Below are 288358 nucleotides of genomic sequence, written 5' to 3'. Positions count from 1 at the left end.
TGCAGAAAATTTGGTATTTCCTTAAATCCTAAAAAGATACTCTTTGGTCTAGAAGAAGGTAAACTCTTGGGACACATACTATCCAAAGATGGAATCAGAATAAATCTAGCTAGAATAGAGGCAATCCTGAACATCACTCATCCTAGAAACATCAAAGAATTACAGTCATTCTTAGGCAAAATAAATTTTCTTAGGAGATTCATTTCAAACTTAACAGAATTAATTAGAGAACTAAATAACATGTTGAAGAAAGATTCAGCACTTAAGTGGACAGTAGAGGCTAAACAGTCTTTTGAGGCAATCAAAGAAACCCTTACTAAAACACCAGTCCTCATAAGTCTTGATTTCCAAAAATATTTTACAATTTTTTCTTTTGCTCAAGAACATACTATTGCAACAGTCTTGTTGCAAAAGAATGATCAAGGATATGAGCAACCTATTGCATTTTTCAGCAAATCTTTGAGAGATGCTACACTAAAGTACAACATAATGGAAAAATAAGCACGTGCTTTAGTAAAAACTATTAAAGATTTCAGAGTCTACATCTTGTATTCACACATCATTGCTTATGTTCCAAATTTAGTAGTGAAGGACATTCTAACACAAGATGGGCCTGAAGGAAAGAGAGGAAAATGGATTGCCACTATTTTGGAATATGACATAGAAATAAAGCCTACAAAACTTATCAAAGGCCAAGGTTTAGCTAAACTCATGGCTGAATCAAACTGTCAGACCTTAGATATAAATTTCATTAGTGCCATAGATGATCAGGAAGAGATGGCGACTCCACAGATCAGTGAACCTTCTATATATTCACCTTGGTATGCTGATATCATATTTGTTTTACTACATTTACAATCTCCTCCTGGTTTATCTAGAACTAAAGCTAGATTTTTGAAAATGAAGTCAATGAAATATTGTATCATAGATAATGTTAGGTCCCTATAATACTAGTGACTATCCCATTACTATTGTAGTTGTATCCCTTATTAATAGTGTTATGCCCCTATTGTGCCCATATTGTTATTACTGTGCCACATAGAATCCCTCTATTGTTATTTTTGTGGCTTTGTATTATTATTATTAGGTCGGTTGGGTTATATTGTGATGCCTTAGACTCCTATATATAGAAAGGAGGTTTTGTCATTTGAATCATCCAAGAATTGTTCATTTATGTAATTTAAAGGAGGTTTCCCCCTCGAATAGGCTGAATTATAAGGCGTTGATCTATCTTTTCTATCTTTTTGTGAGTTGGTTTCATAACATTTGGTATCAGAGCTTTGGATTCTAGGGTTTCGCTGCTCCAAATAGGTCATCGTGGAATTTTCACTGTAAATTTTTTTCTGCGATGTTTCAGAAGTAAAAAAAAAAAACCCATTTGAGATGAAATCACACTGAACCTTGGGTCTGAATTTTATAGCTTTTCGCACTATATTTGCGGAGATATGATTTGAGGAAGTTTGTATTTTGGTAGACTCCTGAATTACATTCCAAACAGGTGACCTGGGAAAATCGTCATAACTTTCTCTTTGAGCATCGGATTGAAATTTCATAAGAAGCTACAGAAAGAAGATGAACTGTAGTTTCTTTATATATTGTTTAGAGCCAAACATCAAAACAGTGACTCGTGGCACATCATACAAGTTCTATCTATTGAACTAGTCTATAATACGGTCACTGTGGGAGATTTGGCAGAACTCTTACCTGGAGAATCCAATTTGGATCAGACTGGTGGCATTGGAAAGAGGACATAGAGGAATACTACAAGTCGCAATTTCAGAACTGGATGATTTGAAATTACAGAGATACATCAGATTCAATATCAAGCTCCTACAAAGTGGAAAAAGGTGTGTAGTTTTTTTAAATTTTTGCATAAGCTTGGTTTGAAAAATTAGTTTGAAGGAATTCAAAGGGTATAGTAAAGAATTATTATCGGCAATTGATGCCCCAAGGAAATAAAATGCAAACACCTAGTAAGAAACCTGAAAGCTCTAGCATGACTCATGAAGAAAAGGAAGAAATGCAACATGGTATATCAAAATTACGAGACCAAGTGCAACAAGTGTCACTTGCACAAAAAGTAATAGAATCTAAGATGGATGGTTTAGAAAAAGATGTAGAAGCTAAGATGGATGGTTTAAAGAAAGGCGTAGAAGCTAAGATGGATTGTTTAAAGAAAGGCATAAAATCTAAGATGAATGACGTGGAAGCTAATTTGAAGACAGGCATGGAAGATTTGAAGACATGCATGGAAGATTTGAAGACAGATTTGGCAAAGTTTCTACAAGAAATGCTTACTAATGGCGAAAGGGTAGTAAAGGAAACTCATGATGAGAACAAAAGAAATGTTAATCATGATTTCATAGACTCTAATGTTGGACCAAAGACCCACCATATTCCAAAATTGATATGAGGAAGTTTGATGGCAAGGATCCCGCAACATGGATATTATAGATGGAGCAATTTTTCGATCTCAATAATGTACAAAACACACAAAAGGTACGTGTTGCAACTTTATATTTGGAACCAAATCAGTTTGTATGGTATCAATGGCTTTGCTCTCATAAAAAAATTATCACTTGGGCAATTTTTACAGAAGAATTGACAGCACGTTATGAGGATACAAAAATCAACAATTTTTTTAGCCAATTGATAAGTATCAAACAAAAGGGTTTAATAATGGAGCATGTTGAGGAGTTCCGAAAATTGAACATAAGGGTAAAAAATATTCCAGAGGAGCATATGATTGATGTGTTCATAGGGACTTTAAAGGATAATATCCAACATGATGTTTGCCTTTGGGAACTTGATTCATTAGAGAAGGCATTTAGGTTAGCAAGAAAAATGGAAAGCAAAATTATGGCAACCAGGAAGCATACCACTCACAACTATAAAGATAGAAGTGTTGTTTCCCTTAGTCTTCCACAACCTATAAGGTTGACACCACAACAATTGGAAGAAAAAAAAGCAAAAGGGCTTTGTTACAGTTGTGATAGAAAATACACTAAAGGTCATAAGTGTACCGAGAAGAAATTATTCTACATAGATTGTGAAGAGGAAGAAGAAAAGGAGCAAGAAAGGTCAAAAGAAGAGGATATACTCTAGGAACAAAGCCTAGATAAAGCAGAAATGAATCTCACCATATCTTGTAATGCATTGGCTGGAATTACCAGTCCTCAAACCATCAAGATAGAAGGATGAATCAAGAAGAACAAAGTAATAGTTTCGATTGATTCAGGAAGTACCCACAATTTTATTCATTGTAAGATCTAGCAAAAGAATTGAATTGTTTCCTATATCCAGCACCAGAGTGTCAAGTGATGGTTGCAAATGGAGGAACAATAAATTGCTCTGGAAATTTCCATAATATCAAGCTATCCATGGGAGAATATGTATTGAATAGCCCAATGCTTTCCATTCCAATGGGAGGTGCTGATGTTGTACTAGGAGTCCAGTGGCTACAATCCTTGGGTACAATAGCTTTTAATTTTCAAGAAATTTTCCACGGAAGGAAAGAAATTTGAATTAAGGGGTATTGCAGGGAAATCAGGAAAGATAATTAGCTCTAACGGTATGACAAAGCTTCTAAAAAAAGAAAAAAGAGGTGTAATTGCACAATTATGTTCGCTAGATGTTTCCACATCAGAATCATCTATTTCTCCAAATCTCCAAAAAGTCTTGGACAATCATTCCAAGGTATTTGAGACTCCCAAAGGTCTTCCACCTATTCGTGATCATGATCATGCTATTCATCTGATTCTAGGAAGTGTTCCTCCAAACATCAGGCCGTACATATATCCTTATGCCCAAAAGAGTGAAATTGAACGTATGGTTGTAGAAATGCTAGAGGTTGGTATAATTCAACCTAGTCAAAGTTCTTTCTCTACTCCAGTAGTATTGGTGCACAAGAAGGATGGATCATGGCGCATGTTTCCAGATTATAGGGAGCTCAACAAGCTCAGTATTAAATATAAGCTTCCCATTCCAGTCATTGATGAATTACTGGATGAATTACATGGATCAATTTACTTCACCAAGTTGGATTTTCATTCAGGATATCCTCAAATCAGAATGAAGACTGAAGACATTCCGAAAACAACATTTAGAACTCATGAGGGTCATTATGAATTTTTGGTCATGCATTTTGGCCTTACCAATGCACCTTCTACATTTCAAGGTTTGATGAATTCCATTTTCAAACCCTTCCTTAGAAAATTTGTGTTAGTATTTTTTGATGATATACTAATCTACAACAAGTCTTGGAAGGATCATGTTGAACATGTTGACAAGGTGCTACAACTATTGGAGGAGAAACAATTATATGCAAAAAGATCCAAATGTTTCTTTGGAGTACAAGAGGTGCAATATCTGGGTCATACTATATCTCATGAAGGAGTTAAGGTAGACCCTAGCAAAATTAAATCCATTAAGGAATGGAAAATCCCCACATCCATAAAGCATCTGCAACGATTTCTCGGGTTGACATGGTATTATCGCAAGTTTGTTAAGAATTATGGGAGAATAGCAGCACCTCTAACAACATTATTGAAGAAAGATGCATTTTGATGGACTCCAGAAGAAACAAAGGCCTTCGAACATCTTAAAGAGGCAATGTGCCAAGCACCGGTCTTAGCTACATCGGACTTCACAAAAGCCTTTATTGTGGAATGTGATGCTTCAGGAAATGGAATTGGTGCTATTTTAATGTAAGATGAAAGACCCATTTCTTTTGAAAGTCATCCAATCAAGGGAAAGTTTTTACACAAAGCTATTTATGAGAAGGAAATGTTGGCAATACTACATGCACTTAAGAAATGGCGACCCTACCTAATGGGAAGATATTTCAAGGTAAAAATGGATCATGATAGCCTTAAATACTTTTTAGAACAAAGATTATCCTATGAAGAGCAACAAAAGTGGGTCACAAAGATGTTGGGTTATGACTTTGAAATCATCTACAAAAAAGGAAAGAAAAATGTGGTGGCAGATGCACTCTCAAGAAAGGATGGGGATGTGGAAGCATTGTTGTGCGGCATTTCTATTATCCAACTAGATTGGATAAACGAAGCAAGGGAGGAATGGAAGAATGATGAAGAAGTGTGGGCACCTATTCGAAAGTTACAAAAATATTCTAGTACATCTGATACATTTAACTGGAAAAATGATTTGTTATGGTACAAAGATCGCTTATACCTCTGTAAGAATTCCCAACTCAAACAAAAGATTCTTATGGAATTGCACACTTCTCCCTTAGGAGGGCACTCAAGATTTTTAAAAACTTACCACAGGGTTAAGAAGGAATTTTTTTGGGATGGCCTTAAATCGGATATTCAAAATTTTGTGGCAGAATGTTTGGTTTGCCAACAAAATAAATTTGAAACAATTAAGACCCTGGGTCTATTACAACCTTTATCCATTCCAAGCCAATGTTGGGAGGAGGTTTCAATGGATTTTATCACAGGTTTACCCAAGTCTGAGGGAAAGAGTGTCATCATGGTGGTAGTTGACAGACTTACCAAGTATGCACAGTTTTGTGCATTATCACATCCATTTAAAGCCAGTACAGTTTCTACTGCATTTATGGAAACAATTCAAAAGCTACATGGAAACCCAAAGATTATTTAAAGTGACAGAGATCCCATTTTCACTGGAAACTTTTGGACATAATTATCTTCTTGTCTTGGTACTGAGTTAGCTCATGGCTCATCTTATCATCCTCAATCTGATGGGAAAAATGAGATAGTAAACAAATTTTTGGAAGGATATCTTTGTTGCTTTGTATCTAATAAATAGACACAATGGGTCAAATAGTTGCCTCTGGCTGAATGGTGGTATAACACTTCCTTCCATACAGTAACAAAAATGAACCCATTTATGGCACTTTATGGATATCAGCCACCATCCATCACATCATATTTAAGAGAAAATTCTAAGGTTCAAGTAGTGGAACATCACAACGAACATCAACACCAAGTCCTCCAACTCTTAAAGGATAACCTTGTGTTGGCACAGAATCAAATGAAACAACAGGCAGATCAACATCGCAACGAAAGAAGTTTTGATGTAGGTGATTGGGTATTCCTACAACTACAACCATATAAACAAATATCCCTCAAGCAAGCTAAGAAGGATAATAAATTATCACCAAAGTATTATGGTTCGTACAAGGTGTTGCAAAAGATTGGTACTATGGCATACAAATTGGAGCTTCCTGCAGCTTCTCGAGTGCACCCAGTTTTCCATGTTTCATGTTTAAAGAAGGTTATAGGCGACAAGCTCCCAGTTCAAAAAATATTGCCATAACTTGACGAGGAAGGAAAAATTATATTGGAACCGAAAGCAGTCATAGAAACTAGAACTCGACAACTACGAAATCGATCAATTTCAGAGTATCTCATCAAGTGTAAGAACTTATCTGCTAAAGATTCCACATGGGAGGATGAGAATTTTATACAGAAGCATCCAGAACTACTCAAGCATTGAGGACAATACTTTTTTGAAGGAGAGGGGCATGTTAGGTCCCTATAATACTAGTGATTACCCCATTACTATTGTAGTTGTATCCCTTATTAATATTGTTGTGCCCCTATTGTGCCCATATTGTTATTACTGTGCCCCATAGAATCCCTCTATTGTTCGTTTTGTGGCTTTATATTATTATTGTTTGGTCAGCTGGGTTATATTGTGACTCCTTAGACTCCTACATATAGAAAGGAGGTTTTGTCATTTGAATCATCCAAGAATTTTTCATTTATGTAATGTAAAGGAGGTTGCCCCCCTCAAAGAGGCTAAATTATAAGGTGTTGATCTATCTTTTCTATCTTTTTGTGAGCTGGTTTCATAACAGATAATGCTTTATTTTGGAAAGATAATGGTGGCATTCTATTAAATTTTTTATTAAAAGATGAAGCTAATAAAGTTATGCAAGTATTCCATGCAGGAGATTGTGGAGGACACCTATATTGGAAAACTACTGCTGATAAGATTCTAAGGGTAGGTTTTTTCTGGCCCACCCTTTTTGTAGATGTCAAGAAACATGTGACCTCCTGTCCTAAGTGCCAAATATTTTAGGGCAAAAGGAATCTCTTACCTTTACCTCTCAAACCCATATCCACAGAAGTACCATTTCAAAAATGGGGTTTAGACTTCATTGGGAAATTCACCCATCCTCCTCAGCCCAACGTAAGTGGATTTTGATAGCCATTGATTACTTTATTAAATGGATAGAAGCCATCCCTTCTAGACAAGCCAAAGACTCTGTCATTATCTCATTCCTTGAAAACAATATCCTTTCAAGATTTGGATGCCCCCAAAAGATCATTATTGATAATGCAGTTGCTTTTAAATCTAAGAAATGATAGACTTTTGTAACTGATATCACATTACCCTTGGCCATTCCACTGCCTACTACCCTCAAGGTAATGGACTTGTAGAATCCTCAAACAAAAGCCTTGTCAATATCATAAAGAAACTGCTAGAAGACAACAAGAAGACCTGGAACAAAAAGTTGTTCAATGCCTTACGGGTAGACAGACTAACTACCAAAAAGTCCATTGGTACATCTCCTTATCAGCTAGTATATGGAATGGATGTTGTTTTTCCATTCTCTTTAGGAGTACTAGTAATGAAAATGATTTAAGAGTTGCAAGTAGAACCAAATGACATCCAAAGGAGGATAAATCAAATAATACACTTGCAGCAAACCAGAGAAGAAGTCTATGTCAAATCACAGGTGATCCAGGATAAAATCAAAAATATTTTTGACAAGAAGACTAAATTTGATGATTTTTACATAGGTGATAAAGTACATAAATGGGATTCTAGAAGAGAAGATAAAGGTAAACATGGAAAATTTGATTTCTTATGGAAAGGCCCTTATATCATTTATGGTTATAGAGGTAACAATGCATTTTTCTTGAGTCAGTTAGATGGAACATATCTACCAGGAGAACCTGTCAATGGTAGAATGTTGAAGCATTACTTACCCACAGATTAACAGTAGTTCATTTTACTTTGCTAATTGTATATAACATTGTAGAGTTTAGATTGGATTGGATAGTAATCTTTTGAGGTTGAAGCCCAGAGAGAAGGTATTGAGCTTTAAATGAGGTACCATCATCTGTATAAATAAAGCAGAATCATAGAAGATCAATTTACAAGATAACTACAATCATAGTTTCAAAGGCTACTGATCTTAAAAGTTCTTGGCATCTCACCAGGAAATTCCATCCCCATGTGCAGCCACTGTTAGGGTCCTATAATAATAGGATTCATAATTTTGAATTGTCTATGGTTAGTCTTGTAATATAGTACACATTTTTGCTTTCTACAAAATGTTTTCCATATTAAAAATTAAAAATGTAAAGAGGGTATGTCCTAAAAGAATAATCAAAGGATAAAAAAGAAAGAAAAGAGATCAAAAAAGTGAAAAATATGAACCCCAAAAGAGATAAAAATAGATCATGAAAGTGTGAAAATTCAAATGCCACTATTTTTTTACTTTATTATGCAAAATAAGGTTGTGTGCAGCTTGTCAAAATTTCCACAATCCATGATGGTCAAATAGCTTATTCTTGACTCATTCATGCTTTAAATTTCATGTTAATAGACAGAGAATAAAGATCTAGCCAAAGTGTTTAACCTTGGCAGATCAGTAGTTAGGTAGAGAATAATAATGAGCTCATTAGTTTAATCTAAGCCATTAGAAGTTATAAGGTTAGAATTAGATAGTTTGCTTATCAAAAGAAAAGGAAATAAAGGGCCAGCAAGCTCAAATGCACCCATTGAAATAAAAAATTTTTTAGGGTAAATAAAGGGTAGGTAGAAGAAGTTTTACAAAGTGCATAAGGTTGCTAAGTCAAAAGCACATTTATCATGCTTAATCCTATGTTTCATGTGTAGGAGGAGTTGAGAAAAAAGAAAATATATTCACCAAGCTTGTTTACTAATTTTCCCTCACTTCACTACACCCCCACATACTTATTTTCTAATTTCCCCCATTATCCCTTCATTACTTATAAATACCCTTCCCCATCATTTTGACCTTTTACGCCTTGGTTTCACACATTTCCCTAGAAATTACCCTTCAAAAATCATCCTCCCTTCCCAAAACCCCTTTCCCTAGAGTGAAACCCATTCCCCATTACAAATATCACTTTTCCCCCTCATTAATTTCCCTTTTTCCCTTAAAAACCCACAAAACCCCTTTATCCTAAGTTTTTCCTATGCCCCCACATTATATAATTAACATCCCCCACTTTATATTTCCCCAATACGCCTTTTTAACCCACCAGCCCTGGTGCAGTTAAAAAACCCCCACCACATAACCCATGGTACCACCTTTATTAGCCTGCTGCTTATATTAAATCCTGACATTATTCATTAATTAATTACAATTCTTTGTGATTAAACCTTGGGCCCCGCCAACCACTTTCCTGACTTCATCTGTGCAACTCAACTAGGCGATATCCCTTCGATCTCCCACCCCTAAATCCAACGATGTAAAGCCATATTGATTGGATTCATTGTCGACAGTTAATGGCCTGAGAGCATGTGAGATTCGCAGTTTTGGACAAGTGTTGTTTCGCTACATGGTGGCACCACGTTATATCGCGTACTCATGAAAAATACCGCCCGTCATCCAAAAGTGGTGTGATGTCGCATAAAACCATCTCCCTGCCTAAAGGAAAAAATAAACATTGTTCATTCAATAATATTCACGCCAAAATGTGATCGTTATTGGTTAAAAGGCTGAACAAGCCCTAATTTTCTCTTTTCGCACGTTTTTCACTGCAAACTACTATAAACCAATTGTGACACCCAGAACCTCTGAGCGACCAATTTATCCACCAATTGCCACCTGAAGATGTTGCAGACACCAAATTGAAGTAGCAAATATCCAATTCAAGCCTTAGTACCCTCTGCAGCTACCATAAAGCCTCGTCTCCACACCAAGTCACCAATTTCTAGGTATTCTTGGAAAAACCAGAACGACCCTGTGAATTTGAAAAAAGCACCATAGTTATTGAATAGTTAATTAATTAGATTAACTAAAAAACCTTCCTGAAGTTGAAGAGAAGCCTACTATCCACCCAAAACCCTTTTTCACAAACTGTAATTACCAACCATTGTTCGAGAGCTCTTAAACGTTACTTCCAAAGCTACAAAAAGCGTAATTCAATTCATTAAACCTAATTATGGCTTCCTAAACCTCTCTAGATGTAATGCCCCTGCAAACCCCTAACCATGATATTGACCGCCTTGCATTAGCCGATAGATAGTTTCAAATTAAAGATCCTACTTCCCCTGCCTACCTACTAAAACTCCACTGCTGGAGTAAAGACAATTTTTTAAACCAGAATGATGAAATTCACCTTTGGGAGTCAAAATTGCCCAAGTACTATTTCCCATAGGTACACCCATTCCCAGAAATCATCCACTTCTGTCAAGCATTCTATATTCCAAGTTACAGAGCCATAGTCACCCATGATCAGCAGGTTTTGTTCACTATTACAGCAGAATCTTTAAATCAAATGCTGCGAATCCAGTCAAGTCAAAATGAGACCCAACTTTCAATTGAAGGATTTCTTGACGTCTACACCAAGCTAGATATTCCCAGGAAAGCTCAGATTATTCAAACTTTCATCATTAAATAGTCTCACAGTCCAACAGATAGTCCTCCGTATGGTGCCACCATTTTTTCTAAGAGAGGCAAACCAATTATTACCATGCTGTCTTGCATTTTAGGGTACACCATAGATGAACATGTGGATGAGGTTGTCTTGGCTTTCCTTTCTATCTTTTGCCCAGGAAATCCTCCTGCTATAATGTATAACTATGCTCAGTTCATAGCAGACAGAATGCATGAACAATTCATTAGACTACCAAATGAGAGAGTTTTCAAGTACTCTTCAGTTTTGTTTCACATGTTCCTGTACTATCAGTCAGAAAAGTTTCCAATCAACATTCAGAAGTTAGACACCAAAGGTAATCCAAGATCAGTCATCTATTGGACACCATTGATCCAAGAATACTCCACTGTTTTTTTTTCCTATAAAGACTTCATTGATTCATTTGTGCATCATGTTGTAAACATGCTAACCAATAGCTATCAACCCAGGATCAGTTAGGAAATTAAAAGGGTTTTATAGTTGGAAAAGAACAGTAAAGTGGGAGACATGTATTTATACTAGCACCACACAAAGATAAGGATATATGGATGCCAGCTAGCTCCCTACAAACTTCCCAAATACCTCCCCATGAGGTTATTTGTAATAGAGTACTTTAGGCAGATTATAAGCTCTGATGAAGTTGACTTTCTGGCAGCCAAGAAGAAGACTCAATTCAAAATGAGAAACCAATTGGGCCCCTTTATTTGTAATAATAGGGAAGTTGGACCAGAGGCTGATAAGATTCTACAGCAGATGAAATTCAAGAATAGTTTTATGTGGAAATATGACCCTCATGGAGTCATAAATAAACTTAGGCTCAAAGTCAATTTGGGTCCTTTCATACATCATCCCAGACTAGACATTGAGAGATTTGCCAACTAGTCTGAATGGTTGGAAAGCACTTTGATAGACATGGACAATACTGTAGTAGATGTGGAAAGCAGATTGATACTAGCTACTTTCTGCAAGTTCTAGCCCAAGGAGAAGAGATGAATATTACTCCCATGCTACAAACTCCAAAAAATGAAGATAGGAATGTGAAAAGAACCAAGGAAGAATGTTCTAGCTCAGGCATGGAAACCATAGATGAAAAATTTGAGATCAGTTACAGGAAGAGGCCCAAGCTTAATCCTGTAATTGAACAAGAGGAAACCATTGACTCAGTGGAAATCACTGACACAAAAGCAATGGTTGAAAGGAATAAATGCCTAGCAACTTTAGAAGAAACACATCAGCTTTCTACCTCAAAAACCCAACTTATTGAGAAACAACTTAGCATTGAGGTCTCTTCATCCACCAGGCCTGTGGATAAAGAGAAAGATATTAAAGAGAGGTATAAGTAAATCAAGTTGAGGAACGAGACATTGAAGGCTGAGACTTATGCCTAGTACTTCAAGTAGACACCTGCAAATCAAAATAGGTTAATGTCAGCCTTTGACATGAAGACTGGGAAGATGAAAATGACATTACTGCAACCTACAGTCCAACAGCCAAGATCATCAACAGACTATAAGAGAACAAATTTTGAAGCTTTGGCCAAGGATGTTCGTCCCATTGACCAAATTGAGTTTCACAAATAGGCAAGTGAGATGATCTATTCCACCATGACAAACAAAGATATGACTGTGCACAAACTTCAAGGTTCATTAGATAACTACATAATACAAGCTGGAAAATGCCTCCTCATAGCCAAGGACAACAGAATCAAATCACTGGAGGACTTAGTGATTAAGCTTGGACATGATCCCAATGATGTTAAGGCTGTCGAGAAATTGATAAAGAAGAAAAATGAGGATATTTCTGCTCTAAAAAAATATTTGAAGTTGCCTCATTTAGAAAATCCATAGACTAAGGAGGTCCTTGAGAGCCAAACTCATCAGGAGGAAATGATGGACCTTGTTTTACCATTTAGTGACCAATTGAAAGAAATGGAGAAGGAATTGGATAGCTTAATATAGCTGAAACAGGCCAACCTTGAGACTGCCAGTGCCACTATCATTCCAGTAGTCACTACAGTAGTACCATCCCCCTTGGTAGCTTCATTGGCTCCTATAGCTTCAATGGCTACAACACTTCCAGCTGTAACAACATCTACATCAACAACAGGTTCGACAGCAGCAGCAGCTCAGCCAAGTGATGAGGCAAGCAAATTGGTCAAAGCAATGGAAGACATGTCCATTCAGAGAAAGAACTAAAAAAATGAAGAGCTTAGAGAAAGAAATACCATTGAAGGAGCCACTTGGCCAAGCTAAAGAATAGTTATGGGCCAATATCATTAACTCTGTCAATGATATTTAGCCATCTATACAAGTCATCTTTGAGAAAAATGACTTATTCAAAGAAGCTACAGAAGCAATACAAAGAGTTAAGGCTGAACTGGGAGACATGCCAGAAGAAGCCACTAGAATAATCCATTTCCTTAACTCTAAAAAAAAATATGAATTACAGGAGCTGGACATAGCTAATAGGACAGGCACCATACTAGAGGTTAAAAAGGTTCTCATCAAGAGGAACTTGATGATGAACCTTGAGGACAAATGTCGAACAATGCAACTGGCTATAAACATGTTCATGGTAAAGTTTTATGTTTTGAGGTAGAAAGGTCTGCCAAATACCTTGGTGATAAATGACAAGTTAATGCCATAGGAAGATTACAACAGGCGAATTAGAGAGGTGGCAAAGGATGAGACAAATAATTATTCTATGAAGGGGATGCCTACTAGAAAGCTTCTATATCTGACATTTGAGAACCTGTTTTACCCCATGCTTCTTTTTGTGAATAGGCCCACTTTTGCTAAGTACACAAAAGAAGATGAAATTTACAGGAAAATAGTAAATATAAAATTACCAGATGCAGATATTTGGGAGAAGTTAAATGACTTACTGTAAAAATGCACAGTCAAACTGAAAAAGAACATTAAAAGAAAAATAATAGGCCAGCTAGATGAAAGAGTATTATGGTAAAGAGTATCAATTGAAAGGGAAAAGTAAAAAGAACAACCAATGTGAAGGCCAATAGCAAGGCAGAGAATAAATAGAAAAATATCAAAAGCATAAGGACAACACAACCAAATAAATAGGTACAACATGCAATAGTTGAACATATGTCTCTATCTTCTTGCATGAAGATATTTCTTTTTCCTAGATTAATTCCCAAAGCATTTTGAGATATTTTGTAAATTATTTTTGTATAAATACTTTAGAATTAGAAGTATTGTGTGTGGATTACTAGACATTTGTAGAGTTGTATTGATCTGAAACTTAAGGGTTCACTGTATCATTTTTTCAAGTTAGCATGTTGGACTGAGTAATAAAGAGATTGCATTACAGGATTCATGTGTTGAGCTACTTCAGTGAAGTATTTTCTTTGTCAAATTTGCTATTTTCTTATGTGTTTCACAAACTTGCATGTTATCTAAATTGAATGAATTAATAGGAAATTTATTTCAAATTTTTTTTAAGTACATTATGTCTTGAGCAATTAATCATTTTAATGTTTTCTTCTGATATCCAGATCTAAGAATCCTTAATTTCTCTCCCATCCTGGTTGAAATCTTTCACTTCCTTCATAATCTGGCTTAAGGAACCCTTAATTTCTCCTTAGATTTGGTTGAAAACCACTTCACCATTCAGCCTTAAGATTTGAAATTACTCAGCTACCTTGCCCTGTAAACACTATCTTTAGACCTTGACCCAGTCCTGTTTGCTTGACATTTGACCCCTTAGCCCAATGGCAAAAGACATCCCTCTATCCATCTAAGTAAGTGATCCCACCACCAAATCAAAACCAGAACCCAAGTACAATCATAACTATCCTAAAATAAATTAACTAAACAAAGTTAAATCATAAAGAGAGAGCCCTCTCAGAGCATTAGGAAGGCTAGATCCTAATTTCCAAAGTAGGTTTGTGGTTACCTCTATCATTTCTTTCCTAACAACTCTAGAGAAATTTTAGAGTGATAACAGGTTGGAGCCTAAATTTTTGTAAAAGAGGATTAGAGTCCTAACTATATTCATTAATAAAATTATATTCTTGTTATACTTCTTTTGTTATGGTTTAACTTGAGATAAAATAGTAAATAACATAATATAACAATTGAAATAAATATTGATTCGCGTCCCCTCTCAGAATTTCCAACAATTGGTTTTAGAGCTAGAATCTTCAAATCATTCTAGCAGCTAGAAGAAGGATTTTTGAATTATAGTGGCTAGTAAATATACTAAGGTTACCTAATTTTATGGAACAAATTTTACCTTTTGAAAGGCTATAATGAAGTACTACTTAATGTATCTCAAAGTTGAGGTTTGGAAATATGTCACAGATGGATATAAAATCCCATCTCCTCTATTCACAGACCTAGACAAGAAGAAATCATATGTGGAAAATTCCAAGGCTTTGAATTCTATAGCAAGTGGTTTTTCATATTCAAAATTCACCAAAGTTATGGCTATTGAAATAGATAAAGATATGTGGGATAAGATCGCCAATATTTATGAAGGAAATTGCAAGGTCAAAAAGGTAAATCTTCAAAATGTTAGAAGGAAATTTAAAAGTCTCAAGATGAATGATGAATAAGATATTGTTTCTTACTTTCTACGAGTAAATGAGGCAGTCAAATCTCTCAAAGGACTAATTGAAAAAATCAATGAAAATATGATTTTCCAAAAGGTCTTAGATCCCTTCTAGATCATTTTGATGCCAAGGTTTGTGCCATAGAAGAACTAAAAGATTTGGACTCTTTAACAATGGATGAGCTTCATGGAATTCTTAGAGCATATGAGACGAGGTCAGGAAATTCAATTCATAAGTAAGTTGCATTCAAGGAATCAATAAACAGAAATAATTTTGATTTCAACAACAATGATTCTGATATTGAAATGGCATAATTTGTTAGGAAGCAGAAGAAAGCATCCAAACCCAAAGGTAAGTTACCTCTCATTTTCTTTATATGTGGTAAAATAGGACATTATGCAACAAAGTATCCTTTTAAAGATGACAATGATGATGACAATGAAAAGAAGAGAAGAATGTTCAAGAGGAAAGGCTCAAGTAAAAATAATTTCTTCTCCAAAAAAGAAAATGATGACTCTAATGAATAAGAATAATATGGTGGAAGTAGTGAAGTATTGTTCATGGCCTTCACAAATGAAATAGATAATCTAAAAGGAGAAGAAGGAAGTCCAAAAGAAGTAGAAGGAAATATAGAAAAAACTATTGATTATTGTCATAGAAGAAAATGAGAGACTCAGGAAAAAAGAATGTAAATCTATCTTAGGAAATCATCTCTCTCAAAACCGAGGAAGAAGTTAAAAAATAGAAGAGGAATTGAGCAATAAACTAAATGAAAAGGAAGATATTTGTGGAAAATTAGAATCAGAAGTTGTATCTTTAAAAAGAGAGTTTGAAAAGGCCAACAAGAATGTGAAGGGTTACTAAACCTTGGACAACATAATCAACTTCAAAAGGCCACCACATGATAAATCTAGAATTGGCTATATATAAGAATCCTCCAACTCTAAAGGAAACACCAATGGTCATCATGAAGAAAATCATAAAAGTTTTGTTGGTGTCATTAAAGGACCTCATCTCAATAAATCTTCAAAAAAAAAAACTTTCAAGAAATGAGAAGCAATCCCTCCATGAAAGGAATATCCCATCAAGGCAAGACTACACCAACATGTATCAAACTATTTTTCTTAGCATTATTTCTATTGTAAAAATTTTGGTCATTAGGCAAAACATTGCAATGCATATAAGAATAATCATAAAAACAAGATTTTTGACATCAGGAGGAAAAATAAATTCAATACTTATAATTCTTTTGTCCCCCTTTAAAAATATATTCTAGAATGTAGAAAATGCAACAATCCAGGTGATCTGAATGGAAAATGGAATCAACCCATGGTATTCATCCACCCATGTTATTTATCCACCGATGGAATTTACCCATGGTATTGTAAGTGGCATCCACCCATCATATTTATCCACCCATAGTATTGTAAGTGACACCCACCCATGGTATTCATTCGTCCATGGTATTTTCCCATGGTATTATGAGATCCACCCATGGTTTTTATCCACCCATGGTATTGTAAGTGACATCCACCCATTGTTTTCATTCACTCATGGAACTGACCCATGGAACTGAAAAATACTATAAGTAACAAGTCACATTTTGTAGAAGGACAATTTTGTCTGCCATAATATAATTTTACAGTTACTCTTTTAATAAAAATTTTCTTTGTGGTTTTGTTTATTGGGTGTTTTGCAATTTTCTTCCGGCATTTCAATTTTTCAGATCTTGGGGGCCTCCCCCTAAGATCTGGATCAGTGGTATCAGAGCAGGTTACGATTCCATGGGAATGAGGGTTTCATGCATATTTCAGTGTCAGATTTTTGCAGAAGTATTCAACAAACTTCAGGCACACGCTGCGACCTCCATAGAGCACTTTCTTGGGCCACGCAAGAAGAATTTTTTTCTTTTAATTTTTGCAGGAATTTTTTTTGGGCGTCGATCTTGAAGATTAGATTTGAAACATTTGGTGCAATATTTACAAAAAAAATAACAGATCTGGATTCCTTGCGAAAAGTAACAAAATTCAAAAAAAAAATCGGCCAAATTGGAGTCTGGATGAGGGAGATATTGCTGATTTAAAATTAGCTATGTTGTAGAATTTTTTTCTGACAACAAATGGTGGATGGCGACTCTCCTATCATTTTATGAAGCTTCTTGTGAAGAATTTTAGAAGAAGGATTATAGATCTGAGCTCCTCTTGAAAAATTGCTCAATTTAAAAAAATGGGTCGAATCAGAGTTCTGATGTGGGAGATATCACTGATTTAAAATCAGCTATGTTTTAAGAACTTTTGTGATGGCAGAAAGGTTGTAGCGTGAATCTGAGATTCTAGAGTGTCCAGATAAGGATTTCCAATACATGAGAAGATGAAAAATGGTCCTTCTATTTCCAAAAACAGGTTATAATAAATATTATGAGTTATATTGACCGAGTTATGTCCATTTTAATTCTGGAGTAGCATTCGAAGCGGGTTCCCTTTGGATATGTGCTCTCCCACCCAACTTTAGTAGGCACCTACTTCACATTCATCAATTTCAGCATAGCGGCATTCAGCTTGGGTTCTTTGGAGATGTGCCCTCCCACCCCAGGCTATGTAGGCACCTGCTACCTCATCAACAACCAACATCACGGTTATGGGGCAACCGCACAAAATCCTTATCATCAAAGTCCATTTTCTAGGCTGCACATTGTCAGTATCATAGTTGGTCACAATCATTGCAGGGTATCTCTATCCTTGGATCTTCGTTTGTCATGGTTATGGGTCATCCATAAACCCACACTTCATTGAATTCCATTTTCTAGGCCACACATTGTTAGTATCACAGTTGGTCACAAACATTACAGGGTATCTCTAACCTTGGATCTTCGTTCATCATAGTTATGGGTCATCCACAAACCCACACTTCATCAAAGTCCATTTGCTGGGCTGCACACTATCAGTATCATAGTTGGTCACAAGAATTACAAGGTATCTCTATCCTTGGATCTTCGTTCATCATGGTTATGGGTTAAACACATATAACCCTTCTCTTCAGTGGCTCTTCATATTCAACAAAGGCTTCGCGGGAGGGAACTTCACACAATTGGGGCCATTGCTTCTTAAGGAGGAAGGAATGATATGAATGGAAAATGGAATCAACCCATGGAATTCATCCACCCATATTATTCATCCACCGATGGAAATTACCCATGGTATTGTAAGTGGCATCCACCCACGGTATTTATCCACCCATGGTATTGTAAGTGACATCCACCCATGGTATTCATTCACCCATGGTATTTTCCCATGGTATTGTGAGATCCACCCATGGTTTTTATCCACCCATGGTATTGTAAGTGACATCCAACCATTGTATTCATTCACTCATGGAATTGAACCGTGGTATTGTAACTGAAAAATACTATAAGTCACAAGTCGCATTTTGTAAAAGGATAGTTTTTTTTGCCACAATGTAGCTTTTACAATTATTCTCCACTTTAATAAAAAGTTTCTTTGTGGTTTTGTTTATTGGGTGTTCTGCAATATTCTTCTAAAATTTCAATTTTTCAGATGTTGGGGGCCTCCTCCCCCAAGATCCATTTCAATTTTTTAGATCTTGGGGGCTTCCCCCTAAGATCTGGATCACTAGGCCATGAAGCACAAACTTTCCAATTAAATCCAAAAGAAAGAATATGGATAATGAAGACTAAAGAATCTACCTCTGAGAAGTGCAACCTAGCCTTATATGCTTAGAAAAAAGAAAAATCTATGGTTTGTAAATGGTGGATGTTCTAGGCACATCATAGGTGACCCAAAAATGTTCATCTCACTAAGCACGGAAAAATATGGAAATGTGACCTATGGAGACAATGGATCTGTTAAAATTACTAGAAAAGGAACAATATGTCTCATCAATGACAAGCGAAAATTAAAAAAATGCACTCTTTGTTGAAGGGCTCAAGCAAAATCTTTTGAGTATCATCCAAATATGTGATCAAGGACATGAACTTACTTTTCATGCCAAAGATTGTGAGCTAAGGAGGTCATCCATGGGAAAGCTAGTAGGAAAAGGAGTAAGAACAATGGATAATCTATACATTCTTAGTGAAATTCAAGAAGAAAGATGTTACATGAGTCAGTCAATGAAATATGCTTGTGGCACGAGTGTTTGGGACACCTAAGCTTTGACAACTTGGTGAAGATTAGTAAAACTCAAGTAGTAAGAGACATCCCCAGAATCTTAAAGCCAAAAAATGTTGTTTGTGTACCATAGAAGGATAACCATGACCAACGTTAAATCAAAGGAATCCTCAACATCAATGCCTCTAGAAATCATTAATGTAGGTTTGTGCAGTCCAACCATAACACTGACTCTACAAGGATAAAGGTACTTTATATTACTTATAGATGAATATACTAGAACGATGTAGGTAGCTTTCATAAGATATAAGTCAAAAGCACTATGTTTTTTTAAAATTTTGAAAACAACAACTGAAGATGAAAGTGAGTTGAAGATCGAATACTTAAGAATAGATAGAGATGGATAGTTTACCTCAAGAAAATTCAATAAATTATATAAAAAATAGAATCAAGAGGGAAATTTGGATTGTTAGGACTCCAAAACAAAATGGCGTAGTAGAAAGAGACAATAGGTCTATACAAGAGATTGTGAGAGCAATGTTATTGGAAGTTGATTTGTAGGCTAAACTTTGGAAGGAGGTAGTTGGGGCAACAATCTATATCATGAACGAATCTCAACTCTAGGTAACAGTGAAAAAATCCATATGAACTATGGAAAGGAAGGCCTGCCTCTGTGAAACACTTCAAAATATTTGGAAGTGAATGCTTTATCAAGATTAATGATGATTCACTAGGAAAAAATGATTCACATGTTGACAAAGGAATTTTCCTTGGATACTCATTGAGAAGAAAGTCTTATGAATGTTACAATAATCATTTGCAAAAGATAGTTGAATGCGTTGATGTAAATATAGATGAGCCTCTTCCTGAAAAACAAGTAGTTCAAACGAATGGAGAAGATTGTATCTTTGCATATCCAAAAGAAGGTGTTTAAAAAAAACCAGAGACAAAAAATCAAAAGGAGGAGCCATATCAAACAATTCAAAGACAATTTAAAGTTTGTACAAAAACATCATCTAAAAGACTGAATCATTGGAGATGTGGATGGAGGAATACAAATATGGAAAATACACCAAATAAGAATGATATTTCTTTTTTGTCTTGGATAGAACCAAACAAATTTACTCAAGAAAGTGAGGATCCACATTGGATAAAATAAATGGAAGAAGAGATGAACCAAATAAAAAAGAATGGAACATGGGAACTTGTACCATGTCTAAAGGATAAAAATGTCATAGTAACCAAAGTGGTATTCAAGAAAAAAATGAATGAAGATGGAAAAGTCATTAGAAACAAAGCAAGATTGGTGTGTAAAGGATAAAATCATATTGAAGGAATTGACTTTGATGAGACTTTCGCTCTAGTTTCTAGACTAGAGGCCTTAAGGATGATTTTAGATTTCGTATTTTCAAAAGGGTTCAAAGTCTATAAGATGGATGTAAATTCAACCTTTCTAAATGGTGTCTTAAAAGAATAAGTATACATAGAGCAACCAAAAGGGTTTGACTTGTCAGAAAATAAGGACTTCATATGCAAATTGAAGAAGGTCATGTATGGATTAAAACAAACTCCAAGAGCTTGGTATGCTAGATTTGATCACTACCTTCAACAATAAGGGTTATAGAAAGGAGTTTCAGGAAGTAAACTTTACATGAAAATAGATAAATACAATCTACTAATCACACTAGTATACGTTGATGATTTTATTTTTGGTAGCAACAATGATGATATGAGTCATAATTTATCCCAAGAAATTTCAAAAGAATTTGAAATGTCAATGATTGGAGAGTTTTCTATATTTCTTAGAATTCAAGTAACTCAAACCGATGTTTGAATGTTTATAACACAAACAAAGTACCTCAAGGAGATGTTTAAGTGATTTGGTACGGAAGAATGTGTTGTTGTAACCACACTTACAAGTTGCAAGCCGAGTAAGGACTATGAATACCCTACAATAGATATAACCCTCTACATATCAATGATTGGAGGGATTATATATTTGAGAGCTTCACAACCAATTAACATGTAGGTAGTAGGAATAGTGGCAAGATTCCAATCAACCCCTAAGGAATCACACATGTAAGCAATGAAAATAATATTCATATATCTAAAGGGGACTCTTCATTTTGGACTATGTTACCCAAAGAGAAAAAATCTTACCTTGATAGCACATACTGATGCAGATTAGGAAGGAAGCATTAATGATAGGAAGAGAACCAACGAAAATGCATTTTTCTTAGGAGACTTCCTTGTATCTTGGATAGGAAAGAAACAATAATTTACATATCTCTCCACATATGAAGTTGAGTATAGAGCAGTAGAAAATTGTTGTACACAAACCCTATGGATGAAGGAAGCATTGAAAAATGTCAAAATATAAACAAATCAACCTATCACCATCTACTGCGAAAACACCAACACAATTAATCTCTCAAAAAATTTAGTCATGCATTAAAAAATAAAAGAATATTCCAATAAAGTACCACTTTGTTCGAGTCAACAGGTAGTTGACCAATACATCAAGATGGAGTATGTCAACACTAAGGAAAAAATTGCATACATCTTCTCAAAACCCCTACCTCAAGAAGAATTTGAATAGCTTCGTCAAAAGATGGGGGTTATCTCTCTTGCATCACACTAAAACATCCCTTTTATATTGATGCCAAAGGGGGAGAACATGACAAAGGGAGCAGAATAATGACAAGGGGAGCATCATAATGATAGGGGGAGTTACACGATGACAGGAGAAGTAGCATAATGAGGAATGTTTCCATCAATAATGAAGGGTGAGTTTGTTGAAGAAATTATTTTTTATTGATGTCAAATGGATTCCAGCTAAAGAAGAAAATTACATACGCTTAAAGAGGACTTTAATCCCTTTCCAACGAGTATTTGCATGCCTCCTAACTCCTCCTCGTTGGAGAGAAATTGAATTTTCAAGTTGAAAAATACCAATTTTTGGTCTTTGACTAAGTCGGCCATACCTAAACAAGTTGGGACCCCTCCCCCCCACCCCCTCTCCCTGCCTCCCCCTCCAATAGACATGTTGGTTTAGTTGGGCCAAAGGAATGGTATAATAATAAGAATTTATCCTCCATTTTGGGCAACAATTCATCCAAGCATAAGCAAGACAAGGAGCTAAGGCAATTCATCCTAAGGAAGATAGGTTCATATCTCATGAACCTTCTGAAGTGAAGAACAAGACGCATTTTTTGGGTTTCTCATTTCTTTGGGTTCTAGGTTATGGTTTTTGGTGACACCTTTGATCATATTTTGAGATTTTTTTTGGGATATTTCTAGAATAGAACTCACACATTTAGTGGCACAAATTTCAGGCTTCCCATAATTGATATATATCATCTTCCTTACAACTTAGATTTCAACCTCTTAGAAACTCAGATTTGGCCCTGAGGTAAATTTCAGAATTTAGCATTGTGGAGAAAGTCAGGCTTGTGGAAGGTCACATTCACTTATGAATCTTGGCCCTTGCAAACAATATTTTCAGCCCTATAATTAGGTCATTTATGATGATTGATTAGGCCTATCATTCGACCTCCTGGGGATATATTTTCGGCCCTCATTGATCTTTGTTTTCGACTCACTGTGACTCAAATTCTAGGAATACCTTGTGCTTACTTTGGAGGCATTCAAAAGCATTCCTCAGTGACAGTTTTGAGTAGTCCTTAAACAATCTTTAGGGTTGAAATGGTTTTTGAAGAAATATGGTAGACCTCTTTGAGTTGTCTTAAAGACATTCAATAAAGTGTTTTGAAACAATCCTATAATAATTATGAATCCTTCCTTGAAACATAATTGTAAATTGGTTTGTTGAGTGCATTGGAGTACACTTGTATCCTAGTTTCTTGAGAAATTTGAAGAAAATGTTGGATACCCCTAGTTGTAGACTTGAAGCTTGTTTCAAGGAATCCTTTTGAGTAATCCATAAGCGATTTTGAAGAAATTTTTTTACTAGATTCTAAAGGAAATATTAAAGAATTTTTGCACAAACCTTGGAGGATCTTTGAAGCAAACTTGAGTTGGTTTGAAAGAATCCTTCAAGGTAGTTATTTTTGAGCATTGTTGAGGAATCTTGGAGTAGTCTTTTGAGAAGAATTGAAGACATTTTGTAGAAGCATTTTTTGAAAGAATTCTTGAAGATTTGAAGCAAACATTGGTGAATTTGTCATCAACGATCTTGAAGCTATATTTGGAAGTCATCCTTGGAGCATTTTTTTGGAAACATCTTGGAGAAGTTGATTTAAACAATTTTTTTAGGTTGGAGCCTAAGAGGATTAGTGTCCTCATTGAGACCAAGTTGGTGATTGGATTTTTGTTTGAGGAATGGAGTCCTCATTCAAGGTTGGAGCCTTGAATAAGTTGGATATTTTGTGTACAAGTTGGAGCTTGAATTTTTGTAAAAGAAGATTGGAGTACTCACTATCATCATTAATAAAATTATTTACTTATTATACTTCTTGTGTTCTAGTTTAAATTGTCATAAAACCTTAACTAGAATAATATAAAAATTGAAAGAAATATTGATTCACCGCCGCTCTCAGTATTTCCAACAATAAATACCCAATCCCCCACTTCAAATTCCCTTTCACTGTAACATTGATATGCTTGTTGTTTCATCCTCTTTTGTGCCATAACCATGCTTTCCTTCTAAAGTTTGAGAACCTCCTCTTAGTGCCATATTTAGTCCTATACTAATTGATCCTTTATAGTTAGTTTCAAGGGTGTTGTGATGGTTTGAGGATGATATCCATAAAGTTTCATAATGGTGACATTTTCTATGAGGCGTGGAAGGATGTGTTGTACCACCATTATGCCAAAGGAAACGATTTGACAAAATGAATGAATATAAGGGCCACATGATATGGACATCGGAGTGGACGATTGGTATTTCAAATATTGGAATATCATAGACTTGGAGTGTTAAGGATTTGATACTTGGTTGATGACCAAAAACAAAAGATAAGACAAATGACACATGGGAAACAATAAATTGATGCTTTGATCAACAAAATTGTTTCCATATAAATGGTTGAATCTATTCAACATTTGATTAATGTGTATAACATTATTTACGCACAAATAAGAAAGGAACCTTTAGCTTCTCAGTACACCTTCATCAAATGGTTATAGAGGTAGATAGATGTATTGGTCATTAATGTTGTAGTAATCTAAGCCTTAAGTCTTTGACTGGTGGTTGATAATAAGATTTTATCGTTAATAGAGGTGAAGCTATATGAATGAATGAGGAGGTGAGAACCTTCATAGCATAGCTATAATGAATGTAGACACATAAGATCTTGGTCAATATAATAAAATGTATATAGTAATGTTGTAGTTTAATTCTATGTAATTATTTGTTTGATTAGTTTGGTGTGTTTTATGTAATAGTCTAATATTACAATGAATTATGAAATTGGAGTGATTTTGCTTTGCTGCATTTTTTCTTTGAAAATTAAGAAGACATAGTCCCTTTACATCACATGTTCAAAGACTAAAATGTGTAAACCCAAGGGGTTAGTTCAATCAAATGTCATAAATGTTATTAACCATTTGGCTAATTTGCTCCAACCTATGATCCCTTCATCCCTTCCATAAATGTAGGGAAGAATCCCTTGTAATTCTCAACATATGATCATATATTAATCATTTTACTTTATGGAACATATTCACCCATGATTTATTATCCATTTATTGCATGGATTCTCCATTAGTGTGCATTTCTAGTGGTTATATAATATTTCCATTCAAAGTTATATTTTACATCCATTTTTCGTTACAACTCATTAGTAATTATTATTTGATAATTCCATGGGTTGTACATTAATAACGAATATACTTATGATGGAAGAAAAAAGTGAATTAATTACCTCAGAGGGAGATGCTTCCAAACATACTACAATAATCTACCTATCTAATAATGGTTTTAGAATCTATGAATTTCAATTAAGAGAATTGGAAGGAGAATTCAATTTAACTTTAAAATTATAAATTATGAAGTTTTTTTATATTTTTCTATGTCTCACTAATGGTCTTGGAGGCTCAATCTTCACATATTTTAACAATAGCTCAGATAATTGAAATGTTAAAAATAATGCTTTATTTAAGTTTCTAGTAAAAAAAAACTAAGATAATTGAAATGTTAAAAGTAATGATTTAATAAGGTTTCTAGTAATCAATAATTCTCTTACAGGCTATATCTAAAAATGACTTAAAATTTTCTAAATGTAAATCGAGAAAATGTTAAAAAGAACATTCAATTTAATTTTAAAACTAGAAATTCTAAAATAATTTTAAATTTATTCAATTTTATTTTACATTTGATTAATGTTAAATTTTACACATTATAAAAATAACTTGATGAGGATGAATAATTACACTATGTTTTGTTATTGATATACTCAACGTTTTAGGTGAACACTTCACCCATCTTTAAGGACATTAAGCTTTTTTGATGAAGTGAAGAGTGCTAGACTTAGTTAAATAGGGGATGGAGTTAGAATATAGTCGTTAGAGAGGGTGGGAGTGATCACCCATCTTTAAGGACATTAAGACTTTTCTGATGAAGTGAAGAGTGCTAGACTTAGTTACATAGAGGATGGAGTTAGAATATAGTCGTTAGAGAGGGTGGGAGTGATAAGACTAACGGTTCCAATACCACTATTTCACATAGGCCAACATGTCTCCAAATACTTGAACCCACATTAATTAGAACACAAATCATGAACTATACCACTTAAGCTAAGTTCCTTTCACTTAAAGTAATATAAATATTAACTAATGTTGAAGATATTATATTATTAAATAAAATAAAGGGATAGGATTATTAAAATATAAATATTTTAAATTAATTTAGGTGGTTATGTAAGGGTTAAAAAAAGAAATATATATGTAAATTAATATAAATATTTCCTAATGGTTAAGAGTATGTGTTTCCTCCTAAGAGGTCATAGGTTCAAAACCAGGGGGTAGAGGGGTAGAGTATGTATGCCTTCGTAGACTTAGCAGTCAAATCATTGCGCAGAGGTGGGTCCCTTGTCCCACAAACAAGGGGGTCTCATACACCAATGTGGTGTCTGGCTTGATCGTGACCTTAAAATTGGATAATAATAATAATAATAATAAAGATTGAATGAAATTATTAATATTAAATATAATAAAGTGAAAGTATTATTATTATATGTAATAAAGGGATCGTATTAGAAAGAAATTTAGAAATGGGGAAAATAGAATAAATAAACGGGAATTAATGAGAATAGTAGAATTGAAGTGATAATTGAACTTCTTTATGATTGAATGATATTTAATTAATTTAATTATAGTTTGTTGAGAAATTATAATAATAAATGAAATGATAATGATTTAGGTCAAAGATAGAATTAATAAGTGAGTTGGTCAAATTTGAAAAATAAATATAAATATATTAATTTAACTTAGGTAGTTAAGTAAGAGTTATATATATATATATATATATATATGATAAGATTATTAAAATATAAATATTTTAAATAAATTTAGTTGATTAAGTAAGAGTAAAAAAGAAATTATAATATTATTAATATTTACATTCCAAAGACTAACATTAATTACCATTGATTTTTTTAAAATGTTATTATGAGAGTCCATTTTAACAAAAAAAAAAAAGAAGAAGAAGAAGAAAGAATCACCTTACATTAAAATCCTTATATTTACACTCCATAGATTATAATATAGATGAATATGGTTACTGAACTCTTTTTCGAGGCACCTTTATCTGATTGAAAATCTTTGTTGGTTTCAGCGTCTCCAATCCGGATTGTATTGTCAACTTGGAATATGGTTACACATAATATGGGTTATGGTACACCAAAATGACCAACTATATGTACAGAATTTGACGTTATTATCTGACATGATCGACAGCTCCCCTTCACACCCTTTCCTTTCTCTCAATAATTAAATCCACAATTAGATTCCTTTTATACTCTATCTCTAGAAATGAGTCTACAATATTTATTTTTGTCAAATTGGAAGACATTGGATACCTTTTATGTCGCGTGGCACCAAAGAGTTTCTGTAGCGTGGCACCAGAAAAAACGAATGGAAGAAGGTTTTTCTCAAATTTGGAATCTGCCACCCAATGTCACCTCTCTCTCCAGATGGCTGCAATAACTCTCGAAAACAACATCCAAATTCACCTGCAACTTCAAGCCCATCAGAAACAAAAATTCCATCTCCATTCTATTTATCTCTTCACCGCTCATGCCTACTACTATCGCTTAATATGAATTCCTGTAATTCCAACTCACAAAATCAAAAATCGATATTAAAATCTTGAGACTAATGTTTGAAAATAACATGTTTTATAAAAGGAAGCAATAGACGATAATCACTGCATTGGATAGAGGATTGACTTACAGGTCTTCGAGGAACTTGGAGGCGAACATGAATGAAGTAAAGAGCAGCCTGTGGATGTTCGCAGATGAATGTGGATTGAGGATGGAATTGAATAAGGCGGTCGATGTAAGCATAGGCTGTCACAAACATAGAAAAACTGCACTTTAACATACCTCAAAATCCTGTCCAGGTACTGCTCTATGCATATTTTTGGCACCTGTACAGTGTCGAACACACACTATTTGGGAGGCAAAGAGACGAAGTTGTAAGAGGCTACAAGCCTCTCGTTTTCAGTGAGAGTCCACTCCACTAGAGATGACAACACCGATATGACCAAGGGGATTGGGGAGGGTGATCGCTCTGCATCTTCAGATTCACATTGGAGGGAAAAGAGATGTGATAGGTCTTGTACTGCGAATAAATCAGCAATGGAACCAGGAATTGGGCCTGTGAATTCATTGTCAGAGAGGTCCAAGTATGTTAGATTTCTGAGCTTTTCTCACAGCAATTCTCTCATTCTCGTATCCTCCATGTTTAGTTACATAAATTCCATCAGCAATTCTCTCATTCTCGTATCCTCCATGTTTAGTTACATAAATTCCATTAAAAATTCAGATGTACTTTTTTTAAAATTCTAAAAATAATGCGCACAGATGTCAAGTGAAAAGCAAAAATGGACAAGAAAAATGTAAAATATCCACTGATTCAAAAGAAGGCCTATCGGCCTAAAAATTTCAAATCACTCATATTTTAAAGTTGTAAATTAAATATAACTGGTTTAATCTAAACCTTACAGGGGAGAATTTTTTAGACAAATCTCAAAAATAGGAGCCTTGGGAACTGATCTCACATTGTTCATGTACATAAATGGTAAACTAGTATTGAGGTGCGCGTAGGTTAATGGTGTTTAGGGATTTTTTCACTTTTAGAAAATATATATATATATATATATATATATATATATATATATATATATATATATAAAATAACATTCTAAATAGAAGGAGGATTTTAATTTCAAAAGGTTTCTAATTGTTGGTTGGTCAAAAAATCATTATATAAAATTATCTTAACAATTTATCTGTTCAGCTATTTTTTTTTCATATACATATTTATTTTATTTAAGAAAATAAGAAAATAAATATATTTTAATATATTAAATTTAATAGAAAAATTAAACAAAATTTATTTTTTATATATATTTCATTTTTAAATATTTTGAACAAAATATTTAAAAAAATATATATGAATAATCTAATTTTATACTAAAAACAACTCCATTTTATAATATTTTAAGTTACAATTGTTTTTAGTCCAAAAAAGCAAAACACTTACATGACTATCAAGCTAGTTACTAACAATATTATTCTATTTATAGTGCACTCAAGTCAAAGCATTCTTTGGATAATCATGGTTAAACATAAGGGTGACCCTAGGTGAAGCAGATTTGATTTAAATTTACCACCACACCAGATTTAAATACATAAGCATGGAAGCATTAATAAATATGACATGGTCATGTTAGCATGAATTCATGATCCATATGGATTGTTGATAGAGATGAGAAATGTAGAATAAACTTTGTGCTGATTTCTTTTCTTCTTTTTAATAATATGCATTTCACAGTATTGTGAATTTATGGTCCATATGGATTGTTGATAGAGACTAGAGCTGTTCGTAACTATGTTAATTTCTTTTCTGTTTTTTAATAATATACATTTCAGAGTATTGTATTTAATGTTGTCTAAGTTGCGATAAATATAGTTTAATATATATTCATTGAATTTAATTATGCACATATTAGGGTGGTCGAGCTTATATTGAAAAGTCCATATTGCTTAGCATCAGGGTGATTAATTTCACTAACAAGACATCAAGGGTGGTTAGCATCACCAATCTCATTGTTTGAGTCACCTGACAAAGGTGATACATACCAATACATTGTATTAGCAAAGTGATCTAATCTAGAATATTATATTTCTATGTTAAGATCCTCCTCAGATTAGAAACAAAATGCTTTCATTGTGCTTAATGATTCATGAATTTTTGCAAGTGAAAAATGAGTTTTTATGTTAATTTTATGCGCAATTTTAACATAAATAAGGGACTGAACAACAACATAAACATGTACAAAACATCATCAAAAACACATCACAACAGGAACATGATAAAGGAGTTCACCTCGCTACATCTCCTTCGTCCAACTTCTAATGGCTTCGCCCTCTCTATTATGCTTAAAAGTGTAAATTATGTGTTTACAATGATCGAATGCTTCTGAAACCCGCTCCAATGAGTCTAGAATGTCCAAAAATGACTACCTAGCCTCTTTTTACATCCAATTTGGTCGAAAACTGGAGAAGTTATGACCTCTCCTAGTTAAGCCACTATTTGCTCCACAAATTGCTCAAAACCCCACATTGTTCATACAATTTCGCACCAAAAAGCGCTAAATAGCTAAAATTTCGTGCACCGCTGGGTGAAATTGTAGGACAGTTAATCCCACCCGTAACCATGTGGGGTCATAAAAAATGCCAAGTAACCTGGTCACATGCGGCGATTAGGAAGTGGCAGTCTTTTGGGCGATCACAACAAATGCTGCGGTCAAGAGGTAAGTGGTCAGATGCGCTTGAATTGGCAGTCAGGTGGTGGTGACTTTTGCTGCTAAGGTTGGAAATTTTGTGCATTCACATGGGAGGGCCTCCAGTGGTCTCCCCCCAACCTCGGCGGTGTTACATGTTAACAGAATCCCGCACCCCATTGTAGTTAAGAACTACTGTGCAGGGGGAGTGGTAAGGCTTAGCGTTGTTTCGGGCGATGTCACAGGTTCGAGCCCAACCTTTTTCCAACGAAAGTTTTGATTGACCCTGGGGAGGACACGTGGCAGCCCTAGGCTTAGCCACATGTCCCCTATTGGTCCACCTATACACCATTAAACCAATGAAATTTTGACACTTGTCACTGTATGGTGATGCCACCTACAAGGAATATTCTAAGTATATTCTAAAAGAAATTCCAAGGAATATTATTTTTCTGACTGGGCTATATGTATGCCTAGTCAACATCCTTGTCAGCTCCTACACCAAATTTTCCTGTTTGGGAAAACAAACAGATACATTTCTAAGAGCATAAGATGTCCGTTTCACATGAAACGAGGTGCACTGGATTCAAGATGACGAGAACTACATGGTTGTTTAGGTTCCACACCATTCTGACAAATTTGATTTTTTAGCATAATTTTGAGCACTCGATCACTTCTCCCCACTGGAAGCATTTTGGACCCCAAAAGATCACTTTCAATTGTTTAGCAGGTGAGGGTATAGTTCCTTCACCTTCTCAATCTCTATCCATTTGGCATTTGAAGGATTTTTACCCTTGAGCCCCACTCAAAGATAATTGACACTTTCCCTTTTTGATGTCCTTATTCTTCTCTCTAGTGTCTTGTTGAAGATCATCAAGGAATTCTAGAGAAAAATTTTCGATAGATGGAATTTTGATATTCTCTCCTTGATCTTCAATCAAAGGAGGCTCATACAACCTTAAATTCTCAACATTAACAACAACATAAATTTTCATATATGAAGGAAAACCCAACCTGAAGGCACTGTTACCAATCTTTTCCAAAATTCTGAATGGACCATATCTAATTGGTTTTAACTTTTTTCGTTCTCCTTGGAGCCTCTCTTTGCTAATGTGAAGCCAAACTTCATCACCGACTTGGAACTTGTGATCTTCACGATGTTTGTCGTGCCTTGCTTTATACTTGCCTTAGCTCTTTTCAAGCTTTTCTTGAACCTTTTGGTGTACCATTTGGATTTGTTCAATAAACTTTCTTGCTTTGTCTATGTCGCTATGACCATCAATAGAAACATATTTTCCAAAAATAAAATCCAAAGGAGATTTAGGCAAGTATCCCAAACATGCCTCAAATGGTGAGGTTTGAGTTGAAGAGTGCTTGGCCCGGTTGTAAGCATGCTAAATGTAGTGCAAATGTTCATCCCGAAACATAGGATGGTTACTGCAATACCCACGAAGAAGATTTATCATTGTTCTGTTCACCACCTTCATTTGACCATCTGTTTGTGGATGAAAAGCCGTACCCTTTTTCAATTTGGTGTACATGAATCCCCACAAGACTGACCAAAAATTGCCAACAAAGTGAGAATATTAGTCACTAACAATGGATGTGGGCAATCCAAAATGCATCCAAGCATTCTAAAATAATAACTGAGCAGTTTGTTCAGCTGTAACTTTCTTTTTACATGGCATAAAAATACACATTTTGCTGAACCTATCCACAACTACATATAAATAATCATGAACTCTTTTGACAATGGAAGACCTCCTACAAAATCCATAGAAACACTCTCCCACGGTCATGAAGGAACTGGAAGTGGTGTGTACAATCCTAACTTCCTAATTCTAGGCTTACTAATTGCACATAATGAACATCCCTTAATAAAACAAGACACACTTTCAAGCATACAAGGCCAATAACAATACCTCTGTAGATGTGCGACCGTCTTACTTACATCGAAATGACCAGCAATAAGAGAAGTATGTGCCTCTCTTATGATGCTAACTCTTTCTCCCTGTGGAATACAAAGCTGGCCAAGATGGTACAACAAATTATTATGCAAATGATAATCCAATTCCTCTACTTGGTTAACTTGACTCAAACTTGCATAAACATCTTCAAAGTCATTATCTAATGCATATTATTCAATATAAATTTCATGTAAAACAAAATTATTCTTGAGTAAAGTAGTTGCACTAACAATAGGAAAATAGGCCTAGAAAACATATCAACAACTTTATTGTAGATACCTTTCTTATACCTGATTACCAAGTGGAATTGTTGAAGAAAACCCATCCATCAAAACTGCCTTGATTGTTGTAGCTTTGATTGAGATTACAAGTATTGCAATGGTTGATGATCAGTGCAAATGATTGTTTCCTTACCCATCAAGTAGTGTTTCCACTTTTTCACACTTTGCACCAATGCATACAATTGCTTGTCATATGTAGGATAGTTAATCACTGCACCACTAAAACTTTCCAAATGAAAACAAAAAGGCTTACCATGTTGCATGAGGACTACACCCATCGCGTAGTCACTAGCATCAGTGCGAATCTCAAATGACTGTTTCAAGTCTAGAAGTGAAAGTACTAGAGTTGTACTGATCTTTTCCTTCAATGCATCAAAGGCCTTTTGTTGTTTTCCTCCCCATTGAAAAACTTTTTTCACACTTGTTAATGCATGCAAAGGAGCTGTTATAAGAGAAAAATTAGCAATGAATTCCCTCCAATATTGGTCTGCTCCCAAAAAAATTCTTACATTAGTAACTGTCTTGGGCCTTGGCCAATTCAAAATGACATCAACCTTGGAGGGATCTATTTTCAACTCACCTCCTCCAACAATATGACCCAAGTATACTAAAGAAGTTTTTCCAAACCCACACTTTGACATCTTAAGATACAACCATTCTTTTTTCAAGACATCAAGTACTTTTCTTACATGCATGACATGTTCATCATGATATTCACTGAAAATTAAGATGTCATCTAAGTAGACTATAGCAAACTCATCAAGAAATGGCCTCAACACATCATTCATCACAGGCATGAATGTAGCATGAGCATTATATAAACCAAAAGACATAACTAGCCATTCAAACAAACCTTGTTTTGTTTTGAATGTTGTCTTCCAAATATCTCCTTCACTATTCTAATTTGATGGTAGTCACTCCTGAAGTCCAACTGAGTAAAATACTTTTCATATTTCAATTGATCAAGTAAATCATCTATTCTAGGTAGTGGGTAATAGTTCTTTATTGAAATTTTGTTCAATGCACGGAATTCCACACACATGCACCATGTTCCATCCTTCTTTGGCGCCAAGGCAATAGCTGAACCACATGGCGGGGAACATGGTCTGATGATCCATTTATTCAACAACTCTTGAATTTGCTTCTTAATTTCTGCACTTCCCATCACTGACATCTTGTACATGCCAATGTTAGGAAGACGTCAATCTTGCTGCAACAGTAGCTCATATTGGATTCCTCTCTTGGGAGGTAATCCCTTTGGTTCCTGAAACATCTCATCATATTGGTTAACTACATCAACCAGTTTAGATTTCAAATTTGAATCACAACCTTTAAAAGCTTCATTATCAACATCATTCTTGGGTTTGATCATTAGAAGCACAAAATTCATGCTTGAATTCAGTAGTCTTTTCATCTGCCCTGCATTAACAAGTGAAAGATTTAATTTCTTGCTATGAGCTCTCACAATATATTCTACTCCATCTTTGAATAAATGATATTTATTTTCATGTATATTGAATATATCTTTTCTGTCATAAAGGTACGAGCTGCCCAAAACTATTCCACATATATCTAATGGCACAACATTAAGTTCCACTTCATCTATGAAATTTATAGTAATGGTGAATTTCAGTTTACACTTTCTAGTAACCTAAAATTGTGCATTGTCACACACCCATCCAAGTGGATATGGTTTATGACACCTGTAAGGAATATTATTTTTTCTGACTAGGCTATACGAATGACCAGTCATTATCCTTGTTAGTTCCTGCATCAAATTTACGTATTTGGGAAAATGACCATATCACGTTTCTAGGAGCATACGATGTTTGTTTTGCGCGAAATGAGTTGCACTGAATTCAGGATTACGAGCACTACATGGTCATTTAGGTTCCACACCATTCTGACAACTTTGATTTTTAAGAATAATATTGAGCATCTAATCAGAAAGGAAACTCTTCAAGTGAAGGAGTCATCTTTTGCCTTAATATGGAACCCATTTATGATGTAATAACCAATAGAATACAAAGCAATTGCCTTATATGTATTTTATGTCCTACTTGATGAAAGATGTCAATCCACTATTGGAATAAATTGAGTGTGATCTATGAGGGATTATGGACAATGAGCCATGAACTAAGTGGATGGAAGATCCCTGCAACCCAAGCTCATTGTTTTAGGATATGTCCCTCCAATCTAATCAAATGAAGTGAAAGCACTATATCAGTAGTTATGGTGACATACATCTAAAGATAGAAAACCAAGAGAACCATCATATTCTTTGTTCTAATTAATATTGCTCCATCTCTAACAACTATGTTTGATTTATCCACAATTCTGATGACTCACTAGAATCCACCACATATCTAGGCTTAGGTAGGTTTCCTAAGGTATGTGGAAATTTCATACATGGCTTGTTTTGTATTATGACATTTAAAGGAACCCATGACTCTTCCACTTGGCCCTCTAGACGAGACACATGGCCATCACGTGACTTGAAAGGTGAATGGTTGGGGTTTGAAGAAAATAATCTAATGATTAGAAAAAAAAAAGTTTCAAAAGATTAGGGTTTAGCTATTCAACCTTTGTCTCCCTCACTCTATTTGGAAACGAGTTCTCATTATATTTGTTCGACCTAGCCTCACCTTTGCTCAATGGACCCTTTACATCGCCAGCATAAGAATCATTTGGATTAAGTTCTCTATTCAATAAACCCACTACACCACCTTTTGCCTAGTTTTTCAATTGATAAATATTAGTTCCTTAAAGACCGCTTATAAGAAATTATTTTGTTGGTTAATTTATTGATTTCCTTATCTATTTGGTTTAGGAATTTAGTGTGTCAGGATCAGTCATTCTCTTTTCTGTCACAGGTATTTAAGTTGAACCCTATTTTGAAACCCTCTTTTGGCTCATTTTTCTCGGGTTAGATGCCATGGTTTTATATTCCTTTATGATTTTATTTTGGATGCTAACTTTTGGTTTCATTTTAAAAAGTTTCTGGAGTGGGTGTAAATGCATAAGGGTTATCCTTCTCTTTGGAAATTTTGAACCCTCACTTGCTTGATTTTGGCATCCATTTTCAATTCACATATTCAGGTTCCTAGGGAGGGTAGCCATGTCACATGTTAGCATGTTACCTAGTTTACAGATCACCTAACGAGTGAGCATAACTTAGGCATGAATAAGCATCTAGTAGTAACACTTCTACCACTACTACCTTACCTAATTAAGCTTATGTTCTCAAGGCCAAAGGACATTGATAACTGGCCTTCCTACCTACCCAATTATAATTTCCCATGCTTCCATTTTCTTAATTTTGAAACTACGAAATAATATTTGGTGTTCCAATTTCTATCAGGTCATACTACTATATCTATTATATATCTATTTATAATTGGGATGACCCATGTTTGATCTATACTACACAGGGTATTATCTAGGCTATCTATTTGTTGGCTTGATTTGGGCTGACCCAGTTTTGATCTATACTACGCACCAACAAAACCCTCAATCACTATCCTTTTTGGCAACGAGCAGCAAGTACATCGCAGTATCACTTGAAGTGACTATGGGAGGATGTAGAACCAAGATTCCGAAATCTTCAAGGATTAGGAGATGTGGTATTATTATGTTTTCCTATTCTTATCATTCATAAATCACTTCGCCACATTAGATTAAACACTTAAACATGTCATATAAAACCATAAAACATCACTGTTATGAAATTAAAATGAAACTGTAATAACTGCTACTCTACACAGAAAATAAGAAAATATACACATGAAACACCAATGTACCATGGTTCACCCTAGTGTAGGGCTGTGTCCACAAGAACTATTGCTAATATAATAAAAATTTGAACAAAACATAGTTCTTGGCCTATGCACTAAGCTGCAGGCTATCTGCACACTTAGTTGCACACTCAGGCCTCTCTGCACTTAACTGCAGAGCCTCTTCTTCGCTATAAAACTACAAATCAGAATAATTCAACCATAAAACTGATATGGATCTCAAAGATAAGATGCTTCTCTTCTTATTATTTCACCTTATATGTATTATTACATCGAAGGTTTACACCATCAAAATACCATCGTCCAAATACCATGGATTTCCCAAAACAGGCAACTATGGCCCAAAAGTCCCATTGATCCTTCACAATATCACATGCTTTTACAAAAAGGAGGGGCTTCGACCCACCCTGAAGCCCTTACACCGCATGGTATATTCCAAGTGCTCCAGTGCATGGCCCACTTCACATTCTTTTGTTCTACTACACAGTCCACTCCACTACTCGCTCCGCTTCAAACTCCACAGCGCACTCCACCCCACAAAATGTAGTCTTTGCCAAAATCTAGGCCAAGTTGGGAAGTGACCAGCAACTCCATCGGGGTACTATCTAGGCTCACTGATTGAAGCCCAATTACTGGGACCACTACCATTGAGCCTAGAAAGTACCTCGACGAATTTGTTGGGTGCAACCCAACTTGGCCTATATTTTGGCAAAGACTTCGCATTTTGTGGGGTGAAGTATGTAGTGGAGCGCAAAGTAGACCACATAGTAGAACAAAAAAACACGAAGTGGACTGTGCAGTAGAGCACTTGGAATATACCACACGGTGTAAGGGCTTTGGGGTGGGTCGAAGCCCCTCCTTTTTGTAAAAGCATGTGATATTGTAAATGATCAATAGGATTTTTGGGCCATAGTTCCTTGTTTTGGCGAATTCATGGTATTGGTACCATAGTATTTTGATGGTGTAACACTTCGATGTAATAGTATATATAGGGTGAAATAATAAGAAGAGAATAATCTTATCTTTGAGATCTAGATCAGTGTTATGGTTGAATTATTGTGATCTATAGTTTTGTAGTGAAGGAGAGGCTCTATCTATTTATCTATTCTATATCCTTAAAGACCGCTTATAAGAAATTATTTTGCCTCTTAATTTATTGATTTCCTTCTCTACTTGGCTTGGGGAATTAGTGTGTTAGGATTAGTCATTCTCTTTTCTGTCATAGGTATTTAAGCTGGACCCTCTTTTGGAACCTTGTTTTGGCTCATTTTTCTTGAGTCAGATGCCATCATTTTATATTCCTTTATGAATTTCTTTTGGATGCTAACTTTTGGTTTCATTTTGACAAGTTTCTAGAGTGGGTGTAAATGCATGAAGGTTATCCTTCTCTTTGGAGAATTTAAACCCTCACTTGATTTTGATATCCATTTGTAGTTCGCATAGTCAGGTTCCTAGGAGGGGTAGCCATGTCACACGTTAGCATGTTACCTAGTTTACAGATCACCCAATGAGTGAGCATACCATAGGAATGAATGAGCATCTAGTAGAAACACTCCTACCATGCCTATCTAACCTAATTAAGCTTATGTTATCAAGGCCAAAGGACATCGATAAATCACCTTCCTACCTACTCAATTATAATTTCCCATGCTTCCATTTTCTTAGATTTGAAATTACGAAAGAATATTTGGTGTTCCAATTTCCATTAGGTCATATTAATATATCTATTCTATATATATTTATAATTGGGATGAATTGAAAAAAATGAGCCAAAAGAGGGTTCTAAAAGAGGGTTCAACTTAAATGCCTGTGACAGAAAATAGAACGACTAATCCTGAAACATCCCTAAACCAAATAGACAAGGAAATCAATAAATTAACCAAAAAAATAACTACTTATAAGCGACCTTTAAGGATATAGAATAGATAAATAGATAGAGCCTCTCCTTTGCTACAAAACTACATATCACAATAATTCAACTATAACATTGATCTGGATCTCAAATATAATATGATTCTCTTCTTATTATTTCACTCTCTATATGCTATTAAATCCAAGGGTTACACCATCAAAATACTATGGTCCAAATACCATGGACTACCCAAAAAAGGAAATTATGGCCCAAAAATCCCATTGATCCTTTACAATATCACATGCTTTTACAAAAAGGAGGGGCTTATACCCATCCCTAAGAACTTACACCATGTGGTATATTCCAAGTGCTCCACTACACGGTCCACTTCACGTTCCATTGTTCTACTGTGTAGTCCACTTCGCGCTCCACCCCAAAAAATGCGGAGTCTTTGCCAAAATCTAGGCCAAGTTGGGTTACACCCAAAAACTACACCAGGGCAGTGTCTAGGCTCACTAACAGTGAAGAAATGTTTGTGTTCCTCAAGTGAATCCGCCAGGATACTGTCCAAGCCTACTAGCAGTGGAGCAACACTAGAGATGAAAAGCTACACTCTAAAAATCTAAAGCTCATGAAATTCATTACCCTTTCCTGATTCGAAACATTTTGCGATCAATGACCTTATGTTTATGTTTAACCGAGTAAAGGAATGGAGGGGAATTTGTTTATGCACCAGGTAAATGGGGAAGACATGGTAATTTCAAGGATGAATCAATACTCCCCGAAGAACTAGACCTTGCATGAAAGAATTGACCAAGGCAGAGAAGTTGGAGTTCTACTCGTGTGTCACCAAGTGTTGTCACTATGACAAACACCCTCCAAATTTTTTTGTACACTCAAATTTTGGAGCCTACAGTGGATATCGTGATTGGTAATTCCATAGTCACTTCTAGCTCTACTAAGTCTTTAAGCTCCCTTTTGGATTGGAAGTGTTGAAGTCACTTTCTCACACATGCTTAGCCTATAACAAGTGCATGAGCACATTATTTTATGCAAGCTTGAATAAGCATAGCATGGTACATTAATACTATGCCTATGTGATGTCTAATTTGTGTCGACAGTTAGTGTGCACTAACATCGACATTTTCTCACTTCTAGCTGTGTTTGTACTCCTATTTGTTGAGTTTTGCAAATTGTTGCTTTGCGCACCTTTGTTTTGCGAGGGTCATTTTCATGTTTTTGGTTGTCAATTTCACTTGATTTCCCTTTAATTAGTTTTTTTTCATGTTATCTTCACCCTAGAATGTGGTTTTTTCATTGTTGTTAGCATATCACAAGTTTCGTTCGCACTTTTATTTTCATATAGCAAGTGTCGTCTTTTGGCAAGGCAATTGCCGCTTATCATGCAAAGTGGATTTTTGGTTTGTTTCAAGGGGAAATATTTGTGATAATGAGTCATTATTATCATGTAGACATGTTCCACACTCATTTCCAAAGTTTCACACACTTTCACACAAGTGTCATCATTGTCGACGACACTTGTTGTCGCAAAGTGTATCTTTTGTGTCGCACTTGGAATGGGTTGTCACAATGTTGTTGCATCGATGAAAATATGTTGTTCATGTGTTTTGAGTTTTATGTGTTGTGTCATCGAGTGAACTAAGTGTGTGATCATGTTCAAGTCTTTCTTTTATTCAACTTCCTTTCAATGATCCAACACATAGTAAAAATTAGAAAAAATCTCAATCGAGGCCACTCAACCTTATCCAGCCCTCCTAAGTTGCACACTGCATAGTCTCAGTATTTAAAAAAAAACCTTCTTTATTTCCATTGCATAATGCGGAATACCCCTAGAACTGCGCATTTTGTAAACTCAGTACTCAAGCCCAACCCTTGAGTCCGAGAACTACACAATATTTATCTCCAACCAAGACAGTAATGTGCATTGTGCACCGTCAGTCCTCAAGCCTCATTCTTGAGCTCCTGAGTTGCACAACTATATAATCACCTAGTCTCCTATCCTTCTAGTACTACACACTACACAATTTTAGTGCTCGAACCCGAGCCTTGGCCTCCAAAACTGTATAATCCATGCCCTCCATCCAAGTTTGAAATGTGCACTACACAGTCTCAGACCTTAAGAATAGCCCTTGAGCTCTTAAGCTATACAACTGTGCAGTCACCTGGCATCCTCTTCCTTCTAGAACTATATAGTTAGCTGAAATAGTGCAAAACCCCTTAGCCTGGCTCACTGAATCCTAAAACTGCACAATCTTTTTTCTCATTCCAAGCTTGAACTACGCATTGCACAATATCAATGCTAAAGCCTGACCCTTGACTTCTTGAGCTGCACAATTGCACAGTCACTAAGCCTCTCCCTTAGTATGCCACCCAATTCTAGCTTAGTCAGTGGATCATCATGCAACATCTTAGACTAGGGGTTTATCGGGTTGATGTTATCTTGTCATGTGTGGATTACAGATGTAGGAACTCTATCATTCTATGGCAAGGTGACGAAGAAGGAGATGGAGAAAGAGGACATGATAGAAGACACATATAGAGCTGAAGAGATAAGATGATCATCATGCGGGAAGACGAAGGAACACTAGATTACAACAAAATATCAAATATCAGGACCGCATGAAGACTCCATTTGATTCACAACCCTTTGGAGGGTGGATATGAAGAAAGAAGCAACAAGAAGGACACCTTGGCACTACCACATCATCATGCAATCCATATCATCAGTGTCATGTCATGTCCTTTCATGAGTCATCATATGCCACATCATTATTGTGGATTATGTAATTATCTATTCAAAATGTATTGTAAAGTTGAAGTCCAAAGGATACATTCAGAATATGAAGAGTCATGTAAAGTCGAAAAGTCATAGAAAGTGAAACGGTCATGGGGTAGTCAAAGAGTCACAAGGAAGGTGAAGCATCACCTTTTGGTTATATATACACCCTCATTGTATGAGCAAAGGATTTTTCACCTTGGCTCCTCCTACAAGGCATTAGAGAGACAAAGGCACAAGGAGTGGCTCTAATGCTCCACTACTAGAGATAGTGGTGTTCACTGTATACATGTGTCTTGGAACTTTTTTCTAATATTAGAAGCCTTGAAGCCAACATGTTGTTCATGCATAGATTATGGATATTTGTAAGACTATTATGTGAATGATTGTAATTCATGTTTTATTTCATTTGTGCTAAAGTAGTTGAATTGTTTCAGTTATTTTGGTACTTATCATATTGATAATGTGATGTAATGGTTATTCTCATTGTCGCATTCTCATGGAATATTCTGCTGGATATTAGAAAAGCATTCCTTGTTGTATTGGTTGTAATGACGTGGCATCTCTGTCGACTATTCCGCTTGATGTTGAACAAATTATTAGTGTTTATGTGTGTCTTTACTAGGGTGGTACTATTGTCTCTCTCTTAGAGGCTCACTTCTCCTCCCCTTCCGTAGTAAAAGAACTTTGCCACCCATTGTTGGAAATAATACTGAGAGGGGGGGGTGAATCAGTATTATCAGAAAAATAATTTTATTTCCCAAACAGATTTATATACGCTACTTCAGTGAAGTGAACTAGCATGTACACATGACTGTGATTAGAGAAACCTGTGTATACTCAGAGAACTTGTGAATTAAACAATTTATCATGTGTTGATCTTTAACCAGTGCATCAACAACTTATTAAACAGTGCAGTAAAACAAAATAAAGCATCACACATAAGCAACACACATGAACACCAAGATTTAAGGTGGAAACCCAATGTGGGTGAAAACCACATGCTACTATCATCTCCGTCTTCTTTTAATAATATGAAAATCTATTTACAATATTGTACTACTACAGACTCATACCAGTACACAGGCACCCACCTACAAAAGGCTACAACCTTCTCTCATTTTCTAGCTTCTACTGGAAGGAAGCTGCAACCCCCTAGCTCTTGTACTAGCCAATTTGTTTACTAGTACATAGGTGCCGACCTACAGAAGGCTATGACCTTCTCTCTTCCTCCAGGGACCATGTTTCATAACTTTTCAGACTGGATACTCTTGGAACACAACACCACAATTTGAAGGCCACGTTTCATCCAATTTTCATACTGAACCCATCAAAAACTTTTAAACTTAAACTGCATCAACTAACATTCAGTTAATATGAACGATCAGATCATTAACACCAGAACATTGTGCTAAACCCAGAAACCTACATCATCATTTAGAACCAGCTGTAACCTCAAAAATCATGCATCATAATGTATACTCTATTTTGTTGAACCCAAACTGCATGTATACTCTACTTCCATTAATCAAACCTATGTATACCTTCAAGACTACTAAAAACATTAAACTTCTGAATCATGTTTGTACCAACCAGAAATATACTGAACATCTACGATCAACATACAGAGATTTACACAGGCAATAGCAGAGATCACTTTTTCTCACTTATGCAATCAATCAATCAAATACCAACCTCCTTATGCATTTAGTTTTGCATTCAAATCTAAGAAGACTTCATTGACAGACAACAGTAAAACAATAGAATTGATCATATAGATCATTCAGATCTGAAGAAGAGGCTTTTATTCTGTATACGCTATTTTGAAGAGTGCAACCTGCATGTACATGCACTTTCAAAGAGATGAACCAGCGTACATATCTGCAAATATTAACTCATCACTTCGTTGCACTTTTAGACTTCACACAAACCCAAATCATGAAATTTAAAGAATAGAACAGGTGTACATGATCAGATATATCCCAACCAATATCAGATCATCCAATAATAAGTCATTTTAGGTCTTAGGATCCTGATCCAACATTGAATTCAAGGTGCAAAAAGTATTTTAGATCAAATCAAAAACACAACCCCTGCATAATAAAATATACTTTAGATATAATTATTCCTTAGAAACCCATACACTTGCACACTTGGCCTTATGATCTTCTCCTCCTTATATAGCTTTAGGCCCTTTGTCAATACCTTGGACCAAAGCCAGTTAGGACCAATACCTTGGACCAAATATGTAGGGTCAATACCATAGACCAAATATCTTGGACCAAATACCTAAGGCCAATACCACGGATGAAATACCTCGGACCAAAACCTTGGTTTTCTAACATGTACACACTTTTCTTCTTGTGGGAGTGCGTGTATACATATACACTTCTTTTGTTCTGTGGACCCGCGTGTATACACTTTTTTGACTAAGTGGACCTTTGTATACTTCTTAAACTACTTTTTATCAACCTTTTCCTTTACCTTCTTTATTCCGATCAATAGACCTTAGTTCCATCTTCCTGTTCTTCTATACCACTGCCCTGTTACCTCTAAATATACCTGTTGTACTGTGAGTTTCATTTTACCAAAATGGAATTGACCTGTGAGTGAGTTGCCATCAAGGACAACACTTGTGTCATAATTCCAACAATCTCCCCCTTTGGACTTGATGGCAACCATGATGGTGTTGATTACTGCAAGATGTAGAAACTGTTAGAGATAACATGCAACACCAAAGTACTCTTGCCCTTTGACATCAAGGGCAAAGTGTGGGCCAAGCAACTTTCCTCCTTTGATATACATTATGCTGTCCATTCTCCCCCCAAGTACGTGCCGAGTCTGTAGAGATAAGATTCAAAAGAATAACATGACTCTATAACTCAACTAAGTCAATATGACTTCCTTATGACCAATGACTCATACATCAATCACCCAACCAAGTGGGGATACACCACATTTGACTCATCCACCCAACTAAGTGGGGATATACCAATTGTTTATACATTACAGAAATACAATAAATGTTACATCATCCATCCCATGTAAAGTGGGGATACAAATTACATCATTTGTCCAATAGGACTCATTCAAATGTATGAGAAGTCATATCACACCCTAGACCTTTACATGACTTAAGCAACAAATGGTATAAATATATGAAGCCATAGCTAGACTAAGCAACCATAATTCCAACAATGAAGAATGCATGTGAAGGCTAATGCTCCTCCTGAACCTGTGGTACCTATGCATTGTTAACAATTCATTCATCAAGGCATCTTTGTCAGCTAGATAAAAATCAATGAACAAAGCATATCGTCCTACTGTAATCATAAACATCAGACAGAGCAACCATAACAGAGTCTGACCCACTATTTTTCTGTCAGAAAAACATATATGCCTCTTTAGCCATAGAAACCCGCATGTATACGCTACTATACTTCATGAAACCCGCATATAATAACCTTCCTCTGAAATACTGGATTTAACAACCAGATGATGCAACAACTACTCCCAGCTTTTGTTTGAGATATTCAAATGTTTCTCTGGGAAGTGTTTTAGTGAATATATCAGCAACCTATTCTTTGGAGGGAACATACTCCAATTTGACCTTTTGTTCAAGCAATTATTCTCATAGAAAATGGTACTTGATGGGTATGTGCTTGGTCTTAGAGTGCATGAATGGATTTTTTGAAATACTAATGGCACTTGTGTTATCACATAGAATTGAGATGGGTGGAGTACATGTTATCTAAATGTCTTGCAAAGTCTTCATCATCTAAAGTACTTGTGTGCAACAATATGCAGTGGCCACATATTCTGCTTCAGCTGTAGATAAGGAAGTCAAACTTTATTTCTTTCTAAACCAAGACACTAACCGGGAACCCATATAGAATGCACCACCACTAGTGCTCTTTCGATCATCAACACTTCCTGCCCAATCTACATCTGTATATGCATGAAGAGTAAGGTCTATATCTTTAAGATACCATAGCCCAAAGTCCTAAGTTCCTTGAAGATATTTGAAAATTCTTTTGACTGCCTAGAGATGTGATTCCTTTGGATTTGCTCGGAACCTTCCAACGATTCCTAATGCATGCATGATGTTAGGTATGTTACCTATTAGATAAAGAAAAATTCCAATCATATATCTGTAAGTTGGTTGGTTTACTACCAGTGATTCATCATTAGGGCTGAGACTACATCCTGTTACCATTGGAGTACATACTAGTTTAGAATATTCCATTTTGTACTTTTTCAAGATCTTCTTGAGATTTTTGGTTTGCGAAATAAAGATACCATATTTTGTTTACTGAACTTGTAGACCAAGAAAATAAGTAAGTTCACTAAGTAAGGACATTTCAAATTCTTGCTGCATTACTGAAGAAAAATTATAACTCATGGAGTCTTCATTGCTACCAAAAAATAATATCATCAACATAAACAACAATAATTAGAAATTTATCATTTTCAATCTTTGTGTATAAATTGCCATCTATAGAACCTTTTGTAAAGCCTTATTGTTGTAGATATTTGTCAAGGCAGTAATAGTAAGCCCTTGGAGCCTGTTTTAGACCGTAGAGATCCTTTGTGAGCTTGCATACGAGTTTTGCATCATTTCCAAGAATGAATCCTTCTGGTTGTTCAATATAAACTTCTTCTTCTAAATCTCCATTAAGGAAGGCTGATTTTACATCCATTTGATATACTTTGAATTTCTGGAAGCTAGAAAGAGCAAGAAACATCCTTTTGGCTTCAAGTCGGGAAACAACTGTAAAAGTTTCTTCAAAATATATACCTTCTTGTTGAGCATACCATTTACAAACAAGTCTAGCCTTGTTTCTAATAACTTCTCCATTTTCATTCATCTTGTTCTCAAATATCCATTTTGTTCCTATAATATTTTTATCATGAGGTCTAGGAACTAATTTCCAAGTAACATTCTTTTCAATTTTCTCAAGTTCTTCATCCATGGCCTTGTCCCAACATTCATCTTTGTAGGCTTCATTTGCATTTTGAGGTTTGGTGGAGGATAGTAATGCTAGATAGCTTGAGGTCCCTATAAGAGTTCTTCTTATCTGTACACCAGCCCCTTTTTCTCCTAGAATTTGAGATTCTGGATGATTCTTCTGAACATACTTGGATGGAGTCTTTTCCCTGTTTGTTGTATCATCTTCTGATGCTTCATTGGTTTCTTCTTCAATATTATTTTGATTTGAAGTGGGAAAGCATTCACCATCTTCCTCATTGTAATATTTCTTTGTTGATTTCATCTATTCTAGATTTTTGCATGCTTCATTAACTACAACATCACTGCTTTCAACAATTTTCCGAAGTCTTTTATTATAACATTTTTATCCTTTACTTCTATAAGAATAACCAAGAAGAATACCTTCGTCTGCTCTGTGTTCAAACTTACCAAGTTTTTCATCAGTCCTTTTGATAAAAGATTTGCTTCGAAAAGCTTTAAAGTATTTTATAGTAGGAGGCTTACCATACCAAAGTTCATGTGGATTTTGATTGCTATTTACCTGAACATTCGCTTTGTTAAGAATTGTCACGGCAGCAAATGGAGCTTCACCCCAGAAGGTTGCAAGAGTTCCAGATTCATCTAGCATAGCTTGAGCCATTTGTTGAACTATTTTTTTCATCCTTTCTACCACACCATTTTGCTAAGGAGTTCTTGTGATGGAGAATTTCCTTTTTATTCCTTGTTGTTCACAAAAGTCAAGGAATTCATCTTATATGAATTCTCCCCCTTGATCAGATCTGAGACATTCGATTTTTCGATCTGATTCATTTTCAACCAAAGCTTTGAAGGCTTTAAACTTTCCAAATGATTCATTTTTATGCTTTAGAAGACCTATCCAACACATTCTGGAAAAATCATCAATAAACAAGATAAAGTATTCTTCTCCACGAGGTGACTTTTTCCTTGTTGGTCCACATAAATCAGTATGGATGAGTTCAAGAGGCTTACTGCTTACCCTTCCTTTTTAATGAAGTGTACTCTGGTTTGCTTACTGTTTTGACATGGTTTGCATATGGTATTTTCTGGAATGCTGATATCTGGAAGATCACAAACTGCCTTGAGCCTGCATGCTTTTCTTATTTGAGAAAAGCATAGATGTCCCAATATTCTATACCACAGCCAATTTTCATATGTTTTTCTTAGATAGCATTTTTGCTGTCTTCCTTTGAGTATGTATAGGTTGTTTTGAGTTCTTGTACCTTTGATCATAGCCTTTCCTATATCAAGTTCACAAACGACACATCTGTTTGATCAAAACATCACTTCATTTCCTTGATCACACATTTGATTGACACTCAACATGTTATGCTCTAAACCATCTACATACATGACATTTCTAGCTTTAACCTTTTCTTTCAAGAAAATGGAACCTTTACCTTTAATGAAAGTTGGAGTGTCATTTCTAAATGAGACATTCTTTTCTTTTTCTAAAGCATTATATGAATGAAGTTTCTCTTTATCACCTGTCATGTGTTTGAAGCATCCATTGTTGATGTACCACTGATTTTCTTGTCCTTCTGCATACAAAGCTATGCCACATCTTTCTTATTGATATTCCTTCCTTCTCCATATCTTGGGATTAAATGGCATTTTCTCCTTTTGAAGTGTTGGCCAAAATTTGCTCCTGCATTCAGATTATTCATGACCAAAGCTGTTACAAATTGAGAATTCTATTTCATTTTCAAGAGGAGAAAAGTTATTATAGGAACTTTTCTTAATTCCTGTTACACTCCTTTTATTTCGTGCTTCTCTAGTCATGATGGCTTTGTAATCAACACATTGAGAAGCCTTGTGCCCAAAGTTATGATATGAAAAACATTATCCATTAAAGATGTTTCTGTGATCATAGAATCTTTTGACATTTTTTACCTGTTGGTTGTGGCTTCTACTGATATTGATCCTTGGATTGAATTGAGTATGATTTACCTGATGAGTAGTTTTAGGCCTTTGCTGATGATTAACATACTGTTCACTGGTCTTTGCTGCATGAAGATAACTTCCGGTGGAGGTTGAGACTTTTGTGATTGAGATGATTCTTCAGTATATCCAAGAGCTACCTTTATCAGAGGAGAACACTAAATCTTGATGATTTCATTTAAAGTTTTTGATCCTTTAGCAAATCTAAGATTGAGATATTTTGTCTTCTCAAGAACTTTTCTTAGACCCACAATTTCACATTCTAGATTTTCATAGTGTTTTTCTCTTTTAGCAAGTTGGTTTGTCAAAGTATCTATGATCATGTTATTTTCTTCTAAACATATTTTGAGTTTAGTGATATCTTCAAGAAAGTCTTCCTCTTCTAATGCATCCAAAAAAATCATCATTTTCATAAGCCATGAGTAGTCTATAATCTTGTTCAGTTTCATCTTCATCACTATTAGATAAACCATCACTATCTTCATGCGTATTGTAACTCCTCCTATTCACTACCTGTTTTCTATTACCTTTTTCATATTCCTTCCCTTTTTCATATTTATCTTTATGAGGACATTTGGAAAAATATTGACTGACTCTACCATAAGCAAAGCATTTGAAAGGTAGCTTACCTCTGAACCTTCCAGAACCCCATTGAAGCTTCTTGACAAAATTTACCTCATCTTCTTCTTCTGAAATGTGTCTTGATTCATTGTGCTCTTCCTTTTCTTTTCCCTTTGCTGATTCTTTAAATGTGGCTTCTCTCATATCTGACGGACCTCCTTTTCTCATTTCAAAAGTAGTTAGGATTCCGTGAAGTTGAGTCACAGTGATAGTTTGAAGATCCTGTTTTTCTTCTATGGCAAACACTTTTGACTCAAATTTAGCAGACAAAGATCTCAAAATTTTCTCAACTAAAGTAACTTCCTTTATCTCTTCACCCAGATTCTTCATACAATTAACAATATCATCTATACGTAAAAATTAACTAGCTATACTCTCATAACTATGCATATTAAGGGTTTCATACTAAATTATGAGTGTTTGAAACTTATCACGTTTTACCTGAGAGCCTCCTTCATAGCACTGAATGATTTTGCCCCATATTTCTTTGCCTATATTGAGCTGCATGACCTTCACAAATTCTGATTATGACAGACATCCTAATAATGTATTGAAAACTTTGGCATTCCTTTTGTATAACTTCTTACCTACAGAGTCTGTAGGAATTGTTGCTGGAAATTGATATCCTCCTCCCACAATTTCCCAAACATCAGCTCCAAGTGATTGTAGATAGGATCTGGTTCTTATTTTCCAATATACTAAGTTTCTCCCATTGAAGATTGGTGGTCTTATGGATCCCATGCCTTCGTGATTATTCATCTTGAAAGATCTACCTTCAAGCGATCAAGCTTCTTCTGAAGGACCTACTCTGATACCAATTGTTGGAAGTAATATTGAGAGGGAGGGGGGGTGAATTAGTATTATCATATCAATAATTTTATTTCCCAAACATATTTATATACGCTACTTCAACGAAATGAACTAGCGTGTACACGCAACTGTGATTAGAGAAACTAGCATATACTGAGAAAACTTGTGAATTAAAAAATTTATCGCATGTTAAACTTTAATCAGTGCATTAGTAACTTATTAAACAGTGCAGTAAAACAGAATAGAACATCACACATAAGCAACACACATGAACACAAAAATTTAAGGTGGAAACCCAATGTGGGTGAAAACCACAAGCTATTGTCATCTCTGTCTTCTTTTCATAATAAGAAAATCTATTTACAATCTTGTACTTGTGCAGACTCATACCAGTACACAAGCACCCACCTGTAGAAGGCTACAACCTTCTCTCGTATTCAAGCTTCTCCTAGAAGGGAGCTGGAACCCCCTAGCTCTTGTACTAGCCAATTTGTTTACTAGGATGTAGGCGCCGACCTATAGAAGGCTACGACCTTCTCTCTTCCTCTAAGGACCATGTTTCATAAATTTTCTGACTGGATACTCCTGGAACACAACACCACAATCTCAAGGCCATGTTTCATCCAATTTTCATACTGGACCCATAAAAAACTTTTAAACTTAAACTACATCAACTAACATTCAGTGAATCTAAACAATTAGATCACTGACACCTGAACACTGTGCTAAACCTAGAAACCCGCATCATCATTCAGAACCAGCTGTAACCTCAAAAATTGTGCATCAGAATGTATATGCTACTTTTCTGAATGAAAACTGTGTGTACACGCTACTTCCATTAATCAAACCTGCATATACCTTCAAGACTATTGAAAACATAAAACTTCTGAATCAAGTCTATACCAACCAGCAATATACTAAACATCTGCTATCAACTTACAGAGCTCTACACAGGCAACAACAGAGATCAATTTTTCTCACTTATACAATCAATCAATCAAATACCAACCTCCTTATGCAATCAGTTTGACATTAATATCTAAGAAGACTTCATTGATAGACACTAGTAAAAAAACAAAATTGATCAGATAGATCAGTCAGATCTGAAGAAGAGTCTTTTCTTTTATATATGCTATTTTGAAGAGTGTAACCTACGTGTACACACTCATTTGAAGAGACGAACCAGTGTAAAGATTTGAAAATATTAAATCATCACTTTGCTACACTTTCGGACTTCAAACAAACCCAAATCACAACATTTAAAGAATAAAATAGGTGTACATGATCAGATCTAGTGCAACCAATATCAGATCATCCAACAATAAGTCATTTTAGGTCTCATGGTCCTAATCCAACATTGAATTCAAGGTGCACAAAGTATTTCAGATCAAATCATGAACATAACCCCTGCAACATAAAATATACTTCAGATAAAAGTATTCCTTAGAAACCCATACACTTGCACACTTAGCCTTATGATCTTCTCCTCCTTATATAGCTTTAGGCCCTTTGTCAATACCTTGGACCAAAACCACTTAAGACCAATACCTTGGACCAAATACCTAGGGTCAATACCATGGACCAAATATCTTGGACCAAATACCTAGGGTCAATACCACAGATCAAATACCTCGGACCAAAGCCTTGGTTTTCCAACATGTATGTGCTTTTCTTCTTGTGGGAGTGCATGAATACGTATACACTTCTTTTATTCTATGGACTAGCGTGTATATTTTGTTTTGACTAAGTGGACCTGCGTATACTTCTTAAACTGCTTTTTATCAGCCTTTTCCTTTACCTTCTTTATTCTAATCAGTAGACCTTAGTTCTATCTTCCTTCTCTTCTGTACCACTACCCTGTTACCTATGAATATACTTGTTGTATTGTGAGTTGCCTTTTACCAAAACTGAATTGACCTATGAGTGAGTTGCCATCAAGGACAACACTTGTATCATAATGCCAACACCGATACGAACAAACACTCACCAGGCATACCTCCCTTGCTTTTCGAAGGCACATTTTCACTCCTCTCTCTTGATAATAGTTAGAGTCAAGGTGTACCTTTAAGACAACCGGCAACTGGGCCATATTCTGGATGGGGCTCCTATCCCAAATCATGTGAGTTCTAATTGGGACTTCACATTAGGGAGACTATGTTGGTTGACAGATTTCTAGCACTATCAACAACAACTAAATATGTGATTTTTGTTCCAAAAATAGACTAAAAGAAAGCTCCAAAGTATGATCGAAGGTGTCACCAAAAACCATAAATCAAAACCTAAAGAAACGAAAAACAATGCTTAATTTTATTCACTTCATAAGGTTCATGACATATGAACCTACCTTCCTTAGGCCAAATTGCGTCGAATCCTTTTGTTGCTTATGGTTGGATGAGTTACTAGTCGAAATGGGGGAGAAATTCTTCTTATTCATACTAGTCCAATCACCCAACTGAACTAGCATGTCTATTAGAGGGAGGAAAACTTATTTAGGAAGGGATGACTTGGATAGAGGCAAAAAATAGGCATATTTCAACTTGAAAATTCAATTTCTCATAAATAAGGAGGATTTAGGAGGCATGAAAATACTCATTGAAAGGGACTAAAGTCCTCTTTAAGCCTATGAAATTTTCTTATTCATATGGAATCCATTTGACATTAATAACAATAAATTTCTTCAACATTTTTTGGGACTACAACCATATAAAAAGATGTCCCTCAAGAAACAAAATAATAACAATGAAGTAGCATCGAGGTATTATGGCCCCTTTACGGTGTTAAAAAATATTGGAAATATGGATTCAAGTTGTCTTCATCTTCATGCATATATCAAATTTTCTATTTTTATTGCTTAAACAATGTAACCAGCGACGAGATCTCAATCTCAATTTTTTTACAGAGATTAATGAAGAAGGGAAAATAATACTAGAACTAGAAGGAATCTTGGATACAAGGACTAAGAAGCAAAGATATCAAGAAATTATTAAGTGACTCATTAAATGGAAGAACCTACAAGTAGAGGAAGCAATATGGAAAGATGAGTTATTCATGTAGAAACACCCACAATTAGTCAAGTGTTGAGGAAAACAATTATTTTAAGGGGAGGGGAATGTTAAGCTCTATATAATCCCCATATGAACCCTAAAACCCCTTATTAATCCCTAGATATTGTGTGATTAAATTTATATTGTTATACTTTTATGTAGGTTAGAACCTCTCATGGTTCCATTTTATTATTAATTTACCCTTTGGCTCTTGTGTGTGTGTGTATATATATATATATATATATATATATATATATATATATATATATATATATATATATATATATATATATACGAGACCTAATCTTAGGATCATCAAATATTGTCTTGTACATCATATTCAGTATAAAAGGAGTTCCCCCCTTGAATATGTTGAGAAATTTGTAGGGAAATAGTTAAGATGATTTCTCTTTCTATGATAACTGCTTATGATGTGTTTTTACTTTTTCTTAATTTATTAGCTTATTTAATTAATACTATGTTCGAATGTCATCAAACAACTACCAACACCAGAAGAAAAATAATGCATAGGAACATCGAATATACGCTCCAAGCTAAGGCCAAAACCTCTCCACTTGAGAGGAAAACCCGCAAAATCTCCTCTTCTTATACATTCTTCAATTGATGAATTCCAAGACCTCTAAACCAATATAAATACCCTCCAAGGCCAATTCCAACCTTTCTAAATGATGTTCTTCCCTTATCGAAGTCAAATCTCTTCCAGCAACACAACTTCGACTCCTATCTTCAAAATTTCAGCCTCTACTGCATGTATGAAATTTTCAGCCCCCTGAAACTACTATTGCATCCACATGTGTGAGAAAAATTAGCCTTTCAAGGCCTCCCAACAACTTTTCTTTCCTTGCTTCCTTTTTTAGGGCTTGTAGGAGACCTAGAAGACCCTTCTTCCAGCAGATTTGATCCTCTTCTAGTAGATATAGAATTTTAATCTTGAAGCAGCAAGCCCTAGCTTCACTTCTTCACACATGTGAGAGAGAATTAGCCCAAAAATACTATTTCTTCATCCTCTTCCTTATTTGATTGCCTTCTTTCTCTTCTCCTTTGCTTGAATGAGTGAAGAAGAGAAGCTAGGGCTTCTCAAGGTGGATGTGGCTCCTCAAAATAGGTCAAATTCCCAACTGCCAGGCTGACTTGGTCTTGAAGGGTATTTTGACACTTTTATTGACAAAAATAATTTTTTTACAAGTTACAATGTGCCCAATGGGGACTTCAACTTATGACAATGACTCTTTTGACTTCTTGACCTAGGAAAAACCCTAGAAGCACTCAATGTGTGCTTGACCTATAAAATAAAAGACCTTGAGCATGAAACCCATGCTCAAAAAATAATAATAATAATTTTCTTTCATTTTACAATACACGAATATAAAGTACATTTCATATTTATGAAGACCGAACCTAGTTACACATTTTTCAACACTCCCTCTTAATTAGGGAGGTATTCATAAATGGTAGATGGACATTTTAAAACTGAAGAGATCTCATAAGAAGAGTTTGATTTGTAACCCATCTATTTAGCATCATATCAACCAACATTATCATATAGCAAGGCCTTGACTAACAACTATATTTGCCCACAGGATCAGAGCACAATGCTGGCAAGACCAATGATTTATAGATACCATCATCATTGTCTCTAAAGGTACATACCCCACTCGGGTGCTCACAAAGTAAGAAATTCCTTGGACTATTCTTATCTTGGATAACTAGTCCTCAAAGAGTATTAGATGTTAGAGGCTTACCCAATCCTCCATTGTTATGAAACCAACTCACAAAAAGATATAAAAGATAGATAAACGCCTCCAAAATAAGCCTCTGCGAGGGGGAAACCTCCTTTACATTACACAAATTAAAAATTCTTAGATGATACAAATGACAAGACGTCCTTTCTATATATAGGAGTCTAAGGCATCATAATATAATCAGAGCTGACATAACAATAATAATGTAAGGGCATAATAATAACAATAGTGGGCTTCTATAGGGCACAATAATAGCAATATGGGGACTACATGGGCACAACAATATAATAATGGGGGTTGCACTAATAAAAATAAGGGGTTACACTAGTAGTATAGGGACCTAACATGCTCCTCTCCTTCAAAAAGTGTTGTCCTCAATGCTTGAGTAGTTTTGGATGATTCTGTATAAAATTCTTATCCTCCCATGTGGAATCTTCAGTGGGTAAGTTCTTCCACTTGATGAGATACTCTGAAATTGATCGATTTGTAGCTATCGGGTTCTTGTTTCTGTTACTGATCTAGGTTCCAATATGATTTTTCCTTCCTTGTCAAGTTATGGAAATATTGTTTGAACTGGGATCTTCTCATTATGTAAGGTCGCCATTCCTCAAGTGCATGTAGTCTTGCCAACATTTCCTTGTCATAAATAGACTTATGTAAATACATTCCTTTGATTGGAAGAATTTCGAAAGCAATGGGTCTTTCTTCTAATATGCTTTCATACCATCGATATCAGCTTCCATGGCATAGATAAAACTATTTATCTTAGTTTCGATTGCATTCTTAAAATCATCCATCCATTTTTGCTTACTAGGTGTTTCTATTTTCTTGATTCAGGTCATTCTTTTTCTTGCTTTTAGGAGCTCAATCTTGAATATGTTGTATCTCTGTAATTTTGAATCTCGTAGTTATGAAATCATGACCTGTGGTAGCCCTCTGCATCCTCTTTCCAATGCCACCAGTCTTATTGAAATTGGATTCTCTGTGAAATATTTATGCACAATCTCCCAAGATGACCTGATTATATACATTTTTAGAAGAGAGAACTTGTATGAAGTGCAACGTGTCACTCTTCTGACCTTCGGAGCTGAAACTAATAAACACAAATCTACATGTTGTCCTCTTTCTATAACCTCTTTCAAAACTTCAATCTGGTTCTCAGAAGGAAAGTTATAACGCTTTTCTCAAGGTCACCTATTTGGGATGTAATTCGAAAGCCTACAGAAACCCTAAATGTCTTGGACTGTATCTCCAAAAATATAGCGAAACAAGATCTAAAATTTAGACCCAAGCTTCATCAGGTTTTCAAATCACATGGGTTTTAATTTCAGAGTCTGAAACGTTGTATAAAAACAATTATAGCGAAAATTCCATGATGACTTGTTTGAGATGGAATTTTGGAGCTTGCAAAAACCCTAACTTCCTTAGATTATATCTCAAAAATTTAGCGATACGGGATCCAGACCTGAGGTTCAACGAGATTTCGTCTCAACTGGGTTTTTGTTTGCGCTTCTGAAATGTCACAGAAAAAAGTTATAGACAAAATTCCATGATGACCTGTTTCAAGCAGCGAAACCCTAGAATCCAAAGCTCTAATACCAAATTTTATGAAACTAGCTCACAAAAAGATAGAAAAGATAGATAAATGCCTTCAAACTAAGCCTCTTCAAGGGGGAAACCTCCTCTACATTACACAAATTAACAACTCTTGGATGATACAAATGACAAGACCTCCTTTCTATATATAGGAGTCTAAGGGGTCATAATATAATCAGAGCTGGCATAACCATAATATTGTAAGGGCACAATAATAAAAATAGTGCACAATAAGAACAATATGGGGACTACATCGACACAACAATATAATAAGGGGGTTGCACTAATAAATATAAGGGGTTACACTAGTAGTATAGGGACCTAACATCCATTATGTATTCCCAAGTGAAGACAAGAATAATGTGTCTATCTCTCCCTCTCAACCAAACCAAGCTTGTCTCTAAAATACACAAACTTCTTATTAGGAAGATATTTCATCAATATGTTAGCTACCTGGTCATTGGTGGAGATATATTGTAACTACAACACACCATCTTGTACTAGGATTTGAATGTAGTGATACTTGTTGTTGATATGCTTTTAGTTTCCATGAAATATTGGGACTTCAGGCAATCGTATACAACTAGTGTTATCACAATGTATCATTATAGGGTCCATTGGTCCTTCAAATAGGTCATATAGTAGCTTCCTCAACCAGACAATTTCTTTCCTTACTTAACAGGTTGCAATATACTCAATCTCAACACTACTCAAAGCAAATGTTTCTGGTTTTCTGCTCATCCATGAGATCATGGAGGATTCCAAACTAAAACATCCTCCTGTAGGGCTCCTTCCATCCTACTCATTTCCTCCCCAGTTGGAATCTGTATATCCAATCAAGTGGATATCATTCCTCCTATCATATTTTAGGTAGTAGTGTATGGTTCCTTGTAGATATATCAATATATGTTTTGGTGTTATCCAACGATAATGCCTTATATGCACTTGGAATTAGCTAAGAACATTTATTGCAACACATATGTCTGGTCAAGTATTCACCAAGTATATTAGTGAGCCAATTAATTATCTATACTTGGAAGGATCCACATGGATCGATTCAAAAATCCTTAGTATTTTTAAGATTGTGATCATTGGGGTTGTCATTGGTTTGAAATCCATCATGTCAAACCTCTTCAACATCTTGATCACATATTTCCCTTGACCTAGATAGATGTCATCAAGTCCTTGCCATACTTCTAGTAAAACATTGTAGTACAATAACCCTAGATCCTTCATGTAAAATTTTGTTTCTATTTGCTTCTTACATTCTTCAATTCGACCTTCCACACCTGTTAATAGAATATAATCCACATATAGAAGAATGATTTCTAGTTCTTCCTTCACAACCTTAATATAAAGGTTCAAATCAACAAATTTTTTCATGAAGTCGAATCTCTGTAGGTATGCATCCATCCTATCATACCATGCCCTTGGTGCTTACTTGAGGCCATATAATGCCTTCTTCAATATGAAAACATATGTATTTATGTATTTAACTTCAAATCCTAAGGGTTGTTCTATACAGACTTCCTCATCAATTGTTCCATTCAGGAATGCAGTCTTGACATCCATTTGGTGGATGTTCCATCCCATCAATGTTGCCAAAGGGACCAATGAATGAATAGTTGTATACCTTATTGTTGGATAAAATGTCTCTTCATAGTCAATGCCTTCCTATTGAGAGAATCCCCTAGCCACAAATCTTACCGTATATTTTTCAGTACTTCCATATGCTACATGCTTGATCGTGTAGATCCATTTGGAAGTTACCATAGATTTGTCTTTAGGCCTAGGTACGATCTCACAAACTCCATTCTTCATTATAGGCTGATATTCTTCATTCATGTCATCCTTCCATTCTTGGTGATTGAAAAATTCTTCAAAAGTGGATGGCTCTGCTTCTATTAAATTTTTCATGTAGGCTGCATACCTAAAATATCGTTTGGGCTTCTTGCATTCCCTAAATGTACCTTGAACTAATCCATGGTCTTCTGCATATAGACGTGTAGACTTCAACTAGTTAGGTATTTTTCTAGTTTCAGGGATTGTTGTAGGTTTTATAGGTTCATAGGGACCTTCATATTCATGGTTTACTTCTTCTTCCCTAGTAACTTCTTCTTCAAATACCAGAAGTTCTTCATCATTAAAGTCCATAGGGAGGTCCTTTGATTTCTTTAATGTAATACTTACATCAAATAGCACATCTCAACTTAATTCTATTCAATGTCCTTCCTTTATGTACATCTTATAGGTCTTAGAAGAGTTATTGTAGCCCAAAAATGTTCCCTTCATGCCAGATGGATCCATCTTCTCCCTTTTGTCCTTAGGTATATGAATATAGACAAGAAAACCAAAAATTTGGAGATGATCTACAGTTCGTTTCTTCCTAGCGAACACTTCTTCGAGAGTCTTATTATATAGATACATGCGGGGACTTCAATTTTTTATTATACAACTATCTTTGTAGCTTCACTCCATAGAAATTTCGGTAAATCTTGATCATGTAGCATTGATTTTACAATTTCTTCAATGGATTGATTCTTTCATTCTGCAACTCTAGTTTTTTCGAGATTATATGGGACTATGATCCCCTTCTTAATACCAGACTCCTTACATGAAGTTATGATTTCCTTAGATGTGTATTCTCTTCGATTATTGAATCTTAATATATTGATTCTTCTTTCTGTAAGGTTCTCTCTTCATCTTTGAATTCTTGAAATTGGGTAAATACTTCATCCTTGGATTTCATTAAGTAAACCCAAATTTTCCTTAAATGGTCATCTATAAATGTGACATAATATAGATGAAATCCTAGTGATTTAGGAGTCATAGGACCATAAACATTGGAATGAATAAGATCCAAGATTTCTTTTGAACATGAAGCACTGCTTCTAAGTGGTCTCTTGGTGTTCTTACCCAATGCACATCCCTTGCATACTCCTTCATGATATTCCTTCAGTTTAGGGATTCCATCTACTCTTGAATTTAGAGTTGGAAGGATTTTGAAATGGAGATGACCGAATATTCTATGCCAAAGTTCACATGGCCTAATTTCAGTGTGAACTAAAGCTTGAGAAAGAAGATATAACAATATGTAAAGTATTCCTTCATGAATCCCAATCACTTTAGCCACTATAAATTTACCCTATACTACAAATTTTCCATCAATTAAAGCCACTCTATCACCTTTATCTTATAGACTTGAAATGGAGAGTAAGTTATTATGCATAATTGAAATAAATAGGATGTTGTTGAGATGAATATTTCTTCCATTATGCAACTCTATTTAGGTTGATCCAATTCCTATCACATGATAGCTCTTGTTATCACCAAGCTCTACAGAGTAATAAGACTTTCCTTTTGACAATATTTTTAGTTACTTGTGATGACCAATCATGTTTCTTGATGCTCCACTATCGATCACCCAAATTATCTCATCTTCAAATGTGTAAGTGAGTGCTGAGAAGAGTCCTTCGTCCTTTGTCTTGGTCACTTCCTTCATTGGAGTAAATAGGAGATTCTATACTTCTTTGATGCCTTCCATGAGATGAATTGCTATCTTTGAACACTTCCAACCTTAGCTCTAAAATCATTTTAAGAAATTTACTGGGCAATAGTTAGGATGATTTCTTTTTCTATGATAACTACTTGTGATGTCTTTTTATTTTTTCTTACTTTATTAGCTTCTTCACTTAATATTATGTTTGAATATAATCAAATATATAACAAAACAAGAAGAATAATAATACACAAGAACACAAAATATAGGCTACAAGCCAAGGCCAAAACCTCTCCACTTAAGAGGAAAACCCATAAAATCTCTTCTCTTCTTATAGATTCTTTGGTCAATGAATTCCAAGATATCTATACCAATATCAATACTCTCCAAGACCAAGTAAAAACTTTCTGAATGGTGTGCTTCTCTTATCCAAGTCAAACCCAGTCATATCTCTTCTAGAAGCATAGCTTCGACCCCAACTTTAGAATTTTATCCTCTACTTCAGGTTTGAAATTTTCAGCCCCCGAAATGTAAGATCCCAAATGTCAAAAATTTTAACAAATCTAGCACACTTTAGTGTTCTAATTGAAAATGGTCATCGTAAAAAACACTGAACACAAGGGGATATAAAAATGTAGCCTCTTATTTATATTAATAGTTGAAAACAAAGATACATGCCCATACAAATAAGATCGGATCCCTGAAAATTACATGCACGGTTTCTCATCAAAAGAGAATAAATATATTGAAGCACAATCATGGACCCTGGATGGATCCACTAGACAATTTACACCCACAGGGTTATCATCCCTGGGATCAAACTAGAAATGGCCTTGCAAAGTTATCAACAAAGACAAATATATAGGCAACTCAAGATGATCCAAAGGCCTAGCTCCTATCCCCTTTAATAGGCTTGATGGATTCTCTAGAAATATTATTTTATTATTTTCCCTCGAAAAATGAAGGAAAATCCCATGGGCAGATCCCACGAGAAAATACCATGGTAAATGCCATGGGTAAATTCCATCCAATTTGACCATATCAAGAAAAGTGAATATTACAAATCCTCCCACCCAAATATTGCTTTCTGTCAAGAAATTCACTTCTATTCACAACAAAAACATTTGTATAGTGATACTAGGATTCCATACAAGCTAGTGTGTTATTCCATGTCTCCATGCTAAACGATCCCGAATGGATTCTTTAATACCTGGACCCCAAACAATCCTGCCACCAGTACTTCCCTCAATAGGTTCACCTAGATCCCAATGCCACTTAAGTCTCGGGACCTGTGGGTTATGATACCATCTCAACCCTCCGTCACTGCCCATGCCTGACGGCCCAAGTTGCAATATTTCCTTGGCTAAGGGTATCCTCCTAGGAATCATCCCACTAATAGAGTTCCAACTCAAAATATCTTGCCAATCCATCCCATGCGAAGGATGTAATGCATGAATTCCTGCACATGGAATAAGTCTATTATGCCAATGGTGCCTGAAGCTCAAGTTATGTTGCTCCACTCAGTCACCAACCATGATCCATTTGGAGAACTCTGCCCTAATCTCCTCAATGCATAAAGGAAGGTTGGTAGTGTTGTAAGATTTATCTATGTACTTTTGTAGAGGGATACTTTGGAACTCTCAACTTTACTCCTTTTGCTGCCTTGTCAAGGACTTGAGTCATTCCTTAACACTAGACAAATTGGTCATTGATTTGGCACATACTCCCATGAGCTCCTCAATTTTCCTGTTCTCCTGTAAGTCAGTGTCTTGGACTGTCTAGACTCCCTACTTCAACATTATAAGATCTGTCTTGAAATGCATGATATTTTCCTAAAATCATTCTATTGGAAATTTTGGTGCCCTATTGAGTTCATCTTTATCTGTCTACACCGGATGCTCAACTATTATAGCTCCACCTTGAAATTTTTACCAACTTTCTAGAAATGGTGTATCCTACATACTATATTTGTCATGATACTCCTTATCATCATGCTCATCATGTCGATTTACCACTACTGGATCCTCACTTAAGTTTTCTTAAATGTCTTCTTCTTGGCCTTCACCACCTATGGGGATAATTTGTTGTCCATCCTCTCTAGTTTTCAAACATGGATGCACTTGGTGGACTCTTATTTACACTTGATTTCTCATACTTTTCATGGATGTCCTCCTAGATATCTATGGACTCAGTTGTACAAGTGTCTACCACATTGTTAGGAAGAATTTGCTCCTTCATTTCCCCATATACATTGTCAAGTTGGATAATTATGCTTGGCTTATCCTGCAAGTCTCTCTGATAAAAATTGTGTTGTTATTCACCATCGTGAAAATTAATAGACCCAACTATAGAAGACTCCCTATGATCTGAAGAAATCTCCTCTTGTTTTTTTTGTTGCCTCCTTCCTATCACTTGGACATGAATGTTCAAGTGCCCAAGACCCCTTGTTGATAAAGCATAGTCCTCTCCTTCCTAGTCCATTCTTACTGCATGTTTTACTACCTTTGTTCTTGCTTCCTCAATCAATCCTTTTAAGCTCCTTGTTAGTCAGCACCCTTAAAAGCAAGTTTATGTTTTTCATGAACAAATTCTGGACTAGATCATAGGTGGCTGGTGATACAATTAGTTCCTTTATCCAAATGGTCAATAATTTGGATCTTAGTATCAGACTTGGAGATGTCAACATTTCCTTCTAAAAACAAGGACATAATATTTTGCGTGCTTGTTTTGACACAATCTGGATGAGCTAATGTAATGTTGGTGTAAAATTCTAGAACACCTAAAAGATTAAGTCCTCACATTCCATATTCAGCATGAATTTGCCAATAATGAACTTTGCCATGAGTTCTAAGATTTTGCGTCACTCTTGAAAGATAGGAAGCATGATGTTTTTCAACCCTTGAAGGGAATCTACTATCATCTGAAATATCTCCCTCATGATATCATTATTGTGAGGTGAGAGAGGTGATGTTAAAGCTAGGATCCTATTGAGACAAGAGGTAACTATGAGCCTAAATTCTTCACAAGGATACTCCAAGAGTTTTGGTTGTATCAGCGCAAGCATGGATGGCTTGAGAGCCCAATTGAGCTTGTTCCATTCTAGTTGTCCCACCCTAGATAAACACGTGTCTAGTTCCTCCAACTCACAAAGGTCTATGACTGAATTTATTCGTTGCAATTCAGATCCAAGTGCGAAGAGATAATTATGTTTTACATCTTCCTTCTAGATATCCTTTAACATTTGAAGGATAACATGGAATTTCCGAGAAAGAGGCCTATATTTCTGCTCTTGCTTCTAATCTATAAGTTGTTACCATTTTTGATTCGTAGAAGCTTTGTAACCCAGAGGACTAGCTAATGTATTACCATGTTGATTCCTAAAGAGTTTCCAAAAGTAAAGTGATGAAATTATGGCTTAGCCTTCTTTCCCTCTCCTCGACTTTCTTCAATAAACTTGATTTACACCTTTTTGAGAAATTGATCTATACTGTGATTGAAAGAAAAAAATGATAAATCTTCAATCTCCATAATGAAATTGAACACCTTTAAGTAATATTAGAGAAAATAATAACCAAGTGTAAGAATAGTTGGTGTAGATGAAATTTTTGATACATACACACTACCCATAATGTATGACTTGTATATATATTTCAATATACAACAAAGAATGAAAGAAGATATAGGTGACTTCTTTTCAAGGAAACTTCAGTCTGGTCTGATTACAAAACTGTTCAATATTTGATGCTCAGCTGTAAGTGTGAGTAGATCCAACCCACAATTTTTGCACAGGAAAACTCAATAAGGCTACTAAAGATGAGGGAAATTCTGACTTCACCCTGGTGTTGATAATGAATCCTTAATTTCATCCTCAGTACTATGAGAGAGTTTGACCCTTGATGAGGAAAATTTTTCAAGTTGATGGCAAGACTAGTACCAAGTTGATGTAGACAAATTTTTTTTAATCAAACAGATTGCATGCACTCCAATGAGGTACTTCCGTTAAGAAATAACCATTTCTAAGTTCATGGGGTGAAATCTGAGCTTATTAAATCTGATTCTTCAATGGTTACAAGAGTAGATTAGAGGCATAACCTTAGAACATATCAATGAGAAAATTACATAATCTAACTCAACGTCCTCGATAAATTATTCCAACTCTTGATGTCACAACACTTGTCATGCCAAGAAGTTGATGGAAATTTCCAACCAAAACAAGATTATACTTTAGTGGGCATTCTGATACCAATAGGCACCTCTGGTAAATTCGTGCAATCCTTGAAAAACCTTGGGGATATTTTTCTGCCTTCACAACTCTGATAAATACTCTAACGCAAACCCATTGAGTAAATTTAATAAATTCCTCTCTTGGTACAAAGTTCACTTTGAAACTATAATTATAAAAATTGCAAGCAAAGTTTCACCAAGGTAGTACTCAACCTCTTACCTGAAGATGCACCTTAAATCTTGATCAAAAATTTATGCGGACTCTGGAGAATTTTATAGTGTTGTAGAATAATAAAATTTGGCACCCTCCTTTAAGTGATACTACCCTATGAAACGATTTATGAGTAGTGATAGTTCCATTCAATGATTTTTTGCCAACATTTTCAACAAACCAAGTAAAGTGTTCCTACGGACAATTGATGTTGGCGACCCTCTTATTGGTGAATAGGACGACATGTTACAATGGCATCACTAGCTCACAATGGCGATAGAGGATCTCTTAGACGATGATTAAAAAAAACACACTCAATCAACAACTCTACAAACCAATGCTAATAGAGCATAGCTCAATTTTGGAAGGCAACAATGGCTTGCTTAAAGATTTGCAACCCTCAGATCTTCTTTAAAATTTGAAATTCAAACTCTCAGATTATAAAATCTCTCATGCTCTTCATTCTAGAGAGGATTAAGTAAATTCTCTGTGTTTTTTCTCTTGTTCTATCTTGACCCCACCCCCCCCCCCCCCCACAGTCTTCAACATGGTGCAATGAAACTCCATCATTCATCCTTCATCCACGATCATTGATGCTGATCATTTGATCTACCAAATTATGTAGTCCCTGTGCGCTCTTTGGTGCGATGCTCCATGATCCAGTGCATTTTCAATCATACAAGAGCCATGGAATGTAGGAAAATGATAATGCGCAAGATCTCATCCAATTTTCAAAGGCAGTTGCAAGTTCCTTCTAGTGTAGCTACTACGGTTGTTATAAGGAAGAGTGGCAGAACTATTCAGAGCTTCCAAAATATTCCAAGGATCTGTCATAAAAGAATCCCAATTAACAGTGATGGCCCAGGAGGAACCCCATGGTTATTCATGGAAAGATTTAAGTAAAGAATCATTATAGCAACATGATTATTGGAGAATCCATAAACTATTTATTACAGTGATGGACTAGGAGGAAGTCCTTGTTAGTTGCAGGATTCATGTAGAGGATCACCTTGGTTGTTGTGAATTTCAGCTGTCCAGAGAGTCAAGGAGCAGAAGAGTGGAAGAGAGTTTGGAGCCATCTTAGAGGTAGTAGATGAGCTCAAATCCTACATCATATTATCTCCATTCTAAATTTATCTGGAAGAGCTTTCCAACGATATGCCGAAGTCTACAAATGGATTCTTGGTTCAAAAGTTATGGTATGCTAAAGTTTCAATGATTAAACCCTTAGGAAGGAAAGAATATCAGTGATTGCATATCAGAGGTCCAGAGATATTGGTGTTCACTTATCAATGGTCACATATTAGAGGTAAGGCAAATCTGCTCATCGCAACATTAGAGGTCCTGAGATATAGGAGCATTGGCACATCAGAAGGTAAGATATACCAACGCATTGGAATATTGGTGATCACATATTGAAGTTCTACTAATATTGGCACATTTCAACATCATGGCCAGGAATACCAGTGATCACAATATTGGAACTTTCCAAGTGGTGAACCCTTTAAATGTTGCGATATTGGTGAAGCACCAACAATGTTAAAAGCTATCGGGAATTCCAAAAGAGAATTAACAAATGATTTCATTGCAAAAACAAAGGTGGGTGAGCCCTTTTCTCTCTCCTCTAGTAGGACACGTGGTGGCATATTATTGGCACTGATAAGGAGACATGGCAGTGCCTGGTTGGCTCCAATAAGGGATAAGTGGCAGTTGACATCAACATGACGTGGTAGTATGATAAGAAACATGGCAGGAATATTGAACCATAATGGGTGGCCTAATGGGCCATACCTGGGTGACACATGTCACCACTCAGGAGTCACCACGTGGCAGTGATGATGTCATATCAGAAGTTGGAAACCAGAGGATTGAGGATGTCAACACTTTATAACAGTTAGCAATTGGAAACTTTCGATAAAGGGGCTCCATTGTGTTGGCACTGTTAATTTTGAAAATAGGGTCAAATTCCACATTAGACAGCTCAGATGACCAATATTATTATTGCATTAAATTCCTCTTTCCAAGAGGACCAAAATTGACCTAAATATTATTCAATTTGGTTAAGCGGAAGTTAACTTTTGAATTATTTTATTCATTCATTCATTATGGAATGGATTGGCCCTAACCACTTGGGTAACTTCTTGGGTCAACATAAACCCCAAGTAAACCCTCAAGAAAGCCTATAAAAGGAAGTGACCTCGAGTTCATTTCAACTCACTTGACCAAGACATGTCTCTATTCTTTTATTTTGTTTTGGCTCACATAGGTTTGTCGACAGAAGTTCACAAATTTCAAAATTACAGCTGAAAGGTTTGCTCTGGGTTAGGGTTTTCTGGAGCTCGGTCACTGGCACAGAACATAAGTTTTTCATCCTCAGTCATAGGCATAGAGTAGGAAAGACAGTGACTCAGGCTCTTTGGTTACTTAGGGATAGTTCAGTAAGAGTGACTCTGGGTTCAAAGGTAGATCAGAAGGTTCTGGTCCTCAATCGCTCACACAAGGTAACCCTGGGAGTGACCCTGTCATCTCGGTCGCTCACAAAACTCAAAAAGGGTGTGACTTTGGGTTTTTCGGTCACTTGCATAGCTCAACAATGGAGTGAATTTGGGTCTTTGCAGTTTAGTTCTAGAGTTGCATGCATAAATACCTCTTGGGAGTGACTCTGTGGTAACAATCACTCGCATACTGTAGTCATGAGAGAGACCAAAAGTTTCAATCGCTCATAGACAATGTTGATGAGGGCGACCCAATTCATATCTATGGTTTTGACATATTGAATTTAGTCAACTTCAGTGATCTGGTAGATCTAGGTTTCTCTATCGTTATAGTAGATATGTAGATCTGTAGATTTGATTTATTATTATGTGCTACAAATCATATGTATTTGTCTCATTATACTCACCGCTGAAATATTTTTATGACGAACTACTAAAGAAGAAGATTTGAAAGGGTTTCCCACTTGTGGGGTTTTTTTCCTGGTCTTAGACCAATATGCTATCTCTTATGGTTGTGTTGTTGTCTTCTTTATCACTAGATATTTTTTTCTTTCTTCAGTTACGTTTATGATTGATTATACTACTAATAATTGGATGCATTGCTAATGAAAAGATAAATTGGGCTAAAGTAACTGATACAACATTGAAAAATCAGAAAATTTAACATGGTACCAGAGCTAAGGTGAAAGACAATCCCAAGAGAAGACAAGCCTTGAAGCCCTCTTCTTTAGAAAGAATATTTCCTATTGAAGGTCAAGATGTTGTCCTCTACCTTCAAGAAGCATGAAAGGTTGGGTGATGCATCAAACTTTGCTGCATGGAAAGTCAGATTGGAGATCATAGCTAACAACAATGATTTCCTAGAATACATTCAAGGAAGGATGCTCGAGTCTCCAGAAAATGCTTTCACTTCTCTCAAGAACATGTACAAGAAAGGTGAGTCTAAAGCAAAGAAAATTATAGCTGATGGTTTACAAGATCATTTACTTGCTTATGTTGGGAATTTCAGAAAGTGTAAAGATATGTATGACAAGATAACCGACATTTATGAAGTCAACAACCTAAATGAGATCATCACCTTGAAATATCAACTCAAGGAAGTTAGTATGAACAAAGGGGAAGTTGTCCAATCTTACATTATGAGGATCTCTCATCTTAGATATCAATTGCAGGGGGTTGGAGAAAATGTACCTAACAGGGAGCTAGTGGTTGTGACTCTTAGAGGTCTCCACTCTATTTGGGAAACCTTCACTACTACTATCAACAATAGCAATGTCATTTTTTCATATGATGAAATCATTGGAAAACTCACTCAAGAAGAATCTAGAATGATAGCAAGAGGAAGAATTCAAAAGCATTAAGAGGGAGAGCCCACTGCATACATCACTCATGGTAAAAGAAAGAAGACAAGAGGAGGTTCATCAAGGAAGCATCCTTCACAAAATACAAAAATAAGGAATAACAGATGAACATCTCATGTTGAATGCTTCAATTGTCATAAGAAGGGTCATTATGAATGGGACTATCCTGTGAAAGAAAAGAGGCCATGCTACACCACAAGAGGCAACTGCAATAGAAAAAGAAGAAAAGACAATCGAAGAAATAACTATGACAAAAGAGATGATAGAAGAAGAAGAGATCCCTCAAGTGATTGTGAAGAAGATCATTCTCCTCCAAAGAAACCAAAAGCTCCTAGGTATGAAAGTAATGTTGTAAATCAATCTGAATACATTCTCATTTCTTCTCTTACTTGTTCTTCTCCACCAGATTTGTGGGACAGTTGGTTGGTTGATTGTGGGGCCACTCATCATTTCTCTAGTTATAGAGAAGTCCTCTATAATTTGGTAGAGAGGGAGACTAAGCTAAATATCATTCTTGGAGACAAATCTACTCATCCCATGAAAGGTTTTGGGTATATCAAATTTCAACTAAATTCTAGGGAATCAGTTCTGCTACATGATGTCATGTATGTAGCAGGATTAATGAAGAATATGGTATATGTATCTGCATTGGAAGACAAAGGTATGAGGATTTCCTTCATCAAACGTAAAGTTCTAAATTGGCTTGCTGATTCACCTATGAGGGATGCCTTCACACTAGTATCAAGATTTGAAGGACTCTATAGGGTCACTGGAAGACATCCCCTTTCATTGGTTCATAATACCAATTATTTGAGCAAATTATGGCACCACAGAGAGGCTCATCTTCACTATGATGCACTTTCGAAATTGAAGAAATTGGTCTCGGGTATTCCTGATGTTCAGGCTCATCATGATGGAGTTTTTCCAGGTTGTGCAAGTGGGAATAAAACAAAGGGACCATTTCCCTCGAGTAAGAACAAGACAAATGACATCCTCCATCTCATTCATTCTGATTTATGTGTTCTGATGCTTGTACATTCAGTGGGTGATCATCTCTACTACATTACCTTTATTGAATACTTCTCAAGAAAGACATGGATATACTATCTTAAGCACAAGGATGAAGCCTTTGAAACATTCAAGGAATTAAAAGCCTTGATAAAAAATCAATCAAGAAAGAGAATCAAAAATCTTCAAATCCGACAATGGAGGAGAATACATGTCAAAAGAATTCATAGCATTTTGCAAGAAAGACAGAATAAACAAGGAAACGATTGTTCCATATACTCTTGAATAAAATAGTCTAGCTGAAGGAAAGAATATGTCTATATTAGAAGTTACCCGTGCTATGCTCCATGATCAAAAGGTGCCAAATTTCCTTTAGGAAGAAGCTATATCTATTGTTGTATATGTTCAGAATAGGGTGCCTCATCAAGCATTAGAATACTATACTTTGGAAGAAATATTCATAGGCACTAAGCCTGCTATCAGCCATCTTCATGTATTTGGATGCCTAGTATATTTTCATGTGCCGAAAGACAAAAGGAACAAGATGGAAGCTACTAATAGAAAATGTACGTCTGTGGGTTATTGTGAAAATTCTAAAGCATATAGAATTTATATTCTTGGTCAAAGGAAGGTCGAAATTAGTAGGGATGTAACATTTGATGAAGATGCAACTCTTGGAAAAGTAAGAGCTCTTCCTCCACCTCCTCATCCGAAGGAAGAGAATGATGACTAAGATAGTTTGGATGGTCCATCTATACCTATGTCTGATATGGTTGATGATGCCATAGAGCATATGGATATAGTTAGATCCTCCTCCAAGTGATCCTCCCTCTAAGAAGAGATCACTTTGGCTCCGCGATGCTTTACGGGATACTAAAATAAATGTCCCCATTCGCACATCGTTGAGAGAAATGAACCAACCATGTGGGTATCAGGGATATGTTGCTACTATGAGTACTATCATTCACGTCGAATTGTCCACATTTGAAGAAGCAGTAAAAGAATAAGTTTAGAAGGATGATATGGCTAAAGAATATGAATCAATTATGAAAAATTATGTATGGGACAATGTACCTAGATCAAAAGGTAAGTGTGTTGTGACTTCAAAATGGCTATTTAAAATCAAACATGGAATTTATGGCAACATTGAGAAATATAAAGCAAGGTTTGTGGCTCAAAGCTTCTCTCAAAAAGAGGGAGAAAATTATGATGACATATTTGCACTTGTAGCTTGCTATACAAACATCCATTCTATAGTTTCCTTTGATGCAAGTCAGGGATGGACTCTTCATCAGATGTATGTAAATATCTCATTCGTTCATGGCATGTTAAAGGAAGAGGTATATGTTGAACAACCACAAGGATTTTATGTGGAAGATCAAAGAACACATGTTTGTAGGTTGAAGAAGGCATTATATGGATTGAAGCAAGTTTCCTGATCTTGGAATGAACATATTTCCAGTTACTTAGTGAAGCTATGATTCACAAGAAGAAATGTCGATCCCAACCTCTACTTCAAGTTTGTCCAAGGTATGCCATTGATTTTGGTTTTATATGTTGACGATCTATTTTTAACAACTAGTGATCCTTTGATGATCGAATGCAAGAGGAAGCTAGACTCTGAGTTTCAAATGAAAGAACTTGGTCTCATGCACTACTTTCTAGGCCTTGAAGTATGGAAAAATCCCGGTGAGACCTTATTTTCACGAGGAAGATACATTGTGAAGTTGTTGGAAAGATTTGGAATGAGTGAATGTAAATCCATGGTTACACCGATGGAAATGAACTTTAAGAAGTTATGTGGAGATGCTATAGGACCAAACTTAGAAAATCCATCTCAATATAGACAACTAATTAGGGCTTTGATGTTCCTTGTGAACACCTATCTAGACATATGATATGCAGTAAAAACATTGAGTCAATTCATGACTGAGCCTCACCACACACATTGGATAGCTTCCAGACACATATTGACATATTTTTATGGGTCAAACACACTTGGCCTGAGATATTATGTAGGAAATGTTCAACTTCATGGACACATTGATGTTGATTGATCTAAAAATATTATTGACATGAAAAGTACATCTAGATGTTGTTTTAGCCTTGAATCTTCCATGATATCATGGGTGAGTAGGAAACAAAAATCTGTAGCACTGAGCACAGCCGAAGCATAATATATTTTCACTATCATGGTTAGGCATGGTGGTATGGTTAAGAAATCTCTTTGGAGAGATGTTTGAACAGGTCCTAGATACAACAATGATATACTGTGATAACAAGAGTGGGATCTGTCTACTAGAAAATCTTGTGTTTCATGACAAGACCAAGCATATTGAGATTCAATATCACTTCATTCGAGACAAGGTGTAGAGAGGAGTTTTCAAGCTCCAACACATATCGACAGATGATTAGATTGTAGATATTATCAACAAGGCATTACCAAAGAGTAAGTTCTCGATTTTCAGAGAATAACTTAGACTGGTGGACGTAGCCCCTCCAGATAAGGGGCATCATTGATTGAGGACACTGAGCATACTCTTCCCACCCTACTTGAGCTCCTAGGGTGAGGAATTGAGATAGAGGGCCCCTCAAGTTGGGGGAAGTTTGGACAATAGGGTGCTACCTTATAGGTTACCCAGGGTAGAGGAATGTTTCTCCCCTATGTTTATAGGGTTGGAGAATGCTGCTCCCCTCTTAGTCTTTGCAGAGTATACCCAAATTGGCATCATACCCTCAAGAAGGACAGCTTGATGGGAATACTGCTCCTCGTTTTGGCCAATGAGTTGAGAGTGTACTTGGGGTGTACAACCTAGGTTGATTATGATGCAGGTGTTCTACAACAAGACTACTAAGGGTCATTGTTGGGAATATTGGTAGGCGATAGGATTGGGTTAGAGATTTTCTCCCGTGCATGATATATATAATCCTATTTCTCGATATGGGTGGGAGCTATTTCCCCCTGATTCTTCTTCTTCTAGATCAAAGAAATTTTTAGTAGTTAGAGTTGAGAAGATCATTACAATAACTTGACAAGACCATGTAAAGATCAACTGACAAATATCGACAAGTCGAATTCTTATTAGCTGAGAGGGAGTGTTAATTTTTCAAATAGGGTCAAATTACACATTGGAAAGCTCAGATGACCAATATGATGATTGCATTAAATTCTTTTTTTCGAGAGGACAAAAATCGACCTAAAGATTACCCGATTTGGTTAACAAGAAGTTAAGTTTTGAATTATTTTATTCATTCATTCATTATGGAATGGGTTGGCCCTAACCACTTGGGTAACTTCTTGGGTCTACCTCAACCCCATGTAAACCCTCAAGAAATCCTATAAAAGGAAGAAACTTGAATTTCATTTCAACTCACTTGATCAAGACATGTCTCTATTCTTCTATTTTGTTTTGGTTAGCATAGGTTCATTGGTATAAGTTTGCACAGAGTCTAAAATTATAGGAAAAAGGTTCCCTCTAGGTTATGGTTTTCTGGATCTCGATCACTGGAAGAAAATAAAAAAAATTCATCCTCGATTGTAGGCAGAAAGTAGGCAAGAGAGTGACTTAGGCTCTCTGGTCACTTGGAGATAGTTTAGTGAGAGTGCCTCGAGGTTCAGAGGCAGATCGGAAGGTTCCAGAACCCAGTCGATCACACAAGGTAGCCCTTGGAGCGAGCTTGTCATCTCGGTCACTCGTACAACTCAGCAAGGTTGAAAATTTGGGTTTGTCGATTGCTTGTAAAGCTTGGATAGGGAGCAAATTTGGGTCTTTTTGTAGCAGCTACAACCACCCTCCAAAATTTTTCCTTAGCCTATTTTGGAGACTCCCTACCAACCTTTGAGAGCACTTTGTCTTGCTTCGTCAAGTACTCAAGCTTCACATTATTTCCTAGCATAAAGGAAGCTTGTCGATCATAGTTGATCCATTCCCCTCATAGGCTACTTACCTATACTTGGTCCAGCTACAGGCTGAGCAACTTCCCCTTGAAAATTGTGAATTTCTGGAGGGAAACCAACCTTCCCTCAAGAAATTATACAATCCTCTCTGACAGCTTGTTGGGCTCCAAGATTGTGCAATCCTGCCAGCCAACCCTCCCAGTAGGATTTTCACAAATTTTCCCAGCAATAGGTTGTTCAACCTAGGATATGCACAAATCTGTGTAGCAATCAGTTGCTCCACCTAGAAATTGCACAAACCTCCTAGGCAGTCAGCCTAGCTCCTAGCCAAGGATGCACATTTTTCCCATGTAGTTGAGCAACTACATGCATGAACAGTTTGGTTGACCAGTTCCATCTAGGACTGCGGAAACTTGACTTGCATGCATGCATGACTTGATCTTCCCAAAATAGAAAGAGACAACATGCAAAAGGAATCCCATGATTCATGGAGCTATTTTTAGAAGTCGGGGGTTATTGCAAAGTTATTTTAGAAGTTTCCCTCCAAGTATCACTTTTTCCTAGATTTGTGGCATGCACATCATGAGACAAAAATTATTTATTCAATGCATTAGAGCTCATTCATTCACATCAATCTTGGAACTCTGACATCCCACAACACATCTAGGACACTTCAACACATCTGGCTCAACTATTCATGGGTAAGTGGTCTCAACTTGTCTTTTTCATCATTTCTGTCACTTTTTGTGTATTTGCTTGTGTGAGTGTTGTTTTCTTGATTTCTTTGAATGCCTACGGTCATTTACATGTATTCTAGCTTGTCCTAGTTCTATTTTAGTTTTCTTTGCTATCTCACTACTATTGCATGCATGAAGCTATTTTGCATAGATGTTCGCCCAATCAGTGAACTACCTCACCAATATGCATGTTGATCTATTTGCTGAATATTTCATTGATGTTTTGCATGCACTATCAATTAGTTTTTTATCACTTACTGTTGCCATACATTTCATTGTCTTACTTTCTTTCAGCTACCCATCGGTGAGTCAGGCCAACCTTGGCCTAGGCTCTGCCTTCACTAAGGTTGCATTGCACAATCTGGCGAAGGAAGGCTCACCTTCGTCTCCAGATTTGTGCATTCTTGACCATCACTGGCCTCCAAGACTATTTTGCACATTTCTGGAGGATAGTGGCTACTTGGCCCAAGAAATTTCCCAAATCTGTCCCTGGGTCAGCAGTCCTTCCAGCTAGAATTGTGCATTGTGCAATCCCAGTAGCCAGTTGGCTGACTGGATTGTGCATTTCACAAATATAGCAGCCAATCCTACCTCCCAAACATCCCAGACTTCATTTTGCGTAGTTATAGTAGCCAGTCACTCAGCCTCCCAGTAAAATTTGCGCAATCTTGCTCATTAGTTCCCCAGGTATGTGTTGTGTCCTTCCCTAGATTTTCTTTGTTTTCACTGACATATTTCTTGCCATGCATGTTACTTGTTTCCTGATCTTTCAGGTGTTCATCTTGTTCAATGGCTTCCAAGAGAACATGATCTCAGGACAATGATGGTATTGCAGTTGGAACAACAGTTGAGCAGGTGTCCTCTAGTTTGTCGATCTACGAAGATACTAAGTTGTATCTAGACAAGGACATCAAACTGAAGTGGGAAGAGGTTAATGAAGCACTCACAGGAACTTTTTGGGGAAGACCTCAAAGACCGTCAGGTGTACGTAAACATTCATAAGTCAAGCTTGTATCGGATTGCATGCAGATACACTGCATCCCCATGCGCAGACATGATCCATTGGATCATTTCTCACACTGACCCTGAGACGATGACCTTGAGAAGTGTTAGTGGGACAAAGCTTGCAACATTTTGGGCAAGATTTTATGATGAGATGTATCAGATGACCGAGCCCATGAATTTCATGACTCCTCCATTTAGTTTTCACAACAACAGAGCTCACTCCAGAGACATTTTGAAGGATTGGGTAAAGGATCCAGCTCGCTTCAGGATGACTACCAACCAGATCTATAAGAAAAAGATATTGAGGAAGGAATACCAATACTTGGTCATATTTTCATGCCGAATGAGTGGCAAAGCAAGCACTGATACCTTCCCTCAGAGTTGGGTGATCACGCTGGACGAACTGGCTAGAGAAGGAAGACCATGCAACTGGTCCAGCATACTGGCTTACCAGCTGAAGGAACAAGTCATGAAGGCTCGATAGTCGCTTGAGGATATTCATGCAGAGATTTATATGTCCGCCTACATTCTAGATGTAGTATGTGCCCGACATGAGTTCCCGGGCTTGGAGTGGGCATGGTCACTGGCGGAGACTATTGTGAACACGTATTTCAAGTTGTTGTCTGAATGCAACTTCAGAGGAGTGATCATATGGCTATTCGACCATTTTGTGACACTAGTGTACAGATTTATATTCGAACAGGATCCACCCTGCATCTTAGAGCAAGCGATGAAGGCATTGTTAGGCATTGCAGATTGGTATGCCTCATCGTCCAACATGTTCATCTAAGTGTTTAGTGTGGCAAAGTCTCCGCATTTTCTACTAAAGTTCACATTGGACGTGCTTTTCATGTAGGAAGCAGCATACCACATATCTATAGGATTGACAGCTAGATTGCAGCGGAAGAAGAAGAAACCTTGGCTCGCTCTTCAGTTACGGATTGGGTTATATGAGGTATGGAGTATCAAGCAAGTAGATGATCAAAGAAGATGAAGAAGTATCATTTTGACCTTTGAAGCTTCAACCTATATGACCCACATTGCATTGTGAAGGATCCCTGCATGAGAGTTTAGTTCAACTGGATCCATGGGGCATGTCATTGTGCCGAGGAGGACTCATGGAGGTGTTGCTACAATTCCTCTAGACCCAATGAACAATTCGTCTTTTTCGTAGAGTGGTTAGAAAAGCAGCATGAAGAAGCATCATGGAGATCACCAATAGTAGCAACAATAGCAGTAGGAATAGAGGCAACATAGCCAAGTATACCTATGTGTGACAAAGGGAAGAGGAAGATTGTCGACCACATGGAGGAGGAGTAAAGCTGCAAGTTTCGAGCAAATCCACTTGTAGAATAAGCAACTATGGTTATTCAAGCAAAGAGGCAGCAGCACGACAAGCGCATTGCGCAAAGGTAGAGGGATAAGAAGAGTATGGAAGAAGTAGAGAAGGAGTTGCATGAGTTGAGGGAGCAACTCCGGAGAGAACAAGAGTTGTACCAACAGGAGAAGGAAGTGTAGCAGTTGGAGACACAACAGGGGGCACGTCATGTGTATATAGACGAAGTAGCGTCTGTATAGGTAGTTGATTCATCTGAACAACTGGCATCAGGCGAATAGGGTGAACCATCATAGGGAAAAGACTTTTCTCATGAGATAGAACAGACACTTGAACAGTTGGATGTAGACATGGAGCAGTAAGTGTTGGAACATGATACTGACCTCATGCCTCATCACAAAGAGGTTGACTCACCCACTTCATTGCATCCTGACGATGAGCAAGTCTCAAATGACCAAGGGGGCATTGAGATCCTTGGTGGTTAGCTGAAAGCAAAGATGTACAACATTTCCTTTGAATAATCTCATCACAGAGTTGTGCAGTCTCAGAAAGTACCGAATTCGGAGGACCAAACATCCACTACGCAATTTGAAGAGAAAGTGATCGTGACTGATGTGCACAAGCATCCGACTGCTTTGTTCGATGCAACTCGAGTGTATTATGAAGCCACTACCTTTGATCTGAATTGGATCCTAAAACACTCTCTAAGTTTTCATAACTCTGTAAAATTCGTGCCAAAGTTTCAAGTCTTACAAAGCTCAAGCTTATCAGAAATATCCTCTAAACAGTTTCAATTTGTGGGTAGCGTGGATCAACGAGGACCCTTGGTCAAGCGCCCATACCGTTGGCCCATGGTAGCGCGCTGTCATGAATTAGCAAAATTAGAGGTCTTTTCGAGAAACAAGGGAGGTTTCTGATATGCAATTGGCGACAAGTCGGTAATCGCCGGGAAAACCCGTCAAAGATGGAAAAGTCCCGAGCGACTTGGACCCTAAAAGTTATAAAACATAACGGATATTGCACCGATTCCATTAGAGGCGGGGTCCCACAAAACTGGCAGGATACCAAAAGGACTTTGAGGTGGTAAGTGGTTTCAACCGAGTCCCACCTGATGCCACACAATGGGTGCCACGCGTCTAGTGGAAGAGAGAGAAAACTGCTCACATCGGAGGTAAACATCATGCTACTTACCCGCCCAATATGGATGGAAACCATAGGATCTAGAGGCCCCAAATCAACGGTGGAAATGCGATCCGATGGATGACCAGATTCAATAGGCTAAATAGGCCGAGTTGTATAAGGTTTGAATTCCGGAATGGACAATGAGTTGGCAAAGATTCGTGTTTTGCGGGCAATCTGGGAGCAAACAAAAATAATGGTCATTCAAACATTTCTAAGAGAACTGACACTTAGTTCATTAGAAAATAGGTGGCCACCTCCCTATAAGGCATTACACAGTGATGATGATGCAAAACAGAGGAATTCAAATGGACAGAGGCAGGAGAACCAAAAAGTTGGGAAGCAGAAATGAATAGTCAAAAAGAAGATTGGCTTTAAAGCCACAAACTGATAGAAACAAAGCAAGAAGTGAGTTAAGAAAGCTAAGAGCAGAGAACAGAGAAGCTAAGCTGACCTGAAGGCAGCATCGAGCCAAATGGAGCCAGAGAGAGTCAGGGAGTCTGTGTACTCCAGAGAAGGTTTGAGAGGTTCAAGAAAACTCCTCTGTACATGCCTGTCGTGTATGAGTCTCAGATTGGGCTCATACTACTGTGACCAGTAGAGGTTGAATTTCAATAAGGAGAGTCTATGTACTCAAGAGGCTTGGGGGATCCAAGTACAGATGTGTTGATTATATCTATTGAGTGAGACTCAGATTGAGCTCACTGTTGTAAAAATTTTTCTTTGAAAACATAATAGAGAGGCCACCATAGAAGGTTGGACCAGGAGACGTAGTCCAGGAGTGTTGGGTGAACTCCTTATTAAACTTGTGTTTATACGTTTTCCTGTTATGTTTTCTCTAACTGCTTCAGTGCTTGTGTATTTCGAAATCTTATCGATCCGTTGAATAGAATAACATAGGCACATCCATGCACATGAGTCTGTAATACCTTAATTGTTTATCTCAGATCAATTTCAAATCAAGTGGTATCAGAGCTTCTAGGTTACTATGGTTAGAGAAGCTTGTGTTGGATTTTGGTGTTGAATGCTAACTAGATCAAATCTTAAATTAGGAGAAGGAGAGTTGGTTGAAGCTAACCCAGAAATTGGATGAGTCTATCCTAAGAGGAAAATGTCAGAAGAAAGTCCTTTGGAATCAGACTCCCAGTTCATGGACAATTTCTAGACCATGAAAGCCATGGTAGAAGAAATGTATAAAGAATTTAAGAAAGGTATAAATGAAGATTCCTCAAACTCCAAACAAGATAAAGGAGTAGAAGAATCTCTCTTCCATGACCACTCTAAAGGCAAAGGGAAAGAAGAAAAACTTCCCACACCTCCTAGTAGCCCTGAAAATAAAAAGAAGACATATTTGATTAAATTAGATGTTAAATTTAATTTGTCGATATATGATGGAGAGTTGAATGCGGAGAAGCTGGCTAATTGGATTACACATATTGATGTATATTACAGAGTGCAGAGCATCAACTCAGACAAAAGTAAGACTAAGATGGCCAACCTACGCCTTGGAGGCACTGCCTTGGTATGGTGGGAAGGCTGAACACAAGCTGACATGAAGAAGCATGGTAAAATTCTTTCTGTTTTGAGAGAATTTTTTTTCTACAATTAAAAAGCAATTCTATCCACTAGCTTATATGTAGCAAGCCATGATGAGTTGGCAAACTCTTCGCCAATTGAAAAGGAAAAGTGTATAAGGCTACACCTAAGAATTTAGGAAAAGGGCTTTGATTCTAGGAATTTCTTTAGACTCACCTAAAACTCTGTTGAAGTATATAGGTGGTCTACATAGCTATTTAAAGCACACCATTCTCATGTTTAATCCCACTAGCATAGATGAGGTATCTATTCAAGCTACACATGTAGAGGCTAGAGGCAAGAATGTCAACCCAGAAGTTGGGGGATCATCAAAACCCACTGCAAGCAAGAATAAGGAAAAGAGAAAACAGAAATGGAAAGAGAAGAAGACAAATACTGTACAAAAGACCAAATCTTCATGCACTCATTGTAAGAAGGATGGGCATGATGATGAACACTGCTGGATTCTGCATCTGGAGCTGAAACCCAAGAAGTACGAGGGAAAAAAGAAGAATATTGCTACAAATATTCAAAAAGATTTGGGGTCAGACTCAGGGGATGAAACAACGATCAAGGCCATAGGTATAAAAGGTAAAAATTATGAAGCATCTACCAGTAATTCTGCACAATCTACTGAAAATGAAAAAACTGAGAGAAAAAGACATAAGCTTTTTCATATTCGAGTTGTTTCTAAGCATCAAAAGATTGATGCTTTGTTTGATAGTGGTTCACAAGTAAACTTAATTTCTGAAGCAATTGTAAAGAAGTTGGGATTACTAACCACAACTCACAAGAAACCATATCCATTAGGTTGGTTATGTGATAAAGCAAAGCTACAAGTGACTAGACAATGTAAACTTAAGTTTTCTTTCGGGTCAGCATTTGTAGATGAGGTTGAGTTAGATATAGTTCCTTTGGATATATGTGGAAATGTTTTAGGAAGTCCTTACTTGTATGATAGGGAAGCCATTTTCTATAGAGCTAAAAACAAGTATCAACTCGTAAATATGGAATTGAATATATTGTAAGAGCTCATAAACTCAAGAATAATTATACTCTCATAAACTCCAGGCAGATGAAAAGAATTGTAAATTCATGCAAACAATTTTTACTGATGGTTGTAAAGGAAAATAAACCTGATAAAACCAATGTATTTGAGGGCTGTAATGCTAAATAGCAAGCTGATTTAGAAAAAGTTGTTTCAGAATATGATATACTATTTCAAGAACCTAAAGGTCTGCCACCCAAAAAGGAAATAGTACATGATATTAATTTGCAGCAAGATGCTCCATTGCCTAACATCGGAATGTACAGGTTGTCCACTTTAGAGAATGCAGAAATCAAGAAGCAGGTACAAGAGCTACTCGAGAAAGAGTTCATAACACCTAGAACATCGCCATGTGGGTCTCCAATTGTCTTGGTAAGAAAGAAAGATGGCTCATGGAGAATGTGCATTGATTACCAAGCACTGAATAAGATAACGATCAAGAATCATTATCCTCTTCCTCGCATAGATGATCTACTAGATCAGTTGAAGGAAGCTGTTTATTTTTCCAAGTTGGACTTGCATAGTGGCTATCGTCAGGTGAGAGTTGTAGAGCAAGATGCATGGAAGACTGCTTTCAAAACAAAGCAGGGATTGTATGAGTGGTTGGTTATGCCTTTTGGCTTAACTAATGCTCCTGCTACTTTCATGAGAATAATGAATGATGTACTCAAACCTTTTATTGATGATTTTGTCATTGTATATTTAGATGACTTTCTTATATTTAGTAAAACATGGGAAGAAATTTGAAGCATGTAAAGCAGACTCTAGATGTTTTGGAAAAAGAAAATCTTTATGTTAAGTTATCAAAATGTGAATTTGGCAAAACATCTTTGAATTACTTAGGTCATATTGTAGGGGGTGGTGAATTGAAGATAAATCCCTCTAAGGTTGTAGTCATTGTAAACTGGCCTAAACCCAAATCTGCTACAGAAGTTAGAAGCTTCCTAGGAGTAGCAAAATATTGGAGAAAGTTTATTGCTAACTTTTCCTTGATTGTATCTCCCTTACATGCTTTAACAGGATTGAACAAGGTGTTTCAGTGGGTAGGCAAATAGCAGAAATCCTTCGACACCTTAAAAGAAAAGATTATTACAGCACTAGTATTAGCACTGCCCGATCTTCAAAGACCTTTTGAGATTGAAAGAGATGCCAGTGATTATGCCATGGGAGCAGTGTTGATGTAGCACGGTAAACCCATATGTTATCATTCTAAGACATTTAATTATGCCGTAGTTAATTATCCCACATATGATAAATAATTGTATGCATTAGTACATAGTGCGAAAAAGTGGAAACATTACCTAATGGGCAAAGAGATAGTTATACATACTGATCATCAACCACTTCAATATTTGCAGTCACAAACTAAGCTGCAACAATCAAGACACTATAGGTGGATGGGTTTTCTACAACAGTTTCATCTTGTCATCAAATATAAAAAAGGCATACACAATAATGTTACAGATATGTTGTCCAGACCAATCATAAATGCATCTACAATACTTAAGCATAATTCAGTACTGCATGCAAGCTACATTGAACAGTATGCTCAAGATATAGATTTTAAAGATGTATATGCAACTTTAAGTCATGGCAAACAAGTAGAAGAATTGGATTATCATGTGAAGGACCAACTCTTGTATCATTTTTGAAAGTTATGCATTCCACAAACTAAAAGAGTAAAGATAATTCAAGAAGCACACACTTCTCTAATATCAGGTCACTTTGGTGTAAGTAAAACAGTTGCACAACTGCAAAGATTTTGTTATTGGCCAAAAATGAATGAGACGGTTTCTAGATATGTAAAAGGGTGTACCATGTGTGCTAAAAGCAAGCCCAGCAATAGAAAACTGGGCTTGTACACTCCACTACCAATTCCTTCTCATCCTTGGGAAAGAGTTTCCATGGAATTTGTTGGGGGACTGCCTAAATCTAGAAAAGGTCATGACTATTTATATGTTATTGTGGACAGGTTCAACAAAATGTGTATTTTAATACCTTGTAGCAAACAAATTACTGTTGAACAAACTAGCAAGTTGTTCTTTTAGCATGTATGGTTTCATTTTGGATTACCCACTTCCATTGTATCTGATCGAGATAGCTAATTTGTTGGGAAATTTTGGTGAACTTTGTGGGAATTGATGGACACCAGACTAAAGAAGAGCACAGATTTTCATCTGCAAATAGATGGCCAAACATAAGTGGTCAATAGGACAATGATCTAGTTGCTCAGAGGCTATTGCAGCAAGCATCCTAAGCTTTGGGATGAACATTTATGTTATGTGCAGCATGCTTACAACCGAGCTAAACATTCTTCTACATAGAGATCTCCTTTCGAGACCTGTTTTGGTTTCACACCAAGGTCTCCCTTGGATTTTGTCTTTGGTAAAGACATAACAGTTGATGGACACAGTGATGTGGATAAGGCAACCAACAGGAGCAACTAGAAAAAAGCCAAGCCAAATACAAGGCAAGGCATGATAAGCATCGAATTGAGCATTGTTTCCAGGTTGGTGATCAATTTTGGTTGTATGTCAGCAAAGACAGAATCCAAGATGAAGGTAATAAGTTGAAGCCGATAAGGTATGGACCTTTCAAGATCCTTGAGAAGATTGGTGAGAATGCTTTTCGCCTTGATTTACCAACTTATATGCACATCTACTCAGTTATTAATGTAGATAGCTTGAGACTATTTGAACCTTCATTGATTGAAGATCCCAAAGAGTAGAGTCAATTGCCTTCTATTGATGATCTGTTCCCTGAATATCTCAATGAGTTGCAGGAAGATACAGTTCTAGACAAGAAGGTGAGAACTATGCACAGAGGGGATGTTGAGTACCTTAGGATTCGACTCAAAGGTTCAAAACCAAGAAATGAAAAATGGATAGAAATTGGGCAAGCAAGGAATTTATACCCTCACTTGATTGATGCTTAAAAACCAAATTTTGGTGGTCCAAAAGTTTTTTCAGTGGGAAGGCTGTGATTTGAATTGGATCCTAAAACACTCTCTATGTTTTCATAACTCTGTAAAATTCATGCCAAAGTTTCAAGTCTTACAAAGATCGAGCTTATTAGAAATATCCTCTAAACAGTTGCAATTTGTAGGCAGCGCAGAGCAACGAGGACCCTCGGTCACGCGCGCAGACCATTGGCGCATGGTAATGTGTGTTGTCATGAATTGGAAAAATGGGAGGTCTTTTTGAGAAATGGGGGAGGTTTCTGATATGCGATTAGCGACAAGTCACTAATCACATATTGTCGAGAAAAATCCTCAAAGATGGAAAAACCCTAGTGATCCAGACTCGAAAAGTTATAAAACATAATGGATATCGCACTGATTCCGTCAGAAGCAGGGTCCCACAAAACTGGCAGGATATCGGAAGGGCCTCGAGGCAGTAAGTGGTTTCAACCAAGTCCCCCCTGATGCCACACAATGGGTGCCATGCGTCCAATGGAAGAGAGAGAAAAATGCTCACATTGGACAGGTAAACGTCATGCTACTTACCTACCCAATATGGAAAGAGACCGTAGGATCTGGAGGCCCCAGATTGATGGTGGAAATGCGATCCGATGGATGACCAGATTCAACGAGGTAAATAGGTCGAGTTGTATAAGGTTTGAAGTCTGGCATGGATGATGAGTGGGAAAAGTTTCGTGTTTCACGGGCAATCTGGGAGCAAACAGAAATAATGGCCATTCAAACATTTCCAAGAGAACTGACACTCAGTTCATTACGAAATAGGTGGCCACCTCCCTGTAAGGCGTTACACAGTGATGATGATGCAGCACAGAGGAATTCAAACGAACAGAGGTAGGAGAACTAGAAATTCAGGAAGCGGAAATGAACAGTTAGAAAGCAGATTGGCTTTAAATCCACAAACTGACAGAAACAAAGCAGGCAGTGAGTGAAGAAATCTAAGAGTAGAGAAGAGAGAAACTGAGCTGACCTGATGGCAACATCGAGCTAGAGAGAGCCATAGAGAGTCAAAGAGTCTATGTACTCCAGAGAAGGTTTGAGAGGTTCAAGCAAACTCCTCTGTACATGCCTGTCATGTATGAGTCTTAGATTGGGCTCATACTACTGTGACCAGTAGAGGTCGAATTTCATTGAGGAGAGTCTGTGTACTCCAGAGACTTGAGGGATCCAAGTACAACAGTGCTGATTATATCTATTGAGTGACACTCAGATTGAGATCATTGTTGTAAAAACTCTACTTTGAAAACATAATAGAGGACACCACTGAAGGCTGGTCTAGGAGACGTAGCCCATGAGTGTTGGGTGAACTCCTTATTAAACTTGTTGTGTTTATATGTTTTCCTATTATGTTTTCTCTAACTACTTTAGTGCCTGTGTATTTCGCAATATTATCGAGCCGTTGCATAAAATAACATAGGCACATCCATGCACATGAGTCTGTAATACCTTAATTGTTTATCTTAGATCAATTTCAGGTCAAGCTCAAGTGTTCATTTTCTCATAGCTGAGAATGAGCGAGTGGTGAAGTAACTATAGGTGGCCAATTAGGGAGGAGACTTGGTGACAATGTCTACCCGATTTGAACTAAATAAGGCAATACTAGATGAAGTATTGTCTTTGGACACAGTTATGTGAGCATTGTACTCCACGTTTGGTACCGTGCATCAAGCAGTCATTCATCTCCATGGATGGCATCAACGATGTGAGAGAAGAACACGTATCTTGAAGAACATACATGCTGTTGTTGATAACATGCAAGCATGGATGATGAAGTACAAGGGAGCCCTGCTTCAATTGCCAAAGATGAAGAAGGCCAATGCGGTCGAGCTGCAATCACGTATTCAGAGTCACATCCGAAACTATGAAGACCTACCACAACTCATCACTAGCATATAGGCTTCCCATGCGCGAGCATTCAAAATCATGGATTTTATAGTGCACACTCATGCAATCCCATCGCTTTGGAATATCACCCAGGTGAAGACAAAGAAGCAGATCTGATAGGAGCTTGAATAATACTTCCATGAGTTGATGTGCACTGCCACTGGCCCAAACTTGCCTATTAGTGTAAGCGTCATGTGCAAGTATGCCATTGGTCTAGCCACACTACAGACAATGATGTGCATGCCCACAGAAAAGTTGGATAGAGGAGACTAAGCAGTGTACCCAGATGCTATGGAGGCAAGGTTTAGGTTTTAGATGGATGTCATAGAAAAACACATGGACACTATCAAGGACTACCACTCTTGGCATCAATATGTCACTGTTGATCAGCATGAGGATGTCGAGAAGTTGGACTTCTATGGTTGTCTAAGTCAGAATGATGTGTAGTTTGGCTTGTCCAAGCCATTTTTCACATGGGTACGTGTGCATTGTAATGTTGAGTCATGGCAAGTGTAAGTCAAGTGTCAAGAGTGGATGTAATAGTCATAGAGTAGGTGAAGAGTCATGAGGGTAGTTGAATGGTCACAAAGGGGAATATCAAGGGTCACCAGACCCTTTGCTATAAATAGTCCCTCATAACTCATTGTATAGGTTTTTGGTAGCCAAGCTTCTACTAATATTATCTTCAAGAAGGCTTGGAAAGTATTGTAACACGCCTTAGCTTCTCCACTGCATGGAGCTAGTACATCTCTTTGGAGGAGCAGGCAGATGTGGCTGTAACGTTCCAGTGTTGGGGATAGTAGGTTTACATGGATGTATTTTATGATTGTGACTTACACTTCTTTATATAATAAGAGCCAGAACATTTTCATGCATATGTTGTTATTGTATTTGGACTGCTCTAGTTGCCTTAATGATATATGTTGTTTAACTTACGTACTTGTGTATGAACTGATTCACATGAAATTATATGAATCTTGTTGTTAATGTGTTGATATGTTGTTAATGTTGTCACCGTCTATGTTGAATTCTCTGCCAGACATCAGACAGACCTTTCACATGAACGTTTCTATAAAAACAATCGCACTCGTCTCAGACTAATTAGTGAGTGTTGTATGTGTTATCTTACCTTGTATGTTGTGACTGCCACATTTGATTAGACTTCTTCGTCAAAAGCTGTGTATGTCCTTTTGTGTTGTGTGTTCCTATCCAAGTTAGGACTGATCCATTTCAACCTGGAACTCACCTTCTTCTCCCTTCAAAGTGTTAGAACCTCTCATACACCTTCCTTGACTCACTGCATCAGTCACACCCTTGCGACTAACAGAGTTATCTTACTTGCCTCTGTGCAACATTGAGATCAAGGCATTATCTTACGACACACTAGTAGGATTCCTACACCAAACGGTCTGAGGTCTAATTGGGACTTCTTACCGGGAAGATCCCCTTGACATGTTGGAGGGTCCAACACTGTCAACATTTTTGGCACTAAAAGGAGGGCCTAATGACAAGCAGTGTCCTCTCATCCAGTTTTGAACCTTTGCATATCTTTCATGGAGTCTTGCACTCTTCTTCCCCCGAGGTTTTTTTCGAATCATGAAGATGTCTCCATCTCGAGGAAGCTTTTCAATATCTTGTCCACTCACACGTATGATGGTGAAGGCGAAGTGGCCTAGCTTGAGCACTTACATAACTTTCTTTCTATGATTCATGAGGAAGATGAGTTTTCTGATGAACAGGATGATTTGATCCTTACATACACACTTCAGGAATCTCCATTTTGTTGGGTGCTCAGCCTACCAGTTAACACCATGCACTTATTGGAGAACTTATGTCATCTCATTGAAGACACATGCTATCATTTTGATCCATACCATTTGACCAGAAACTATTATAGCAATAGAGGGCTCCACATGAATCCGTTACTGATTTTTGGCAGTGCTTTCGTGACTAGTAGTGTCAAGCTCTGAGGAGCCAGATAAAGTTTGCTTATCTTTGGTATCAGTTCGAGTATTTCCTTAAGAAATCTACCTCTCCCAAGAGGAAGCTTGATATCAATCCTCACTCAACATTCTTAATTGATGGAACTACACAATCTCATGTGGAAGTGACCACTGTCTCAACTGATTGTCCACCTCCCTCTCATTCAAGAACTCCACCATTGCCTAGTGATGTTGAAGATCGTGTTCACACACTTGTTCATCCTTCACACTCTCCCAACATCACTCCGCTCAATTTTTGTGCAGATTTGGCTGTGAGTCCTTCGAGTTCTCATATGCATTCTTTTCTTCAACCTCCATCTTTGCAGTTAGGTGTTCCTCCAAATGATGTTGTCTTGTGTTCATCCATTCTAGACTCTTCACTTGTTGTGAATGAGGAACAACCCACTGATGGAGTTGGTGTTGCACAATCAACATGTGATGTCATTCATGAAGAGTATGAGTAGGAGCTTGAACATCAACACTCGACGAAGGATGACTCCCTTTTGTCCGATCCCCCTCTGTTCTTTCCTAACCGCTTTGGTGAACCTTCCATCCATGATTTTCCATGTGTATCTTCATCCACGAATGCACCCATTTTTGACCACTTGCAGGACTCACCAATTTTAGTCCATCATTCAACAATGGAAAGGATAAGTTACTTGTTGAAAATCCACTTGATCCTTCATCTGTCTTTTCCCAAAACACAGAGGATGAGTTTGTTCACTTTTCATCTATGCCTCTGTTCGATCCATATCATCATGAGGATGCCGTAGAATTCATTGATTTTTCTGATCATGGAAGTCGTGATCCATTTGCTTCCATTTTTTATCGCGATCATGAATCTATCGTAGTTGATCTTTCAAAGCCACCAATGTATGATGATCTACTTGATGATGAAGTTGATACACCCAAGACTGTCGAGTCACTTCAGCCCGAGATGATGGTTATGCCAGGTCCTTACTCTCTTGGGGTTAGTATCACTTCTGATCATGAAACTGTTCACTCACCCAAGGCTCCTCATCACTCATTTGTATGCATTAAAGATCCATCTCACTCATAGATCACACTTCCTCCACTCGAATTGCAGGATCCCATTGCTCATGCATTGGAGGAGTCTTACATTGCAAGAACTTGTTCATGATGCAAGTTATCCTTATTTCTTTCATTTGCTTGCATGTCACTGTCAAGAGTGTGCTTATGCTTCAAAATTGCACGTATTGTCACACAACACCATGAGAAGTCCATAGACTATTCGTCATGCACTTGCACACACTTATGTCACATGGGCACTTTGAAACATGAAGTGTGGTTGTCTTCATTTTTATATATTTTGTTCTTGCTGGTTCGCACTATTAGGTTGCTCGCAGATGAAGCCTTCACCAACATGGGTCTACCAATGCACCGGTGGCTACATTGGAAGTATCACTTCATGTGATCAGGCCCATGCACCGTCAGTGTAGGAGTAGGAGTAGTGTTTTCTTTCAGTTGTTTGCTTGCATGCCTGTTTGCTCATATGCTTTGTTTACTTCTTTGTTTGCTCGCTTGTTTGCTTACTTGCTTTTATTTCACTTTTGCTTCTACTTTTACTTTCATTTGATGTTTGTTAGTTCGCTTGTTTCATTTGTAGGATAGCCTTGCATGAAACCATGTATGACTCTTGAAGTGAGCTGGGTAAAGTACAAGAGGGCTTGTACAACTATCACTACTTGATTATCTATCATATTGCCTCTGTATGATGAGCTTGTTACTCTTAGTCCATGATACATCGAAGAAAAATACATACTATTCAAAGTGAACCTGGGAGAAAACACAACGCTTGTGCACTAACTAGTGTCACCTTCTCTAGTCGGTTGTTTTTGGGTTAACCCTTTTCAGCTTAGTCAAGTAAAGTACGGTGAGGGTAGGAAACCTTAACAGGCATGTCAAAGATATAATAAACTACTTCTTTACTGAACAACCTCCTCTACCCTCAATAAGTCGGTATCCCTCTTCCGCATCTTAAATGAATAAGTGTTATGCATAGTGAAAATGAAAATAAAAAAATGAAAAGTCAAAAAATTCAAAATGAAAATGAATAAGGTGAAAGAAGAGAAAGGCTTCCTATGTAGGGAGATGATGCAAGTAACTCTGCCTGGGTACTAAGAAGACTTGCGAGTAGCGGAGCCATGCTTGTGTTCCTATGTGACTCCACCAGGGTACTATCTAGGTCTGTTGGCAATGGAGCAACGCCAAAGATGAAACTAAGACTGTGATGACTATATTGCTTATGCACCTATATTCCCCTCAACCCCAATTGAAAAAACTGTGTTGCCTTGGATTGGAATGTGTGTCAATCGACCAAGAGTCTAGCAAATGCTACATCTTACAATCAAGCTAGTGTGAAGCCAAGAGGAGCTGAGAGCTGAACAATACTTCGAGATGTGTTAGACTTGCTTTTCACAAACAAGGTTCATTCAGAGAGCTAGAGTTCTACTAGTGTGTCGCCAAGTGTTGTAGCAGCTACAACCACCCTCTAAAATTTTTCCTTAACTTGTTTTGGAGCCTCCCTGCCAACCTTTGAGAGCATTTTGTCTTACTTCATCAAGTACTCAAGCTTCATGTTCTTTCCTAACGCAAAGGCACCCTGCCGATCACAATTGATCCATTCCCTTCACAGGCTTCTTACCCGGACTTGGTCCAGCTGCAGGCTGAGTAGCTTCACCTTGAAAATTGAACATTTCTGGAGGGAAACCAACCTTTCCTATATAAATTGTGCAATCCTCTATGACAGCTTACTGGGCTCCAAGATTGCTCAATCCTGCTAGCCAACACTTTCAGCAAGATTTGCACAAATTTTCCCAGCAGCAGGCCTTTTAGCCCAGGATTTGCACAAATCTGGGTAGCAGTCAGCTGCTCTGCCCAAAAATTGTGCAAACCTCTTGGGCCGTCAGCCAAGCTCCTAGACAGGAATGTGCATTTTTCCCAAGCAGTTGAGTAGTTGCATGCATGAACAGTCCGGTTGACCTGTTCCACCCGAGATCGAGGAAACTTGACTTGCATGAATGCATGACTTGATCTTCTGAGAATAGAAAGAGACAACATGCAAAAAGCATCCCATGATTCAGGGAGCTATTTTTAGCAGTCAGGGGTTACATGCAAAGTTGTTTTAGAAGTTTCCCTCCAAGTGTCGCTTTTTCCTAGATTTGTGGCATGGATGTCATGAGACTAAACTTATTTATTTGACTCATTAGAGGTCATTCATTCACATTTATCTTGGATCTCTAACATCCCACATCATATCCAAGACTCTTCAACACATTCGGCTCAGCTATTCACAGGGAAGTGGTCTCAACTAATCTTTTTCAGCATTTATGTCACTTTTTGCGTATTCGCTTGTGTGACTGTTGCTTGCTTGATTTCTTTGAATGCCTACTGTTGTTTACATGTATTCTAGCTTTTCCTAGCTCTATTTTAGTTTTTGTTGATATTTCACTGTTGTCGCATACATGAAATTATTTTGCACATATGTTCGCCCAACCGACGAACTAACTCACTCATATGCATATTGATTTATTTACTAAATCTTTCATTCATGTTTTTCATGCACTGTCAATCACTTCTGCTATCAGTTAGTGTCTCCATGCATTTCATTATCTTACTTTCTTTCAGTTTCCCGTTGGCGAGTCAGGCCAACCTTAGCCCAGGCTCTGCCTTCACCAAGGCTGCATTGCACAATCTGGGGAAGGAAGGCTCACCTTCCTCTACATATTTCTCCATTCTTGAACAAAATTGGTCTCTAGGACTATTTTACACATTTTTGGAGGATAGTGGCTGCTTGGCCCAAGAAGTTGGGCAAATCGGTCCCTGGGCTAGTAGTCCTTCCCAGCTGGAATTGTGCATTGCGCAATCCCAGCAGCCATCTGCTCATCTAGATTGCGCATTTCGTAGATCCAACAGCGAGTCCTACCTTGTAAATAGCCCATACTACCTTTAGCGTAGTTCTAGTAGCTAGTCACTCAGCCTCCCAGAAATATTTGAGCAATCTTGCTCATCAGTTCCCCAGGTATCTGCTGTGTCCTTCCTTGGATTTGCTTTGTTTTCACTAACATATTTCTTGCCATGCATGTTGCTTGTTTCTAGATCTTTTAGGTGTTCATCTGTCTCAATGGCTTCCAAGAGAATAAGATCTCAGGACACTGATGGTATTGCAGCTAGAACAACAGTTGAGCAGGTGTCCTCTAGTCTATCTATTAGTGCCGGTATCTTCATCCCTCTATCAGCGATCAAATTTCTCTTTTTGCATGCATATCAGGTGTCTCATCTGATCAACTACATTCCATTATGTCATCGATCAACTGATGGTAGTGGTTCTTTTTCAATTTCCCTCATGCCTTTCATCTGCTGGCCTATTTTCACATGTACAAGTCATTTTCTGTCATTTTTATTTCATTCCATTTGCAAAAATCATTTTAGGGTTTTCAGGTCCCACTAGGTCTAGGTTTTCCCTTCATGGTCTTCAAAAACTCGATAAGAGGTCAGTAGGCAGATGAGGATGTCTAATAAGTTCATAAAATTACAAATTTCACTGATTATTTGCTTCATAATTTTTTTTTACCTCAAAACTCTGTTTTCAGGTGAAAACACGGTTTTTTTCTATTTTCATGTACAAATTTTATGTAATTTCAATGTTTTCATATGTAATAAGCTCCAGCTACTGCCCTTGGTCACCTTGTCAACTCCAACCACTGCAAGAAACAAAAAAATCAAAGCATCAATTCATCAAATGATAAAAAAAAGAGCCAAACTGCAAAAAGCAAAGTTTTTTTTTAAAGAAAAGTGAAAAGGACTTTAGAAAAGTGGGTTTGTAAAGGAAAAATTAAAAACAAGAGAATATGAAGTTCTTCTTGGTGTTTGAAGACTTCATTTTGTGCAAAAGAGAGAGCAAAAGGGATAAAATCACATTTTGTGAGAGAAAGAAGAAAATTGCAGCAAAAATTTAAATTTTCACTAGCATGATGCACCTGGGCATTGGCGCGGCACATCTGCCTGGCACTACGCACTCAGTGCAGGTTTTGAACTGCAATTTGGTCGTGTCTATGCACAAAAAGCGCGTTATGCACCTGGGAAGCAATGCTACACATCTGCCAGATGAACTCCAAATCACATTTCATCGATTTCACAAGCCTCCAATTTTGCAAATAACCTCTCAATAAGTAAGTACATCCTCTCATCTGGTCTAGCAATGAATTGTTTCATCTATGGTGGTGATTTGAGTGCTTAAAAATGAAACCCTAGCTACCTCCAAAATTGTCTTGCCAAGCTTGCATAGGGTTTTGTTTTTTTTGTTGTTTTAACTCCCTTGTGATTATCTTCCTATATCCCATACCCCTGCACTAAATTTCCCTAAATCCCTTCCTCTTTCCCTCTCCCATTGGCACTCACCTTACCCCCTATTACCAAACCCTAAGCCCTATACATAATTCCTACCATTCTCTAAACCCTAATTCCCATTTCCTAAACCCTATACATTCCCTAAAACCCTTCTTCCATCATCAAAACCCTCATTCACAGTTCTACTATCAGTCAATCCTTTTATTCCCAAAAGAAAAACAATAGTCACCCTATACTTTAAAAAATCTCTTCATACTCATCATTCTTCACTCCACATTTGCAAGTATGGAAACAGATTCAGCATATGAGAGGGATGATGAAATTGTCAGTGATTCTTCCCAAGAGGCTCATGCACCAAGAAAACCACATAAAGGAGGAAAACACATCCAGGAGGAGCCCACCACTCTCATAGAGTTACTAGATTGCCCTCTTGCAGTAACATGTTTTAAACACCAGTCTTGTTACCAATTTTGTGAAATGGTGGAGAGGGTGAAATATCACCATGAACTTGCTAGGTTATTTGTTCTTCATCTTCACAATGGCCAGGTGAACCTTGCTAGTGTCTCTTTCACTTTGACACTTGAAATCATTGCAGCAGGAACAAGCATTCTAATGTGGGAGAACAGTGGAATAAGGGACAACATGTGGGCATGGAGCATTCTGAGCCTTACATCAAGGCTATTTATCAAAGGAAAATCAGTAGGGTCTTTCCTTTCAGATATTTACAAGATACTTATGCTCCACTCATGAAACTCATTATCAAATATTTCACCTATGAAGGGAGGTTTTCTCATTTGTATACTTACCATGTTAGATTGCTAATGCATTTCACAAGAATGAGGATGATGAACCTCCCATATTTCATATGAAAAAATATTAAGAAGATGGCTAGATATGTGCAAAGGAAACCTCTTCCTCAGCAGTTCAATAACATTTACCTTTTTTCATTGATTAAAATTGTTGTTTTTCATCAGCTAAGATTGCTGAATATTTCATGGGATACCTCCATTTCACATGAGGTTTTCAAAAGCCCTCAGGTGACCCCATCAGTGCTACAAGAGGAAGGAGGGCCTTTAAATTAGCTATAGGTTCATGAGACTGAAACAACAGGTGTGCCAGTGTTTGTCACTTATGAAAAATCCACAAGGAAACTATTTGCAGCTGCCAAACACTTATTATCTCCACTAGGGGTGGAAGGGGTCTCGTTTCCTTCACCAGACCACAGGGAAATGCTATCTTCTCTTGGGGTGAAAGGGGCTTTGCCTTCTTCTTCAGCAGTATAGGTACAGGATAAAGGAAAGCAACCTTTTCATGATGAAGGGCCTTCTGAAGTTTAGGATAGAGATTTTGTTTTGATTCAGGAGGAGAACACTGGTTTGGGCTCCCAAAACTCAAGACTCAAGGAGGTCATCAAAGAGAAAGAAGCTGACATCCATGCCTTATCAATTGACCTTAAGAGGGCTAAGTGGATTATCAATTTCCTTGAGCAAGAGAATAGGCAATTGAAGGACAAACAAACAATCATGGAGCTGGAAAACATTAGGGAAAACAGGCAAGCAACAAAAAGAAGGAAAGTCAAATTGACACCCCTTGAGAAAGAAATTGATGCTGACTGAGAATCATGGCTAGAGAGGGTAAGAATTCACTTGGATAAATTTCTTGAAAAATCCAACAAGGAGAAGAAGATGTTGCGCCACATGGCTTATCTCTATTTGGCCTGGAACAAAATTTGTAAGACAAGGATAAGAAGCCTAAAAGTCAAGTTAAAGAGAACTTTGAGGAGAAAAAAAGAGCAAGATAAGCTCAAGATCTTGGTTGAAGCATCATTAGCCTAGAATGGCACCTAACAAAGATCACTCATTCCAAATTTCAGGAAATTTGGTGATGTTTTGGACATTTTTGAATTTTTGAGGCAAAAAACAGGTTTTTCCGGCAGGTGTGTAGCCCCACTGGCGCTACGCTTTTGATGGGGGCCTCAATTTGCAAAATGGCTTACATATTTGGAATCAGCACAAAAAAATATGCTTGCTTAGAAATTTCTGTGAAGTGTTGACATGTTTTGGACCTCCAAAAGGGCCAAAAGCACCCAAAAAGTGCCCTCTCTGCCACTTTTTGGCCACACAGAAAGTAGTCTCGGGCGATTGCATTGTTGGAGGGGCAAATGGACTCCAAATCAAAAAATTCAAGTTGTTCCAGAAGGTAGACTCAACAAGCTTTCCAATGAGCTATCATGAACTTGATTTGGAATTAGGTAAGCCTTCCAAAACTGGCTTTGGAAAAGCACTACGCATATAAAAATGGTGTTATGCATAGGATGAAAATAATTGCCAATTTTGCCTGTTTGCTCAGAATTTCACCTAGTTTTCTACTAGCTTAACTTTTTCTCTGTCATGGTCAAATTCATAATGTAATATGATGTAAATTGATGTACTATGATGTAAAAATGATGAAAATTGACTTAAATAGGTAGATACATCAGTTGTAGGTGGTTTTGAGCTGTAATGAATTGGTTTCCTAAGTTTTAGAGGGAAGCTAGTCCACTACCTACTTTTGTGTTCCTAGTTTAGATATGGTTGAAACCACGCCTTTTCTCATGGATTTGACCCTTGATGGATAGCACAGGTTGTTTGGATGTCTATATCATGTGTTTTTCAATCATTTGTCAAGGTTGGACTTTTGTGGATGCATTGAGCACTATTGTACATCACTTCTGTAGTTTGGTAAGGAAATAAACTAGGGTTTTGCAACATTTTGTGGGATTATTGTGGAAGGGTGAATTAGTATTGTTTTCTCCTCTATTATTCAATTTGTCATATGTTTATATGTGCCATCATATCTCTCTTTTTCTGCATAACTAAATGAATCAAGTGTAAAAGGTGGAATTCATTGATGTTTCAGTGCTCTGCCTTGGGGTTTATTTATTTTTACATGTTTGCTACTGTTTGAAGAGGACTCATGACACTTGCATGCCATCTCTAACTCCTCACCAGTCTTTAGACTCACCATTACACCTAATTCATAGTACGAAAACACTTGCCTACCTTGCCCCACAGAAGCCTCTGCAAATCTGAGTTAATTTCCCAGACGCAAAACTGCCTTCCTCATCTGATCCAGCAAACAACCATAAAAATGAATCAAACTCCTCTGAGCATATACCTAGCCTAAAATTAGTATTTACGTCAGTCGTCTCAAGCCTTACTTGCCATATTTTCCTGAGATTGACAAGGAGAGAGCCCTCTCTTGACTTGGTAGGGCTAGCTACCAGGTTAAGCATGGTTTGATGTTAACCTAGACTTGCCTTTTTTAGTCTGAGGTAGATTTAGGCGATAACATAGTGGTGACCATACTGGGGAAGAACTGAAAATTATTACCCCAGTACACTAAAACAATTCTAGACTTTGGATGATCAGTTTAGAATTCGATAGGCTGACTACTTTGTAATGTCTATTTGATTTTTGGGAATAATTCAACACACTGGCTTCCAGGCAATACACCAGGGCCAATCCTTATCCTGATCCTCCTCCTGTGTATGAAAACCCAAATCTCATTCCAAGAATTCTCTGGCAAGAAAGTTATGTGATACTAGTTTTCAGATCTCATTCATGCCCAGTTGTTTTTGAATATCTTGAAGATCTCGAGTTTGATGAACATTTTGATCTATCGTTGTTTGAAACTAAATTTGAAAGTGCAGTTGGTGCTACTATTCTAAATTTGGATTTTGTCAAAGATCTTGAAACTAAAAGGGCAAATAGATCAATTGATGCTTATATTTTGAATCTTCAAACTTCCATTGTGGCTACCAATATTCCCAAGTTCTTAGAATCTGCATCTGCTACTCTTGGTTCATCTCCTATTGTGTCTAGTTTAGAAATTCTTACTGAAACTCCTTTTATCCCCACCATTCCCGTGAAACCCACCATATCTGATTAGAGGCCCATTTTTTCTTCTCCCTCATCAACCCCTTCAACACCTCAAACATCTAAGATTTCTTCACCTCCTTTGACACCTCATACACCCATCGCATCGACTGCTATTGTTGTTCCAACTCCTCCTACATCCCCAAGGCCAGTTTCAAATCCACCTCGAGCAATGACTGCCTGATATGCACCTCTCGTTTTTCCACAGAACTTGGATGTTATGCCTGTTATTACTAAATTAAAATTCCATTGTTTGATGCTACCCAAGGTATCACAGTGCAACGACATGTTGATAGGATGAATGATTTCTTTGACCTTCATGAGATAGATGCAGAGAATGTGACTATGAGAATATTTGTGCAAACTTTTGGAGGCGAAGTTTGAAAGTGGTTCAGAGCATTGCCAGCTGGGACTATCAATACATTGGCAGTTCTTCATAGACAATTTTTGGATCGTTGGGAGGTAAAGGAAAATGCACTCCAAATTCTTTCCGAGTATGAAAACATAAAGAGGAATGTTGGTGAAAGTGTTCAGGATTACTGTGTTAGATTAAATATTGTTTATAATGCTATTCCAGCTGATATAAAGCCACCAATGGGGCTGGCTTTGATAAAATTTCCTGATGGATTTGATCTCGACATGGCATATCAATTGAGAGAAAGAGACCCGGCTACATTGGAGGATATGTAGAAAATTGCAGTGAGTGTGGAAGCAAATCTGCTAGCTAAGAGAGCTAGAACAAAGACCGAGAAGAAGGTGACCATAAAGGAAGAAGCTTCTTCCTCAGATAATTTGCTTTGCAAGATTGAGAAGATGTTTGATAGATTAACCATTGCAGATAAGCCCGAGACAGATCAGAAATCCAAATTTCTATGGTCAACATCAACCTCAGTTCAGGATTAAACAATGGGAGCAAAGAGCACAAGACCAAGCAGCATAGCAGCAAGTCAAAACACCATTATAGCAGAATTTTGTACATGGTCTGCAATCAGATGATGATGAGAATCTAATAGGAGAGGAGAATCACTTTGTTACACCCGATGGTTTACCACTTTATATCACGGAGGATGAGGAGTATTCAAAAAACTCAGTTGTACAGAAAGATGAAAATTTCATATTAGCCAATGAAATAGTCCTAGAATAAGAATCAGAGGAATATTAGAGGGGATATATGAATCATTGACAGTGCAGCAAAGATAGTATTCACTCAGGATCTAGGATGTACCAATCATTCCAATTCAAAAGAGGAATGAAGCAACACCACCAAAGAATGATTCTCCAAATGTTCAGAAAAAGGAAAGGAGGCAACAGATCCTACTTCTAGCATAGCACAATAAGCAAATGAAAAGTCAAATCAGCCAACTGCAGCAAAGGAGAAGTCCGAAAAGAAGGATGCTCCACTCAAAGAGGTAGAGAAAACTACAGCCTTTAGCTTAGAGAATGAGATTGCTAAGTTAAAAGTGTCAATACCTTTGACAGAATTAATGAATAATAGCGGTTATAAAAGTCAAGTGTCAAAATTTTTGAATGTAGATCCCTTGTCTGATGTGGTTAATGTGGAAGATGACCAACCCGAGCTTCTTTTTGGTCTGACATTAGAAGGTCAATCCGACGATAGTGATGTAGCCCCTTTTTACATCAACCTTAGATTGCATGATTATGTCTTGAACAACGCCATGTTTGATTCAGGAGCATCTCATAACCTGATGCCAAAGGCAATTATGGAAAAATTGGGTTTCGACATCACTCGCAAGTATCATGATCTTGCTTCCTTTGATTCTAGTAGGGTCAGATGTATTGGTCTCATTAAGGATTTGGTTGTGACTTTAGATAAGATTCCAACAAAGAATGTTCTCATGGATGTGGTTGTGGCTGACATTCCACCTAGATTTGGCATGCTTTTATCTAGATCGTGGGGTGCAAAACTCAAAGGGACATTGCAGTTAAATTTCTCCTATGCCACTATTCCCGTGTTTGGTCAATTGAGGAAATTATATAGGGAGAAAAAGATGAAGTATATGATCACCAGCAAGGAGAAACCTTTGAATCATCCAATTAATTATGTACATACAAATTTAGAATATTTTGTTCTTTATTCTGACAGTGGTTTTAATGATGTGAATAGTCAATTAGTTGAAGTGGAAGATATTCCGGAGATAACAGAAAATTTTAGAGCAGTACTTGATCAAGAGAGACAAAGGCTTGAAAGTACCGCTGAACAGTCAACATTCCACCAGTAGAAGAAAATTGATGGACAGCAGCCAAAGGTAGAAGAGCAGGTAGAATTTCAGCATTTGGAGGAAGAAGCAGGTTTGTGGAGTATGGACTTTGATGGAGCAGTAGGTAAGGATGGTGCGAGAATTGGTATTTGGATATGAAGCCCTATTTTCCTACCAAATAAAGTCCCGAGTAATGTAAGAGTTTGTTCATATAAATTGGCTTTTGATTGTTCCTATAACGAAGCCGAATATGAGGCACTGATTGCTAGCTTGAAAATTCTCAAGAAGTTTAATGCAAAGAGAATTTCAGTTTATGGCGACTCCGAATTAGTAATCAAACAAGTCAAGGGTGAATACCAAGCCAAACATCCTCGAATGAGGACTTAGCATAATGCGGTTTTAGATATTTTGAAGTTGTTTCGAGATCATACTTTGACATGTGTTCCTTGTAGACAAAATGTTATTGCAGATTCCCTTGCTACAGCTGCAAGTAACTTAAATATCCCAATGAATTCAAACAATAAGTATGAAATTCATGTGAAGCATCGCCCAACTGTCCCTGATAATCAAAGATATTGGCAGTTGTTTCAGGATGACAAAGAGATTGAAGAATTTCTAAAAAATGAAGGCAAATATAAAGAAACTTCTATCGATGTTGAGCAAGATGATGGCGAACCAGATATAGAGGTAAATCAGATGGAATTCTTACAACTAAAGGACAATGTCATCCCTAGAGGCCTAATACCTTTAGAGGAATTATTTGATGAAGATGATGTAGCCCGGAAACCAAGCTTAGTACCAACTGAGAAGGGAGTTGAAGATGTGAATATCAGAACAACAGAAAATCCAAAGATGGTGAAGTTGTCAAAGGCATTACCTCCTCAGGTAAAAGAAAAATACATTAGTTTATTGTCTTCATTTTCTGATGTATTTGCATGGGACTATACAGATTTGAAGGAGTACGACAAAAGTATAATTCAGCATATCATTCCAATCAAGCCAAACCAAAAGCCATTTCGCCAGAAGTTGAGAAGGATAAATCTGAAGTTGCTGCCATCAATAGAAAAAGAGGTGAATTGATTGTACAAGGCTGGTATAATCATTCCAATAAGATTTTTAGATTGGATCTCCAATTTGGTGCCCGTGCGGAAGAAGACAGGTGAGATTAGATTGTGCATTGATTTCAGAAATTTGAATAAGGTGTCCTTGAAAGATAATTATCCGTTGCCGAAAATGGACCACATACTCCAAAGAGTAGTTGGGGCATCTCGTATGTCGCTGCTCGATGGGTATTCTAGCTACAATAAAATTTTGGTTCATGAGGATGACGGGGACAAGACAACATTCACTACTTCGTGGGGAACATTCCACTATGCCAAGATGTCATTCGGTTTAAAGAATGCTGGTGCAACATTTTAGCGTGCCATGGACATCGCCTTTGCAAATGAAAAGGATGTATTTCTAGTGGTATATCTTGATGATTTGACTATCTTTTCAAATTCAGATGAGGAGCATCTTTACCATCTGAATATTGTTTTTCAGCGTTGCATAAAATATGGAATATCACTCAATCCCAAAAAGAGCTTGTTTGCCATGGACAAGGGAAAGATTCTCGGTCACATAATATCCAAAAAAGGCATCCTCATTGATCCTACTTGGGTGGAAGCTATTCAGAAAATTGATTTTCCTCGTAGTAAGAAAGAGATCCAAGCATTTAATGGTAAGATGAACTTCTTACATTGTTTTGTGCCAAATCTAGCTAAGCACTTGAGGGAGATTACAAATATGTTGAAAAATGATAGTGTGGTCAAGTGGACCAAAGAAGCCATGAAGTCTTTCAACCTGGTAAAGTTTGCTCTTTCTTCAGCTCCAATTTTAATCAGCCTGGATTATTCTCAAGACTTTATATTATTTTCATTCGCTTCTGAGCATACTATGGCAGCAGTTCTAATGCAGAAAAAAGACCAGCTTGAAAAGCCAATTTCCTTTTTTAGCAGGACAATTAGATATGTAGCCTTAAAGTATAACATTATTGAGAAGTAAGCTCTTGCCTTGGTGAAAGCTTTGAAAGATTTCTGGGTATATATTCTGCAGACTCATATTCTTGCTTATGTCCCTAACGTAGTAGTCAAAGATGTTTTGGTACAAATAGATATGGAAGCGAGGAGAGGTAAATGGATCACAACGTTGCTAGAATATGACTTGGAGATAAAGCCAACAAAGCTAATCAAGGGCTAGGGTCTAGCAAAGTTGATGGCGGAGTCTAATTTACATGCATTAGACATAAATTTGATTGCTGCTATGTCCGAAGAAGATGAAGATGGTTTGTTTGTTCAGGTATCTGAAATTTTTCTCCATTCTCCTTGGTATTCATATATCGTATATGTGCTTCAGCACCTTTCACTGCCACTAGGGATGGCTAAAAATAAATGTGGAACTTTAAAACTAAAGGCTGCTAAATTTTGTATTATGAACAATGCACTTTATTGGAAAGATCCCGGAGGTATTTTGCTGAATTTTTTGGTTGAGGAGGAAGAAAAACAGGTAATGGATGATTTTCACAAGGGAGACTGTGGAGGTCACCTATTTTGGAACACGACAGCTAACAAAATTTTGAGAGAGGGGTATTATTGGCCTACCCTTTTTGCTGATGTTCATAAAACTGACACAAGCTGTCATGAATGCCAGATTTTTCAGGGAAGGAGAAAGTTGTAGCCTTTACCTCTCAAGCTAGTTGATGTTAGTGCTCTGTTTCAGCAGTGGGGCCTAGATGTTATTGGTGAGATTCATCCCACATCCTCAGCTCAGCACAAGTGGATCTTAATAGCGACAGATTATTTCACAAAATGGATTGAGGCAATTCCCACTCGGCAGGCCACCGACTTGGTAATAATTCAGTTTCTTGAAAATAATATTTTGTCACATTTTGGCTGTCCTAACAAATTGATTACAGATAACACAACAACTTTCAAGTCCAAAAGGATGATTTATTTTTGTAGCAAATACAAAATTACCTTGGGACATTCTATTGCATACTATCCACAAGGTAATGGATTGGTAGAATCTTCAAGCAAATCATTGGTCAACATCATTAAAAAGATGTTGGAAACCAATCAGAAGAGCTGGCATAAGAAATTGGTTAATGCACTATGGGTGGATAGAGTAAGTCAGAAGAAGTCAATAGGCATGTCTCCTTTCGAGATTGTATATGGTGTTGACATGGTGTTCCCGACATCTCTCGTAGTCTCGGTTGTTAAACTTCTACAGGAAGCTGACAGCAAGGAAGATCATTTACAGCGAAGAATAAGCTAAATGATCCATTTACAGCAGATGAGAGAGGAAGTTTTTCAAAATACCTTTAGGCTGCAAGAGAGAATTAAGAAGATTTATGATCGGAAGGCAAAGGCAGACAAATTTCAAATTGAATACATAGTGCTAAAATGGGATGCTAGAAATGAGGATAAAGGCAAGCATGGCAAGTTCGATAATCTGTGGAAGGGACCATACAGAATTGCTGCATATCAGGGTCAAAATGCTTTTCTATTGAAAGAAATGAATGGGGAAGATTGTCTAGGAGGGCCAATCAATGGTCAGCTTCTGAAATGTATTATCTTTGATATGTTTTCTACTCTCACATATGTCATTGTACATACCATTTTATTTCTTTCATTGCAAAGTGTGTACTGTTTTCATTCATTCAGTTTGGGGCCCGAAGTGAAGGCTATAAAGCTGAATGTCTGGCTTCATTTTTTGGGTTGTTTAGTGTCAGTTGTTTGAGTTTGTATTGAATCAGTTTTCAAGATTTATAATTGAGTTAGTTTTGAGTCAACATATTGGTTTTAGTTTGCAGAAGTTATTACTCCATTTCCCAATGGAAGGAGGCACTAGTTTGCTTTCCAGCGATCTATGGTTCTTAGCACCTCCTAGGAGCTACCATCCCCATTGGAGCCAATGTTAGTGTCGGTATCTTCATCCCTCCATTAGCGACCAAATTTCTCTTTTTGCATGCATATTAGGTGCCTCATCTGATCAACTACATTCCATTAGGTCATGGATCAACTGATGGTAGTGGTTCTTTGTCAATTTCCCTCATTCCTTTCATTTTCTAGCCTATTTTCACATGTACAAGTCATTTGCTATCATTTTTATTTCATTCCATTAGCGAAAATCATTTTAGGGTTTTTAGGTCTCACTAGGTCTAGGGTTTGCCACCATGGTCTTCAAAAGCTCAATAAGAGGTTAGCAGGCACATGAGGATGTCTAATAAGTTCATAAAATTACAAATTTCACTGATGATTTGCTTCATAAAATGTTTTTACCTCAAAACTCTGTTTTGAGGTGAAAACAGGGTTTTTCCTATTTTCATGTACAAATTTTATGTAATTTCAATGTTTTCATATGTAATAAGCTCCAACTGTTGCCCTTGGTCACCTTGCCAACTCCAACCACTGCAAGAAACAAAACCATCAAAGCATTAGTTCATAAAATGATAAAAGAAAGAGCCAAATTGCAAAAACAGAGTTTTTTTAAAGCAAAGTGAAAAGGACTTTAGAAAAGTGGGTTTGTAAAGGAAAAATTAAAGTCAAGAGAATATAAAGTTCTTCTTGGTGTTTGAAGACTTCATTTTGTGCAAAAGAGAGAGAAAAAGGGAGAAAATCACATTTTGTGTGAGAAAGAAGAAAATTGCAGCAAAAATTTAAATTTTATCCGGCACGACGCACCTGGGTGTTGGTGCAGTGCATCTGCCTGGTGCGTAGGTTTTGAATTGCAATTTGGTTGTGTTCTACGCACAAAAAGTGCGCTATGCACAGAAAGTGCACTACACACCTGGGAGGTAGTGCTACGCATCTACCAGATGAACTCCAAATCACATTTCATCGATTTCACAAACCTCCAATTTTTCAAATAACCTATCAACAAGTAAGTACATCCTCTCATCTGGTCTAGCAATTTTCATCTATGGTGGTGATTTGAGTGCTTAAAAATGAAACCTAGCTGCCTCCAAAATTGTCTGGCCAAGTTTGCATAGGGTTTTGTTGTTTTTGCTATTTTTACTCCCTTGTGATTATCTTCCTATATCCCATCCCCCTGCACTAAATTTCCCTAAATCCCTTCCTCTTTCCCTCTCCCATTGGCACTCACCTTACCCCCTATTACCAAACCCTAAGCCCTATACATAATTCCTACCATTCTCTAAACCCTAATTCCCATTTCCTAAACCCTATACATTCCCTAAAACCCTTCTTCCATCATCAAAACCCTCATTCATAGTTTTACTATCAGTCAGTCCTTTTATTCCCAAAATAAAAACAACATTCACCCTATAATTTAAAAAATCTCTTCATACTCATCATTCTTCACTCCACATTTGCAATTATGGAAACAGATTCAGAATATGAGAGGGATGATGAAACTATTAGTGATTCTTCCCAAGAGGCTCGTGCACCAAGAAAACCACATAAATGAGGAAAACATATCGGAGAGGAGCCCACCACTCTCACAAAGATACTAGCTTGCCCTCTTGTACTAACATGTTTTAAACACCAGCCTTGTTACCAGTTTTGTGAAATGGTGGAGAGGGTGAAATATCACCATGAACTTGCTAGGTTATTTGTTCTTCATCTTCACAATGGCCAGGTGAACCTTGTTGGTGTCTCTTTCACTTTGACACCTGAAACCATTGCAGTAGCAATAGGCATTCCTAATGTGGGAGAATAGTGGAATAAGGGACAACATGTGGGCAGAGAGCACTATGAGCCTTACATCAAGGCTAGTTATCAAAGGAAAATCAGTAGGGCCTTTCCTTTCAGATATTTACAAGATACTTATGCTCCACTCATAAAACTCATTATCAAATATTTCACCTGTGAAGGGAGGTTTTCTCGTTTGTATACTTACCATGTTAGATTGCTGATGCATTTCAAAAGAGTAAGGATGATGAACCTCCCATATTTCATATGAAAAAATATTGAGAAGATGGCTACGTATGTGCAAAGGAAACCTCTTCCTCAGTAGTTCAGTAGCATTTAGCATTTTTCATTAATTAAAATTGTTGTTTTGCATCAGCTAAGCTTGCTAAATATTTCATGGGATACCTTCATTTCACATGAGGTTTTCAAAAGCCCTTAGGTGACCCCATCAGTGCTACAAGAGGAAGGAGGGCCTTCAAATTAGCCAGAGGTTCATGAGACTGAAACAACAGGTGTGCCAATGTTTTTCACTTATGAAAAAGGCACAAGGAGACTATTTGCAGCTGCCAAACGAGTATTATCTCCACCAGGGGTGGAAGGGGTCTCGTTTCCTTCACTAGACCACAGGAAAATGCTATCTTCACCTGGGGTGAAAGGGGATTTTCCTTCTTCTTCAGCAGTACAAGTACAGGACAAAGGAAAGAAACCTTTACATGATGAAGAGCCTTTTGAAGGTCAGAATAGAGATTTTGTTTTGATTCAGGAGGAGGACACTGATTTGGGCTCCAAAAACTCAAGACTCAAGGAGGTCATCAAAGAGAAAGAAGTTGAAATCCATGCCTTATCACTTGACCGTGAGAGGGCTAAGTGGATTATTAATTTCCGTGAGTAAGAGAATAAGCAATTGAAGGACAAACAAACAATCATGGAGTTGCAAAACATTAGGGAAAATAGGCAAGCAACAAAAAGATGGAAAGTCAAATTGACACCCCTTGAGCAAGAAATTGATGCTGATCGGGAATCATGGCTAGAGAGGGTAAAAATTCACTGAGAGAAATTGTTTGAGAAATCCAACAAGGAGAAGAAGATGTTGCACCACATGGCTTATCACTATTTAGCCTAGAACAAAATTTGTAAGACAAGGATAAGAAGCCTAAAAGGCAAGTTAAAGAGAACTTTGAGGAGAAAAAAAGAGCAAGATAAGCTCAAGATCTTGGCTAAAGTATCATTGGCCCAGCATAGCACCTAACATAGATCACTCATGCCAAATTTCAGGAAATTTGGCGAAGTTTTGAACACTTTTGAATTTATGAGGCAAAAAACGAGTTTTTCCAGTAGGTGCGTAGAGCCACCGGCGCTACACTTTTGATGGGGGCCTCCATTTGCAAAATGGGTTACATATTTGGAATCAGCACGAAAAAATATGCTTTCTCAGAAATGGCTATGAATTTTTGACAATTTCTGGACCTCCAAAAGGGCCAAAAACACCCAAAAAGTGCCCTCTCTACCACTTTTTGGCCACACACGAAGTAGGCTTGGGAGATTGCATTTTTGGAGGGGTAAATGGACTCGAAATCAAAAAATTCAAGTTGTTCTAGAAAGTAGACTCAACAAGCTTTCCAATGAGCTATCATGCACTTTATTGGGACTTTGGAAAGCCTTCCAAAAATAGCTTGGAAAAATCATTATGCACAGAAAAAATGGCGCTACGAATAGGATGAAAAATTGCCAATTTTGCCTATTTGCTCAGAATTTCGCCTAGTTTTCTACCAGTTTGACTTTTTCTCTCTCATGGTAAAATTCATGATGTAATATGATGTAAATTGATGTACTATGATGTAAAAATGATGAAAATTGACTTAAGGAGGTAGATACATCAGTTGTAGGTGGTTTTGAGCTATAATGAATTGGTTTCCTAAGTTTTAGAGGCAAGCTGTTCCACTGCCTACTTTTGTGTTCCTAGTTTAGATATGGTTGAAACCACCAATTTTCTTATGAATTCGACCCTTGATGGATAGCACAGGTGGTTTGGATGTCTATATCATGTGTTTTTTCGGTCATTTGTCAAGGTTTTACTTTTGTGGATGCATTGATCACTATTATACATCATTTCTACAGTTTGGCAAGGAAATAAACTAGGGTTTTTTGTGGGATTCTTGTGGAAAGGTGAATTAGTATTGTTTTCTCCTCTATTATTCAGTTTATCATATGTTTATATATGCCATCATCTCTCTCTTTTTCTACATAACTAAATGAATCAAATGTAAAAGGTGGAATTCATTGATGTTTCAGTGCTCTGCCTTGGGGTTTATTTAGTTTTACATGTTTTTTGCTATTTGAAGAGGACTCATGAAACTTGCATGCACTCTCCAATTCCTCACCAGTCTTTAGACTCACCATTACACCTAATTCAAAGTACTAAAACACTTACCTACCTCGCCCCACAGAAACCTCTGCAAATTTGAGTTGATTTCCCGGACCTAAAATTCCCTTCCGCATCTGATCGAGCAAACAACCATAAAAATCAATAAAAATACTCTGAGCATATACCTAGCCTAAAATTAGTATTTACATCAGTCATCTCAAGCCTTACTTGCCATATTTTCCTGAGATTGACAAGGAGAGAGCCTTCTCCCTGACCTGGTAGGGCTAGCTACCAGGTTAAGCATGGTTTGATGTTACCCTAGACCTGCATTTTTCAGCCTGAGGTAGATTTAGGCCATAACACTATCGATCTATAAAGATACGAAGTTGTATCTAGACAAGGACATCAAACTAAAGTGGCAAGAGGTTAATGAAACATTCACAGGAACTTTTGGGGAAGACCACGAAGACTGTCAGATGTACGTAAACATTCATAAGCCCGTCTTGTATCAAATTGCATGCAGATACCTCACGTTCCCATGCATGGACATGATTCACTGAATCGTTTATCACATTGACCCCAAGAAGATGACCTTGGGTAGTGTCACTAGGATGAAGCTTGCAACCTTCTGGGAAAGAGATTAGGATGAGATGTATTAGATGACCGAGCCCATGACTTTCATGACTCATCCCTACAACTTTTCCAACAACAGAGCTCACTCCAAAGACCTTCTGAAGGATTAGTTAAAGAATATAGCTTGCTTCAGGATGACTCCCAACCAGAAATATAAGACAAATATGTTGAGGAAGGCATACCAATACTTAGTCATATTTTCATATCGACTGAGTGGCCAAGCAAGCATTGAGACCTGCCCTCAAAGTTGGGTGATCGCGCTTAACCAACTAGCTAGAGAAGGAAGACCATGCAACTAGTCTGAAATACTGGCTCACCAGTTGAAGGAACAAGTCATAAAGGCTCGACAGTCACCTGAGGGTATGCATGTAGATATTTATATGTCCACCTACATTCTAGATGCAGTCTATGCCTGACATGAGTTCCCGGGATTAGAGTGGGCATGGTCACTGACGGACACTGTTGTGAACACATATTTCAAGATTTTGTCTGAATGCAGCTTCAGAGGAGTGATCTTATGGATGTCTGACCATTTTGTCACCCTAGTGTATAGGTTGATAATTGAAGAGGATCCACCCTGCATGTCAGAGGAAGCGATGAAGGCATTTCTAGGCATTGGAGATTGGTATACCTCACTGTCTGGCATGTTCATCTGAGTGTTCAGTGTGGAGAAGTCTTCGCATGTTCTGCAAAAAATTTCCTTGGACATTCTTGTCATGCAGGAAGTAGTGTACCACATCTTGGTAGGATTGATAGCTAGACTGCAGCGGAAGAAGAAGGCACCTTGGCCCACTCTTCTATTGCAGATTGGGCTATATGAGATTCAGAGTATCAAGTAAGTGGATGTTGAAGCAAAGCAGATGAGGAAGTTGTATCCTTTCAACCTTTGAAGCTTCAACCCGTATGACCCACATTTCATTGTGAACGCTCACTACACGAGAGTTCAGTTCAACTGGATCCATGGGGCATGTCATTAGGCAAAGGAGGACTCATGGAGGTACTGCTACAATTCCTCCAGACCCAATGAATAGGCCGGATTCACCGTAGAGTGGTTAGAAAAGCAGCATGAAGCAACATCATGGAGAGCAACAACAGTAGCAATAGTAGTAGAAACAACAGAGGCAACAGAGCCAAGCATACTTGTGTAGAAAAAAGGGAAGAGGAATATTGTCGGCCGCATGGAGGAGGAGCAAAGCTGCAAGTTTCGAGCAGATCCACTTGTAGAAAAAAAAACTATGTCTATTTAGGCAAAGAGGTAGCAACGCGACCAGCTTATTGCGTGAAGGCAGAAGGATAAGAAGGGAATGAAAGAAGCAGAGAAGGAGTTTCATGAGATGAGTGAGCAACTCTGGAGAGAACAAGAGCTAAGCCAACAGGAGAAGGAAGTGCAGCATCAATAGACACAGAAGGGGACTCATAATGTGCAGAGAGATGAAGCAGCTCCCGTACAGGTAGTTGATTCATCTGAACAACTAGCATCAAGTGAATAGGGTGAACCATTGTAGTAGCAAGACTTTTCTCATGAGATAGAATATGCAATTGAATAGTTGGATGCAAACATGGAGAAGAAGGAGTTGGAACAGGATAGCGATCTCATGCATCATCACAAAGAGGTTGACTCACCTACTTCATTGCATCATGACGATGAGCATGTCTCAAATGACCAAGGGGGCACTGAGATCCTTGGTGGTCAACTGGAAGTAGAGATGCACAACATCTCATTTGACAAATCTCATCATAGAGTTGTTCGATAACCGAGAGTACCGACTTTGGAGGACCAAACATCCCTTGTGCAATTTGAAGAGCAAGTGATCGTGACTACTGTGCACAAGCATCCAGATGCTTTGGTCGATGCAACTAGAGTGAGCCACTATCTCAAGTGTTCATTTTCGCATTGTTGAGAATGAGCAAATGGTGAAGGAACTATAGATATCCAAGTAGGGAGGAGACTTGGTGACAATGTCTACCTGAGCTAAACTTAAGAAGGAAATACTAGATGAAGTTTCCTCGGACACAGTTATGTGAGCATTGTACTCCAAGTTTGGTACCATGCATCAAGCAGTCATTCATCTCGACCATGGATGACAGAAACGATGTGTGCGAAGAACACGCATCTTGAATAACATACATGTTGTTGTTGATAACATGCAAGCATAGATGATGAAGTACAACAGAGGCCCGCTTCACTTGCCAAAGATGAAGAAGGCCAATGCGGTCGAACTGCAAGCACGTGTCCAGAGTCACATCCAAACTATGAAGACCTACCACAACTCATCACTAGCATACGTTCTTCCTATGCAGGAGTATTCAAAAGCGTGGATGTTATAGTGCACACTCATGTGATCCCATTGCTTGGGACTCTCACCTAGGTGAAGACAAAAAAGCAAGTCTGACAGGAGCTTGACTCGTACTTCGACAAGTTGATGCACACCACCAGCAACCCAGACTTGCCTATCAGTGTAGACATCATGCACAAGTACGTTGCTGGTCTGGCCACACTAAAGAAAATGATGTGCATGCTCATAGATGAGTTGGACAGAGGAGCCTGAGCAGTGTACCCAGATCTTACGGAGGCAAGGTTTAGGTTTCAAGTGGATGTCACAAAAGAACACACAGACACTATTAAAGAGTACCAATCTTGGCATCAATATGTCATTATTGATCAGCATGAGGATGTTGAGCAGTTGGACTTCTATGGTTTTCTAAGTCTAGAATGTTGTCTAGTTTGGCTTGTCCAAGCCATTGTTCTCATGGGTACATGTGCATTGTAATGTTGAATCATGTCAAGTGTAAGTCAAGTGTCAAGAGTGGATGTAATAGTCGTAAAGTAGGTGAAGAGTCATGAGGGTAGTTGAATGGTCACAAAAGGGAATGTCAAGGGTCACTAGACCCTTTGCTATAAATAGTCCCTCATAAATCATTGTATAGGATTTTGGTCAGCCAAGCTTCTACTAAGACTATCTTGAAGAAGGCTTGGAAAGTATTGTAACGCACCTTAGCTTCTCCACTGCACGGAGCTAGTACATCTCTTTGGAGGAGTAGGCATATGTGGCTGTAACGTTCCACTATTGGGGCTAGCAAGTTTACATGGATGTATTGTATGATTGTGACTTACACTTCTTTATATAATAAGAGTTAGAACATTTTCATGCATACGTTGTTATTGTAGTTGGACTGCTCTGGTTGCCTTAGTGATATATGTTGTTTAACTTATGTACTTGTGTATGAACTGATTCACATGCAATTATATGAATCCTATTGTTAATGTGTTGATATATTGTTATTGTTGTCATCATTCGTGTCGACTGCTCTACAGGACATTGGACAGACCTTTCACATGAACCTTTTTGTAACAACCTTCACACTAGTCTCAGACTGATCCATGAGTGCTATACATGTTATATTACCTCGTATTTATGACTGCCACATCTGAGTGGACTACTCTGCTAGAAGATGTGCATGTCCTTTTATGGTGTATGTTCCTAGCCAAGTTGGGACTAATCCCTTTCAACCTGGAACTCACCTTCACCTTCTTCTCCCTTCGAAGTGTTAGAACCTCTCATACACCTTCCTTGACTCACTGCATTAGTCACACCCTTGCTACTGACAGAGTTATCTTACTTTCCTTTGTGCAACATCGCGGTCAAGGCATTACCTTACAACCCACTGCTGGGACTCCTACACCAAACGGTCTGAGGTCTAATTGGGACTTCTTACCAGGGAGATCCCCTTGACATGTTGGTGGGTCCAACACTGTCGATAGGTCTTTTCAGTTTAGTTCAAGAGTCACACGCATAAATACCTCCTAGGAGTGACTCTACAATCATAGTCTATTGTATACTATATTCATGAGAGCGACCCAGAAGTTTTAGTCGCTCATAGATAGTGTTGATGAGGGAGACCCAGTTGAGATCTAGGGTTTTGATATCTTGACTTCAATAAACTTTAGTGATCTGGTAGATCTGGCTTTCTCTACTATTATAACAGATCTATAGATATGTAGATCTGATTTATCATTATCCACTGCAAATCATATCTATTGGGCTCATTGTACTCACTACTGAAATATGTTTATGACGATCTACTAAAGGAGAAGATTTGAAAGGGTTTCCCCCTCGTGAAATTTTTCCCTGGTCTTGGACCAATCTGCTGTCTCTTATGGTTGTGTTATTTCCTTCTCTACATTACATATATTTTTCTTTCTTCAGTTACACTTATGATTGACTATAATGATAATAACTTGATGCACTGTTAATGAAAAGATAAATTGGGCTAAAGTAACTGATACAACATTTAACAATCATAAAATTTAACATTGGTTGAGGAAACTAATATAGGCAAGCGCATAGAGCGAGGATTAGCACCTAAGTGTTGTGGAGCATATTGAAGGTTGGAGATTTTGAAACTTTGCTTTAAATGAGTTATTAAAAAAGTTCTGATAAGAAGATATTTTGATGTTGTTGGTGCTTGGTCGTGGAGCCTAGAAAATCAAGGGCACAGAGAAATAACATGAGGAGAAAGGCTCTTGGCAGGATGCTAAAGGAATTAGCACCTAAAATCTATACCGAAAATCACAAGCAGTGGTCCTATGGTGGAGATTCAATAAAGGGCTAAGTAGAAGGAGCCAAGACAAATCGGAACTTCGCATTAAGTTACAATACAGAAGAGGCATTGATGTGGTATTAAGCTAATAGTCACCAGCCTAGTCATATAATAAAGTAAATGCCAAAGGAGAAAAGTGCAAGGGACTAAGGAGTATCGGTGAAGCATGAGGTAGAATTTCTCGTATAAGAATAGTACAAGGAGTTAAAGGCATATGGGTCAACAACTGCAAGATTGAATGTGGGATCAAAGGAGTTGGTTAGTGGAGTCAAGGGAAACTATTAAAGATCAACACAAAACTTTGAGACAAGGAAAAAATGATAATGATCCACATAGAATCCATGCTGAAGTAATTTGAAACCATGAATAAGCATGGAGAGCCTCAGTGATAGGAGATCTATTCACATAGACGAATGTGCTTGGTGGAGTGTGCACGTGGATTGAGAATTAATTCTCATTATGGAGAAAAAAGTTAAGTGCACATTCTCATGGTTAATGCAGTGGCAGAGACCAAGTCAGACGTAGTAGAAGAATGGAAGAGACATGCTGAGGTAGACTCACACAGTGTGAACACATGACAATGTGACAACATCGATTGGGGGTTAGTAGAGTAACAAAACCTATAAACTCAGATGAGCAATGTGGGGAAGCATCATAGTTGCTATAGAGCTAAGTGGAAAAACTCTGTAATTCTTCACTTTTGTGTAAGGATAAGAGAGAAATCCTGTTATGAAAAGAAGAGGCCAAGAGTGCCTATGCAGAGGTAAGAGACCTCAAGAGCTGCACTGATGTGAGTAAAGGTGGAAGTTACCTGAGTGCTCTGTTTTAAAGGCGGTAGTTTCCTGTACTATGTGAGAAAGGCCGAAGGTGCCTATGCAGAAAATGAAGGATGAGAGCTAAGTGTGTGCTGTGGAGAGAAGAAGGTTGAGAGTTGACTGTATTCTGATGAATAACATAGAACATTGAGATATATAGACTATGATGAGTGATTGTTGTTGAGTATATCAATGTGCTACTATAGAGTGAGTAGAGTGAGCAGAGAACAAAGATGATATCAGACATAGTGGCTTCCAATTACATAGAACATTTAGTTCCTATTTGAGTGTGGGATGCAGCTTGCATACAGGAAGTTGGTGCTTCCATCTTTAGTGGGTGCTTGAGTAGGCTTGGTGGTTGGTGCCTGCTGCAAGTTGTTTCTTGCATAAATCCAAGGAGCTGCAAGCTGGTGCTTGCAACAAATCGATCAAGTTGGTGGTTCACATGGTGCTTCTAGTAAGTTGGTCAGGGATCTACAAAAAGAGGGAGTTGGTGATTCCTGTGAATGGGTGCTCAAAAAATAGATTGAGGCAATAAAGCAGGTGCTCTTACTTTACATCAATAACAAAAAAAATGTTGGTGGTTTTTTCCCAAAAGGGTTTCAACATGAAAAACCTTGTTTCTCATGTGTATGATACTTATGGTACATATGCTTGTATGTTGATTTCATGTTTCTACCATATTACATATTTTTTCTTGATTATATGGATGGGTGCCAAGCTTGAATAAAAAAAGTAAATAGGCATAAAAAGTTAAAATTAGCCTCTATACTGAGTCACTCCCCCCCCTGTATTATCATTTGCTTCCAACAATTGGTATTAGAGCCAAGTTCCTTCAGGAATAACTTAATCACTAGAAGGTAGATCAAAGGGAAATAATCGCTAATAAAGTTTGGCTAACAATAGGAGGAGTCCCATTTTTAAATGAATAAGGTCGTGGGCTCGATTATGAAATATGGGAGGCTTTAATGTTGGAATATTTACTGGCCTTGAATATTTACATGTGGTGCTTCGTAATACATAGAGAAAAGAATGAGTTGAATGTAAAAGCTAAGGAGGTCATCATGAGAGGGATATCTCAGCTAGATTCCAATAAAGTGAGGCATTGTGTGTCAACAAAGGAATTTATGGACAGACTGCAATGCCTATATGGTGGAGATAGCCATGTGGCTCAAGAATAGGCTGAGGAGCCCTACTTCTCTAGCAGTGAACCAGAACATGGAGAAGTTGCTTCTCATCACATTCTTGTTGATGATGAATAAGTCTCAAAAGGAAGATCATGTAGTTCAAAATGCAAAGATAAAGGTTCTTCATTGTCTAGATGAACATGTGTATCACTTGATGATAGAGATAGTTATGCATCTACTAATTGTAATGCAGACATACCCACATTAGTAGCAATAGAAAATAAGGGATCCTATGAAGAAGAAGAGAGATTCCTGGTGTGTTCATCCATAGGAGTAAATGAGAATATCTTAGGTAGTGATGATGAAGGGACAACCCTTAGACCTGCGGAAGACTCCATGGGCACAAAAATGTGCTTATATCTTTGTGGTAACTCAGCTAGCACCTCCGATAGTGAAGAAAAAGATCTATATGAAAGGATATTTTTTAGAAAGAAGTTGATCTATACTCTAAAGTACATCAAGGACATATTAGAGGAAAATCTCAAGCAAGAGGAGCAACTAAAAATTTATGAGCTTGAGAATGAAAGGTTGAGAAAAACATTAGTTGAAATAAATGATCAATAAGAAGAGGCTAGTAGACTGACTGGTATGTTAACCAATCAATTGAGAGAGAAGGAACCTTACTGTGAGAGACTACAAAATGAAGCAGTATCATTGAGACATGACTTAGAAAAGTGAAATAAAGAATTGTCTCAATATCAGAAGCTTCACAGGAGTAAGAAAGTTTTGGATGAGATGCTTGGTAAGAAAATATCCCCTCTCATCAAGGCTGGTATGGGTTTCAAGGAAAAGGCTAAAGGGTCAACTTCCCAGGTAAAGGGAGTCCAAGATTCCAAGAACAATAAAGAAAGAAAGGTTGTTGGAAAATAGCAGCACCAAAAAAAGAAGAAAAGGAAGCAACAAAAGACTAATAAGTAGCAGCCTGTAGTGCAATAGAAGAGGGATAGGCAGTTGAAAGAAAAAGTGCAAGGCAATAATGCAAATTGTCATGTAAGGCACATGAAGAGACAACATAGGACCTTTCCTACTCAAGGACAAAGCCTACAAAGAAAAGGTAACCTCTGTCATCAAAATCCTTTTCATGGATATTTTTTTTCTTGCAATAATTTTGGGCATAAAGCCATAGACTATAGATGGCATGTAAGGAAACAAGATGTGTTGGGTAGAAGCAACCCAAGAATGCACAAAAAGGCTAGAAGAAGGCATGATGTCCATGATAGGAGTTTTGACAAAAACATTGTCAAAAAGAGTAACTCCTCTGCCCCATTCTTAGGCAAAATCAAATGTTATAATTGTGGAAAATTTGGGCACAAGAGAGTTAGCTGCAGAAATGAGAAGAAATGGAATGTTTCTTAGCATATGAATGTGAATGCAGCAGCTTGGGATTTGAATACAAGGAGAAAGAATGGAGTTGATAAATACAAACTTGTCTTCAGTGCTTCGTGTGAAAAGAGAAAGATTAAAAGAGGAGGAAGAAATGAGGAAAATGATCCTCTTACCCGTATGATGGACCTCTCTGTAGGGAAGAAAAGCATCAAAAGGATTTGTGTGAAGACAAAGGAGATAAAAGAGAAGGTTCCTCTACCCATGTGCAATCGGGAAGAAGCCCAAACAGGGGCAAAGAAGAAGTTGGAGAGAAATGCTTCTGTCAAGACTCGACCATTGAAGGTCTGGAGGAAGAAGGGGGATGATATGCTCAGGGGGAGTAGATCCTTTGTTTCTCTTCAGTGAAGGAAGATAATGGCCTCAAGGGAGGCCAAATAAGTTAGATGCAAGAACCCAAGGAGAATGAACAAAAAGGTGCACCTGATTGATGAAGGTATGGTTGTGTTTTCTTGCTGATTACTAGAATAAAATGGTTTCTTTTGAATGTATCTACATTGAAAAGGAGAAGTGTAGCCAACATGAAAACTACACAACAATATCTTATGTTGTGGGAAGAATATGGGTTGCAATGGAAGTGTTGAATGACTGGAAGCTCACAGTCAAGTCAGGTCCATGGGATCAATTGCCAATAAGAGGAAAGAAAGCATTTGCAGGAGATCAAATCACATTGGCTCAGGGGGAGCTTCTATGATAAGAAGTAGCAGGAAACAACTAGAAGCCTCAAAAAGGTAGATTGCTTAGTAAATGAAAGGTTTGCATCTTGGGTGAAATATCCTTCTTTCATTTAAGTTGTGAGTTTAACTATGCATAATAGTCTTATGTTCATGAAACAAAATTGGTGCAAGTTTTTCATGTCCCTTAACCTTCAATTGGTATCGCTATGTCAATTGGTTCTGTTGGGCTCATGATGAGTGACCTTGTGTGAAAATGGACATTTATTTTTGACAAAATAAATATTAGAGTTTTCCTAGTACAATGCTCCATTTGTATCATTTTCTTTGGTGCAATTGGTATAAGAAGCAATCCCTATTGTAAAGATATGATCTCAAGGGGAGAAGTGGAGATGATGAAACAAAGTAAGCACAGTCTTGGAAGCAGCAACAACATTGAAGTCTAAGAAGAAATGAATAATAATTAATTGGTATTTGCAACAACAACAATACCATGAGCAGTTTAATTGGTATTAATCTTTAGTTGATACAAAATATGCATTAGTGGAGAGAGTTCTCAGCAACCAACCATAACGTGTCCAAAACTGGAGGCATCCAAATCAAAGGTAGTATATGATCAGGGGGAGCATAACAAATATTCCCAGTTTATGGAGTAGTAGCAGTGAAATCCTTGGAAGAGATGTCTTCAAAGTATTCTGCACATATTAACAACTAGACTTTGACCTTCACATCCAAGTTATTGCATGGGGAGAGAAAGGTAGCTTGTAGCCCATTTCCATTGATGTCAAAGGGGGAGAGAAGTTGTGATGGCTTGTGCAGAAGAAGGCAAGCCATTGGTGTCTCATGAAATGAGATGTGTGGAAGCAACATGGTGTTTGGCCATCACAAGAAGACAATGATGGAGTGCATCCATCAATGCCAAAGGGGGAGATTGTTGTAAAGTTGGAATTGTCTAGATGGCTAGTGGCCTAGTGAAGGCAACTGTGAGTGTGTTGGCATTGATGTCAACCAAACTAGCTTGGATGCTTGTCACAAAAGATGTTAGTAGTGATGGCCCTGGAGGAATCCCATGATTTTTCATGTTAAGCTTTAAGTAGAGAATCATCATAGTAGCAGGCTTATTGGAGAAGCCTTAAATTGATGATTATAGTGATGGATGAGGAGGAAGTACATGATATCTGTAGGATTCATGACAACCTTGGTGGTTGTGAATTTCATTTGTCTAGAGAGTCAAGGAGAAGAAGAGTGGCAGAGAGTTTTGAGCCATATTAGAGGTAGAAGATGGGCTAAAATCCTATATTGGACCCTATCCATTGGAAAGTGCTATGGAAGAACTTTGCAACAATATGCGGAAGTCCAGAAATAGATTCTTGGTTCAAAAGTTATGGTTTGCTGAAGTTTCAAGGATTAAAGCCCCAGGAAGGAAAGAATATTGGTGATCACATATTGGAGGTCCAAAGATATCAGCGATCACATATTGGAGGTCCAAAGACATCGGCGATCACATATTGGAGGTTCATGAAGCAGGCATATCGACGATCACATATCGGAGGTAAGGAAAATCAGTGCATCGAAACATCGAAGGTGTTGAGATATAGGAGCATTGACACATCGAAAGGTCGGGCATACCAGTGCATTGTAATATTGATGATCGCATATAAAAGGTCCAGTGATATCGGCACATCACAACATCATAGGCAGGCACATCATCGATTGTAATATTGAAACTCTCCAAGTGGCGAACATTTTAAATGTTTTGATATGGATGAAGAGTTGATAGCATTAAAAGCCACTGGGAATTCCAAAAGGGAATTAACAAAAGATTTCATTGAAAAACAAAAGGTGGATGAGCCCTTTTCTCTCACCTCTAGTAGGACACATGGTGGCATATGATTGGCTCCGATAAGGACACATGGCAGCGTCTGGTTGGCTCTGATAAGGAACAAGTGGCAACTGACATCAACATGACATGGCAATATGACAGGTCACATGGCAGGCATATTCAACCATATTGGGTGGCCTAGTGGGCCATATCTAGGTGAAACGTGTCACCACTAAGGAGTCTCCACGTGGTAGTGATGAAATCATATCGAAAATCAATGATCGGAGGAATAAGGATGTCAACACTTTATAACAGTTAGCAATTGGAAACTTCCGATAAAGGGTCTCCGATGTGTTGGCGCCTAGTCGATGAAACTAATAAAGTTAAGGGAGTAGAGAAAGGATTAGCACCTAAGTATTGTGGAGCATATCGGAGTTTGGAGATTTTAGAACCCCATTTTAAATGAGTTATTGAAAAATTTATGATCAGAAGAGCTCCCGATGCCTTTGGCACTTGGTCATGGAGCCTAGAAAATCAAGGGCGTATAGAAATAACATGAGGAGAAAGGCTCCTGGCAGGATGCTAAATGACTTTGCACCTAAGTGCTATACCGATGGTCACAGGAAGTGGTCCTATGGTGGAGATTCAATAAAGGGATAAGTAGGAGATAGAGAAAAATTGGAACTTCACGTTAAGTTACAATATAGAAGAGGCTCCGATGTGGTATTAAGTTGATAGTCACTAACTCAGTCATATAATAAAACAAATGGCAAAGGACAAAATCACAAGGGACTGACGAGTATCAGTAAATCATGAGGTGGAATTTCTTTGATAAGCACGGTACAGGGAGTTAAAGGAATATGGTTCGGCATCTGCAAGATTGAATATGAGAACTGAGGAGTTGGTTGGTGGAATAAATAGCAACTGTCAATGATCAACAGAAAAAATGAGATAAGGAAACAAGGAAAATGATCCACAAAGAATCCATGATAAAGTACTATGAGACCATGAATAATAATTGAGAGCCTCAGTGATAGGAGATTTGTTCACAAAGAGGATTGTGCCTGGTGGAGTGTCTAGGTGAACTGAGAATTAATTCTCAGTATGAAGAAAAAAGTTAGGTGCCCATTCTCATGGTTAATGCAGTGGCAGAGACTAAGTCAAATGTAACAGTAGAATGGAAGAGCCATGCCAAGGTACATTCATGTAGTGTGAACATAGGAAAATGTGGCAACATCAATTGGGGGGCAGTAGAGGAACAAAACCTAGAAGCTCAAATGAGAAATGTGGGGGAAGCATCATAGTTGCTATAGAGCTAAGTGGAAAAGATTTTTAAGTGTGCACTACTATGTAACGCTGAGAGAGAAAGCATGTTATTTAGAGAAAAGGTCAAGAGTCCCTATGCAGAGGTAAGAGACCCTGAGAGCTGCATTGATGTGAGTAAAGGCGGAAGTTTTCTGAGCGCTATGTGTTAAAGGTAGTAGTTTCGTACGCTGTGAGTAAGGTTGAAGGTGCCTGTGCTGTGTGAGAAAGGTCGAAGGTGCCTGTGCAAAAAATGAAGGTCGAGAGATGAGTGTGCATTGTAGAGAGTAGAATACTGAGAGATGACTTTATGTTGATGAAGAGCAGAGAAGGGTGCGTTGTGTGAACTATGATGAGTGACTCTTGTTGAGAAGATCATTGTGTCGCTGCAAAGTGAGCATAGAACATAGCGAAGATCAGGCAGAGTGGCTGCCAATTACAAAGAACATTTAGTTCCTATTTGATTGTGGGTTGGAGCCTGCATACAGTAAGTTGGTGCTTCCATCTCTAGTGGGTGCTTGAGAAGACTTGGGTATTGGTGCCTCCTACATGTTGGTGCTTGCATAAATCCAAGGAGATGCAAGTTGGTGCTTGCAACAAATCCTTGAAGTTGGTACTTCACATGGTGCTTCTGGTAAGGTGGATAGGGATCTACAAAAAGAGGGAGTTGGTGCTTTTTGTTAGTGGATGCTAGAAAACAAACAAAGGGAGTTGGTGCTTCATGTGAGTGGGTGATCACAAAACAAATTGATGTAATAGAGTAGGTGATCTTATTTTACATTAATAACAACAACAAGCTTGGTTGTTTTTTCCCGAAAGGGTTTCCACATGAAAATCCTTGTGTCTAATGTGTATGATACTCATGGTTTGTATGCTTGTATGTTTATTTCATGTTGCTGCCATATTACATATTGTTGCTGATTATATGGATGGGTTCCAAGCTTGACTAAGAAAAGTAAATAGGCATAAAAAGTTAAAATTAGCCTTAATACTGATTCACCCCCGCTCTCAGTATTATCAATTGTTTGTAATAATAAGTCATATGTATTGGAATTTAATTTACAAAGAAATAATTAAAGATATGTTTTTAGATAATTTTATATAATTTTATGAACTTTTCTAAATTTTAGTTGGCTATCCAAATATTTTAATCAATTCCTTAACTTAAGACCTTCAATTAAGAACATTCAAGAAGTAAAATTTTACAAAATAAAAATTCTGAATTCTAGTTTCATAGACTAAGGAAACGAGTACAATCTTGCTATGATGCAAGTCAATTTGATACTTAAAGTGAACTAAAATATATCATGTACATCAATTTAATATTGAATTTGTAGAAAGTGTCTTTTAGTGCAGTCAATGTTTTTTAATTTAAGCAATTAATGAGATGTTCCTATAATATTATGCACTTTCCTAAATTTACTTTCCTATCCAAGTATTTCAATCAATTCCTTATCTTAAGACCTTCAATTAAGAACATTCAAGAAGTAAAATTTTACAAAATAACAATTTTAGTTGTCATATTGGCTTGTAGAAAGTGTATTTTAGTGCACAATCAATGTATGTTAAATTACAATCATTTTAAAATATGTCAAGATGTAAACTACAAAAAAGTTTTATTCGATTTTATTTCTTTGAGTTTATCTAGAAGAGCTTAGTAGTCATAACATGATATATATATATACATATATATCTATATCTATATATATATATATATATATATATATATATATATATATATATATATATATATATATATATATATATATATATATCTATATATATATATATATATATATATATATATATATATATATATATATTCTATTTGTTGCACATTTTACAATCCAATATGAAGCATGTGTGTAACCTTCCATGTTTTATATCGAACTAGCACATGACATATTTATTAATAACATAAAAATATTACAATGTTGTTCACAACCTAGACAGTTGAATTTCCATTTTAAGTAAATAATATTATATCAATTTGGTTGTTACATACTGAAATGGATTTTCTAGAAACCAAAGGTATGACACATATATAGATCTATAAAATTTCTTGCATGCTTAACATGAATACTATACATGACATTTAAAAAATTAAGATATATATTTTTTATTAAACCTAAATCTAAATCCATATTGATTCTAAATTTTAATTAAATTTTAGATCTATGGGGTTCACATAAGGATCTTATCTATAAAAGTAAAATCTCCTTGAAATTTGGTGTACTTTAGAAACTTAAGCACCTCAAGGAAACTAAAGCTTATATAACGTATATGCACACCATTGTGAATCCATCCTAGATGAGAGGGAAACATTTATCTATTCAAAATTACAAAATTACAAGAGAATTCAAGTGTCACATTTATAGATTACAAAAATCATACATTTGATATCTCTTATAGTAAATTAGAGTACACTTGACTGCTATAGACTCGGCTTCAGGGTTTTCCATTTGCATCATCTACTCATATGGCCATTGGCTCATAGGAATGAAAGTATCCATAATAACTTCATGGTTTGATTATGTCATCTTCCATCTCCTTGGTTCACCTTTCTTTGTTTTGATTTCTATGAGATTGATCTGAGCTTCTATTACTAGATGAATGTACTGACAAGATATATATTAAGTCATCAAATATTTATAAATGATGTGATCAGTTTATCTTTTAACCTTTTAAAAAAAATGGCGCATCACAAACATGTCACCAATTTGGTATTTGAATTGTCCATCCTCATATGATCTCACCAACCTATTTTTCACATGTGTGAATCACATCAAATAATAAGCCACATTCTCTTCGTTTCCTGCGAGGGTAGTGACAACAAAAACATCTCCTACAACCAAAATAAAAAAATATGTATTAGTTAAATACATTCAATATTTCAAGGCCACATACCTTCCCTTACAAGATCAGAGACTTAATCATGATCCAGTGAAAGAATGGCCTCTTCATTGTGCATCTCTTGCCACGTTGAAATTGGATGAGGTCCCTTGGATTGAGAGGGACATATTATCATCCTTTCACATAGCCATGTTTTTCACAGTGATCAAGTCTACATCCATCAACACCAATGCAAAACCCACAAATAAATGCAAGTTTTCTTGTCTCGATGGAAAATATTTTCCCCACGTCTTTGCTCTACAATGAGTGTATTCCCTTGTTCCTTCTACAATATTTCAATACCAAGGAATGGATCTATTCACATCGCCAAGTTCAATATTCCAGAGAACCTATGCATAGGCCTAATATATTCATAACCTTCATGTCCTAAATGAGACCTGCACTAGTTGACCACCTTTACTGATGATTTGAGTCGATTTGCATCATGACACATTTGGTACCTCCTAAGTGCTCACTTCACACAAGTATCTTCACCATCATTCCCACCCTTTCCATGTCTTGTTTCAAAGTATCTCCAATTATGTTAAATTTTTATCTTCTTGTGTAGTCCACTCAACCAATAAGAACTATGTGCTGACTTGAGATACCCTACACAATTGTCTAACCATATTCAATGCTTCTTGAATGCTATGTCATTTTTTTTAATGATTCATAAATTAGGTTAAAGCAATGTTGCATTAACAATGTGTCATGATCACAATTATCACTGATGTAAAAATGATACTCCTTAATCACATCACTTGACTCATCAGTGCTATCCCTACCATCAAGATTCAATTTTGCATGTATTTCCAAAATATGTATGAATATGGACACTTGGTATGAGTGATAGTACTCACTCTCGATCTCTGTCTGAGGAGAAAATGTGTAATTATCGACAAATTCCAACACTGATACAATTGTGCCTAGCTAAAATACTTCACGATAATGCTTAAATTTAGATTCTTGTCACCTGGAACTATGAGAGTGTTTTATGTATTTATATATCATGGTTTTTAAACATGATCCTGACCTTCTCTGGAAATATACACAATTTTCACTGTTAGTACCTCCTACTACCCGCATTGCCTTCCCTGGAAAAATTGTGCAGTTATGCCTCCTAGCTAAGCCAAATCCCATAGATGTCGTTGTTTACCCAAATTGTTCAACCCATCCTCTCAATGAACTCTGCGTATTTTTTCCCCACAATGTCTTGTAGCCTCACATCCTAGCCTGACATGTGCTCTATTGTTTCAAAGCCTTGTCCTCTTTCCCGGTCACCTGCACTCAAAAACTAAAGACAATGCATCATGGTAGACTAAGGGATTTCTGGATTCGATGTTGTCTCATCATGAGTGATTGCAGAAATAGGTACATGGATGAGACATAGCACAACAATGAATCGAATGAACAAGGAGTGCATGGTAGAATATTTGCTCGTGGTTGGATGAATAAACGAATCATACAAAGTAGCAAGAAAAGGAGACATGTGCACATGCATGAACCATCAAGTGAAAAGAAAGACCATTAAAGACTCCATGCACTTTTCCATGCAAAGGTGAAGTTATGGTATACCACAGGCACACTCATCACTCAACAGCACAACAACTCAACACGAATAACACATGAAAAATGTGCATACCAGCAGTGTCATTTCAAGTTGTGTTATGAGTTGCCTTGACCACATCACTACTTTGGGTCATAACTGTGTAATCAATGTAATGTAACATGGAAATCCAAGAGACCCATGGATGAAGTCAAAGAGTCATGTAGGTTGAACAGTCATGAGGGAAGTCGAAAAGTCACAATGGTTAGTTTCACCCTTGGCTATATATACCCCTCATTTGTACATGCAAATGAATTTTCACTTTGTATCCTCCCACATAACCTTGAGAGTTTGTAGTCTTTTCTTTGAGGAGCAAGCAGTGGCTCCAATGCCCCATTATTAACGTTAGTGATATATGGTGTACGGATGTGTCTTGGAACTTTCTCTTAATTCAGAAGCTCGTTGACAGGCTAGCACGTTTTCACACATGTATTGTATTCATTTCTAAGACTATTCTTTGGACACTTGTAATGCATGTTGCTTTAACCTGTACTAAGATAGTTGAACTATTTCATTTGTTTTAGTGCATATGTTGTTGAAATGTGCTATATTAGTTGTTAACACTGTCTTGCCCATGTGGAATATTTCGTCAGACACTCAACATATTCATTCTTATAAACTTGCTATAACAACCATCACACTCGTGTGGAATATTCCATCGGGTATTGTACTTGCTATTTGTTCACTTTGTGTTTGTGACTACCACATCCGTGTGGACTACTCCATCGGAAGTTGTGCATGTCCTACTACGTTGTGTGTCTCTAACAGAGTTGGAACTATTCCCCTTCGACTTGAGACTCAATCTCACCCTCTCCCTCTCCCCCTGCAGTGAAACAACTTAGACACAAGTTACGCTAAGCACTCACCAGGCACACAAACCTCATTGTTTGAAGACTAAGTATACCACTCTCATGTGCTGACAAGAAAGAGCTAAGGAATTTTTTAAGATAATGGAAATTGGTCCATCATACCAGATGGGACTCCTACACCAAACAGTGTGAGGTCTATTTCGGACTTCATACCAGGGAGATCCTTTGATTGTTAGTTGGTCCAACACCATAAACATTTTTGGCACTAGAAGGAGGGCCAGATGACAAGCTGAGTCCTCACAATCTATTTTGAATATTCATAACTTATCATGACTAACTGAATAATTTCTCTTCCAGAGTGTATGTCTTATGGAAACAACTTTGAAATCTCGGAAGAGCTTTGGAATAACTTGCCACGTAAAACATAAGATGGTGGAGGACACGTAGCCTTGGTTAGACATGCGGTTGGCATTGTAGGCTCATATGAAAGGCATGAAATCTATGAATATTACATGACATGTGCATTGTTTGCATACATGCTTTGAGGGTACTCACTACATTGGTGTGCCATGCTGCCCGAAAAATCTATTCACTCTTTCCATCATTTGTTCGCCAACATAACCCATGCTTTCAATCATTTGGACAGTAAAACACTCAATAAATAAATTCTGAAATTACGGAAAGCACCTAATGAATCCATTGAAAAATTTCACACACACTTTTGTAATATTGCATATTGGTTTCCTGAAGATGAAGTTGATTGGGAATTCCTCGATCGAATATTTAAGTATCTTATTTACATATCCAAAAATCTGCAATTCTTAGAATCATTCAAATATGTCCCAGCAGACCTCAGTGTTAGAGCTACTAAATCTAAGATGAATAAGGTTGTTGTCACATGTGACTGTCTATCCTCTTCTCATCAAACAACTCTAGCTCCACATTGTGAGGTGGGAGAAGGTGTGCACATATCTGTTGAACTGTCACATCCTCCTACCCCACCTGCTCTTAATTTTTGCATAGATTCAGCTTGTAAGCCTGCTGGTTGTCACATGGACTTGTTACCTCAACCTCCATCCCCATGTTTTGTTGACACTTCGGATTGTACTATCTTGTGTTCTTTCATTCTGGACTCCACACTTATTGTGAACAAGGATCAAGTTGTCAACAGAGTTGGTGTTGTGTAGCCAACCTGCACTATCATTCATGTTGAGTGTGTGTGGGAATCTGAAGAAGAACCTATGGTGAAGGATGACTCCTTTCCTTTTGTGCCTCATCCACTCTATTATGAAATCTCTTATGATTCTGCCACTTTTTATTTTCCCTGTGATTACTCATCTCCGGATGTTTCTACTTTCGATTATTCACAGGACACACTGGATGTCAGCCTGTCATTACATTGTGGAGATGACACATATTCTTCTGAAAATCCATCCCGTTTATCATGTGTCATTTTTGAAAACACAGAGTGTGAACATCCTTGTTTCTCATCTACCCCTCTGTATGATTCATCAAATCATGAGGATGTCAATGAACATATTTAATTTTCTAATCGTGGTTGTCGTGATCTCTGTACTTCTTCATTTGATCACGATGATGATTCACTCGCTGTTAACCTTTCTAAGCCACTGGTCTCCGATGATCTATCTATTGACAAAGTGGAAACCCCACAGGTTGTCGAGGCACTTTAGCCTAAGCTGATGGTTATGGCAAGCCCTCGCTATCCTGAGGTTAGTTCTACTTTTGATCAAAAAAGTTTTGAAACACCCATGGCTCCTCATCACTCATCTGTATGCATTGAAGATCAATCGAGCACACAGGTTTCGCTTCCTTTGCCGGAATCACATGATCCTATCGCTTATGCACTGGAGGAATCATACACACAAGCACAATTGAAAAGTGTAAGTTGTCTCTCTTTCTCATGTTTGCATGTCTGTCATAGTCGAAAGAGTACACATGCTTATCATCTGCACACAGTGTGTCACAGTACTATGTTAAGTCCACAGAATGCTTGTCTTGCACTTTCACTCTTTTCCTTTTTGTGGATGCTTTAGAGCTCGGAGCATGTTGTTGTTCATTGATCTATATTTCTTGTTCACTAGTTTACATGCATATCTTTCTTGTTTACCATGCCTTTTTTCTTTTTTTCTTTTTTCTTCTTTACTTGCTTGTATTCGTAAGTTAGTCGTACATGAAACCGTGTTTGGCTCCCGAGACAAGCTGGGAAAATATAAGAGGACATATATAGCTATCAACATCTGGTTATATATTGTCCTCTCTCTTTGTGAATAGCTTGTTGTCTTAAGTCGATGATGCCTCAATGGAAAATGTGTTCTATTTAGAGTGAGTATTGGTGAAAAAACAATGCTTGCATTGTTAACTAGTACCGCCTACTCTAATTGGTTCTTTTGGGTTAACCCTTGTCAGCTCAGTCAAGTAGAGTAAGGTGAGGGGGGAAACCTTAAAAAGTATGTCAGAGGTATATATAACATACTTCTATGAAGTAACAACCTCTTCTCCTCTCTATAAGTTAGGATCCCTCTTCCACCTCTGAAATAAATAAGTGCCTATGCACAGTTCTTTGAAAAAATGAAAAAATGGAAAATAAGAAAAAATGAATAAGGTGAAAGAAGAGAAAGACTTCATATGGAGAGAAGTGATACAAGTAACTCTGCCAAGGTATTGACCAGGCTCGCTAGTAGCGGAGTGATGCTTGTGTTCCTATGTGACTCGGTCAGGGTACTGTCCAGGCATGCTGGCAATGGAGCAACACTAGAGATGCATCAATATACCCCTCATCCCCAATTGAAACAACTAAGTTGACTTGGCTTGAAATGTGTTCTGACCGATCAAGAGAATGGTAGGGACTACATCTTTAGCACAAGCTAGTGTGGAAGCCATCATGATCAAGGGATCGAACAATACTTCCAAAAGGGTTAAACTCTCCTTTCATGAAACAATGTCCATACAAAGAGTTAGAGTTCTACTAGTGTGTCACCAATTTTGTAGCGGCTACAACCACCCTCCAAAATTTTGGCTCACATGCAAATTTTGGAGCCTACCTTGGATCCTGTGATGGTTCATTCCTTGGTCACTTGCTGGTAAGATTATGATCTAAGGCTTCCCCTCCTTAATCTTAAGAGTTGTCTGTGTTCTCATCTTTATGTAGCATGTGTCATCTTTGGGCATAGGGATTGTTGTTTGTCATGCAAAGGGGATGTTTTTTTGCTTTAAGGGAAAGCATGTGTGAATGCGTTGTTATCATCACATAGAAATTTTTGACACTCACTACACGCACTATTGTCATGAAGGTTGTTGCATCAAGCAGAGTATGTTTATACATTCTTGATGGTCTACAATTGTATCACTAAGTGTTGGTCTGTGATTATAGTCAAGTATTATCAATCTTTACATATGTTTCATTGATCTCACACTTATCCAAATTCCCAAGCAGCTTAGCCTCATCCAGCCTCCTGAAACTATTCAATTTTCTTCTACAACCATCAATATTCCTCCCTTGCTTATTGAAACCTCGCAGTGCACAGAGACCTGAACCAACATTGCTCTACAGAAATGCGTAGAGCAGTTAGGTAGCCAACACTACTCTCCAGAAAGGCACAGAGCAGTCTGGATGCCATGTGTTTTCATTCTGTATTTTTTAGGTTGAGGGAGTAAACACATTGGACAACATCAAAACTGCTTTGGAAGCTAGGATCTAGCCCTGCCAGCTTCAGAGAGGGATCTCTCTGTTTCATTTAACTTTGTTTTATTGTAAGTTTTAGGCTAACTATGATTGTACTTGTTTGTTTTGTTTAATTGGTTTGGTTGTTTTGAGTGTTATAATTTCATTGGGCTATGGAGTCTATAAACTAAACTGGAGTTTGTTCATCAATTTTTAAAGGAGTTCTCACAAGGAAAGCTAGGTGTAGTAAATGGATCTTTTCAGAGTTTAAATGGATTATGGAAAAGAAGAAGGGTAAGGTTTCAGTAAAGAACAAATAGAAATTAAGAATTCTTTATCCTGAATTCAACGAAAAACATTAAAATTAACAATAGCCAAAATAGGACACTCTTGATAACAAATCCTATTTATCACAGTTTCTGTTGATTAATTCAGATTTAGAAAAATGGAGGAAAGAAATAACAACATTTAAGAAGATAAAGACAAGAAACACATCACCATTCAAGACACCACATGAATCCTCTAAAAGGTCCCTATATTATTGATGCTCCAATACTTCAAAATTACAATGTGCAGTAGAAATTACATTCGGAAATCAACCCTTAATACTTCAAAAAGTGAAGTATTTATAATAAAAATTACAAATTCTCTACAAGCTCATTGTCAAACCGACAACGTATTATTAGCCTTGTTACAAACTAATAACATCTAATCTGGTAGAAAAAATAGGCCACGTAGGATGTTGAGAGAAACAGTGGCCCCGTTTGGGTGGTTTCTGTTGCAAGTCATTCAAAATAGAATGCGATGCTGGACTGAAACTTGTTGTGTTAGAAAAAACTTTCATTGCTATTGAGTTACTGCTCAGTCTAGTAATTCAAGTAAATTTTCCCATCTCTTTTCATCTAGCACTATTAACTTTGTTACCCTCTAGTAGATTTCATCCACCTTTGTATACTTAGCAAAAGTTGGTTTCACGGTAAAAATATGTTTTACCTCATTCTGCATGTGGAAATCATTTGACATAGTCTCCAGAAACGCCTTTGTTGTCATACTTCCTCTTATCCTACTGAACTTGGTGCTGCTTTTGGCTACCTCTTTCATTTTTTGGATGTAGTCCTCTTGAGTGATCAACTTGTCATTTATAGCATAAATACTTGGCAGCCCCTTCTGCATTAAGGTTTTAATCCTATTGGTAAATTTTTTCACCTGTAGCTCTAAGGTCTCACACTTTTCCTCCAACTAGTCAATAAGATTTCTTTTAGTCAAGACTTTCTTTACTTCTAGAATGGTGGAATTTCTATCACTAATTCCCACTTCCTCCAGTTGATATATAGATTTTGAATTTAAAAACCTAATAATATTGGCAAATTTAGTTGGAATTTCTCCTAGCTTTTCTCTTCCTTGCACAAAGTTTTGAGTGGCCTTCTCTATTAACTCTTTCTGTTCCAATATAATCATAATAGAAGGCAAAATCTCATTTATTGAGTCAAGTATGTTAATTCAAACTCTTTCGATGTGTCTCTTTCTACCTGGCACAACTTTTCCAAACGTCTCTAATTTTTTTCCAATTTAGCAACCTGAGTAACTTTAGCTTTGGCCTTCTAGACTTCCAAAGTTTTGAGTTGGCTCTGAAAAGTATCATTTTCCTTTGATTGCAAGGACATGTTTTGCAGTGTTTGTGCTACTTTTTGAGCACTGGGAGTTTGAGTAGAAGTAGTAGGTGCTGAAGTTGTTCCTGTTGATGGCAATTGAGAAAGAGGTACAACATCTAAGGGGACAATGACCATCTTCAAGTTGTATTCCTTCTCCTTTACCAACTTTTCTAGATCTACTTCTATCTGCCTGATCTGTATGTTTTGGTCAATAATTAGTTTCATGATATCTTCTTTCTGAGCTTCATTTTCTGAAATGTCCTTGGTCACTAGATCTTCTGTAGCTGGCGGCTTGAGCTATTTCCTCAATGCTCCGATGTCCAAGTTTTTCTTCTTAATAATTTCTTCAACAACAATAAAATCCTTAGTGTCATACCCTATCTTGATCACCAAGTCTTCCAAATACTTGATCCTGTTGTATTTGGTCAAGGAGGAGACCTTCTCCATCTTCAATTGTGACTGTACATTTGCAAAAGAAACCTGCAATTTGGATAAAGAAATGGCAGTATTAGTGAGAGTGGAGGATATCATCTCACCAATTTGTTTGTACATCTCCATTTGATCAATGGGATGTATCTCCTTTGTGATGAACTCAAAGGTGGTGCTCTTGTAGTCAGCTGCTAATTTAGGTTGTGAAGTCTAGGCCTCAAGGAAGGACATTTGCATTCTACCATGTTCAGTATCATATACTAACAAAAGTCTACTTTGTGAACTGGAAGTCTGCTTCCAGAATTGGTTGTAAGTGTTGTTCTTCAAAATATCATTTTGAGCTTTATTTCCCTATACCTGTCAAACACTATTTTTTCTTTTTTTGTCTGGATAGTGTGAGTTTCCAGCTCGGTCTCCTTATGACCCTGTGAAGATGAAGGTCCAGAAGGAGAAGTAGTGAACTTCATGGTGGCTAGTGGAGAATTTGTGATGATGATAACTACATGTTCTTCCATTTCTTTATCTGCTTCTGGTTTGTGAGTCACCATGGGCCTTTTTCTGTAACTGATTCTAAATTCTCTAGATTCACTCCCAATTGTAGATGATGAACCTTCCTTCCTTTGCATTTTGCTGGATTTTTCTTGAGGAAAAAGAGTCTACAAACTAGAAGTTGAAACTAGCTTCTCTTCAGCTTCTTGTAAGGTATTTTCTGCCCACTCTAATGGATTGGCATATTGTTGTATCTTTGGCCTAGAAGTGTGAATGTACGGAGTTTTGTTATCGTCCACTTCGAGTTTTGAAATGATGCCACAAGGGTCATAAGACCATGTGAATCTAAAGCTCAACTTCATTTCCTTTAGTATCTTATTTGCCTCCTCCCCAACCATTCTTGTGTTGCATATAAATGGGCCTACCTATGTTCTAATATTGAATTGTGCCTTCTTCTTTGCTTCTACATAGTTGATCTCATTTGAGTTCAACTTTTTCCTGATATATTCTAATGCAAATATCCTCATTGGGAGGTACTTGGGGATCTTGTAGGGGGCCAATTCACATCCATAGAGCCTAATCTTCGTGTAGTTTCGGTACAGGTACCAATCTCCAGTCTTCACTTGGTTTGATAGATGTAATATTCATTTGATATCCTCACTGATCTTTGGTTGCATTGTACTATAGAGAATGTTCATAGCTAGATGAACAAAATATTCTACAAATTGTTTGTAGGTGAATTATCATTGTTCCTTCATGACCAGTGATGTCCAAAATATCATTGGTTGTTGATCACCTGCATCATCCAATTTCTGAAAGGAGAAACTGACTTTCTATGATTGGTAATAGATGAACATGTACACTAAAATAGAGGTGTAACTGAAGACCTTCTCTATAGGAAACTTGATGAACTGCTAATGGATATTGTCAGCCAAGAATTGATTGAAATTGAAAATTATAGAGGGTTTGTTGTCCGTGGAAAATGTGGAAATGAATCCTAAAATATGCTCATCCACCCACTGATCAGAATGGTAGCCTATGATATGAGAAAGGATAGAAATAATTTGTTCTGCCTGATTAGGAAAAATGCAAGAATGATAAGGAGGATTTTTATTGGGTAATTGAGCATTATCTAGCAAGAAAATCTCAAAAATCCTAGCTCTCGTGGCAAAATCTAGATTTTGATAAAGCTAGGTGAGGAATTCGAGGGAGAAAGGGGCAACATTTTCTACAGAAGGGGTTGGTCAATAGATTTGGTTGTGATGGTAAAAAGGATGTCCCCTGTAGGTGTAATTATGGCTCTTTGGGTAGGGAAATAGCAATCTTAGCATCTCCTGGTGAATTTTGGTGCTTGAAAAGTCACAGGAAATATATAATGGGGAAGGTTTGGCTCCCAGAGTCTTATCTCATCTATTTTATCTGTGTATTTCTCCTCTAACCAATAGTATAACTCGAGGAAATCATAGACACAAAGTGTTTCATTGATCCAGTAATCTCTATCTACCAGTGGTGTGTGATCCAAGTCTACAGAAGGCAAAATCAATGGGTTAACGACCCGGTCCTGGGTCTTAGCTTTAGAAAGCATGGCTGTAGTAGTTTCTATGTAAAATGGATAGACAAAGAAGGCTTACCAGCCTCTGAAATAGTAGTTTGTCAGGCAAAAATGATCAAATAGGCCAACGAATGTTAGGAAGTTGGTTGCAACAAAGCTCTGATAGAGACTGCAACAAGAAATTATGAATAGAAAAAAGAGAATGAGGAGTGAAAGATTGGCAGTGACGGGCTTTGGATCATTTTAAAAGTAGAGACATAGTCCCATTGGAGATGGCATGGGGTTGTTACTAAATGGTTACTTAGGAAAATTAAATGTGGAATGGGTATCACACGAGAAAGCATTTAATTAAGGCAATGCTTGGGATAGGTGGTGGAGGAGGAGTGGTGGGGGTGAGACAGGAGTGGATATAGGATGGTGGTTTCTAGAGGGGATGATGGGTGATAAGTGGTATTAGTGAGGGGAGGTGTGAAATCACAATGACACGCAATGTAGGGAGTAGGGCTTGACGGAAGAAATTGCCTTTTGGACCCCCCCAGCAACAAAGGGGGAATGCGTAGCGGGGACTGAAAAGGCATGATGGTCATGGATGAAATGGGTGACCGAATCTTGAGGTGTTGAAGGTGATGGTAATTTAACCACAAACAATAAAATTCTTTGTCTGCTTGCGCTCATATAATTTTGTTTTCAAACTTAGGATAGAGAAAAAAATAGGGAAACGAAATACTCTATCCCTGCACATATTTATCCTCTAAACTTAGGATAAGGGATTAACAATAAACTTTTTGAAATATATAATGCATAACATTCAATTTTCTCCTCTTTCTCTATCCTTGAATTTAGGATAAAATTTATGCATGCCGACATGTAAGCAAACCACCAAGTCTACCTACCCTTAGCTAGAGTAGCATTTTTTATTTTAATCTCTAGGGTGCACTTAGACTAGCAAACCCATTCTCATTTTCTTTTATACAGAAAGAAACACTATCTAACCTATCCCTTATTTCTCTTATTGACTCAAATTAAACTTTTGGGTCAATGCCATTTTCTACCTAACTAATGATTTATCCATATTAAACTATTAGATAAACCTTCATTCTCTATCTGATTTACAGAAATTTAAAGAAGTCTAATCATGATTAAACAATATGATTAAACTAAAGCAATTGACTGTGGCATTTTGAACAGGATGCAGAGAACTTTATTTTACAAAAATGAAACAAAAACTATGTATGAGTAGTGGCATTTAGACTTGCAACATTTTCAATATTAAGTTTTTTTTTCTTTCTTTTTTGGTGCGATTCAATCTTCTTCCTTTTTCAATATTTGTGTTTTTCTCTTTATTCTTCTTCTTTATACACTCTTTTCATTTATATTTCATTTTTTTCTTTTTATTTGGAAATCATTGACAGATTGACAAGTATTTACAAAGTAGGATTCCTAAGATACATCACTTAATTACCTTGATAACCTATAAATTATAGGACCCTAACACTGGCTCCAGTTGGGGATGACACTCTCCCTGTGAGGTGCCAAGAACATATGATCAGTAGCCTTGAGTTGTTATTTCAAAAATATCCACCTCTGATCTCTTTGTTGCAGTATTTATGGTAACTCATCAATAGAAGCTCAGGGCATTCTCTGTGGGCTTCAACTTTTGTTAATAGGTCACCCAATCCAGACACTAAAGACAATGATATATACAATGATAAATGGAAAGAAAATATCTAATACTCAAAAAAAGAATGTTTGAGCATCCTGCCATTGACAGGTCCACCAGGTAATTCTGTCCCTCCAAATTTATTTTAAAGAATTCATTATTTCCTCTGAAAGCATAAATGACATAAGGACCCATCCCTAGGTTATCAAACTTTCCATGCTTCCATTTATCCTCTCTTCTTGAATCCCACTTTAATACTTTATCACCAATGGTGAAATCATATGCCTTTGTCCTTCTGTAAAAAACTTTCTTGATATTCTCATGAATGACTTGAGCCTTGTTATAAAATTCTTCTCTGGATTGTTGCAATTGGGTAGTTTGATCAATCCTTCTTTCAATGTAATTTGGCTCGATCTGCAATTCTTGAATTAACTTCATGACTAGTACTCCCAAAGAGGATGGAAAAACAACGTCCATTCCATAAACCAATTGGTATGGTGACATGCTAATTGATTTATTTGTGATGAGCCTATCAGCCCAAAGTGCATTTACGAGCTTGTTGTGCCATGACTTCTTGTTGTCTTCTAACGGTTTCTTGATAATATTCACCAGACTTTTGTTTGAATATTTAATTAGCCCATTACCTTGTGGGTAGTAAAGCAGTTGAATTCCCCATGGTAATATGGTATTTATTGCAAAAATCTATCATTTTCGTAGACCTAAAGTTTGTAGCACTGTTTGTAATAAGTTTGTTTGGGCATCCAAATCTAGACAAGATGTTGGCTTCTAATAATTTGATAATCACAACATATGTGGCTAGTCTTGAAGGAATGGCCTCTATCCATTTGGTAAAATAGTCAGTAGTAGTAAGGATCCATTTATGTTGTGCAGAGGGTGGAGGATGGATTTCTCCAATGAAATCCAATCCCCACTGTTGGAAAGGGTTCTCAATAGATATGGGCTTCAGAGGTAAGGGTAAAAGTTTTCTTTTTCCCTCAAAGATTTGACACTTGTGACAAGAGGTTACCTTTTTATGGACATTTGGAAAAAGTGTAGGCCAGTAAAAACCGACTCTAAGGATCTTATTAGCAGTGGTTTTCCAATTGAGATGGCCACCACAGTCACCTTCATGGAATTCTTGCATAGTTCTTTCTGCGTCATCACTCAATAGACACTTTAGTAGTAAACCACCAACATATTTCCAATATAAAAAGTTTTCTATGATGCAAAATTTGATTTCTTTTAATTGAAGAAATCTAGCCTTTGTTTTGGTTAGACCAGGACGAGAATTTAAATTAAATTAAACATAAATAAGGTTTTCCTGCCAAGGGGAGCTCATGGGAGCCTCATCAAGTTGTGGAGTCACATGTAACCCTTGATCATCCAATTTAGTTGCAAAGTTAATATCTAAAGCATTAAAATTAGATTCATCCATCAATTTGGCTAATCCTTGTCTTTTGATGAGCTTGGTTGGCTTGATTTCCATGTCATATTCCAAAATCATGGAAATCCATCTGCCTCTTTTGCTATTTGGTCCATTTTGTGTCAAAATATCTTGAACAACAACATTAGGTACATAAGAAATTATATGGGAATGAAGAATATATACTCTGAAACCTTTAATTGCTTTTATTAGTGAAAAAGCTTTCATTTCCATTATGTTGTACTTGAGTGCAGCATCCCTTAAAGCCTTAATAAAGAAAGCAATGGGTTGTTCATATCCATTAGCATTTTTCTGCAAAAGGACAACTGCAATGGTATGTTCAAAAGAAAGGGAAAAAATTATAAAATATTTAGTAAAATCGGGGCTAATAAGGACCAGTGCCTTGGTCAATGCCTATTTAGCTTGGTGAAACAATTGTCTAGCTTTGATGTTCCACTTGATTTTAGAATCTACTTTTAGCATGTTTGTGATATTTTTGAGAAGTTTTGCAAGGTTAGCGACGAATATTCTAAGGAAGTTTATTCTCCCAATAAATGACTGAAGTTCTTTAATATTTCTTGGATGATTTCTTTTCAGAATAGCTTCAATCCTTTTAGGATCAATTCTAATACCTTCTTTAGATATAATGTGACCAAGAAGTTTTCCTTCTTTAAGACAAAACATTATTTTCTTAGGATTCAATAAAATCCCAAACTTTCTGCACTTTCCAAAAGCTCTTCTAAGGTGCATGAAATGTTCTTCATTAGATTTAGAATATACATTTATTTTGTGCAGATATATTACAATAAATCTTCCAATGTCATCTACAAAAGCAATATCCATTGCTCTCTAAAATGTGGCTCCAACATTCATTAATCCAAAAGGCATCTTCACATACATGAAGGTACCCCATGGAGTAGTGAAGGTTGTTTTGTCCTGGTCATTTGGATGAAGCAAAACCTGATTATAACCTGAGAATCCATCTAATAAGGAAATCCTAGAAGATCCAACTACCTTTCGTAAAATATAATCCATTTTGGGTAAGGGATAGTTGTCTTTTACAGAAACTTTATTTAGATTTTTGAAATATATGCACAATATGATTTCACATGTTTTCTTGCTGGTTGGTACAATGTTGGAAACCCACTTAGAGTACCTTACATGAATTATGATTTTGGAATCATACATCCATTTGATTTCTTTCTCAATTAAAGGAATTAGAATCAGGTTTATTCTATGAAGTTTTTGTTTAAAAGGTTTCTAATCTTCCTTGATTGGAATTTTATGTTGTATGAATTCAGTGTCATATGTTTTAAGTATTTCATAGCTCCAGGCAAAAAAAATCATTAAATTTTTGGAATAAAGAAATATACCTTTGTTTTTCAGCTGCTGGGATTGATTTAGATAGTGTTATGATTTTTGGGTCTTTTTCAGTCTAAATTACAATCTTCAACTACTGTTCCTAGGTCTCAATATTAGGCTTTTAAGCCACATCATTGAAATCAAACAGTTCTTCTAATGGAGTTAGACCCCTAGGAAAAATATTATCTTTAAGCTGGAGTGTTTCAAACTCTTCTTTTTCTGGGTCAATTTCAAGCAATTCTAGTTTATTTACAATTTTATCTAAGGGAGTATTTACATCTAAATTATATAGTTGCCTTTCTGGATTAGAATGTTCAATAATTTAACTATCTCCTTTAGATTCCAAATCAATAATGTCATATTGAAATTCATCTTTGGATTGTAGTAAACTCTTAATCTGTTTATCATTTCCAAATACCTACCAATATCTTACATTATCATGTACAACTATTTAGTGTTTTACCTCTAGTACATATTCTTAATTAGGATAAGGCATTTTGCAAGAGCTAGCTGAAAAATCCAAATTGTTTGGCATGATGTTTTGTTTTGTCGGAATTGTAGAAAGGTCATATTCAAGGTAACTTTCTGGGAAGTCCAGCACAACATTTGTATATGCTCTCATCCTGGGAAGTTTGGCCAAATATTCTCCTCTAATTTGTTTAATAATTAATTCGGCATCTCCTTGGATAGAAATTCTCTTAGCACCTAACCTTTTTAGCAATTGCAAACCTAGAATGAGGGGTTCATATTCTGCTATGTTATTAGTGCATTTAAAATTTAGCCTATATGAATGGCCTTCAACATGATTATTCCCTGAGTTAACCACCCAAACTCCTGCTTCAACAACATCCTTGTTGCAAGAGCCATCAAAACTCATGTTCCAAAGAGGGTAAGGAGGAGTTTTCCATTTTGTTATTTGTGTTTGGGCTAGGTTTTTTTTAGAAACCTCATTCTCAGCACATATTACTTGATTGTTGATATCCTCATCCTTGTAAAGAATAAATGAATCTAAGTCTGAATGAACTAAATAAAGTGGATAATTTTTAGGTATGTCATGAGTACTCACCATATTTCATTAAGGTTTCCATAAACAGTTTCTTTTGCTGCCCAAAAACTGGTATGGTAGCAAATGTCATGTCCATTTGTAGGGTTCCTTGTAATTTTGCTCCCCATGAGCATGACAACAACATGCCATACCTAGGGGGAATGTCTACAACCACTATATCCATCACTAGACTTGTAGCAGGGATTTGGGCTAAAGTAACACATAGGTCTTTGATAAGACCTAGGCATCTAACTTTGCTAGAATCAAAAGAATACAAGTCTTTGTATTGTCTAGTAATGTCAAGTCCTAATTTCTCCATGACAGCTTTAGGCATTAAATTTTGGGATGCACCTAAATCTAGCATAGCATTATGGAGAATTTTATCATAAATATTCAAACTGACGTTGAATCGAGGGACTCCTCCTTCTTGTGGTTCGCCTTTAACTTTTGGCCCAAATAAGAGTTCGGGCTGGTCATCATTCGAATTTAAAACATAAATTTTTCCCCAATGTTTAAAGCTTTCATTACTTGGGGTTTGTACATGTTTTTTCTCATTAACTCTTTGAGAGGAATAGGGATTTCCAATTTTTCTAGTTCATTCTCAATATTGAAAGATGTTTGATCCTTACTTAAGTTAGGAAGTTCAACTTGCTCTATAATTTGTTTTGTGATAGGCTCTTTTTGTTGATTGGTGGTTGGGACATCTATTTGAGTAGTTTTAGAAACACTGTTAGCAACCCTTTTGACAGGGATTTCTACCTTTTTCTTACTAGAATTTTCCACAGTTTTCTTAGGAAGACCATCTGTGGTTTTCCTAGGCTCATTTTTAGATGACCTCTTAGCATGTTGTTCTGAGATTTTGGCATTGGGAGTGTCTATGTTATTTTTTCTTCTAAGGTTGTACTTCCTATGGACTTCCATCATGGCATTTTGAACCCTTCTCTATATTCACCAGACTCTTTAGAATCCATTTCAGTCTAGGCTAAGAGAAAAAGTTCCTTCTCCTCTTGAGTGAGGAAAAATGTTTGATCATCATTTATCCCCAACAAATTTATTTTATTATCGTCAAAATCTTCCACAATATTCCCCTGATAATTTGTGTAATTTTCCTGAAAATGAGGTCAAACCTGCTGGTCTGGACCATTTTGTTCTCTTTGTTTAATTTGGGGAACATTCCTTCTAAAGTTTTGGTTTCTAGTTTGAGGGGCATTTTGGTTTTCTCTTGCCCGAGTTTGGTCATTAATGTTCACTCTTTGAATCATTTTTTTCACCACTCTGACTAAGTTTTCAATCTTATGATCAACAACAGAAGTAGAAGGTTTTTCTTTTATGGTTACTCTACATTCATACTTCAATTCACCTTTTTTGGCAAGGATGTTAGCTTCATCTTTAATTTCATTTGCTTGCATTTCTTCCAAAGTTTCTAGGTCTCTCTCTCTCTAAGTTGATATTCCATGTCTACATCGAAACCATCTAGAAAATCAATCAGAGCTAGGCTGGGCGAGGGCCTGATGTCTTGTGGAATGGCATTGTAAACAATATTGAATCGTTCACAATATTCTTCCACAATTTCATTAGTTTTTCTTTTTAGTCTTTTATATTCATTTAGGTGTTGAAGTGGATTTTTCTTGATCTCTCTTATAGCTAAAAAAGTTTGATGGAAAGCATCAAGGTTGGCTATACTTCCTGCAGGTAAACCCCTAAACCATTTCTTGACATCACCTCCTAAGCTTTGGGCAAACAATCTCATTTTAACATCAATTTCATCTACTTATTGGAGGTTAAACACTTCGTTCATCCTATCCACATGTTGTTGGGAAGTATAAGCACAAGTATTATCAAAGGTCACAATTTTGGATGGGTAATCTGCATACATAGCATTTAGCTGGCCTGGTAACACCAATGGTGCATAACTTCATGCCATAACTGTCCTGGTAGATTTACTTGAGGATGGACCTAATGGAGGTGCAATTTTGATAACTACAAGGATAGTAGGGATAGTAGTTTGAGAGATCATAGGTAGGGAAGATGAAACTATGGAATGAGTAGGACTGGGAGGCTGTAGATGTACAAACTGGGAAGACTGAATAGACAAAGAGGTTGTTGAAAATAGCAACAAGAAATGATAAAAATAGAATCTAGAAATTCCAATTTTAATTTGTCCTTGAATTAAAATTGTGAATTAAAATCGAATTTAGTCTCACCAGCTGCTTGGAAATAATTAATTAATTCATTATGGATTAATTAGTTGGAGAAATTCAAGTTAGAAGTCTTTCTGAAGTCATGCAAAAGTTATCCCTTAAATTAAGGAGATAAGATTGAGTTATATTTGAGTTGTAATTAGTTAGCATAGTTTACTGAGTTAAGTCCAGTTAAATTAGTTCCAAACTGTTTGAGGAACTAATTGTGAGTTATCAGTTAGTTGATGCATGCATGCACTCAACCAGTGTACTCTAGATAATTGAAGATTCCCTCATCAGAAACTCATGCATGTATATTATGAGAAAGACCCAGTTGAGCTAAATGTCAAGGAAAATGTACAATTAGTTGCATGTGTTTTCCTATAAAGGAAACTCATGCATGCAGTCAAGGAAAGGTTACTTGAGGATTGTGCAGTTCTGACAGTGTGTTAGAGCAGCGTGTGAGAGTAGTGTTCCATTGGGTGAAGGAGATCATCCCAGAGGAGCTGCACAAGGAAATAGGAGCTTGGAGGGTAGAGAGGAAGGCTTGTGAGAAGCGAGGTTTGCCTGTGAGCATCCAGAAGGATTGTACTGAGAGTTGGCTAGCTGTGAGAGCTAAGGCTTTGCATAATTCTGATGTACTTCCACCTTGTATGATAATACAAATAGTGGGGTTTTTAGCCAAGGCTTTCCCCAAAGTATTTTAATGTGTATTGTGTGATTGATTCTTCTTCTTCTGGTTATATGTGTTCAGCTCTAATTCAGCCTGATCTTTAAGCTTCCGTAAATTGATAGTAGAAGTAGAATATAGTATTTTGCTTTGGTAAATTGCATTATCGAGTTAATCTACAATCAGATTTTATACAAAGGCCTTAGAGTGAGATTTGTAGAGAATTTGCATAATTTCTACATCGTATTAGAGATGGATTTGTAGAAAGATTTTCTACATGGTATCGGAGCCAAGTTTAATGGAGATGTGAACAGTATAAGGAGAAGAAAATTTTAAGTTTGAAGTTTGGGGTTGTAGGTGCAAATTGAATTCATATCATACTTCAATTGAGATGGGACATTATGCGACTAATTTCCCATCGAAAAAGTCCAAGAAGGGATCCTCGGATGGATCAGAAGGTGAGGCATTAGGGTCTCAGTTCAAAATGGACTTTACCCTCATCGCATGCATGGTGTCATCGATGATGGGTTGTGGTTAGTATCTTGACAGTGGATCCTCATTCCACATGACCGGTGATAAAAGCTTATTCAGTGCCTTGGATGAGAAAGACCTCAAGATGCGCATAGAGATGGGTGACGACAAAAGGTATAGTGTTTCAGGAGTGGGCATAGTTGCTTTTTAGAGGGAGCATGGAGCTCCTATCACCTTGATAGATGTGAAGTATGTGCCTGGACTAAAGAAGAATTTGGTAGCAGTCGCGATGTTGGAGGACAAAGGCTATGATGTTGTCTTCGGTAAGGGAAAGGTTTTCCTTAGACACATCACCAAGAGACAGGTAAAACGGATCGGTTCATGAGTTAAGAACCTATATGATCTTGAGGTTCAAGATGCATGAAAAGCCTTGAGGAGCAAGGCAAATGTTAGAGACTTGGTGGTTTAGAGGGAGAGTAAATTACCTCTCAACATGCAGCCCTAGAAGAAGTCTCATACAATTGTGGAGGAGCCACAATTGGAGAAGTGGGCAGAGGGATCACATGCACCCATACCTCCAGGTGTGAGGTGGGGCAACGTGAAGTGATAGTTTCAAGAAGGCTGAAATTGGGTGGGGTCCATTGAGAGGTTTTATCTCATGGATCATACGTTGCTACAGGATCCCAAAGTACATAGTAGTAGGAGGAATCAGTGGAATTGATGCAGTCAGAGATCAAAGTGACAGAGGCTAGAGTAGTTACACACTAAAGAGTGCAGAGAAGGATTGACAACAATGCAGAAAGGTAGAGTCAGCAGAAGTGCAAAGTTTTCAGTTGACAGAGGCAAGAACAATCAGAGACTTTGATGATAGATGCATCATACTGATTCAGGTTGGATGTTTCTTTTGTTTCTGGAGTTGTTGGAGCAACAACACTAGATAGAAGTGTTGCATGCATAACATTCTAAAGGTTCAAGATTGGGATCGAGTTGAATTCCTTTCTTGTTGAGAGGGAGTGTTGAAAATATCAATAAGAAATGATAAAAATAGAATCCAAAAATTCCAATTTTAATTTTTCCTTAAATTAAAATTGTGAATTAAAATCGAATTTAGTCTCACGAGTTGCTTGGAAATAATTAATTAATTCATTATGGATTAATTAGTTGGAGAAATTCAAGTTAGAAGTCTTTTTGAAGTCATGCAAGAGTTATCCCTCAAATTAAGGAGATAAGATTGAGTTATAGTTGAGTTTTAATTAGCTAGCCCAGTTTACTAAGTTAAGTCCAGTTAAATTAGTTCCAAACTGTTTGAGGAACTAATTGTGAGTTATCAGTCAGTTGATGCATGCATGCACTCAACCAGTGTACTCCAGATAACTGAAGATTCCCTCGTCATAAACTAATGCATGTCTATTATGAGAAAGACCCAGCTGAGCTAAATGTCAAGGATAGTACACTATTAGTTGCATGTGTTTTCCTATGAAGGAAACTCATGCATATAGTCAAGGTAAGGTTCCTTGAGGATTGCGCAGTTTTGATAGTGTGTTAGAGCAATGTGTGAGAGCAGTGTTCCACTGGGTGAAGTAGATCATCCCAGAGGAACTACGCAAGGAAATAGGAGCTTGGACGATAGAAAGGAAGGCTTGTGAGAAGCTAGGTTTTCCTATGAGCATCCAGGAGATTGTACTTAGAGCTAGCTAGTTGTGAGAGCTAAGGATTTGTATAATTATGATGTATTTCCACCTTGTATGATAATACAGATAGTGGGGTTTTTACCTGAGGCTTTCCCCAAAGTATATTCATGTGTATTGTGTGATTGATTCTTCTTCCTCTGGTTATATGTGTTCAGCTCTAATTCAGCTCGATCTTTAAGCTTCCGCAAATTGATTGTAGAAGTAGATTATAGTATTTTGCTTTGGTATATTGCATTATTGGGTTAATTTACAGTCAGATTTTCTACATAGGCCTCAGATCAAGATTTTTAGAGAATTTACATAATTCCTATAGAGGTTGTTGCAACCGTTAAAGCAAAGAATTCAACATATTCTGAATAAAAGCTTCTTCAATAGCTTGGTACAACACTGAAATTAGACCTTGTAATTTGTCAAATTGTTGTAAAGATTCAAGATCAGGATCTGTTTCAAGGAGTTGGGTTTGGGGTATATATGGTTGCAATATCGCTTTATCTATGACAGTTTGATCTACAAAAGCCTTAGACTTTGATCCAAACAAAATTCGCTGGAAAGGAAAATCAAATTCTATATCTTGTAAAGTTTCGAATTTCTCTAGAAGAGAATTAGACCTTGACAAAGGAATATTTTCTAGAGGAGAATGGAATCTAGACAAGGGACTATTACTACCTTGACTCTCAATAAAAATTTTCTTTCTCACCAACTTCTCAGGGTTATCTATGAATTCAGTAGGGTTGGGATCAGGGTGAGATCTAGTGTAAATTATTTTGGGAGCTAGGGATATGAAAAATCATCACAAAAATAAAATAAAATCAATGACACAGTAAGTATTTACAAAATAACAAGCTCAAGTCATATATTTCATAATGATACAATAGTTGTTTATTGAAATAATGATTTTAAACCAGGGAATAATAACGTTTAGATTAAAAAAATATTCTTCCCTAGTATGGTCGCCACTATGTTTTCATTCTGTATTTTTGAGGTTGAGGGAGTAAACACATTGGACAACATCAAAACCACTTTCAATGCTGGGATCTAGCCCTGGAAACTTCAAAGAGGGATCTCTCTATTTAATTTAGCTTTTTTTGAATGTAAGTTTTAGGGTAGCTATGATTGTACTTGTTTGTTTTGTTTGATTGGTTTGGTTGATTTGAGTGTTATAATTTCATTGGGCTATGGAGTCCATAAATTGAACTAGAGTTTGTTCATCATTTTTTAAAGGAGTTCTCACAGAGTAAGCTAGATGCAGTAAATGGATCTTTTCAGAGTTTAAATGGATGATGGAAAAGAAGAAGGGTAAGGTTTCAGTAGAGAACACAGAGAAATTAAGAATTCTTTATCCTGACTTCAGTGGAAAACATTAAAATTAACAACACACAAAATAAGGCACTCTTGATAATGAATCCTATTGATCACAGTTTCTGTTCATTAATTCAGATTTAGAAAAATATAGGAAATAAATAACAACGTTTAAACAGATAAAGACAAGAAACACATCACCATTCAAGGCACCACATGAATCCTATAGAAGGTCCCTATATTATTGATGGTCTAGTAAATTACAATGTGTAGCAAAGATTACATTCAGAAATCAACCCTTAATACTTCAAATAGTGATGTATTTATCATAAAAATTACAATAATGCTCTACATGATTGTTGTCAAACCGACAATGTATTATTAGCCTAGTTACAAACTAATATCATCTAATCCGGTAGAAAATATAGGCCACGTAGGTTTTTGAAGGAAATGGTGGCTGTGTTTGGGTGGTTTCTGTTGCTGAGTCATTCAAAATAGATTGCAATGCTGAACTAAATCTTCCGCTGGCTGCTGTGCTAGAAAAACCATTCACTACTGCTGAGTTACTACTTAGTCCAATAAATCAAGTAATCTTCCCATTTCTTTTCATCTGGAAATGTTAACTTTGTTACCCTATGGTAGATTTCATGCACCTCTGTATACTTAGCAAAAGTTGGTTTCATGGTAAAAATATGTTTTACCTCATTCTACACGTGGAAATCATTTGACATAGTCTCCAAAAATGCCTTTATTGTCATAATTCCTCTTATACTGCTGAATTTGGTGCTTCTTTTGGCTACCCCTTTCATTTTCTGGATTTAGTCCTCCTGAGTGATCATCTTGTCATTGATAACATAAATACTTAGCATCCCCATTTGCATTAAGGATTTAATCCTATTGGTAAATCTGTTCACCTGTAGCTCCAAGGTCGCATACCTTTCCTCCAACTTATCAATAAGATTTCTTTTAGTCAAGACTTTCTTTACTTCCAGAATGTTGTTATTTTTGTCACTGATTCCCACTTTCTCGAGATGATATCTAGATTTTGAATTTAAGAACCTGATAATATTAGTAGCTTGAGTTGGCATTTCTCCCAGGTTTTCCCTTCCTTGCACAATGATCTGAGTGGCCTTCTCTATTAACTCTTTTTGTTCAAATATAATCTGAATATAAGGCCAAATCTCATTTATTGAGTCATGTATGTTCATCCAAATTGTTTCCTTGGCTTGGGCCAAGGTCTAGCCAATAGATGTGTCTCTTTCTACCTGGCAGAACGTTTCCAAAAGTCTCTGATTTATGTCCAATTCAGCAGCCCGAGCAGCTTCAACTTTGGCCTTCTAGACTTCCAAAGTTTTGAGTTGGCTCTGCAAAGTATCAATTTCCTTTGATTTCAAGGACATGTTTTGCAGTGTCTGTGATACTTTTTCAGCACTCAGAGTTTGAGTAGAAGTAGTAGGTGCAAAATTTGTTCCTGTTGATGGCAATTGAGAAAGAGGTACAACATCTAAGTGGACAATGACCATCTTCAAGTTGTCTTCCTTCTCCTTTACCAACTTTTCCAGCTCTACATCCATATGCCTGATCTGTATATTTTGGTTAATAATCAGTTTCATCATATCTTCTTTCTGAGACTCATCTTCTGAAATGTCCTCAGTCACTGGATCGTCTATAGCTGGTAGCTTGAGCTATTTCCTCAATGCTCTAATATCTAAGTTTTTCTTCTTAATAGTTTCTTTAGCAGCAATAACCTCGTTAGGGTCATACCCTATCTTGATCACCAAGTCTTCCAAATACTTGATCCTATTGTCTTTGGCCAAAGAGGAGACCTTATCCATCTTGAATTGTGACTGTACATTTGCAAAAGAAACCTACAATTTGTATAAAGACATGGAAGTATTAGTGAGAGTGGAGGATATCATCTCACCAGTTTTTTTGTGCATCTCCATTTGATCAATGGGATGTATGTCCTTTGTGACGAACTCAAATGTGGTGCTCTTGTAGTTAGCTACTAATTTAGGTTGTGAAGTCTATGCCTCAAGGAAGGACATTTTCATTCTGACATGTTCAATATCATATGCTGACAGAAGTCCACTTTGTGAATTGGAAGTCTGCTTCCAGAATTGGTTGTAGGTGTTGTTCTTCAAGATCTCATTTCTGAGCTTTATTTCCGTGTACCTGTCAAACACTGTTTTTTCTTTTTCTGTCTGGACAATGTGAATTTCTAGCTCGGTCTCCTTATGACCCTATGAAGATGAAGGTCCAGAAGGAGAAGTAGTAAACTTCATGGTGGCCGGTGCAGAATCTGTGATGATGATAACTGCCTGTTCTTCCATTTCTTTATCCACTTCTGGTTTGTCAGTCACCTTGGGCCTTTTTCTATAACTTATTCTAAATTATCTGGCTTCACTCCCAGCTGTGGATGATGACCCTTCCTCCCTCTGCCTTTTGTTGGATTTTTCGTGAGGAACAAGAGTCTACAAACTAGAAGTGGAAACCAGCTTCTCTTCAGTTTCTTGTAGGGTATTTTCTGCCCACTCCAACTGATTGGCATATTGTTCTATCTCTGGCCTAGAAGTGTGAAAGTAGGGATTGTTCTTATTGTCCACTTTGAGTTTTGAAATGATGCTAGAAGGGTCATAAGACCATGTGAAGCTCAATCTGAACTTCATTTCCTTTAGTATCTTATCATCCTCCTCCCCAGTTGTTCTTGTGTTACATATAAATGGGCCTAATTGTGTTTTAATCTTGAATTGTGCCTTCTTATTTGCTACTACAAAGTGGATCTCATTTGAGTTCAACATTTTCTTGATATATTCTAATGCAAAGATCCTCATTGGGAGGTACTTGGGGAGCTTGTAGGGGGCCAATTCACATCCATATACCCTAATCTTTGTGTAGTTTTGGTGCAGGTACCAATCTCTGATCTTTGCTTGGTCTGATAGATGTAGTATTCATTTGATCTCCTCACTGATCCCAGGCTACAATATATTGTAGATAATGTTCATAGCTGGATGAAAAAAGTCTTCTACAAACTATTTGTAGGTGAATTCTTGTTGTTCCTTTATTACTAGTGATGTCCAAAAGATCACCCATTGTTGATCACCTGCATCATCCAATTTCGGCAAGAAAAAACTAAATCTCTTTGATTGGTAATAGATGAACATGTACACTAAAATAGAGGTGTAACTAAAGACCTACTTTGTAGGAAAATTGATGAACTTCTCATGGATATTTTCAGCCAAGAATTGGCTGAAATTGAAAATTGTAGAGGGTTTGCTGTCTGTGGAAAATGTGGAAAGGAATCCTAAAATAGGCTCATCCACCCACTGATCAGAATGGTAGCATAGGATATGAGAAATGATAGAAATAATTTGTTTGGCCTAATTAGGGAAAATGGAAGAAGGATAAGGAAGATTTTTCTTGGGAAATTGGGTATTCTCTGGCAGGAAAATCTCAAAAATCCTAGCTCTAGTAGAAAAATCTAGATTTTGATAAAGCTAGGTGAGGGCTTCCAGGGAGAAAGGGGACGCATTTTCCACAGAAGGGGCCAACATCATTTGGTCAATATATTTGGCTGTGATGGTAAAAGGTATGTCCCCTGTAGGTGAAATTGGCTCTTTGGGTAGGGACATAGCAAGCTTGGCATCTCCTGGTGAATTCTGGGGCTTGAAAAGTCACAGGAAAGATATAGTGGGGAAGGTTTGACTCCTAGAGTCCTATCTCATCTATTTTATCAGTGACATGGTAATCTCTGTCTGCCAATGGCATGTGATCTAGGTCTACAGAGGGCAGAATCAATGGGTTAACAATCTAGTCCTAGGTCTTAGCTTTAGGAGGCATGGCTGGAGCAGTTTCTGAGAAAAATGGATAGACAAAGAAGGCTTACTAGGCTCTGAAACAATAGTCTACTAGGCGAAAATTATCAGAGAGGTCAGTGACTGTTAGGAAGTTGACTGTGAAGAAGCTCTAATAGAGATTGCAACAAGAAATTATGAATAACAAAAAGAGAAGGAGGAGTGAAATATTGGTAGTGACGGGCTCTGGATCATTTTAAAAATAGAGGCACAGTCCCGTTGGAGATGACACGGGGCTGCTACTAAAAGATTACCCAGGAAAACTAAATGTGGAAGGGTATCAGGCGGGAAAGAATTTAATTGGGGCAATGGTTAGGACAAGTGGTGGGCAGAGAGTGGTGAAGGAGGAGTGGTGGGGGCATGGCAGGGGTGAATGTAGGATGGTGGTTTCTAGAGGGGGTGATGGGTGGTAAGTGTTATCAACGGGGTTGGGGGAGGTGTGAAATTGTGAGGACATGCCACGTAGGGAGTAGGACCTGGTGGAAGAAACTGCCTTCCGGACCCGCCCCCCCCCCCCCAAGACGGTAAACGAAGAATGCAAAGGGGGGGAAAAAATGGATGATGGTCGTCAATGAAATGAGGGGACCAAATCCTGAGGTGTCGAAGGTGATAGAAACCTAACCACAAACGACAAAATGCTTTGTCCCCTTGCACTCACATAATTTTGTTTTCAAACTTAGGATAGGGGAAAAATAGGGTAATTAAATACTTTATCGCTGCACATATTTATCCTCTAAACTTAGGATAAGGAATTAACAATAAACTTTTTGAAATAGATAATGCATAACATTCACTTTTCTCCTCTTTCGCTATCCTCGAATTTAGGATAAAATTTATGCATGCTGACATGTAAGAAAACCACCAAATCTACCTACCCTTAGCTAGACTATCATTTTTTATTTTAATCTCTAGGGTGCACTTAGACAAGAAAACCCATTCTCATTTTCTTTTATACAAAAATAAAAACCATCTAACCTATCCCTTATTTCTCCTATTTACCCAAATTAAGTGGTTGCGTCAATGTCATTTTCTATCTAACTAATGATTTATCCAGATTAAACTATAGGATGAACCTTCATTTTCTATCTAATTTACAGAAATTTAAAGAAGTCTAATCATGATTAAACTAAAGAAATTGATTGTGGAATTTTGAACAAGTTGAACACAACTTTATTTTACAGAAATGAAACAAAATCTATGTATGAGTAGTGGCATTTAGACTTGCAACACTTTCAGTATTATTCTTTTTTTTTCTTTCTTTCTTTTTTGGTGGGGTTAAATTTTTTTCCTTTTTCAATATTTGTGTTTTTCTCTTTATTCTTCTTCTTTATACTATCTTTTCATTTTTATTTCATTTTTTCTTTTTATTTGGAAACCATTGGTAGATTGAAAAGTATTTACAAAATAGGATTCCTGAGATACATCACTCAACTACCTTGAGATCCTATAAATTATAGGACCCTAATAGTGGCTCCAGCTGGGGATGACACTCTCCCTGTGAGGTGCCAAGAACATATGATCAATAGCCTTGAGTTGTTATTTCAAAAAACCCACCTATGATCTCTTTGTTGTAGTATTTATGGTAACTCATCAATAGAAGTTTAGGGCCTTCTCTGTGGGCTTCAACTTCTGTTCATAGGTCACCCAATCCACACAGTAAAGACAATGATATATACAATGGTATGTTGAAAGGAAATATCTAATACTCAGAAAAATAATGTTTGAGCATCCTGCCATTGACAGGTCCACTAGGTAATTCTGTCCCATCCAAATTTATGATAAAGAATGCATTATTTCCTCTGAAAGCATAAATGACATAAGGACCCACCCACAGGTTATCAAACTTTCCATGCTTCTCATTATCCTCTCTTCTTGAATCCCACTTTAATACTTTATCACAAATGGTGAAATCATCTGCATTTTTTCTTCTGCCAAAAACTTTCTAGATATTCTCATGAATGACTTGAGCCTTGTTATAAACTTCTTCTCTGGATTATTGCAACTGGATAGTTTGATCAGTCCTTCTTTGAATATCATTTGGCTCAGTCTACAATTCTTGAATTAACTTCATGACAGTACTCCCAAAGAGGATGGGAAAAAAACATCCATTCCATAAACCAATTGGTATGGTGACATGCCAATTGATTTCTTTATGGTGAGCCTATCGGCCCAAAGTGCATTTACGAGCTTGCTGTGCCATGAATTCTTGTTGTTTTCTAACAGTTTCTTGATAATATTCACCAAACTTTTTTTTGAAGATTCAACCAGCCCATTACCTTGTGGGTAATAAGTAGTTCAATGCCCCAAGGTAATATGGTATTTATCGCAAAAATTTATCATTTTCTTAGACCTAAAGGCTACAACATTGTCTATAATAAGTTTGTTTGGGCATGCAAATCTAGACAGGATGTTGGTTTCTAAGAATATGATAATCATGGCATCTATGGCTAGCGTTGAAGGAATGGCCTCAATCCATTTAGTAAAATAGTCAGTAGCAGTAACGATCCATTTACGTTGAGCAGAGTATGGAGGATGTATTTCTCCAATGAAATCCAATACCCACTGTTGGAAAGGGATATTGACAGATATGGGCTTTAGAGGTAAGGATAAAAGTTTTCTTTTTCCCTCAAAGATTTGACACTTGTGACAAGAGGTTACCTTTTTATGGACATATGGAAAAAGTGTAGGCCAGTAAAAACTGGCTCTAAGGATTTTATTGGCAGTGGTTTTCCAATAGAGATGGCCACACAGTCACCTTCATGGAATTCTTGCATAGTTATTTATGCGTCATCACTTAATAGACACTTTAGTAGTAAACCACAGACATCATTCCAATATAAAACATTTTCTATGATGAAAAATTTGACTACTTTTAATTTAAGAAATCTAGCCTTTGTTTTGGTTAGACCAGGAGGAGCATTTAAATTAAATAAAACATAAATAATGTCTACATACCAGGGGGAGGTCATGAAATCGTCATCAAGTTGTGGAGTCACATGTTCCTCTTGATCATCCAATTCAGCTACAAATTTAATATCTAAAGCATTAAAATTAGATTCATCCATCAATTTGGCTAATCCTTATCCTTTGATGAGCTTGGTTGGCTTGATTTCCATGTCATATTCCATAATTATGGCAATCCATTTGCCTCTTTTTCCATCTGGTCCATTCTGTGTCAAAATATCTTTAACAACAACATTAGGTACATAAGAAATTATATGGGAATGAAGAATATATACTTTGAAATCTTTAATTGCTTTTATTAGTGCAAAAGCCTGCTTTTCCATTATGTTGTACTTGAGTGCAACATTTCTTAAAGCCTTGCTAAAGAAAGAAATGGGTTGTTCATATCCATCAGCATTTTTTTGCAAAAGGACATCTGAAACAATATGTTCAGAGGCAAAGGAAAAATAATAAAATCTTTAGTAAAATTAGGGCTAATAAGGACCAGTGCCTTAGTCAATGTCTGTTTAACTTGGTCAAACGATTGTCTAGCTTCGATGTTCCACCTGATTTCAAAATCTTGTTTTAACATGTTTGTGATATTTTTGAGAAGTTCTGCAAGGTTAGGGTGAATCTTCTAAGGAAGTTTATTCTCCCAATAAATGACTAAAGTTATTTAATATTTCTTGGATGATTTATTTTCAAAATAGCTTCAATCCTTTTAGGATCAATTCTAATACCTACTTTAGATATAATGTGACCAAGAAGTTTTCCTTCTTCAAGACCAAACACTGTTTTCTTAGGATTCAATGAAATCCCAAACTTTCCGCACTTTTCAAAAACTCTTCTAAGGTGCATGAGATGTTCTTCATCAGATTTAGAATATATAGTTATGTCATCCAAATATACTACAATAAATCTACCAATTTCATCTACAAAATCAATATCCATTGCTCTCTCAAATGTGGCTCTAGCATTCATTAATCCAAAAGGCATCTTCAGATACATGAAGGTACCCCATGGAGTAGCGAAGGTTGTTTTTTCTTGGTCATCTGGATGAACCAAAACTTGATTATAACATGAGAATCCATCTAATAAGGAAATCCTAGAAGAGCCAACTACCTTTTGTAAAAAATGATCCATTTTGGGTAACAGATAGTTTTCTTTTACGGAAAATTTATTCAGATTTCTGAAATCTATGCACAATTTGATTTCACATGTTTTCTTCCTGGTTGGTACAATTTTGGAAACCCACTTAATGTACGTTAGAGGAATTATGATTTTGGAATCATACATCCTTTTGATTTATTTCTCAATTAAAGGCATCAGAACCAGGTTTATTCTACGAAGTTTTTGTTTAAAAGGTTTCCGATCTTCCTTGATTGGAATTTTATGTTGTATGATTTCAGTGTCATATGTCTTAACATCTTCATAGCTCCATGCAAAAACATCATTAAATTCCTTTAATAAAGAAAGATACCTTTGTTTTTCAGCTGCATGGTTTGTTTTAGACAATTTTATGATTTTTGGGTCTTTTTCAGTACCTAAATTACAATCTTCAACTGTTGTTCCTAAGGGCTCAATATTAGGATTTTTAGCCACATCATTGAAATCAAACAATTCTTCCAATGGAGCTAGACCCCTACGAAAAATATTATCTTTAAGCTGGAGTGCTCAAACTCTTATTTTTCTGGGTCAATTCAAGCAATTCTAGTTTATTTACAATTTTATTTAAGGGAGTATTTATGTCTAAATTATCTAGTTTCCTTTCTGGATTAGAATGTTCAATAATTTGACTATCTCCTTTAGATTCCAAATCAATATTGTCATATTGAAATTCATATTTGGATTGCAAGAAACTCTCAATCTGTTTATCATTTCCAAATACCTGCCAATATCTTATGTTATTAGGTACAGCTGGTTGGTGTTTTACCTCTAGTACATATTCTTGACTAGGATAAGGCATTTTACAAGAGCTAGCTAAGAAAGCCAGATTGTTTGGAATGATGTTTTGTTTTGTAGGAATTACAGAAAGTTCATATTCAAGGAAACTTTCTAAGAAGTCCAGTGCAAAATTTCTGTATACTCTCATCCTAGGATGTTTGGCCGATTATTCTCCTTTAATTTGTTTAATAATTAATTTGGCATCTCCTTGGATATAAATTTGTTTAGCACGTAATCTTTTTAGGAACTGAAAACCTATAATGAGGGCTTCATATTCTCTTATGTTATTAATGCATTGAAAATTTAGCCTATATGAATGTCCTTCAGCATGATTATTCCCTATGTTAACCACCCAAACTCCCTCTTCAACACCATCCTTGCTGTAAGAGCCATCAAAACTCATGTTCCAAAGAGATTCAGGAGGAGTTTTAAGTTCGGTTATTTGTGTTTGGGATAGGTCTATTTTAGAAACCTCATTCTTAGCACTGATTACTTGATTGTTGATATCCCCATCATTGTAAAGAATAAATGAATCTAAGTCTAAATGAACTAAATAAAGTGGATAATTTTGAGGTCTATCTTGAGTACTCACCATAAATTTCATTAAGGTTTCCCTATACAGTCTCCTTTTCTGCCCAAAAATTGGTACAGTAGCAAATGTCATGTCCATTTATAGGGTTACTTGTAATTTTTCTCCCCAAGAGCATGACATCAACATGCCATACTTAGGGGGAATGTTTGCAACCACTATATCCATCACTAGACTTTTAGTAGGGATTTGGGCTAAAGTAACACATAGGTCTTTGATAAGACCTAGGCATCTAAATTTGCTAGAATCAAAGGAATACAAGTCTTTGTATTGTCTAGTAATGTCAAGTCCTAATTTCTCCATGACAGCTTTAGGAATTAAATTATGGGATGCACCTGAATCTAGAATAGCATTATGGAGAATTTTATCATGAATATTCAAACTGACATAGAATGGAGGGACTCCTCCTTCTTGTGGTTTGCCTTCAACTTTTGGCCCAAATAAGAGTTTAGGCTGGTCATCATTCAAATTTATAGAGTCAGTGTTTTCCCAAATGTTTAAATCTTTCATTACTTGGGGTCTGTAGATGTGTTTGCTCATTAACTCTATGCGAGGAATAGGGATTTTCAATTTTTCCAGTTCATTCTCGATATTGAAATATGTTTGATCCTTTCTTAAGTTAGGAAGTTCAGCTTGCTCTATAATTTGTTTTGTGGTAGGCTCTTTTTGTTGACTGGTGGTTAGGAAATCTGTTTGAGTAGTTTCATAAAAACTATTAGCAACCCTTTTGACAGGGATTTCTACCTTTTTCTTACCAAAATTTTCCACAGTTTTCGTAGGAAGACCATCTGTGGTTTTCCTAGGCTCATTTTCAGATGACTTCTTAGCATGTTGTTCTGATATTTTGGCATTGGGAGTGTCTATGTTCTTTTTGATTCTAAGGTTGTACTGTCTATGGACTTCCATTATAGCATTTTCGAACCCTTGTCTGTATTCATCAAACTCTTTAGAATCCATTTCAGTCCGGGCTAAGAGAAAAAGTTCCTTCTCCTTTGGAGTGAGGGAAAATTGTTGGATCATCATTTATCCCCAACAAATTTATTTGATTATCATCAAAATCTTCCACAATATCCCCCTCATAATCTGTGTAATTTTCCTAAAAAGGAGGCAAAACCTGCTGATCTGGAACCTTTTGTTCTCTTTGTTTAATTTGGGGAACATTCATTCTAAAGTTTTTGTTTTTAGTTTGAGGGGCATTTTGGTTTTCTCTTGCCTGAGTTTGGTCATTAATGTTCACTCTTTGCATCATTTGATTCACTACTCTAACTGATTTGTCGATCTTATGATCAACAACAAAAGTAGAAGGTTCTTCTTTTATGCTTGCTCTGCATTCAAACTTCAGTTTGGCTTTTTTGGCTAGGATGTTAGCTTCAACTTTAATTTCATTTGCTTTCATTTCTTCCAAAGTTTTTGGGTCTCTCTCTCTAAGTTGATGTTCCATGTCTACATCGAAACCATCTAGAAAATTAATCAGAGCAAGGCCAGGGGAGGGCTTGATGTCTTGTGGAATGGCGTTGTAAATAGTATTGAATCATTCACAATATTCTTCCATAGTTTCAATGGGTTTTATTTTCAGTATTTTATATTCATTTAGGAGTTGAAGTGGATTTTTCTTGATCTCCCATCTAGCTAAAAACGTTTGATGGAAAGCATCAAGGTTGGCTATACTTCCTCTAGGTAAACCCCTAAACCATTTCTTGACATCACCTCCTAAGGTTTGGGCAAACAATCTCATTTTAACAGCATCTTCATCTACTTCATGGAGGCCAAACACATCATTCATCCTATCCACATGTTGTTGGGCAGTATAAGCACCAATATTATTAAAGGTCACAATTTTGGATGGGTAATCTACAGGCATAACTTTTAGCTAGCCTAGTAACACCAGGGGTGCATACTCTCCTACCATAACTATCCTGGTAAATTTACTTGAGGATGGATGTAATTGAGGTGCAGTTTTAATGACTACAGGGATAGTAGTTTGAGATATCACAGGTAGGGAAGTTGAAACTATGGAATGAGTAGGACTGAGAATTTGTAGATGCACAAAATAGGAAGATTGAGTAGACAAATAGGCTACTACAATAATTAAAGCAGAGAATTCAACAGATTGCTGAATAAAAGCTTCTTCAATAGCTTGATCCAACACTGAAACTAGACCTTCTGATTTGTCAAATTGCTGTAAAGATTCAAGATCATGATCTGTTTCAAGGAGTTGGGTTTGGGGTATATATGTTTGTAGTATGGATTTATGTATGACATTTTGATCTACAAAATCCTCAGACTTTGATCCAAACAAACTTTGATGGAAAGGAAAATCAAATTCTATATCTTGTAAAGTTCCAAATTTCTCTGGAAGAGAATTAGACCTTGACAAAGGAATATTTTCTAGAGGAGAATGGAATCTAGACAAGGGACTATTACTACCTTGAATCTCAATAAAAAATTTCTTTCTAACCAACTTCTTAGGGTTATCTATGAATTCAACAGGGTTTGATCAAGGTGATATCCAGTGTAAATTCTTTTGGGAGTGAGGGCTATGAACAATCATCACAGAAATAAAATAAAATCAATAACATAATAAATATTTAGAAAATAACAACCTCAGATCATATGTTTCATAATGATATAACAATTGTTTATTGAAATAATGATTTTAAACCAAGGAATAATAATGTTTAGAATTAAAAATATTCTGCCCCAGTATGGTCACCATTATGTTGCCAGTATGTATTTTTTAGGTTAAGGGAGTAAACACATTGGATAACATCAAAACTGCTTTGGAAGCTGGGATCTAGCCTTGCCAACTTCAGAGAGGGATTTGTCTGTTTAATTTAGCTTTGTTTTAATGTAATTTTTAGGCTAGCTATGATTGCACTTGTTTGTTTTGTTTGATTGGTTTGGTTGATTTGTGCATTATAATCTCATTGGGCTATGGAGTCTATAAAATAAAATGGAGTTTGTTCATCAATTTTTAAAGGAGTTCTCACAGGGCAAGCTAGGTGCAGTAAACGGATATTTTCAGAGTTTAAATGGATTATGGAAAAGCAGAAGGGTATGGTTTCTGTAGAGAACAAAGAGAAATTAATAATTCTTTTTCGTGACTTCAGGGGAAAACATTAAAATTAACAACAACCAAAATAGGGCGCTCTTGATAACGAATCCTATTCATCACAATTTTTGTTGATTAATTCAAATTTGAAAAATAGAGGAAATAAATAACAACATTTAAACAGATAAAGACAAGAAAGACATCACCGTTCAAGACACCACATGAATACTATAAAAGGTCCCTGTATTATTGATGCTCTAGTATGTTATGAAACTAGCTCACAAAAAGATAGAAAAGATAGATCCATGCCTTAGAATTCAGCCTCTTCGAGGGGGCAACCTCCTTTACATTACATAAATGAGCAATTCCTGGATGATTCAAATGAAAAAACCTCATTTCTATATATAGGAGTCTAATGAGTCACAATATAACCCAGCCGACCTAACAATAATAATATAAAGCCACAAAAATAGCAATAGAGGGATTCTATGGGGCACAGTAATAACAATATCGGTACAATAGGGGCACAACAATATTAATATGGGATACAACTACAATAGTAATGGGGTAATCACTAGTATTATAGGGACCCAACATGCCCCTCTCCTTCAAAAAAGTGTTGTCCTCAATGCTTCAGTAGTTCTGGATGCTTCTGTATCAAATTCTTATCCTCCCATGTGGAATCTTCAACGAATAAGTTCTTCCACTTGATAAGATACTCATAAATTGATCGATTTCGTAACTACCAAGTTCTTGTTTCTGTGACTGCTTCTAGTTCCAATATAATTTTTCCTTCCTTGTCAAGTTTTGGCAGTATTGTTTGAACTAGGAGCTTGTCGCCTATAACCTTCTTTAAACATGAAACATGGAAAATTGGGTGCAATTGAAAAGCTGCAAGAAGCTCCAACTTGTATGCCATAGTACCAATCTTTTGCAACACTTTGTACAGACCATAATAATTTGGTGATAATTTATTATCCTTCTTAGCTTGCTTGAGGGACATTTGCTTATATGGTTGTAGCCGTAGGAATACCCAATCACCTACATCAAAACTTCTTTCACTACGATGTTGATATGCCTGTTGTTTCATTCTATTCTGTGCCAACACAAGGTTATCCTTTAAGAGTTGGAGGACATGTTGTTGATGTTCGATGTGATGTTCCACTGCTTGAACCTTAGAATTTTCTCTTAGATATGATGTGATGGATGGTGGCTGATATCCATAAAGTGCCATAAATGGGGTCATTTTTGTTGCTGTCTGGAAGGAAGTGTTATACCACCATTCAGCCAGAGGCAACCATTTGACCCATTGTGTCTATTTATCAGATACAAAGTAACGAAGATATCCTTCCAAACATTTGTTTACTATCTCAGTTTTCCCATCAGATTGAGGGTGATAAGATGAGCTATGAGCTAACTGAGTACCAAGACAAGAAAATAATTTTGTCCAAAAATTTCCCGTGAAAATGGGATCTTTGTCACTTACACTAATCTTTGGGTTTCCATGTAGCTTTTGAATTGTTTCCATAAATGCAGTAGAAACTGTACTAGCTTTAAATGGATGTGATAATGCACAAAAGTGTGCATACTTGGTAAGTCTGTCAACTACCACCATGATGACACTCTTTCCCTCAGAGTTGGGTAAACTTGTGATAAAATCCATTGAAACCTCCTCCCAATGTTGGCTTGGAATGGATAAAGGTTTTATTAGACTCAGTGTCTTAATTGTTTCAACTTTATTTTGTTGGCAAACCAAACATTCCGCCACAAATTTTTGAATATCTAATTTAAGGCCCTCCCAAAAAAATTCCTTCTTAACCCTGTGGTAAGTTTTTAAAGATCCTGAGTGCCCTCCTAAGGGAGAAGTGTGCAATTCCATAAGAATCTTTTATTTTAGCTGGGAATTCTTATAGAGGTATAAGCAATCTTTGTACCATAATGAATCATTTTGCCAGCTAAATGTATTAGACGTACTGGAGTCTTGTTGTAACTTTTGAATAAGTGCCCACACTTCTTCGTCATTATTCCATTCCTCCCTTGCTTTGTTTATCCAATCTGGTTGGATAATAGAAATGGTGCACAACAATGCTTCTAGATCCTCATCCTTTCTTGAGAGTGCATCTGCCACCACATTTTGCTTCCCTTTTTTGTAGATGATTTCAAAGTCATAACCCAACATCTTTGTGACCTACTTTTGTTGCTCTTCAGAGGATAATCTTTGTTCTAAAAAGTATTTAAGGCTATCATGATTCGTTTTTACCTTGAAGTGTCTTCCCGTTAGGTAGGGTCGCCATTTCTTAAGTGCATGGAGTATTGCCAACATTTCCTTCTCATAAATAGCTTTGTGTAAAAACTTTCCCTTGATTGGACAACTTTCGAAAGCAATGGGTCTTCCATCTTACATTAAAACAACACCAATTCCATTTCCTGAAGCATCACATTCCACAATAAAGATTTTTGTGAAGTCTGGTGTAGCTAAGACTGGTGCTTGGCACATTGCCCCTTTAAGATGCTCGAAGGCCTTTGTTGCTTCTAGAGTCCATGAAAATGCATCTTTCTTCAATAATGTTGTTAGAGGTGTTTCTATTCTCCCATAATTCTTAACAAACTTGCGATAATACCCTGTCAACCCAAGAAATCCATGCAGATGCTTTATGGATGTGGGGATTTTCCATTCCTTAATGGCTTTAATTTTTCTAGGGTCTACCTTAACTCCTTCATGAGATACAATATGACCCGGATATTCCACCTCTTGTACTCCAAAGAAACATTTGGATCTTTTTGCATATAATTGTTTCTCCTCCAATAGTTGTAGCACCCTGTCAACATGTTCAACATGATCCTTCCAAGACTTGCTGTAGATTAGTATATCATCAAAAAATACTAACACAAATTTTCTAAGGAATGGTTTGAAAATGGAATTCATCAAACCTTGAAATGTTGAAGGTGCATTGGTAAGGCCAAAAGGCATGACCAAAAGTTCATAATGACCCTCATGAGTTCTACATGTTGTTTTCAGAATGTCTTCAGTCTTCATTCTAATTTGATGATATCCTGAACGAAGATCCAACTTGGTGAAGTAAATTGATCCATGCAATTCATCCAGTAATTCATCAATGACAGGAATGGGGAACTTATCTTTAATAGTGAGCTTGTTGAGCTCCCTATAATCCGGACACATGCGCCATGATCCATCCTTCTTGCGCACCAATACTATTGGAGTAGAGAAAGAACTTTGACTAGGTTGAATTATACCAGCCTCTAGCATTTCTACAACCATACATTCAATTTCACTCTTTTGGGCATAGGGATATCTGTACGGCCTGATGTTTGGAGGAACACTTCCTCGGATCAGATGAATAGCATGATCATGAACACGAATAGGTGGGAGACCTTTCGGAGTCTCAAATACCTTGGAATGATTGTCCAAGACTTTTGAAGATCTGGAGAAATAGATTATTCCAATGTGGAAACATCTAGCGAACATAATTATGCAATTACACCTCTTTCTTCCTTTTTTAGAAGCTTTGTCATACCATTAGAGCTGATTATCTTTCCCGGTTTCCCTACAATACCCCTTAATTCAACTTCCTTTCCTTCCACAGAAAATTTCATGAAAAGTTCTTGAAAATTAAAAGCTATTGTACCCAAGGATTGTAGCCATTGGACTCCTAGTACAACATCAGCACCTCCCATTGGAATGGAAAGCATTGGGCTAGTCAATACATATTCTCCCATGGATAGCTTGATATTATGGCACTTTCTAGAGCAATTTATTGTTCCTCCATTTGCAACCATCACTTGACACTCTGGTGCTGGATATAAGAAGCAATTCAATTCTTTTGCTACCTTACAATGAATAAAATTGTGGGTACTTCTTGAATCAATCAACACTATTACCTTTTTCTTCTTGATTTTTCCTTCTATCTTGATGGTTTGAGGAGTGGTAATTCCTGCCAATGCGTTACAAGATATGGTCGGATTCATTTCTTCTTTATCTAGGCTTTGTTCCTAGAGTATATCCTCTTCTTTTGACCTTTCTTGCTCCTTTTCTTCTTCCTCTTCACAATCTATGTAGAATAATTTCTTCTCAACACACTTATGACCTTTAGTGTATTTGCTATCACAACTGTAACAAAGCCCTTTTGCTCTTTTTTCTTCCAATTGTTGTGGTGTCAACCTTATAGGTTGTGGAAGACTAGGGGCAACAACACTTCCATATTTATAGTTGTGAGTGGTATGCTTCCTGGTTGCCATAATTTTGCTTTCCATTTTTCTTGCTAACCTGAATGCCTTCTCTAATGAATTAGGTTCCCAGAGGCGAACATCATGTTGGATATTATCCTCTAAAGTCCTTATGAACACATCAATCCTATGCTCCTCTGGAATATTTTTTACCCTTATGTTCAATTTTTGGAACTCCTCAATGTGCTCCATTATTGAACCCTTTTGTTTGAGACTTATCAATTGGCTAAAAAAAGTATCCTCATAATGTGCTGTCAATTCTTCTGTAAAAATTGTCCAAGTGATAATTTGTTTATGAGAGCAAAGCCATTGATATCGTACAAACTAATTTGGTTCCAAATATAAAGTTGCAATATGTACCTTTTGTGTGTTTTGCACATTATTGAGATCGAAAAATTCCTCCATCTGTAATATCCATATTGCGGGATCCTTGCCATCAAACTTCCTCATATCGTTTTCTGGAATATGGTGGGTCTTCGATCCAACATTAAAGTCTATGGAATCATGATTAACACTTCTTTTGTTCTCATCATGAGTTTCCTTTACTACCCTTTCACCATTAGTGACCATTTCTTGTAGCAACTTATTCAAATTTATCTTCGATTCTTCCATCTTGTCATCCATGCCATCAATTTTAGCGTCCATGCCATTCATCTTAGCTTCCATGCCATCCATCTTAGCTTCTACAACTTTCTTTAAACAATCCATCTTAGCTTCTACACCTTTCTTTAAACCATCCATCTTAGCTTCTACATCTTTCCTTAAACCATCCATCTTAGATTCTGTTGCTTTTTGTGCAAGTGACACTTGTTGCACTTGGTCTCGTAATTTTGATATATCATGTTGCATTTCTTCCTCTTCTTCATAAGTCATGCTAGAGCTTTCAGGTTTCTTACTAGGTGTTTGCATTTTCTTTCCTCGGGGCATCAATTACCGATTCAAACTAATTTTTCAAACCAAGCTTATGCAAAAATTTAAAGAAAATTACACACCTTTTTTCACTTTGTAGAAGCTTGATATTGAATCTGATGTATCTATGCAATTTCGATCATCCAATTCTGAAATTGCGACCTGTAGTAGCCCTCTATGTCCTCTTTCCAATGCCACCAGTTTGATCCAAGTTGGATTCTCCAAGGAAGAGTTATGCATAATCTACCAAGATGACCTGATTATAGACTAGTTCTGTAGAGCGAACTTGTACGACGTGCCACGAGTCACTGTTTCGACCTTTGGATCTAAAAAAGATATACAAGAAACTAAAATCCGTCATATTTCTGTACTTTCTTATGAAATTTCAATCCGATGCTTAGAGAGAAGGTTATGACGATTTTCCCCAGGTCACCTGTTTGGAATGTAATTCAGGAGTCTGCAAAAAGACCAACTTCCTCAGATCATATCTCCTCAACTATAGCGCGAAAAGCTCTGAAATTTGGATCTGAGATTCAGCACGATTTCTTCTCAAATGGGTTTTTTTTTTAGCTTCTGAAACATCGCAGAAAAAAATTTATAGTGAAAAGTCCATGATGACCTGTTTGGAGCAGCGAAACCCTAGAATCCAAAGCTCTGATACCAAATGTTATGAAACCAGCTCACTAAAAGATAGAAAAGAAGATCCACGCCTTAGAATTCAGCCTCTTCGGGCGGGAAACCTCCTTTACATTACATAAATGAGCAATTCTTGGATGATTCAAATGACAAAACCTCCTTTCTATATATAGGAGTCTAAGGAGTCACAATATAACCCAGCTGACCTAACAATAATAATATAAAGCCACAAAAATAACAATAGAGGGATTCTATGGGGCACAATAATAACAATATGGGGAAATAGGGGCACAACAATATTAATAAGGGATACAACTACAATAGTAATGGGGTAATCACTAGTATTATAGGGACCCAACATAGTACTTCAAAAAATTACAACGTGCAGCATAAATTACATTCGGAAATCAACCCTTAATACTTCAAACAGTGAATTATTTATAATAAAAAGTACAATAAATCTCTACAAGATCGTTATCAAAATTAAAGTGTATTATTATCCTAGTTAAAAACTAATATCTTCTAATCTGGTAGAAAAAATAGGCCACGTAGGCTCTTGAGGGAAACGATGGCCCTGTTTGGGTGGTTTCTATTGTTGAGCCATTCAAAATAGAATGTGATGCTAAACTGAAACTTGCGTTGGCTGCTGTGCTGGGAAAACCTTTCAATGCTGCTGAGTGACTGCTCAATCCAGTAAATCAAGTAACGCTTCCCATGTCTTTTCATATGGCACTATTAACTTTGTTACCCTGTGGTAGATTTCATTCACCTTTGTATACTTAGTAAAAGTTGGTTTCATGGTAAAAATATGTTTTACCTCATTTTGCATGTGGAAATCATTTGACATAGTCTGGACAGAGATGCCTTTGTTGTCATACTTCCTCTTATCCCGTTGAACTTGGTGTTGCTTTTGGCTACCTCTTTCATTTTCTAGATGTAGTCCTCCTTAGTGATCAACTTTTCATCGATAATAAAAATAGTGGGAAACCCCTTCTACATTAAGGTTTCAATCCTATTGGTAAATCTGTTCACCTGTAGCTACAAGGTCTCACACTTTTCCTCCAACTGTTCAATAAGATTTCTTTTAGTTAAGACTTTCTTTACTTCGAGAATGGTGCCAGTTTTATCACTGATTCCCACTTCCTCCTGCTGATATCTAGATTTTCAATTTAAGAATTTGATAATATTGGTAGCTTCAATTAGAAGTTCTCCCAGCTTTTCCCTTCCTTGCATAATGCTCTGAGTGGCCTTCTCTATTAACTCTTTTTGTTCAAATATAATTTGAATAGAAGGCCAAATCTCATTTATTGAGTCAAGTATGTTCATCCAAATTACTTCCTTGGCTTAGGCCAAGGTCTGGCCAATAGATGTGTCTCTTTCTACTTGGCGCAACGTTTCTAAAATTATCTAATTTTTATCCAATTCAGCAGCCCGAGGAACTTCAGATTTGGCCTTCTGGACTTCCAAAGTTTTGAGTTGGCTCTGCAAAGTCTCAATTTCCTTTGATTGCGAGGACATGTTTTGTAGTGTTTGTGCTACTTGTTTAGAACTGGGAGTTTGAGTAGAAGTAGTAGGTGCAGAAGTTGTTCCTGTTGATAGAAATTGAGAAAGGGGTACAACATCTAAGGGGACAATGACCATCGTCAAGTTGTCTCCCTTCTCCTTTACCAACTTTTCCAGCTTTGCTTCCATCTGCCTAATCTGTATGTTTTGGTCAATAATCTGTTTCATCATATCTGCTTTCTCAGCTTCATCTTTTGCAATTTCCTTTGTCATTGGATCTTCTGTAGTTGCTAGCTTGAGTTGTTTCCTCAACGCTGCAATGTCCAATTTTTTCTTCTTAATAATTTCATTAGTAGCAATAACATCCTTAGGGTCATACCCTATCTTGATCACCAAGTATTCCAAAGACTTGATCCTGTTGTCTTTGGCCAAGGAGTAGACCTTCTCCATCTTCAATTGTGACCGTACATTTGCAAAAGAAACCTGCAATTTGGATAAAGACATGGTAGTATTAGTGAGAGTGGAGGATATCATCTCATTATTTTGTTTGTGCATCTCCATCTGATCAATGGGATGTATGTCCTTTGTGTTGAACTCAAAGGTGGTGCTCTTGTAGTTAGTTGCTAATTTAGGTTATGAAGTCTGGGCCTCAAGGAAGGACATTTTCATTCTTCCATGTTCAGTATCATATACTGACAGAAGTCTACTTTGTGAAATGGAAGTCTGCTTCGAGAATTGATTTTAGGTGTTGTTCTTCAAAATATCATTTCTGAGCTTTACTTCCATGTACCTGTCAAACACTATTTTTTCTTTTTCTGTCTAGATAGTGTGAGTTTCCAGCTTGGTCTCCTTATGACCCTAAGAAGATGAAGGTCTAGAAAGAGAGGCAGTGAACTTCATGGTGGCTGGTGGAGAATCTATGATGATGATAGATGCTCATTCTTCTATTTCTTTATCCACTTCTCGTTTGTGAGTCACCTTGGGCCTTTTTTTGTAACTAATTCTAAATTGTCTAGTTTCACCCCCAGTTGTACATGATAACCCTTCCTCCCTCTGCCTTTTTTTGGATTTTTCCCAAGGAATAGGAGTTTGCAAACTAGAAGTGGAAATCAGCTACTCTTCAGCTTCCTGTAGGGTATTTTCTACCCACTCCAACTGATTGGCATACTGTTCTATCTCTGGCCTAGAAGTGTGAATGTAGGGAGTGTTCTTATTGCCCACTTTGAGTTTTTAAATGATGCCACAAGGTTCATAAGACCATGTGAAGCTCAAGCTCAACTTCATTTCCTTTAGTATCTTATCTACCTCCTCCCCAGTTGTTCTTGTGTTGCATATCAATGGGCCTACTTATGTTTTAATCCTGAATTGTGCCTTCTTCTTTGCTACTACAAAGTGGATCTCATTTGAGCTCAACATTTGCCTGATATATTATAATACAAAGATCCTCATTAGGAGGTACTTGGGGAGTTTGTACGGGGCCAATTCACATCCATAGACCCTAATCTCTATGTAGTTTTGGTACAGGTACCAATCTCCGGTCTTCGTTTGGTCTGATAGATGTAATATTTGTTTGATCTCGTCACTGATCTTGGGTTGCGTTATACTATAGAGAATGCTCATAGTTGGATGAACAAAGTCTTATACAAACTATTTATAGGTGAATTCTTGTTGTTCCTTCATGACCAGTGATGTCCAAAAGATCATTGGTTGTTGATCACCTGCATCATCCAATTTCTGCAAGGCAAAACTGAATTTCTTTGATTGGTAATAGATGAAATGTACACTAAAATAGAGGTGTAACTAAAGATCTTCTCTACAGGAATCTTGATGAAATTTTCATGGATATTGTCAGCGAAAAATTGACCAAAATTGAAAATTTTAGAGGGTTTGTTGTATGTGGAAAATGTGGAAAGGAATCCTAAAATAGGCTCATCCACCCACTAATCAGAATGGTAGCCTAGGATATGAGGAACGATAGATATAATTTATTTGGCCTGATCAGGAAAAATGGAAGAAGGATAAGAAGGAGTTTTCTTGGGCAATTGGGCATTCTCTTGCAGGAAAATCTATAAAATCCTAGCTCTGGTGGAAAAATCCATCTTTTGATAAATCTGGGTGAGGGATTCTAGGGATAAAGGGGTAACATTTTCCATAGAAGGGGCCAACATCATTTGTTCAATAGATTTGGTTGTGATGGTAAAAGGGATGTCCCCTATGGGTGCAATTATGGCTCTTTGGGCAGGGACATAGCAAGATTGGCATCTCCTGGTGAATTCTTGGGCTTGAAAAGTCACAAGAAAGATATAGTGGGGAAGGTTTGACTCCTAGAGTCCTATCTCATCTATTTTATCAGTGTGTTTCTCCTCTAACCAGCAGTATAACTCGAGGAAATCACAGTCACATAGTGTTTCAGTGATCCAGTAATCTATGTCTGCCAATGGCATGTGATCCAGCTCTAGAGAAGGTAGAATCAATGGGTTAATGGCCTAGTCCTGGGTCTTAGCTTTAGGAGGCATGGATGGAGCAGTTTCTGAGAAAAATGGATAGACAAAGAAGGCTTACCAGGCTCTCAAACAATGGTTTGTCAGGCGAAACTGATCAGAGAGGTCAGAAACTGTGAGGAAGTTGGTTGCAAAGAAGATGTGATAGAGACTACAACAAGAAATTATGAATGGCAAAAACAGAATGAGGAGTGAAAGATTGGCAGTGACGGGCTCTAGATTAATGGCAGAAATTTCCTTAGACACGTAATTTTATTAATAAAAAAAAATAATTACATAATTGATTTTGCAAGAGTTTACACCCGCACATCCAAACACTCTTGTAATGAGCTATTTATAAGCTCCATGTCCTAACTAACTCTAATTATGGATCACTTTATTAAATAACAAGTGTCCATTTACAATAAATGCTATTCAAACAAACTAGCTAACAAATCTCCTAAAATAGAGCTTAAGATACAACACATTTGGAGAGTCATATCTAGTTACAACAATATACTAATTCTAAATAATTAAACATTCTAGAATAATAATTATTAATTTAATATCTTAAATTAATAATTATTTTATTCTAATTTATAACCTATGATAAGATTGTATTTTTGGATAATCTAACATTCCCCCCTATGATCCAAATATACATTACAACAGATACCAAGTTCATCCCTGAACTTAGTAAATTTTATTCTGCCAAGCAGTTTCGTGAAAATGTCGGAGATCTGATCTTCGAAAGGACAATAAACTGGCTTGAGGACATCTTTGACAATGAGAGATCTGATATGATGATACTTGGTGTCCACATGCTCTATCTTTGAATGAAAAACTGGGTTCTTGGCAAGTTTGATGGTTGACTGGCTGTCAATGAATAATGATGTAGCTTCTACCTGAGAAATGCCCAAGTCCTCAAAATTCTACACAACCAAACAATTTCACATGCTGCTTCCCATGCTGAAATGTACTCTGCTTCTGTTGATGAAGTGGCCACTGTAGCTTGTTTCTTAGAACTCCAAGATACTGCTGTTGACCCCATGTTCATTAAATAACCTGATGTTGATGCTCGATCATCAATACTCCCAGTAAAGTCAGCATCAGAATATCCACCAAGTACAAAATTTTAGTCTTTGTGTAAAGAAGACCAAAATCTTTTGTTCCTTGGATATATTGAAGAACTCTTTTGGCTACATTCCAGTGGTTGTCTCGTGGTTCTTGCATAAAACGTGAAAGAATATTGACTACATAAGATAGATCAGGACGAGTATTTGTCAAATAAATCAAGCTACCAATCAACTATCTATAAGTTGTACTGTCCACCTTTTCCCCCCCTTCAAATTTTGAAAGTTTCAAGTTTTGCTCCATGGGGGTGAGAACGGGTTTGCAATCCTGCATGCCAAATCGCTAAAGAACCTCTGCTGCATACTTACTCTGAGAAATGAAAATATGATGAAAACGTTGGAAGATTTCAACTCCAAGATAATAGTGAGTAATCCCAAATCTATCATCTTAAAACCTACATGTAACTCCTTTTTCACCTGTGCAATATGATCATTATGGTTGCTAGTAATGATCAAATCATCTACATACATAACAAGAATTACTAGATATTTTCCCTGTTGTTGCACATACAAAGTCTCATTAGATTCACTTTGTTGAAAACCAACTTTCTTAAGGTATTCATCCATCTTTGCATACCAAGCTCGGGAATCTTGTTTTAATCCATATAAAGCCTTGATCAATTTGCAGACTTTATGTTTTTGTCCTTCAATTTCAAGACCTAGCGGTTGGGTCATATACACTTCCTCCTCTAAATCCCCATAGAGAAAAGCACTTTTCACATCCATTTGATGAACTTTCCATCCTTTTTGAGCGGCCAATGCAAGTGCTAATCGGATGGTGTTCCATTTAGCTGTAGGAGCAAAAGTTTCCTCATAATCAAAGCCTTCTTGCTACGCAAAACCTTTTGTGACAAGTCGTGCTTTATACTTTTCAAGTTCTCCCTTCTGATTATACTTAATTCTGTAAACCCATTTGCAGCCTATGGGTTTAACATTTGATGGACAATCAACGAGTTTCCAAGTGTTGTTATCAATTACTGCTTGATATTCTTCAAACATAGCCTGTTGCCATTCTTTATGTTTTACTGCTTCTCTGTATGTGGAAGGTTCAGTAAAATCATTTGCTATTAAGGCAAAATTGCCTTAACTTCTATGTGCCCTTCTGGTGCCTGTTTTATTCTGCTCATCAGGCTTTACATCTTTCAAAAGTTGAACGGCCAATTTTGGTAGTTGGTGCTCACTTGTTTGCGCTTCTGTAAAATATCCATCATTGTAAAGAGGATTAATATAAACTGATGTTCTTCGTTTAGGTGAAGAGTTTGGAGAATCACTATTAGAAGAACTGTTTCTGCTTGGAGATGCAGATGAACTACTAGAAGACCCAGATGTTGTTGATGTAGATGGACTGGATGACTCATCTTTAGAGGAAGGAAAATCAAGTTCATACCAATTTGGTGATGTTGGTTGATTTTGCATTTTTCCATTTCTTTTACTTCCCTTAGTTTCTAACTTGTTAAGAAGATTTTCGATTTCTTCAGCACTCTTACTCTCAGTTTCAACAAAAATGACATCCCTGCTCACAATGAATTTTCCATTGGTCAAAAGTCGATACCCTTTCTTCTCGTCAGAATAGCCAATCATTGTTCATTTTAAACTTCTTAAGTCAAGCTTAGTTCATTTTTCTTTTGGAACTAAGGCATAACATACTGACCCAAATACTCTAAGATGTTTAACTAGAGGCTTGAAACCAAACCAAGCTTCATAAGGTGTGATTCTATCTAAAGAATCAGTTGGAGATCTGTTTCTTAAGTAGACAGTTGTATGTATTGCTTCTGCCCAATATGTTGGACTTAACCTCTTGAAAGTTAACATGGATCTCACCATTCCTAACAAGGTGCGATTCATTCCTTCAACTACTCCATTTTGCTGTGGAGTGGAAACATTAGTAAGATGTCATCTTATGCCATTTTCACTGCAATAAGTTTTGAGTTCATTTGAAGTGAATTCTCCGCCATTATCTGTCTTGAGAGTACCTATCTTTTCTTTGACTTCATTTTCAACAAGTTGGCAAAAAATTTTAAACTTCTCAAATGCTTCTGACTTGTTCTTCAAAAAGTAAACCCAAGTCATTCTACTGAAATCATCAATGAAATAGTAAGACATATTTGCAACCACCAAATGAAGTTTGTAGTGGTCCACAAACATCACTGTGAACTAGTTGTAGCCGCCTGTTTGCATGCCATGAACTTGTTGGAAAACTTTCTCGACTTTGTTTGCCACAAATGCAAGCTTCACATTTTGCATTTTCCCTTTTGAAAGTGGGAAGTCCTTTAATCATTCCTTGTTTCTGCAAATGAGAAAGACTCTCAAAATTTAAATGTCCATATCTTACATTCCATAGTCTTATAGGTGAAATTCCTGTACTCATTGCCCCTGCAAAATCAGAATGCCTTGGAACAACTGTCCCTTTCATCCGTAATAGTTTTCCATCTTCATAACCTATCATGATAGTTTTCAAGTTCTGTTTGACTGAATTAATCTTGACTGAACCATCTTCCATAATCACTTGATGTCCTACTTGTCGAATCGTGACTAAAGAGAGAAATTTTTTCTTAAAAGTTGGTACATACCATACATTGGAAATAATTTTTTCTCCAATGCTAGGGAGAAAAGCTTTCACTGCTCCTTTTCCATAAGGAGTATGTTTTGTGTCATCTCCAAGAAAAATGGAATTAAGTTGGCAACCTTGAAAATTCCAGAAAAAATCATGTCAACAAGTCATGTGCTGAGTTGCCCCAGAATCCAAGATCCAGGCATCTTCATAATCACTTCTAAGATGGGATGAAAGTTGTGATGCTGGTGAGGAAGTAAGAACATATTTTGAGTTATCATCATCATGATCGTTTGAAAATGGCATTGAATGTTGTTGAAACTTGGGAATTTTATTAAGTGAAGTTTGACAATCTTCAGCATAATGTCCAACTTTGTTACATCTTCAACACACAATTTGACTTAAGTCTCTTCCTCTTCCTGAAGATTGTCCTCTTCCTTTGCTTTGACTTCTATGTTGAGATTGTCCTCTACCTTGATTATTATTTCCTTGTCCTTGAAAATTGCCTCTTCCTTGGTTGTTTCCTTTACCTTGAAAATTACTTCTTCCTAAACTGTTGCCTCTATTAAAGATGTTTTCTCTGCTTTGGCTTCGACCTCGACTTTGTACATTATGCGCTACCTGATTCTGGTTGCCTCTGCCTCTGCCTCGAGAACTCTCTGCTGATGATTTAATAGTGCTGGCCTCTGTGAAAAAAAAATCTTCACCAACTTTCTTCTTCTTCCCAAAGGTTTTATCATGTTGAGTCAACATTTCACAGAGTTCATCAAAATTTAGTTTCTCTAATTTCCCAGTTTATTGTAGATTCTCCAAAAAATGCGTGTAGGAAGAAGGAAGTCCAGCAATTACAATTGTGACCATAAAGCTATCATCAATTTCTCGAAAACCAATATTCTTAAGTCTTGAGATATATTCAAGTACATCACCTCCTTCAGTCAATTTTTGTTGTAACAATTTTCATTGTAGATCAACTTTCTTTGATTCAAGATGAGTATCAAAGAGGTCTTTAAAAGTTTTCAAAGCAGACCATGCATCTATAGCATTTTCTATATGGACATATATTTCATCATTCACAGAAGATTTAATAAGAGCTAAGGCTTTGGAATTCTTAGCTTCCCATTTTGCTAGTACAGTTGCATTTGTGGGTTTATTCGGCTTAATATCTCCATCACATATACCCTACCATAATTCATTGTAAATAAGGGTCCTTTCGATGAGATGGTGCCATGTTTTATAAGATTTTGTGCCTTCAAGTTTGTCGGAATCATAAAACAAATTAATCAACTTAGGCATTGTAGCGTTGAAGCTTTGCACCAAGAATCAAAACAAAAATCTCAAGATGGACGACACAAAACACCACACAGAAAACACGATCTATCGAGGCTTGGCCTTGACCCTCATATAGTCGTTTGAAGCAGGAGAAAAATGACTGAGCTTTGCACTTGGCTCTAGTCAATTTCTCAAAAATTACAAGGTAACTTTCAAAATTTGACTTTTACAATGATGCTTTTGCAAAACTTGGTAAAAAAAAGGTTACCCCCCCCCCCCCCCCCACCCCCCGAAAGTAAAATTACTTTGAGTTACACTTATCCGTTCAAAAAATTACAATCGAAATCCCCTTATTACTCCAAAAATTTACAAATCACCTTATTACTCCACACACAATAAATTCCCAACATTGAAAAAAACATATCTCTCCAAAATACAAATTACAAACAAGGGAAAAAAAAACTTATCACTCCATTAACATTGGTATTTAAACTCATTTATTTTAATTGCCATTTGCAGACTCCAACACGAAGTCCAATATCTTCAATCCTGTAGTCTGAATAATTAGGAAATACAGATTTTAATCCCAAGTCCTTTGAGCGAAAATTCACATATCCATCCTTTGTAAAGATCCAGCAGTCGTGCCACGATTCATGGGAGTACATATAAATCGATATCTTTGACAATTTTTATATTTCCTGCGAGCGGATCCAAGAAGTACAGGCGAGATCCACGGTCCCTTTCAGTCCAAGACACATTGTTTATTTTACAAAGGGACTATCAGGTTCTAAGAAGGCATTACCACAAGGTGCGGGGCTCAAATCCGAGTGGTATTACGAGGTTGGATTTTTGACAGAGACCAGGCCTGGCATGGCATGAAATGAGGCAATAGATTTGTGGTCGTTGAATTAATTAGATTTAGTGGAATCACCGAATTGATATACTGATGACTCTGCAGGAACCGTATTTCGACTAGCAAAACCTGAAGACTGTCCAAGGCTACTTTCAAGGTAATACCATGATGATCGCAAATCCGTTAAGCTCTGACCCCTCTTCCTTCATCTACAATCTTAAAATCACTGTTGTTTTATGCTTGCTTTCGTGTAAAATTGTTGCTCTTTCTCCAAGCTCTGTGCAAGCATGGGTGGGGCCACTCTTTAGTCCACCTCAGGTGAATATTCACTTTACATATGCTGAAGCAGTCACAGTACTCGAGAATGGACGCTGAACAAATTACAGGCAGTCAATGCCTCGGTGAGATTGAATGAAAATTCCTTCGATATTCAATGACTCCCTCAGCTTTAATGAAATATTTGTACTTGGCTGATTTTACAGACCACCAAGCGTTCATCACCACAATTTATAGAATCTATCATTGATGGCGCCTACACAAAGTCTCTCCGGAATGTGTGGGCTGTTCAAGAGTTAAAAAAAAAACAAAACCGAAATGCAGCCAGGTGTTTATAAAAATGTATGAAGTAATTCAGAAATTGACTAGAGAAGCAGATTTCTGCAAACAAGAAATGGATTGAATCAAACTCGATCTACTTCGGCTTAAGGAAAGTGCTGAGGCAGCAGTCAGAGAAAATGACAATCTCCCCACTGGATTATGGCACTGATCTAACCTCAATCATTTGTTGATCAATTCAATGAATTTTTCCACAAAATTGTAGAGCTGGAATCTCCTCTTCACATCCACTGTAGCATTACTGGAGATCTGATACCACAATAATGGCAGAAGTGTCCTCAGACACGTAATTTTATTAATAAAAAAAAAATTACATAATTGATTTTGCAAGAGTTTACACCCGAACATCCAAACATTCTTGCAATGAGCTATTGATAAGCTCCATGTCCTAACTGCCTCTAATTATGGATCACTTTATTAAATAACAAGTGTCCATTTACAATAAATGTTATTCAAACAAACTAGCTAACAAATCTCCTAAAATAGAGCCTAAGATACGACACATTTGGAGAGTCATATCTAGTTACAACAATATACTAATTCTAAATAATTAAACATTCCAGAATAATAATTATTAATTTAATATCTTAAATTAATAATTATTTTATTCTAATTTTCTAACCTATGATAAGCTTGTATTTTTAGATCATCTAACATAGATTTTTTTAAAAGTAGAGGCATAGTCTCGTTAGAGATGGCGTAGGGCCATTACTGAATGGTTACCTAAGAAAATCAAATGTGGAATGGGTATCAGGAAAGAAAGAATTTAATGGGGGCAATGGTCGGGATAGGTGACAAGTAGAGAGTGGCAGAGGAGGAGTGGTGGGGGCACGACAAGATAGATGTAGGATGGTGGCTTCCTAAGATGATGATGGGTGGTAAGTGGTATCAACGGGAGGGGTGCGAAATTGCGAGGACGCGCCATGTAAGGCGTAGGGGCTGATGGAAGAAATCACCTTCTGGGCCCCCCCTTGATGGTAAAGGAAGAATGTGTAGGGGGACTGAAAAGGGATGATGGTCATGGATGAAATGGGGGACTGAGTCCCAAGGTGTTGAAGGCGATGGAAATTTAACCACAAACAATAAAATGCTTTGTCCGCTTGTGCTCACATAATTTTGTTTTCCAACTTAGGATGGGGGGGAATAGGGAATTGAAATACTTTATCCCTATGCATATTTATCCTCTAAACATAGGATAAGGGATTAACAATAAAATTTTTGAAATAGATAATGCATAAAATTCACTTTTCTCCTCCTTCCCTATCCTCGAATTTAGGATAAAATTTATGCATGTTGACATGTAAGAAAACCACCAAATATACCTACCCTTAGCTAGACTGTCATTTTTTATTTTAATCTCTAGGGTGCACTTAGACTAGCAAACCCATTCTCATTTTATTTTATATAGAAAGAAAAACTATCTAAACTATCCCTTATTTCTCCTATTCACCGAGATTAAACTGTTGGGTCATTGTCATTTTCTACCTATTTAATGATTTATCCATATTAAACTATTGGATAAACCTTCATTCTCTATCTAATTTATATAAATTTAAAGAAGTCTAATCGTGATTACCAGTATGATTAAACTAAAGAAATTGATTGTGGCATTTTGAACAAGTTGTACACTACTTTATTTTATAGAAAAAAACTATGTATGATTAGTGGCATTTAGACTTACAACACTTTCAGTATTATTATTTTTTTTGTCTTTCTTTTTTGGTGGGGCTTAATCTTTTTCCCTTTTCAATATTTGTGTTTTCCTCTTTATTCTTCTTCTTTATACCCTCTTTTCATTTTTATTTCATTTTTTTCTTTTATTTGGAAATCATTAGAAAATTGACAAGTATTTACAAAATAGGATTCCTTAGATACATCACTCAATTACCTTGAGATCTTATAAATTATAGGACCCTAACACCATGAATTCAGAAACTGCGTAGAGGTGTCCTTCCAAGACCCCATCCCGTAGCAATGTCATGTGCCTCAACACTACGCAGTGTTGTCCAGGTTGTCCTGTTGGTCTTGCAAGCAGAAATTGCACAAATGGGTCTCCGAGGGCCTTATCCTGGCAATAGTCAATGCCCGGTGAAGCTTCACTAATCTACCTCTTAGTGACTATAGGAAAAGGTGACATGCTAAGATCAACCCCAAGGAGACGAGGAGAGGGACCAGGAGACTAAGTGATGGTAAAGGTTAGCACGACATTAAAACTTCGTCAAATGCATGATCATCTTGAGGGTAAGTATGGTAAGTAAAGAAAACCTTTCTAAGTACATCCCTTAGTTGAATTTGCAAGACTTCTTGTCATTATGATATCATCATGTCTTCGGAAACATGCATGGCACAAACACAAAAGTCATTTCATGTGTTTCCTCTACATGTGTTTCTTCCTTTTCGCTTGTTTTACCAACTATTGTCTTCAACATGTTGATTGTTATGTCATGCTTGCGACCTTGTTCTAGTGATGTTGAAGGTTTGTGTATGATTTGTGTTCGATATGTAAACATCCACTACACTCACACACAATGTTGTAATCACTGTCGCACAAGTGTCGTCATGGTCATCCGAAGGTCTATCTGAAGTGTCACACTTATCTCTTTCACCATTAGACAGTCTCGTAGTCAGTCACACTGAGACAAGTTGTCTTATTGGTTTGAGGTGTCCTGTTGTCGAGTCATGTTGAGTGTGTGTTCACAAGGTCATGTATATATGAGTTCACTCACTCACACACTTAACTTGTTTACCGAAGATCTGTCAACCAGACCACAATCCATCAGCTGCATTGTGTAGTCTCAGCCCTCAGTGACTAATCACTGTTGCCCAAAATTGTATAGAGCTTGAGCCTACCTCTAGGTAGTCTATACCATGCAATCCTAGAATCAACCTAGATGATTATCACCTAGAACAACACAAAATTTTCCCAAGAAGCTATCTCAGTCCGTGCTTCTTGCAAGCCTATCCATCAAGCCTCTCACTAGTCAACTGGAGAATTTGATTTAGGAAGTGACCCAAGGCTGCATTCCTCCCAAAAATTGTGTAGAATATTCCAGCCTGCAACTTGCACTACCTGAATAAATTGTGCAGACATGAGGGATAGGCACTTGTTTCTTTTCACTACACTATCTTTGGAAATTGTGCAGTTTTGTCACTCAGTGGCCTTGTTGGCCTACTAGCCACTCCTCCTGAAAATTACGCAGTTTTCATGGATATTCCACCTACTGCTTGACACCCCGCTCAGCTTGGAAATTATGCAGACATGTCCTATATGACTACCTCCCAGATCTACGCAGTTTTGGCCAACAAGCTCCCATAGCCCGATCCCAACCTTCTCTTTAAATATGTGAAGCTTTCACTGCTAATGCCTCCTGCTGCTCGCACTGCCTTCCCTAGAGAAATTGCGCAAATTTTCCTCCTAGCTAAGCCAAATCCCGCAGACATCACTATTGTCCCAAACTGCTTAACCAAGCCTCTCAGTGACCTTTGTGCAGTTTTTCCCGACAGTGTCCTAGAGCCTCACATCATAGCCTGACATGTGCTCTGCGCTATTTTAGAGCCTTGTCCTCTCTCTTGGTGACCTAAACTAGGAAACTAAAGACAATGCATCATGGTAGATGAGGGGATTTCTAGATTTGATGTCATCTCATCGTGATTGATTGCAGAAACATGTACATGGATGAGACATGGTGCGATGACGAACGGGATGAACAAGGAGCGCATGCTAGAAGACTTGCTCGCAATTGGACGAAAACATGAAGCATACCAAGTAGCAAGCAAATGAGACACTTGAACATGCATGAACCATAAAGAGAAAACCAAGGCCATTCAAGGCTCCATGCACTTTTCCATGTAGAGGTGAAGCTATGGTACACCATGGGCACACTCATCACTCAGAAACAAAGAAGCTCAACACAAATAACACAACTAGCATGTGCGTACCAACAGTGTCATGTCAAGTTGTGTCATGAGTCGCCTTGGCCACATCACTACTTTGGGTCATATTGTGCAATCAATGTAATGTAATGTGGAAGTCCAAGAAACCGATGAATGAAGTCAAAGGGTCATGTAAGTCAAAGGGTCGTGTAAGTCAAAGAGTCAATTAAGTCGAACAGTCATGAGGGAAGTTGAATAGTCACAAGGGTTAGTTTCACCCTTGGCTATATATGCCCCTCATTTGTACATGAAAATGACTTTTCACCTTGGCTGCTCCAATATAGCCTTGAGATTATGTAGTCTTTTCTTTGAGGAGCTAGCAATGGCTCCAACGACCCGCTATCGGGGTTAGTGATGTATGGTGTACGGATGTGTCTTGGAACTTTCGCTTAATTCAAAATACTATTGACAAGCTAACACATTTTCAAAGATGTATTGTATTCGTTTGTAAGACTATTCTTTAGATGCTTGTAATGCACATTTCTTTAACATGTACTAAGATAGTTGAACTATTTCAGTTGTTTTACTGCATATGTTATTGGAAATGTGTTGTATCAGTTGTTAAAGTTGTCTCACCCGTGTGGACTATTCCACTGAACACTCGACATATTCATTCTTGTAAACTTGTTACAATGACCGTTGCACTTGTGTGGACTATTCTGCTAGGTGTTATACATGCTATCTATTCACTTTGTGTTTGTGTCTGCTGCATCCATGTGGACTACTCTGTCAGAAGTTGTGTTATGAAACCAGCTCACAAAAAGATAGAAAAGAGAGATCCACGCCTTAGAATTCAGCCTCTTTGAGGGGGCAACCTCCTTTACATTACATAAATGAACAATTCTTCGATGATACAAATGAAAAACTCTCCTTTCTATATGTAGGAGTCTAAGGAGTCACAATATAATCCAGCCGACCTAACAATAATAATATAAAGCCACAAAAATAACAATAGAGGGATTCTATGGGGCACATAAATAACAATATGGGGGTAATAGGGGCACAACAATATAAATAAGGGGTATAACTACAATAGTAATGGGGTAATCACTAGTATTATAGGGACCCAACATGCCCCTCTCCTTCAAAAAAGTGTTGTCCTCAACGCTTGAGTAGTTCTGGATACTTCTGCATAAAATTCTCATCCTCCCATGTGGAATCTTCAGCGGATAAGTTCTTCCACTTGATAAGATACTCTGAAATTGATCGATTTCGTAGCTGTCGAGTTCTTGTTTCTGTGACTTCTTCCGGTTCCAATATAATTTTTCCTTCCTCGTCAAGTTCTGGCAATATTGTTTGAACTGGGAGCTTGTCGCCTATAACCTTCTTTAAACATGAAACATGGAAAACTGGGTGCAATCGAGAAGCTGCAGGAAGCTCCAATTTGTATGCCATAGTACCAATCTTTTGCAACACCTTGTACGGACCATAATACTTTGGTGATAATTTATTATCCTTCTTAGCTTGCTTTAGGGACATTTTCTTATATGGTTGTAGCCGTAGGAATACCCAATCACCTACATCAAAACTTCTTTCACTGCGATGTTGATCTGCCTGTTGTTTCATTCTATTTTGTGCCAACACGAGGTTATCCTTTAAGAGTTGGAGGACTTGTTGTTGATGTTCGATGTGATGTTCCACTGCCTGAACCTTAGAATTTTCTCTTAAATATGATGTGATGGATGGTGGTTGATACCCATAAAGTGCCATAAATGGGGTCATTTTTGTTGCTGTATGGAAGGAAGTGTTATACCACCATTCAGCCAGAGGCAACCATTTGACCCATTGTGTCTGTTTATCAGATACAAAGCAACGAAGATATCCTTCCAAACATTTGTTTACTATCTCAGTTTTCCCATCAGATTGAGGATGATAAGATGAGCTATGAGCTAACTGAGTACCAAGACAAGAAAATAATTCTGTCCAAAAATTTCCAGTGAAAATGGGATCTCTGTCACTTACAATAATCTTTGGGTTTCCATGTAGCTTTTGAATTGTTTCCATAAATGCAGTAGAAACTGTACTGGCTTTAAATGGATGTGATAATGCACAAAAGTGTGCATACTTGGTAAGTCTGTCAACTACCACCATGATGACACTCTTTCCCTCAGACTTGGGTAAACCTGTGATAAAATCCATTGAAACCTCCTCCCAACGTTGGCTTGGAATGGATAAAGGTTGTAATAGACCCGGTGTCTTAATTGTTTCAACTTTATTTTGTTGGCAAACCAAACATTCTGCCACAAACTTTTGAATATCTGATTTAAGGCCATCCCAAAAAAATTCCTTCTTAACCCTGTGGTAAGTTTTTAAAAATCCTGAGTGCCCTCCTAAGGGAGAAGTGTGCAATTCCATAAGAATCTTTTGTTTTAGCTGGGAATTCTTACAGAGGTATAAGCGATCTTTGTACCATAACGAATCATTTTGCCAGCTAAATGTATCAGACATACTGGAATCTTGTTGTAGCTTTCGAATAAGTGCCCACACTTCTTCATCATTCTTCCATTCCTCCCTTGCTTCGTTTATCCAATCTGGTTGGATAATAGAAATGGCGCACAACAATGCTTCCACATCCTCATCCTTTCTTGAGAGTGCATCTGCCACCACATTTTGCTTCCCTTTTTTGTAGATGATTTCAAAGTCATAACCCAACATCTTTGTGACCCACTTTTGTTGCTCTTCAGAGGATAATCTTTGTTCTAAAAAGTATTTAAGGCTATCATGATCCGTTTTTACCTTGAAGTGTCTTCCCATTAGGTAGGGTCGCCATTTCTTAAGTGCATGGAGTATTGCCAACATTTCCTTCTCATAAATAGCTTTGCTTAAAAACTTTCCCTTGATTGGACGACTTTCAAAAGCAATGGGTCTTTCATCTTGCATTAGAACAACACCAATTCCATTTCCTGAAGCATCACATTCCACAATAAAGGTTTTTGTGAAGTCCGGTGTAGCTAAGACCGGTGCTTGGCACATTGCCTCTTTAAGATGTTCAAAGGCCTTTGTTGCTTTCGGAGTCCATGAAAATGCATCTTTCTTCAATAATGTTGTTAGAGGTGCTGCTATTCTCCCATAATTCTTAACAAACTTGCGATAATACCCTGTCAACCCAAGAAATCCTCGCAGATGCTTTATGGATGTGGGAATTTTCCATTCCTTAATGGCTTTAATTTTGCTAGGGTCTACCTTAACTCCTTCATGAGATACAATATGACCCAAATATTCCACCTCCTGGACTCCAAAGAAACATTTGGATCTTTTTGCATATAATTGTTTCTCCTCCAATAGTTGTAGCACCCTGTCAACATGTTCAACATGATCCTTCCAAGACTTGCTGTAGATTAGTATATCATCAAAAAATACTAACACAAATTTTCTAAGGAATGGTTTGAAAATTGAATTCATCAAACCTTGAAATGTTGAAGGTGCATTGGTAAGGCCAAAAGGCATGACCAAAAATTCATAATGACCCTCATGAGTTCTAAATGCTGTTTTCGAAATGTCTTCAATCTTCATTCTGATTTGATGATATCCCGAACGAAGATCCAACTTGGTGAAGTAAATTGATCCATGCAATTCATCCAGTAATTCATCAATGACAGGAATGGGGAACTTATCTTTAATAGTGAGCTTGTTGAGCTCCCTATAATCTGGACACATGCGCCATGATCCATCCTTCTTGTGCACCAATACTACTGGAGCAGAGAAAGAACTTTGACTTGGTTGAATTATACCAGCCTCTAGCATTTCTGCAACCATACGTTCAATTTCACTTTTTTGGACATAGGGATATCTGTACGGCCTGATGTTTGGAGGAACACTTCCTGGAATCAGATGAATAGCATGATCATGATCACGCATAGGTGGGAGACCTTTGGGAGTCTCAAATACCTTGGAATGATTGTCCAGGACTTTTTGGAGATCTGGAGAAATAGATGATTCCGATGTGGAAACATCTAGCGAACATAATTGTGCAATTACACCTCTTTTCTCCTTTTTTAGAAGCTTTGTCATACCATTAGAGCTGATTATCTTTCTGGTTTCCCTGCAATACCCCTTAATTCAACTTCCTTTCCTTCCGTAGAAAATTTGATGAAAAGTTCTTGAAAATTAAAAGCTATTGTACCCAAGGATTGTAGCCATTGGACTCCTAGTACAACATCAACACCTCCCATTGGAATGGAAAGCATTGGGCTAGTCAATACATATTCTCCCATGGATAGCTTGATATTATGGCACTTTCCAGAGCAATTTATTGTTCCTCCATTTGCAATCATCACTTGACACTCTGGTGCTGGATATAGGAAGCAATTCAATTCTTTTGCTACCCTACAATGAATAAAATTGTGGGTGCTTCCTGAATCAATCAACACTATTACCTTTTTCTTCTTGATTTGTCCTTCTATCTTGATGGTTTGAGGAGTGGTAATTCCCGCCAATGCATTACAAGATATGGTCGGATTTATTTTTTCTTCATCTAGGCTTTGTTCCTGGAGTATATCTTCTTCTTTTGACCTTTCTTGCTCCTTTTCTTCTTCCTCTTCACAATCTATGTAGAATAATTTCTTCTCAGCACACTTATGACCTTTAGTGTATTTGCTATCACAACTGTAACAAAGCCCTTTTGCTCTTTTTTTCTTCCAATTGTTGTGGTGTCAACCTTATAGGTTGTGGAAGACTAGGGGCAACAACACTTCCGTCTTTATAGTTGTGAGTGGTATGCTTCCTGGTTGCCATAATTTTTCTTTCCATTTTTCTTGCTAACCTGAATGCCTTCTCTAATGAATCAGGTTCCCAAAGGCGAACATCATGTTGGATATTATCCTTTAAAGACCCTATGAACACATCAATCCTATGCTCCTCTGGAATATCTTTTACCCTTATGTTCAATTTTTGGAACTCCTCAATGTGCTCCATTACTGAACCCTTTTGTTTGAGACTTATCAATTGGCTAAAAAAAGTGTTGCTTTTTGTATCTTCATAATGTGCTATCAATTCTTCCGTAAAAATTGCCCAAGTGATAATTTTTTTACGAGAGCAAAGCCATTGATACCATACAAACTGATTTGGTTCCAAATATACAGTTTCCATACGTACCTTTTGTGTGTTTTTCACATTATTGAGATCGAAGAACTGCTCCATCTGTAATATCCATGTGGCGGGATCCTTGCCATCAAACTTCCTCATATCGATTTTTGGAATATGGTGGGTCTTTGATCCAACATTAGAATCTATGGAATCATGATTAACATTACTTTTGTTCACATCATGAGTTTCCTTTACAAGCTTTTCACCATTAGTAAGTATCTCTTGTAGAAAATTTGTCAAATTTGTCTTCAAATCTGCCATGTCTGTCTTCAAATTTGTCTTCAAATTTGCCATGTCTTTCTTCAAATTTGTCTTCAAATCTATCTTCAAATCATCCATCTTAGCTTCCACGCCATTTATCTTAGATTCCACGCCATTTATCTTAGCTTCCACACCACTTATCTTAGCTTCTGTTAGCTTTTGTGAGCGTGACATTTGTTGCACTTGTTCTTGTAATTTTGATATATCATGTAGCATTTCTTCCTCTTCTTCATGAGTCATGCTAGAGCTTTCAGGTTCCTTACTAGGTGTTTGCATTTTCTTTCCTCGGGGCATCAGTTATCGATAATAATGCTTTACTATGCCCTTTGAATTCCATTAAACCAAGCTTACACAAAAATTTAAAAAAAAACTACACACCTTTTTTTCACTTTATAGAAGCCTGATATTGAATCTGATGTATCTCTGTAATTTCAGATCATCCAGTTCTAAAATTGCGACCTGTAGTAGCCTTCTATGTCCTCTTTCCAATGCCACAAGTCTGACCCAAATTGGATTCTCCAAGTAAGAGTTATGTGAAATCTCCCACAGTGACTTGCTTTTAGACTAGTTCAGTAGAGCGAACTTGTACGACGTGCCACGAGTCACTGTTTCAACCTATGAATCTGAAACACGCATACAAGAAACTATAGTCTGTCCTCTTTTTGTACCTTCTTACTAAATTTCAATCCGATCCCCAGAGAGAAAGTTATGACGATTTTCCCCAGGTCACCTGTTTTGAATGTAATTCAGGAGTCTGCAAAAGGACCAACTTCCTCAGATCATATATCCGAAAATATCACGCAAAAAGCTCTGAAATTCGGACCCAAGGTTCAGCATGATTTCTTCTCAAATGGGTTTTTTTTGTGACTTCTGAAACGTCACAGAAAAAAAGTTATAGCGAAAATGCCACGATGACCTGTTTGGAGCAGCGAAACCCTAGAATCCAAAGCTCTGATACCAAATGTTATGAAACCAGCTCACAAAAAGATAGAAAAGAGAGATCCATGCCTTAGAATTCAGCCTCTTCAAGGGGGCAACCTCCTTTACATTACATAAATGAACAATTCTTCGATGATACAAATGACAAAACCTCCTTTCTATATATAGGAGTCTAAGGAGTCACAATATAATCCAGCCGACCTAACAATAATAATATAAAACCACAAAAATAACAATAGAGGGATTCTATGGGGCACAGAAATAACAACATGGGGGTAATAGGGGCACAAAAATATAAATAAGGGGTATAACTACAATAGTAATGGGATAATCACTAGTATTATAGGGACCCAACAAGTTGTGCATGTCCTACCTTGTTGTATGTCTCTAACAGATTTGGGACTATTCCCTTTCGACTTGAGACTCGCTCTCACCCTATCCCCTGCAGTGAAAGAACTTAGACACAAGTTACAGTACGCAATTACTAGGCACACGAACCTCATTGTTTGAAGACTACGTATACCACTCTCATGTGTTGACAAGAAAGAGCTAAGGCATATATTTAAGATAATGGAAACCAGGAGATCCCCTGAGTGTTGGTGGGTCTAGCACCATCAACAAAACTCATGGCAAAGTTAATCTTTGGCACATTCATGTTGAATATGGAATGTGATGATTTAATTTTCCATATGTTGTAGTTCTTTTGTATCGACATTACAATAACTCATCAAAAAAATGTCAAAATAAGCATGCAAAGGATTGTGTCCTTATTCTTATGTGTAGATGATAACATCTGCAAAACATTAAGATCCAAATTCTTGGCCATTTCGAGAAAGGAACTAACACTAGCTATCTATGATCTAGTTGATAAATTGATCAAGAAAAAAAATAATTTCTTAGAAGGGAGTTGACCAAGAAGGAGCTAACGAGGATTGATGGAAGAAGAAAGAATAAATGTAGTAAAAAAAAAAACAATAACGAACTAAGAAGGAAATGACTATGTTTTATTTACAAGGGACCTTAGGAACCTAACCACTCATACCCAAGTAATAGGAGGGAAGCAACAGTGGAAGAATAGGAGGATATTCCTTCTAATCATGGGGTTTCTTCTATAGTTGTGTCCATCGATCTTCAGGAAAGCACACATGAAAAATCCAAATAGTCAACTCTAGACAATGAGCAACAATATTATGTTATTCAAAGGGACTTGGAGGATAAGCCAATAATAATCAGTCAACATGAAAAGCAATTAGAAGTGCATAGATAAAGGAAGGAGGAAATTCTTCCTGATGGTTTTGACGAGGTAGAATATTGTACAACTGATTCCATAGATTTCAAAGAGAATGTTCATGATAATATGAGCAGACACATGTATGAGTGCATCCATGTTTAATAACCGAAGAGGATTATTAACATATTGTCTCCATAGGTGGAGAAGGCTAGGTAGAAGACATTCAAGGATACTTGAGTAAGGAGCAAGTAGTTGAACTGGCATGATGAGCATGAACATGACAAACATAGTGTACAAGATGAGCCATTTCCAGGGATTTAGTCAAAAGTTCAAGTTGGAGTTGTGATAATTAGGAATCCGATGTAGAAATATATATAGACATTCAACAGAGCACCATAATTTCTAGGAGAAGACTCATGGGAAAAGATTAAGAATTTCAAGATAGATATTATGATGTTGAAGAAGAGAATTTGAACAGTTTGAGCCACTATCTTATAGGAGAATATGAAAATTGAGGAGCTCATAGGTGCATGTGCCAAGTAAACATCCAAGCTATTTAGTGTTGAAGAACGACTGAATTCCCTTGCAAAACAATAAGAGGAATATATGTCGGAATCATAAAGCATCCATCTTCAGGGATACATCAACAAAGCTTGTAGCTATATCAACACACCTCCATGAATTGGAGGAAAAGGGTAAATATTTTCCAGATGGATATTATGGGAGCCCTCCATATGGGTTTTATAGGTGAGACAGGATTGATTAATGGTTCGACAAATTAGGGGCATCACAATTAAAGTTAGAGTAGCATAACATCAACATGGTGGGATTTTCCCACTTATGAGTGTATACACACAAGACATTATGAATTGGTACCTAATTGATGATGTGATTCTTGGTTGGACATTTTGAGCCAGGGATATAATACAGTTAGAGCCATGGGACATGAGCTATGAAGTTAGGTCATGGTGGCATTGGGATCCAGGAGGATATATTCATGGTAAGTGGAGTCAACGATTGGATTGGAATCTAGGGGGAAATTAATACTCCAATGGATCTATTGATGGGCAGTGGACTCAGAGGTTGATTTGGGATCTAGGCATCAAGAGATCTAACATTTATTGGGTGATATTGTGGCATATTGGGATGATTCAGTTGTTCATATGGAATTATGGTATTAGTATTCAACTGCTTCAGACATCCATACTGGTAGACAATTGTGAATTTCTTGAGAGAAAGGAATCTTAGTGCGAGAGGATTTGTAGTATTTTGTTTTCCCGATGTGGTCAATATGGATCTCTAGCGTTGGTGGTAGGAAAATTATAAGAACAATATTTTCCCATGGTATTTACTGTGGTGTTTTCCCGTGGTTTTTACTCATGGTATTTACCCTCCCTATTAGAGAAAAATAATAAAATAAAGGCTTTTAGAGAGTCCATCTAGCCTATAAAAGGGGAGAGGAGCAAGGCATTTGGATCATCCTCGTTTTTTTCTCTTGCGTATTTGTTGTGAACTTGGTGTGGCCAGTTCCACCTTGATCCCGGGATAAAAACCTTGTAGTGAAATTTGTTTGGTGGATCCATCTATGGTTCACAAGTGTGCTTCAGTATTTTATGTTAGTCATTTGATGAGCCTCCATTCATGCCATTGGCAGGGGCTTCACTATTAATTATATTGGCATGTAATACTTTTCCAATTATTAATAGAAGAACACTATAATGTGCCAGAACTATTGATTATTTTTCCATTTGGGTATTATAGCTTCCCATGTGTACTTTGTCTTATACTATGGATGTGGTCATCATGCAAGTATCAAAGCATTCACTCCAAGTCTTTGAAATTCCAACATTTTAACCACTGACCATCTAGTCTTATGCTCATGTGATGTGGCTCTTATATTCAATAATTTTCACCTTTTATGTAGGATCATATATTTGAGTTTTGCAAGTTTTTTATGATTACAGCTTTTTCCTAACTCCACTACAAATCCTAATAGTATCGATAATGATTCCCAATGAAGACTCATGCATTTTTATTGACAACATGATTTCATAAAAAAACTCTTATTCAAGATATATTTTGATCACATCCAATTCCCTTGACCATATGATTTCACTTGGAAAATAAATCCTTTGGTTTGCAAGTGCCAAGGATACAAAGAAATTTGTTCTAAGATTCATATGTTGTTGTTATACTTCAAGTCTCTCTAAGAAAATCTATTCTTCATTCTATAGAAATGGTTGTAGTACATTTTGTGGCTTCTATAGAAAATTTTATAATAGCCTTTATAACAAATATATAACATAAAAATATATCATGGAAGGATCATCTAAAACTAGTAAAATTGAATGAGATGTGCATGATGGCTTTTTACATCAAGGATGATCCTCAATGTGATTCCCTTAGAAAAGTTGACTATCTTTCCAAAAAGGTATACTAAAAATAGTGGAAAATAGACATGTTGATGTATCCATTACTATTACTGACATCCATAGTTCTTTTGTCAATGTCTTTACCCAATAGTCTTTCACGTTTTCACCAATTTTTAGTACTTGTTCCATCCCTTGCCAATCTATTCCATGAGGTTTCATTACATCCTTTCTTTTACCCCATAACTTATTGTTTGATTATACTTCTTCCACTTAATGATGCTTATTTCCACCCCAACATCCTTTTTATGAACCATTCTCAACACTTGTTGCATGGAATGTATAGGTAATCTATTCTCCTGACTATTAACTTTCACATTTAGTTTTATCCCTCATGGTGAGATCCTTCACTTTTCATTTCTTATAAACATATCATCAAATAAAACATTATAGGAATGAAATCCTCTCATATACTTTTTTGTCAGAAGTGTTACTATTGGAGTGCTCATGCTCTACTCTTTATCTCCTTCAATCCACTGTCCCATAGGCTCTTGCTACTCTACTTCCTTCACATACTAACACTAGACATGACACTTTGCTAATGAAATTCTCCACTTATTCATTATTATGGATGTAAGTTATATTTCATTCCATCATTTCTAAAATAATATGTATTTCTTCTACCATTATGCACAAGTCGTCCATCATAATGTCATGGTTTCCCCAACAAAATGTGTCAAACATACATATATAAAACACCACATAGAATGTTATCGCTATTGGAATGGAATAATTTTATTTATCTTATCCTCTTTTAAAATACAATCCACCATGAAGTAGGCCAAATCTTGTTCACTAATTTGCTTACAAGCACACAACCTCCCATCTCCAAACATCAAATATCGCTTCCCACTTTTAACTAACTCCACCTAACCACATAAACTCTTAAAGCAAGTGGTGGGTCTTACAATGCTATAAGTGAGCTCACTTGTCTTGGCTTCTCTCTGCAGCTTAGCTTCAAATTTCAGCTTGGCTCTCTGAAACTCTAGTAGAGGCTTTTACACATAGATGGTAGACAATAAATCAAAATGTGTTGCACCTATTTCTTTTCTTGCATTGAGGTTGTTCATGGTGGTGTCATAATCAATTATCCAACTGTCTTTCACTACTCCATTCTTGCTGGCCAAGAAAGATATTATCACATCAATAACAACACCCACATCATGGATGGTTGTTTTCATAAATGAAATGTTTGTTACATCTGCAAAATAAACCTGTGCTCCTTTCAACTCTTCCATGGCCTTGATCTTCCCGTATTTTTGATTAATTCTACTCCATTCCCTAGAAACTACAATGACCATAGTTATGCTTCCCACTCATGCATTTGTATGGGCTCCGCGAGGCAATAAAATTGAAATTCAAATGGACTCGAGGGAAAAGAAATGATGTTGTATTGGAGAGGAAAACAAAGAATGAGATATTGATGGAGCTGGGAGTAGAGACAGAGACAAAGACAAAGTAGGCAGTGAGACAAGCTGATGCCACAAGATAGTCACCTACCAGGGGAGAGGTTGAAAAATGAAGTCGAAATCTTCAACTCATTAGACTACACCCATGCCAATGACTTTGAATGAATTTTAGAATGAAAATATTTTATACTAACAATGTAACTTATCTTATAAATAACTAAGACAACTTATATATAAGAAATACTATCTACTAAATAATTGAATAACAAATCTATATTTTTAATAATAAAAAATAATTCAAAATTTTAAAACACAACAAAATAATTATTCTTAAACTTATCTTATAAATAACTAAGAGTACTTATATATAAATACTATCTACTAAATAATTGAATAACAAATCTATATTTTTAATAAGAAAAAATAATTCAAAATTTTAAAACACAACAAAATAATTATTCTTAAGCATCAAAATAATTATTCTTAAAATAGATATTTACATTAAAATTTTAAAGGACAACTTCAAAACATTATTTCAAAACATATATAGCTACTTCTTCTTGTAGAGAGACTTATTCTACAATTGAATATGAGGGGTCTGCTCCACTTTAAAATAAAAATAAAAAATAACAATTATATTCTAAAAAGAAAGATATTGTGACCTATCATAAAAGAAATGTCGAGATATTTAAATTTTATACTTTTCAAAAATATTTCAGCCATAGGTTTAAATAAACTATTTGAAGATCAATGTAACTTCATATATAATAAAAAAATGTTAAAATAAAATATTTTAATATTATATATAAAAAAATTATTCAATGTGAGTTATCAATAAAATATTTTAATAAGAATTAATATTGACATATACTTCAAAATATATTAATAATAAAAAATCATTTTAATTTGATAAAATGTCTCTAAATTATTTAGTGCTATATATACTCTATTTCATGTATTTTTTGGTAGTATATATATTCTATTTTGCCTCTTTAAAAAAATTTATAACTAAAAACATTTGATCATTCTGAAAAATTTAATCACTCTAAACTCAAATTAGATACGTATTTAAAATCTATCTAGGCTCATAATTTACCAATTAGGTACTTCACATTCTCTCAAACAACCTGATATCGATTCCCAAAGCCTCCAATTTTAAGATTTGTAAGAAAAAATCCGCAAATTATATTTCATTTACAAGTTCAACATAGTGGAAAAACCCTGGCTTACGGTTAAATGGTAATCGTGGATGCAAAAGCGAAGTGTGAAACCTCACAAAGATCGATCGATATGTCCAAAGCTTATTGAATATTGAATATGCTTATGTACGGCTTGCTTAATTATGTAACGCCGTAGATAGAGTAATGGAGGACTTTTTGATTTGCATTTCGGCTCCTTTCGGTAATATACAGCAATCACGACAAAATATGCCCACATTAGCGACCTATACTTCCAAGTTCCCGCTGTTCTAGATGACAAGAAACTTGACTAAATGGCTCTTATTGACTCGAGTCTCACTTCCGTTTGATTTCCAACGCCAAACTTTATGGCTGGACGTGACCCGCAGCCCCAAGACTTGAGGACTTGCAATGGCCGGGTCAATGCCGTGAAGGGGAAGATTATGGAATTGGAAGATTATGGAATTACCCAGCAAATTATTAGGAATGCCAAAACAATGACACCTCACTTGCTATTAGCATTTCTATACTGCGAATTCGCAGGCAGTGACTGAAAATTGAAGATCAGTTGAGATGGAACGTGACGAGAATAAGGTGTTTTGAGGGAGTTTTCACAGCTATGGCTTTATTCCTTCGTTTATTCATGTTGGCATGCTATGCCTTATTTTTTAACAGATTGTTCGATTTGTCATTCGTGCAGATCACGGTACTTGTGACCGAGATAAATCGCATAAACGAGGAGAATCAAAAGCTCAAGTCTGTGATCAAGCGCGTGTGTTGTAGATATAACCACCTGCAGAAGTATATTTCGTCTATTTTGCAAGAGAAGAAAGAAGTGGATGGTAGCCAGGTATATCATACTGTTAACTTGACTTTGGGATTATTAGGGTTTGTGAATCTAAAAGGTTTTCAATGTTGTTTGCCCTCTAATTTGGTAGATATTCAATGGAGACCATCGAAGAGAAGACATATTGTGTCCAAGGTCTACGAATGTTGACCCCAGCAGTTCAATTTCAGTCCAATCTGATCAGTATTGGAATGTTAGTGAACAGGACGGAGGAAGGGAGGAGAAGAATGTCAACTTAATGGACGAACAGCAGCTGCCTTCACAGAAAAGGAAGAATGGGATGATGAATTCATCTGTTGGGCAGATAGAGGAGTCGCCGAACAAGAAGATTCAGGTGCTGACCAGGGGCTCCAGCCAACACACGGCGACCGCACCCCAAAGAGTGGTGTCCGTGCAGACAAGATCGGAGAAGGCCATGGTAATAATAGATTTGTAGCTTTACTGTTATGCAGAATCTACATGAACGAGCTCAAATCTGGTGTGACACTGGTATATATTTTGATCGTAGATTCTGGGAATATCATGGTAATAATAGAATTGTAGCTTTCTAACCCCAATTGAGTGCCACACTGCTATATATTTATGAACTAACCCCAATTGAGTGCGACACTGTTATAAATATATATGAACTAACCCTAGTTGAGTGCGACAGTGTTATATACATGGTAAGATTACAAATTTTGAAAATATTTCTGATTCCAGAATCTACCATTCACAAATATTCAAATATCTGATTGCAGATTCTGGGATATCCCAAATCCCAGAATGCCTGTAATGTATAAAGTAACTGATCTGATGCAGTCTAATCAGATAAGCGATGGCTGCCAATGGCGAAAATACGGGCAAAAGATGACAAAATACAATCAGCAACCGAGATGTTATTACAGATGTGCTATGGCGCCCGGTTGCCCAGTTAAGAAACAGGTTCGATCTGGTCCTTTTGCAAAAAGAAATCTATGACTGATGCTTTCATTCACTAGGAAACGCATATAAACCTGATAAAATTATGGCATTATGGTGGACTTTGTGCAGGTTCAGAGATGCGCCCAAGATCCCACAATTGTAACAACAAGCTATAAAGGCGAACACAATCATTTTGTGAGTCCTGTGGTTATGCCTGACATGCACTTCTCCTCCAACCAGCTCATTAATGAGGGAATGAATAGAGAAAATTTCTTTGCGCACAATGAATTTATGCCCTGCACTGCCAGAATATCGACCTCAAGCTCGTTTCCTATTATCACTCTCGACCTCACAGATAACCGCCTCAATCGACCAGGATTACGGTTGCAATCTACACAATTAGCGGCCGGCAGCTTCCAACACTTGACTTCATTGCCTAACAATATGGGCCAGGCATCCGATTACCACAATCAACTGGATAATTATCTATCAATCGCGCAGGATTCTGTGGCTTCGATAAAGGCAGATCCCAACCCCACTGAATCACTTGCTGTAGCCATAGAAAGCTCTCTAGTCAACTTGGGAACTCGAGCTCAGGTGATGCCTAAAACCCCACCTGCAACGGAATTCCCCGATGGTTCAGCTCAGAAAGCATTTGTGTACACTCATTATTTGTGAAATCTTTCCTACGGTAGTATTCTGAATACTAAAAACCCTTGCATTTGTTGTCAAATATTTCTACATTCTGAATACTAAAAACCCTTGCATTTGTTGTCAAATATTTCTACAGAGTGAAATTTATACCAGTAAAGTGAACCGCATGATTTTGCATTTCTTGTGGATTAGTTTAATTTAATAAAATATGTTAATGTTAAGATGTGTTATGTATATTCTAAACAATAATAATTTTATTTTTATTTATTTATTTATTTTGAAGATGGCAAAACTTAGACACTAGGTGTCAAACCCAAGTTGAGGACAGAGATGCTGTTATCAGCCAATGTCAAGTTTGACTCATCACTGTAATCTAGGAAAACCAGACCACCTGGAATAACCCCCTCGTGGTCCATAAGGGGGCAGGGTTCCACTCCTGCTCTGGGTCGGAGGAAGACGAGCTCTTAGCCAAGCAGAAGCAGTTTTACTGCATACTCATGAGTTCTATAAATATTTCTTTAACTTTTTTTTTTAATTTTTTTAATATAATTAAACATTTTTTTGGTAGATAAAGGTTATATATATAAAAATTTGACATTGAAGAGAATGACAAGAAGTTAATAATTATTTATTTGATATTGAATGATCACAATTTTTTTTTATAATGCTCATATTATAGTACACATGTCATGACATTAGAGTTAGAGTATAGATTGATATAATGAGAGTTGTACAAATTGTACACATGTTATTTTTACATATTTTTTCAAATTTATATTTTTCAAATTATTTTTTCCTAAATTAGAAAATAAAACCCATAAAAATGGACTATTCAATACTTTCCACCAATGGGAAAATGAAATTTTTGAATTTAATTACAAACTATTTGTGTTTATGGTAAAAGTAATTAATATATAATGTTATTTTTCAAATTATTTATATTTATTGTACATAGTAATTAGTGATATAGTACATAGTAATTAATAATAAAGTACACAAAAGTCAATTCTTGTCATCATTACACAATAAGAAGGGAGACATTTCAACCAATCATATTTGAGATAAATAGAAATAAATTTTATTTAAAAATAATAAATTTAATTTCATAATGTTAAACTTGGAAGATTTTAAATATTTTTAGTCAAAGCAAATTTAATAGCAAGTCAATGAAAAACTGAATACGTTATATCTTGCTAGCGGGGAGGTATAATAAAAAAGATAGTACATTTTCTTAGTATTCGTTTTTTTCTATTATAACATCATATTGTATCTTGGATAAAATCCTTACAACATATATCACATATCTAGTTTAATTTCTACTATTCATCATATAGTCTTACACCTACAATCAAGAAAAAAACTACCTTACCAATAAAAATATAGAAAAATGGTAGAGTTCTCTTACATAGTAGGATCCACTGACAATTCTTCAGATTTTCCTTACATTTCCCCCTAAATATGACACAACTCTTCAAAAATGAAACTCCTATGAGTAATTAATGGTACGAGCATTGATCATGGTTCTTTGTTCATATGTAGAAAAGTAGAACTTACCTGTATCCTTGTCAATTCCTCTCTTTGATAATAAATCTATTGTCTAGTTTTGCTCCCTATAAATGTGATCGAAATTGATATGATGAAAACTACTTACCAACATCCTGATGTGCTTCATCTAGTTGTTTAGAATGGGTATTGAAACTATTGAATACCTTAATCTAATCTATGATTTCCTTTGTGTCTTCATATACCTAAATGTGTTCAATACCAAGCCATTTTGCCGCAATCAGGACTCCCACAGGGCTATGATCTCTGCTTTACTATTTGTGACCTATCCCCCTTTCCCACCAAAAGTGGAAAAAGTTGTTGGTTCAATGACAATGAAGGCGCCATACCCACATTTTCTCCTGGAGCATGCACCATCAAAAAATCCTACTGGAAATACTTGCCATATGTCTTTGAATTTGAAATCCATGTATTTGTTTCTCTTCTTGGGTGGTCCTAATTCATTGAAATATGCATATGTCTGAATGAGATCCTCCCAAACCAATGGTCCTTTACGTTCAAAAATGAGTTTGTTGCGGCTGCGCTAATTGGACCATATTAAGTATAATGGGAGAAATCTGTAGGATTTATGGCCAGTAACATAAACAAGTTAATGATTGATAATGATGAAGTGGTGGAAAGTTGAAATATTCCATGACCCCATCCCAAAGGGCCCTCGCAAATGGACAATGGAGAAACAAATGAACATTGTCTTGTGTACCTCTCTTGCACAGAAGGCAAAAGGTCGAACTCGAGTGTCCTCATAACCTTGAAAGATCATCACCTTGAAAGATCAACTCAAGGAAGTCAATATGAACAAAGGGGAAGCTGTCCAATCTTACATTATGAGGATCTATCGTCTTAGAGATCAATTGTAGAGGGTTGGAGAAAACGTACCTGATAGGTAGCTAGTGGTTGTGACTCTTAGAGGTATCTTCTCTATTTGGGAAACCTTCATTACTACTATCAACAATAACAATGCCATTCCGTCATATGGTGAGATCATTGGAAAACTCACTCAAGAAGAATCTAGAATGATGGAAAGAGGAAGGATTCAAAAGCATGAAGAGGGAGAGCTCACTGCATAAATCACTCATGGTAAAAGAAAGAAGACAAGAGGAGGTTCATCAAGGAAGCCTCCTTCTCAAAATATAAAAATAAGGAATAACATATCAACATCTCATATGAATGATTCAGTTGTCATAAGAAGGGTCATTATGCATGGGACTGTCTTGAGAAAGGAAAGAGGCCACACTACAACACTAGAGGCAACTACAATAAAAAAAAGAAGAAAATACAATAAAAGAAATAACTCTGACAGAAGAGATGATAGAAGAAGAAGAGACTCCTCAAGCGAACGTGAAGAAGATCATCCTCCTCAAAAGAAACCAAGAGCTTCTAGGTATGAAAGTAATGTTGTAAATAAATCTCAATACATTCTCATTTATGCTCTTGCATGTTCTTCTCCACCGGATTCGTAGAATATTTGTTTGGTTGATTGTGGGACCGCTCATCATTTCTATGGTTATAGAGAAGTCCTCTCTAATCTGGTAGAGAGGGAGACTAAGCTAAATATTATTCTTGGAGACAAATCTACTTATCACATGAAAGGTTTTGGGTCCATCAAATTTCAACTAAATTCCAGGGAACCAATTCTGCTACATGATGTCATGTATGTACGAGGGTTAATGAAGAATCTGGTATATGTATCTACATTGGAAGACAAAGGGATGAGGATTTCCTTCATCAAAGGTAAAGTTCTAACTTGGCTTGTTGATTCACCTATGAGAGTTGCCTTCACACTAGGATCAAGATTTGAAGGACTCTACAGGGTCACTGGAAGGCCTCCCCTTTCATTGGTTCATAATACCAATTATTTGAGAAAATTATGGCACCATAGAGAGGCTCATCTTCATTATGATGCACTTCCAAAATTGAAGAAATTGGTCTCTGGTATTCCTGATGTTCAGGCTCCCCATGATGGATTTTTTCTAAGTTGTGCAAGTGGGAATAAGACAAGGGGACCGTTTCCCTCGAGCAAGAACAAGACAAATGACATCCTCCATCTCATTCATTATGATATATGTGGTCTAATGCTTGTACATTCAGTGGGTGGCCATCTCTACTACATTACCTTTATTAAAGACTTCTCAAGAAAGACATGGATATACTATCTTAAGCACAAGGATGAAGCCTTTGAAACATTCAAGGAATTCAAAGCCTTGATCAAAAATCAATCAAGAAAGAGAATCAAAATATTCAGATCTGATAATGGAGGAGAATACATGTCAAAAGAATTCATAGCATTTTCCAAGAAAGATAGAATCAATAAGGAAACAATTGTGCCATATACTCCTGAATAGAATGGTCTAGCTGAAAGAAGGAATATGCTTATATTAGATGTTGCCCATGCTATGCTCCATGATCAAAAGGTGCCAAAGTTCCTTTGTGCTGAAGCTACATCTACTATTGTATATGTTCAGAATAGGGTGCTTCATCAAGTATTAGAATATTAGACTCTCGAAGAAATATTCACAAGAATTAAGCCTGATATCAGCCATCTTCATGTATTTGGATGCCTAGTATATTTTCATGTGCCGAAAGACAAAAGGAACAAGATGGAAGCTACTGACAGAAAATGAACGTTTGTGGGTTATTGTGAAAATTCTAAAACATATAGAATTTAAATTCCTGGTCAAAAGAAGGTCGAAATTAGTAGGGATGTAACATTTGATGAAGATGCAACTCTTGGAAAATAAAGAGCTCTTCTTCCACCTCCTCCTCCCAAGGAAGAGAATGATGACTGGAATAGTTTGGATGGTCCATATGTACCTATGTCCAATATGGTTAATGATGCCATAGAGCCCATGGATCTGTTAGGTCCTCCTCCAAGTGATCCTCCCTCTAAGAAGAGATCACTTTGGCTCCACGATACTTTATAGGATACTGAAAGAAATGTCCCTATTTGTAGATCATTGAGAGAAATGAAAAAACTATGTAGGTATCAGGGATATGTTGCTATATGAGTACTATGATTCATGTTGAACCATCCTCATTCAAAGAAGTAATAAAAGAACAAGTTTGGAAGGATGTTATGGCTAAAGAATATGAATCAATTATGAAAATGACGTATGGGATATTGTACCTAGACCGAAAGGGAAGTGTGTTGTGACTTCAAAATGGCTATTTAAAATCAAACATGGAATTGATGGCAACATTGAGAAATATAAAGCAAGGTTCATGGCTTGAGGCTTATCTTAGAAAGAGGGAGAAAATTATGATGACATATTTGCACTTGTACCTCACTATACAACCATCCATTCTATAGTTTCGTTTGATGCAAGTCAGGGATGGACTCTTCATCAGATGGATGTAAAGACCACATTCCTTCATGGCATGTTAAAGGAAGAGGTATATTTTAAACAACCACAAGGTTTTCTAGTGGAAAATCGAAGAACACATGTTTATAGGTTGAAGAAGGCATTATACGGATTGAAGCAAGCTTCCCAAGCTTGGTATGCACGTATTGCTAGTCACTTAGTGAAGCTAGGATTCACAAGAAACAATGTCAATCCAACCTCTACTTCAAGGTTGTGCAAGGTATGTCGTCGATTTTGGTTTTATATATTGATGATCTATTTTTAAAAGGTAGTGAACCTTTGATGATCGAATGCAAGAGGAATCTAGCCTCTGAGTTTGAGATGAAAGACCTTAGTCTCATGCACTAGTTTTTGGGCCTTGAAGTATGGAAAAAGCTTGGTGAGATATTCCTTTCACAAGGAAAATACATTGTAAATTTGTTGGAAAGATTTGGAATGAGTGAATGTAAATCCATGGTTAAACCGATGGAAATGAACTTTAAAAAGTTATGTGGAGATGCTACAAGACCAGACTTAGAAAATCCATCTCAGTATAGACAACTGATTGGGGCTCTGATGTTCCTTGTGAACACCCGTCCAGACATATGTTATGCAGTAAACACATTGAGTTAATTCATGATCGAGCCCCACCACACACATTAGATAGATTCCAGACACATATTGAGATATTTTTATGGGTCAATCACACTTGGCCTGAGATATTGTGTAGGAAATGTTTAACTTCGTGGATACATTGATGCTGATTGAGCCAGAAATGTTATAGACATGAAAAGTACATCTGGATGTTGTTTTAGCCTTGGGTCTACCATGATATCATGGATGAGTAGGAAACAAAAATATGTAGCATTGAGCACAATTGAAGCAGAATATATTTCTGCTAGTATGGCTAGCTATGAGTGTTAGGGTCCAACCCGAACCCCCTTATTTCTGTAATAGGGTTGATTCATAGTTATAGTTAGTTAAAGAGTCAATAAATCCCATACTAGCAATTGTAAGTGCTTGACCCACATTTAAAGAAGGGACCACAATTAGTTGCAAATGGGCCATGGCATTAGATAGATGTATTAATAAGAACCATTGTACCGACCCATGGTATTGCATGTATGAATCCTATATAAAGGATAGAGACTCCCCATTGAGGAGTATCATGTCTTATTTTGTAATCGAGCCTTGCTCTATTGGAGGTTGCCCCCTTGAAGAGGCAGGTGAACATTGCTTTCCTTTCTGAATAATAAAATACATGCTATTATTTCTCATTTGTTCTTTGTTGTGGGTTGTATTTCTTCGCATATTTGGTATTCTGGCATCTTCCTATAGGTCAAGAGCATAACAAGTGGTATCAGAGCACTTTTCAGGGCCAGTGGGATCTGCATTTTTGGCACAATTTTTTTGGCTAGAGACGTGTTATGGCGTCTTTAAACCACGAGATCTGTCGTTGAGCACATAAACCTGCAGATTTGGGGAGGCATGCACACAAGAAATACAAGAGGTGGTCACGCTTGTTGGACTCCCTTGTAACTCCTGTGGGTACCCCTTCGAGTAGTAGCGCATTAGACAAAACCTCACATGGGCTATCTTCCACGTACCCTCTGGGTATATTGGAAGCCACCTAGGCTCACCTGAAACCTCGCTGTAGATAACCGTTAGCTGTCCTGTTTCTACAGTACACTGAGAACAACACTCGGGGAGATTACTCACACGTATGATGGGGTAGTCGGGTAGTACAACTAAGGATACAGTTGATCCTCCTTAGTTAGTGCTCTGAAAGATTGGGCCAAGTACTATTGTTGGACCCTGTTGTGGTCACCAACAACCCCCCTCTTCGTTTGATATTAGTAATAACATCAAGCAAAGGGGGACCCTTAGCCAAAACTCCAAAAAAATATTTTTGTTTGAAAATTCTTTCATATCAGCTCCCTAAAAGCTATATCGCGTCGCAACGGAAAAAGGAGCGCTTGCCCAAAGCGCATAAATACACTAAAAAGGAGCGACGTGAGAACCCATCGCATCGCGCGCATTAAGAGTGTTTGAAAAAGGAGAACCTAAAGAAACGCTGACGGCCGATATGCGACGTCGCACGTCGCAATGCCACATGAGCAGCACAAAATGACAAAGTGAAAACCTTGCGATGTTGCGATCTGCGATCTGTGACCATGCAAAGCTGCGATCTGCGATATTAGCGAGCTGCGACCATGCAAAGTTGCGATCTGCGATATTAGCGATCTACGATAACACTTAATAACATCGCAGCCATCGATACTATGATACCAATCGTAGAAAAAACTCATCGCAAGCACTTCTCTGACATACACAGTAGATCCAAAAAAGAAAGTGCGCTTTAAGGGAAATTAATGACCGCATGCTCGAACATCCAGAAATGATTGCATCGCATTTATCGAAGAGTCAAGTTATGATTAATGTCATTAATTTCGCATTCATTAGAATTTAATGCTTTCATGTCAATCTTTTCGTCATTTCCCTTCTTCTTTGCGTAAACTACAAGACATGCAACTTATATAAATCTATATGCAGGAAACATCTAAGGAGAAGGGAAGAGCGCCAATAAGACAACAGAGAGAAGATGCCTCCGCAATTGGATGCCGCATGCAGTAGAACCGCAGATTCCAGAGTATCGCCCAACAGGCACTGATGAAAATAGACTGTCCAAGACTCAGAGTCAAAGGCGCACAAAAGCAGCGTGTTTACAAAAGACCCTGAAGCTCAGACTTGGTAAAGCAGAGAAAGAAGCGCAAGAGAAGAAAGATGCTCCAGAAAAGCCTGGAACAAAGAACAGAAACAGTTCTCGAAACAGGGGATTATCCATACAGCGCAACTTCTAACTCATTGAGTCATTCGCACGACCGGAAACCGAAATAGCAACAACAAAATCAGTTCGAAAAGAAATTGGGTTGTACTAAGTGTGCGCACAGCGAATACACCTAGCTAGAGAAAGGTTTTCGAAAATATCTTCTAATCTAATAGAAAGAGGTGCCAACGCTTGTTGTTTCTAATTTTCAAGCTCGAACAAAAGGAAAGGACAACCAGCCGACTCTTTCAGGGCGAACAGCGCATTGCTTACAGCACTAAGGAGCAGATACAGAAACGGTTAGAAATTAGATTCAGTTTTTAGAAATAAATTTGTTTTTAGTAAAAGGGCGGTCATTTGAAGCCATTCCCTAAATTTGTGTAAAGTAAAATTAGTCGGTTACTAGTATTTAACCCTTCTCATTGCATTGGAGAAGGGTCTGAAATTTTGTCAAAACACTTGTCCTCAGAACATGCACTTTTGCACCCTCGGAGGGGGTTTTTGATGAATGGATGGATCAAGATTTATTTATGTTTGCATTTTAATACCTGCTACTGATGTTGCACTTCTGTACTCTTAGTAGGCATTAGAAGCAAGTAGAAATAGATCATTATTTCTTAAGGTCTGTAAGTTTAAAATCAGTCATAAATGGTACTTTTATCTCTTGACTAGTTTCTGCTTGCATTCTTAGAGTGATATACAGCTGATGTTATTTATATGTTAACGTATGAATGAGTGGACTACCATTTGGCACTTTTGTACGGTGGAGTCATTAATTTGTGCTTAATACATGAATAACTGATTATGCAATATGTTGTTCACAACCGTTTTGCTTAACTTCTTACACAAGATGGTTCATCTTAATTGATTTATATTCTCATAATAGCTGAATAATCTTCATTACCAGTTATTCTGTGAAATCTTTCTAGATTGCATAATGGGAAAATTCTGTCCCGGGTTAGTGTAGATTAGATGTATTGTTTTTGTTAGATTAAAGTAGTATAAAGTCGTTTCAGAATTTAGAATTAGATTAGTTAAGGAATAATTACAGATTTTCTACTATCATTTCCACACACACACACATCACCAATTTCTACACACACACACACCCCTTAGAACGGGAAGCTGGTCCCGTCATCCCCAGTCGGACCCACTACACCAAACGGGCACGGAGCCGCCAACCAGGTTCCCGACCGGGTGGGTATCCCCCTTGTTGTTGACCCGATTTCGGGGCCCTCAACATATTTGGTGCTAGAAGGAGGGCACGAACTATGAATGGCACTGAAAGCAATATCCAAAAACCATTCTGAGAGTAATACACCCTCATCAACTCCCTCGACTTCTCCAACACGGTTAAACCCGGAATTTGAAGTCGCTCGAGTATCCACCACTGCTACATATTCAAATATATCAGACCAATCTATTATTGAACCCCCTGAAATTCAAACTTTGATTCGTAAACTCCAGGGATTCTCCATTTTTAACCAGAAGTCTGATAAATCTAAAAGCAGCGTGACTTCGCAGTACAACCCTGCTCATCCCCTTACCAGATTAAAGAGGGAAAAATTTGGCATACAACCAAGTGAACTCCCTCTTCCTACCAGAAAAAGAGCAAGGAAAACACCTCAAGAGTCTGACGGAGAGACTCTCTCATCCACTTCGTCCATATCAACTCCCTCACCGCGAAGTCAACCACCCACTTTTCCATTCCAACTCACTCACCCGTCTTCCACAAACCTTCCTTTTGGAACATCAAAGATCCTGATTTCTTCACCTTCTCAGCATCAGGGGTCAGTTTCTGCACTTCCATTAGCTAGCAGCTCCACGATGGCCCAATCTCCATGGAACAATCCTGGGGCGGTTTTAATGCCTCCACCCCTGAGCCCTATACCGGCCCATCCAGAGAAGTGGCTACCTAAATTCAACCCAGAAGCAGGTATGCTAGCCAAAGAACATATCAATAATTTCATGCTTTCCGTTAATCTCAACGGAGTTACTAACGAAGACGCTGTTGTCTGGCTCTTCCCTTATACAATGCAAGGAACAGCCGGGTCATGGTACTTTTCGTTACCTTCCGGATCCATCACAAGCTGGGACATTTTTCAAAGTCAGTTGCTCACTAAGTTTGGTGATGACCGATCTACGGCGACATTGATTAATGACCTATCTAATCTTAAGGCTGAGGCTAGAGAACCCATTAAAGACTTTAACTTACGGTTCAATAAGATCCTCAACAAAATCCCCGCTGCTTCACAACCCAGCGAGGAAGTAAGATGTGAATGGTACATCACGGCTTTACCTCCAAACTTGGCTATCTTCATAGATAGGGCAAACAAGACCACATTAGTTGACAACTTGACAGAAGCGTTAGCAGTGGAAAGACGCGTGGTAGCCCTAGAAAAGAGATTTGCTATAGAAGAACGCAAATCAAAGAAGATCTCTTTCAAAGAAGACACCAAGAAGAAGCAAACGAAAGATCCTTTCGATTTGGAAGGGTTACAAAAAGTGTTGAAAGCCATGTCCAATGAGATGGTCGATATCAAGAAACAAGTAGCAGAGACTTCTTCGAAAAAGCCCTTTAGGAATTTTAAAAGAAATCCTCCCATGGAGGTAAAACCACCCAGTGTTGTCTCAAACGTTGAGTCTGAAGAAGACGAAGAAGAAGAGAATACCACTGAAGGGCAGAACGACGAGGAAGAAGTTGTAGAACTTCAAGGAATGTGGGATTTCATCCTCCCACAGGAAGAGGATCAAGAAGCACTTCCTGTTAGCACGAGAAGCAAAAATCAGCTTGATCCTCCCCAAACTACCCCAAAACAAAAGGTCGCAAGCCCTGCAACAAAAGAAAGGGTCGTAACCAAAAAGACAACTGCTAAAGCGACCCAGTTTAGCCCAGTCCAATCTGAACAAGCACCTCCATCAAGAACACTAATAGTGTCGGATGAAATGGATTATAACATTATTGATGACATGAAGAAGACTAGGGTTAATATCACTCTGTATGAATTGAGTAAACTGAAACACCAGCAGAAAATCATGATGAAAGAATTAGATGCTGTGCCTACTACATCTTTACCTACAACTGTGGCTTCCCACAATCTGGGAAGACCTCCAACCAATACGATAAATAAAATTGATCCAAATGACATCGCCTTGATTGGAGGGAGATCAAGGTCTCATACTCCTCCTTTTCTTCTCACATATGAAATCTTTAACAAAAACGTGCACAATTGCTTGGTTGATTCTGGTGCTTCAACGAATATTTTACCCAGGTCAATATGTGCCAAATTGAATGTGCAACCTCAAAAATCTGCAGTACGTATAGTTCAACTTGATCGATCCCAGGTCGAAGTGATTGGTGAACTTAATCAGGTGACCATAAGATTGTCGACTAACCCAAAAGTGTGTCAGGTTATCGACATTCTGGTAGCCGATATCCCTGAGTTCTATGGCTTGATTCTTAGCAGGGATTGGTCGGAGAAACTCCACGGATATTTCTCAACCGACTGGTCGCACATGTGGTTACCATACAACGGTAAACCAAATCAGATAAAGGTTGAACGAGAGTTGCACCAAAAATACATAGTGACAGAACTAGAAGGAGAAAATGAAGCCATCACATACAATAGCAGCATTGTAGGCAATTACGCAATAGATTCTTTCCTAGGCAATTTCAGTGCTCATATTTCACCATACTTAGAGAATTCAGTTTTATCCCAAGTTGAAAATTTCTCCCAAACTGATGACTCAAAATGTTTTAGTTTTTTAGATAATTCTGTAAATACTTCTTTATTTTGGAAATTATATTTTGACGGATCTAAATCCAACGAGGGGGCAGGAGCAGGATGCTTTCTGATCAACCCAGACGGGAACAAGATTATGCTCACATGCAGACTTGAGTTCGATCGCACGAACAACACAGCGGAGTACGAAGCCTTGGTTCAAGGCCTATACAAAGCAATCAGATTGAATGTTAAGTATCTTCAAGTCTTTGGAGATTCTGAGATCATCGTAAAACAGGTACGTAACACCATACATTGCCTGTCTAGTCATTTAAAGCATTATCAATCATTAGTGCAAGATCTCACTGCACATTTCATAGCATTTAACATCTCGTCAATTCCAAGAATTCAAAACGCAAGTGCAGACTTGTTAGCTAACGTAGCCTCTCAACTTATCCCTTCCGAAGATTTTAGTCTTGATAGGTTTTCAATAGAATTAATTTTTAAACCTTCCATTCCTGACAATAGCACCAACTGGAGAGTGTTCAACGACGACCCAGACATCGTAAGTTTCCTCACCTCTGAAGGATCCTACACAAACCAGATAATTGACGAAGACTGTCATGATCACCAGATACAACAAAGTAGCACTGATAATGCTATACCCAAATCGGTGGTCAAATTAGAAGACTTATATGACTTGAAAAGTCGGTTCAAAAGGTCGGCTAATGCCAAGCTTTATAGTTCAACTCTGAACTACGAATCAGTCAACCTAGGAACCGACGAAAAGCCGCAAAACGTTAATCTAGGCCAGGGCTTAGCCACTGAAGAAAAATCAGCATATATTCGCCTTCTGAGACAGTACAAAAACGTTTTTGCCTGGAACTACGATGAGCTGGAGACTTACAACACTTCCATCATTCAGCATGTTATCCCTATGACTGACAACGAGAAACCTGTCCAGCAGAAGCTCAGGAAAATACACCCTAACCTAGAAAACCAGATAAAAACTGAGCTTAATAAGTTGTTGAGAGCCAGAATAATCTTCCCCGTTAGGCATTCCAAATGGGTATCCAATATGGTGCCCGTTAGGAAGAAAAACGGAGACATTAGAATCTGTATCGACTTCCGAAATCTCAACAAAGCCTGCCAGAAAGATAACTTTCCCCTCCCACCTATGGAGCAAATTCTACAGGCAGTAGCAGGCTCAGAATTAATGTCATTCCTGGATGGATTTTCAGGATACAATCAAGTACTGGTGCATCCCGATGATTAGTTAAAAACTACGTTCCGAACCAAGTGGGGCACTTATGCATATCGGAAGATGCCATTTGGTCTGATCAACGCCGGAGCTACCTTTCAGAGAGCCATGGACATCGCGTTTAAAGGATTGGTCAATAAATCAGTAGTGATTTATCTGGATGATAAAACAGTGTACTCCAGAAAACGAAACAACCATCTCCAAGATTTGAAGCAAATCTTTCAAAGATGCTTGAGGTATGGGATTTCGCTCAATCCAAAGAAATCTTTCTTTGCATTAAGCGAAGGGAAATTGCTCGGATTCATAGTATCTAAATCTGGTATTCACATAGAACCCGACAAAATCAAGGAAATTTCCGAAATATCCATACCTCATAACAGGAAAGCCATGCAATCCTTCCTTGGACAGATCAATTTTGTCACAAGATTTGTCCCGGATTTTTCACGTATTATTTCCCCCTTACAAAAAATGATAAAAAAGAATTCAAATTTCAAATGGGGTCTAGACGAGCACGAAGCGTTCAACTTAATCAAACAGGCCATCATCAACGCTTTATCTTTGGCTACCCCAAATTTTTCAGAACCTTTCATCTTATACACGTTTGCCTCAGAAAAATCTTATGCTGCGATTTTAACTCAAGCAAATCACGAAAAGGTAGAAGCCCCAATCGCATTCTTTAGCTCGAACTTACAAGGTGCTGAACTCAATTATTCTGATGTCGAGAAACAAGCATATGTCGTTTTCAAAGCAATCAAATATTTCAGACCTTTCTTGCTAAAAGCCCATACCAAAGTCATAGTATCATTTCCAGCGGTAAGAAACCTCCTGATACAGAAGGATGTGGGCGAGAAGAGAGCGAATTGGATCACCGCCTTACAAGAATACGACCTTGAGATCAAATCGGCACACATTGTAAGAGGCCAAGGCTTCTGCAAAATGTTAGCTGGAGCATCGCAAATCCCTGAGAACTCGTCTGAAGAGGTACACGCGTATGAGGTAAGCCTAAACGACGCAGAATCATTATATGCTGACACCATTTATTTTCTTAAGGACTGGTATGCTCCATCACGTCTGGATCATACCAAGAAAAGAGCTCTGAGATTAAAAGCTAAGCAATACCAGCTCATAAATGATGTCCTGTTTAAAAGGAATTATGATTCTGTACTTTTTAGGTGTCTTGAGAAAACTGAAGCCGAAAAGGTTTTGTAGGAACTCCATGATGGACCAGCAGGTGGACACTATGCCGGAGATGCGACTGCACACAAAATCTTGCGTGCAGGATATTATTGGCCCACGTTGTTCAAAGACTCATACAATCACGTAAGGAAATGGCAAGTCTGCCAGACTGCTGCAGGAAAACAAAGGAAAGCGTCCATGCCGCTACAACCGGTCAACATCGACCAACCATTTAGTTAATGGGGCTTGGACATAATAGGTGAGATCGTTCCTCACTCTTCTAAGCAGCATAAGTATATCCTTACGGCAACTGATTATTTTACCAAATGGGTAGAAGCAGTTCCTCTCAAGACAGTTCATTCTGAAAACATTATTGAATTCATAGACCAATTTATCATAACTAGGTTTGGATTGCCAACAGCCTTAATGTTTGATAACGCTTCATATTTTTCTGGAAATGCTATGACTGAGTTTGCGCTCAAAAGAGGGTTCAAACTGAAATATTCTGCCAACTACTATCCGCAAGGTAATGGGTTGGCTGAATCAACAAACAAGAATCTAATCAGAATTATCAAAAGAACAGTCGACCAAAACCAAAAGAATTGGCACAAAGCGCTGGTAAATGCTTTATGGGCTGATAGAATCACAAAGAAAGCTTCGATCGACACTTCTCCCTTTAATTTAGTTTACGGGCGGGAAGTGGTTCTTCCGACTCACTTAGTCATTCCCTCTTTGTCTTTAGTACAGTACATCGATGAAGTACCTACTTCCTCATTACAATTAAGACAAATGGAAATAATCAAACTAGAAGAACAAAGAGAACAAGCTAGGAAAACCCATGCACATCACCAAGCGCTAATAAAATCTTCTTTTGACTCAAGCATCATAACCAGAAAAAACTTTCAGATGGGTGATTTAGTTTTGAAATGGGATAAGGCACATGAAGAAAAGGGCAAACATACGAAATTCCAGAATCTGTGGCTTGGCCCTTTTCAGATTGTAGAAGTCGTAGGCCCGTCCACATTCGTGTTGCAGGATCTGACAGGTAGGAGAGATTCTTTACCTGTCAATGGATTGATTCTTAAATTATATTTCCAATAGAAGAGAAATTCTTCTAATTTTTGTAGGATAGATTTAGTTTTTTTTTTTTGGTTTTGTTCTTCTCTTTTTGATGAATAAAACCCGTTGTAGATGATCATGTGAAAAGGATTCATGAAAAGAGCACGCCAATTCTCTATCAGATTTTGATTTCGCTTGTACAAATAGAATTTTTTTTGAAAAATCTAAATTTTATTATTAACAAATAGAGTTAACTTCACCTTGATTACGATATTAGTTTCAACCTCAAAGAACTTTGACGAAGGCAACCTTTGGTAAAAAAAAATGTTTTGTATCAGCACCATGAAAGGTATCATCAATAATAAAATAAGTACTCTCTGCAAAGCTGCTGTTTTCAAAAAACTCTATTATTGTCGTCCAGAGCTTTCTTAAGGAAAAACAATGAATTCCTCCCTGCTAAAAGGGAATTGCAGCATTCAGAGAAATAATCCAAGCAAAACACTATATCTCAAAGAATAAGAGGTCTCATCACGAGCCGGCTTATCATGATCACAGATATTATAACTTGCTGACTTTGCCAATACTGTCTATCAAAACAGGGCAACGACTTAAGATTGTTGCAATCAAAAGACAAGAGGTCTCATCACGAGCCGGCTTGTTCAGCAAAAGTGTAAATCAAGTGAATGACTGTGTCATAATTTTGCCACCAAACCAAGACATTGTTCTTTAGAGAATTAAAAAAGGAAAAGTGTGTCAAAAAGGATTTTTCTCTGGAATGTTGCGAGTAACCTTAAGCAGGAAAAAGGATCATTGCTGGATAACATGGTAACCCTGTCGAGGCTATGGACGCTTGCGGGTAGCAGAGGCTCTACCTACGACAAATGAGTATACTTTTAAGCCAGTACGCAGAGAAGACCTTATTTTATCTTTAATCAAGACCAAGTCATGTCTGGTGCGAATGCAAGAAAAATCCTGAGGAAGCAAGCAATTGAGATTAAAAAGGTTGAGACAAAGTATCGTTGACAAGGTGAGGGGGTCTACTCTATCTGTTCATAACAAAATTTAGACATATAAGAATTTTGCTGTTTCGGAAGTGAACGGTCAATAGAAATGCAGAGATAACTGGTTCTTCATAGTGAATCGCCATTGTTGTGGTCACCAACAACCCCCCTCTTCGTTTGATATTAGTAATAACATCAAGCAAAGGGAGACCCTTAGCTAAAACTCAAAAAAAATATTTTTGTTTGAAAATTCTTTTGTATCAGCTCCCTAAAAGCTATATTGTGTCGCAACGGAAAAAGGAGCGCTTGCCCAAAGTGCATAAATACACTAAAAAGGAGCGATGCGAGAACCCATCGCATCGCGCGCATTAAGAGCGTTTGAAAAAGGAGAACCTAAAGAAATGCCGACAGCCGATATGCGACGTCGCACGTCGCAATGCCACATGAGCAGCACAAAATGACAAAGTGAAAACCTTGCGATGTTGCGATCTGCGATCTGCGACCATGCAAAGCTGCGATCTGCGATATTAGCGAGCTGCGACCATGCAAAGCTGCGATCTGCGATATTAGCGAGCTGCGACCATGCAAAGCTGCGATATGCGATATTAGCGATCTACGATAACACTTAATAACGTCGTAGCCATCGATACTGTGATACCAATCGCAGAAAAAACTCATCGCAAGCAATTCTCCGACATACACGGTAGATCCAAAAATGAAAGTACGCCTTAAGGGAAATTAATGACCGCATGCTCGAACATCCAGAAATGATTGCATCGCATTTATCGAAGAGTCAAGTTATGATGAATGTCATTAATTTCGCATTCATTAGAATTTAATGCTTTCATGTCAATCTTTTCGTCATTTCCCTTCTTCTTTGCGTAAACTGCAAGACATGCAACTTATATAAATCTATATGCAGGAAACATCTAAGGAGAAGGGAAGAGCGCCAATAAGACAACAGAGAGAAGATGCCTCCGCAATTGGATGCCACATGCAGCAGAACCGCGGATTCCAGAATATCGCCCAACAGGCACTGATCAAAATAGACTGTCCAAGACTCAGAGTCAAAGGCGCACAAAAGCAACGTGTTTACAAAAGACCCTGAAGCTCAGACTTGGTAAAGCAGAGAAAGAAGCGCAAGAGAAGAAAGACGCTCCAGAAAAGCCTGGAACAAAGAACGGAAACAGTTCTCGAAACAGGGGATTGTCCATACAGCGCAGCTTCTAACTCATTGAGTCATTCGCACGACCGGAAACCGAAATAGCAACAGCAAAATCAGTTCAAAAAGAAATTGGGTTGTACTAAGTGTGCGCACAGCGAATACACCCAGCTAGAGAAAGGTTTTCGAAAATATCTTCTAATCTAACAGAAAGAGGTGCCAGCGCTTGTTGTTTCTAATTTTCAAGCTCGAAAAAAAGGAAAGGACAACCAGCCGACTCTTTCAGGGCGAACAGCGCATTGCTTACAGCACTAAGGAGCAGATATAGAAACGGTTAGAAATTAGATTCAGTTTTTAGAAATAAATTTGTTTTTAGTAAAAGGGCGGTCATTTGAAGCCGTTCCCTGAATTTGTGTAAAGTAAAATTAGTCGGTTACTAGTATTTAACCCTTCTCTTTGCATTGGAGAAGGGTCCGAAATTTTGTCAAAAAACTTGTCCTCAGAACATGCACTTTTCCACCCTCGGAGGGGGTTTTTGATGAATGGACGGATCAAGATTTATTTATGTTTGCATTTTAATACCTACTACTGATGTTGCACTTCTTTACTCTTAGTAGGCATTAGAAGCAAGTAGAAATAGATCATTATTGCTTAAGGTCTGTAAGTTTAAAATCAGTCATAAATGGTACTTTTATCTCTTGACTAGTTTCTGCTTGCATTCTTAGAGTAATATACAGCTGATGTTATTTATATGTTAATGTATGAATGAGTGGACTACCATTTGGCACTTTTGTACGGTGGAGTCATTGATTTGTGCTTAATACATGAATAGCTGATTATGAAATATGTTGTTCACAACCGTTTTGCTTAACTTCTTACGCAAGATGGTTCATCTTAATTGATTTATATTCTCATAATAGCTGAATAATCTTCATTACCAGTTATTCTATGAAATCTTTCTAGATTGCATAATGGAAAAATTCTGTCCTAGGTTAGTGTAGATTAGATGTATTGTTTTTGTTAGATTAAAGTAGTATAAAGTCGTTTCAGAATTTAGAATTAGATTAGTTAAGGAATAATTACAGATTTTCTACTATCATTTCCACACACACACACATCACCATTTTCTACACACACACACACCCCTTAGAACGGGAAGCTGGTCCCGTCATCCCCAGTCGGACCCGCTACACCAAACGGGCATGGAGCCGCCAACCAGCTTCCCGACCGGGTGGGTATCCCCCTTGTTGTTGACCAGATTTCGGGGCCCTCAACAAACCCTTATGTATATTGCGATCTATAGCACCTCACACTCCTTGATACCATAGTTCCCTTGTCTATCTAAAGATCACCCATCATCTTCTTTTCCAGATCAGATCTAGCAAGTTGGGTTCTATCGCAGCCGCAACAATCACATCTGCCATTTAGATTTAGCAGCAGGGGTTCAGTCGCTGCCACATTCCTACTCACACTCTGCAGTTGAGGGTTTCATAGACAGATCTGACCATTTGTGTAGGGAGGCTTGTGGCTCCTATACCTTAGGGTGATTCTTGTAGGACATTGGGTAGGATTAACTTTTCTAGGAATTGGCTACTGCAGTATTCCTAAGCGAGGAGTAAAACTCCTTTAAGAGGCCCTCCCGAGATGCTTGTAGGAGACATAGCCCATAAGAATCAGGACGAAAATCTAAACAAGGTGGTACCATTCACTTGTCAGCTTCAAATTTTCGGGTGGTCCCAAATTTTTTCACAGTGACAATAAGTGAACTGGATCTGTGCATGGTAGAAACCAGAGCTCAAGTTATGGCCAATGAGAAGATAGGCACCCTTAAAATAAAGTTGGAGGAGTTAACGAGGCAGATCTAGACATTATCTGGCACAGTTACAAAGGGCAAGTCAGTGTTACAATCGGAGGCATATTCTTTTAATGAATACCATGAGAGCGAATCTAGCCATTCTCTTCACTTCCATGGAAACCACCAACATTCCCACCCTCAACCATCCAAGTTGGACATGTATAAATTTGATGGCTGTCATCCAGTTGTATGGCTATCACAAATGGACCAATATTTCACGTTGAATCACATCAGAGATGATGAGACTAAGCTAAGTGTGGGAAGCCTTTACTTGGACCAAGAAAGATGGAAATGGTGGCAGTGGCATCAAAAATGCTATGCAAGGCCAATTACTTGGCAGCTATTCTCAAAAGCCCTTTGTGACTGCTTTGAACATGAATCTAATTTTTTGGGTTGTCTTACTAAGCTTAGATAGAAAGGCACAGTACAAGACTATATTACAGCCTTTGAAGCATTAGCCTTTTGCACAGGAGGTCTGGCAAATGAATTTTACTTGGAATGTTTTATTAGTGGTCTCAAAGATGCCATACAAGACCACGTTCGGATGCACCACCCAGCCACATGTCTGGCAGCTTGCACAACAGCTCGTGAAGTGGAATGCGTGTTAGCAGCCTAGTCGCCTCATCCAAATTTCATAGCTAAGGGACGCCCTACCCAGGCTCTAAGCACTATCCAAACACTTAAGGTTCAAAAGGTGTCACCAACAGAAATGGCAGAAAGAAGAAAACAAGGATTGTGTTACTACTATGATGAAAAATACTCCCTGGGGCATAAATGCAAGGAACCCAAATTCTTTCAAGTTAATGCTACTGATCACAATTCATCTGAGGAAGCCCCTGCCTTTGAGGGACCAGAGGAGGAAAATGAGGCCAACTAGTAGGACAATGAGCTCCCAGCTGCACCAGAAGAACCAGTTATCTCGCTCCATGCTTTGCTAGGCATTTCTTCTCCCCAAACTCTCAAAATCAGAGCTTTTATTAAACATCGCCCTATAGTAGTCTTGATTGATAGTGGCAGCACGCATAACTTTATCCATCAAAGAGTCACAGAAGCAGTGCATTGTTTTGTCAGAGTAGTCTCTAATTTCCAGGTCTAGATTGTTGATGGGGGGACAATGAAATGTGACGGCTGTTGTGAAAATGTCAAACTTCAGATGGGAGATTACCACCTAAAGACCCACATGTTTGCCATCAACATGGTTGGGTGTGACATTGTCTTGGGTGTTGAATGGCTCCGCACACTTGACCCAATCACAATGGATTTTCAGGAGTTATATATGAGCTTTAAGCAGAAAGACCACACTCATACCCTCCGCAGACTCCAGGAAGGTGCTCCTTCCGTCGTCAACTCGCATCGGATGGAAAAGTTGTTAAAAAATGGCCACCATGTAGTTATCACCCAATTTAATGCCATCTAGGCCTTCGAGTCCACTTCTCTTCATATTCATCCTGAGATGCAACAAGTCTTAAACAAGCATCTCCAGGTCTTTAACAAACCTCATGATCTTCCACCCTCGAGAGGGGAACATGATCATATCATTACTTTGGTCCCAGGGGCACAACCACCAAATGTTCACCCATATTGATACCCTTTCACACAAAAGAATGAAATTGAAAAAATCATCAAGGAACTCCTGGAAGCCCGTGTCATTTGTCCTAGCATTAGTTCTTATTTATCGCCTATGGTCATGGTGCTCAAGAAAGATGGAGAATGGCGTGTGTGTCCAAACTTTAGGGCCCTCAACAAGCTGACGGTCAAAGATAAATTTCCCATCCTAGTTGTTGATGACTTGCTGGATGAACTAAATGGGGCTCAATTCGTTACTAAGCTAGACCTTCACTCATGCTATCACCAAATTCGCATCAAAGAAGTAGACATTCCAAAGACTACTTTCCGAACTTATGAAGGCCATTATGAATTCTTGGTTATGCCATTTGGTCTCTATAATGCCCCATCCACTTTTCAGAGCCTCATGAATCACCTGCTCAAACCGTATCTTAGAAAATTTGTCCTTGTTTTCTTTGTTGACATGCTCATCTATAGCCTCACCTGGGAAATACATCTTTAGCATGTAGACTTGCTCTTGCAACTACTCAAGAAGCATAAATTATTTGTCAAGTTGTCTAAGTTCTCTTTTGGCATGAAATAAGTCGAGTATTTGGGCCACATTGTGGGGCGTGAAGGTGTCAGGGTGGATCCCAAAAATATCCAAGCAGAGCAGGATTGGCCCCAACCAAAGACCTTGAAGAGTTTGAGAGGATTTTTGGGTCTTACCGGCTACTATCGCAAATTTGTCCGCAATTATGGTCGCATTCCTATACCCCTCACTCACCTTCTCAAGAAAAATTCATTCCTCTAGAATGATGAAGCACAATAGGAATTTATAGCTCTCAAACATGCCATGTGTTACACTCCCGTATTGGCACTACCTGAGTTCACCAAATCTTTTGTGATTGAATGTGATGCTTCAGGTATGGGTGTTGGGGCTGTCTTAATGCAGGAAGGTTGACCCTTGGCCTTCACTAGCCAACAACTAAGTGGGACAAATTTGGGACAATCTACCTATGAGAAGGAGATGATGGCCATATTACATGCAGTGGATACCCAGTGACCATACTTATTGGGGCGAGTTTTCCAAATCCTCACAGACCATCAAAGCCTTAAATATTTTTTGGAGCAAGGTCTATCCTCGCCACAACAAAATAAATGGCTAGTCAAAATGTTGGGATATGATTATGAGATAATTTACAAGAAAGGGCACAAAAATGTTATAGCAGATGCTTTATCATGCCAGTTTGAGGAGGAAAGCACCCTACTAGCAATCTCTCTTCCAATTCCAGAGTGGATTGAAGAGGCTCGCAAGGAATGGTTTTTCACATCCTTTGCTCTCCCAACTCATTAATAAATTGCAAGTAGATTCAAATTCCAAAGTGGGCTACTCTTCGAAGGATGAGATTCTTCACTACAAGGACAAAGTAGTGATATCACCAACATACACCCTCAAAAGTCGCATTTTGGAAAAGTTGCACTCATCACCCACTGCAGGCCATTTAGGCTTTCATACGGCTTATGCTCGCACTCAACATTCATTCTTTTAGACAGGAATGAGAAAGGACACTCTTACTTTTGTAGCTGAATGTGATGTGTGTCAGTGCCACAAAGGAGAAATAGTCAAATCCCAAGGCACTTTAAAACCATTGCCCATGCCTACCTCAATCTGGATGGATGTTTCTATGGATTTCATTATTGGTCTTCCAAAGTCAGGCAACAAGTTAGTCATCATGGTGGTTGTGGATAGACTTTCTAAGTATGCTCATTTTTGCGCCCTACCCCACCCTTTTACACCCACTTTGGTGGCTCAATATTTCATGGGCCATATCTTCAAATTGCATGGCATGCCTAGTTCCATTGTGTCTGATCATGAATCGAACTTCACCAATAACTTTTGGCGGGAACTCTTCAAGCTACAAGGTACCAAACTCGAACTCAGTACTTCCTATCATCCCCAAACTGATGGTCAAACGGAAGTAGCCAACAAATGTCTAGAGACCTACCTCAGGTGTTTCACTTCAGAAAAGAAACATCTATGGGTATATTGGTTACCACTAGCCGAATGGTGGTATAATACTAACTATCATGCCGCCACCAAGATGACTCCATATGAAGAAGTTTATGGTAAACTCCCCCCTTCACCTACTTCTTATATTCTGGGATGCTCTAAGGTACAAGCAGTGGATCAACTCCTACAAAACCATGAAACCACGCTTTCCTGTCTTAAAGATAATCTCCATCAAGCTCAAAATCACATGAAGCAACAAGCAGACCAACATCGTTCAAAGCGCACATTTCAAGAAGGGGATCAGGTATTCTTGAGGCTGCAACCATATAAGAAAATATCACTCAAATACAAGGGTTGCCAAAAATTATCTCCAAAATTTTGTGGACCGTATCAAATACTTCCGTGCATCAGAGAAGTAGCCTACAAGCTAGCCTTGCCATCCACTACAAAAATACATCCCATCTTCCATGTCTCATGCCTGAAGAAAGTGGCAGGGAACAATTGTAGAATCCAAACCAGTCTACTGGAATTGGATGAAGAAGGTTCAATCTAGCTCCAACATGAACAGGTTCTTGACACGCGAGAATGACACCTGTGCAGCCACACGATCAAGGAAGTCCACGTCAAGTGGAAAGACACCTCTACAGAAGATATGACCTGGGAACCAGCCACTATTCTTTAGCAGTTTCCGCAGCTTCAGCCTTGAGGACAAGGCTATTTTTTATGGGGGAGGGCATGTTAGGGTCCAACCCTAACCCCCTTACTTATGTAATAGGGTCAAGTCATAGTTATAGTTAGTTAAAGAGTTAATAAAGCCCATATTAATAATTGTAAGTGATTGACTTGCATCTAAAAAGGGACCACAGTTAGTTGCAAATGGGCCATGGTATTAGATAGATGGTATTAATAAGAACCATGGTACTGACCCATGGTATTGCTTGTATGAATCATATATAAAGGATAGAGACTCCCCATTGAGGAGCATCGTGTCTTATTTTGTAATCGAGCCCTGCTCTATTGGAAGTTGCCCCCTCGAAGAGGCAAGTGAACATTGCTTTCCTTTCTGAATAATAAAATACATGTTGTTATTTCGCATTTGTTCTGTGTTCTGGATTGTATTTCTTCGCATATTTAGTATTCTGGCATCTTCCCGTAGGTCAAGAGCATAAGAGCGAGGCGATATAGTTAAGAAAGCTCTTTTGAGAGATGTTTGAAAAAATCCTAGATACAACAGTGATATACTGTGATAACAAGAGTGGGATCCATTTGGTAGAAAGTATCATGTTTCATGATAATACCAAGCATATTGAGCTTCATTATCACTTCATTCGAGATATGGTGTAGAGAGGAGATGTCAACCTCCAACACATGTCAATAGATGATCGGATTGCAGATATTCTCAATAAGGCATTACCAAAGAGTAAGTTCTTGATTTTCAGATAACAACTTGGACTGATGGATGTAGCCCCTCCAGATAAGGGGAATCGCTGATTGAGGACACTGAGCATAGTCTTCCTACCCTACTTGAGCTACTGGGGTGAGGAATTGAGATAGAGGGCTCCTTGAATTGAGGGAATTCTGGACAATAGTGTGTTACCTTATATGTTACCCAGGGTAGAAGAATGTTGCTCCCCTATCTTTGTAGGGTTGGAGAATGGTGCTCCCCTCTTGGTCTTTGCAAAGTATACCCCAATTGGCATCATACCCTCATGCAAGCCAACTTGATGGGAATACTGCTCTTCGTTTTGGCCAACGAGTTGAGAGTGTACTTGGGGTGCATAACCCAAGTCGATTATGATGCAGGTGTTCTACAACATGACTACTAAGGGTCATTGTTGGGAAGATCGATAGGCGATATGATTGGGTTGTAGATGTGCTCCCCTATATGATATATATAATCCTATTTCTTGGTATGGGTGGGAGTTATTGCTCCCCAATTCTTCTTCTTCTATATGCGAGAAATTTTTAACAGTTATAGTTGGGAAGATCATTACAATAACTTGATAAGATGATGTAAAGATCAATTGATAGATATTGGCAAGTGGAATTCTTCCTAGTTGTGAGGGAGTGTTAATTTTGCAAGTAGGGTCAAATTCGACATTGGAAATCTCAGATGACCAATACGATGATTGCATTAAATTCTTCTTTGACCAATATGATGATTGCATTAAATTCTTCTTTCGAAGAGGATGAAAATCGACCTAAAGATTACCCTATTTGGTTAAGCAGAAGTTAAGTTTTGAATTATTTTATTCATTCATTCATTATGGACTGGGTTGGCCCTAACCACTTGGGTAGCTACTTGGGTCAACCTCAACCCCAAGTAAACCCTCAAGAACTCCTATAAAAAGAAGCAACCTCAAGTTCATTTCAACTCACTTGATCAAGATATGTCTCTATTATTCTATTTTGTTTTGGCTCACATAGGTTGTTGACAGAAGTTTGCACAAAGTTTGAAATTACAGGAAAGGGTTTCCATTTAGGTTAGGGTATTTTGGATCTCGGTCGCTAGCACAATACAAAAGTTTTTCATTCTTGATCATAGGCATAGAGTAGGCAAGAGAGTGACTGAGGCTCTCTGGTCACTAGGAGATGGTTTAGTGAGAGTGACTCGAGGTTTAGAATTAGATCAGAAGGTTCCCATCTTGAGTCGATTGCAGAAGGTATCCCTAGGAGCAAACCTATCATCTTTGTTGCTCGTACAACTCAGCAAGGGTGAAGCTTTGGGTTTGTCAGTCACTCTTAAAGATTGGAAAGCGAGAGAATTTGGGTCTTTTCAGTTTAGCTCGAGATTCACATGCATAAAGACCTCCTCAGAGTGACTCTGTAATCATAGTCTCTTGTATGTTGTATTCATGAGAGTGATCCAGTTTAGATCTAGGGTTTTGACATCTTGACTTCATTCAACTTCAGTGATCTAGTAGATTTGTCTTTCTCTTCTGTTATAACTGATCTATATATTTGTAGATATGATTTATTATTATCCGCTACAAATCATATGTATTGGGCTCATTGTACTCACTACTGAAATATTTTTATGATGATCTATTAAAGGAGAAGATTTGAAAGGGTTTCCCCCTCGTGCAGTCTTTCCCTGGTCTTGGACCAATCTGTTGTCTCTTATGGTTGTGTTTTTGTCTTCTCTATCACTGCATATATTGTTCTTTCTTCAGTTACACTTATGATTGATTATAATGCTAATAATTGGATGCATTGTTAATGAAAAGATAAATTCAGCTAAAGTAACTGATACAGCATTGAAAAATAATAAAATTTAACATTGGTCGAGGAAACTAATAGAGCCAAGGGCATAGAGCGAGGCTTAGCACCAAAGTGTTGTGGATCATATCGAAGGTTGGAGATTTTGAAACTTTTCTTTAAGTGAGTTATTGAAAAGGTTCCGATAAGAAGAGCCTCTGTTGTTGTTGGTGCTTGGTCATGGAGCGCATAAAGTCAAGGGTGCAGAGCAATAACATGAGGAGAAAGGATCTTGCTAGGATGTTAAAGTACTTAGCACCTAAGTTATATATCGACAATCACAGAAAGTGGTCCTATGGTGGAGATTCAATAAAGGGCTAAGAAGGAGCCAAGAAAAAATCGGAACTTCGCGTTATGTTACAATACAGAAGAGGCTTTGATGTGGTATTAAGCTGACAGTCACCAGCCCGGTCATATAATAAAACAAATTCGAAAGGATAAAAGCGTAAGGGACTAAGGAGTATTGGTGAAGCATGAGGTGGAATTTCTCGTATAAGAATAGTATAGGGAGTTAAAGGCATATGGGTCGCAATTGCAAGATTGAATGTGGGAACAGAGGAGTTGGTCACTGGAATAAATGGAGATTGTCAAAGATCAACATAAAACTTTGAGACAAGGCAACAAGGATAATGATCCACATAGAATCCATGCTAAAGTACTGTGAAACCACGAATAAGCATGGAGAGCCTCAGTGATAGGAGATCTGTTAACATAGACAATTGTGCTTGGTGGAGTGTGCAAATGGACTGAGAATTAGTTCTCATTATGGAGAAAATAGTCAGGTGCCCATTCTCATGGTTAATGTAGTGGCAAAGACCAAGTCAGACGTAGTAGCAGAATGGAAGAGACATGTCGAGGTACAGTCATGCAGTGTGAAGACATGATAGTGTGACAACATCGATTGGGGGTTAGTAGAGTAACAAAACCTAGAAGCTTAGATGAGAAATGTGGGGAAGCATCATAGCTACTATAGAGCTAAGAGGAAAAGCTTTGTAAGTCTACACTTTTGTGTAAGGCTAAGAGAGAAAGCTTGTTATGCAAAGAAAATGCCAAGAGTTCCTATGTATAGGTATGAGACCTCGAGAGCTGCACTAATATGAGTAAAGGCGGAAGTTTCCTGAGTGCTCTATGTTAAAGGTGGTAGTTTCTTGTACTATGTGAGAAAGACCGAAGGTGCCTATGCAGAAAATGAAGGCAGAGAGCTAAGTGTGTGCTATGGAGAGTAGAAGGTTGAGAGTTGACTGTATGCTGATGAATAACAGAGAACATTAAGCTATATAGACTCTGATGAGTGACTATTGTTGAGCAGATCAGTGTGCCACTACAAAGTGAGCAGAGTGAGTAGAGAACAAAGATGAGATTAGGCAGAGTGTCTGCCAATTAAATTTAACATTCAGTTCCTATTTGAGTGTGGGTTGGAGCTTGCATACAAGAATTTGTTGCTTCCATCTCTAGTACGTCTTGAGAAGGCTTGGCAGTTGGTGCATCCTGCAAGTTGGTTCTTACATAAATCCAAGGAGCTATAAGTTGGTGCTTGCAATAAATAGATGAAGTTGGTGCTTTACATGCTTCTTCTAGTAAGATGGACATGGATCTACAAAAAAAGGGAGTTGGTGCTTCCTGATAGTGGGTGTTAGCAAACAAAAAATGGAGTTGGTGCTTCCCGTGAGTGGGTGCTCACAAAATAGATTGAGGTAATAGAGTCGGTGCTCTTATTTTACATCAATAACAAAAAAAAGCTTGGTGGTTTTTTCCAAAAAAGGTTTCCACATGAATGATACTCATCATGTGTATGCTTGTATGTTGATTTCATGTTGCTTCCATATTACATATTGTTGCTGATAATATGGATGAGTGCCAAGCTTGAATAAGAAAAGTAAATATGCATAAAAAGGTAAAATTAGCCTTGATACTAATTTACTCCCCCCCTCAGTATTATCATTTTCTTCCAACAATTGGTATCAGAGCCAAGTTCCTTCTAGAATAACTTAATTGCTAGAAGGTAGATCAAAGGGAAACAATGGCTAATGAAGTTTGGATAACAACAGAAGGAATCCCATTCTTAAATGAATAAGGTCATGGGCTCAATTATGAAATCTAGGAGGCTTTAATGTTGGAATATTTACTAACCTTGAATATTTACATGTGGCGCTCTGTAATACATAGAGAAAAGAATGAGCTGAATGTAAAAGCTAAGGAGGTCATCATGAGAGGGCTATCTTAGCAAAATTCCAATAAAGTAAGGCATTGTGTGTCAATAAAGGAAGTGATGGACAGACTGCAATGCCTATATGGTGGAGATAGCCATGTGGCTCAAGAATATGCTGAGGAGCCCTATTGCTCTAGCAATGAACTAGAAAATGGAGAAGTTACTTCTCATCACACTCTTATTGATGATGAATAAGTCTCAGAAGGAAGATCTTGCAGCTCTAAATGTAAGCTATTTCTGTGCAATAAATGCAAAGATAAAGGTTCTTCATTATCTAGATGTACTTTTGTATCATTGAGGATAGAGATAGTTATGCATCTACTAATTGTAATGAAGATAGACCCACTTTAGTAGCAATAGCAAATAAGGGATCCTCTAAAGAAGATGAGAGATTCATGGTGTGCTCATCCATGGGTGTAAATGAGAATACCTCAGGTAGTGATGATGAAGGGATAACCCTTAGACCCACAGAAGACTCCATGGGCACAGAAATGGGCTTATATTTCTGTGATAACTCAGCTAGCACCTCTTATAGTGAAGAAAATGATCTAGATGAAAGGATATTTTTTATAAAGAAGTTTATATCTACTCTAAAGTAGATCGAGGACCTATCAGAGGAAAATCTAAAGCAAGAGGAGCAACTAAAAATTTATGATCTTGAGAATGAAAGGTTGACAAAAACATTAGTTGAAATAAATTCTCCATAAGAAGAGGTTAGCAGACTGACTAGGATGTTAACTAATCAATTGAGAAAGAAGGAAGTTTATCGTGAGAGACTACAAAATGAAGTAGTCTCAATGAGACATGACTTAGGAATTTCAAATAAAGAATTGACTCAATATCAGAAGCTTCATGGGAGCAAGAAAGTCTTGGATGAGATGTTTGGCAAGAAAATATCCCCTCTCATCAAGACTGGTATGGGTTTCAAGGAAAACGCGGAATGGTCAACTTCCCAATTAAAGGGAGTCAAGGTTCCAACAAAAATAAATAAAGAAAGGTTGTTGGAAAATAGCAACACCAAAAATATAAGAAAGGGAAGAAAAAAAAGACTAATAAGAAAGAGTCAGTAGTGTAGTAGAAGAGGGATATTAACCTGAAAGAAAAAGTGCAAGGCAGTATTGAAAACTGTCATGGAAGGCACATGAAGAGCCAACATAGGTCCTTTCCTACTCAAGGACAAAGCCTACAAAGGAAATGTAACCTCTTTCATCAAAAGCCTTTTCATGGATATTTTTTTCTTGCAATAATTTTGGGCATAAAGCCATGGACTATAGACGGCATGCAAGGAAACAAGATGTGTTAGGTAGAAGCAACCCAAGAATGCACAAAAGGATAGAAGAAGGCATGCTGGCCACAATAGGAGTTTTTACAAAAACATTGTCAAAAAGAGTAACTCCTTTGCCCCATTCTTAGGCCAAATCAAATGTTATAATTCTGGAAAATTTGGGCACAAGAGAGCTTACTGCAAAAATGAGAAGAAATGGAATGCTTCTCAGCATATGCATGTGAATGTAGTAGCTTGGGATTTGAATACGAGGAGAAATAATGGAGTTGAGATATACAGACTTGTCTTTAGTGCACTTTGTCAAAAGAGAAAGATGAAAAGAGGAGGAATAAATAAGGAGAATGATCCTCTTAGCCATATGATGGACCTCTCTGTAGGGAATAAATGCATCAAAATGGTTGGGTGAAGATAAAGGAGGTAAAAGAGAAGGTTCCTCTACCTATGTGTAGAAGATCCTTTGTTTCTCTTCAGTGAAGGAAGAGAAGGGCCTCAAGGGAGGCCAAATAAGTCAGATGCTGGAAGCCAAGGAGAATGAACAAAAAGGTGCACCTGATTGATGAAGGTATGGCTTTGTTTTCTTGCTGATTACTAGAATAAAATGGTTTATTTTGAATCTATCTCCATTGAAAAGGAGGAGTTTAGCCAACATGAAAACTACACAACAATATCTTATGTTATGGGAGGAATATGGGTTGCAATGGAAATGTGGAATAATAGGAAGCTCATAGTCAATTTAGTTCCACGGGATCAGTCCCCAATTAGAGGAAAGAAAGCATTTGCGAGAGATCAAATAGCATTAGCTCAAGGGGAGATTCTTTGATAAGCAATATCACGCAACAACTCGAAGCCTCAAAAGGAAGAATGCTGAGTAAATGAAAGGTTTACATCTTTGGTGAAATATCCTTATTTCATTTAAGTTGTGATTTTAATTATGCATAGCAGTTTTATGTTCATGAAACAAAATTTGTGCAAGTTTTTCATGTCCCTTAACCCTCAATTGGTATCACTATGTCAATTGGTTGTGTAGGGATCATGATGAGTGACCTTGTGTGAAAATGGACATTTATTTTTGACAAAATAAATATTAGAGTTTTGCTTAGTACAATGCTCCATTTGTATCATTTTCTTTGGTGAAATTGGTATAAGAACCAATCCCTATTGTAAAGATATGATGTCAAGGGGAGAAGTGGAGATGCTGAAATAAAGTAAGCACAGTCTTGGAAGCAACAACAACATTGAATTCCAAGAAGAAATGAATAATCATTAATTGGTATTTGCAGCAACAACAATACCATGAGAAGTTTAATTGGCATTAATATTTAATTGATACAAAATATGCATTAGTGGAGAGAGTGCTAAGCCAACAACCATAAGGTGTCCAAGAATGGAGGCATTCAAATCAAAGGAAGTATATGTTCAAGGGGAGCATATCAAATATTCCCAGTTTATGGAGTAGTAGTAGTGAAATCCCTAGAAGAGATGTCTGCAAAGTATTATGCACATCTTAACAGCTAGACTCTGATCTTCACAGCCAAGTGATTGCATGGGGGGAGAAAGGAAGCTTCTAGCCCCTTGCCATTAATGTCAAAGGGGGAGAGAAGTTGTGGAGAAGTTGTGATGGCCTATGCAGAAGAAAGCAAGCCATTGGTGTTTGATGAAATGAGATGTGTGGAAGCAACATGAGGTTTGGTTATCACATGAAGAGAAGGATGGAGTGTTTCCGTCAATGCAAAAGGAGGAGATTGTTGGAAAGTTGGCATTGTCGCTATAGCCAGTGGCCTAGTTGTTATAGACATTTTTGGGCACTGCAACCCCAAGCATAAAATGTCCATAAACCAAGGGCTCCTAAGTCCCTATAAGTGTTGTTCTAACCCCTAAAGGAGCAAGGTCAATTGATTACAGCCTCTCCCAGAAGTTCTCCATGAAAAACTGATCAGAATTAGTCAAAACAGGATCATTTCAGCTGCTCCATAGGAAAAGTGCGTTGCATCTCACCTAAACACACTGTGTGGGTGCGTTTCATTTCAAAAATCCCTTCTATGGGGTGCGATGGGTGAGAAATGACAAATGGAAGTGTCATTCCGTGAGGTGGAGAGGCAATGGAAGCTTCTAGAAACTTCTCCTGTGACACTTGCCTCTCTGAATTCGACCAAGGATGAGTAAGAGATCATCAATCTCCAAGTGGAAGCAAGAACTATCAGAGGGCAAACAATAATCAAGTCACAAGCTGACTCATCTCCCTTACAGATATCTATATATGGATCCCTCATCCCAGAGATCCACAGGCTGGAATTTTGCATATTGTAAGGAATTGTTGTTGGTTTCTTGAGACAAACATCAGATTGTTGGGTGATCTAAGCTTTGTATGAGGTGAAGAGGGGCTTCCTTGCTGAGAGGATGATGCTGGGTCAGAACAACTGGTTGTAACTCCCCTTGGCTCTTTCTTGTTTATCAATAAAAGCTATTCAAGTTTTCCTCCATACTGTTGTGTCATTTATATTTGCTACATTTGTATGGTCAATTTTTCATCTGAACCTAGATTGTTTATGATTATAGATCCATGTTCTTGTATAGTGCTATGCTACTATGATCTTACAGGTACTCTGTGAAGCTGGGCGTGAAAGAGAACAAGTAGCGAAAGACCATCAAGGAAGAGAGGAATCGAACCAGGAGATTAGTGCAAGACAAAGGTTGGTCTTCTTTTTTCTTCTCTATCTATACTTCATAAAGGAAATGAAAGTAGCTTTACTTTGTTTGTTTCTAAGGCAGCTATCACACCTTAGTGGGATAAGAAATTCTGAGTAGAAACTTTTCCCTGTAACAAAATGGCGACTCCGCTGGGGACCAATTAGTTTGTTTGCTTATCTTCCTTGTTGTCTATTTCATAAACTTACAGACAAAGTTTGAAGTCGTGCCAGGTAGCTTTCGAACTGCATTTGCTATGCAAATGCAAAGTAGATAAATGCCGCTTCAGTCAATCTCTGGGATCTGTTTATGATTTAAACAACTGATTCACAAACTCTCTGATTGCCCCTTGTGGTAGCTCTTAGATCCTCCTTAGATCTACCCCTGAATGTTGCATTACTGATTACCTTTTGCTTGGAAAAAACCCATGAACTGAACTGAAAACTGTGACCCGGAACCCAAGCAAAGTCTCGTCTCTGGCCCAGCACAGGTAGTGTTATGAGAATATGAAATTCAACGCACTTCCCGAGTGTAGTAGGTGCGTTGCATTTCAAATTCCCTGTGTTACAGGTGCGCTGATCAGACTAGTCATTGTTCAGTTTTGGTTTCTGTGATTCATTCTTTCCAGTTCTATTCATGAATTTTGCTGCCTGTGATTAGTATATCTCTGTTTGAGACCCCTTTTCCTTGCTGTTATTCCGCCTCCTTTGTACAAAAGAACTGTAAATGTTTTTGTTTGTTTGTTGAGTCATTTTCAGTTCTCCTTTGCAAAAAGTAACATAATCGCACTGTCGTCCTTTGATTTGAAAGTGTCGCAAGTGTCATTTTCAATCATAGGAAAGAGTTTGATTGTTGTAGATAGTCGATTATCCTGTTACTATTGTTTTTTGTCTGAATTTGTAATTTTTCTTGTGTCAAAAAACAAGTATTCATTTCAAAATCGTAAGGTGTTGTGATTGCCTCCATTTTTTATTTCGAAAAGAAACTTGTTGATAATTGTCGCTTGAAAAGAAATTCAGATTTGTGCATCAACTTTCTTGTTATCATTCATATACTAAGAAAGTTGAAAACAAATACATGCATGTGCATTTGCATTTAGACATTCTGATTGGTTTGATTTAGGAAAGTGAATTTAGAGTGTGCTCTTTGCTCTTTGTGAAATAATTCTGTCTTTCTTTCCTTAGTAGCTAGGATTTTCATTGCACAAAGAAGATAAAAAGATTGTTTATCATCTTAGATTGCATTTTAGGAATTATACTGCATCTCGGGGTGAACCTGAAAGGCAAATTTCATAAACAAGATCAACTATAAAATAAATTCAATGAATCTAACAACACTTTGGAACCTACGCACAACATTTAGAAGTCTAGGCTAGAGACGTATTCCAGCGTCATAAAGCCTGGTAACTATTGTTCACACTGATGGTTGGGTGATTCCTCCACTTTGAGACGATAAGTGCCAGTACGGACTTGTGCTCCCACGTACCGTAGAGTATATTTTGGGAGACCACAATAAGCTTAATCCTTTATCCATAGGAATCTGTGTTTGCCGCCCTATCGATCGCAATGCACTGAACACAACATTCGGGAAGATTGACTGCCATACCGTAAAAAGTATTCTGCAGTTTTGCGATTGGTTTGGTAATCCCTCTACCTAGATTTTCAGAGAAGTCCCTCTCGTTCCTTTTCAGACTCCTTAACGAAAAAGGTCCATCTAATAACTTGTCACTTCAGGCTCATTAAAAATCGAAGGCGACTAGAGTTATCTTTTGTTTTTTCTCGACTCTTAAAAATTGAAAAAACAAGTTGTGTCAAAGCATCTAAAATTTATTTTAAATGGAATATTCATCACCCTTTCCTACGTTGATCTTGGGTTGAGAAAATGGAATCCACCAACCAAGGAATTCCCCTTGGAGGAAATCCTAGTCCCTTCTCCTCTTGGGGAGATGTTGGTGCACCCCATATGGCCACATTGTCGCTTCCAGGAATGACAATCGGCTTGCCTGTATGGCTCTTCTCAACCTATGTCGTTCAGAACACCGCAATTCCTGAACAATCGAGTCAGCAACTAGATGATTCCAGAGTTACCCACCAACCTTCTACTTCCTGCATTTTTTCTTCTCCTCCTTCCTCTTCACTTGATCGGGCTGGTAAAGCCAAAAGTCAAGTACCGGAGAAGAAGAAGGAAAAGAAGAAGAAAGAGAAGAAGAAGGAGCCAAAAGCAAAAGGGGGCAACCAAGGGTCGTCTAGCGAAAATCCACACACTGCACCGACCAGGCCTAAATCGCCATGTGTCATTTGCAAAGGAGACCACTATCATAGAGATTTTCCTTGCATCCCTCGGATCTTAAGGGACTGGTCTCCTCGTTTGCACAACCCGGTGTCATCAACCTCTGATGATCATGTTGAAAACACACCGTCGACTAGTGAAAGTGAAGCCCCAGGACAAAAAGGAAAATATAGATTTCCTTGTAAACTGTGCGAAGGCGATCATGCCGTCCACCGTTGTCCCTTCTTAGATGAGGCTAAAAGAGTTTTGGACGATCGTCCGGTTTCACCATTACGACTTCCTCCTGGATATAAAAAACTCTTGCCGAGTCTGTCACTAGTTGAAAAGCCGGCTGACCCGCTCAGGTGGTCAGCCGAAGCATCTATCATTGAAGACAAACCATATGAACCCATACCAGACGAAAGTCAAAAGGTCGATGCTGCAGTTTACCCGGTCTTGCCTTCAGAGGTTCCATCTTCAGATGATACAGTCACTGAAGAGCACAAGGATGAAACCATCCAAATTCTTTTCGTAAGCACAGACTCCGATGAACATGGGGGCAATTTACCCATTCCTTTACCGCAGGAAGGAAGTTCGTCAGAGTCGTACTTGGTCGTCTATTCGGTCCCACCTCCAAGCAACCTAGTTGTCTCCTTTGACTGGAATCAACTAGGCAGACCCCGTTTACCGGCTAGTATACCATTCTGAATCATTGTTCAAATATATAGAATGGTTATAGCCAGTACCATCATAGATGAAGGGGCTTCTATGAGTATCCTTTCCTCGACTGCTTGGAATGCGCTTGGTTCGCCATCGCTTTTGTCTAAAATGAGAAATCTAACAGGCTTTGACAAAAGAACCAGTCGACCGTTAGGGATCCTTCGCAATGTACCCATAACATTGAGAGGGAAAACCATTCAAATGAACGTAATGGTAGTTCAAGGACCCCTGGATTATAATCTACTCCTTGGACGAGACTATATTTATTGCATGGGAGGAATTGTCTCCTCACTCTTTAGAGTAATGTGTTTTCTGCATGAAGGAAGAGTGGTCAAGCTCGTAGGCCAGCTTTCATTTCCTGGATCACACAGAGCAAATAGTCATATGCCATCCCTGAATGGTCTTTTCACACAAGGAATGTCTCATCAATCTCCAGTCCATCCGCCTGATGAGCGCGAGTGATTCGGGGGACATGACTGAAACCCAGGGGGCATGCACCCTGGTCTGCTTCAGCAGGAAAACTTCGGGTATAGGGTAGGTTTCCACGAGAGTATATGACCTCCGTACTCCCATCCAGGATTGGAAGAGGGAGTTGGACTGGAATAAGATTCTCTTGTCAAAGTTATGTGAGTTGGCAGGCATTGCCACTCACCTTTGTCTATTTTCGGTAGACATCGCCGAAGAAGTGTTCTGTTTACGCCGTAAATAGAACAATCTTTGGTAACCTGTAAGAGGTAGACCTCTCTCGGTAGAAAAAATGTTTTAACGGAAGGAAGAAGGGGTAACCTTGAAATTCTGTTTTATACCTGGGGGCATGCAAACCTTTTGGTGTGCAAGCAAAGAGTGACCATTTATTTTTTAAATTTTTAGGTCCTCTAACCCTTTAAACTCGTAGGATTGGTCGTTTCCTAACTTGCATAAAGAAAGGATGTGGGACAAAACTCTAAAAGTTGCCGTTTTTATATATGAGACATTCTTATTATACAACTGGATTAATCGAGCAGTTTTAGCGTGGACTTCATGCTCGTTAAAAAATAAACATAAGCAATGAGCACATGTTCCTCCAGAGTTTAAGCTCATTAAAAAATGAACCAATTTCCGGTAAATAACCATCGTGAGTGTAATACTTCAGCCTTTAAAGCCTTGGTCGTGTTTGCACCGTCACCTCCACTTTTACATTGGTCGATCATTCACCTCCATTTGATTGTTTACCGATTTTGAGGAACAGCTACGAAGAGTGATCTCACTAGCCATCCTTGTAACACTGTCGTGATTGGAAAATTCCAAACCTTACGTGGAATCAGTTGCTACCCAATTTTATCACTCGTTCCTCAAAAGACGAGTCTCCTTTAAGCTCTTTTCAAATGACTCGTAAAATATGAAAATATTGCCGAGCCATTGGCATCTCCAGCTCGTTAAAGGGACAGGAAGTGCTATCCCTCCAATAAATTTTAATCTTTTTGGACCTGAGGGATTATTACACAAAAAGATCGAGCGCTTGTTTTGTTCGGCTCGTTAAAAGTATCGAAAATTCATCCCTTCTGTATTGTTTTATACTTTTTCAGACTTAAGGGATTAGATGACGAAAAAGGGATTTTGGAGTTTCCTTTACGTTCCTTTTCAGACTCTCTAAAATTGAGAAGGACCGAGTTATCTTTGTCGTTAAACTCGTTAAAATTTTAATAGCGACAAACTTGTCTATAGACGAGAACGAGTTTCACTATTGCTAGGCTTGTTAAAACATAGCGATGGGTTTGCCCGAAGGGAAAATTATAGAACAAGCATATGTTATCCTCCTCAAGCTTGAAAAAAATAAAGAGGTACTGGTCAGCAATGACTGGGGAAAAATTGGGAAGAAAACTTGAAGAAACTTTGTTGGTAGCAAGTTGCTCTTGAACATGACACTTTCACTCCGCATCCAAGTCGGGTTGGGTTGTTTCATTCACCGGTCACATCGCCATGGTCCCATCACACCATCCACATTTGGGGTTAATGCTACCAATCCATCATGTCAGTGTCGCCGATATGTTCAAGAGAAGTCATTCAGAGAATTCACCTGTGTCTCACCCGCTACAATACATTTATACTCCATCCTTTCATGACCGCCACCCTGAACCGTATGTCATCAGATCGTTTTCACCTCCATTAAAATCATTTGCTCCGTTCCATGTCATTGATATGGGATTCATTAAGGCCCTCCTATGACGGATCACTTCTTGTCGACATCAGCTCATTATCCAAGAAGTTGATCTAGGAACACCCCATTCAGTACTTTGAAGCTTGCATACCTCAATGGCAAGTTTCTCACTTCGGTGACAGGTTTACATCAATGACCTTCGACCGAAAGATTTTGCGTGGTGTTTGATGCCAAGTCCTTTATTCACACCACGTGAATTGTACTGTAGTACCTTGAGGGTCATTATCATTATCGGTGATTCCTCTCACGCTTGTTAACAGCTTACATCATTGGCTGGTAATCAAGCGATGTCTTTCCATGTTCGACTCCAGAACATCTTTCGCATGGATAGACTTGTACTTCGAGTGAAGATCAAACGAGATTGAAGACCCCGGTTCTAGTTTCATCCATCCGGGCTGCGATATATATTCAGGAAAATAAAGAAATTAAATGTACATCATTGCTGCACAGATAATCATCCAATCAAAGGGATGATGGCTCTATCAGAATCATCAGTCTACACTCAGACGATTGTCTGTCCTATGTACATGAAAATTAATTTATAAAGTTGAGCATGGGAATGCCCGCCTCAGCTGGATCATGAAAATATTATGAAGATAATGTATTGTATTGTATCTTATTACAGGTCTCCTCCCAACTTGAAAGAACTTCGGATCCTCATAATAAAGCATTTCACCCGACATCAAAAGATTAACAACCTCATGCTTTAGGGGGCAACTGTTATAGACATTTTTGGGCACTGCAACACCAAGCATAAAATGTCCATAAACCAAGGGCTCCTAAGTCCCTAAAAGTGTTGTTCTAACCCCTAAAGGAGTAAGGTCAACTGATTACAGCCTCTCCTAGAAGTTCTCCATGAAAAACTGCTCAGAATTAGTCAAAACAAGATCATTTCAGCTGCTCCATAGGCAAAGTGCATTGCATCTCACCTAAACACACTTTGTGGGTGCGTTGCATTTCAAAAATCCATTCTATGGGGTGCGATGGGCGAGAAATGACAAATGGCAGTGTCATTCCGCGAGGTGGAGAGGCAATGGAAGTTTCCAGAAACTTCTCCTGTGACACTTGCCTCTCTGAATTCAACCAAGTATGAGTAAGAGATCATCAATCTCCAAGTGGAAGCAAGAACTATCAGAGGGAAGACACTAATCAAGTCGCAGGTTGACTCATCTCCCTTACAGATATCTATATATGGATCCCTCATCCCACAGATCCACAGGCTGGAATTTTGCATATTGTAAGGAATTGTTGTTGGTTTCTTGAGACAAACATCAGATTGTTGGGTGATCTAAGCTTTGTATGAGGTGAAGAGGGGCTTCCTTGCTGAGAGGATGATGCTGGGTCAGAGCAACTGGTTGTAACTCCCCTTGGCTCTTTCTTGTTTATCAATAAAAGCTATTCAAGTTTTCCTCCATACTCTTGTGTCATTTATATTTGCTGCATTTGTATGGTCAATTTACATCTGAACCTAGATTTTTTATGATTATAGATCCATGTTCTTGTATAGTGCTATGCTACTGTGATCTTACAGGTACTCTGTGAAGTTGGGCGTGAAAGAGAACAAGTAGCGAAAGACCATCAAGGAAGAGAGGAATCGAACCAAGAGACTAGCGCAAGACAGAGGTTGGTCTACTTTGTTCTTCTCTATCTATACTTCATAAAGGAAAAACGAAAGTAGCTTTACTTTGTTTGTTTTTAAGGCAGCTATCACACCTTAGTGGGATAAGCAGTTATGAGTAGACACTTTTCCCTGTAACACTAGTGAAGGCAGCTGCAAGTGTGTTGGCATTGATGTCAACTAGACTAGCTTGGATGCTTGTCGTAGCAGATGTTGGTAGTGATGGTCCTGGAGGAATCCCATGGTTGTTCATGGAAATATTTAAGAATAGAATCATCATACAATCATGCTTATTGGAGAAGCCTTAAATTGATGATTACAGTGATGGATGAGGAGGAAGTCCATGGTAGCTACATGATTCATGAAGACCTTGGTGGTTTTGAATTTCAGTTGTCCGGAGAGTCAAGGAGTAGAAGAGTGGTAGAGAGTTTGAAGCCATATTATAGGTAGAATATTGGCTCAAAGCCCATATCATACCCTATCCATTGGAAATTGGTATGAAAGAGCTTTCCGATGGTATGCGGAAGGCCATAAATTGATTCTTTGTTCAAAAGTTATGGTCTGCTGAAGTTTCAAGGATTAAAGCTCCAGGAAGGAAAGAATATGAGCGATCGCATATTGGAGGTCCAAAGATATCGAAGATCACATATTGAAGGTTTAGAGAAGTAGGCATATCGACTATATCATATCGAAGGTTAGGAAAATCGACGCATTGAAACATCAGAGGTCCTGAGATATAGGAGCATCGACACATCGAAAAGTTGGGCATACCAGTGCATTGTGATATTGATGATCACATATAGAAGGTTCAGTGATATTAGCACACCGTAACATCGCAGGTAGGCATATCAATGATCGTAGTATCGAAACTCTCTAAGTGGTGAACCTTTTAGATGTTGTGATATGGGTGAAGCGCTGATAGTGTTAAAAGTCATAGGGAATGCCCAAAGGGAATTAACAAAGGATTTCATTAAAAAACCAAAGGTAGGTGAGCCCTTTTCTCTCACCTCTAGTAGGATACGTGGTGGCATATGATTGGCTATGATAAGGGCACATGACAGTGTCTAGTTGGATCCGTTAAGGGACATGTGGCAGTTGACATCAACATGACGTGGAAGTATTACAGGACACATGGCAAGCATATTCAACCATATTGGGTGGCCTAATGGGCCATATCTGGGTGACACTTGTCACCACTTAGGAGTTGCCACATGGAAATGATGAAATCATATTGAAAATCAACAATCAGAGGAATAAATATGTCAACACTTTATAACAGTTAGAAATTGGAAACTTCTGATAAAGGAGCTCTGAAGTGTTGGCACTTAGTCGAGGAAACTAATAGAGCCAAGGGAGTAGAGCAAGGATTATCACCTAAGTGTTGTGAAGCATATCGAAGTTTGGAGATTTTAGAACGCCATTTTAAATGAGTTATTGAAAAATTTATGATAAGAAGAGCTTCCAATGTTGTTGGCACTTAGTCGTGGAGCCTAGAAAATCAAGGGCACAAAGAAACAACATTAGGATAAAGGCTTTTGGATGGATGCTAAATGAATTAGCACCTAAGTTATATACTGATGGTCAAAGGTAGTGGTCCTATGGTGGAGATTTGACAAAGGGATAAGTAGAAGGAGCTAGGATGAAATTGGAACTACAAAAAAGTTTTATTCGATTTTATTCCTTTAAGGTTATCTAGAAGAGCTTAATAGTCGTAACATGATATATATATATATATATATATATATATATATATATATATCTATTTGTTGCACTTTTTACAATCCAATATGAAGCATCTGTGTAACCATCCATGTTTTATATTGAACTGACACATGACATATTTATTAATAACATAAAAATATTTCAATGTTGTTCACAACCTAGATAGTTGAATTTCCATTTTAAGTAAATAATATTATATCAACTTGGTTGTTACATACTGAAATGGATTTTCTAGAAACCAAATGTATGACATGTATATAGATCTATAAAATTTCTTGCATGCTTAACATGAATACTATACATGCCATTTAAAAATATTAAGATATATATTTTTTTATTAAATATAAATCTAAATCCGTATTGATTCTAATTTTTAATTAAATTTTATATCTATGGGGTTCACATAAGGACCTTATCCCTAAAAATTAAACCCCCTTGAAATTTGGTGTACTTTAGAAACTTAAGAACCTCAAGGAAACTAAATCTTATATAACATATATGTACACCATTATGAATCCATCCAAGATTAGAGGGAAAGATTTATCTAATGAAAATTACAAAATTACAAGAGAATTTAAGTGTCACATTTATAGATTACAAAAATCATACATTTGAGATCTCTTATACTAGATTAGATTACACTTGACTGCTATAGACTTGGCTTCTGGGCTTTCCATTTGCATCATCTACTCATATGGCCATTGGCTCATAGGAATGCAAGTATCCATAATACGTTCATGGTTTGATTTTGTCATCTTCCATCTCCTTGGTTCAACTTTATTTGTTTTGATTTCTATGAGATTGATCTAAGGTGTTATGATTGGATGAATGGATATAGAAGATATATATTTAGACATAAAATCTTTATAAATGATGTGATTAGTTTTCCTTTTAACCTTTTAAAAGGAATGTCCTGTCACAAACATGTCACCAATTTGGTATGTGAATTGTCCATCCTCATATGATCTCACCAACCTACTTTTCACATGTGTGCATCATATGGAATAATAAGCCATGTTATCTTCATTTCCTGTGGGGGAAGTGACAAATAAAACATCTCCTACAACCAAAATACAAAATATGTATTAGTTCAATACATTCAAGATTTCAATTTATAGAAGAAATTGTTAATGATAAATGGGCCACATACCTTCCCTTACAAGATCAAAGACTTGATCATGATCCAGCGAAATGATGGCCTCTTCATTGTGCATCTCTTGCCACGTCGAAATTTGATGAGGTCCCTTGGATTAAGAGGGACATATTTTCATCCTTTCACATAGCCATGTTTTTCACAGTGATTACGGCTACATCCATCAACACCAATGAAAAACCCACAAATGAATGTGAGTTTTATTGTCTCGATGGAAAATATTTCCCCCACGTCTTTTCTCCACACTGAGTGTAATTCCCTTGTTCCTTCTAAAATATTACAATACCAAAGAATGGATCTATTCACATCACTAAGTTCAACATTCCAGAAGAACCTACACATAGGCCTAATAGATTCGTAACCTTCATGTCCTAAATGGGATCTGTACTAGTTGACCACCTTTGGTGATGATTTGAGTCGATCTACATTATGATTCATTTGGTACCTTCTATGTGCTCGCTTCACACAAGTAGCTAAACCATCATTCTGGCCCTTTCCATGTCTTGTTTCCAAGTATCTCCAAGTATGCTACATTTTTATCTTCTTATGCAGTTCGCTCAAACAATAAAAAGTGTGTGCTAACTTGAGCTACCGTACACAATTGTCTGACCATATCCAATGATTCCTAAATGCTAAGTCATTTTTTTAGTGATTCATAAATCAGGGCAAAGCAATGTTGTATTAATAATGCCATGCTCACAATTATCATTGATGTAAAAGTGATACTTCTTAATAATATCACTTGACTCATTAGTGTTATCCCTACCATTAAGATTCAATTGTGCATGTATATGAAAAATATGTATGAATATGGACACTTGGTCTGAGTGATAATACTCACTCTCGATCTCTGTCTGAGGAGAAAATGTGTAATTCTCGACAAAGTCCAACACTGATATGATTGTGCCTAGCTAAAATACTTCACGATAATGCTTAAATTTAGAGGCTTGCCACCTAGACCTATGCGAGTGTTTTATATATTTAAAGATCATGGTTTTTCAACATGATCCTGACATCCTCTTGAAATCTGCACAATTTTCAGTGCCAGTGCCTGCTACTGCTCGCATTGCCTTAGAAAAATTGTGTAGTTCTACCTCCCAACTGAGCCAGATCCCACAAATTTGATTGTTGTCCTGGATTTCTCAACCCAGCCTCTCAATGAACTTTATGCATTTTTTCCTGACAGTGTCCTAGAGCCTCGCATCCTGACTTGACATGTGCTTTGTGCTATTTTAGAGCCTTTTCCTCTTTCCCGATCACATGCACTCAAAAACTAAAGATAATGCATCATGGTAGACTAAGGGATTTATAGATTTGATGTCGTCTCATCATGAGTGGTTGTAGAAATAGGTACATGGATGAGACATGGCGCGATGACGAATGAGATGAACAATGAGCACATGCTAAAAGACTTTCTTGTGGTTGGATAAATACACAAAGCATACCAAGTAGCAAGCGAAGGAGACATGCACACATGCATGAAATATCAAGCAAACAACAAGACCATTGAAGACTCCACGCACTTTTCCCTGCAAAGGTGAAGCTATGGTACACCACAAACACACTCATCACTCAACAACACAATAATTCGACACAAATAATGTAGGCATCATGTGTAGACCAGTAGTGTCATTTCGAGTTGTGTCATGAGTCGCCTTGGCCACATCACTACTTTGGGTCATAACTTTGTAATCAATGTAATGTAATGTGGAAGTCCAAGAGATCCATAGAGGATGTCAAAGAGTCTTGTAAGTCGAAGAGTCATGTAAGTTGAATATTCATGAGGGAAGTTGAACATTCGCAAGGGTTAGTTTCACCCTTGGCTATATATACCCCTAATTTGTACATGCAAATGACTTTTCATGTTGTCTCCTCCCACATAGCCTTGAGATTTTTTAGCCTTTTCTTTGAGGAGCAAGCAGTGGCTCCAATGCCCTGCTATCGGGGTTAGTGATGTATGGTGTATGGATGTGTCTTGGAACTTTCTTTTAATTTAGAAGCTTGCTGTCAGACCAACACATTTTCACACATGCATTGTATTCATTTGTAAGACTATTCTCGGGACACTTGTAATGCACGTTGGTTTAACCTATATTAAGATAGTTGAACTATTTCGGTTCTTTTAGTGCATATGATGTTGAAAGTGTGTTGTATTATTTGTTAACATTGTCTCGCTCATGTGGAATATTCAGTTGGACACTTGATAGATTCATTCTTGTAAACTTGTTATAATGACTTTCGCACTCATTCGAAATATTTCACCAGGTGTTGTACGTGTTATCTATTCAGTTTGTGTTTGTGATTTCCACATCTGTGTGAACTACTCCACCAGAAGTTGCGCATGTCCTATTGTGTTCTGTGTCTCTAATAGATTTGGGACTATTCCCTTTCGATTTGAGACTTACTCTCACCCTCTCCTCCTGCAGTGAAAGAACTTAGACACAAGTTACACTAAGCACTCACCAGGTAGACAAACCTAATTGTTTGAAGACTAAGTATACCACTCTCATGTGCTGACAAGAAAGAGCTAAGGCATATCTTTAAGATAATGGCAATTGGACCATCATAACGGATGGGACTCCTACACCAAACAATGTGAGGTCTTGTTGGGACTTCATACCAGGGATATCCTATAAATTTTGGTGGGTCCAGCACCGTCAACATCTCTGGTGCTAGAAGGAGGGCCGGATGACAAGCTGAGTCCTCACAATCTATATTGAATATTCACATACTTATCATGATTAACTAAATAATTTCTCTTCCAGAGTGTATGTCTTATGGAAATGACTTTGAAATCTTGGAAGATCTCTGGAATAACTTGTCACGTAAAATATACGATGGTGGAGGCCAAGTAGCCTTGGTTAGACACATGGTTGGCATTGCAGGCTCATGTGAAAGGCATGAAATCTATGAATATTACATTACTTGTGCATTGTTCGCATACATGCTTTGAGGGCACCCACTGCATTGGTGTGCCATGCTGCTTGAAAAATATATTCACTCTTTCCATCATTTGTTCGCTGAGATAATCCATGCTTTCAATCATTTTGACAGTAAAACACTTAATGAAGAAATTCTGAAATTATGGAAAGCACCTAATGAATCCATTGAAAAATTTCACACACGCTTTTGTAATCTTGCATATTTATTTCCCAAAGATGAAATTAATCGAGAATTCCTCGATGGAAGAATTAAGTATCTTCTTTAAATATTCGAAAAACCACAATTATTAGAATTATTCAAATATGTCCCAGCAGACCTCGGTGTTAGAGCTGCTAAATCTAAGACGAATAAGGCTGATGTCACAAGTGACTATCTGTCCTCTTCTCATCAAACAGCTCTAGCTCGATAGTGCGAGGCAGGAGAAGGTGCACACACATCTGTTGAATTGTCACATCCTCCTACCCCATCTGCTCTTGATATCTACATAGATTTGGCTTGCAAGCCTACTAGTACTCATGTGGACTTGCTACCTCAACCTCCATCTCTGCATTTTGTTTGTCCTCTAGATTGTACTATCTTGTGTTCTTTCGTTCTAGACTCCACACTTATTGTGAATGAGGATCAAGTTTTCAGCGGAGTTGGTATTTTGCAACCAACCTATGTTATCATTTGTGATGAGTGTGTGCACGAATCTAAAGAAGAACTTGTGGTGAAGGATGACTCCCTTCAATCCGCGCCTCATCTGCTCTATTCTGCCATCTCTTATGATTCTGCCACTTTTTATTTTCCCCGTGAAAACTCATCTCTAGATGTTTCTACTTTCGATCATTGATAGGACACACTAGATGTTAGCCTGTCATTACATTGTAGAGAGGACATGTCTTCATCTAAAAATATGTCCCATTTGTCATCTATCATTTCTGAAAACACAGAGGGTGAACATCCCTATTTCTCATCTACTCCTCTATACGATTCATCAAATCATGAGGATGCCAACGAACATCTCAAATTTTCTGATCATGGTTGTCGTGATCTCTGTACTTCTTCATTTTATCATGATTATGATTCACTCACTGTTAATATTTCTAAGCTACTAGTATTTGATGATCTATCTATTGACGAAGTGGAAACCATGCAGGCTATCGAGGCACTTCAGCCTAAGCTGATGATTATTTCAAGCCCTCGCTATCTTGAGGTTAGTTCCACTTCCAATCAGAAATTTTTTGAAACACCTAAGGCTCCTCATCACTCATCTATATGCACTAAAGATCAATCGAACACACAGGTTTTGCTTCCTTTGCCGTAATCACATGGTCCCATCTCTTATGCACTGGAGGAATCCTACATAGCAATCACACTTACAAAGCGTAATTTGTCTCTCTTTGTCATGTTTGCTCTTCTGCCATAGTTGAAAGAGTATGCGTTCTTAACATCTACACACAGTGTGTCAAAGTACCATGTTAAGTCCACAAAAATTCTTGTCTTTTACTTTCACACTTTTCTTTTAAGTGGATGCTTTAGAACTCAAAGCATTTTGGTCTTTATTGACCTATCTTTCTTGTTCACTGGTTGACATGCATATCTTTCTTGTTTACCATTCCTTCACCAACATGGGCGAACCAATGTGTTGATGGTTGCATTGGAAATATCACTTCACGTGAGTAGGCCCATGCACTGTGTAACATAGGAGTATGAGTATTGTTTTCTTTCGTTCTTTGCTTTTCTTTCTAGTTTGCATGTTTGTTTGCCTTCTCACTTGGTTTGTATTCGTAAGTTATCCTTACATGAAACCATGTTTAGCTCTCGAGACAAGCTGGGAAAATATAAGAGGACATATATAGCTATCAACATCTGGTTATCTATTGTCATCTCTCTTTTTGAATAGTTTGTTGTCTTCATTCGATGATTCCTCGATGGAAAATCTATTCTATTTAGAGTAAGTATTGGTGAAAACACAATGCTTGCACTGTTAACTAGTACTGCCTACTCTAATTGGTTATTTTGGATTAACCCTTGTCAGCTCAATCAAGTAGAGTAAGGTGGGGGGAAACCTTAATAGGTATGTCAGAGGTATATATAACATACTTCTATGAAGGAACAACATTTTCTTCTCTCAATAAGTTGGGATCCGTCTTCCGCCTCTGAAATAAATAAGTGTATATGCACAATTCTTTGAAAAAATGAAAAAATGGAAAATAATAAAAAATGAATAAGGCGAAAGAAGAGAAAGGCTTCCTATGTAGAGAAGTGATACAAGTAATTCTGTCAAGGTACTTACTAGGCTCGCTAGCAGTAGAGTGATGCTTGTGTTCGTACGTGACTCTGCTGGGGTACTGTCCAGGCCTACTGGAAATGGAGCAACACAAGTGATGAAACTTAAACTCTGACAATTTTATTATTTGTGCATCAATATACCCCTCATCCCCAATCGAAACAACTAAGATGACTTGTCTTAGAATGTGTTCTGGCTAATCAAGAGAATGGTAGGGACTAAATCTTTTGCACAACCTAGTGTGGAAGCCATCACAATGAAGGGATCAAACAATACGTCTAGAAGGGTTAAACTCTCTTTTCATGAAATAAGGTCCATACAGAGAGCTAGATTTCTACCAGTGTGGTGCCAATGTTGTAGTGGCTACAACCACCCTCCAAAATTTTGACTCGCAAGCAAATTTTGGAGCCTAGCTTAGATCATGTGATGGTTCATTCCTTGGTCACTTGCTCGTAAGATGATGATCTGAAGCTTCCCCTCCTTAATCTTAAGAGTTGTCTGTGTTCTCATCTTTATGCAGCATGTGTCATCTTTAAGCATAGGGTTGTTGTTTGTCATGCAAAGGGGAATTTGTTTTTATTCAAGGGAAAACATGTGTGCATGAGTTGTTATCATCACATAGACATGTTTCACACTCACTACATGCAATCTTGTCATGAAGGTTGTTGCATCAAGTAGGGTATGTTTATACATTATGGATGGTCCATAATTGTATCACTAAGAGTTGGTGTGCGATAACAGTAAATTCTTATCAATATTTACATATGTTTCATTGATCTCACACTTAGCCAATTTCCCAAGTAGCTTAGCCTCATCCAGCCTCCGAAAACTATGCACTTAGATTTTGCAACCATCAATCTTCCTCCCTTACTAGTTGAAACCCCACAGTGCACAAAGACCCAAGCTAACACTTCTCTCTAGAAATTCATAGAGTAGTTAGGCAACCAACACTACTCTCCAGAAATGCATAGAGTAGTCTGGATGCCATGCATTTAGATATTTCGCAGAGGTGTCCTTCCAGGACCCCCATCCTACAGCAGTGTCCTGGGCCTCAAAACTACACAGTTTTTTCCAGGTTGTCCTGTCGTTCTTTCATGCAGAAACTGCACAGATGGGCCTCCTAGGGCCTTATCTTGACAACAGTCACTGCCTAGTGAAGCTGCACTAATCTACCTCTCAGTGACTATAGGAAAAGGTGACATGCTAAGATCAACCCCAAGGAGTCGAGGAGAAGGACCAAGAGACTAAGTGATCATAAAGGTCAGGACCACATTAAAACTTCGACGGATACATGATCATCTTGAGGGTCAGTACGGTAAGTAAAGAAAAAACTTCTAAGTACATCTCTTAGTTGAATTTGCAAGACTGGTTTTCATTATCATATCATCATGTCTTCAGTAACATGCATGTGCACAAACACAAAAGTCATTTTATGTGTTTCTTCTTTTTCGCTTGTTAGACCAACTATTGATTCAACATGTTGATTACTATGTCATGCTTGTGACCTTGGTCTGGTGATGTTGAAGGTTTATGTATGAGTTGTGTTCACTATGTAAACATCTATCGCATTCACACACAATGTTGTAAGCACTATCGTGCAAGTGTCGTCATGGTCGTTCGAAGGTATATCTGACGTGTCGCACTTGTCACTTTAACCATTAAACAGTCTCGCAGTCAGTTGCACTGAGATAAGTTGTCTTGTTGGTTTGAGGTGTCTTGTCATCGAGTCATGTTGAGTGTGTGTTCACAAGGTCATGTATACATGAGTTCACTCACTCACACACTTAACCAGTTTGCTGAAGATCTATCAACCGGACCACCCTCCATCAGCCGGACCTCCACTGAGCTACACTACGTAGTCTTGGCCCTTAGTTACCAAGCACTGTTGCCCATAATTGTACAGATCCAATCTACACCGCGCAATCCTAGAATCAACCTGGATGACTATCATCCAGAACAACATAGAAGTTTCCCAAGAAGCTATCACACTTTATTCTTCCTGCAAGCCTATCCATCAAGCCTCTCACTGGTCAACTAGAGAATTTGACTTGGGAAGTGACCTAGGGCTACACTCCTCCCAAAAAATGTGCAGAAGCTTCCAACTTGCCTGCTTGCATTGCCTAAAGAAATTACGTAGACATGAGGGATAGGAACCTGTTTCCTGTCACTACACTGTCTCTAGAAATTGAGCAATTTTTTTAGTCAGTCCCCCTACTAGCCTGCTATCCACTCCTCCTGAAAAATTGCGCAGTTTTCATGGACAATCCACCTATTTCCCGACACCCCGCTTAGCTCAAAAATTACACAGACATGTCCCATGTGACTGCCTCCCAGATCTATGTAGTTCTGGCCAACAAGCTCCCATAGCTTGATCCTGGCCTCCTCTGAAAATATTCACAGTTTTCACTACCAGTGCCACTTGTTGCCTGCACTGCCTTCCCTAGAAAAATTGTGTAGTTTTTCCTCCCAGCTAAGCCAAATCCCACATATGTCACTATTGTCCCAGAATGCTCAACCCAACCTCTCAGTGACCTCTGTGCAGCTTTTCCCGACAGTGTCCAGGAGCCTCGCATCCCAGCCTGACATGTGCTCTGCACTATTTTAGAGCCTTGTCCTCTCTCCCAGTGACCTACAGTCGAAAACTAAACATAATGCATCATGGTAAACTAGGGGATTTGTGGATTTAATGTCGTGTTTTCATGAGTGATTGCAGAAATAGGTACATGGATGAGACATGGCGTGATGACAAATGTGATGAACAAGGAGTGCATGCTATAATACTTTCTTATGGTTGGATGAACACATGAATCACACCAAGTAGCAAGCGAAGGATACATGTGCACATGCATGAACCATCAAGCGAACAACAAGACCATTAAAGACTCCATGCACTTTGGCATGCGAAGGTGAAGCTATGGTACACCATGGGCACGCTCATCACTAAACAACACAACAGCTACATGAATAACACAGGAAGCATGTGCACACCAGCAGTGTCATGTCGAGTTGTGTCATGAGTCACCTCGACGAAATCACTACTTTGGGTCATAACTTTGTAATCAATGTAATGTAACATAGAAGTCCAAGAGACCAATGGATGAAGTCAAAGAGTCATGTAAGTTGAACAATCATGGGGGAAGTTCAATAGTCTCAAGGGTTAGTTTCACCCTTGGCTATATATACCCTTCATTTTTACATGAAAATGACTTTTCACCTTGTCTCCTCCCACATAGCCTTGAGAATTTGTAGTAGTTTCTTTGAGGAGCAAGTAGTGGCTCCAATGCCTTTCTATCGGGGTTAGTGATGTATGGTGTACGGATGTGTGTTGGAATCTTCACTTAATTCAGAAACCTGTTGATAGGCCATCACATTTTCACACATGTATTGTATTCATTTGCAAGACTATTCTTTGGACACTTTTAATGCATGTTGCTTTAGCTTGTACTAAGAAGTTGAACTATTTTGGTTGTTTTAGTGCATATGTTGTTGGAAATGTGTTATATCAGTTGTTAACACTATCTCTCCCATGTGGACTATTCTGCCAGACACTTGCCATATTCATTCTTTTAAACTTGTTATAACGATCGTTGCACTCGTGTGGACCATTCTGTTGTGTGTTGTACGTGCTATTTGTTCACTTTGTGTTTGTGCTTGCTGCATCCATGTCAACTACTCCACTAGAAGTTGTGTATGTCCTGCTGTGTTATGTGTCTCTAACGGAGTTGGGACTATTCCCTTTCAACTTAAGACTCACTCCCACCCTTTCCCCCTACAGTGAAAGAACTTAGACACAAGTTACACTAAGCACTCACTAGGCACATGAACCTTGTCATTTGAAGACTAAGTATACCACTCTCATGTGCTGAAAAGAAAGAGATAAGGCATATATTTAAGATAATGGCAACTGGGACATCATACCGAATGGGACTCTTACACCAAACGATGTGAGGTCTAGTTGGGATTTCATACCGGGGAGATCCCTTGAATGTTGGCGGGTCTAGAACCGTAAGAAAAACTCATGGAAAAGTTCATCTTTGGCACATTCATGCTAAATCTAGAATGTGATGATTTAATTTTCCATATGATCTAGTGATTTTGTATCGACATTACAATAACTCATCAAAAAAATGTCAAAATAAGCATGAAAAATATTGTGTCCCTATTCTTAGGTGGAAATGATAACATCTGCAAAACATTAAGATCAACATTGTTGGCCATTTGGAGAAAGGAACTAACACTAGCTATCTATGATCTAGTTGAGAAATTGATCAAGAAAAACATAAAATTTCTTAGAAGGGAGTTGACCAAGAAGGAGATGACGAGGATTGATGGAAGAAGCAAGAATAAAGATAGTAAAACAAACAACAATAATGAACTAAGAAGGAAACGACTATGCTTTATTTTCAAGGGACCTTGGGAACCTAACCATTCATGCTTAGGTAATAGGAGGGAAGAAACAGTGGAAGAACAGGAGGAGATTCGTTCTGATCATGGGGATTCTTCTATAGTTGGGTCCATCTATCTTTAGGAAAGCACACATGAAAAATCCAAATAGTCATCTCTAGACAATGACCAACAATATTATGCTATTGAAAGAGACTTGGAGGATAAGCCAATAATAATTAGTCAACATGCAGAGCAATTAGAAGTGCAGAGATAAAGGAAGGAGGAAATTCTTCCTAATGTTGTTGACGAGGTAGAATATTGTACAACTGAGTCCATAGATTTCCAAGAGAATGTTCATGAATAATATGAGTAGACAGATGTACTAGTTGTTGTAAATAATACTGAGGGGGCGGTGAATCAATACTACCAAACCAATATAACTATTTTCCATTTCCATATTCAGATTCATAAACCGTGAATAACAAGAGTACTTATGATTCAATTAATCCATTAAATGATGATCTTTAGTTAGTGCAACAGAACTTCATTAACCATATGAACAGTAAACAGGTGCAGTAAAATAGAACAGATCATCACACACAAGAAGCACACATGAACACCATGATGTAAGGTGGAAACCCAATGTGGGTGAAAACCACCTGCTGCAAGTCTTCTCAATCTTTCTTTTAATAAGAAACTTCTTTTACAATGGTTCTGTACTGGTGCAGTCTTATACCAGTACGCAGGCTTCTACCTGCAGAAGGCTACAACCTTCACTCGTTCTCCAGACTCCCCTGGAAGGGAGCTACAACCCCCTTAGCTCTTGTACTAGCTGATCCATTTACTAGTACACAGGCTGCTACCTACAAAAATGCTCCAACCTTTACTCATTTTCCAACTGCTACTGGAAGGGAGCTACCACCCCCTTTGCTCTTGTACTAGCTGAGATACTAGTACATAGGCACCGGCCTACAATCTTCTCTCCTTCGGGTACCACGTTTCATACATTTTCAGACTGGATACTCATGGAACACATCATCATAATATGAAAGGCCACGTTTCATCCAATTTTCATACTGTACCCATCAATATCATTGAAGAAAAAAATCAATCAATCTTTTGAATCACCCAATCACCAGATCATTACATATAAAGGATAATATGTGTGTTAGCAACCATATCTAGTCCATCAGGTCACATAAAGATAAATCATTATGAACCTGATCCATCACTACTAAAGTTAAACATAATCATTCAGTCAATCACTTCAGAGTGCTGTTATCAGAACATAATACCAGTAACCAGACATCACTTCAAAACCCAGACCACTGTAGTAATAGACCAAATCAGCTAAAACATATTTTCAGAGAGGTCTGCAACTTCACCAATAAAAAACCTGCGGGCATCCGCACTTCTACCTTGTCGAGCCTACGGATCACCGCACCTGCTCCTGTGACTTGTCGGCGTACCTCCGCACTTGTTCTGTGTCTCGCTTGTGCAGCTCCGCACCTGCGCTTTTTCTCGCTTGCGCACCTTCGCACCTACACTTTCACTTCCTTGCGGTTCTTCGCACTGCGCCATCTGCTGATTTGCAGGTATCCACACCTGTAGTGTCTTCTTATCTGTGGGTATCCGCTCTCGCACAACCTACTGATCTGTGGGCATCCGCAATGTGCTTTCTTCTGATCTGCGGGTATCCGCACCTGCACCGTGTCGCTCTTACGGTCCTGCTGGTATAGATAATTTTTCAGGATTTAAGTATACCCCAGACTATCAGATTTACAGATCTAATCATGCGTCAAGGAGATCTCGGCCCCTCAGTAGATTCGTCTTGTAATGCTCTGATTTCTCCTTCATTCAAATGCAGCTATCACTCACCAACTGATCACAAGTATTTCAAATCTTGCTCACCTTAAGATATTCAACGCATGAGTGTCCCATCCAAATGATCTCCTTCCCCTTTTTATAGTCTTAACCTTTCTCAAACCATGGACCAAAACCATAGAAAGCCAATACAAGGGATCCAAAACCTTGGTTCAATATTTTAGATGCAAAACCACAGACCAAAACCATAGGATCAAAAGTGCCGGACTAAATACCATGGATCAATCATAAAATATCCCACGTGAGCATGCTTCACTGCATGAAAGTCTGTGAACTTTAGGTCCGCACCTTCTGAATGGAACACCTGCGAACATGTCTGCACCTTTTGAATGGCGCACCTGCAGACCCAGCTGAGGACCGCATCTTTGTGTACAGGAACCTGCGGATCTCTCATTTTCTTCATTCTTTGTAATCTGATCATCAACTCTTTGCTACTGACCTGCTGCACTATTATCTGTCATCTGTGTGAGTTGCCATCAAGGACAACACTTGAGCCATAATGCCAACAATCTCCCCCTTTGGACTTGATGGCAAAGCTAACTTGTCATACTAAGGACTTGTCATTTGATTCCTTTGAGCTGTCCTGCATCCCATGTATTATGTCACATCTGATATCTCTTCTATAGATTCATCTTATTGTATATAAGTGAGATGTTCTTCTATGAGTAGGTTGCCATCAAGTACAACACATGCGTCATAATGCCAACAATCTCCCCCTTTGGACTTGATGACAACAACACCAACTCACTCTATCCCTTTGACATCAAGGGCAAAGGGCGGACCAAGATATTCTCTTTCCTTGATAAACAATCTGTTGTCCACACTCCCCCTGAGTATCTGCTGAAATCTCTGAATGAGTGTTGGCATTATGGCATAGGTTTGGAGCTATGGCACAGGTGTTTTCCTTGATGGCAACTCTCTTTGATAACAGATCTCAGTTCAGACTTTCAGAATGAAGGAAAAGACATATACGCAGGTTCATCTAGACGACGATGCATATACACGCGGGTTAGACATTACAAAGGCGCGTATGCGTATACACGCACTTTCACGCAAGGAAAAGCATGTATATGTTGGAAAAATTACCTTTGGTCCGTGGTAGTTAGTCCTTGGTACTTGAACCTATGGTTTTGGACCATGGTATCTTGTCAAAAATGTTGATCCCAAGTATTGGGCCTGTGGTATTGTGTTATTATGGTTTTGGACCGTGGTATTGAGAAAGGCTTAAGACTATGAAAGAGGAAGGAGATCATTTGGCAAAGCATCTTTGGAATCAATTTAATATCTAACATGTGCTAGATCTGAAACTTTTGTGATTGGGGTTATGGTGCAGATCTGGATCTGAATGAAGGAGGAACCTAAGCGCATAAAGAAGGATAAGATCTATTGATGGGTCATAATCTTTAAAGCTTGAATGGTAGTATCTTTGTATGATTTTGATCTGTTCTGTGAGGCGCACACTTGATCTATAAATCTGATAATCTGGGTTATTTAGCATTTGACTGTTTGAAAGAGTAAATTCCCCTTTATAGATCTGTATGCAGGTTCAGTGAAGCGAAGATGCGTATACACGCAGGTTCAGTAAAGGAAAACTGTGTATACGTAGATTGCTCCACACACAGGAGTGTATGCACGCAGGTTTCAGGTTGTTTAAGTAGCGTATACATATTTTATTGTGATCTAGCTGCCTCTGTTTGTTGCTGCAGTGTTCTGGGTTTAGAATTTGGTATATGGTTACTGTTGTTGTGTTCTGGGTACACCTGTCAGAGAAGTGTTTATTGTGAATCAGTTTTGTTCAGTGGAAAGGAGATTGGTTGAAGCAGAAATCTTGATGATTTATTGATGTTCATGGATCCAGTCTAAAAATTTATGAAACGTGGTCCCTGGAAGAAAGAGAAGGTTGTAGCCTTCAGTAGGCTAGCAACTACGTACTAGTATCTTGGCTAGTACAAGAGCTAAAGGGGTTGTAGCTCCCTTCCATGAGAAGTTGGAAAACGAGAGAGGGTTGTAGCTCTCCGCAGGTTGTAGCCTGCATACTGGTAAATGACTGCACCAGTACATTGTAAAAGGAAGTTTCTAATTAAAGAAAGATAGAGACGAATTGCAGCAAGTCGTTTTCACCTACATTGGGTTTCCACCTTATATCTTGTGTTCTTGTGTGTGATTGTCTTCTGTTTTGTTTTACTGGTTTGGTTACTGTTTATTTCACTTAGATACACAGATTAATAATCAACATCTGAAAGATAAAGTAAATCATAAGTTTGCATTGTATACGTGGGTTTCCTTCTAGATAGTTGTGTATATACGCGGGTTTTACTAACTGAAGTAGCGTATATCCTCTGATTTTTAAAATGGAATATTTGGATTGATAATACTGATTCACCCCCCTCCCCTATTAGTATTATTTCCAACAACTGGTATCAGAGCAGGTCCTTCTGAAGAAGCCTGATCGTTTGGAGGAAGATCCATCATCATGAGCAACTACGAGAGAGAAGCATCTATCAGGGCACCGATTTTTGATGGGACAAATTTTGTATATTGGAAGGTAAGAGTTACTGCCTATCTTCAATCTCTTGGTACAAAAGTCTGGGATATCATAGATACAAGGTATACTTTTCCATCAGCAACTCCTATAGGACCGGCTGAGAAAAAGAAATATGAAACAAATGCAAAGGCGGTCAATACTCTATTAGGATGTCTATCTCAATCAGAATTTGTCAAGGTTATGCAGTATAAATCCACAAAAGAAATATGGGACAAGATTGTATTGAGCTATGAAGGAGATGATCAGGTAAAACGAGCAAAACTTCAAACCCTCAGAATTTAGTATGAAAATCTCAGAATGCATAATGATGAAAGTGTGGCTAACTATTTCCTTCGTGTAGATGAGATTGTTAATTGTATGAAAAATTTGGGAGAAGAAATAAAAGAGGCTGTTGTGGTTGAAAAAGTTCTAAGATCTTTGTCCCCTAGATTTGAATCTAAAGTTTCTGTAATAGAAGAAAAAGAGAATCTATTAAATCTTACAATGTCACAGCTGCATGGAATTCTAACTGCTTGTGAAATGAGGAAAGGAGGGCCATCAAACATGAGAGAAGTTGCTTTCAAGGCTTCAGGCAAAGGAGACTACTATGAATCAGGACACGTGTCAGAAGAAGAAGAAGAATCAAATTTTGTCAAGAACCTTCAACGGGGTGCTGGAAGATTCCGAGGTAAGTCACCTTTCAAATGATTTGGTTGTGGAAGAGTAGGTCACTATGCTGCCAACTGTCCTCATAAGTATAAGGGGAAGGAACCTGTTAGATGGAACAAGAAGTAGAATGCAAATAAGAAAAGCTATTACACTCATGAAGATAGTGATGAAGATGAACGCGGTAATAATTATAAACTGTTAATGGCTTTTGAAGATGATGATTACATGGATGCCATAGATGAAGAAGGTTTTTATGAAGAAATCTCTAAACTCAAATCCTGTTTAGAAGAGAAAAATATGATTATTGATTCTCTACAATGTCAACTGGCTGAAAGGGAAAAACATCATGAAAAATTGGAATGTGAAATTGTTGGTCTTAGAAAAGAGATTGAGAAAACAAAAGCTCTTAATCTTAAATTCGTTAAAGGATCTGAAACTCTGGATGAGATTATCAATGTGCAGTGTTCTCCACTAATCAAGACAGGTCTGGGATACAATGGAGAAGCATCACAAGCATCCACTTCCAAAAGTTATCTTGATGCAGCAAGGAGGAGCGAGCAAAGGCCTAATAGAAATCATCAGGTAAATCAGGGACAGTTTTCCTCAAGAATGAACAAAGACTATCAGGAAAATCGGGGACAATCTACTTTAAGGACAAACAGAAGCTACAACCAGCCACAGGTAAAACCTTCTCAATTTTCCTCAAGAATGGATGCCAATAGGAACTACAATCATTTGGCTGGTAGATTTGACAATCACAGGAGTTTCTTCAATGGCCAATGTTTCTCATGCCATAACTTTGGCCACAAAGCTGCTCAATGTGTTGCCTATAAGACAATCATGACTAGAGAAGCTCAAAAACAAAGAAGTATGACTGGAATCACGAAAAGGACCTATAACAACTTTTCGGCCCTTGAAAATGAAATTGAATGTTCTATTTGTAATAACTTTGGTCATGAAGATTCTGAATGCAGGAGCAGGTTTGGGAAGACAACTCAGAAGGAACAAATCTCAAGTGCCAGAAGATGGAGAATGAAGGAACCACAATGAGAAAGATGTGGGATACTTTATATTCAGAAGGACAGGAAAATCAATGGTACATCGACAGTGGATGTTCGAAGCATATGAAAGGTGATAAAGAAAAACTTGAATCATATAGTGTTTTAGAAAAGGGAAAGAAAGTTTCATTTGGAAATGATACCCCTGCAGTCATAAAAGGAAAAGGCACTGCTCAGTTGAAAGAAAAGGTCAAAGCTGGAAATGTTTTGTATGTTGATGGTTTGAAGCATAATCTTCTGAGTGTCAGTCAGATGTGAGATGAAGGAACCGAGGTAATATTTCGATCAAATGGATGTAGTTTTCATGATCTTGATACAGGAAAAATAGTGATCAAAGGCAGAAGAACTCCAAATAACTTATACATATTTGAAGAAGGACAACAACAATGCTATTTAAGCAAGGATGATGAACACTGGTTATGGCATCGAAGGTTGGGGCATCTAAGCTTTTCACAAATAAGGAAAGCATGCAAATACCAGGCAGTTCGTGGTCTTCCAAATATCAAGATTCCAGACAACACCATATGCAAATCATGTCAGTTTGGTAAGAAAACCAGAACCAACTTCCCTGAGAAGGAAGGATCAGCCAGCAGGCCTCTTGAGCTAGTCCATACAGATGTATGTGGTCCATTTAGGACAAGGTCACCTCGAGGAGAAGAATACTTTATATTATTCATTAACGAATTCTCCAGTATGGTTTGGTTAGGACTTATGAAGCACAAAGATGAAGCATTCGAAAAATTCAAATCCTTCAAAGCCTTGGCTGAAAACGAATCAGATCACAAAATTAAGTGCCTCAGGTCCGACAGAGGTGGGGAGTTTACCTCAAATGAAATTTTCAATTTCTGTGAAGAACATGGAATAAGAAGGGAATTCTCTATAGCTAGGACTCCTCAGCAAAATGGAGTGGTGGAAAGGATGAACAGAACGGTCCAACAAATGGCTCGTGCTATGCTTGATGAGTCTGGAACTCCCGCAACCTTCTAGGGTGAAGCTACATTTGATGTGGTTGTTATTCTCAGCAAAACAAATGTCCGAGTGAACAACACTCAAACTCCTCATGAGCTCTGGTATGGTGAGACTCCTTCGGTAAAGCATTTCAAAATTTTTGGAAGCAAATGCTATATTAAGAATAATGATGAACAACTTGGAAAACTTGAACCTAGAGCAGATGAAGGCATTCTCCTTGGTTATTCTCCCCACAACAAAGCATATAAGTGTTACAATAAAAGACTTGGAAGAATTGTTGACAACATTGACGTAGTGGTTGATGAAAAAGGATACATTCCTAGGCAAGTAAATTATGAAAATATCGAAGAGGATGAAGACTACTCTCCAAATCAGACTGATGATGAAGAAGAACCTCAAGAGGCACCAGAGGAATAGATAAGGGTAGAAGAAAAGACTCCATCCAGGTATGTTCAGAAGAATCATCCAGAATCTCAAATTTTGGGGCAGAAAGAGGTAGGTATACAAACAAGAAGAACAATTGCAGAAGCCTCAAGCTATTTGGCTTTGCTCTCCTCCACTGAGCCACAAAATGTAAAAGAGGCACGCAAAGATGAATGCTAGGTCAAGGCAATGGATGAAGAACTTGATCAGATCGAAAAGAACAACACTTGGGAGTTGGTCCCTAGACCAAAGGATAAGAATGTCATAGGAACAAAATGGATCTTCAAGAACAAGTTGAATGAAAATGGGGAAGTTATTAGAAACAAGGCCAGACTTGTCTGTAAAGGGTATGCTCAACAAGAAGGAATAGACTTTGAAGAAACTTTTTCTCTCATTGTTAGACTTGAGGCCATCTGAATGTTCCTTTCTCTCTCAAGCTTTCAAAAATTCAAAGTATTTCAAATGGACGTGAAATCAACCTTTTTGAATGGAGACTTAGAAGAAGAAGTGTTCATTGAGCAACCGGATGGTTTCATTCTTGGGAATGATCCAAATCTTGTATGCAGACTTAAGAAGGCCCTCTATGGTCTTAAACAAGCTCCAAGGGCTTGGTACTATTGTTTGGAAAAATACCTTCATCAACAAGGTTTTTCAAAAGGATCAGCAAATAGCAATCTTTATATAAAAATTGAAAATGACAAATTGCTAATACTTGTTGTGTATGTAGATGATTTTATCTTTGGCAGCAATGAAGAAGCTATGAGTCAAAGATTTTCCTTGGTGATGCAAAAAGAATTCAAAATGTCTTTTCTTGGAGAACTGACATATTTTCTTGGATTGCAAGTCCAACAAAATGAAGGCGGTATCTTTTTGTCTCAAACCAAGTATCTCAACCAGATCTTGAAGAAATATGGCATGGAAGATGAAAAACCAGTATGTACCCCCATGGTTACAGGATGCAGCCTCAGTGCAAATGATGAATCAACAGTAGTGCATCAACCAACCTATAGATCTATGATTGGAAGTCTACTTTATTTGACAGATACTCGACTAGACATCATGCATGCAGTGGGAATAGTTGGAAGATTTCAAGCAAATCCTAAGGAAACTCATCTTCAGGTAGTTAAGAGAATCTTCAAGTACCTTCAAGGAACTCAAAACTATGGCTTATGGTATCTTAGAGATACAGATCTCACACTTCATGCTTATACAGATGCATATTGGGCCGGAAGTGTGGATGACAGGAAGAGCACAAGTGGTGGTGCATTCTTCATGGGTTCCAGATTAGTATCTTGGTTCAGCAAGAAACAGAGTTCGATTGCTTTATCTACAGTTGAAGCAGAATATGTGGCTACTGCTTCTTGCTGCACTCAACTCCTTTGGATGATGCAAACCTTGCAGGATTTTCAAATCACATGTACACCACCTATCTCCATCTTATGTGATAATACAAGTGCAATCAACATTTCAAAGAACCTAGTCATGCATTCAAAGACCAAGCACATACCGATCAAGTATCACTTTCTCCGGGAACAACTGTTGGAACAAAAGGTCAAATTGGAGTATGTTCCTTCTAAGTAACAAGTTGCTAATATTCTCACTAAACCACTGCCCAGGGAGACATTTGAATACCTCAGACAGAAGCTGGGGGTAGTTGATGCATCATCTTGCTGTTAAATCTTTTCTATTTCAAAGAAAAATGGGTGTACGTGAGTTGCCTGAGGAGGATCTGCGTACATATGCCGATTTGTGCAGAGACAGTCGCGTATATGGAGGTTTGATGGATATCAGTAGGAACAGGCTCTGATATTCTGATATGGGTCTGACAGAGACCATCCGACACAGGTTCAGGGGGAGCAGATAAAATTCTATTGATGCATTGTTGGCATTATCTTAGAAGCTTTTGGTTCTAAGCTATTGTTGAGTTCAGGTGGAACAAAGAAAGAGGGGGATCAGAAGGAAATCTTGGGTGCTGATCTGAATGGTGATTGACATATGCTGCTACTATCAGTTATTGGTGACTTTCATAAGTATTTTGTCTCTATGTCATGTATCTCTTTTGTGGTATCTCTTTTATGGTGTCAAGGTCATGTAATGGCCTATTTTGGTTTCCCCACTATGCCTGGGATGAACATGTAATGAACTTGGTTGTCATATGTAAATTTCTAGATGATCCCCCCTTGGTTGGGTGATGGCTGTATGTATTGAGTCTTTTGGTGATACGAAGGTCTTTTATGATGTATAAGTCATGGTTCTTCTTGAAGAAAATCTTTTTGCAGATCTTGCCTACAGTCAGGGGGAGCATGGTCAGCATAGCAGGGCAGAGATTTTGGCATGTAGTCAGGGGGAGCACAACCCTTTACCCTTGATGAAAAAGGGGGAGAATGATTTTGAGGATCTTGGGGTTGCCATCAAGTCCAAAAGGCGGAGATTGTTGGCATTATGGCACAGGTTTGGAGCTATGGCACAGGTGTTGTCCTTGATGGCAACTCTCTTTGATAACAGATCTCATTTCAGGCTTTCAGAATGAAGGAAAAGACATGTACGCAGGTTCATCTAGACGAAGATGCGTATACATGCGGGTTAGACCTTACAAAGGTGTGTATGCGTATACATGCACTTTCATGCAAGGAAAAGCGCGTATATGTTGGAAAAATTACCTTTGGTCCATGGTAGTTAGTCCTTGGTACTTGAACCTATGGTTTTGGACCATGGTATCTCATCAGAAATGTTGATCCCAAGTATTGGGCCCGTGGTATTGTGTTATTATGGTTTTAAACCGTGGTATTGAGAAAGGCCTAAGACTATAAAAGAGGAAGGAGATCATTTCGCAAAGCATCTTTGGAATCAATTTAATATCTAACATGTGCTAGATCTAAAACTTTTGTGATTGGGGTTATGGTGCAGATCTGGATCTGAATGAAGGAGGAACCTAAGCACATAAAGAAGGATAAGATCTATTGATGGGTCATAATCTTTAAAGCTTGAATGATAGTATCTTTGTATGATTTTGATCTGTTCTATGAGGCGCACACTTGATCTATAAATCTGATAATCTGGGTTATTTAGCATTTGATTGTTTGAAAGATTAAATTCCCCTTTATAGATCTGTACGCATGTTCAGTGAAGCGAAGGCACGTATACACGCAGGTTCAGTAAAGGAAAATTGCGTATACGCAGATTGCTGCACACACAGGAGCGTATGCACGCAGGTTTTAGGTTGTTTAAGTAGCGTATACATATTTTAATGCGATCTAGCTGCCTCTATTTGTTGTTGCAGTGTTCTGGGTTCAGAATTTGGTATATGGTTACTGTTGCTGTGTTTTGGGTACAACTGTCAGAGAAGTGTTTATTGTGAATTAGTTTTGTTCGGTGGAAAGGAGATTGGTTGAAGCAGAAATCTTGATGATTGATTTATGTTCATGGATCCAACCTGAAAATTTATGAAACGCTGTCCCTGGAAGAAAGAGAAGGTTGTAGCCTTGAGTAGGCCAGCACCTACGTACTAGTATCTTGGCTAGTACAAGAGCTAAGGGGGTTGTAGCTCCCTCCCAGGAGAAGCTAGAAAACGAGAGAGGGTTGTAGCTCTCTACAGGTTGTAGCCTGCGTACTAGTAAAGGATTGCACCAGTACATTGTAAAAGGAAGTTTCTAATTAAAGAAAGATAGAGACAAATTGCAGCAGGAGGTTTTCACCCACATTGGGTTTCCACCTTATATCTTGTGTTCTTGTGTGTGACTGTCTTCTGTTCTATTTTACTGGTCTGGTTACTATTTATTTCACTCAGATACATAGATTAATAATCAACATCTGAAAGATAAAGTAAATCATAAGTTTGCATTGTATACGCGGGATTCCTTCTAGATAGTTGCGTATATATGTGGGTTTTACTAACTGAAGTAGCATATATCCTCTGATTTTTAAAAGGGAATATTTGGCTTGATAATACTGATTCACCCCCCCCCCCCCCTCTCAGTATTATTTCCAACAATGAGCTCCCCTTTGTATATGCCAAGGTGTACCAATCTATCCATGCTCCCTCTGAGTACATGCTGAAATCTCTCCTCTACTGAAATGTGTTGTTTATGCTCCTCCTAACTGTAAGCAAGGTATGGTGAATGATCAACTCCATAAGTATCTGCCAATAGCATCTAGACCAGCAATCCTGTATATGTCCATTAGTGTAGATAACATCATCCTTTGACAAGATATGTCATCATAAACTTCATCCAGAATCATTCACATTATATCATATGTGAGAAATACCACAACCATCACATCAATCATCAAGATCTGCATGATCACTTGGGGACATATGCATCAATCAACATATGTAAGTATCAACCTATCATCATATAGGTAAGAACTCATCATCATCATGTCTTCAACAATGCAACTTTGAGTAATCATTCATGTATCCAGCACTATGTATCTTGGGCTCAAGATCAACATCAACAATCCTCATCCACATGAGCGCCAAAAACTATAGGAATCCTGCATCATAATTGTATTATATGATCTTTATGCATATGATGACAGCAACATATGAGTGACTCATCATCAAGCAATGAAGATGTGTATTCAAGCTTTGTACTTCTCCTTATCCTTATGAAAAACAACATATATGTATCATCAGAGAATCAATTATAAATTTGATCAACTATGTAACCCCAAGAATCATATGACACCAATATATAAGCATCATCACCAAGGACCATAATGCCAACAATGCATTATTAAAGGCATAAAATCCCCCTGAACTTGTGCCATTTATTTACCGTCAGATCTGAACATTCATATATCAGCAAGAAGTTAAGATCAAATTATTCGAGTGTCAAGACATTCCCACACAACATCAACATATTGCAACCATTATGAAATAGAGCAAATAATGGACTGAGTCATATCAGACCCCTTTTCTTCAGTCTATCCTACTGCTTTTCCTCAAATTAACATATACGCGACTGAGCAGTAACCAACTCGCGTATATACGCGACTTCCCTTTATCAACCTTGCATATGAGATTTGGGACACTGAAGTTTTACACTTTCAGCTCCCCCTGAGTCTGTTATGTCTGTATGTTGTGCTGTGCCACATCTCTCTAACTGTGCTTCCTTCTTCTTCCATATCTTCAAGTGTGATGATGTTTTCTCCTTTCGGTGTGATGCCCGTACTTTGTTCCTGCATTCCTTTGCTATATGTCAAAGCTTGTTACATTCATAACATCTTACATGTTTCATATTCCTCCTATAGCAATCAGCAGCTTTGTGACCAAACCTATTGCAAGAAAAACAATATCCCATAAAGTACCTGGAACGTGATGATCTTTCTGTGTGATGATCTTGAACCATTCTTCTTCTACATCTAGCTGCCACATGTCCAAGATTATGACATACATAACATTCAACATTATTCATCGGAGGAGTAAAAGATTTTCTTTGAAGAATTTCTTTCCTTGGCTGTTGGTGGGGTTGACCTTTCATCTCCTTGTTGAGCATTTCAGATTTTACGTTAGAGTTCTTTTTCTTACTTTGTGAACTAGATTCACCTTCAATAGATTCATGAAAACCACGACCAGTTTTGATAGCAGGAGACCTTTGACTACTAAGAATATCATCCAAAATCTTAGTACTATCTTTAAATCGTAAGAGCTTATCCTTTTCTTCTAATTTATCATTTAGAATATTTACCTCAACCTGATGTTGCTCTTCCTTTTCAAGATATCGCTTCTTCATGTTTTCTTCAACTTTTCTTCCTTCTTCCAACTGATGTCTTAGATTGAGAACTTCATTTTCTTGTTTTTCATGAGCTTGGAGAAGTTCGTTATTCTGCTTCTTTGATTCTTCAAGATCTTCCTTTAGCGAGAGGATCGTAGCTTCAAGAATTTCATAGTAACTGGATCTATCTCTGAGTTTCTTGATTGTTGTGCTCTTCTCATTGACTTCATCTCTTAGTGATGTTACTTCATCCTGCAACTTTTGATATTTGTCCTTGAATAACTTCCTTACCTTGTTTCCTTCCTCTAGTTGAGCTTTTAGTTTGGTAGCTTCTTCTTTGAAGGCACATTCCCTTTTGTTCAATAGATCTTGTTGATCTCTAATTTTGTTTGTAAGCCTTTTAAATTCTGCCTCTATTTGATATCTTTCTTGCTCACCCATAAGAGCAAATTTAGTTGTTTCGCTATCACATTCATCATTTCCAACTGGATAGATACCTGTATCACTGGAGGATAATAAATTCATACGTGATAGATCATTTGCTTGTTCATCTTCATCATGAAGTGATTCTGAATCTGAAGTGCTTCTTCCACATATTCCCCAATCGATACTCCCACTGTCATAGTTCTTCTGAGATGTCTTCTTCTTCTTAGGTGCTTTCTTCTTAAGCTTCTTTCCCATTATTCTGCGGATCTCCTTCAAGCGATCAAGCTTCTACCAAAGGACCGAATTTGATACCAATTGTTGGAAATAATACTGAGGAGGGGGGGGGGGTGAATCAGTATTATCAAACCAATATAACTTTTTTCCATTTCCATATTCAGATTCATAAACCGTGAATAACTAGAGTACTTATGATTCAATTAATCCATTAAATGATGATCTTTAGTTAGTGTAACAAAACATCATTAACCATATGAGCAGTAAATAGGTGTAGTAAAATAGAACAGATCATCACACACAAGAAGCACACATCAATACCATGATGTAAGCTGGAAACCCAATGTGGGTGAAAACCACCTACTGCAAGTCTTCTCAATCTTTCTTTTAATAAGAAACTTCTTTTACAATGGTTCTGTACTGGTGCAGTCTTATACCAGTATGCACGCTTCTACCTACAGAAGGCTACAACCTTCACTTGTTCTCCAGACTCCCCTAGAAGGGAGCTACAACCCCCTTAGGTCTTGTACTAGCTGATCCATTTACTAGTACACAGGCTGCTACATGCAAAAATGCTCCAACCTTTACTCGTTTTCCAACTGTTACTGGAAAGGAGCTACCACCCCCTTTGCTCTTGTACTAGCTGAGATACTAGTACGTAGGTGCTGGTCTACAATCTTCTCTCCTCCGGGTACCACGTTTCATACATTTTCAGACTGGATACTCATGGAACACATCATCATAATCTGAAAGGCCACGTTTCATCCAATTTTCATACTGGACCCATCAATATCATTGAAGCACAAAATCAATCAATCTTCTGAATCACCCAATCACCAGATCATTACATATACAAGGATAATATGTGTGTTAGCAACCAGATCTAGTCCATCAGGTCACATAAAGATAAATCATTATGAACCTGATCCATCACTACTGAAGTTAAACATAATCATTCAATCAATCACTTCAGAGTGCTGTTATCAGAACATAATACCAGTAACTAGACATCACTTCAAAACCCAGACCACTGTAGTAATAGACCAAATCAGCTAGAACATATTTTCAGAGAGGTCCGCAACTTCACCAATAGAAAACATGCGGGTATCTGCACTTCTATCTTGTCAAGCCTGCGGATCACCGCACCTGCTCCTGCGACTCGCTGGTGTACCTCCGCACCTGTTCTGTGTCTCGCTTCCGCAGCTCCGTACCTGCGCTTTGTCTTTCTTGTGCACCTCGCACCTGCGCTTTCATGTCCCTGTGGTTCTCCGCACTGCACCATCTGTTGATTTGCGGGTATCCGCACCTGCAGCGTCTTCTTATCTGCGGGTATCCACTCTCGCATAGCCTACTGATCTGCAGGCATATACACTGCGCTTTCTTCTGATCTGCGGGTATCTGCACCTGCACCGTGTCGCTCCTGCGGTCCTACGAGTATAGATAATTTTTCAGGCTTTAAGTATACCCCAGACTATCAGATTTACAAATCTGATCATTCGTCAAGGAGATCTCGACCCCTCAGTAGATTCGTCCTGTAATGCTCTGATTTATCCTTCATTCAAATACAGATATCACTCACCAACTGATCACAAGTATTTCAGATCTTGCTCACCTTAAGATATTCAACGCATGAGTGTCCCATCCAAATGATCTCCTTCCCCTTTTTATAGTCTTGATCTTTCTTAAACCATGGACCAAAACCATAGAAAGCCAATACAAAGGATCAAAAACCTTGGTTCAATATTTTAGATGCAAAACCACAGACAAAAACGATAGGATCAAAAGCGCCAGACTAAATACCATGGATCAATCATAAAATATCCCACGTGAGCTCGCTTCACTGCATGAAAGTCTGTGAACTTTAGGTCCACGCCTTCTAAACGGAACACCTGCGAACATGTCCGCACCTTTTGAATGGCGCACCTGCGGACGCAGCTGAGGACCGTATCTTTGTGTACAGGAACCTGCGGATCTCTCATTTTCTTCATTCTTTGTAATCTAATCATCAACTATTTGCTACTGACCTGTTGAACTATTATCTGTCATCTGTGTGAGTTGCCATCAAGGACAACACTTGAGCCATAATACCAACAATCTCCCCCTTTGGACTTGATGGCAAAGCTAACTTGTCATACTAAGGACTTGTGATTTGATTCCTTTGAGCTGTCTCGCATCCCATGTATTATGTCACATCTGATATCTCTTCTGTAGATGCATCTGATTGTATATAAGTGAGATGTTCTTCTATGAGTGGGTTGCCATCAATTACAACACATGCATCATAATGCCAACACTAGTGCATCCATGTTTAATAACCAAAGAGGATTATTAATAGATTGTCTCCATAGGTGGAGAAGGCCATGTAGAAGACATTCAAGGATACTTGAGTAAGGAGAAAGTAGTATTGAACTGGCATGATGACCTGAACATGACAAACATAGTGTACAAGTTGAGCCATTTCTAGGGATTTAGTCAAAGGCTCAAGTTGGAGTTGTGATAATCAGGAATCTGATGCAGAAATATATATAGACATTCAACAGAGCACCATAATTTCTAGGAGAGGACTCTTGGGAAAAGATTAAGCATTTCAAGATAGATCTTATGATGTTGAAGAAAAGAATTTGAACAGTCTCAGCCACTAACTTATAGGAGAATATGAAAACTAAGGAGCTCATAGGTGCATGTTGCAAGTCAACGACCAAGCTGTTTAGCATTGAGGAACAACTCAAGTCCCTCGCAAAACAATAAGAGGAATATACGTGGGAATCAAAAAGCATCCGTCTTCAGGGATACAACAACAAATATTGTAGATCTATCAACACACCTCCATGATAAGAGGAAAAGGGGAAATATTTTCCATATGGATATTATGGGAGCCCTCCATATGGGTTTTATAGGTGAGCCAGGACCGATTAATGGTTTGACAAATTAGGAGCATCAAAATTAAAGTTAGAGTAGTGTAGCATCAACATGGTGGGATTTTCCCTCATATGTGTATACACAAAAGAGATTATGAATCAGTACCTAATTGATGATGTGATTCTTGGTTGGAAATTTTTAGCCAAGGATATAATATAGTTAGAACCATGGAACATGAGCTATGAAGTTGGGTCATGGTGGAATTGGGATCCAGGAGGATCTGTTCATGGTAAGTGGAGTCAATGATTGGATTGGGATATAGGGGGAAATTAACACTCCAATGGATCTATTAATGGGCAGTGGACTCAGAGGTTGATTTGGGATCTAGGCTTCAGGATATCTATCATTTATTGGTGATACTGTGGCATATTGGGATGATTTAGTGGTTCATATGGAACTGTGGTTTTAGTACTCAACTTCTCCAGACATCCATACTGGTAGACAATTGTGAATTTCTTGAGAGAAATCAATCTCAGTGTGGGAGGATTTGTAGTATTCCCATTTCCCGATGTGGTCAAGATGGATCTTTAGCATTGGTGGTAGGGAAATTATAAGAACAATATTTTCCCATGGTATTTACTGTGGTGTTTTCCCATGGTGTTTACTCATGGTATTTACCCTCCCTTTTAGAGAAAAATAATAAAATAAAGACTTTTAGAGTACATCAAGCCTATAAAATGGGAGAGGACAAGGCATTTGGATCATCTTCATTTTGCTTGTCTTCTTGTGTATTTTTTGTGAACTTGGTGTGGCCAATTCCACCTTGATCCTTGGACAAAAACCTTGTAGTGAAATTTGTTTGGTGGATCCATCTATGGTTCACAAGTGTGCTTCAATATTTTAGCTTAGTCATTTGATGAGCTATCATTCATGCCATTGGCAGGGGCTTCACTATTAATTATATTGTCATGTAATATTTTTCTAGTTATTAATAGAATAAGTGGTTGCATTTTTCAAATCCCTTAATTAGAAAACTATAATGTGCCAGAAATATTGATTATTCTTCCGTTTGGGTCTTATAGCTTCCCATGTGTACTTTGTCTTATATTATGGATGTGGTCATCACACAAGTATCAAAGCATTCACTCCAAGTCTTTGAAATTCCAACATTTTAACCACTGGCCATGTAGTCTTATGCTCATGTGATGTGGCCCTTATATTCAATAATTTTGGCCTTTTATGCAGGATCATATATTTGAGTTTTGCAAGTTTTCTATGATTACAACTTCTTGCTAAATCCACTAATCCTGATAGTATCTATAATGATTCCCAACGAAGACTCATGCATTTCTATTGACAACATGATTTCATAAAAATACTCTTATTCAATATATATTTCGATCACATCGAATTCCCTTGTCCCTATGATTTCACTTGGTAAATAAATTCTTTGGTTTTGCAAGTACCAAGGACACAAAGAAATTTGTTTTGAGATTTATATGTTGTTGTTATACTTCAAGTCTCTCTAAGAAAATCTATTCTTGGATCTATAGAAATGGTTGTTATAGCTTTTGTGGTTTCTATAGAAAATGTTATAATAGCCTTTATAACACATATATAATATAAAAATATATCATGGAAGGATCATCTAAAAATAGTAAAATTGAATGAGATGTGTATGATGGATTTCTAGATCAAGGATGATCCTCAATGTGATTCCCTTAGAAAGGTTGATTATCTTTCCAAAAACGGTATACTAAAAAAAGTGGAAAATAGACATGTTGCTGTAGCCATGACTATTACTGACATCCATAGTGTTTTTTTCAAGTATTTACCCAATAGTCTTTCACATTTTCGCCAATTTTTAATATTTATTCCATCCCTTGCCAATCTATTCCCTAAGGTTTCATTACATCCTTTCCATTTACCCCATAACTTATTATTTTCTTATACTTATTCCATTTAATGATGCTTATTTCCACCCCCAACATCCCTTTTATGAACCATTCTAAACACTTGTTACATGGAATGTATAAGTAATCTATTCTCATGACTATCAACTTTCACATTTAGTTTTATCCCTCATGGCCAAATCCTTCACCTTACATTTCTTATAAACACATCACCACATAAAACATTATAGGAATGAAAACCTCTCGTATACTTTTGGTTAGAAGTGTTACTATTGTAGTGCTCATGCTCTACTCTTTATCTCCTTCAATCCATTGTCCCATAGGCTTTGCTACTCTACTTACTTCACATACTAACACTAGACATAACACTTTGCTAATGAAATTCTCCACTTCTTCATTATCATGGATGTAAGTTATATTTCATGCCATCATTTTTAAAGTAATATGTATTTCTTCTACCATTATGCAGAAGTCTTCCATCATATTTTCATGGTTTCCCCAACAAAATGTGTCAAATATACTTATATAAAAAACCACATAGAATGTTATCACTGTTGGAATAATTGGAATAATTTTATTTATCTTATCCTCTTTTAAAATACAACCCACCATGAAATAGGGCAAATCTGGTTCACTAATTGGCTTACAAGCACACAACCTCCCATCTCCAAACATGAAATATGGCTTCCCACTTTTAACTAACTCCATCGGACCACGTAAATTCTTAAAGAAAGTGGTGGGTCTTACAATGCTATAAGCGAGCTCACTTGTCTTGGTGTTATAGACATATTTGGGCATTGCAACCCCAATCACATATGTCAATAAACCGAGGTCTCTCAAACCCCTAAAAGTGTTGTATGATACCATAAAGGAGCAAGGTCAACTGATTACATCATTTCCCAGAAGTTCTCCCTGAAAAACTGCTCAGAACTGGTCAAAACTAGACCATACAGACTGCTCCATGCTGAGGGTGCGATGCATCTTACCTATTACACACGGGGGGTGTGATGCATATTGAAAATCCCATCTGTAGGGTGCGATGAGTGGGAGAAGACAAATGGCAGAAGTAGTTTGCTAGGTGGAAACTCAAAGAATCTTCTAGAAACTGCTCATATGACACTTGTCTCTCTGAATTCACCAAGGGATGAGTAAGAGATCATGAAATCTCCAAGTGGAACCAAGAACTATCAGTGAAATGACACTAATCAAAATACTAGAAGCTGACTCACTCTCCTACAAACATCTATATATGGATCTCTCATCCTAGAGATCCAGAGGCTGGAATTTTGTAATTTGTAAGGAAGTGTTGTTGGTTTCTCTTTGAGCTATTGTATTGTTCGGTGATGTTGTTTTGAATGAGGTGAAGAGGGATTTCATGCTAGGAGGATGACGCTGGATCAAACAAATTGGTTGTAATCCTCTCTTCTACTACTTCTATCAATAAAGCTATTTGAGTTTTCCTCCATATACTTGTGTATCTTTGAATCTTGTATTTGTATATGCATTTGTATGGTTAATGTACATCTGATCCTACATTGTTTATGGTTATAGATCTCTATGCTTTGATGGTATTTTGTTGCTTTGACTCTACAGGTGTTCATTGAAGCGGGACAAGTGAGAAAAGAGTGGCAAAATCTCTATCAAAGGAGAGAGGAAACAAGCAAAGAGACTTGCGAAAGACTGAGGTTGGTACTCTATGCTTCTCTCTCATCTATCTCTCGTAAAAGAAAACACAAGTAACTTTGGTTTGTTTGTTTCTAAGATAGCTACCCATCTTAGTGGGACTAGCAGCTCTGAATGGACACTAGTTTTCCCGATAACAAAATGGCGACTCCACTGGGGAGTGAATAGATTGTTTGTTTTGTTACAGTTGTTTTCTTTATAAACTACAGATGGAGCCTGAAGTTAAGCCAGCTAGCCTTTGAACTACTTTTGCTATGCAACTGCAAAGTAGATCAATGCTGCTTCAGTTAATCTCTGGGTTGGCTTATGAATTGAACATCTGACTTGCAAACATCCTAAGTGCCCTGGTGGTAGCTCAAATAACCTCATTAGGTCAACCCCTATACTTTGTGTTTACTGTCTATCATTAGCTCAGTCTAAATCCCTGAACTTAGCTGTAAACTATGAGTGAAAACCAAGCTCAGTCTCATCCCTAGACCATCGCACTATCTCTCTTTGGAAATCTGGATGCATCACACCTCCCGTGTGTTGTAGGTGAGATGCATCCTTGTTTCCCTGTGTTACAAGTGTGATGATTGAGTAAGACTGTTTTTGCCTCTAGATTTTGGTTTTTTTCTTCATTGTCTTCAGATTTATTCAGTAGTTTTGCTGTCTATGATCAGTATATCACTATTGAAACCATCTGCCTTTGCATTATTCAGCCTCCATTGATAAAGAATTGTGAATGTTTTTTTATGTATTTTTCATCATTTACAATTCTCCTTTGCAAATAGTAGCTTAATCAAACTATCGTCTTTTGATTTGAAAGTGTCGCAACTGTCGTTTTAGTCAAGAAAAAGAGTGTCATAAAGTCTTCCTCTTTTAGATAGTTGATTACACTTTTGCTATTATACTTGATTTTGGAATTATTAGTATTTCAAGTGTCAAAAGAAGTTTTAAAATTCGAAATCGCAAAGTGTCGCCTTAGTCTTCCTTTCGTTTTTTGAAGAGAAAATTGTTAGTATTGTCGCTTTGAAAGTAGATAGTTCAGATTTTTACTTAGTTTTCATTTTGTCATTCTCACATTAAGGAAACTGAAAAACAAATACATGCATGTGCATTTGCATCTAGACTGCATGCGGTAATTGATTTAGGAAAAGTGCATCTATTATGTGCTCTCTGCTCTATGTTGAAAGAATTTTATTTCTCTTTCCTTAGTAGCTAGGATTTTCATTGCTAAAAGATAGTAAACGATTGTTTATCATCTTAGATTGTACATTTAGGAATTGTATATCTACATCATGTGGTGAACGTTAAAGGAAAACTTCTTAAGAAAGATTAACTGTAAAATAAACCTCAATGAACATAAAAATGCTTTGGAACCTAACGCACAACATTTAGAAGTCTAGGCTACAGACATATTCCAGCGTCGTAAAGCTTGGTAACTATTGTTTTCATCGTAGGTTGGGTGATTCCTCCTCTTTGATATGACAAGTGCCAGTATGGACTTGTTCTCCCATGTACCGTCAAGTATATATTGGGAGACCACAATAGGCTATATCCTTTATCCCTAGGAAGCCGTGTCTTCTGCCCTATCAATTACAATGCATTGAACACATCATTTTGGAAGATTGACTGTTGTACCGTAAAAAGTATTCTATAATTTTGCGATTGATTTGGTAATCCCTCTGTCTAGATTTCCAGAGAAGTCACTTTTGTTCCTTTTCAAACTCCTTAAAAGAAAAGGTCCGTCTGAGCACTTGTCACTTCGGGCTCATTAAAAATTGAAGGCGACTAGAGTCATCTTTAGCTTTTTCTCGACTCTTAATAATTGAAAAAGCAAGTTGTGTCAAAGTGTCATAAAATTCATTTAATTCGAAATAACTTTTTCCCCTTTTTATTTTTAGTTGATCAAGTAATATGCAATCGTGGAAGAAATTCAATCAAAACCCCATCATTCTAGAGACTAACGAGTCAACCGTCTTTGACTCTGGAAACGAAACCATCATAGGCAAATCATTCTCGTTTAACTGAGTCCAATACACCTGATTTATTTGAAACTTGCATTTCAACATTGTCAGAGACTACAGTTACTCCAATTATCTCTGGTACATCTTCCTTTACAAAAGAAGTTCCGTAGTTACAAGAGGACATTAGAATTGATCCTAGTGTAATGGTAGACACCTCTATTCCTGAAGCAGCTCCACCTAGGACTGATCAAGAAACTGAACTTAACTTACTTGAACATCTGGAAGTTGAATTCCAGAATTCAGAAGGTGTCACCCCTCCAGTATCTATTACTACAGAAGCTACACTTTCTTCGGCTCCAAAAATATTTTACAGACCTAACGGTCTACCTCTTCCACCTAGATTGATTGCTATAGAAGAGATAGTGGAAAATCTTCCACCTAGTACTCCAATGAATTTTGGAACTGGTATCCACTTACATCCTTCTACTATAAAAGTTGGTTCTTTTTCATCGCAAGTTCATGTCGAATCGCTAGGAAATCTTTTGGATAGACTAAACATGTCTGAACAACCATCAACATCTAGGACTGTGTCAACAGACACAACTACGACATAGCTTCTTACTACTATGCCTATGGTGATTGCTGGTATACCATCTGTCCCGGTAAGTTATCAACAACAAGTTGGAGTCCAATCAGGGATTGTTTCGACGACATGGTCAGTTCCTATTTCTTCATCTGGATTCTCATCTGGTATTTCTGATGTTGAAACTCAACAAGTCAATCCGATGTGTCTTCAAAGGCCAATATACCCTTTAAGTACCATATTGAAACCATATGGGGGGCAGTATGCCTTTTCATTGTTCCCTCCTGGAGAAAAACCATATGAGAGTTTACAACAAAGTTCAGGTCAAACTAGAATTACATCTAGCAGTTGGGTACCAATACTACCTCAACAACTAAGGGTTGTATATTCAATACAACCAGTCCATCCTGTGTCGAATATTCCCACTACACCTGCTATTGTGACTGTATTTTATGTACAGGCGTTACCTGTTGTATGTCAACGTCAAGTCTCTCAGGTCATAATACAATAGCCTCTTGTCCCTGTGACTCAATCAGAACCACTGATTAGTGGCTCCTTAACTGAAGTGACTGAGGCTCAAATGGGTACTATCACTCCGCATCTTGGTCAATCATCCAGTATTGGACAACAGTAAATGGTCCAAAATCCATGGCTGGTTCAATACCAACAATCACAATTCCAGCAATCATACCAAGGACCTGAGCAACAAGTCTTTGTAAGTAATGGGCAACCGCATTTCCAAAGTAGTTATCAACAACCATACTATAATGGTTATGCCCATCAACCTTATCAAAGTTACTAGCATCAAATACATTATGCTGGTATGCAAAGACCTACTACTCAGGTGATTCCATCTTATCTTGGGTATGCTTCACCTAACCTGAATCAATAGTTGCCCTTTGTAGCAACTCTAGAATTACCAGATCTAAACTGGCTGATAAATGATCCAATTGCTTATGCCCCTTGGTGGCTTGCGATTCCTTATAAACTTCCCTATGATATTCCTAAATTCAATGGAAATCTGGGTGAAGATCCATCAAATCATGTGATGACTTTCCATTTGTGGTGTTCATCCAACACCTTGAATGATGATTCGACTGCGCTTCGCCTTTTCCAGTGAACGTTAACAGGTCTGGCAGCTAAATGGTATATAGAATTACCTAGAGCTTCTTTTGACAACTTTAGTACCCTTGCCACTACCTTTTTAACTCATTTTCAGTTACCCATAAGGTATGAAACAGGGATAGAACTCCTTACCAACTTTAAACAGACAACATCCACTCACATATCTGATCATATTCATGAGTAGTGGCATTGTCGAAGAATGGTGAAGACGTATGTTCCTGATTAGCTTTTAGCGGAATGGTTTATAAAGTCATTGTTACCCTCTATTACAGAGGATGTAGATAAGGGAGGATTTGTTACAGAAGAGCAGGTCTTTGCTCATGCGCAATATTTATACTTGATCTATACTCAGTCTAGCATGCTCTACGAAAAAATCCTTGATGCTCCTAGACCAGAATTTTCTATTCCTCCCCCTCCTAAATCAAACAAAGACTCTCATGCAAGAGATGGCATAATAGGTACGACAAGCACGAAAACCACAAAGGCTACATCTAAGAAAGCCTGTACGGTTTCTAGTCAAAGAGCAGATGAAGAACCTCTCGCCTCGGAGGTCAATGCCATGTCAACCGACAAAGCAAAAATCCTAAGCAACCAGCGAGCAAGAAGAAAGGGACAAACAAAAAGAAGAAACAGGAGGACACCACTCTTGAGAAATCTTCTGGAAACCCTACTAGGAAAAAGAAACCTTGTTATCCATGTTACATATGCGACGACGAGCATTATATGAAAGATTTTCCACATAAAGCTAAGGTTATGAATTTTTTAAAAACTTTAAATACCCCAGTGGTGTTGACTAATTTGTTTCTGAGCCTAGAAACTAATCTGGTTGCTAGTGATCATGCTTCCCCATCCCAAGTGCTTAGGCTATCCATCTCAAAACAGCAAAATGATGCTTTGATATCTACAATGAATAAAGATTGTGGAAATCCACAATTGTCGAACAACAAGGCTACAGATCAACCAAGAAGTTCGAAAATAGTTTCTTTGGAAGTTGTTCCACCAATCATTCCTGAATTAACAATAAAACTACCTAAGGGAGTAGTACATAAATTGACATTTAATCCTCGTGCTCGAGCAACACAGAATTATAATATAGTGGAGGATCTAGCCCAATTGCCATCCACTATGTCGACACTTGAAGTACTGTAGAATTTCCCCTCCCAAAAACATGCTTTGTTATTAGCGATAGGTGGGATTGATCTAGTGGATTCCAATCTAGTGGCCTTTAATCATAAAGGATACGAACCCCACTTACTGACCTATCTCCCTTTCCACATACAGGTAAAATCCATCAACAAAACTGTTCATCAAACAATCATTGATGAGGGTGCATCTACCTATATCATGTCAATGAGTTGCTGGAAAACTTTAGGCTCTCCACCCTTGTCACGATCATCAACGACATTAAAAATGTTTGATGGGAGAACATACACATCATATTGGATATTAAGTAACTTGCAAATCGAATTGGGGGGCAAGACAGTAGAAATTGAAGTCGAGGTCATTGATGGAAACCTTGACTACAGCATCCTACTGGGCAGGCCCTGGATTTATGCTATGGCTGTTTTTGTGTCAACATATTTTAGAAAGATTGCATTCCCCTTTCAAGGTAGAATCACAGTCATTGACCAACTTACCTTCCTCCCCAACAGTTCTCAAGTGACCAGAAGCATTGCTCTAATCCATGGAAGCTCTCAATCGCTTCAAAATATTAGAGTAGGTCTCCTAAAAGACCCTTCCTTAATGGGTAATTTTTCCCCTCCACCTTCGAGTAATCTGGCAGAAGTGGCCACAGTGGAAAACTGTCACATGATATCTTCTACATCAACAAAGATGAAGAAGAAATTTGAACATTTTGATATTGTGGATCATCGCGAGGTATTTCCTCCGAGCCTTACCATACCTACATCATCTGATGATCAATTCAGTGATGTTGTACATTATGTACTAGGGGCATTGGAACTAGATCTTTCCTTCATGACCCCTTATGAGTTGTGATGAAAGGTCACTAGAGGATAGTTTGTTGACTGGTGTCAACCTCGTTAAAAAATGAAACCAAGGATCTGAGAAAAATTCCTTGTCTTGTGTCAAGCTCGTCAAAAAATGAAATAAGGCTGAGCAAAGTTCCATGTCAAGTCTTTCACTTGATCTCATAAAGGAACCTTATTTCCTTCCACCTAACTACCGCAAGGAGTCTAGTTAATGTAACGAAGCTTAGGGGGCATGCACCCTTGTCTATTTTGTGGACAACCCCAGCTATAGAGATAAGTTCCCCTATAAGTTATGTGATCGATCCGAGTGACCTTTCACCTTTGTCTATTTGGCGGAAAAAGTGCAGGAAGTGTTTTTTCTAAGTATTGACAGAAAATCATCCTGCTTAACCACAGTAAGATTCCATATGGTTACTGAAGACATTTTTATGCTGGGGGCATGTAAACCTTTTTTATACAAGCAAAAATGACCAATTTCATTTTTAGCTTTTTAGCATTTTTATCATTTTAGCTTTATAGTTTGGTCATTCCTAGCTTACATAAAAAGGAACACGAGCAATTTTACGTGAAGTTCAAGCTCATTAAAAAATAAACCTAGCAATGAGCATATGTTCCCCCAGAGTTCAAGCTCATTAAAAAAAGAACCCACCTTTGGTAAATAACCATTGCGATCACATAATTATCAACTTTTGAACCTTGGTCGTGTTCTTACCATCACCTCCACTCTTTTTTAGCCGATCATACACCTCCATTTGATTGTTTACCCCTTTTGAGGAACAGCTGCGATGAGTGATTATATTAGCCACCTTCTTTACACTGCTGTTATTGAAAAGTTCCAAACCTTACCTGGGACCAGTTGCTATTCGAAAACATCACTCGCTCCTAAAAAACAAGTCTCCTTTAAGCTCTTTTCATCTGACTCGTAAAATATGAAAATATTGCCGAGCAATTGGCCTCTCCAGCTAGTTAAAGTCATTAGAAGTGCCATCCCTCCTCTATATTTTAATCTTTTTGGACCTGAGTGATCATTACACAAAAGATCGAGCGTTTGTCTTGTTCAGCTCGTTAAAACTATCGAAAAGTCATCCCTTTCATATTATTTTATACATTTTCAGACTTAAGGGATTACATTACGAAAAAGGACTACTGGAGTTTCCTTTCCATCTCTATTTAAACTCTCTAAATTTGAAAAGGATCGAGTTATATTTGTCATTAAAGCAATAGCAACAAACTTGTCTGTGTAGACAAGAACGAGTTTCACTGTCACTAGGCTCGTTAAAACATAGCGACAGGTTTGCCCGAAGGGAAAATTATAGAACAAGCATATGTTATCGTCCTCAAGCTTGACAAAAGTAAAGAGGTACTGATCAGCAATGACTGGGGAAAAAGGGAAGAAAACTTGAATAACTTCATTGGTAGCAGGTCGCTCTTGAACATGACACTTTCACTCCATCACCATGATTGAGTCAGGTTGGGTTATTTTGTTCACCGGTCATATCACCATTCATCCTCTGTATCATCCATTTTGGGGTTAACGCTACCAATCCATTTCAGTGTCGCCGATATATTCAAGAGAAGTCACTAAGAGAATTCACCAACCCAACTAATGTCTCATCCGCTACAATACCTTCACTCTCCATTTTTCATGACCACCACCCTGAACCTTGTATCATCAGATCGTTTTCACCTCCAAAAAATCATTTTCTCCATTCCGTGTTGTAGATGTGGGATTCATTAAGGCCCTCCTATGAGGGGTCACTTCTTGTCGACATCAGCTCATTATCCAAGAAGTTAACTTAGGAACAACCCTTTCAGTACTTTGAAGCTTGCATGCCTCAATGGCAAGTTTCTCACTTCCTGCGATAGGTTTACATAAATGGCCTTCGACTGAAAGATTTTTCGTGGTGTTCGACATCAACTCATGTATTCACACCATGTGAATTGTACTATGATACCTTGAGGGTCATCATCATTATCGGTGATTCCTCTCGTGCCTGTTAATAGCTTACATAATTGGCTGGTAATCAGGCGATGCCTTTCCATGTTCGACATGAGAACATCTTTTCACATGGATCGACTTATACTTTGGGTGAAGATTGAATGAGTTTGAAGACCCCGAATCTAGTTTCACCCATCCAGGTTGTGATATATTCAGGAAAATAAAGACATCAAATGTACATCACAACTTCACAGATAATCATCCAAATTAAGGGATGATGGCTCTACCAAAATCATCAGTCTACCACACAGACGATTGTCTATCTTATGTACATGAAGATGAATTTATAAATTTGAGCATGGGAATGCCCGCCTCAGCTAGATCACGAAAATATTATGATGATAATGTATTGTATTGTATCTTATTATAGGTCACCTTCTAGTTCCAAAAACCTCAGATCCTCATGATAAAGCATTTCACCCGACATTAGAATATTTACGACCTCATGCTTTAGGCGGCAATTGTTATAGACATATTTGGACACTACAAACCCAATCACATATGTCAATAAACCAAGGGCTCTCAAACTCTTAAAAGTGTTGTTTCATACCCTAAAGGAGCAAGGTCAACTGATTACATCATTTCCCAGAAGTTCTCCCTGAAAAACTGCTCAGAATTGGTCAAAACTGGACCATATAGAATGCTCCATGTTGAGGGTGCGATGCATCTCACCTATTACACATGGAGGGTGCAATGCATACTGAAATTACCTTCTATAGGGTGTGATGAGCGAGAGCAGACAAATGGCAGAAGAATTTTGCTAGGTGGAAACTCAAAGAATCTTCTAGAAACTACTCATATGACACTTGCCTCTCTGAATTCACCCAGGGATGAGTAAGAGATCATGAAATCTCCAAGTGGAACCAAGAACTATCAGTGAAATGACACTAATCAAAATCCTAGAAGCTAACTCACTCTCCTACAAACATTTATATATGGATCCATCATCCTAGAGATCCAGAGGCTGGAATTTTGTAATTTGTAAGGAAGTGTTGTTGGTTTCTCTTTGAGACATTGTATTGTTGGGTGATCTTGCTTTGAATGAGGTGAAGAGGGCTTTCATGCTGGGAGGATGACGCTAGATCAGACAGCTTGGTTGTAATCCTCTCTTCTACTACTTCTATCAATAAATCTATTTGAGTTTTCCTCCATATACTTGTGTATCTCTGAATCTTGTATTTGTATATGCATTTGTATTGTTAATGTACATTTGATCCTACATTGTTTATGGTTATAGATCTCTATGCTTTGATGGTATTTTGATACTTTGACTCTACAGATGTTCTTTGAAGCGGGACAAGTGAGAAAAAAGTGGCGAAAGCTCTATCAAAGGAGAGAGGAAACAAGCAAAGAGACTAGCGAAAGACTGAGGTTGGTACTCTCTGCTTCTCTCTCATCTATCTCTCATAAAGGAAAACACAAGTAACTTTGGTTTGTTTGTTTCTAAGATAGCTACTCATCTTAGTGGGACTAGCAGCTCTGAATGGACATTAGTTTTCCCGATAACACTTGGCTTCTCTCTGCAGCTTAGCTTCAAATTTCAGGTTGGCTCTCTGAAACTCTAGTAGAGGCTTTTGCACATAGATGGTAGACAATAAAAAAAAATTGTGTTTCACCTATTGCTTTTCTTGCAGCGAGGTTGTTCATGGTGGCATCATAATCAATTATCCAACTGTCTTTCACTACTCCATTCCTGCTAGCCAAGGAAGATATTTTCACATCAATAACAACACCCACATCATGGATGGTTGTTTTCATGAATGAAATGTTTGTTACATCTGCAAAATAAGCATGTGATCCTTTCAAATCTTCAATGGTCTTTCTCTTCCCTTGTAATTTATTAATTCTGCTCCTTCCCCTGGAAACTACAATGACCATAGTTATTCTTCCTACTCACACATTTATATGGGTTCAGCGAGACAATGAAATTGAAATTAAAATGGACTGGGGGAAAAAGAAATGATGTTGTATTCGAGAGGCAAACAAAGAATGAGATATTGATGGAGCTGGGGAGTAGAGATGGAGACAAACATAGAGTGGGTCAATTGTAGTGAGAGGAGCCGATGCCACAGGACAGTCACCGACGAGGGGAAAGGTTGAAAAATGAAGTCAAAATCGTGAACTCATTAGACTACACCTATGCCAATGACTTTGAATGACTTTTACAAATAAAACATTTTTATACTAAAAAAGCAACTTATCTTATAAATAACTAAGACTACTTATATCTATATATATATATATATATATATATATATATATATATATATATATATATATATATATATATATATATATATATATATATATATATATATATATATATATATATATGAATGTATTTTTAATAAGAAAAAAGTATTTCAAAATTTTAAAACACAACAAAATAATCATTCTTAAACTTATCTTATAAATAACTAAGACTATATATATATATAATTGAATAACAAATTTATATTTTTATAAGAAAAAATAATTCGAAATTTTAAAACACAACAAAATAAAAACATCAAAATAATTACTTCTTCTTGTAGAGAGGCTCTTTCTACAATTGAGTATGAGGGGTCCGCTATAAAAAATAGAAATTATATTCTAAAAAGAAGGTTATAATGAGCTATAGTAAAAAAAAATGAATATGTTGTAAAAAAAATGTTGAGATATTTAAATTTTATACTTTTTGAAGATCTATGCAACTTCATATTTATCTATATATATAGAAAAAAAATTGTTAAAATAAAATATTTTAATGTTTTATATAAAAAAAATTCAATGTAGGCTATCAATCAAATATTTTAATACGAATTAATATTGACATATACTTAAAAATATATTAATAATAAAAAGATTATTTTAATTTGCCTGATAAAATATCCCTATGTATTATTTGATCTTATATATCCTCTATTTGGAATTCTAAAGAAATTTGCACTTGAAAAAATTGATTTCTCTAGAAAATTTAATGCCTCTAGCTTAGATTAAATCCGTACCTAAAATCTATTTATCCTCCTAGTGTACCAATTATGTACATCCCATTTTCTCAAACAACCTGAGATCGATTCCCAAAGACTCCAATTTTGAGATTTGTAAAAAAAAACCGAAAATCATATTTCTTTTAAAACTTTAAAATAGTGGAAAAACCCTGACTTCGGGTTTAATGGTAATCAAGGAAGCAAAAGCAAAGTGTTAAACCTCACAAAGATCGATTGATATGTCCAAAGGTTATGAATATGTGCGACTGTGCGAGATGCTTGCTTAATAATGTAACGCAGTAAATAGAGGACTTTTTGATTTGTGTTTAACATACAATAGTCACGACAAAATGCGCCCACATTAGCGACCTATACTTCCAAGTTCCCGTTGTTCTAGATGACAAGAAATTTGACTAAATATGGCTCGAGACGCACTTCTGTTTGATTTCTAATATAAAACAATGAATCCACAAAAATATCACACCATTGAAATAAATCAATATAAAAAGTATTTGATTAAAAATAAACTACAATATTATTGATTAATTCATGTTAGGGCACAGTGGAATCGAACCACCAACCTCCTTCTTATAAGGGAGGTGTTCTTCCATTGAACTAGCACCCTTTAAACAATTATGTGATGATATAGACATTGATTTTAAAAAAAATGTTCAATACATAATGACATAATATTTATAAAATATATAATCGTGCAACCCCTATTTTTAACTTAATAAAAAATAAATTCAATAGAGTTAGCTCAACACCACACCCATGTGACATGACCCGCACAACAATAATAACAAACAAATTAACCTAGTAATACAAAAAAAAGTAACTAGAATTAGCACAAGTTGTTAATATATTGCCACAAATATTGAATAGTTTCTATTTAGTGTGTTTCCACTGTTGATCTCTTTGTCTAGTTCATCTATGGCCACACCATTGGTTACAAAATTATATTGAAAACAGATAATGAAGGAATTTTTTTCAACTTGGTAAAGCAAGGAAAATCCTTAAAATGATTTATCTTTGAAATCCAGTTAATAAAATAAATCAACAACAATGTGTCTACAGAATATAGATTTCATATTTCATATAAAAAAATTTCACCTTAAACTCAAAATAACATTTGTAAGGGACATCCCTAGATGAAGCATTAACATGTTAGTTTGTAGGAAAATTTGGAGAAGGTTTTAGCCATTTTAAGTCATGTTCTATTGTTCATCTGGTTATATAGAAATGAGAAAAATGTACAAAGAAAAGAGAAACACATCTTAGGAGTCTATCACAGGCTTAAATCAAGTCTTAGATCAGCCCCAGAAAAACCAAAAGAGAAGAAGGCTTAAGGGGGCAGTAAAGGGAGAACCGATGAGGAGTGGATAGGTGGGTGGATAGAACTATATGATAAAAATGAAGATGAGATTCAAGGCTTAGGAAGAGGAACAAACAACCATTTAGTGCTCATGGCACCAACTACACTTATTTGAGTTGCAAGAATAAAGTAGATTGTAGAGAAATTTTTTGGGACTATATTAGTATATTAGTCACTCAATGGTTGTGAGACACATTACAAGTCAACAATATTTACCATCAAGTGAGACTATGAGGGATAGGGGAGATGGCTATCATATTTGGACACATTTCCTTCACCACAATATTAGCATGGAAGAATTGTTGATACTAGACTACCTTAATTTGCAATCATGTATTCTTTCAGAAACAACATTCATAATAGGAAAACATAGGATTAACTAAATTACCAAGTGGACCATTCTGAAATGCTACATGTAGCTCATTCCAATCTCTCATTAAACATGAATTTTTTGAAATAATAATCCTTGTGTGGCACTCACATACATTTATATGCAAGAGAAACAACTACCATTTTGTTTTTCTCATATTTTGAGTTACAATACTTGTAATAAAATAGATAACCCACCATGTCAAAATCTGAATCATCATTATTATATTTCAGAACTACTTGAAAAATTGTCCAAAAGTACATATTATGCAGGTTCACATCCAAATTAGCTAATAATAAAATAATAATAATCAAAACTTTCATCACAAATTCTATCTCGTTATGGGACTTACTCAAAGAGCTTGATAGTATTTTTGTATAATTTAATAGATTGAGGTATTTCTTCATGCTTTGCATTCTAGAGATTGGAAGACTCCAACAATGAAGCAAACTAAATAAATTTTAAAGCCGCTCTAAAGTAAAGGCCTGTGATATCATGCTCACCATATCCTATAACATGCAACATCTATTTCTAGTGAAATTATAATACTAAAGTAGTTAATATTTTAAACAAATTTCATGAAATCACAAAGAAATTTTTAGGCTAGGTGTACATGGAGTGATAAGGGTAATTAACATCAATCAAACATTCAATTTGTATAAAATGTGTTTCAAATCAAACTTATATATCATCCCATTGAAATTTGGTGGAACTTCCGATCATCGCTAAAACTCCCGCCCTTGGGTTTCCCTTTCCAAAAAACTCATAACATAGATAACAAGAAATGATCCAGTACATATTCCTTGCTCAACTTGATAAACCATTAAACCCTACAGTTACAAAGACTATATATCCAACAATAACAAGTATTGAATCCCTCAATAACTGAAAAGCACACCAGTATCCCAGCTAGAAATTAATGGACCCAAATATATACTTGGCAGAAACCAATAAGCACAACACTATTTCTTTGAAAACCCAATGAAACCACAAATCCCAATTAGTTTTCCCCTTGAAATCCCTAGTACCCTAAAAGTCCATTCCTCCAAAATTAATTTTCCCATTGTGCTAAATTATTTGTTTTCCTCTGCAACGATGGAACCATAAACTCTTGATATCATAAATGAATATAAAACCAATGCTTCCTATCGTGTAATTCTCTAATCATTCAATAGCAGCCACTGGCCCATTATTTTTGAAGGGTGCTCCTACTAGAACCATGGATTATAAGTGGGTTGAGTTTGACAGGATTCATATGTAGCATTCATCAATAAAATTTAGGAATTACATTGACTTTCCTACATGGTTCTAAACTTTAAATATCAAACTAGAAGTTTAAAATTTGGTAAACAATAGGCTCCAAATTGTTTGCAAATATCATGGAATTGACACTATATTGGAGTGCTCATTTTCAGTCATTCAGGTATCCTTCATCTAAATTCATTTTCCAGGTCTTGAAATATTGAAATTCCAATTTGGGCATTCAATTTTTATTTTTTATTTTTCTTCTACCCAATAACTAGTCTTTTCAATGCTAGAGTAGAATATGTTAGTAGTGCAAGGCACAAGCTTGCATATTTGGAGTTTCAAGTGTGCTTTTTGGTATGTAACAATTTCAGTCATTTAATTTAAATAAATACATGCTAGGCTCCAAATTTTTTGCAAATATCATGGAATTGAAACTATGTTTGAGTGTTCATTTTCAGTAATTTAGGTATCCTTCACCTGAATTCATCTGATATGGCCCTGCAATATTGAATACCTTCTCTATTGAAATTCCAATCTGGATATTTGGGCATTTAAGTTTTTGTTCAATTTCTTCTAGCCAACAACTACTCTTTTTAATGCTAGAGTATCTTATATCTATGGAAAGTTAGTCATTGCATTTACAATTGGCTAATCTAATTCTCTAAGCTCAGTTTAATATTACCTAGCATGCCCACCATATCTCATGCAAGACATATTCATAAGGAAATGATACACACACAAATAACTGGACTTAGCCTTCAGTTAAAAGTATATCTAGTTGGAAATATCGATACCTTAAATTTGAAATAAGGCCTCTCATGTGAAGAGTCGTAAGCCAAAGGAATTGTTTAAAAATTTGGTTATTATTCAAGTAAACTATCTAGTATATTTCAATAAAATTTGTGCTTGTCAAGTAAACAATTGCAAAGAATGGAGTTATTTTCATATGTTTAGTTGTAGATTACTATCATTAATTGGTCACCTAGAGTTTTGTTGACAATGCTGGACCTGCCAACATGTCAGGGGATCTCCTCGGTAAGAAGTCCCAACTAGACCTTAGACCGTTTGGAGTAGGAGTCCTAATAGTGGGTAGTAAAGCAATGCCTTAACTGTGACAACAAGCAAAGGTAAGTGTGATATCTTTGTCAGAACCAAGTGTGTGACTGATCCAGGTGGATATTGGTGGCCACCCGCCTATTCCACTTGGACCTCCACCATTATTTCTTTCAAGTTTTAAGTTGCCTTATTTATAGCACATTTTACTATTTTTGGCAGTTTTTCAGGTTCTGAACTTCCGGAGCCGTTTTGAGGCCCTAAACGATGTTTTTTGGGAAAAATGGGAGTAACATGGGTCAATGGATTGATGTTCCTCACTTAGAGGTTGTAGTCCTCGGATGGATATTTCTAACGAGGCACTGTGAGCATCAAATAGAGATTGTATGCCAAAGTTATGACCTCGAGAAGTTGATGTACCAATTTACCCAAAATGGGGCTCATAGTTTGGCGCTTCATCTCTTAGGGTTAGTTTTTTGGATGTTTAGGGTTTTCCATTGTTTCTCAACAATAAATAGGCCTTCGAGCCTCATTGTAAGACATTTCAGAGGCATGTAACCACCACATATCTTCTTAGAGATAATCTACCATTGCCCAAGCTAGTTTATTTCCATTTCTATTTGTAAGCATATTTCAGTATTTTACATCAATCAAATGAAATATTATTTATGTTGCATATTTGTATTTATGGTCATGTCTGCAATTTTTTGTGTTTCTGTTTAAATCCAAGTTAGTGGTATCAAAGTGGTCTTCTCTTTCTTTGTGTTTCTTTGCATGTCCCCAACGATGTCGGGATATAAGGAGTTAGGGCTTGAACTGGTGAAACCTTTGCAAGAATAGCCTCGCAAATCCCGATGACCTCCCATGGTAGATGAAAAGAAAGACGAGGGGGCAGGAGATCCTATCAAAATCTTGATCGAAGGGGCCCTCGAGTGACAAAGGAACGTGATGATGGACAAATTTTCCCAGATGCTTCAGCGGCTACCCAGGGGTGACACATCTACTTCCAACAGCTATTATGGAAGTGCCACATCCTTTAAGGTACAAGTTAACTTTGACATTCCCATATTTGAGGGTCAGATAGATGCATACGTTGTAGATAAATGGTTAAATCTACTAGAAGGGTATTTTCCTATTCATGAGATTTCCGGCCAGGAAAAGTTTACTTTTTCTCTTCTCAAAGCTGCCCCCCACATCAAGGACTATTGGGAAACCTACTATGAGCAGAAGGATGAAAGTATGACAACACTGTTTTCAACCGCACTCACTTGGAATTGATTCCAGAATTCTATCAAGGAGCAGTACTACCCTATCAAAAGCTATGAGGATAAAAACATAAAGTGGACCATGCTGCGGCAAGGAAGGGACCAAGACATGCCGAAGTTTACCAATGTTTTTCATATCCTTCTCACAAAGTTGGGTGTCAAGGAGTCTGAGATGCATTTGGTACTCAAATACCGTGACTTCCTACATAGGTACATCCAGGATGAGATGGAGTTCCTAGACTTCTCCTCGCTTGGCATGGCGTAGCAATACGCTGTCAAGATTGAGTAGAAGTTTAAACAAAAGAAGTGAGACTTTGGATCCACAAATACGAAACAAGGGAAAGGTGCCCCCAAACTACTGAACAAAGGACAAAGCTAAGGCAGGGTGACCTAGGAAAACCTGCCAAAGCTGCAAGTAAAGAACAACACCGCGAAGCCAAAGAAGGACATGGGAAAGTGTTGTGATTTCCATAAGAGCTCCACTCACAACACAACTGAGTGTTGGGCCAAGAAGTCACTGGTGGCCGAGCTAAAGTCTTCGGAACCAGATGCATGTTCCGACTTTGAGTCAAAACCCAATAAGGGGAATGAAAAAGGGAAGCAAATTATCGATGTGGAGCCCAACGCCACCATTGCCACCATGGAGATCCAAAAGGAGGAACCTGAAGAGCCAAAGGAGGAGTGCCTCTTCCACTCCCAGAAGTGGGTAAGGGGTTCCCCGCTATAGTTCATTATCAATAGCAGCAGCCAAAATAACCTCGTTTCGGTAGAGGTCGTGAAGCGGCTAGGCTTACCGACCATAACACATCTGCAACCATACATAATCGGGTGGCTTCACCAAGGATAGTTTCTTCGCATGAGCGAAGAGTGTTGCCTCCATACAACATCAAGCCCTTCATGGATGAGGTATTGTGTGATGTTTCTCCCCTTGATGTTTGTGATGTATTATTAGGCCAACCATACTTGTGGAAGCAAAATGTTGTGTACGAGTCAAGGCCTCGTGTTGTTATTTTACTTTGGGAAATAAGTTGTACAAGATACTAAAGGTAGCACTACCTACCGCCATCTCTTTGGTTACTGCAAAATAATGCAATATGCTAATTTCCAAAACCGAGAAGTTTATTTTCCTAATGATATGCCCTAAAGGAAAGAATAAGATGGTGGCCACGACCTCCAGATAGGGCCCCTTTACATAACAAAAACATATGAACAAGGTCATGGAGGAGTATGAGGACTTCTTCACCTCCCCTGCAAGGGTGCCTTTGCACTGCCAGGTCAAGCACTCCATCGATATGACCCTAGGTGCAGCACTTTCCAATGGACCAATCTATCAGCGCTCCATTCTGGAGAATGACGAAATCAAGAGGCAGGTTTAGGCACTTTTGTAGAAAGGACACATCTGAACAAGTTCATCGCCCGGTGGGAGCCCGGTCCTGTTGATACAGAAGAAGGATGGAACTTGGAGACTCTGTATTGACTATCAGGCGCTGAACAAGATCATTGTCTGGAATAGGTACCCGATCCGAAGGGTTGATGACCTTCTAGACCAACTGAATGGGGCAAAATATTTCAGCAAGATTGACTCGAAGTCAGGATATCACCAGGTACCAATCGAACCCTCCGATGTATGGAAGACTACCTTCAAAACCAAGGAGGGCCTTTTCGAATGGTTTGTTATGCCTTTCGGGTTGACGAGTGCTCCTGCAACCTTCATGAGGCTGATGGATGACATCTTACGGCCATTCACCAACTCATTTGTAGTGGTATACTTGGATGACATCTTGATCTTCAGCCAAAGTTGGGAAGAGCACCTCCAACACATCCGACAGATTCTCCAAACACTGCGGCAACATAAGCTATGTGCCAATTTGGAGAAATGCACCTTTTTCATGACCCAAGTTCAGAATTTGGGATACATTATTGATAAATGAGGGGTGCATGTGGATCCAACCAAGATCCAAGTCATTCGGGATTGACTGATTGCCATCATAAGTGGTCCACATACCTACAATAGTTCCATTTGAATATTAAGTATAAGAAGGGCAATAACAATAATGTTGCAGATTGCCTCAGTCGAACACCGATAATGGCGTTAACCACCATGCTCAACCCTTGTGGGCACGAGACTTTTGATTGTCCATTTCTCTACAAAAGCGACCCAAAATTTGGCCATACATACCAGACGCTCTTGGAGGGTCAACAAGTTCCATATTTTCACCTCCAAGATGCCCTGTTATGCCACCTGGGTCCTTTGTGTTCCTTCAAGCAAGCGTGCCAAGATGATTTGGGAAGTAATGGTGGTCGAGAAAATGGTGGTAGTAATGCAGAAGTATTTCTATTGGCTGAATCTTCAATAGGATGTCGGGAAGTACATCAGATCCTGCACTGCCTGCGCCATTGCAAAACCAAGAATCAAGAAGCAAGGCCTATATTCTCCGCTTCCTACCCCTATTCGACCTTGGGAATCCATCTGCATGGATTACATGTCATGCCTTCCTTCTACTAAGCATGGCAATGACTATGTTTTTGTGGTCATCGACAGATTCTCAAAGATGGCCATTATAGCAGCCTATAAGAAGAATATCATAGTAGAAGCCACTGCTAAACTCTTCTTTGAATGAGTGTGTATACACTTTTGGGTCCCACAACCTATCATATCAGATTGGGATAGTAGGTTCCTCAATGCATTTCTGTCCAGTCTCTAGACAATTCTGGACACCAAGCTCACTAAGTCCACAACTTTCCATCCCCAAAGTGATGGCTAGACAGAGGTCATCAACAGGATGATTGTGCACATTTTGTGCATTTACAACTCAAAGCATCCATGCACATGGGATGAGAGCCTCCCCTATGTCTAGCACAGCTATAGTTAGGTTCTCCACAGCTCGACTGTCCACAACCCTTTTTAGGTGGGCTTAGGATTCCAGCCACTATTTACCATTGATGTGGCCATTCCATCTGTAGCTACTCAAGCGGATTTGGCTCATGTCCAGTCCAAAATTGATAAGGAAAACAACTTCATTGAGAACATCCAACATATCCACCAGTAGGTACACGGCATTCTAGAGAAATTAAATGTCAAGTACAAGCAACCACATGACCAACATCGAGTGCCACACAAGTTTCAGGTAGGCAAGAAGGTACGGTTGCATTTGCAAAAGGAACACCTTACCAAAGCCTATCAATAACTCAAACCACTCCTATATGTTCCTTACACCATTACCAAGGCTATGGGAGGCAACGCATTTGAGCTCAACATTCCCCCATTTGTTAGGTCCCTATACTACTAGTGTAACCCTTTATTATTATTAGTACAACCCCCGTATTATATTGTTGTGCCCATGTAGTCCCGATATTGTTATTATTGTGCCCCATAGAAGCCCACTATTGTAATTATCGTGCCCTTACATTATTATTGTTATGTTGGCTCTGATTATATTATGACCCCTTAGACTCTTATATATAGAAAGGAGGCCTTGTCATTTGTATCATCCAAGAATTGCTCATTTGTGTAATGTAAAGGAGGTTTCCCCCTCGAAGAGGATGAATTATAAGGAGTTTATCTATCTTTTCTATCTTTTTGTGAGCTCATTTCATAACATTTGCTATTAGAGCTTTCGATTCTAGGGTTTCGATGCTCAAAACAGGTCATCATGGAATTTTTGCTATAACATTTTTTCTGCGACATTTCAGAAGATAAAGAAAACACCCATTTGATCTGAAATTGTTCTGAACTTTGGGTCTAAATTTCCAAGCTTTAATTGCTATATTTTCGGAGATATGATCTGAGGAAGTTAGGGTTTTGCACACTCGCGAATTACATTCCAAACAGGTGACCCATGGAAAATCGTCATAACGTTTGTTCTGAGCATCAGGTTGAAATTTCGTAAGAAGTTTCAGAAAGAGGACGACCTTTAGTTTTCTGTATATCAGTTTCAGGTACTAAAGTCGAAACAATAACACGTGGCACTTCATACAAGTTCGCTCTATTGAACTAGTCTATAATAAGGTCACAGTGGGAGTTTTGGCATAACTCTTCCTTGGAGAATCCAATATTGATCATAATAGTGGGGTTAGAAAGAGGACTCAAAGGGTTACTACAGGATGCAATTTTAGATTTTCGAGATCCATAGTTATAGATATACAACAGATTCAATATTGAGCTCTTACAAAATAAAAATAAAAAAAGTTGTGTAGTTTTTTTTTTTTAAATGTTGCATAAGATTGGTTTGAAAAATTAGTTTGAAGGAATTCAAAGGGAATAGTGAAGAATTATTAACATTAATTGATGCCCCGAAGAAATAAAATGGAAATACCTAGTAAGCAACCTGAAAGCTCTAGCATAACTCATGAAGAAGATGAAGAAATGCAACATGACATATCAAAATTACAAGACCAAGTATAACAAATTTCACTCTCACAAAAGGTAACTGAAGCCAAGATGAATGGCATGGAAGCTAATATGAATGGTGTGCAAGTTAAGATGGATGGCATGGAAACTAAGATGAATGGCATGGACAATAAGATGAATGGCATGGACACTAAGATGGAAGAGTTGAAGATAAATTTGAATAAGTTGCGACAAGAAATGGTTACTAATGGTGAAAGGGTAGTAAAGGAAAATCATGATTTCATAGACTCTAATGTTGGATTGAAGACCCATTATGTTCCAAAAATTGATATGAGAAAGTTTGATGACAAGGATCTCAGAACATGGATACTACAGATGGCACAATTTTTCGATCTCCATAATGTGAAAAACACACAAAAGGTACACATTGCAACTTTATATTTGGAACCAAATCAGTTTGTATGGTATCGATGGCTTTGCTCTCATAAAAGAATTGTCACTTGGGCAATTTTTACAGAAGAAATGATAGCACATTATGAGGATACAAAAAGCAACACCTTTTTTAGCCAACTGAAAAATCTCAATCAAAAGGGTTCAATGATGGAGCATATTGAGGACTTCAAAAAATTGAACATAAGGTTAAAAGATATTCTAGAGGAGCATAGGATTGATGTGTTCATAGGGACTTTAAAGGATAATATCCAACATGAGGTTCACCTTTGGGAACCTGATTCATTGGAGAAGGCATTCAGGTTAGCAAGAAAAATGGAAAGAAAAATTATGGCAACCAGGAAGCCTACCACTCACAACTATAAATATGGAAGTGTTGTTGCCCCTAGCCTTCCACAACCTACAAGGTTGACACCACAAAAATCAGAAAAAAAGAGCAAAAGGGCTTTGTTACAGTTGTGATATCAAATACACTAAAGGTCATAAGTGTGTTGAGAAGAAATTATTCTACAGAGATTGTGAAGAGGAGGAAGAAAATGAACAAGAAATTTCAAAAGAAAAGGATATACTCTAGGAACAAACCCTAAATAAAGAAGAAATGAATCTAACCATATCTTGTAATGCATTGGATGGAATTACCACTCCTCAAACTATCAAGATAGAAGGACATATCAAGAAGAAAAAGGTAATAGTGTTGATTGATTCGGTAAGTACCTATAATTTTATTCATTGTAAGATATCCAAGGAATTGAATTACTTCCTATATACAACACCAGAGTGTCAAGGCATGGTTGCAAGTGGAGGAACCATAAATTGCTCTGGAAAGTGCCATAATATCAGGCTGTCCATGGGAGAATATGTATTGAATAGCCCAATGTTTTCCATTCCAATGGGTGGTGATGATGTTGTACTAGGAGTCCAATGGCTACAATCCTTGGGTACAGTTCCTTTTAATTTTCAAGAACTTTTCATGAAATTTTGTGCGGAAGGAAAGGAACTAGAATTAAGGGGTATTGCAGGGAAACCAAGAAATATAATTGGCTCTAACGTATGACAAAGCTTCTAAAAAAGGAACAATGAGGCATAATTGCACAATTACGTTCGCTAGAGGTTCCCACATTGAAATCTTCTATTTCTCCAGATCTCCAAAAAGTCTTGGAAAGTCATTCCAAGGTATTTGAGACTCCCAAAGGCCTCCCACCTATTCATGATCATGATCATGCTATTCACTTGATTCTAGGAAGTGTTCCTCCAAACATCAGGCCATACAGATATCCCTATGCCCAAAAGAGTGAAATTGAACATATGGTTGTAGAAATGCTAGAGGCTAGTATAATTCAACCTAATCAAAGTTCTTTCTCTGCTCTAGTAGTATTGGTGCACAAGAAGGATGGATCATGGTGCATGTGTCCAGATTATAGGGAGATCAACAAGCTCACTATTAAATATAATTTCCCATTCTTGTCATTGATGAATTATTGGATGAATTGCATGGATCAATTTACTTCACCAAGTTGGATCTTCATTCAGGATATCATCAAATTATAATGAAGACTAAAGACATTTCAAAAACAACATTTAGAAGTCATGAGGGTCATTATGAATTTTTGGTCATGCCTTTTGCCTTACCAATGCACCTTAGACATTTCAAGGTTTGATGAATTCCATTTTCAAACCCTCCCTTATAAAATTTGTGTTAGTATTTTTGATGATACATTAATCTACAACAAGTCTTGGAAGGATAATGTTCAACATGTTGACAGGGTGCTCAAACTATTGGAAGAGAAACAATTATATGCAAAAAGCTCCAAATGTTTCTTTGGAGTACAAGAGGTGGAATATCTGGGTCATATTGTATCTCATGAAGGTGTTAAGGTAGACCCTAGAAAAATTAAATCCATTAAGGAATGGAAAATCCCCACATCCATAAAGCATCTGCAAGGATTTCTCGAGTTGATAGGGTATTATCGCAAGTTTGTTAAGAATTATGGGAGAATAGCATCACCTCTAACAACATTATTGAAGAAAGATGCATTTTCATGGACTCTAGAAGCATCAAAGGCCTTCAAACATCTTAAGGAGGCAATGTGCCAAGCACTGGTCTTAGCTATGCTGGACTTCACAAAAACCTTTATTATGGAATGTGATGCTTTAGGAAATGGAATTGGTGCTATTTTAATGCAAGATGAAAGACCCATTTCTTTCGAAAGTCATTCAATTGAAGGAAAGCATTTATACAAAGCTATTTATGACAAGGAAATGTTGGCAATACTACATGCACTTAAGAAATGGCGACCTTACCTAATCGGAAGACACTTCAAGGTAAAAATGGATCATGATAGCCTTAAATACGTTTCAGAACAAAGATTATCTTTAGAATAATAGAAAAATGGGTCACAAATATGTTGGGTTACGACTTTGAAATCATCTACAAAAAAGGGAAGAAAAATGTTGTTGCAGATGCACTCTCAAGAAAGGATGAGGATGTGGAAGAATTCTTTTGTGCGATTTCTATTATCCAACCATATTGGATAAATGAAGCAAGGGATGAATGGAAGAAGGATGAATAAGTGTGGCCACTCATTCAAAAGTTGCAGAAGACCCTGGTTCAAACAATATTTCCAGAACTTGACGAGGAAGGAAAAATCATATTGGAACCTGGTGCAGTCACAAAAACAAGAACCTAACAGCTTCAGAGTATCTCATCAAGTGGAAGAACTTACCCATTGAATATTCCACATGGGAGGACAAGAATTTTATATAGAATCATCAAGAACTACTCAAGTGTTGAGGACAACACTTTTTGAAGGAGAGGGGCATGTTAGGTCCCTATACTACTAGTGTAACCCCTTATTGTTATTAGTGCAACCCCCGTATTATATTGTTGTGCTCATGTAGTCCCCATATTGTTATTAATATGCCCCATAGAAGCCCACTATTGTTATTATTGTGCCCTTACATTATTATTGTTATGTTGGATCTGATTATATTATGATCCCTTAGACTCCTATATATAGAAAGGAGGTCTTGTCATTTGTGTCATCCGAGAATTGTTCATTTGTGTAATGTAAAGGAGGTTGCCCCCTTAAAGAGGCTGAATTCTAAGGCATTGGTCTATTTTTTCTATATTTTTGTGAGCTAGTTTCATAACACCATTCCTTGGCCTACACCCAGTGTTCAATGTGGACCGCCTTCGACCGTTCTTCCCACCATTGCTAGACACATCAGACATTGCAAAACATCTCACACCTACAAAGTTAAATCCAAATTGCATGGAACAGGCCACAACAGATTAGATCATGGACACGCAGAGCAAGAACACCGGACAACAAAGGATCCAACTATATCGAGTTGTCCAAATAGGCCAACGCCTTCACTAGGGCAAGTGGTTCACCAAGGACCAAGTTCAGCAGAAGTTTCCTCATCTCATGGAGGAACTCAACGCAATGGGGACCATTTCTTACTAAGGGGGAGGTATGATCTAGGTGGATATTGGTGGTCACCCACCTATTCCACTCGGACCTCCACCATTGGTTATTTCAGTGTTCAATTTGCTTATTTGTAGCACAATTTACTATTTTTGGCAGTTTTTGGGTCTTGAACTTCCAGAGCCGTTTTGAGGCCCTAAACGACATTTTTTGGGGAAAAGGGGAGTAACATGGGTCCATGGACTGATGTTGTACACACAAAAGTTGTATTCCTCGGATAGATATTTCTAACGAGGTATTGTGTGCATTAAAAGGAGATTGTATGCCAAGGTTACGACCCTGGGAAGTCGATGTACCAATTTACCCAAAACGGGGCCCATAGTTTGGCGCTTCATCTCCTATGGTTAGGTTTTTGGATGTTTAGGGTTTCCCATTGCTTCTCAAGAATAAATAGGCCTTTGTACCTCATTGTAAGATAGTTCATAGACATGCAATCGCCACATCGCTTCTCAAAGATAAGCTACCATTGACCGAGCTAGTTTATTTCCATTTCTGTTTGTAAGCATATTTCAGTATTTTACATCAATGAAATGAAGTATTATTTCTATTGCATCTCTGTATTTTGGTCATATCTACAATTTGTTGCATTCCTGTTTAAATCTGGATCAGTGACCTTACAGCGAGTCAAATGAGATGCATGGGGGTTCTAACACACGGAGGGGGAAAAGAAAGTGTGCCCCTTAGAAGCCTGTAATAGTATGAAACTTGAAAGGAACACACGAGATGAATGACATCACGAGCAGGAAAGAAGAATATTCCAAAATCCAAAATGATGGGTTAAACTAACAACACGAATTCAACAAGATTCATTCCATCATATATAAAATAGTTCATACACAAATTCGTAAGTTAAAAAAGATATATCTCTAAGGTAACTAGACTAGTTGAACTACAATAACAACATATGCATGAAGATGTATTGGCTCTGTTATATATATATATAAAATGAAATTTCCATCCATACATACACCATTAACAACCACTAGCCTTAATAGTGGAACATTATAGTCAACACTGGCTGCTCCTCCAAAGAGATGTACTCACTCTACATTGTGGAGAAGTCAAGGCTTGTCACAATACTCTTCAAGCCTTCTCTAAGCAATGCCTAGCCAAAGCTTGGCCAAAAGCTTGTCCTATGAGTAATGAGTTTGTATATATAGAAAAGGGTGGGGTGACCCTTGACATTCCCCTTTGACTCTTGGACTACCCTCATGACTCTTCACATTACAATAATGGTTGTTCAAATTCCACTAATCACACTTGGAATTTCACTTACAATACATTTACAATAATACAATTTCCACATATACCCATGTGGGACAAAATAGGCTTGACTAAGCCTGACAAGACAAACAAAATCACTCAGGGTCTTGGGGAAATACCAACTCGGTAACCTCCTCACTTTATTGTGCCCCCGTACTGTTTGATGGCATCTTTGTTGAAGTGGACTGTTGCCTCCATGGCTGTCGGGTATATGGTTTTGAACATCTGTCTAGCTCATCCTGAAGCATGCGCAACACTATCCTGAGGGTGGCTGGACCACTGATGTACCTTTGCATGTTCTCTATGATGAGCTGCAAGTCATCGCTAGTGGTTATGCACATCAACTACTCTATGTACTTGTTGACATCTGGTATGACTTGGTTCTTCCTCATGGCATAGGTGAGGGTTCTGATGGAAGGGATCTTATGCATTTGCACTATGAAATCTAAACTCCTAAACAATCGTGCGTAGGAAGCCTCGATGCTAGTGATGAGAGGAGGGAGCTACTCATAATTCCAGATATGCATCTTAATCTATGCTTTGTCTAGCTTATCTTTTGGCTTCACCTTCTTGTGAAAGTAAAGTGGGGCTCCCTTATACCTCATTGTCCATTATTGCATGTGCATAATAGCAGTGTGAATGTCTTTGACTGTTTGGGGTGTTTACGGGCACTACTGCTGAAATCCATGTAAATGGATGACCGGTTTGTGCACAGT

At 37.5% G+C, this 288358-nt stretch overlaps 1 protein-coding gene across 1 annotated transcript; it reads left to right on the top strand.

The window, feature by feature from the left end:
* Positions 1 to 188677: 188677 nt before the first annotated feature.
* On the top strand, positions 188678 to 190641 carry LOC149265927 (WRKY transcription factor 42-like). Its single transcript, XM_089394291.1, has 4 exons — positions 188678 to 188755; positions 188862 to 189426; positions 189819 to 189932; positions 190041 to 190641. Exons 2-4 carry the CDS (start codon positions 189247 to 189249, stop codon positions 190587 to 190589), a joined length of 843 nt encoding a protein of 280 aa, XP_089250417.1. The 5' UTR covers positions 188678 to 188755; positions 188862 to 189246; the 3' UTR covers positions 190590 to 190641.
* The last annotated feature ends 97717 nt before the right edge of the window (positions 190642 to 288358 follow it).

The sequence above is a fragment of the Pinus tabuliformis genome, chromosome 6, assembly GCF_031772625.1.
Source record: "Pinus tabuliformis cultivar Carrire ecotype Pingquan chromosome 6, CPIR1, whole genome shotgun sequence".
In the NCBI taxonomy this organism is placed as follows: domain Eukaryota; kingdom Viridiplantae; phylum Streptophyta; class Pinopsida; order Pinales; family Pinaceae; genus Pinus; species Pinus tabuliformis.
The sequence above is the reverse complement of the archived record's forward strand: the minus strand, read 5'-3'. Positions and strand labels throughout refer to the sequence as shown.

Coding starts and splice junctions, on each gene's coding strand:
- LOC149265927 (XM_089394291.1), top strand. CDS start 189,247: ATGGACGAACAGCAGCTGCCTTCACAGAAAAGGAAGAATGGGATGATG. Junction 189,427..189,818: donor CAAGATCGGAGAAGGCCATG/GTAATAATAGAT, acceptor CAGTCTAATCAG/ATAAGCGATGGCTGCCAATG. Junction 189,933..190,040: donor GTTGCCCAGTTAAGAAACAG/GTTCGATCTGGT, acceptor GACTTTGTGCAG/GTTCAGAGATGCGCCCAAGA.